This window comes from Pan troglodytes, chromosome 14 (assembly GCF_028858775.2).
Source record: "Pan troglodytes isolate AG18354 chromosome 14, NHGRI_mPanTro3-v2.0_pri, whole genome shotgun sequence".
Lineage (NCBI taxonomy): Eukaryota > Metazoa > Chordata > Mammalia > Primates > Hominidae > Pan > Pan troglodytes.
Genome location: NC_072412.2, coordinates 40,026,354 through 40,314,711, shown reverse-complemented (window position 1 = coordinate 40,314,711; position 288,358 = coordinate 40,026,354). Strand labels below are relative to the sequence as shown.

The window sequence follows — 288,358 nt, the reverse complement described above, 5'->3', positions numbered from 1 at the left end:
AGGTAAGAATTTGAGACCAGCCTGGGCAAAATAGACCCCATGTCTACAAAAAAACTCAAAACATAAAGAAAAACCATAATACTGTTAATCATGTTAAAGTTAAGACTTAGACTGCAACTTTTAAATAAAAATTATGAAGAATATGAGTCATTCAATAACAATGAGCATCTAGGTACAGACAGTAAAGCCCTTTGATTGCTGTATGAATTCCACACTATATAAACAATAAGCTGATATTTTAAATAGACTCTCTGTTTGACTTCTATTTCTTTTTTTTTTTTTTTTTTTTTTACTCCTGGCAAGCTGGAGTAAAAAAGTTATTGTTTGCTGGCTTAACTTAATGAGCATCAACAGACGTGGTGTAATATGAGTAATACACTGAGATCAGTTTTGTGCAGCATTATATAAAACCCAGTCCTTACCTTAAAGAGCTTGCAGTTGACTGAAGGATTTAAACATGTAAATCACCAAGTAATACAGAGTGGCATGATGTATTTAGTAATTGTTCCGAAGACGTTTCAAGTTAAAAAGAGAGGAATGGCTGGGCACAATGGCTCATGCCTATAATCCCAGCACTTTGGGAGGCCGAGGCGGGCAGATCACCTGAGGTCAGGAGTTCAAGACCAGCCTGGTCAACATGGTGAAGCCCCATCTCTACAAAAATACGAAAACTAGCCAGGCATGATGGTGGATGCCTACAATCCCAGCTACTCAGGAGGCTGAAGCAGGAGAATCGCTTGAATCCAGGAGGCGGAGGTTACAGTGAGCTGAAATCGCGCCACTGCCCTCCAGCCTGGGTGACAGACCAAGACTCCATCTCAAAAAATTAAAAAAAAAAAAAAAAAAAGAAAGGATTATCATTTTAGTTACTCCTCAGAGAAGAATTTATGTGCCAAGAAAGACTAGTTAAGAGTTTTAAGGCCAATGGAATTGTTTGTATGTAAACATTAAAGAGGAATGTTTTCCCTAATTTTTATTTTGAAAATATTCAAGCATAATGAAAAGTCTAAAATAAATTATTTATTTATTTATTTTTGAGATAGAGTCTCGCTCTGTCACCCGGGCTGGAGGGCAGTGGCATGATCTCGGCTCACTGCAACCTCTGCCTCCTGGGTTTAAGAAATTCTCTGCCTCAGCCTCCCGAATAGCTGGGATTACAGGTGTGTGCCACCACGCCCAGTTAATTTTCTTGTATTTTTAGTAGAGACGAGGTTTCACCATCTTGGCCAGGCTGGTCTTGAACTCCTGACCTCATGATCCACCCACCTCAGCCTCCCAAAGTGCTGGGATTACAGGTGTGAGCCACTGCCCCCAGCCAAATTATTTTTTTAGAGACAAGGTGTCACTCTTGCCCAGGCTGGAGTGCAGTGGCATGATCATAGCTCACTGTAACCTTGAACTCCTGAGCTCAAGCAATCCTCCCACCTTAGCCTCCCAAGTAGCTGGGACTACAGGCATGCATCACCATACCCAGATAATTTTTTTATTGTTGTAGAGATGGGGTCTTGCTATGTTACGCAGGCTGGTCTTGAACTCCTGGCCTTAAGTGATCATCCTGCCTCAGCCTTTCAAAGTGCTGGGATTACACATGTGAGCCTTTGTGCCCAGCCACAATAATTTTTAAGAAATAATAGTTAAATCAGGAGAGGCCTGAGCAAGATGGCTGAATGTAGAAACCTTTACCAATTGTCCCCCAATGCAGCAACACTGATTTAACAACCATTTACACATACAAAAAGCACCTTTATAAGAACCAAAAATCAGGTTAGCAATCACAGTACCTGATTTTAACTTCATATCACTGCAGGAAGGTAGGAAAGATAGTCTTGAATTGGTAACGCTGCTCCTCCCCCGTTCCCCTAGCAGCAGCAGGTGCTGTGCCCTTGAGAGAGGGAAAGCACAGCAATTGTGGGACCCTGCGTTGAACTCAGTGCTGCCTGGTCACAGCAGAAAGCAAAACTGAGTTAAACTCAGCAGATGCCCATCCACAGAGGGAGCATCTAGACCAGCCCTAGCCAGAGGGGAATTGCCCATCCCAGCGGTCAGAACCTGAGTTTCAGCAAGCCTCAACACTGTGGGCTAAAGTGTTCTAAGGTCCTAAATAAACTTGAAAGGCAGTCTAGGCCACAAGGACTGTAGTTGCTAGGTAAATCCTTCTTCTGTGCTGAGTGCAGAGCCAGTGGACATGGGACACCAGTTGGGTGGCTAAGGAAGGGCTTGTGCCACCCCTCCCCCAACCCCAGGCAGTGCAGCTCACAGCAATAAAAGTGACTCCCTTCTGCTTGAGGAGAGGAGAGGGAAGAGTAAGGACTTTGTCTTGCATCTTGGATACCAGCTCAACCACAATAGGACAGGGCACCTGGCAGAATTGTGAGGCCCCCATCCTAGGCCCTAGCTCCCAGACAACATTTCTAGACACACCCTGGGCCAGAAGGGAACCCTCTGCCTTGAAGGGAAGTACTCAGTCTTGCAGGTTTCATCACCTGCTGACTAAAGAGCCCATGGGCCCTGAGTAACCAACAGCAATGCACAGGCAGTATGCTGTGGGCCTTGAGTGAGACTCCGACATGCCAGCCTCAGGTATCAGCTTGGCCATAGTGGTGTAGAGCACCAACGGGCTCTTGGGGTCCCCAGGTCCAGGCTCTTGGATAGCATTTCTGGACCTGCACTGTGCCAGAGGGGATTTCACTACCCTGAGGGGTGAGTTCCAGGCCTGGCAACATTTGTCACAGCTGACTGAAGAGCCCTTGGGCCTTAAGTGAACACTAGTGGTGGTCTGACAGAATTCGCCATGGGTCAGTGGTGGCAGAGGCCATAGGGAGAGGCCCCTCTGCTTATGGACAGGGGAGGGAAGAGTGTGAAGGATTTTGTCTTGTGGTTTGGGTGCCAGCCTAGTCACAGTAGAATAAGACACAAGGTAGACTTGTAAGGTTTTTACTGCAATCCCTGGCTCCCAGACAGCATCTCTGGACCTGCCTGGGGCCTGGGAGAACTCACCATCCTGAAGAGAAGGACACAAGCTTGGCTGGCTTCACCACCTCCTTATTGTAGAGCCTTACGGCCTGTGCAAACATAGGCAGTAGCCAGGTGGTGGTTACAATGGGCTTTGGGCAAGACCCAGTACTATGCTGGTTTCAGGTCTGCCTCAGGGCAATTACACTGGTGGTGGCCACATGGGTGTTTGCATCACCTCACCCCCAGTTCCAGGCGGCTCAGCACAGAGAGACTCTGTTTGGGAGAAAATAAGGAAGAAAACAAGAGTTTCTGCGTGGTAATCCAGAAAATTCTTCATAATCTTATCCAAGACCACCAAGGTGGGACTTCTATTAGTCTGCAAGAACCATAGCATTACTGAGCTTGGGGCCCTAGTCCCTCTGTATACCAGGAAAGCCTTCTCAAGAAGGGCAGGCACAGATTGCAAAGCCCAGATTGCAAAGACTATAATAAATTCCTAACTTGCCCAGACAAACATCTACAAGCATCAGCACCAGCCAGGAAAACATGATCTCACCAAATGAACTAAATAAGGCACCAAGGACCAATCCCAAAGAAACAGAGATGTGACCTTTCAGACAGAGAATTCAAAATAGCTCTTTTGAGGAAACTCAAAGAAATTTGAGATGACACAGAGAAGGATTTCAGAATTCCATGAGGTAAACTTAACAAAGAGATTGAAATAATTAAAAAGAATCAAGCAGAAATTCTAGAGTCAAAAATGCAACTGACATACTGAAGAATGCATCAGAGTCCAGTCCCTTAATAGCAGAATTGAAAAAACAGACGAATTAGTGAGATTGATAACAGTCTATTTGAAAATACACAGAGGAGGCCGGGCACTGTAGCCCATGCCTGTAATCCCAGCACTTTGGGAGGCCGAGGTGGGTGGGTCACATGCAGTCAGGAGTTCAAGACCAGACTGACCAACTTAGCGAAACCCTGTCTCTCCTAAAAATACAAAAATTAGCTGAGTGTAGTGGCGCATGCCTGTAATCCCAGCTACTTGGGAAGCTGAGGCAGGAGAATCACTTGAACCCGGAAGGCGGAGTTTGCAGTGAGCCAAGATCACACCACTGCACTCCAGCCTGGGCAACAAGAGCGAAACTCTGTCACACACACACACACACACACATACACACACAATACACAGAGGAGAGGAAAAAAGAATCAGAAAGAGTGAAGCACAACTACAAGATCCAGAAAATAGCCTGAAAAGGGCAAATCTAAGAGTGGCCTTAAGGAGGAGGTAGAGAAAGAGATGGAGGTAGAAAGTTTCTTGAAAGCGATAGTATCACAGAACTTCCCAAACCTAGAGGAAGATACTGATATTCAATACAAAAAGGCTATAGAACACCACGCCAATCTAACCCAAAGACGACTACCTCAAAGCATTTAATAACCAAACTTCCAAAGCTCAAGGATAAAGAAAGGATCTTAAAAGCAGCAAGAGAAAAGAAACAACATACAATGGAGCTCCAGTATGTCTGGCAGCAAACTTCTCAGTGGAAACTTTACAGACCAGAGAGAGAGTGGCATGACATATATAAAGTGCTGAAGGAAAAAACTTTAATTCTAGAATAGTATATCCAGCAAAAATATCCTTCAAGCATGAAGGAAAAATAAAGACAGAAAAACAAAAGCCAAGAGATTTCATCAACACCAGACCTGTCCTAAAAAAAAAAGCTAAAGGGAGTCCTTCAATCTGAAATAAAAGGAGGTTAATGAGCAACAAGAAATCATCTGGGGCTGGGCACGGTGGCTCATACCTATAATCCCAGCACTTTGGGAGGCCAAGACGGGCAGATCACCTGAGGTCAGGAGTTCAAGACCAGCCTGATCAACATGGAGAAACCCTGAATCTACTAAAAAAATACAAAATTAGCCAGGCATGGTAGCCCATGCCTATAATCCCAGCTATTTGGGAGGCTGAGGCAGGGGAATCACTTGAACCCAGGAGGCAGAGGTTGTGGTGAGCCGAGATTGTGCCATTGCACTACCGCCTGGGCAACAAGAATGAAACGTCGTCTCAAAAAAAAAAAAAAATCTGAAGGTATAAATCTCACTGGCAATAGTAAACACATCAGAAAACACAGAATATTATAATACTGTATTTGTGGGGTGTAAATTACTCTTCAGTAGAAAGACTAAATGATGAAGCAGTCAAAAATAATAACTACAACAACATTTCAAGACATAGTGCAATAAGACATAAAGAGAAACGAAAAAAAGTTAAAAAGTGAAGGAAGATAGGAAGGAAGGAAAGAAAGAAGGGAAGACCACAAAACACCAGAAAACAAATCACAAAATGGCAGAAGTAAGTCCTTACTTATTAATAATAACATTAAATGTAAATGGCCTAAACTCTCCAACAAAAAGACGCAGAGTGGCTAAATGCATGAAAAAATAAGACTCAATCATCTGTTGCCTACAAGAAGCACTTTTCACCTATAAAGATACATATAAACTGAAAATAAATGGATGGAAAAAGATATTTCATACCAATTGAAACAAAAAAGAGCATGAATAGGCTGGGCGCGGTGGCTCACGCCTGTAATCCCAGCACTTTGGGAGGCTGAGGCAGGCAGATCACAAGGCCAGGAGATTGAGACCATCTTGGCTAACATGGTGAAACCCCGTCTACTAAAAATACAAAAAATTAGCTGGGCATGATGGCGGGTGCCTGTAGTCCCAGCTACTCAGGAGGCTAAGTCAGGAGAATGGTGTGAACCCAGGAGGCGGAGCTTGCAGTGAGCCGAGATCGTGCCACTGCACTCCAGCCTGGGCAACAGAGTGAGACTCTGTCTCAAAAAAAAAATAAACAAAAACAAAAAAAAAAACAGCATGAATAGTTATATCAGACAAAATAGATTTCAAGAAAAAAACTATAAGAAGAGACAAAGAAGGTTATATAATGATAAAGAAAGGGGTCAATTCAGCAAGAGGACATGATGATTGTAAATCTATATGCATCCAACACTGGAGCACCCAGACATATAAAGCAAATATTATTGGAGCTAAAACAAGAAATAGAGGCTGGACATGGTGGCTCACACCTGTAATCCTAGCACTTTGGGAGACCAAGGCAGGAGGATCACTTGAGCCCAGGATTTCAAGAACAGCCTGGAAAATATAGCAAGACCCCGTCTCTATAAAGAAAAAAAAATTTTAAGAGAGATAGACATCAATACAATAATAGCTGGGGACTTTAACACCCCACTTTAAGCATTAGACAAATCTTCCACACAGAAAACCAACAAACATTAGACATAATGCTTCAGTATGTCAGTTGCATTTTTCAACTCTAGAATTTCTTCTTGATTCATTTAGAAATAAATGGAACTAATAGATATTTACAGAGCCTTTCATATAATGGCTGAAGAATAGACATTCTTTTCCTCAGCACTTGGATCATTCTCAAGGATAGACCGTGTATGTTAGGTCACAAAACAAGTCCTAAAACATTCAAAAAAAGAAGTGAAATAAAATCAAGCATCTTACCTCAATGGAATAAAACTGGAAATCAATAATGAGGAATTTTGGAAACTATACAAATGCATGGAAATTAATATACTCCTGAATGACCAATGAGTCAATGAAGAAATTAAGAAAGTAATTGAAAAATATCTTGAAACAGATGATAATGGAAACATAGCATACCAAATTCTATGGGATACAGTGAAAACAGTACTAAGAGGGAAAGTTATAGCTACAAGTACCTACACCATAAAAAAAGAAAAACTTCAAATAAATAACCTAGCGGGGCATCTTAAAGAACTAGAAAAGCAAGAGCAAACCAAACCCAAAATTAGTAGAAGAAAAGAAATAATAAAAGAGCACAAATAAATGAAATTGAAATGAAGAAAATGATACAAAAGATGGATGAAATGAAACGTTGGTTTCTTGAAAAGATAAAATTGGACAAACCTTTAGCCAGACTAACTAGGACAAAAGAGAGAAGACCCAGATAAATAAAATCAGAGATTAAAACGGTCACATTACAACTGATACTGCAGAAATTCAAAGGTTCATTACTGGCTACTATAAGCAACTATATGCCAGTAAGTTGGAGAATTTAGAGGAAATGGATAAATTCTTAAACACATACAACCTACCAAGATTGAACTATGAAGAAATCCAAAACCTGAACAGACCAATAACAAGTAACAAGATCAAAGCTGTAAAAAAAAAAAAAAAGAGAGAGAGAAAAAAAATCTCCCAGTAAAGAAAAGCCTGGGGCCTAATGGCTTCACTGCTGAATTCTACCAAACATTTAAAGAATGGACACCAATCCTATTCAAACAATTCTGAAAAACAGAGGAGGAGGGAATACTTCCAAACTCATTCTCTGGGGCCAGTATTACCCTGATAACAAAATCAGACAAAGACACATTAAAAAAAAAACCATAGGCCAATATCCCTGATGAATATTGATGCAAGCATCCTCAACAAAATACTAACAAACTGGATTCAGCAACACATTTTAAAATATCATTCATCATGACCAAGTGAGACTTGTCCCAAGGATTCAAGGATAGTTCAACATATGCAAATCAATCAATATGATACATCATATTAACAGAATGGAGGACAAAAACCATATGATCATTTCAATTAGTGCTGAAAAAGCATGAATAAAATTAATAAAATTCAACATCCCTTCATGTTAAAAAAAAAAAACCCTCAGAAAACTGGGTACAGAAGGAATATACCTCAACATAATAAATGCCATGTATGACAGACCCATAGCTAGTATCATACTCAATGGGGAAAAACTGAAAGTCTTTCCTCTAAGATCTGGAGCACAACAAGGATGTCCACTGTCACCACTGTTATTCAACATAGTACTGGAAGTCCTGGCTAGAGCGGTCAGACAAGAGAAAGAAATAAAAGGCATCCAAATTAGAAAGGGAGAAGTCAAATTATCCTTGTTTGCAGATATGATTTTATATATGGAAAAATGTAAAGACTTCACCAAAAAACTATTAGAACTGATAAAAAAAATTCTGTAAAGTTGCATGATACAAAATCAGTAGCATTTGTTTTTTCCATTTCTGTGAAGAATACCACAAGTGAACAATCTGAAAAAGAAATCAAGAAAGTAATCCAATTTATAATGTCTACAGATAAAATACCTTGGAATTAACCAAAGCAGTAAAAGATGTCTATAATGAGAACTATAAAACACTGATGAAAGAAATTGAAGAGGACACCAAAAAAATGGAAACATATTCCATGTTCATAGATTGAAAGAATGAATATTGTTAAAATGGCCATACTACCCAAAGCAATCTACGGATTCAATGCAATCCCTATCACAATACCAGTGACATTCTTCACAGAAATAGAGAAAGCAATTCTAAACATTATATAGAACTCCAAAAGACCCATGATAGCCAAAGCTATCCTGAGCCAAATGAACAAGACTGGAGGAATCATATTACCTGGCTTCAAATTATAGAGCTATAGTAACCAAAACAGCATGGTACTGGCATAAAAGCAGACACATAGACCAATGGAACAGAATAGGGAACCCAGAAACAAATCCATACATCTATAGTGAACTTATTTTTGGCAATGGTGCCAAGAACATGCACTGGGGAAAAGACAGTCTCTTTGATAAACAGTGCTGGGAAAATTGGATATCCATGTGCAGAAGAATGAAACTAGACTCCTACCTCTCATCATGTACAAAAATCAGATCAAAATGGATTAAAGGCTTAAACCTAAGACCTCAAGCTATGAAACTAGAAAAAGAAAACATTGGGGAAACTCTCCAGGACATAGGAGTGGGCAAAGATTTATTGAGTAATACCCCATAAGCACAGGCAACCAAATCAAAAACTGATAAATGGGATTATATCAAGTTAAAAAGCTTCTGCAAAGCAAAGGAAACAATCAACAAAGTGAAGAGACAACCCACAGAGTGGGAGAAAATATTTGCAAAATACCCATCTGACAAGGGATTAATAACCAGAATATATAAGGAGCTCACACAACTCTATACGAAAAAAATGAATAGTCTAATTTAAAAATGGGCAAAAGATCTGAATAGACTTTTCTCAAAAGAAGACATATAAGTGGCAAACAGGTATATGACAAAGCGCTCAACATCATTGATCATCAGAGAAATACAAAACAAAACCACAGTGAAATATCTCACCCCAGTTAAAATGGCTTTTATTCAAAAGACAGGCAATAACAAATGCTGGTGAGAGTATGGAGAAAAGGGAACCCTTGTACACTGTTGGTGGGAATGTAAATTAGTACAGCCACTATGGAGAACAGTGTCCAAAGTGTCCATCAACAGCTGAATGGACGAAGAAAATGTGGTACGTATACACAATGGTGTATTCACCCATAAAAAAGAATGAGATTCAGTCACTTGCAACGACATGGATGGAACTGGAGATCATTATTTTAAGTGAAATAAGCCAGGCACAGAGGTAAACTTATGTTCTCACTTACTTATGGGAGTTAAAAATTAAAACAATTGAACTCATGGAGATAGAAGAAGGATAATTACCTGGGAAGGGTAGTGGGGGTTAGGTGAGGGGAGTGGGGATGGTTAATGGGTACAAAAAATAGAGAGAATGAATAAGAAAAAGTATTTGATAGCAAAACAGAGTGACTATAGTCAATAATAACTGTAAATTTAAAAATAACTACAATAGTATAATTGGATTGTAACATGAAGGATAAGTGCTTGAGGCGATGGATATCCCATTTACCCTGATGTGATTATTATGCATTGCATGTGTGTATCAAAATGTCATGTGCCCCATAAATATATATACCTACTATGTACCCACAAAAATTAAAAATTAATATTTCAATCAACACTGTGTACTCTAGATTCAACTACTATTCCCATTTTGCTTCATTTGGCTTTTTTCTGTCTGCACACACACACACTTCTGTGGTGGTGGTTGGATGATTGAAGAGTTAATTGCAGACCTCAGCAAAATATTTCAGAATGCATCTCCTAAGAATAAGGACATTCTCCTACAAAACCAACACCATTATCACACCTAGTAAAATTAACAATCATATAATAGACCTAATAGCTCTTATATATTAAAATTTCTTCAGTTTTTCCCCAATATGTCTTTTTTAGCTGTTTTTGTTTTGTCTAATTCAGGATCCAACTAAGATTCACACATTGCATTTGAATGTCTGTTTAGATTCTAGATTAATACGCTTAGTCTGTTTTATATTACTATAACAGACTATCTGAGAATGAGTAATTTATGAAAACACATTATTTCTTATAGTTCTGCAGGCTGGAAAGTTGAAGGGACTGGCACTGGCATCTGGTGAGGGCCTTCCTGCTGTGTCACAACATGGTGGAAGGCATCACATAGAGAACAAGAGCGTATAGCTCAGGTCTCTCTTCCTCTTCATATAAAGCCACCAGTCCCATCATGGGGATCCCAACCTGATAACCTTATCTAATCCCAATTACCTCTCAAACACCCTACCTCCAAATGCAATCAACAGATGAATTTGGGAATTAGGTTTCCAACACATGAAATTTGGGGGACACATTCGAAGCATAACATCCCCGTACCTTTTTTTCCCACATGACATTGACTTTTTCGAGTCCAACAAAGTTGTTTTGTAGAATGACCTATATTCTGGATTTGTCTGGCTATTTCCTTATGATATTGGTAACTTTCATCCATCCACTTAATTTAATGTATTTGGTTAAATCAATATACTTGTATTAGGCTGTTTTTGCATTGCTATAAGGAAATGCCTGAGGCTGAGTAATTTATAAAGAAAAGATGTTTAACTAGCTCACAGATCTGCAGGCTATAAAAGGATGTCACTGGCATCTGCTTTTCTTCTTGGGAGGCCTCAGGGAGCTTTTTACTCATGGCAGAGGTGAAGCAGAAACAGGGACATCTGAAGAGCAAGAGGCAGGGGAAGGGGTGCCACATAGTTTTAAACAACTAGATCTCCTGAGAACTCACTGTCGCAAAGACAGCACCCAGTTGGCTGGGTGTGGTAGCTCACACCTGTAATCCCAGCACTTTGAGAGGCCGAGGCGGGCGGATCATTACTGAGGTCAGGTGTTCGAGACCAGCCTGACCAACATGGAGAAACCCCGTCTCTACTAAAAATACAAAATTAGCCGGGTGTGGTGGCGCATGCCTGTAATCCCAGCTACTCAGGAGGCTGAGGCAGGAGAACCGCTTGAACCGGGAGGCGGAAGTTGTGGTGAGCCGAGATTATGCCATTGCATTCCAGCCTGGGCAACAAGAGCAAAACTCCATCTCAAAAAAAAAAAAAAAAAAAAGCACCAAGCCATGCAGGATTTGCCTCCATGACCCAAGCACCTCCCACCAGGCTCCACCTTTAACACTGGGGATTACATTTCAACATGAGATTTGTGGGGACAAATATCCAAACTACATCAGTACTATAAAGTAAAATTAAGTTTAAAACTAATGAAATTCAGATTAAACACACCTGGCAAGACTATCTTTTAGGTGATGTGATATTCAAATTGCATCACATGAAGAGGTTCCACTATTAGTAATACTAAGTTTTGAGAACTGCAGAACTCTTGGCACATGACAACTGCATACAAACCTCTGCACTAAGAGACTTGACCAAACTCTAGCACGGAACCTAGCAGCATGAGGCTGTGTCCCTAGGATGACCCCCAGCCCCTTCGTAAAATGCCTGCCTGAGAAAGCTCAACGTTGCCAGGAAAATGTACTATTTGTTCTAGCCAACACACATTTGACAATAGGCCCATGACCTCCCTTTCTTAGAGGATTTGTTATAAAGGGTTTGCAATTGTTATTGTGTATCTCTTGCAACTCAGAAGCATCTCTCTCAAGGACCTGAAAGTTAGTCCTTTGAAATACAATCACCAGGAAGGATAGGCCCTCTATCTCCCCGTCTCTGGGAATCCTTAGATAACTAGCAGCTAGTAGACTCAGCTGGCCTAAGCACATCACACTGACCAACCCTTTGTACTATTTCACTTCTCTGACTCTGCTGAGTCCCTGCACTCTCCCCTCTCTCATCCTCCCTTTAAAACACCCAAATCACTGCTGTAAAAATCAAAAAGGAGCTACGCTCTTTCTGCTACTGTCAGATCACTAAATAAAATCTGTTTTCACCACTTTAACTAATGTCCAGCTGTGTTTATCTTTGACAGTATGGTCACTAATATAATGATACTAGTACATGTTCTCCTTAATAATTAGTATGAAATCTGTAGGGTAATACTTTGGCATCATATAAACATTGGTTCCTCATTGGGCTAAGCAGCTTCTGAGACGACCCCAGTGATGCCCACTGCTGGCATTCATCTGCTGCTGTAATCTCCCCTTGAATGTGGACTGGATCTATCAACTCTTCTAACAAGTAGAATACAACAGAAGTGGTGGGATTGTCACTTCCAATATTAGGTTATAAAAATACTGTTGTTTCTGGCTCGGCCTGTGTTTCTCCTTCTCACACTTGTGCTGGTGGAAGCAAGATTGATGTACCTCTATGGAGCGGCCTACATAGTGTAGCAAATCTGAGGCCCTTAGTCCAAAAGCCCTCAGAGAACTGAGGCCTGCCAAGAAGCACAAGTGAACTTGGAAGCAAATCACTCCGCCCCAGTCATGTTTTGCAGCGACTTTGGCCCCGGCCAACAGTTTAACTATAATTTCATGGGGAGAGACCTTGAGCCAGCAGTAACTCCCTAAGCTGCTCCACGATAACCTGGACCCTTGGAAACTATGAGTTGATTAATGTTTGTTGTTTCCAGCTGCTAAATAGTTAGGCCACAATACATAACTGTTACACCTAATGAACTTTTATATCATGGATTTAACATCAATTAATGATTCTTGCTTTGCCTGAGTCAGCTGTTGTATTGGGAGTTACAAAATGGTGATGTTCTTGGTGGGTGTGGTGGCTCATGCCAATAATCCCAACTCTTTGGGAGGCCAAGGCGGGCGAATCACCTGAGATCAGGAGTTTGAGGCCAGTCTGGGCAACATAGTGAGACTCCATCTCCACAAAAAAATTTAAAAACCAGCTGGGTGTGGTGGTGTGTCCCAGCTACTTGAGAGGCTGAGGTGGGAAGACCATTTGAGCCCAGAAGGTTGAGGCTGCAGTGAGCTATGATGGCACCACTGCACTCCAGCTTGAGTGACAAAGTGAGACTCTGTATAAAAAAAAAAGGGATGGGCACGGTGGCTCATGCCTGTAATCCAAACACTTTGGGAGGCTGAGGCAGGTGGATCACAAGGTCAGGAGTTCAAGACCAGCCTGGCCAACATGGTGAAACCCCATCTCTACTAAAAATACAAAAATTAGCCAGGTGTGGTGGCACGCGCCTGTAATCCTAGCTACTCAGGAGGCTGAGGCAGGAGACTCGCTCAAACCCGGGAGGTGGAGGTTGCAGTGAGCTGAGATCATGCCATTGCAGCACTCCAGTCTGGGTGACAGAGCGAGACTTTGTCTCAAAAAAACAAAAAAAGAAAGAAGCAGAAAGAGAAAGAGATCTGGGGCCTGGCTGGGGCCTGTGATTCTGCATTTCTAACAAGCTCCCAGATAAGAGTGGAAACTGCTGACCCACAAACAACACTTGGAGTAGCAAGAATCCAGGACATCTATTACTCAATTAGTAAGTATTTTAATTGTTCTACACATGATTTTCATACAGTGAAATTTAATTAAACTCGTAATCCTGCTTCACTAAGATAACCTATTAGTCTCCCAAAGTATGGAAATCAACTAGACATCTTTTAACTGTTAATAGAAAAATGTTAGGAAATGAAGATAGAAGCCAAAACTATGTCAGGATTCTTGTTAAAAATCTGAAAAGCCAAAATTTATTGTCTCATATGCATAACATCTTTAGAATATCAAGGAATAACAAACTTTATATCAAAGTATACTTTAGATATATTTTAAATTGAATTTGAAATTGAGTCAAGCAACTTAGGATCAACAAACTACTACTGACTGTCAAAAAATAAAAGAAATTATTTTTTAAAGTGTGACTCTCATTTTGTGATGCACAATGGCAATTAGGGGCACTTGGGCTGGAGTTGGGGAAGTGGAGCCTCTGGGATGCTGATAATGTTCTATATCTGACCTGAGTGGAGGTTACACAGGTGTATTTATTTTGTGATAATTCATTGCATTTACAATTTTTATTTGTCCCATTTTCTGTATATGTATGTATGCTATACTTCACCTTTTTTTTTTTTTTTTTTTCCTGAGACAGGGTCTTCCTTTGTTGCCCAGGCTGAAGTGCAGTGGCATGATCCCAACTCACTGCAACCTCCATCTCTTAGGCTCAAGCAATCCTCCCACCTCAGCCTTCTGAGTAGCTGAGACTAGAGGCCTGTGCCACCATGTCCAGATAGTGTATGCTATACTTCAATACAAGTTTTTAAATAATAAAATTAAAAGTTAAGAGGCTGAGGTGGGATAATCACTTGAGTTCAGGAATTTGAGACCAGCCTGGGGAACATAATAAGACCCTATCTCTTAAAAAAAAAAAAAAAAAAAAAAAAAGATAGGCCGGGTGCAGTGGCTCACTCCTATAATCCCAGCACTTTGGGAGGCTGAGGTGGGCAGATCACGAGGTCAGGAGATCGAGACCATCCTGGCTAACACGGTGAAACGCTGTCTCTACTAAAAATACAAAAAAAAAAAAAGAAAAAACTAGCCAGGCATGGCGACAGGCCCCTGTAGTCCCAGCTACTTGGGAGGCTGAGGCAGGAGAATGGCGTGAACCCGGGAGGCGGAGCTTGCACTGCACTACAGCCTGGGTGACAGAGCGAGACTCCTTCTCAAAAAAACAAACAAACAAACAAAAATGGTGTATAACAGGTTTGAAACAAGTTAGCTGCTATGAAATAAATGTGGAACGGAAGTCACGCCCCAAGGCAGCCCCCTCACTAGGTACCCTCCAACTGAGGTAGGGGAGGGTGGACCCATAAAAACTCTCCTGGCAGCCAATGACTAAAGGCAGTGGAGTTGTATTAGTCCATTTTGTGTTGCACATACCAGAATACCTGTAACTGGGTAACTTATAAAGAAAAGGAATTTGGCCAGGCGCGGTAGCTCATGCCTATAATCCCAGTACTTTGGGAGGCCGAGACGGGCAGATCACTTGAGGCCAGGAGTTTGAGACCAGCCTGGTCAATATGCCACATCTCTATTAAAAATACAAAAAATTAGCTGGGTGTGGTGGTGCACCCCTGTAATCCCAGCTACTCAGGAGGCTGAGACAGGACAATCGCTTGAACCCTCAAGGTGGAGGTTGCAGTGAGCCAAGATCACACGACTACACTCCAGCCTGGGTGACAGAGCAAGGCTGTCTCAAAACAACAACAACAAGAAAAGGAATTTATTTCTTACCGTTCTGTAAGCTGAGAAATCAAGGTCAAGGGGTCATGTTTGGTGAGGGCCTTCTTGCTAGTGGGTAATTTGCAAAGTCCCGAGGCAGTACAAGGTATCACATGAGAGGGGGAGTTGAGCCTGCTAGCTCAGGTCTCTCCTCTTATAAAGCCACCAGTTCCTTTCCCCTGATAACTCATTAATCCATTAACCCATTATTCCATTAATCCATTAACCTGTTAACCCATTAATCCATGAGTGGATTAATCTATTCATGAGGGCAGAGCCCTGTGATTCAATCACCCACTAAAGGACCCACCTCTCAATACTGCCACATTGGGGATTATGTTTCAACATCAGTTTTGGAGGGGACAATCAAACCATAGCAGAAATCATTTTGAATACAGAAATAAAGGCATTAACAGTTTGTAGACTCTACTTAAAAATCAAAGTAAAAACAATACTGAGGGGCCCAGGCTGTACAGCTGGCAGTGCCTGACAGCCTACCTGACGCTGAATTGGATGGGGTACAGCATAGGGAGCGGTAGCTGGGTGAGGTAGGAGAAGGGAGTCGGGGTTATCACTTACAAATGGTACTGAAGCCTAAACTCTGAAGTGAGTAGGTGCTGTGCTTTTATGGGCCTCTTTATGAAGCAAATTATGTAAAAGTTGCCATCGAGGACAAACAAGTGAAATACTTTATACATTACGGTGGATTGGATGAAAATTGGAATGAATGGGCTCCAAAAAGTAGAGTACTCAGGTACATGAACACCAATCTGTAGAAACAGGGAAAACTTCGAGAAGCAAATCAGGAACAAAATTCATAGGGGAAGAGGAGAGGGGCTGCCCCAGCAAAGAAGACATCTGGTCTGCAAGGGAAAAATGTTGAAATCATGTGGAAATGGAAATGGAGCAGTACCAATGAGATACCTCAGCCTCCTCAGAAGAGCCCCAGTAGATGCCGCTGTTGAAAACATTCATGAAGAGAGTTGAAGTTAAAGATTTCTGAAGAATTAAAACCATGTTTTGTTGATGAGTGAGACATAATGACCAAATAAAAACAGCTTTATCTTCGTGCCAGGAAAAATGTGGATTCTATTGTAGAGAATTATGTAAATTACAAGAAAACTTGAGGGACCACAGATAATAAGGAGTATGTTATTAATACGGTTGTGGCAAAAATGGAAAACATTTTAATATAATGTTAGGCACTCAGATACTTTACAAATTTGAAAGACTCCAGCATGCTGAAATCCTTGAAGATTACCCAGAGGCACTCAAGTTCCAGGGGTATGGAAGACCACATCTCTTGATATAATTTGTATGAATTGGACCAATGTTGACCCAAACACCTCTAGAGGAGAAGAACCTTGCTTTCTGACTGAACTTTCTTCATAATGACTTCCTGGGAAAGAATTCTGCAATTTTATTTAAAGCCAACAATTATGAAGTGGCTGTTCCTGAGAGGATAATTACAGTACGCAAAATGCACAGATGTGAAGAGTACAGTTTATTGAGTTTAGCAATTGCATTCACCCATGTAACCACCAGCCCGGTCTAGAAGAAAACATTTGCATCAGCCCTAGACATTTCCTCATGTTCCTTTCTAGTCAGTCTAGCAATTTGCCACCTCCCCACTACCACTTACACAAGAGAGGAAGCCTCTATTATGATTTTTATTCATCAAAGCTTATTTTCAGTGTTCTGGAACTTCACACAAATGGTCATACAGTGTGTACTCTTGTGTATCTGGCTTCTTTTGCTCAACATAAAATTTTTGAGAACCATTCACATTATTATATATCAGAGGTTGTTTCTTTCTTACTTCTGAGTACTTTTACACTGTAGGAATATGCTGATATGGTTTGGCTGTGTCCTCACCCAAATCTCATCTTGAATTGTAGCTCCCATAATTCCCACGTGTTATAGGAGGTACCCGGTGGGAGATAATTGAATCATGGGGCAGTTTCCTCCATACTATTCTTGTGGTAGTGAAAAAGTTTCACGAGATCTGATGGTTTTATAAGGGGTTTTCCCTTTTTGCTTGGCCCAATATTTTTTCTCATTCTCTCTTGCCGGCTGCCACGTAAGTTATGCCTTTCAACTTCTGCCATGATTGTGAGGCCTCCCTAGCCACATTTAACTGTAGGTCCATTAAACCTCTTTTTCTCTATAAATTATCCAGTCTTGGGTATGTCTTTATCAGCCGCATGAAAACGAACTAATACATATACTACAATTTTTTTTCATTCTCCTGTTGATGTATATTTGGATTGTTTCTACTTCTGGATACTATGGATAAAGCTACTGTTACGCAGCATAATGCTTAGTGACCTAAGTGAATTTCTACTCTACCTTAACTCTGCTTATGCCTGAGATCAGAAGTTCCCCACTGTGACCAAACTGGCAGAGACTGGTGGGATCCAAAATATCAGCTCACTTGACCTCTGAAGAACTTCTAACTTCATTATGATCTAATCTCTATGTTAAATGACACTCCTGCCAGCTGCATGACAGTTGACAATCACCATGACAATGATCAGAAGAAACCATAAAAGGACAAAAAGTAATGTGGCACTCTGGTTTCCGAGTTCTTCACACATGCCAAGAAAACACACGAATATTCCTCCCTTTGCTTTTTCTTTTTTGAGAAGGAGTCTTGCTCTGTTGCCCAGGCTGGAGTCCAGTGGTGTGATCTGGGCTCACTGCAACCTCCGCCTCCCAGATTCAAGTGATTCTCTTGCCTCAGCCTCCTGAGTAGCTGGGATTACAGGTGTCCGTCACCACATCCAGCTAATTTTTGTATTTTAGTAGAGACGGGGTTTCACCATGTTCCCCAGGCTGATCTGGAACTCCTGGGCTCAAGCGATCTGCCCGCCTTGGCCTCCCAAAGTGCTGGAATTACAGGTGTGAGCCACTGTGCCCAGCCCCACCCCTTGCTTTTAATACCCATCCCCTTCATTAAAGATGCCCTATATCTGTGACTTCCCGGCTCTCAGAAGCTGAGAAATTGATTTGTGAGCCATGCTCCTGCTTCTCAAATCCTTGGCCATGGAATAAAACCTGCACTGCTTGATGCTCACTTTCAGTTTCGCATCTTGGCTTCATGACATAGAACAGGGAAAAATCTCATCTTCAGAGGACCAGCTTTGTCATTAACACTATTATGAAGATACTTATACAAGTGTTTTTGTGGATATATGTTTTCATTTCCCTGAGGCAACTGCCTGGGAGTGAAATTACACGGCGTTTAACATTAAAAGAAACTACAAAAGAGTTTTCTAATGTGGTTATACCAATTTATATTCCTATTATTAGCATATGAGAGTTCCAATGGCTCAGTATCTCCACTAATATATAGTATCATTGATGTTTTTAAGTTAAGGCATTCTAGTGGGTATTCAGTGTTTTCTTATTGTGAATTTAATATGCATTGGCCACAGGGTATACATGTTACCAATATTTTTTCCCAGTCTGTGGTTTATCTTTTGTTGTTTTCACTGCCTTTCCATAGGCAGCAGCTTGTAATTTTGTTGAAATTCACTTTTGAAATTCACTTTGCCTTTTTTTTATGATCTGTGTTTTTGGTGTCCCAAGAAAACTTTGCCAACCACAAAGCTATAGTCTTCTATGTTTTCTTTTCTTTTCTTTTCTTTTCTTTTCTTTTCTTTTCTTTTCTTTTTTCTGAGACGGAGTCTCGCTCTGTCGCCCAGGCTGGAGTGCAGTGGCGCAATCTTGGCTCACTGCAAGTTCCGCCTCCTGGATTCATGCCATTCTCCTGCCTCAGCCTCCTGAGTAGCTGGGCCTACAGGTGTCTGCCACCATGCCCAGCTAATTTTTTGTATTTTTAGTAGAGACAGGGTTTCACCGTGTTAGCCAGGATGGTCTCAATCTCCTGACCTCATGATCCGCCCGCCTCAGCCTCCCAAAGTGCTGGGATTACAGGTGTGAGCCACTGCACCCGGCCCTATGTTTTCTTTTTGAAGCTTTATAGTTTCCACTTTTCCATTTAGTATTAAGAGAAATTTTGAATTAATTTTTTGCTTATGGTGTAAGGTAGGGGCAAGGGCAACTTTCTCTCTTACATTCTTGATCCAGTTGTTCCAATAACATTTGTTGAAAAGAATTTTCTTTCTTCATTGAATTGCATTGGTATCATGCTGTATTTCTAAAATTTTAAATTTAATTCCTCAGTTGCACTAGCCACATTTCACGTACCCAAGAGCTACATGTGGCTTCTGGCTACTGTATCAGCCAGCACAAATATAAAATATTCCCAAGTTTTATGGGACAGCACATAGCTCTAGATCTTAGGGAATAGTGCCTAATAGATATCTTCAATTGTGTGACAGGTAACCTAAACCAAATAACACAGTAAGAGCAGATATAAGGAAGGTAAAAATTAGTCACTGCCTATATGAGGTACCTAGAGTAGTCAAAAGTCATAGAGACAAAGAGTAGAATGGCAGTTGCCAGAAGTGGGGGCTAGAGAGTTATTGTTTAATGGGTACAGAGCTTCAGTTTTGTGATAGTGGCAAAACCGTGTGAATATATTTAATGCTAAAGAACTATACACTGAAAATGTTTAAATGGTAAATTTAGTGTTATGTATATTTTACCAATATTTTAAGAAGTTTTTAAAAATGGCCATTCCTGCGCTGGGCATGTGGCTCATGCCTATAATTGCAGCAACTCAGAGGCTCAGGCAGGAAGAGTGCTTGACACCAAGATTTCCAGACCAGGCTGGCAACACAGTGAGACCCTGTCTATAATTTTTTTTTTAATTAACTGGGTGTGGTGGCATGCATCTATAGCTCTAGTTACTTGGGAGGCTGAGGCCAAAGTATTGCTTGAGCACTGGAGTTTGAGGCTGCAGTGAGCTATTATGGTGCCACTGCACTCCAACCTGGGTGACAGGGCAAGACCCCATCTCAAAAAAAAAAAAAGAAAAGAAAAAAAAAAAGGCTTTTTTCCCCAGCTGGTATTCACTGCAAGTCAGGAAACAATCATTGTTACTGATAATGACTGACTTGGTTCTCTCTGGTGTATCTGAGGGATATCTAACATCTCTTTTTATTTACAGAGGAGTTATTGGAGCCCAGAGGCTGACTTAATTTAATGTGTCTACCCTAGAGTATTTCCAGTGGACTTCAGCTGATAAGTTGAAGTTATCTTCAGCTGATAAGGGAAAAACAATTTGAAAGTTATTCTCTTGTAATGTGTTATCCATACATGCATGTAACCCTGATGATTTTCTTTATTAGGTTATGGTAACATAACAAACTAGCAGCAGGAGCAGTCACGGTTTCGTAATAAAAGTTATCTGAAAAAGTCTGTTACTGGTGGAGGGTGTCCAGGTTCTTGGCGTTTTGGACAAAAAAATTGGACAAAACACATAAACAAAGCAAGGAAACAATGAAACAACAAAAGCAGAGATTTACTGAAAATGAAAGTACACTCCACAGTGGGGAGTGGGCCTGAGCATAGGGGCTCAAGGGCCCTGTTACAGAATTTCTGGAGGTTTAAATACCGTCTAGAGGATTCCACTGGTTACTTGGTGTACACCCTATGTAAATGAAGAGAATGAAGTAAAGTTACAAACTCATTTACTCAGCATACACCCTATGGAGAGGATCTTTCCTGTTATAGCTAAAGTGTGAATCAGCCTTATGTTCCCTGCCTCCAGACCCTATTTTCCTGCCTCAAATCTCTAATACTTGATTTTGATGATTTAACTGTTGATCCCAATGCAAATATAAAAGACTTTGTAAAGCATAGACTATACTATATATTAATTCAAGGAATGTCAGGGCATGTACTGATGTTGAATTCTGAGAATCATGTGCTTTTGTACAGAACAAAGTCTGTTTGTTGAAATATTTTGAGTTAAAATATTCCCTAAAACTCCTTAATAAAGGGAATTACATAATCTGTTAATTGATTTGTGGAACGGCAGTGAAAGAGGCTGTATTAGACGACTTGAAAACACTCATATTTGGAGCTTAACGAAAATACTCCTGCTCTCCAGAGATGAAATGTTAGTGAGAGCAGCAAATAATTTATTTTTATATGCTGGATTTGCATATTTGAGACCATCTATTAATACTGTTCTTTAGGACCTCAACCTAGTCGTCTAAGACATCCTTATTAAACGAGACCAATAGATATCATTTAATATTGAAAATATTGTTAATGCCCTTCAAAATCTTTCGAAGGAATAAACATTAAAAACTAGAAGTTCTTTGTAAAATTTTGCGGTTTAAAATAATACTCGGTTTCAAATTAGTGGGTCCCTCATTTATCATAAATTATAAAAGAGAATCTAACAGTTATTGGCTACATTCTAGGCACGGGGTAACGCTTTATTATTCTTCTAACCAAAAACATACATGTATCTAAGTATCCCATGTAAGGTATCATTCAACCACACAAAACCCTATGAAATACAGGCAGGGGGCGGTGGCTCACGCCTGTAATCCCAGCACATTTAGAGGCCGAGGCAGGAGGATAATTTGAGCCCTCAGGAGTTCAAGACCAGCCTGGGCAACAATAGTGAGACCTCGTCTCTTCACCATCAAATCCAGGAGAATTAATTTCTACTGTTGGAGTAGTCAACTAAAGGACAGCTCGCGATATTACACAAACTACTACTCCCAACATGCAAAGCGGTTTCTTTCCTTCTGTCCCCGCCCGGCCGTCCGAGAGCCCCAGCAGGCCTCGGGGCGCGAAAGGCAACCTGGGAGCAGTAGTTCTCCCGGGCGCCTAGCGGGATCGCCAGCGCGGCAGTGGGGGCTTCCGCGGCTCCAAGCCAGCGGGTCCTGTGAGGGCGAGCGGAGGCGGAGAAAGGGCGCGGGAGTGAGAGAGGGTGAGTCAGCCACTGTCTATGCAATAAAGGGAGGCCTCACCGCGGGATAGGGCTGAATTCAGAAGTGCGGCCCGTGCCGCAGTCTGTTCCAGGACGCGGCTTGTCTTAGCGTCAGCGAGGGAAGGTTGAGGAGGAGCCAGAGCCTGGTCCTGCAGCCTTTCTCGCCGTCAGCGCCCGTCGCCATCTCCACCATGCAGTCCCGGGAAGACGTCCCGCGCTCTCGCCGCCTCGCCAGTCCCCGTGGTGGGAGGCGGCCCAAGAGGATTTCCAAGCCCTCGGTTTCGGCCTTTTTCACGGGTCCAGAGGAGTTAAAGGACACGGCCCATTCTGCAGCCCTGCTGGCACAGCTCAAGTCCTTCTACGACGCGCGGCTGCTGTGTGATGTGACCATCGAGGTGGTGACGCCTGGCAGCGGGCCTGGCACGGGTCGCCTCTTTTCCTGCAATCGCAACGTGCTAGCAGCTGCGTGTCCCTACTTCAAGAGCATGTTCACAGGTGGCATGTACGAGAGCCAGCAGGCCAGCGTGACCATGCACGATGTGGACGCCGAGTCCTTCGAGGTGTTGGTCGACTATTGCTACACGGGTCGTGTGTCTCTCAGTGAGGCCAATGTGCAGCGCCTGTACGCGGCCTCCGACATGCTACAGCTGGAATATGTGCGGGAAGCCTGTGCCTCCTTCTTAGCCCGACGTCTTGACCTGACCAACTGCACCGCCATCCTCAAGTTTGCAGACGCCTTCGACCATCACAAGCTTCGATCTCAGGCCCAGTCCTACATAGCTCACAACTTCAAGCAGCTCAGCCGAATGGGTTCAATTCGGGAGGAGACTCTAGCAGATCTGACCCTGGCCCAGCTGCTGGCTGTCCTACGCCTGGATAGTCTGGACATAGAGAGTGAGCGGACTGTATGCCATGTAGCTGTGCAGTGGCTGGAGGCTGCTGCCAAAGAGCGGGGTCCCAGTGCTGCAGAAGTCTTCAAGTGCGTGCGCTGGATGCACTTCACTGAAGAAGATCAGGACTACTTAGAAGGGCTGCTGACCAAGCCCATCGTGAAGAAGTACTGCCTGGACGTTATTGAAGGGGCCCTGCAGATGCGCTATGGTGACCTGTTGTACAAGTCTCTGGTGCCAGTGCCAAACAGCAGCAGCAGCAGTAGCAGCAGCAACTCTCTTGTATCTGCAGCAGAAAATCCACCCCAGAGACTGGGTATGTGTGCCAAGGAGATGGTGATCTTCTTTGGACACCCTAGAGATCCCTTTCTCTGCTATGACCCTTACTCGGGGGACATTTACACAATGCCATCCCCTTTGACCAGCTTTGCTCACACTAAGACTGTCACTTCCTCAGCTGTCTGTGTCTCCCCAGACCATGACATCTATCTAGCTGCTCAGCCCAGGAAAGACCTCTGGGTGTATAAACCAGCTCAGAATAGTTGGCAGCAACTTGCAGATCGCTTGCTGTGTCGTGAGGGCATGGATGTGGCATATCTCAATGGCTACATCTACATTTTGGGGGGGCGAGACCCTATTACTGGAGTTAAGTTGAAGGAAGTGGAATGCTACAGTGTTCAGAGAAACCAGTGGGCATTGGTGGCTCCTGTCCCTCATTCCTTCTATTCCTTTGAACTCATAGTGGTTCAGAACTATCTTTATGCTGTCAACAGTAAGCGCATGCTTTGCTATGATCCTAGCCACAATATGTGGCTGAACTGTGCTTCTCTTAAACGTAGTGACTTTCAGGAAGCATGTGTCTTCAATGATGAAATCTATTGTATCTGTGACATCCCAGTCATGAAGGTCTACAACCCAGCTAGGGGAGAATGGAGGCGGATTAGTAATATTCCTTTGGATTCAGAGACCCACAACTACCAGATTGTCAATCATGACCAAAAGTTGCTTCTCATCACTTCTACAACCCCACAATGGAAAAAGAACCGAGTGACAGTGTATGAGTATGATACTAGGGAAGATCAGTGGATTAATATAGGTACCATGTTAGGCCTTTTGCAGTTTGACTCTGGCTTTATTTGCCTTTGTGCTCGTGTTTATCCTTCCTGCCTTGAACCTGGTCAGAGTTTTATTACTGAGGAAGATGATGCACGGAGTGAGTCTAGTACTGAATGGGACTTAGATGGATTCAGTGAGCTGGACTCTGAGTCAGGAAGTTCAAGTTCTTTTTCAGATGATGAAGTCTGGGTGCAAGTAGCACCTCAGCGAAATGCACAGGATCAGCAGGGTTCTTTGTAAATAGTATTTTGAGACACTAAGATGTTTCTACTGCTACGGAATGTATTTTAAACACATATCCTTTCTTTTTCTTGGAAAAAAAGTTGATTAGGACCACAGATTTGGTTTAGAAAGGGTAATATTTTGAAATACTACAAGGTTTAGACAGTCCATGAAATCGACCTGTTTAATAATTTACCATCCTGAAAGTCCAGAATTAAAATATGGAAGCAAGAACTATATAATTGATTGGGATGCTTGGTAGGTTTTTTTCATTGTTCAAATATTCATTGCACAGTGGATTGTTTTGATTAGTTAGTATGCTTTTTTTTTTTAATTAATTCAGTCTTCTGTTAATTTTTAAGTTTTGGTTAGTGCCACAAGGAATTTAACTTTTTGATTTGTATAATAGAAAACTGAACTAGGAATTGTTAGCGGGGTTTTGAAGGATGTGTACTTTCCTTCAAAATAAAGTGGTAGATTTTCAAAATTTTACACTAGTCAGTTCTTTATATTCTAAGTTAAATGTAGTTTGTAAAATTATTTTGGTTTTCTTCTACAAAGGAAAAAATTGGATTTATATATATAAGGTTACTGCATAATGATTTCATTTTGATAATGTGCAGAATGGCCTCACAAGCTCACAGAAAGTAAAAAAAAGAAAAAAAAAATCAGGATTCCACTGTTTTAAAAGAAATCTCAGTTTTTATCTTGGAATATAAAATGTGTATTTGGTATATGTGACCAATTTTCTATCCCAAAAAACACCCATTCTTAGTAATGTCATGAATTAAACACCCTTCTAAACCAAAAAAAAAAAAAAAAAAAAAACGGTAACTTGCTTTTTATGTTTGTGTTTTTAATTTATGCCCAATACATGCTTTATTGACTCAGAGGAACAATTCCTGGACATATAATTGGGTAATGCAAATTTTTATCCACTGGTCATGACTTGTCTTAAAATGTTTACTTGCCTCCCTAAAATATTTTGGCTGTATAGGTTTGGTGTTTGTCCTAGAGGATTCTTCAACAGAAAGTGATTTATTCTTTACTGTTTTGTGAGGTAATATGGTTTAGAACATATGTATAAGCTAAAAACAGTATTTTACTCAGATCAGTAGTTATCGTGTCTATCAGCTATAAAAAAAATCAAGTGCCAGCCAAGAACTTTAAAACTTTAAGCTGTGTATTATAGAACCATTTTGTGTAGCATTGGAATATTGTCCATTTTGTAAGTCATTGTGAATGTTCTTAATTATCAGCTTGAAGGTTATTTTTGTATTAAAAGTTGACATTGAAGAACCCAAGTGGATGATGGGATTTGGGGCCAGTAGTGAAAGTATGTTTCCTCTAAAATATTTCCCTAAACAGTGGTATACATGGTTATTTTATTATGAGATTTGTATATGTTCTGTGTTTCTCTGTGAACAATGTTTCAGTCTCTCTGTCACCATATGTAAGGGGAAGTCCACAAATATAGACTAAATTGCACAAAACTAAAATTGTTAATTATAAGAAAATATAGGTGCTTACCTTTTGAAGGTTTATTAATACATATGGTTGTCACAATACGTATATATGATAAATGGTGTACATATACAGATGTTTATGGTGTATAAATTTTTCTATACCCAATTAGAATTATCTTCCTGATTCTTTATTCAATAACATGCTAATTCCTCTTCTATGTTCTATAGTGACAGAATGCTAACTTTTCTTATACCCTGGCAGAGGACAGAGGAGTCTGGTCTAGGATGGGGAACTGAATTTTTGAACGAAAAGGAAAGAGAAAGGATGAAGAAACAAACAAACAAAAAAACACACGATAATGTTTCTCAGTCATTTTGATTGGCCATTTGAACAGTCTACAAGTTTAACGTTATTTCCAGTGAAGTAGGATGGCTGCCCTAGCAATACATGTTTCTTCAAAAGGGTAAACATGCTTTAGTGACCTAAAGCTAAATTTTGTTCATTTGACATCAGGGATGTTATAAGTACTGCACTTAATACAAAGCTATTTCTCAATTGTGTTATTTTTGAGACAAATTTTTCTTCACCATTAACTTCTTGTTGGTAGCTTTTTGTTTTGTAAAAATTGAGAGATGGCAATTCTTATCTCAACCAGATTATCCATCTGCAGAATTAAGGTATGCAACTGGTAAATAAAAGACAAATGCTCCAGTTTGTCTTTCTCAACCTTTGGGTTCTTAACCTTTGAGTTAAAACCTAGTCTAAATAGTGGGAATGTCTTGGTTTACAGTAAGGTTTTCTTGGGAAGGATCTTGGTTTTGTGATCTATTTGTGAATTAAGGAGTAGATGTTAACCATTATTTTATAGATAAGTGATTTGTACATGGTTAGTTATAAATAAAACTGGTACTAGAACCCAGGTTTCCTGACTTTCTAATTCAATGGTTCTGCTAAATGTACAAAATTCTTGCTGTGCAGTGAACTAGCAGTGTTGAAATATCTTCATGACAAGAACCCTTTTCTAAGTTTTCCAATTAATCAGCACATCGTTTAGCAAATGCTTTCTATAATGTCATTTGTAGGACTGCCATTGGTAAGATTTAGTTTTATTTCATATGTTTTTAAATTCAAACAGTAAGTAATACTGGTGTTTTCAAAAAGGTAAAATAGAAGACTAATTTAGCAAATAACTTGTTTAAATTTAGTTTTAGGATTAAGTTATAATAGCCCCTCATATCTCCTCTAGTTGAGCAGTGTTGTTCTGTTTTGGTGCCTGGATCTTAATAGAGAATATGATGAAAACTTTTGACCCATTCTTCAGGAAAATTCATATGTTCATAATTTCATAATTTTAAGGGTATAATGACATTTCTGAAGTTCATCCACACACCCAGGGTAAAAACTCTTGTGACAAGGTCTCAAGAACATATCTACAAAAAGAAATTTGCATTTTTCACAAGACACATAGCTCAAATGTTTGTAGAGTGAAAGAGTAATTCCCAAAATAGGGCGAAAGAAATAATATACGTCCAGGCGTGGTGGCTCACGCCTGTAATCCCAGCACTTTGGGAGGCCAAGGTGGGCAGATCACGAGGTCAAGAGATCAAGACCATCCTGGCCAACATGGTGAAACCCCGTCTCTACTAAAAATACAAAAATTAGCAGGGCATGGTGGCGTGCGCCCGTAGTCCCAGCTACTCGGGAGGCTAAGGCAGGAGAATCGCTTGAACCCGGGAGGCAGAGGTTGCAGTGAGCCGAGATCGTGCCACTGCACTCCAGCCTGGCGACAGAGCGAGACTCCATCTCCAAAAAAAAAAAAAAAAAAAAAAACACAAATAAAAAAAGAAATAATATACATTCACCATCAGAAAGAAATGTGAAAAATTAGTACCTCAGAATGAATGCAAAGTTGACATTTCTGAAATTCTAATTTCCTCATGATGAGTAATGCAAGAATGAGTAACGAAATGTAAACTATTCAAAGGATAAAGTGCACTAGTGTATATGAAAGCTTTGAAACTTAAGTGTTATACAAATGTAAGTGATACGATTATTGTCCAAGAAGGCTATGTATATATTAGGATTTAAAGCAAAATACGTGGTTCAAATGTTTCAAACTACTGGCACCATGGCTCATTACTAGAAATATATCTTAGTAGCAAAAGTTCATTGTCTCTTCATAAATAGGAAAACAAATGGTTGGAAAAGTGCATCTACCTGAAAGGGATCTATAGTAAATGTAGTCAAAAAATATAATCAATTTGTTAAACCCTGCTCATTAAACCAGGAACCAGTGCTTTGCCTGATGTTATTTTTACCAATTTGTGCTGAAGTGAAAAACTATAAAACACAATGAATGAGCTGTAAGATAAAAATTATTCTATTTGTTTTATTGTTCATAAATTGGAAATGTAAAAATTTTTCAGCCTTATATCAGTCCCCTAAACACTAAAAGAAAATTGACTGGTCTTTGAAATCCAAAAATCTGATCACCAGAATGTAAATATCCTTTCATCAAATCTCTACTTCCCATATCTATTTGAAACTTCAACACTGTTTCATCTTTACAACTAATTTTAAAAGAATATTTGTTACAGCAAATATAATAAAGCAGAAAGTATTAGGAGGCAAAATTATAGAAAAGGTGACTAGCAATCCCAAGAGAATTAATTGATAATCTATTTGAGAACCATAGAGTTGATTAGATACAAGACAGTTTTTAAATGAAAAATAACAACAAAAAGGTACCGTTCAGAGAAGTTGCCAAATTTTAGAGGAGTACCTTATAGGCAATAGGTTTTATGCCCTTTTCTTAACTCTGGGCTATTTTGTCACCTAGAGCTTTGCCAACAGCTTCTGTTTCTCACTTTACCCTTGTGGACTCAACATGGTCCAAGGCACAGGGCAGGCAGGGAACAGATATTGTTGCATACTATTCTCTCCATATCTGAGACATTTTCTCCTACTCTGTGGGGAGTCTCTCCAATGGAGAGATGGGGTTTCACTGTGTTAGCCAGGCTGGTCTCGAACTCCTGACCTCGTAATCCACCCACCTTGGCCTCCCAAAGTGCTGGGATTACAGGTGTGAGCCACCGCACCCAGCCAGACCCACCATATCTTAAGAATATTCTTTTAGGGACAAGTTATTCGTTAATTTTGGGGAACCTAGCAAATAGCAATGGTTCTCACCTCAAGGCACAGCCTGATCCAGAGTGTCAATGTCTTCAAGGCTTTATTAGTACAGAGAATATGTCATAGGATGAGGTTTTCTCTCACTTTATACATTAGTTAGCACATAAGTTGGTTGTATGCAAGAGAGACCTTATAGATCTTTAAAAGGATTTCTCATATAACAGTCCAATCTTTTATGTGGATCCTGATCTACAAAGTTATCTGAGACCCAGGCTTGTTGTCTTCCTGTTCTACTGCCCTTGGGGTGTTACCCTGTTTCACATGGTCCAAGGTGGTTCACCCTCATGTCCATATTCCAGCCATCAGGATGGGATGTTGGAAGGGCATGACCCTGTTCTGTAAGGGAAATTGTACATATCACTTCTGGTCACATGACATTGGCCAAATCTTAACTACATGGCCACACCTAGCTGCAAGGAAAAGGTAGTCTTTATTCTGTCAACATGTATCCAGTTAAAATTCAGTGGTTCCTTCTTGAAGAACGCTGAGAAAGAACATTGGGATACAAACAGCAATCTCTACTACATCATCTGTCAGGCTAGATTTTTATCACCTGACAGCTAAAATGACTGCCAGGAGTCCCAAGAACTGCAGTGTACCAACTTAGAAACCCCATTGGTATGCTTCTCTCTTTATATTAGTAATTTAGATAGTAATAACTTTTTTAAAAACCCAGTGGAAAGCGGCAATATTTTATGTATTGTCTGGCAGAAAATTCCCTGTGGGTTCTAGGACTCTGATCACTTGTAAGAGATAAAGTTGGGAAATGTTGAGGAAAACCAATAGGTAAGCAAATAACCTCAATAAAGGTTATAGTTCCTATTGTGGCAGATTCTACAGAGACTGCAGAGTTGCAAAGGTGGGAATGTTCAGAGTACAGCATGTATTTTGATGTAACCTGATCCTAGGATGGAAGGGGAAGCTTGGCATAAGAACAAGCTGGAAAAGTTGGTAGGCATCAGCTCTTGAAGGTCTTATATGCCGTCAAGGAGTTTGGACTTTTTGATTTTTTTTGCATACAATGTGAATTCATTGAGAATTTTAAAATAGGGATTTGACAAAATCGGATTTGTTTTATTGAGACCCTTCTGGATGTACTGACAGTGCAAGATTGTGGCAGCAAGAAGAACATTTAAAGGGATGTGTTGTTGTAGTCCAGACAGTGACATAATGTGGTTCTCAACAGGGGGAGTAGTTATGGAATTGATGAGGAAGGAACAGATAAGTCAGTTAAATTATCTGGACCTAAAATTGTATGTTTGGAGATGAGGGAGCTGTAGGGAGTATGACTAAAGTGATTTCCCGTTTCTTGCTTGGATGTTGTGTTAGAGTACAGGCCAAACTTCCATATCAAAGAGGCCCTGGAATGTAAGGTAGAAACCGTTTTGTATACATTCAGTCCAGAAGTGAACAGCCAGGCATTGCAGACTAGTTCTGCCCCATGGGGTTGTTCACAGGCCCAGGTTCTTTTATCATTTATCCTCCCAACCCCCAGTGAGTTGTCTGTCCTCATGAGCAAAGCACATTCACCAGAATTGTATCTGTGTTTTCAGCCTGTGAAAAAGGGGAAAGAGGAAATGGAAGGCAAAAAATCTTTTCATTTTAAAGGACGTTTACATCACTTTTGCCATTTTTTTTATTGGGGAGAACTTAATCATATCACCATGCCCAGTTGCAAGATGAACTGGGAAATATTGTCACTAAATGGATGTGCCTTGCTAAAACTCACGGAGCTCTATTAATAAATAGTGTTAATAAATGAATATATTTTAATATAAACATGTTCGGTTTTCTGTATTCAGATTCAGGTGGTTCACAATGTCTGCAGGCATTATTGTTATCATGGTCATTTCAGATATCCCTACAATTATCCTTCCACAATAAATTCACAGCCAAAAGTTAAATTTCATATCATGCTGAATAATGATTTTTTAATAAACAAATGGGCCCCTGCATACCTTTAACACAGAGAGACACAAACTTGCCTCATATTTTTGCTATTAGGTCTAGTATTCCTAGGAGTGGCAGAAATTAAGCCTCCAAGGTGCCCAGGGTTCTCTCCCTTAATCCCTAAACTTTTTCCAATCCCCTTGCCTTCTCCTCTGGGAACTTACTGGCTTAGCCTTCTCACTTATCCCATATCCCAAAAGCTCTATTACTAAAAGGAAGGAGAATGGATGAGGGCACAATTAGCAATCTCCGTCACAGTTGACTAAATGGATGGTGCTGCTGTTTAATGGATTTGGGAACACGGGAGTCTTGATTTGGAGACATTAGTAGATGTATTTGGTGTCCCATATCACAGGCTTTTGGCCCACCTCTGATTTAAGCTACAGCTATGGCAGAAGGGAAAGGTTGATATAGATGGAGATGAATTTCTGGGTATGGCTTTGGACATCAGGTAGCTTATACCTCTAATGTTTTCTTTCTTTGAATTAGAATGCAAGAATTTCTGCTGAAAGGGGAGCCCCATGGGCAAGGGTGCTTGAAGAGAGGGTGAACCTACTAACTGGTAAGCTTCCTGAGATCAGGGGATAAGGTTTATTTCATCTTTATAGCCCTCATAACACTAATCAAAGAGCCTTGAACAGAGTTGAAAAAACATTTAAGATTGGAAGTGTTACTGTAAAATAGAACCGCTCATATTCTAGATCTTAACAATATAAGATATATATAATATAAATTTATGTTTTTACATAATCCTTTAGTGGCCTCAATTTCTGTATATTGTTCTTCATCATAAGTTGATTCTTAATTTTTTGTCAGTTAGAATCATGAATATTAGAGCCCAATTTTCTTTTTTTATTTTTTAATTGAGACAGGGTCTCACTCTGTTGCCCAGGCTGGTGTCTAGTGGTGCGATCACAGCTCACTGAAGCCTCAACGTCCCTGGTAGAGCCCAGTTTTCTTATATAAACCCAAGGAACTTTAAATAATTTACCAAGGCTTGTACTGCTAGTTATTCATAAAACTGGAATTAGAACTGTGTTTCCTATCTCTTAAAGCACTTTCTAGTACACACTCTTGCCTGCTGAATAGCACTACCTCAAACAGGACTCAGAAAGTAAAATCACTATTGTTCTTTTTTTTTTTTTTGTATTTTTTGTAGAGACAGGATTTTACCATGTTGCTCAGGCTGGTCTTGAACTCCTAAGCTCAAGGGATCAGCCTGCCTTGGCCTCCCAAAGTGCTGGGATTACAGGTGTGAGCCACCATACCTAGACTATTGCTCTGCTTGAGATTTATTTGGTCCTCCAGTCTAGTCCTGATGCACCTTAGGGCACGTGGTCTGGAATTTCTGACTCCTTACTCAGAACTCTGAATCAAGAGAGGGCCCAACTAAAAGTCATCTTAGAACAATGGAGAAAGAGTGTGAAAAATTGGCTTTAATTGAAAACAAAACCCAATCAAACCCTTCAGTGATGATAAGTTTTAAAGTATTAAAACACAGTATTATTTTTAGTATTATATTATGCTTATATTTTAGTATTCTATTTAGTATTTATATTTTTTTGTATTTTATTTTGACCATGTCAGTTCAGATAATCTCAATGAGAGCATTTAGCTAATTTAATAAATATTAAATTATTTTTATATTTAAATTCACAGTTATGATATAATTATATCAAGGTAATAATAAGATGTACCTTCCCAAATACTACCTATGTTCTGTGTATTCACTGAATAAGAATTGAATGAATGCTTAAGGAGCAATAAAATCATTTCTAAATCTAAACAATTTGCACAGTATTACAGTAAAAATTTAAAGATATCACATCATATTTATTTCAAAATGCAGTCTAAATTTTTCAAAAGCCTTTGTGCGTTTACTATCATGAGATATTTAATTATACCTGGAATCAACCTTAAAGTTACCATGCTGATAATAATGCTTGAGATCTCTGAAATACCAAGGACTCTTAATAGCTGTGTATCCAGTTCACAATGTTCTAAGAACTTAAGTCCTCTCTTTTTCTCATGTCAGCTCTGTTTGTTAATGTTAAAGAAGGGAGAAATGTTGGGAGGCCAAGGTGGGTGGATTGCCTGAGGTCAGGAGTTCGAGACCAGCCTGGGCAACACGATGAAACCCCGTCTCCACTAAAATACAAAAAATTAGCCGGGTGTGGTGGTGTGCGCCTGTAGTCCTTGCTACTCGGGAGGCTGAGACAGGAGAATTGCTTGAACCGGGGAGGAGGAGGTTGCAGTGAGCCAAGATCACGCCACTGCACTCCAGCCTGGGCTGGGCGATAGAGTGAGACTCCATCTCCAAAAAAAAAAAAAAAAAAGAAGGGAGAAATGACAGAAAACTAGAATCAGCCAACTCTACAACTTGTCAGGAAACCCAGAAGATTTGGAGAAAGGGGAGGCATACCCTAGTGTTTAAAATGAGATCTGTGGAGGTGGGGCTTTAACGGATTTCACATCTTTTTGATGAAGACATACTAATAATATGTCTAAAACAAGAATTCCTCTAAATATGTAAAGTCCTCAAATCTTACCATAGATAAAACATTTTATCAACATAGAAGGGTTCCATTTTGCCTTGAAAGTAAATATGACAAAATTAAGTTGAAGTCTTTGGAATAATAGCATGCTGGGGACACATTTTACGAGTGGTACCTTGAAATTTCTTCAGATTAGATATTAGACACCAGAATATGCCATTTTTAGGCTGAGCATGGTGGCTTATGCCTGTAATCCCAGCACTTTGGGAGGCCTAGGCAGGATTGCTTGAGGCCAGGCATTCACGATAAGCCTCAGCAACATAGTGAGACCCTGCCTCTATAAAATAAAAATTAAAAAAAAAAAATTAGGTGTGGTTGTGCATGCCTGTTGTCCTAGCTACTTGGGAGGCTGAGGAGAGATGATCACTTGAGCCCATGAGTTTGAGGCTGCAATGAGCTATGATCATGCCATTGCATTCCCGCCTGAGTGACAGAGTGAGACCCTGTCTCTAAAATATATATATGTATATATATATATATATATATATATATATGAATGTTTTTTAGTTATATGAGGGATAAGAAATATACCATATTCAGTTTTAACTCAGTTCTAGCATGTTCCAAGCATCTTGGTGGAGCTTTGTCTTGTTTAGCTTATTACAGAATCATTCATGCCTATACTTGAAACACCTATGATTCTGCAATTCTATTTTAAATGAATCACATATATGAATGTTTTAGGAAGGCGTACCTCACAAAAGTTAGGCTACAGAGCATTTTCTGTGCCTGAATCATTTTTGCAGTGGTATATGGAGTAATCTACTTATCTGCCCTTCTATTGAAGCCCACCTCATTAGCCATAATAATCTATTCAGCACTTAGTTGCTCACTCAGTTCTTGTGCTGTCTATCTTAATCAGGGTATCCTAGTATTAATATATTCAATATATATTTACAGTATCATTTTGTGTTTATAAAAACCTCAAAACAGCTGCCAGAGAATATTTTGAATTGCTTCTCTCAATTATGTAATATAATTTTCCTTATATAATTTCTATTATGAGCTATGATACTCCTTTTTGTTTTACAAACAAAAATTTGAGATTATTGTAAATTCACATGCAGTTGTAAGAAATAATACAGAGAGATCCTGTATATCCTTCACTTGTTTTTCCCATTGGTAACACTTTGCACGACTATAGTAAAATATCACAACCAAGAAAATGACATTGATACAAATCATTAAAATTCACATTTTATCACTTTTACATGCATGCGTTTGGTGTGTGTATATTTAAATCTATGAAGTTTATTAACATGTAGATTCATGAGAACATCAACACAGTCAAGATATAAAATAGTTCTATTACAAATATCCTTTGTGCCATGCTTTTTTTTTTAGACGGAGTTTTGCTCTTGTTGCCCAGGCTGGAGTGCAATGGGGCGATCTCGGCTCACCACAACCTCCACCTCCCAGGTTCAAGTGATTCTCCTGCCTCAGCCTCCCAAGTAGCTGGGATTACAGGCATGCTCCACCACGCCCAGCTAATTTTGTATTTTCAGTAGAGACAGAGTTTCTCCGTGTTGGTCAGGCTGGTCTCAAACTTCCGACCTCAGGTGATCCGCCTGCCTTGGCCTCCCAAAGTGCTGGGATTATAGGCGTGAGCCACTGTGCCCAGCCAGTGCCTTGCTTTTATAGCCACAGGCTTTTCCCTCCTCATCTCCCTAGTCAACCCCTAATCTGTAATTCATCTCTGTAATTTTGTCATTTTAAATTTGTTATATAGGGTGGGCATGGTGACTTATGCCTGTAATCCCAGTGCTTTGGAAGGTTGAGGTGGCAGGATCATGTGTGGTCAGGAGTTTCAAACCAGCCTGGGCAACATAGCAAGACCACATCTCTACAAAAAAAAATTTTAAATTAGCCAGGTGTGGTGGCTGTAATTCTAGCTACTCGGGAGGTTGAGACAGAAGGATCACTTGAGCCCAGGAGTTTGAGGTTACAGTGAGCTATGACTGTGCTGCTGCACTCCAGCCTGGGTGACAGAGCAAGACCCTATCTCAAAGAAAAAAAAGTTATATAAATGGAATCATACTGTATTTAATCTTTTGAGATCATGTTTTCACTCAGCTTAATTCTCTTGAGATTTATCCAAGTTATCGTGTATATCAGTAGACATTCCAAATGGTACAGTAATGTCACACCGAAAATCTGCTCCTCCATAAAAGCAATGAGGACATTAGCAAAAGCTGTTGACATAAACTTATTAGAATTGTGGAAATTAACTAAAAGCTTGCCACATTCCAAGGAATGTTTACCTAAGAAAAACAGCTGAATCTCAGTAAGAACGGAAAGCCTATGGTGTTTTAACTTGCTCTAATCCTATACACCTCTCCCCAGCTCCATGGAAGCCTTGAAACTCAATAGCTTCACATTTATAGTAGTTGTGGAAAGTAGAGCTTAGCAGCCACTGGAGAGAAAAGAACAGATTTGAAGCCCAAAAAGGCTCATTCCCAGAGAATTAACCACGAGTTGACCTAACAGCTCACTGAAAATCTCCATAGTCAGGACTTCTTTTAATTTGACCTATTTCAGAGTACACTCTGTATACAGCTTGATGTACAGGGCATTTATTTTTTAAAAAACAATCAGTAGTTCAACAAAAGAAATTAGACTTAACCAAAATGAAACTTTTGTGCTTCAAATCATAACATCAACATACATAATGTGAGTGAAAAAAAAGTAAAAAAACAACTCACACACTGGGAGAAAATATTTGCAAATCATATATCTGATAAGGGACATGTGTCTAGAATATGTAAAGAACTGATACAATTCAACAATAAAAAGACAAATAACCCAACTGAAAAATTGAGAAAAGATTTGAACAGACATTGCTTCAAACAAGATAGACAAATGACCAACAAGCACATGAAAAGATACTCAACACATTAGGGAAATGCAAATGAAACCACAATGAAATACCACTTTACACCTACTTGGATGGCTATAATAAAAAGCAAAAGCAGATCCTTTTGTAGTTTATAAGCGTGATGACTGGGGTTTCACGTGCATGTGTGAAATGTGCCTTCCCCAAGCCTTGTTACGACCTCATTGGAACATTACCCCTTTGACATGAAAATTCAAAAAAAGACAAAAGCAAGGATGGCAAGGATGTGGAAAAACTGAAATCCTCATACCTGCTGGTAGGAGTGTAAAATGGTACAATGGCTTTGGAAAACAGTTTTCTGTTCCTCAGAAAGTTAACAGAGATACCATATGACCCAGCAATTCCACTCCTAGATACATAACCAGGAGAACTGGAAACATAAGTACAGAAAAAACTGGTACACTAATGTTCATAGCAGCACTATTCATAACCGACAAAAAGGAGGAAAAACCCGAATGCTCATCAACTGACAAACAGATGAGCAAAAGGTCAATATCAGTGCAATGGAATCTTATTTATCCATAAAAAAATAGAGTTCTGATGCATGCTATAACAGAGATGACTCTTGAGCATATTAAGCTAAAGAAGCCAGAAACAGAAGGAAACATTGTATGATTCCATTCATATGAGAGATCCAGAATCAGCAAATCCATAGAGACAGAGAATAGATTAAGGGTTGCTGAGGTCTGGGGCGTGAACATATGGACAATAAGGTGGAAATGGGGAGTAATGCTAATAGATATGGTAATGCTAATAGATATGGAGATTCTTTTGGGAGTAATGACAGTGTTTTGGAATTACTGGTGATTTTTGCACAATTATCTAAGTAGTGTTTGTATTGTCAGTGTTCTAAAAACAACTGAACTGTAAACTTTAAAAAGATGAACTTTATGGTATGTGAATTATATCTCAATAAAGCTTTTATTCTTAAAAAAAGTTCATTTCCTTTTTATTGCCAGAGTATTCCATGGTATGTATATAACACAGTTTGTTTAATCATTCATCCACTGAAGGACATTTGGTTTTATTTGCTTGTTTCCAGTTTTTGGCTATTATGAGTAAAGCTGAAATAAAACAATACTTTTTTTTTTTTGTCGCCCAGGCTGGAGTGCAGTGACGCAATCTCGGCTCACTGCAACCTCTGCCTCCTGGGTTAAAGCAATTGCCCCGCCTCAGCCCCCCGAGTAGCTGGGACTACAGTCATGTGCCACCACGCTCGACTAATTTTTGTATTTTTAGTAGAGACGGGGTTTCACCATGTTGGCCAGGCTGGTCTCGGACTCTTGACCTCAGTTGATCCACTTGCCTTGGCCTCCCGGCCTCCCAAAGTGTTGGGATTATAGGTGTGAGCCACCAAAACAATACTGTTTTAAAACACACAAATAACTCTTATTTTAATGTTGAATCCTCCTAATTCAAGAATTCTGGGAATTTACGTGTTAAACCCTTCTAGTAAAAAATGATCATGCTTCAGTTAGCAGTTTCTTCCCTTAAATTATTTTTACTAATAAAGACTGTAAGACTCCATTCTTTTTTTCCTTCACTTTACTAGAGCTCATATAGCCTTAAAGGCAAGATTTATGATATGACCAGGTGCTTCTCCATGTCCCATACTGGAGCAACCCTTCTCTGCTTGTCCAGTATCAGAGAACAATGCTTTCTCTACCAAAGGGCCTTAAACATGCTGAGATTATTCCATTTATCTTTTTTTTTAAAAACTGTTTATTATCGGTCTTCTCCATTAGATTGTTCACTCCATCACGGGAGGGACCACGTCTATTTCACCAGTTCCTAGCATAGTGCCAGGCATGGAGTCAGTCAGTGGTCATGAAAGAAATAAATGAATGTATTTGGTTCTTGTTTGAATTCATATGACAAACACTTGCATCTGTAGCTCTTGTCATTTAGTGAGTTCTCCAGCTTTCAGGGAGAGCTGTTATTACACCATTGTTGTTCTGGTTGTTATAGCAACCCACTGGCCTCTAAAACTACAAGTTAATTCTGATGCGCTCATTTTCCCAGACAATGAAACAATACTTTCAATTATGAAATAATGTTATTATAAATCATGTTTATCACACTATAGAGGGACACTGAGAGGTTTTCTTATCTTTTATGAAGATAGCAGAGAGTCAGCAAAGCAACAAATCTATTTGAACCAATAAATGCTAGGAAACAAAACCAAAGCAGTAAGACACACAAATTCACTCCCAACTCTTTTTTATTTCTTTCAAATTCTCTAACCTTTCCACAAGCATCTGTAAATTTGACTGGGTTTGTCTGTCCAAGTTGTTAGGGAAGTTTTGAAAGGTGATTGTTGCAAAACAAAGAACTCTGAAGAGCTCTGTTACAGTCTAAGTATTTCCTCTATTTTTCCTCATTGCTGGTTGCTTAAATTTCATGTCAAATTAGCAAATGATAATAGTACAAAAATTGAGAGTTCTACAGAAAAGGTCCAGTATAAGGTACTTTCCCAACTTTTCCCACCTCCCATCCCCTCACATTGTAGGTACAGAAACCGAGAAGAGTTTTATCCAACTGGATTAGTCATTCTAAGGGTTACTTCTATATTACACTGCATTTTCTCTTCTGTAGGTTTTGGTCACAAGCACTACTAAAAGTCACATTCCTGGCCAGGCGTGGTGGGTCACACCTGTAATCCCAACACTTTGGGAGGCTGAGGCGGGTGGATCACGAGGTCAGGAGTTCAAGACCAGCCTGGCCAAGATGGTGAAACCCTGTCTCTACTAAAAATACAAAAATTAGCCAGGCATGGTGGCAGGTGCCTGTAATCCCAGCTACTTAGTAGGCTGAGGCAGAAAAGTGCTTGAACCCGGGAGGTGGAAGTTGCAGTGAGCCGAGATCATGCCACTCCATTCCAGCCTGAGTGACAGGGCGAGACTCCGTCTCAAAAAAAAAAAAAAAAAAAAAAAAAAAAAGAGTCATGTTCCATGGCCTATCTTGGAATATGCCAGCTCCAAGATATATCCTATAATAAATATTTCACTACACCTTCCCCTATGCAGTTCTGAATGCTTTTCTCATAAACAGGGTTGTGATACCCACCAGTTAACAGTCCCATAACCTCATGGTTATGGCTTTGACATTACAATGGCTTTGACTTTATAAAAGCAGTATCTACTTCAATACATTCAGCCATCTTCACAAATATACAGTGGGGATACTGTCAAGAGAACAATAAGGAAGGGCATTATAGAGTGCAGTGTCAATACTGCAGATTTTCAGATGGGCATGGTGGTGTGCATCCATAATTCCAGCTACTCAAGAGGCTGAGGTGGGAGGATCATGTGAGCCCAGAAGTTCAAGTCCAGTCTGGGCAACATAGCGAGACCCTGTCTCTAAAAATAAGATTGAAGATTTTGGTGTCATAACTCCTGCTGTATTTTGATTTAAGTATTTGTAAGAACTTCATTTTAATCTTATAACAGTCTCCAAGCTTATTTATGTATGTATGTATTTTTGCTTATTGTGAACCTGTCTTTGGACTTTTCTATTCTTTTAAATAAACACTGAATAATATACAACCCTAAGTCATATATCAAACCTTTGAGACAGTTAAACCTAGATATCTGCCTACTGTTAAAAATTGAAAATGAAAAAAATATTGATGATGACCGAATGAAATAGAAGATTTGCCAGGGGAGAATCAGGTGTCCAGCCACACAGGTCTGGTAACAATTTCTTGGTAGAGTGACCATGTTCCAGGTTTATTTCTCTGCTTTAGAAGTTTAGATATTCAGGTATTGCTACCCTTGATGTGATGGGGTTTGGGTATGGAATCAGGTTAACCTGTTGTGGGAAGTCAGGGACCCGGAATGGAGGGACAGGCTGAAGCCATGGCAGAAGAACATAAATTGTGAAGATTTCATGGACATTTATTAGTTCCCCAAATTAATACTTTTATAATTTCTTATGCCTGTCTTTACTGCAATATCTGAACATAAACTGTGAAGATTTCATGGACATTTATCACTTCCCTAATCAATACTCTTATGATTTCCTATGCCTGTCTTTACTTTAATCTCTTAATCCTGTCATTTTTGTAAGCTGAGGATGTATGTCGCCTCAGGACCCTGTGATGATTGCGTTAACTGCACAAATTGTTTGTAAAGCATGTGTGTTTAAACAATATGAAATCTGGGCACCTTGAAAAAAGAACAGGATAACAGTGATGTTCAGGGAACAAGGGAGATAACCATTAGGTCTGACGGCCTGAGAGCTGGGTGGAACAGAGCCATATTTCTCTTCTTACGAAAGCGAATAGGAGAAATATCGCTGAATTCTTTTTCTCAGCAAGGAACAGCCCTGAGAAAGAGAATGCATTCCCAGGAGTAGGTCTCTAAAATGGCCACTCTAGGAGTGTCTGTCTTATACCGTTGCAGATAAGGGATGAAATAAGCCCCGGTCTCCCGTAGCACTCCCAGGCATATTAGGATGAGGAAATTCCTGCCTAGTAAATTTCAGTCAGACCGGTTGTCTGCTCTCAAACCCTGTCTCCTGGTAAGAAGTTATGAATGACAACGCATTCTTGAAACTTCATTAGCAATTTTAATTTTGCCCTGGTCCTGTGATCTCACTCTGCCCCCATTTGCCTTGTGATATTTTATTGCCTTGTGAAGCATGTGGTCTCTGAGACCCATACCCTATTCATATACTCCCTCCCCTTTGAAAATCACTAATAAAAACTTGCTGGTTTTGTGGCTTGAGGGGCATCACGGAACCTGCTGACATGTGATGTCTCCCCCGGACACCCAGCTTTAAAATTTCTCTCTTTTGTACTCTTTCCCTTTATTTCTCAATCTGGCCAACATTTAGGGAAAACAGAAAATAACTTACATTGAATTATCAGGGGTTGGTTCCCCCGATATTAACCGAATCAATAAGAATCAAATATACAAAAATATGATACTGATATATTAATTTACAATTATAAAATATAACTTTCATATCAATTAGCTAGATACTGGTGATCCCTGATTAGCACATATTCTTGTGGCCTAATTTTCATGAGAGATGAATTACTGTCAGAAGCTTGCTTGGTGGACATGGACATAGAATTCACAGAGCAATTTGGATGATCTTAATGACCATTGTCAAGGTGGTGTGAGAAGCAGGTTCATTTGACTTCACTGTAGGGGGAGACCCAAATGGACAGTTTTTCTGGACAGAGCCAGATCTAAAGGTCCATAATTGCATGGCCAAGTCTTTCCTAGGCTTCTGTGCTGGAGCTCCTCCTACCCTCCTCTGGTTGCTACATACTTTCTTGTACCCTTTTTTTCTTTGCATTATTTCTGTGGTTATATCATTTCTTCAATCAGATTAATATAAAGTGGAACCCATTTTTCCTTTTCAAGATTACATATCTCAGCTAGGCACAGTGGCTCATGCCTGCAATCCCAGCATTTTAGGAGCCCAAGGCAGGAGGATCACATGAGGGTAGGAGTGCAAGACCAGCCTAGGCAATACAGCAAGACCCCATGTCTATAACAAAACTTAAAATTAGCCAGGCATGGTGGTGCATGCCTGTAGTCCCAACTAGTCTGGAGGCTGAGGTGGAAGGATCTCTTGATCCCAGGAGGTAGAGATTACACTGAGCTATGATTCCATCACTGCATTCCAGTTTGGGCAACAGAGCAAGACCCTGTCTCTAGAAGAAAAAAAAAAGATTACATATCTGCTCTGATTTGTATTTATTTTCTTTGGAAATGAATTTTTTAAAGGCTGTCATACATATTCCAATGTTTAATTTTGTGTGTATTTGGTGGTGATCTGCATGTGCCTCTGGCCTCCATGTACTACTGTGTCTTTATTTATTTATTTATTTTGAGACAGAGTTTCACTCTTGTTGCCCAGGCTGGTGTGCAGTGGCATGATCTCAGCTCACCGCAACGTCTGTCTCCTGGGTTCAAGTGATTCTCCTGCCTGAGCCTCCCGAGTAGCTGGGATTATAGGCATGCACCACCATGCCCAGCTAATTTTGTATTTTTAGTAGAGACAGGTTTTCTCCATGTTGGTCAGGCTGATCTCGAACTCCCGACCTCAGGTGATCCTCTCACCTCGGCCTCCCAAAGTGCTGGGATTATAGGTGTGAGCCACCACGCCCAGCCCTACTGTGGTGGGCTGTCAGCATATCATTAACTATGTATCACTGGTGTAGACGTCTAAGTATTGTTCATTTTTATGAAATGACAATGTGCAGAGAGCACAGGAAAAGACATTTATGATGTGTTTATGATGAATTTCATAGATTTGAGGATGATCAACTATGTTATTTTTATTATAAATGTAATGAAATATTGAACATAATTTCTACTATAATATCATATATTACTTTCCAAATTTCATTTTGCTCAGTATTTCTCAAAGGCTCTTAAGTTTCAGATGAGGATATTTTATTTAAAAAAAGAACTCAAGGAAAACAGATATGTGAGGCATTGCACCAAGTGGAACAATTCAGTAATGGATTCTGTCCTATACGTCTCATGCTTGGAACATGTAATTATTGAATGATTAACTAATATGCTCAGTTCTATATTAAATGGAAATCCTAAAACACACTGTTGGTAGAAAAGTGTAAACCAAAAATTATTATTTTTGTAGAAATGCAGTAATTGTGCAAATCTCAGCAAAATATATTTTCAGAGATCTTAGTTTCATTAAAATAATGTAAGATAGCACATAATACAATGTTTAGCATAAACTAGATGATCAAAAAATATTACTGTCTCCTAATATTACAAAGAAAATGTCCAACATATAAAGTATCAGTCATACCAAGCACCAAGAAAGTCACAACTTGAATGAGAAAAAGGCAATCAACTGATACCAATACAGATGAATCAGGTATTGGAATTATTTGGCAAGCACTTCAAAACAGGCTTCATAAAAATGCTTTAATAGCCTATTAAAAATTCTCTAAAAACGATGGGAAAAAAAGCGAAAAATCTCAGCAAATAAATTGAAGTAATAAAAAAGAACTAAGTGGAACCTATAACGCTGAAAAATAGAGCTGGGTGTGGTGGCATGCACCTGTGTCTTAGCTATTCAGGAGGCTGATGCAGGAGGATCATTTTAACCCAGGAGTTTGAAGCTGTAGTGTACTATAATCATGCCTGTGAATAGCCACTACACTCCAGCCTGGGCAACATAGTGAGACCTCATTTCTAAAACAAAACCAAAACCAAAAGATAAACTAACAGAAATAAAACAGCAATAGTAGAATGGACAAAACAGAGGATAGCATCAGAGTCTTTCAGGACAATCAGTGGAATTCACTCAAATTGAACAACAGAGGGAAAAACAGAGGAAAAAATGAACAGAGGCTCAGAGACTTGTAGGATAATAACAAAATAGCCAACATTTGCATCACCAAAGTTCCATGAGAGTGGTGGTGGAAGAGAGTGAAACTGAAGGAGTACTTGAAAAAATAATTGCTGAAACTTCCCAAATTTGTTGAAAAACAGAAAACTACAGATTCAAGAATCTGAGCAAATCCCAACAGGTTAAGCCCAAAGAAATCCATTCCAAGACACATCAAAATTAACTTCTTCGCCAGGCGCAATGGCTCATGCCTGTAATCCCAACACTTTGGGAGGCCAAGGCGGGCAGATCACGAGGTCAGGAGATCAAGACCATCCTGGCTAACACAGTGAAACCCTGTCTCTACTAAAAATACAAAAAATTAGCCGGGCATGGTGGCGGGCGCCTGTAGTCCCAGCTACTCGGGAGGCTGAGGCAGAAGAATGGCATGAACCCAGGAGGCGGAGCTTGCAGTGGAGCCAAGATCCCGCCACCACACTCCAGCCTTGGCGACAGAGCAAGACTCCATCTCAAAAAAAAAAAAAATTACTTCTTAAAAACTAAGTGCAAATTTAATCAGTTAAACTTCTTAAAGAAAAGATCTTAAAAACCAAAGAAAAATGACACATTATCTGTAGGGTAATATCTATTTGAATGACAATTTCTCATCTGAAACCATGGAGACCAGAAGGAAGTGGCCCAGCTATTTTTTTTTTTTAAACAAAGTGGGTCTTACTCTGTCACCCAGGCTGGAGTGAAGTGGCTCAATCATGCCTCACTGCAGCCTCCAACTTCTGGGCTCAAGTGATCCTCCCACCTCAGCTTCCTGAGTAGCTGGGACTACAGGTGAGCATCACCATGCCCAACTAAGTTTCCCTCTCCCCCTCCCTGAGACGGGATCTTGCTATGTTGCACAGGCTGGCCTCAAACTCCTGGCCTTAAATGATTTTCCCACCTTGGACTGTGGAGTCACTGGGATTACAGGCCTGAGCCACCTCGTCCAGCTGGTACAGCATTTTTTAATTGCTAAAAGAAAATAACTTTCTACTGAAAAGTTCACATTTACCAAAATTATTCTCTAGGAATGAATTCTCAGATGAATGAAAAATAAAAGAATTTGTTGCTTGCAGACTTATCCTTAAAGATTGGCTACAGAAAGTTCTTTAAATAGAAAATAAATGATCAAATATCTCAGAGGATTAGGAAGGAAAAAGGAACAACAGAAAGAGCAGAAATACAAACATATACAAAAGCATGTTTTATAAATCATACAATGGTATGTTTCATAAACCATGAATTTTATAAATCATATTTGATTACTGAAACAAAAATTATAGGCCAGGCACGGTGGCTCATGCCTATAATCCCAGCACTTTGGGAGGCTGAGGCAGGTGGATTACCTGAGGTCAGGGTTCGAGACCAACTTGATCAACCTGGTGAAACCCCATCTCTACTAAAAAAATACAAAATTAGCCTGGCATGATGGCACATGCCTGTAATCCCAGCTACTTGGGGAGGTTGAAGCAGGAGAATTGCTTGAACCTGAGAGGCAGAGATTGCAGTGAGCTGAGACTGCACCACTGCACTCCAGCCTGTGCAACAAGAGCAAAACTCCGACTCAAAAAAAATAATGTGTAGGAATTAGTCTGAGTGGAGCGAGCGAGCGAGCTGAGTGGCTGCGTGGTCACATCTCAGAAACCGGTAGCACTTGCAGCATGGCTGACCAACTGACTGAAAGGCAGATTGCAGAATTCAAAGAAACTTTTTCACTATTTAACAAAGATGGTGATGGAACTATAACAACAAGGAATCAGGAACTGTAATGAGGTCTCTTGGGCAGAATCCCACAGAAGCAGAGTTACAGGACATGATTAATGAAGTAGATGCTGATGGTAATGGCACAGTTGACTTCCCTGAATTTCTAACAATGATGGCAAGAAAAATGAAAGACACAGACAGTGAAGAAGAAATTAGAGATGCATTCTGTGTGTTTGATAAGGATGGCAATGGCTATATTAGTGCAACAGAACTTCACCATGTGACGACAAACCTTGGAGAGAATTTAACAGATGACGAGGTTGATGAAATGATCAGGTAACTAGATATTGATGGTGATGGTCAAATGATCTATGAAGAGTTAGTACAAATGATGACAGCAAAGTGAACAACTTGTACAGAATGTGTTAAATTTCTTGTACAAAATTGTTTATTTGCCTTTTCTTTGTTTGTAACTTATCTGTAAAAGGTTTCTCCCTACTGTCTAAAAAATATGCATGTGGTGGGGCTCGGTGGCTCACGCCTGTAATCCCAGCACTTTGGGAGGCTGAGGTGGGCGGATCACAAGGTCAGGAGTTCGAGACCAGCCTGGCCAATATGGTGAAAGCCCATCTCTACTAAAAATACAAAAACTAGCCAGGCATGGTAGTGGGCACCTGTAGTCCCAGCTACTCGGGAGGCTGAGACAGGAGAATCGCTTGAACCCAGGAGGCGGAGGTTGCAGTGAGCCGAGATCACACCACTGCACTCCAGCCTAGGAAACAGAGCAAGACTCCATCTCAAAAAAAAATTTAAAAATAGATAAATAAATAAATAAAAGCAAAAAAAAAAAACCTACTAGAGTAGAGATGACAGAGAGAGATAATACATGTTAATGAAAAATTCAATTGACAAGGAAAACATAATGATCTCAAATGTGTATAAACCAAAAAACAGCCTTAAAATACATGAAGCAAAACTGATAGACTTAAAAGGAAAAACAGACAACTCCACAATTATTATTGGAAAATGCAACATGATCTTTCAGCAAGTGACAAAGCTACTAGACAGTAAATTAGCGAGAATATAGAAGATCTGACTAATATAATCAACCAATCATGGAGTGACACATCACTCCACCCAATAAGCAGAGTACACTTTTTTTTAATTGTTCATGGAAGATTCATCAAGATGGACCATGTCCTGAGCCATAAAACAACTTCAACAAATGCAAAATAAATGAAAGTATACGTAGCATGTTTTCTGACAATATTGGAATCAAACAGGTAATCAATAACAAAGACAACAGGAAACTCTCTAAACACACAGAAATTGAACAACATAAATTTTAAATCATTGCTGGGACAAAGAGGAAAATCTCAAGTTAAAAATGAAACTTAAGGAATATGAAAATACAACATAACAAAACATGTTGGATACAGCTGAAGGATTTTTGAGAGCAAAACTGTAGCACTAAATGTTTAAATTAAACATGAGAAAAGGACTCAAGTCAATCTAAGCTCCTACCATAAGGCACTAGAGAAAGCAGAGGAAAATAAACCCAAAGCAATCAAGAAGGAGGTCAGGCTTGGTGGCTCACACCTATTATCCCAGCACTTAGGAAAGCCAAGGCAGGGAGGATCACTTGAGCCAGGACTTCAAGACCAGCTTGGGCAGCATAGCGAGACCTCATTTCTACAAAACATTTTAAAAATTAGGCATGGTGGTGTGTCCTGTAGTCCCAGCTACTCTGAGATAGGAGAACTGCTTGAGCCCAGGAGTTCAAGACTGCAGTGAGCTATGATCGCACCACTGCACTCCAGCCTGGGTGACACAGTGAGAGTCTCTCTTTCTTAAAAAAAAGGAAGGAAATAATATAGAGATCAGAACAATAATTAATAAAATTAGAAATAAGAAATAGCAGAGGAGAAAAATTTAATGAAATAAAAGACTATTTCTTTCTTTTTTTTCTTTTCTTTTTTTTTTTTTTGAGACGGAGTCTCACTCTGTCGCCCAGACTGGAATGGAGTGGCATGATCTTGGCTCACTGCAAGCTCCGCCTCCCAGGGTCACACCATTCTCCTGCCTCAGCCTCCCGAGTAGCTGGGACTACAGGCGCCCGCCACCATGCCTGGCTAATTTTTTGTATTTTTAGTAGAGACGGGGTTTCACCGTGTTAGCCAGGATGGTCTTGATCTCCTGACCTCGTGATCTGCCTGCCTCGGCCTCCCAAAGTGCTGGGATTACAGGCGTGAGCCACCGCACCCGGCCTGTTTCTTTTTTAAATCAATAAAATGTATAAACTTCTTTCAAGAATCACAAAAATTAAGAGAAAACAGATATCACCAATATGAGGAATAAAACAGGGGATGTCACTTCATATCCTGTAGCCACTAAGATAATAAGAAAATATTACACAAAGTTTTATACTCTAAAACAGTTTTTTACTGAAAACTTAGAAGTAATGAAGCCTTTTGAGGAACCACAAACTACCAAACACAACCAAGATGAAATAGATAATTTAGGTAGCCCTATATTCACCATTAAAGAAACTGAATTTATTTTTAAAAATCTCCTAAAAAATCCCAGGCCCAGATGGTTTCACTGCAGAATTCTACAAAACATTTAAAGAGATAACAATGCATTTTCACAATCTTTTCCAGAAAGAAAGAACAGTCCCCAACTCACTGTGAGGCTAGTATCACCCGAATATCAAAACCAGTATAAAAAAATAAAAACAACAACAAAAAAACAAAAAACTACATACCAATAGCTTTCATGAACATAGATTCAAAGGTCCTCCACAAAATATTAGCAAACTGAATAAAATAACAAAACATTATGCACTGTGACTATCTTAATTCAGGCTGCTGTACAAGAATATCAAATGTTGGGTGGCATAAAGAACAAACATTTATTTCTCATAGTTCTGGAGGTTGGGAAATTCAAGATCAAAGTGTTAGAAGTTCCAGTGTCTGGGGAGGGCACTCTTCTGGGTTTACAGATCACCCTCTTCTCACTGTATCCTCTCATGGCTGAAAGAGATATAAACTCTCTCATGTTTTGTCTTATAAGGGCACTATTCCCATTCATGAGGGCTCCACCCTCATGACTTCCCAAAGGTCCTACCTCCTAACACCGGGGAGTTAGAGTTTCAGCATATAAATTTTGAGGGAACACAAACATGAAGTTCATAGACTTGACCAATAGGGATTTATTCCAGGCATCCAAGGCTAGTTCAACATTTGAGAAATCTATGTAATCCACCAGATCAACAAGCTAAAAAGTCATATGATCATATCAATTGACACAGATAAAGCATGTAACAAATTCCAACACACATTCATGGTTTTTAAAAAAGGGCGGGGTGCTGGCCGGGTGCAGTGGCTCACGCCTGTAATCCCAGAACTTTGGGAGGCCAAGGCGGGTGGATCACTTGAGGTCAGGAGTTTGAGACCAGCCTGGCCAACATGGTGAAACCCCATCTCTACTAAAAATACAAAAATTAGCTGGGTGTGGTGGTGTACGCCTGTAGTCCCAGCTACTCAGGAGGTTGAGGCAGAAGAATCGCTTGAACCCAGGAGGCAGAGGTTGCAGTCAGCCGAGATCACACCACTGCACTCCAGCCTGGGAAACAGAGCAAGACTTTGTCAAAAAAAAAAAAAAAAAAGAAAGAAAGAAAGAAAGAAAAGGGTGTGGTGGGGGGTGGTCATGGTGGCTCATGCCTGCAGTGGCCCAATCTTGGCTCTCTGCAGCCTCTGACTGCCAGGTTTCAGCAATTCTCCTGCCTCGGCCTCCCGAGTAGCTGGGATTACAGGCACGTGCCACCACACCCAGCTAATTTTTTTATTTTTAGTAGAGATGGGGTTTCACCATGTTGGCCAGGCTGGTCTCAAACTCCTGACCTCATGATCTGCCCGCCTTGGCCTCTCAAAGTGCTGGGATTACAGGCGTGAGCCACTGAGTCCAGCCTCCTATATCTTTATTTTCTTATTTCTTCTTTTTTTTTTAGACAGGTTCTCAATCTGTCAGCCAGGCCGGAGTGCAGTAGCACAATCACAGCTCACTGCAGCCTCAAACCCCTGGGCTCAAGTGATCCTCTGACCTCAGCCTCCCAAGTAGCTGGGACTACAGGTAAACACCACCATGTTCTGCTAATTTTTTTTTTTTTTTTTTTTTTGGTAGAAATGGGGGTGTTGCTATGTTGCCCAGGCTGGACTTGAACTCCTGGCCTCAAGTGATCCTCCTGCTTTGGCCTCCCAAATTACTGGGATTGCAGTTGTGAGCCCAGTCTGTACCCTATTGCTTCCTATGTTATTTGAGAGACAAATGTAGAAAACAGTAATTATAAAGTATGCTAATGGGTACACAATGTATAAAAGATGCAATTTGTGACAATAACAAAGCTGATAGGAATAGATTTTGTGTATGCTACTAAAACTTAGTTGATACCAACGCAAACTGTATTTTTATATATTTAGGGTGTTTTTTGTAATCACCAGGGTACTCACAAAAAAATAATTAAAATATATACAGAAAAGACACTGAGGAAGGAATCAGAATGGTACACTTTAAAAAACACGAAAGACACAAACACAAAAGACAGTATTTGGGGAGCAAAAAGTATATGAAACTTGTAGAAAACAATAGCAAATGATAGAAATAATTGCTTTCTTATCAGTCATCACTTTAAATGTTAAAAAATTAAACTCACCATTAAAAGGAAGAGATTGGCAGAATGGATTCAAAAAATACATTTTGAGTTCAAAGAGACAAATATATTGAAAGTAAAATATATTGAAATAAAATATATTGAAAGTAAAATAATGGAAAAAGATATTCCATGCAAATGGTAACAAAAGGAGAACTGGGGTGGCTATGCTAATATCAGTCCAAATAGACTTTAAAATGAGGGATATTATTATATATTCATAAAAGGGTCAATTCACTACCAAGATGTAACAATTATAAATATATATTCACCAAACAGCAGAGCCCCATAATATGTGAAGAAAACATTAACAGAAATAAAGGAGAACTAGTTCTACAATAATTATTGGAGATTTTAATAACCCACTTTCAATAATAGATAGAACAAAACAAAAAAAGAGAAAAATAAAAATAACAGAACATCTAAATAGCACATGAATAAGTAAGTAGAGGACTTGAACACTGTAAATCAACTAGACCTACTAGACACATATAGAACACTCTACCAGCAGAGCAGAGTCCTCACTGTTCTCATACATGAAACATTCTACAGAATAGATCATACTTTAGGCCACAAAATAACTATAAATACATTTAAAATACTTAAATCATAGAAAGTATCTTCTCTGACCACGATGAAGGGAAGCTAGAAATCAATAACCAAAGGAAAATGGAAAATTCACAAATGTATGGAAATTAAACAACACACTCTTAAACAACCAATGGATCAAAGAAAAAAATCAACAAGGGAAATATGAAAGTACTATATAAATTAAATGCAAAACACAACCTACCAAAACTTACAGGATGCAGCAAAAGTAGTGCTCATAGGGAAATCATAGTTGCAACTGCCTACATTAAAAAAGAAGAAAGATCACAAATCAATAACCTAACCCTATTCCTTAAAGAACAGGGGAAAAAGAAGAGTAAACTAAGGACAAAACTGTTAGAAAGAACAGTCTCTTCAATAAAAGATACAGGACAACTGGATATGCACATGCAAAAGAATGGAATTAGACCCCCATCTCATACCATATACAAAAATTAAGTTGCAATGATTGGCCAATGACCTAAATATAAGAACTAAAACTATAAACTCTCAGAAGAGTTAGAGGTAAATCTTCATAACTTTGAATTTGGCCATGGAGTCTTAGATGTGACACTGAAAACACAAGCAACAAAATAAAAAATAAATTGGACTTTTTCAAAATTAAAAACTTTTGTTTGTCAAAGGATATTCTCAAGAAAGTGAAAAGACAACAACAGAATGGAAGAACATATTTGCAAATTATGTATCTCATAAGGGTCTAACATCCAGAATATGTAAAGAATTCTTACAACTCAACAACAAAAAGACAACCCAACTTAAAAATGGGCAAAGGACTTAGACATTTTTCCAAAGATGATAAACAAATGGACAACAAGTACATGAAAAGATGCTCAAGATCATTAGTCATTGGGGAAATGCAAATCAAAACCACAATGAAATACAGCTTCATACCCACTAGAAATGGGTATAATTATACAACTATGGCTACTAAAAAGGATGAGATGCGGAAATAGCAAGTGTTGGTGAAGATGTCGAGAAATTCAAACCTTTGTACTTTCCTGGTGGGAATGTAAAATGGTTCAGCCTCTAAGGAAAACAATTTGTTAATTCCTCAGTAAATTACATATAAAATTACCATATAACCCAGCAATTTCACTTCTAAGTATATATCCCAAAGAATTGGCAACAGGTATTTTAACAAATACTTGTACACGAATTAATGTTCATAGCAGCCCTATTTGCAATAGCCAAAAGGAGGTGGAAACATCCGAAGTGTCCATCAATTGATGAGTGAAAAAAACCAAAATGTGGCATATTTATTCAATAGAATATTATTCAGCCATAAAAAGGAATGAAGTACTGATACACTCTACAACAAGGATTAACCTCAAAGGCAAATAAAATGTTCACTTCAAAATTGTTAATTTTACATTATATGAAATTCACCTCAATCACCAATTCCACACAGTGGAATTTCACAGTGAGCAAGCCTATGCAAACCAACCACTAAAATTCCAAGGAAGCGGAGAATTCAAAGAGGCTTACATATCCAGTTTCTCAGGAAGAAACTTTCCTTCCTTCCTTCCTTCCTCCCTTCCTTCCTTTTCTTTTTCTCCTTCTCCTTCTCCTTCTTCTCCTTCTCCTTCTTCTCTCTCTCTCTCTTTCTTGTTTTTTGAGACAGAGTCTCACTCTGTCACCAGGCTGGAGTGCAGTGGCATGATCTCAGCTCACTGCAACCTCCAATTCCCTAGTTCAAGCAATTCTCCTACCTCAGCCTCCTGAGTAGCTGGGATTACAGGCATGCGCCACCATGCCCCGCTAATTTTTGTATTTTTTGTAGAGACGGGGTTGCACCATGTTGGCCAGGATGGTCTCGATCTCCTGACCTCGTGATCCGCCCGCCTCGGCCTCCCAAAGTGCTGGGATTACAGGCGTGAGCCACCATGCTCGGCCTCTTGTCTTGTCTTCTCTTCTCTCTCTCTTTCTCTCTCTCTTTCTTTCTCTCTTTCTTTCCCTCCCTCCCTCCCTTCCTTCCCTCCTTCCTTCCCTCCTTCCTTCCTCTCTCTCTTTCTTTTCTTTCTTTCTCTCTTTCCTTCCAGACAGGCTCTCACTGTGTCACCTAGGCTGAAGTGCAGTGGCATGATCACAGCTCACTGCACCCTTGAACTCCTGGCTCAAGCAATCCTCATGCCTCAGCCTCTGTAGCTAGGACTAGAGACATGTGTCTCCATGCCCAGCTAACTTTTTTGTGTTTTGTAAAGGGAGGAGGGGGGGTCTCACTATGTTGCTCAGGCTGGTCTTGAACTCCTGGCCTCAAGTGTTCCTCCTACTTTGCCTCCCAAAGTGCTGGGATTACAGGTGTGAGCCACTGCACCTGACAGAAACATTTAATAGTGACTTATGAATAGAAACCATGTCTGTGTCTCAGGTAGTGTGGAGACAGGTTGGTGGATCCCCATACCATTACACCCAGAACCAAGGCCTATATACCATAGGGAAAGGGTATATGTGATACAGAAGTGATGTGTAGGAAAATTATTCAAGGGCAGGACTTAAGGTAAGTACATGATCTTACACAAGAAACAGTAAGCAAAATAAATAATAATAAAAAAACCTTAGAGGCCTTTTTGGAAATGGGGTTAATCAGAACTCAATATGGCAGATCAACATCCAAGATGGAGTTGCTTTAGCCCCCACACTCCATCCCCCTTAATCTCACACACCCTCCTCTTCTGGGCCTTTAGGGAAAGTGCTTGATATTGCACAACTTTAGCAGCAGTGGGTTGGCAGGGAAAACAGATCAGACCCAGTAGCATTCCAAATTAGGGAGATTCACAGGCTTTGGTTTGTCATCTCTAGTCATTGGAATACCGTGACTTTGGTTTTCTTGGAAGAAGTAAAAGGAGAGATATATAACATTAATAATTTGAATAGTAGAAATATAATGCACACAAGGATTATAATCAAAAAGGGCATGAAGACAATTAAATCTCGGTTTTTCTTTAGAAATTTGTAGCCAGGAAATAATTCAGGATTCAGTTTGAATTATAGGCAAATAATAAAACTCAGAAACAATCATTAAGGCTACAGTCTAATAATGAGCATACTATAGTTTTCTTCTGAAACATAGTTTTTCTCAACAGTTTTCCCATTTCTACTAAGGATAAATCAAAGTAGGACCAATTTACTTGTGAAATAAATTTAGTCTCATTAACTTGACCTGACTATTTGCATAAAGTGCAGGGATTGGCCATATTGGCTCCTTTTAAGATGGCTTCACTGGGACACTTTTCATAAGGAATCTCAGATTAGACTTCTGTAAGCCCTGAGGCTAACCAAGTCAAGGATTCGCTATCCGATTGTGCCTGTCATACCTGTATGAATGGGTGTATTCCTCTCTTCTTGAGGCCCAAAAATAACTTGAGGTTCCTGGGCCTGCCAGAAAGCGACACTTTTTACTTACCAGAGGTAGGCTGGCCTTTCTGTGGGGGGTTTTATCAGCTCTGCAACATCAACCTCATTTCCTCAAAGCAATGTGGTCATATCTGAAAATATGCCATTCCAGTCAAGGCCTTGATAAAAGAACCTGTGTCTCCAATTGTGTCCTGTTACAAAAGAAAACAGATTCTTACTGAAATTATGCAAATAACTGTATTCCCATGTCATACAAATATATGAATAGTTTCCAATTTTGGAGATATCAGGTAGAGAGACAGGTAAATTTTGTTCACAATAGTATACTTTACAATTAGAGTAGCAGCCTTCCAAACAGGATATTGTCCTTTCACCTTGGAACTGCCATCCACAAACCAAGCAGCTCTTTGTCAGTCAGGTGAGAGCTGTTTATTGGGCACTGTAGAATCCAGCAGCCCCTCACACAGTTTCAGAGTGACTCCTAGGGAAAAAGAGACTCCCTGCTCCTATCTCCTCCTTGCATTCTTCACATAGCAGGATCCTACACAAAGCATTCCCATTTTATTGGTGGGACCCTTTTGGGTGCTGCTGTCCTCATTAGAGTGTTTCTCTGACATTCAGACATTATTATTTCAGGTGTCAAGGCCATTTTATGCCCTTCAATCATAGCAGTAGCTTCAGCTAACATCCAATTACAAGGCAGCAAATACCCCCAAATGAAAATTCTCTAGTGAAGGTGCTCATAGACTTTTGCCATAAGCCCCAATAAAAATTCTACAAGGAGCTATCCAGTGGATAATTTGTTCCCTACCAGCACTTCAGCTTCTACTCTATACTTTGTGGGCTTGGTCAGTCTTACTGGTTCCCACTGAGCATGTCCAACTAGTATTGCTCAAAGGGAAGATTTACATGCTTTCTGCTTCACAGTACTAGGAAGGGGAATCATCCTCCAGTCATATAGAATGTCCATTCCCAGAAAACATTTAGGTAAAGGAGACACAGCTACTTTACATAAAGCCTGTTCAAACATTTTAACTCTTAAAATCCTATCGACCCTTACATTTTATGTTGTAGTCCCAGGAAACTTTTTCTCCACCCTAGACCATTTTATCCTTTCTTGTGAAAAAGGATTTGAGTTCCCAACAGGGAGCTGAGCCAAGGCACTTGGGCTCATTGGTCAATCCTTATCTTGATTAACTGCCTCAACATTGCCCCAGACAATTTTTGGTCAGCTTTCTCATTGTAATCTTTACCTTCTGATTTTTTTTTCTTAAATTTCACAAATCTGGGGCAAATACAGAAAACTGATTTGGGTTCTATAATGTTTGTAGACAGGCAGGGCTCCCTCTGGTCTACCCAATCTTTGATAGTGTTGTATTAAGACCTTTGTTTTAACCCCATCAATTTCTGTTTTATTTATCCCATTTTTAATAACTATTTAAACATGTTTACCCTGCTGGGATGAGTCCCATGACTCTCCCCTTTCTTTTTCCTTTTAGTTTCACCCTTATCAATGCTCTCTGTATTTTTTTTTTTTTTTTTTCTGACATGGAGTCTTGCTCTTGTCGCCCAGGCTGGAGTGCAATGACGTGATCTTGGCTCGCTGCAACCTCCACTGCCCGGGTTCAAGCGATTCTCCTGCCTCAGCCTCCTGAGTAGCTGGGATTACAGGCGCCCGTCACCACGCCCGGCTAATTTTTGTATTTTTGTAGAGACACGGTTTCGCCATGTTGGCCAGGCTGGTCTCTAACTCCTGACCTCGTGATCCACCTGCCTCAGCCTCCCAAAGTGCTGGGATTACAGGCGTGAGCCACTGTGCCCAGACTATTCATCTTATTTCTTAATAAACATTTAAAAATTTACACTCTTCTGGGAGGAGTCCTTTGACTCTCTGCTGTAACCTTCACCATGTTCTTGTTAATTAACCTAACTTTTAAAATTAATATCTGTAAGACCCATCAAGGAAAGCTGAGACAACAAGTTTGATAAGGCTTCTAGGACTCTTGTTCCATTTTTCAGGAGTGATGTCATTACATATGGTACCTTTCATGCACGTCTGTGTGAAGAGACCACCAAACAGGCTTTGTGTGAGCAACATGGCTGTTTATTTCACCTGGGTGCAGGCGGGCTGAGTCCGAAAAGAGAGTCAGCGAAGGGAGATAAGGGTGGGGCCGTTTTATAGGATTCGGGTAAGTAAGGGAAAATTACAGTCAAAGGGGGTTTGTTCTCTGGCGGGTAGGAGTGGGGTTCGCAAGGTGCTCAGTGGGCAGGAGTGGGGGTCGCAAGGTGCTCAGTGGGGGTGCTTTTTGAGCCAGGATGAGCCAGGAAAAGGACTTTCACAAGGTAATATCATCAGTTAAGGCAAGGACCGGCCATTTACACTTCTTTTGTGGTGAAATGTCATCAGTTAAGGTGGGGCAAGGCATATTCACTTCTTTTGTGATTCTTCAGTTACTTCAGGCCATCTGGGCATATACGTGCAAGTCACAGGGGATGCGATGGCTTGGCTTGGGCTCAGAGGCCTGACATTCCTGTCTTCTTATATTAATAAGAAAAATAAAACAAAATAGTGTTGAAGTGTTGGGGCGGCGAAAATTTTTTGGGGGGTGGTATGGAGAGAGAATGGGCGATGTTTCTCAGGGCTGCTTCGAGCGGGATTAGGGGCGGCGTGGGAACCTAGACTGGGAGAGATTAAGGTGAAGGGAGGTCTTGTGGTAAGGGGTGATATTGTGGGGTTGTTAGAAGAAACATTTGTCGTATAGAATGATTGGTGATGGCCTGGATACGGTTTTGTATGAATTGAAAAACTATATGGAATAACAGGAGGAGAAAAACAGGTATAAAAGGTCTAAGAATTGGGACGACTCAGGATGTCTGATTAGAGAGTGCTTAAGGAGATTTGGCATAGTCCTGCCAGCAAAGATTATTTATTTACTTCAAGAGTTAAGAGTGGCAGTTTGGGGATAGCACCAGGAGATATCAGCTGTGATGGCTTGGAAAAACAGTGTAAACTGGCAGTGTAAACAAGAGCAGGGCATGTATGAGTAGTTGAGAATGGTGAATAGGAGTATGACTGACAGAAAATAGGGATGACAAGTTTTTTTGTTTGTTTGTTTGTTTGTTTTTGAGGCACAGTCTAAGTTGGTCTGGTGTCTGGAATGAGACTGGGGCCTAATAAAAAGGAGCGTCTATACAGGACCTTAAATGGGCTGTACCCTGTAGCATTCCGAGGATAGGCCTGAATTCTGAGAAGGGAAAGTGGTAAAAGTATTGTCCAGTCCTTTTTAAGTTGGTGGCTGGGCTTGGTGAGGTGTGTTTTTAAAAGACCTTTAGTCCATTCTACTTTTCTTGAAGATGGAGGACCATAAGGGATATAAAGGTTTCACTGAATACTAAGAGCCTGAAAAACTGCTTGGCTGATTTGACTAATAAAGGCTCGTCTGTTATCAGACTGTATTGAGGTGGGAAGGCTAAACTGAGGAATTATGTCTGACAGAACGGAAGAAATGACTGCGGTGGCCTTCTCAGACCCTGTAGGAAAGGCCTCTACTTATTTTGAGGGCCTCTAAAAGTATTAAAGCAGCGGCAGCCACTGCACGCAGACATGAGGGCTAGGCTAAAACAGTAAGTTCAAGTTGTTTGGACAGAAAGGCTACAGGGTGTGGTCCTGGCTCTTGTGTAAAAATTCTGACCATGTCTAGGAAGGAAAGGAGTTGTTTTGTAGAAGGTGCTTGGGTTTGAGAGATCAGTCGGACACGATTGGCAGGGAGAGCACGTGTGTTTTTATGAGAATTATGCCGAGATAGGTAACAGATGAGGAAGAAATTTGGGCTTGATTGAAGTAATGGGGGCTGTCTGTGAAGCTTTGCGGCAGTACAGCCTAGGTAATTTGCTGAGCTTGATGGGTGTCAGGGTCAGTCCAAGTGAAAGCGAAGAGAGGCTGGGATTAAGGGTGCAAAGGAATAGTAAAGAAAGCATGTTTGAGATCTAGAACAGAATAATGGGTTGTAGAGGCAGGTATCAAGGATAGGAGAGTATATGGGTTTCAAGGATAGGAGAGTATATGGGTTTGGCACCACGGGGTGTATAGGCAAAACAATTTGGTTGATAAGGCACAGATCCTGAACTAACTTGTAAGGCTTGTCTGGTTTTAGGACAGGTAAAATGGGGGAATTGTAAGGCGAGTTTATAGGCTTTAAAAGGCCATGCTGTAGCAAGCGGGTGATAACAGGCTTTAATCTTTTTAAAGCATGCTGTGGGATGGGATATTGGCGTTGAGTGGGGTAAGGGTGATTAGGTTTTAATGAGATGGTAAGGGGTGCATGATCGGTCATGAAGGAGGGAGTAGAGGTATATTATACTTGTGGGTTAAGGTGGGGGGATAGAAGAGGAGGACGCAAAGGAGGCTTTGGATTGGGAAGAAGGGCGGCAATGAGATACAGCTGTAGTCCAGGAATAGTCAGGGAAGCAGATAATTTAGTTAAAGTGTCTCGGCCTAATAAGGGAACTGGGCAGGTGGGGATAACTAAAAAGGAGTGCTTAAAAGAGTATTGTCTAAGTTGGCACCAGAGTTGGGGAGTTTTAAGAGGTTTAGAAGCCTGGTCGTCAATACCCACAACAGTTATGGAGGCAAGGGAAACAGGCCCTTGAAAAGAGGGTAATGTGGAGTGAGTAGCCTCCGTATTGATTAAGAAGGGGACGGGCTTACCTTCCACTGTGAGAGTTACCCGAAGCTCGGCGTCCGTGATGGTCTAGGGGGCTTCCGAGGCGATCGGGCAGTGTCAGTCTTCAGCTGCTAAGCCGAGAAGATCTGGGAAGGAGTGAGTCAGAGAGCCTTGGGCCAGAGTTCCAGGGGCTCTGGGAGTGGCTGCCAGGTGAGTTGAACGGTCCGATTTTCAGTGGGGTCCCACACAGATGGGACAAGGCTTAGGAGGAATCCTGGGCTGCAGGCATTCCTTGGCCCAGTGGCCAGATTTCTGGCACATGTAGCAAGCTCCTGTGGGAGGAGGTTCTGGAGGAACGCCTGGCCGCTGTGGTTCAGGCGTTTGGAAGTTCTTGTGTGCTGGAGATGTGGCTGGGGTTTGTCTCACAGTGGAGGCAAGGAATTGCAACTTTTTTCTATTATGGTACACCTTGAAGGTGAGGTTAATTAAATCCTGTTGTGGGGTTTGAGGGCTGGAATTTAATTTTTGGAGTTTTATTTACTGTCGGGAGCAGATTGGGTAATAAAATGTATTTTGAGAATAAGACGGCCTTTTAACCTTTTAGGGTCTAGGGCTGTAAAGTGTCTCAGGGTTGCTGCCAAACAAGTCATGAACTGGGCTGGATTTTTATATTTGATGAAAAAGAGCCTAAACGCTATCTGATTTGGGATAAAGAAAAAGGAACATTAACCTTGACTATGCCTTTAGCTCCAGCCACCTTTTTAAGAGTAAATTGCTGGGCAGGAGGGGGAGGGCTAGTCACGGAACAAAACTGTAAGCGGGACCAGGTGTGAGGAGGGGAGGTGATAAAAAGATTATAGGGTGGAGGAGCAGAGGCTGAGGAAGAATTGGGACCTAGCTCGGCCTGGCGAGGAACAACCTGGGGAGGAAGGGAGAGGTCAGATGGGTCTGTAGAAAAGGAAGATTAGAAAGACTCAGCGACGCTTGGGGTTGGGACTGAGGGGACAGGCGGGAGGGAAAGAAGGAAGATTTGGGACGAGTTGCACTGGTCACAGAGACTAGGAAGGGACTGATGTGTAAAAGAATGCCTGGACGTCAGGCACCTCAGACCGTTTGCCTATTTTACGACAAGAATTATTGAATTTTGCAGGATGGAAAAATTCAAAGTGCCATTTTCTGGCTATTTGGAACTACTGTCGAGTTTGTATTGGGGTCAAGCGGCATTGCAGAAGAAAATAAGGCATTTAGGTTTTAGGTCAGGTGTGAGTTGAAGAGGTTTTAAGTTTTTGAGAACACAGGCTAAGGGAGAAGGAGGAGGAATGGAAGGTGGAAGCTTACCCATAGTGAAGGAGGCAAGCCCAGAGAAAAGAGTAGAGACACGGAGAAGGGGTGGGGGGTTCTTGCCCTCCAGAAAAGCAGAGAAGGGGTTGGGGCACGGAAATAAGGGATTGGGGCACAGAGATAAGAGGTCAGGGTGCGGAAATAAGGGATTGGGGCACAGAGATAAGAGGTTGGGGTGCGGAAATAAGCGATTGGGGGCTTCTTGCCCCCTAGGAAAGCGGGACTTGCCGCTAAGGGTGAAGGAGAAGGGGTTGAGGGGTACTTGCCCCTGCCCCAGGAAAGCGGGACTTGCCGCTAAGGGTAAACGAGAAGGGGTTGAGGGGTACTTGCCCCTGCCCCAGGAAAGCGGGACTTGCCGCTAAGGGTGAAGGGGAAGGGGTTGAGGGGTACTTGCCCCTGCCCCAGGAAAGCGGGACTTGCCGCTAAGGGTGAAGGGGAAGGGGTTGAGGGGTACTTGCCCCTGCCCCAGGAAAGCGGGACTTGCTGCTAAGGGTTTAGGGGAAGGAGTTGAGGGGTACTTGCCCCTGCCCCAGGAAAGCGGGACTTGCCGCTAAGGGTGAAGGACCAAGGCAGGCGTCCCTGCATGGTCTGACACCCTTGAAACGTGAGTGTATACTCAGAGAGGCGCCCCTGCAATGATTAAACACCAAGGGAAGGCTGCCTTCCCAGTCTGTGACCGGCGCCGGAGTTTTGGGTTCACGGATAAAACATGTCTCTTTTGTCTCTACCAGAAAATGAAAGGAATTGAAATTAAGAGAAGGGAGAGATTGAAGTGTGGCGCCACGATTGAAAGGAGAAAGAGGTTGAGGGATAGTGAGGGAGGTTGGAGAAGAGAGTAAAAAGAGGCCGCTTACCGGATTTGAAATTGGTGAGATGTTTCTTGGGCTGGTCAGTCTGAGGACCTGAGGTCGTAGGTGGATCTTTCTCACAGAGCAAAGAGCAGGAGGACAGGGGATTCATCTCCCAAGGGAGGTCCCCCGATCTGAGTCACGGCACCAAATTTCATGCACGTCCGTGTGAAGAGACCACCAAACAGGCTTTGTGTGAGCAACATGGCTGTTTATTTCACCTGGGTGCAGGCGGGCTGAGTCCGAAAAGAGAGTCACCGAAGGGAGATAAGGGTGGGGCTGTTTTATAGGATTTGGGTAGGTAAAGGAAAATTACAGTCAAAGGGGGTTTGTTCTCTGGCGGGTAGGAGTGGGGGTCGCAAGGTGCTCAGTGGGGGTGCTTTTTGAGCCAGGATGAGCCAGGAAAAGGACTTTCACAAGGTAATATCAGTTAAGGCAAGGACCGGCCATTTACACTTCTTTTGTGGTGGAATGTCATCAGTTAAGGTGGGGCAAGGCAGATTCACTTCTTTTGTGATTCTTCAGTTACTTCAGGCCATCTGGGCGTATACGTGCAAGTCACAGGGGATGCGATGGCTTGGCTTGGGCTCAGAGGCCTGACAGTACCCGTGTAGAAGGGGTCCCCTTAACCACAGCATTTACCATAACCTGGGTAACAGGCATATTCAGTGGGTGAATATACTGGTCCTCATAAAGCCAATCCCACATGGCTTGCACATGCTTCATCTGAATTACCCAACTTGGCATTTATAGGGGGAGTTGAACAGACCCCCTTTTCGGGGTAAAAAGATCTTACAGTGGCTTTTATCCAGTCCACCAGCCCAGTTCTTCTCTGAGGAATAACCTATGTGTCTGGATCATATATATGAATCTGCAATTGTTCTATAGTGACCGGTGGGTCCTGCATCACCCAAACATGTTTTTCCACTGTGCAGCATTTCAAACCAAAGCCACTGCTTCCAAATTAGTTACTCTCATAATCCATTTTGGTAAAAGTTCCTCAGGGAGCTGCTGATACTGTTGTACAAAATGGAATGATTCCTTCATACTATACCCTATGGTTTCAACTGTTGCTTGCTTTTGCCCTTCTGCCACATTGACTACCCACAAGTATCAAAGGTACTTTCTGTTGTGCTGGCATACTTTTTCTCCCTTGTGGGTAGATTTGAGGCTAAGAATCTGAGCTCAGACAGACCCATATCTGAGGTTGGTCCAGGCTCAAGCCCCAACCAGGCACTCTCTTTTACTTTCATTTTAGCTTTTATAGATAACTAAAAGGAAAATAAAATCTTAAGTCCCCCAAATCACGATGCCAAAGGTAAACATAAAGCTTGGGAACAGATTCATGCAAAAATGGCCTTCCTTTTGTTCCTAAACAGAAAGCTGCAATGATAGAAGGCCACATCTCTCTCCAGGTAGCCTCCCTCACAAATTTCTCACAAGGAAATTCCTTGTGGGCCCCCAAATCTCTCAGAATAAATATCCCTTCAATAACCCTAAAACCCTCAATGCCACACGAAGCACCTAAAAAAAAAAGTATCAAGTATCATAGGATAGAACATGGGCCTAGAACCCCTATATGCTCACTGTTCAAGCTGGCCCTGCAGACTGGTCAGTTCTGCAGTTCGGACTATACCAAGTACCTGTTAAGACAAATTTTGCTGTGGGCCCCTGAAATAAAAATTGGATGAGGTGTCCTTCTCATTTTGTTTTATGTCCTTGAAAGCTTGACTTTCTTACCAAGTGGGGGTACTCTCTTAGTCTCCACTATCTGGAGGGCAGGAATTTTCAGGTTCACATCAGGAAGCCAGTCTGCAAAGACTGGGAATCCAAGACATCTAATATTTTAAGCAGTACACTTTTTGTTCCAAATGTGTCAACTTCTTAGGGAAGTTTTTTCTTAAAAGATCTCATCCCTATGGGGTTTTTGTCATCTTTTGCTATCTTAAATCTATTTCTAAGAGTGAATTTTTAGGGATCATGGGGACTGCCTCCCTTCTGCCCTCTCCAGGAATGTAAAAACTTTTTCTAAACCTAGAAAATTATGACCTGGGCTTTACAGAGAGACTTTTGGATTGAGTTGCTAGGGAAAACCAAATTTTAAAAAGGACACATAATAGTGTCATGGCTAGTCTTGAGAATTCGGTTGAGCAAAATCTAACATAAAAAAAGCTTAAAATCTTTGAAAGCTCAAAATTGCTTTAGATTCCCTCTAGGAAAAACAATGGACACCACCCCATGATGTAGTTCAGTAGCTAAGGTTCTTCCCTTTTCACCTTGGTGACCTGGGTTTGTTTTCCAGCCAGAGAATGAGTCCTTTCTGGTTTGATATTTGTATGACTTTTCAAATACCAGCTGTTTGTTATGGCAAAAATCTGGTGATAAGAGTTTCAAAGTTGTTGTTTTTTTGTTTGTTTGTTTTTTGTTTTTTTAAAAAGAGCTCAATAGTCAAAAGTAGACTTAACTAAAACTGATATCTAGGGTATATATGTACACACACACACACACACACACACACACACACACACACTAGTTTTAAGCCTCTGTTCTCTCTTTGTAAAAACTTTTTGTCAGCTAAATTGTTTCTCCGTTTACTTCTGCCTGTCCCTCCTTTCTCTTGCCACCCTCAATGCCACACGAAGCACCTAAAAAAAAAAAAAAAAGAAGAAGAAGAAGAAAAAAAAGGAATTTCTGACAGCCTGGGATCCACTGGGGAGACAGAAAAGGCACCAAAGACTTCTCTGTTTGAAAGAAATCTGTTTTTCTTCATGTCATCCCAGGAGTTGTAAGCAGACCAATTCACTCATATCTAATAAAACTCTATTCTCTTTTGCATTGTGTTACCTGATTTTGTTTTACTTTTGGGGGGACTTAAATTACTTTGCATCATGAGAAAATAACTTTGGTGTATACAATAGGTAGATAAGAAACACACTTTTAGAAATGGCTGATGGCAGAGGCTTACAGTGAGTAGTTATGACCACATTGTTTTACTCATTTCCTTGTGCATGTGTATGAGAGAAGTGAGCTTTGGGGCATGTAGAAGCTATGGAAACATCCCCACTCCTGACTGAGAGACAAGTCTCCTGTGGGGGATGAGATGATCACAGAATCGGCTGATTGGCATTGGGTCGCCCACCATCCTTGGGAGAACAGAATATCCTTGCAGCGAGGAAAAAGCTTTGAACTATCTTGTCTCATGGTGTTCCCCTCTCTTTGGGAACCACAGATGGAGTGTAAAAATGTTATCCTTGGTTTTGGAGGATCTGTTCTGCCTTCCAGCTATGCTTGCTTCACACGTATTTAAATATCAGGCCATAAAAACTGCTTATTTTCCTTCTCATATTCATTAAAGGGCTCCACCCTAAAGCCAATAATCTAATTGAGAACAAGTTAAGTTTAAAAAGCCAAAATACAACTTTCAGGCATGTAGCTGGCTATCTGAAAACTCTTTCATAAAGTAAATTTACATCTTCAAGGAAATTTGTATTTGTAATGGTATCTCCCTATGTACATTAGAAACTCTTCCCATTGCTTTAAATTCACAAGTCATACCTTTGTTTAAAGTACTTTTCCTGGCCATCTTAACTAAAATTTACTTACACCATTGTTTTTCCCTTGGCTTGAGCAAATGATGGTACAATATTTAGGCCTACTGTGTTAGCTCTGTGCTTTGAAAATGCAAATTGTCTATTTTGCTTCGCCTAAGAGTTGTCTGTTTAGAAATGCAAATTTTGAGCTGTCCAGCTGACAATTGCCCAGGGCAATGAAACAGATTATCAAGAGAATTGATAATCTAAAGTGGGGGAGAGATATTTTGAAAGCTGACAAATGAACAATCATATAAATCTATAAGATCTGCTTCTGTCTATGTCTGCATGTCTATGTGTTTACACAAGTCATGTGTATGTGATGTTTCACTACCAAAATATATAACAGAGCTCTAATTAATTGGCCTAAAGAAAAAAGTAAGTGCTTAAATAAAATTTTTCATCAGAAAAATAGAAACTTTAACTCAAATGCCTTTTAGTTCATGTAACTTTAGCAATATTTGGTAAATAAAACTAGTTTTTAAGTTATTGATAAAAACATCTCCAGAATTTAATTTAGACTTTCGATCTAAACTAGTTAGGCAGGTTAAACACTGTGCTAAATGCTTAAAGACATAAAACTTTGCTTCTACTTGTCTATAAACTTATGAACCTCCTAGGTTTTTCACCAAAAATAAGAGTTACTAAGAGGTAACATTATAATTAATGTATTTAATTAAAACTACTAGATACAAAGTGTATTTTAAAAGCAGAATGTGTTTCAGTTAAAAATATGGTTTATAAGAAGGCATGGGAATGTGGATTTTTTTAAGGGAACATAATTTCTGTCTAGAAGTTCTAAGGAGGAATTTGTTTATAAGATTTTATTAAAAGTAGCTTTTGCATTAATAATATCGAATGCAAAGGTAAAATTTGGTTTTCTCTTTTGAATAAGATTTTCATGTAATATTAAGATATAATGGGCTGGGAGCAGTGGCTTACACCTGTAATCCCAGCACTTTGGAAGGCCGGCGCAGGCGGATCACCTGAGGTCGGGAGTTCGAGACCAGCCTGACCAACGTGAAGAAACCCCGTCTCTACTAAAAATACAAAGTTAGCCGGATGTGGTGGCACATGCCTGTAATCCCAGCTACTCGGGAGCTGAGGCAGGAGTATAGTTTGAACCTGGGAGGTGGAGGTTGCGGTGAGCCGAGATCATGCCATTGTACTCCAGCCTGGGCAACAAGAGCAAAACTCCGTCTCAAAAAAAAGAAAAAAAAAAAAGATACAGTAAAATATTTTTGTTTGCCTTTTGAATTAACTGCAAAAGAAAAAAGAGAGGGAGAGGAGAGCTAGATTCAGTTGGCCTCATGCTGACTTTACTAGGTCTTATTGTTTGAGAAACTGAGTCTCCTCTCTATCAAAGAGTAAAGGTTTTTGCTTTTTAAAAATCTTTGAATTATCATTTTGGCTAAATGAATGACTTATTTTATAGTAACCTGACATCCGGATTTGTGACATCATGTTTTTTTTTGTTTTTTTTTGGTTTTTTTGAGATGGAGTCTTGCTCTGTCACCCAGGCTGCAGTGCAGTGGCACGATCTCGGCTTACTGCAACCTCCACCTCCGAGATTCAAGCAATTCTCCTGCCTCAGCCTCCTGAGTAGCTGGGATTACAGGCATGTGCCACCACGCCTGGCTAATTTTTTTGTATTTTTAGTAGAGATGGGGTTTCACCATATTGGCCAGGTTGGTCTCGAACTCCTGACCTTGTGATCCACCTGCCTCGACCTCCCAAAGTGCTGGGATTACAGGCGTGAGCCACCACACCCAGCCCTGACATTATGTGTTTTAAACCTTTGATATTTGACAAACTTTCCAAAATCAAGTTTCAAATTCAGTCATTAAACCTCATTATCTTTTTAGACATTAGGTCCCCTGCAGTCCAAAAGAGACATATCTGGCTTATTTGATATGCTCAATCATACAAGAACCATTGTCAAATATAAAGTGGTGTTTAATTTTCTTTGGGTTATGTTTATATAAATGTGTTATTAGTAAATGTTCCAAAAGTGTATGAGATTCCTATAATTCTGATATGTTTTAGTACATATTATCAATAATAATAATAATAATTATGTGTAATTGTTTTATGCCACAGAACTAACCAAATATCTTGGTCAGTTGTTTCTTTAACCACGGCTGTTCTAAGACTTTTGTCATCCACAATTATTTGTTTTACCTTGATTCTTCTCAAAAAGTGGTTTCTAAAAAGCAACAATCTAAAATTTGCTTCTTGGCCTGGTGTAGTGACTCATGCCTATAATCCTAGCACTTTGGGAGGCCAAGGCAGGTGGATCACTTGAGGCCAGGAGTTAGAAACCAGCCTGGCAAACACGGCAAACCCTGCCTCTACTGAAAATACAAAAATTAGGCACAGCGGCGTGCACCTGTAGTCCCAGACACTCGGGAGGCTGAGGCACCAGAATCATTTGAACCCAGGTGACAGAAGTTGCCATGAGTCAAGATTGTGCCACTGCACTCCAGCCTGGGTGACACAGCGAGACTCTTGTTTTAGGGAAAAAAAAAAAAAAAGGTCATAAAACTTGCTTCTTTAAGGGAATTCATGGAAAGGACTCTGATGGGTGCTCTTAAATGGAGGTTTCAGATAACCTTGGAGACTGTGTCATTGTACTAAAGAATAAAAAACTTCCAGGACTCTCATTAAAAAGAGCTAATATGTTCACAAGGATTGCTGACTCAGTATCAAGCAGGACTGCATGGACTGAACTAATGGAAGGCTGAAATAATTTTTCAATGATTTTTTTGTTTGAAACATTGCTGATTTTTTTTTATCAGAATCAAGAAAACTTTTTTCTTTTGAGCTATTTACAGCTTTTAACAATTGAGTAAAGTACAGTCTTATAAGCAAAATTTGAAGCATATTTCTTTCTCCCTGATTTCTAAAAAAATTTGGAAGCTACCTGTGAATATTCTTAATTTGTGGCAGTGCAGTTATTTGCATAAATTCAATGAGAATCTGTTTTCTCTTGTAACAGGACACAAACCACTCACCTCCTTGTTCACCCTTCCCTGCTTTTCCCCTCCTTCCTCTGCTGCTTGCTCTTTTTCCTTTAAATATTGAAGTGCTCAAGACTCTCTTTGGAAAAAGCACAGGCCACAGATCCTACTGTGACTTGTGTCTTTTTTTTCCCTTGTGTGTCCTCAACATTTGCAAAATAAAGTTCTAAATTGATTGAGGTCTTTCTCAGACACTTTTTGGTTTACAATAACCAAGGGATTTAATGTTTCACATTTTGGTTATTAGTGTGCATTTCCTTATGTATCCATTGGCCCAACTCTCTAGGAGTTGAATTCATCTGTAAATTCCACTGGTAACTTTTACATTTAGTAACTGAATGCAGTGCAGCAGCTCTATGCCGTGGGTGATCACATGGGCACCCGGGAATCAAAGGTTCCTCATTCCTCACCTGTTTATCCTTTTCCTTTTTATGCATTAACTTTTATCTACATCATTTATTTCCTTCATTTTGAAACATTTAACCTCTAAATTAGACAAAATTAGTTCTCCTTTACCAAAACTGTATCTTCACGTCTTTTTAAAATAAACTTCCTGACCAAAACCACATATTTTTTATACACTCTGTATATAGAATTATTTTTCTTGGATCTAGTAGTTTTATTATTTTTTATTTTTATTTATATTTTTAAAACAGGGTCTCACTCTGTCACCCAGACTGGAGTGCAGTGGTGCAATCATGGCTCACTGCAACCTCAATCTCCCAGACTTAAGCAATCCTTCCACCTTAGCCTCTTGAGTAGCTGGAACTACAGGCATAAGCCACCATACCCAGCTAATAGTAGTTTTTAATATTACATATATTAACAACTATTCTAACTCTTAGTAACCCTAATTTCAGTGAAAAACCTAGGATTACTTAATTTAACATAATATGACTTCAAGATTTTAAATTACTGAAGAGAATTTTGAAATTGAAACCACTTTTATGAAATTTTAAAAGGTCACAAGATTAAAATTATGGTAGGGGGCTGAATTTTCTTAAGATATTTATCTTTCTCTCAGATCTCTTCCTCCTCCATGCATGATTGCTTGCATATAGTCACTTCAATAGACACTAATAATTTATTACCTCCTTGTCTTACCCCAGGCAGGCTGCCCACAAGATTAATGAAGTTTTTTCTTCAAAGACTAATGATCCTTAGATTATGCAGATCCTCCCTATGGCTTCCAGAAGTTGGACTGACCAGAGAGAAGGCTGAGCAGCTTTGACCACCAGGGATTTCACCTTATGCAAACTTTTCTACTAAGCTATAGTCATGGCTATATAATAACCCACCATTGTTTCCCAGCTTGCTTTTCCATAGTAACCAGCAGTCACAAACACTATTGTGAAACCTAAGACTGGTCTTTGAGAGATTTTTCAGACTTTGCCTCTAACAGCCTGGACCAACTGATGCCAACTGTACCTGTGGCCCATGAGGGTAACTAAGGAACTGACTTGACTTGTATTGTGACTTCTCCATGGCCCAATAACTGATTTAGCACATGAAGACAGCTCTGACACCCCTATGGTTTCGTCCCAGACCAAATTAGCAACACCCATGCCTTAACCTTCTTCCCACCAAATTATCCTTAAAACCCTAGCCTCTGAATTCTCAGGGAGGCAGCTTTGAGAAATCTCCCATTCTCCTTCCGCAGTTCCCTTGTGATAATTAAAGTCTTTCTTTACTACCACACCTGCTGTCTCAGTGTTTGGCTCTATCTGGGCAGTGGATAAGAACCTGGTTAAATGGTAACAAAACTAGTTTTATTTATCAATGATTACTAAAGTCACGTGAACTAAAAGTCATTTGAGTCTAGTGGCCAACGCCATTTGGCCCTTTGGAGGTTCATCGAAAAATCACTGACATGAGGTATATGAATGGGAGAAAAGGCATATACATTTATTTAACATGTATACACAGGATCCTTCAGAATGAAGGCCCAACTCCCCAGTGAGTTTTACAAGCTTATATACCATCCTGGCAAAAACAAGTTATGGAAGGGGAGAGAAAACAAATGCTGTTGAGAGGATTACTAGGGAGAATGATTTACTTGTAAATAGTTCTTTTTGACAGTGGAAAGATCTGTTCAGGTGTGGTTGCGTTCTTGGTCTTACAGGGAGGGATGAAAAAAAATTTTTTTTTACCATCATGCTTTATGTCCATGTAAAGAAAAAACAATTTTTTTCTCTGCTGGGTCTGGACTTCAGGCAGATAAAGGAACTTCAGCTTCTTTGAGAGAGACCATGGGTGGTGGGGAGGTCAGAGAGGCCTTGATCAAGGCTTCTTCAGTTCAGCATGGCAATGCACCATATTTTGGGTATTTGTTTCTGAGCCCCAACATGAGCTGGCTTTTATTTTTCTGACAAAGTATTTTATTTAAGCACTTACTTTTCTATAAGCCAATTGATTAAAGCACTTTCATATATTTTGGTAGTGTAATATCTCATACAAGTGATACATACATATAGACATAAAGACACACAGAGGCAGATCTTATAGATTTATAAGATTCTTCACTCATCAATTTTCAAATCGTTTCTTTCCCACTTTTAGACTATCAATCATTCTTAAAGACATGACTCAGGTGAAACAAGGTAGAAAATTTACATATCAAAGACCCAGAACTTAGACTTAAACACCATTATCTGAAGACAAGATTTTGAGGGAAAGTGTCTTTTCAACTTAGCTTGTTTCTTAACTAGATTACTGACTTGAGGTTGGAGCCCTTTAATGAATAGGGCAAAGAAAGCATGCAGTTTTTAGGGCCTAAACCTTGCTTTTCTCAAATGCCCAAAGAAATGAGTAGGCCCCTGTAGTAATAACCAGTTACTATAAGGAACTGTCTCTCAGCTACCTCTAACGCTGTAACTCTCACTTGTGACTCACCAGTCATTACACTTGGCAAGATCAAGTCCTCAAACTTACAAAGTAATTTCTTGTATCCTCAAAATCCAAAGAGATCAAGTAATGCAATACAAAAGAGAACAGGGTTTTATACCTGAGAGGAATCTGTCTGCTTACAATTCTCGGGGTTCCATAAGAAAAAACAGAGGTTCAACCCCAAAAAGAAGTCTTTGATACCTTTTCTGTTTTCCTTAAGTGATCCCAGATTGTTAGAAATCCTTTTAAGATCTACTCATGTGGCATAAAGGATGGCAAGAAGGAGGGACAGACCGAAGTAAATGGACAAACACTGAGAAATCAGTCAACTGAGTTGTTTTACAAAGTGAGAGCAGAAGCCTTAAAACAATACATATGCATACACACATTGCCCAAATATCAGGTTTAACCAATTTGACTATAGAGTCTTTGACTTTTGACTATAGAGGTCTTTTAAAAAATATATCTCTCCTAATGGTAATTCCTCCTCAAGCTGTTTTATTTTGCTTGTGCTGCTGAGAGAGGAGGAAGGAAGAAACTGGTCAGGCAGACAGTTAGGGTGGCTCCTTGGTAAAACTCCTTCAAAGAACAGCCTGAAAATCACTGCAGGCCCCACATCCTTGAATGGAAATGTCTACTCTGAAACAAGATGAACAAATTCCACTCGTTTTTTGGCTCTGACTTTTCACCTACTTTACATATGCCTACCTTTCTGTGATTGGCCACAGGCCAAGTCTTCATTTACATATGGTGAATCATCACTTCAGCCCCTGATTGGTCCTGGGCCAAGCCTTCACCTCTACCTCCAACTGGTTCTCCAAGACAGCCTACAGATCAGTCAGCACATTCCTCCCCTTCCAGTCCATAAAAACCTGGGACTCAGTCTCATAGCTGGCAACCCTCTCAGGTCCCGCTCTCCACTGTGGAGAGCTTTCTTCTTTGGCTTTTTAAACTTTTGCTCCAACCTCACCATTGGTGTCCACACTCCTTAATTTTATTGGTCATGAGACAAAGAACTCCGGGTAATACCTCAGACGAAATGACTGCAACACTGCTAGGTGGGCTCCCATCACCAAACAGGCAGCCTGTAGAAGCAGACATCTTACTACAGTGGCTACTCACCACCCTTCCTTACAGCAGTATGATAGATGGTTATCAGTTAACAATTGCTCTAAACTCACCAGCATTTTCAGGGCATCCTCATTCTCATGCAGTGGTCCACAAATGTCTAAAAGGTGATCCACACCACTCCACATGGAATGGATGGCCATGCTGGGATTTCCCCCATGGATGCTACATACCCTTTTCCCATTTATTGATCTCTCAGCTTCTGGCCTGGCTCACAACATGTTCCATGGTGGGCAGGTCTGTATAAACCTGCCCCCAATAGTCTAAGGACACTGAGAGGCTGAAGAAAAAGGCTAAGATATCAATTTTCTCAGAAAGAAACATTTAATAGGAACTTAGGAAAAGAAGTCATGTCTGTGCCTCAGGCAGCAGCAAGACAAGATGGTGGGGCCCTGAACCATTACCCCCCATACTGCTAGGTTATATATCATAGGCAAAGGGTATATGTGATTCAAAAGGGATGTGTAGGACAATTGCTTAAGGGCAGGACTTATGGTAAGTACAATAATATCAAGATTCTTTTGATCTAATGGCAGGATTTATGGTAAATACAGGCTGTTACACAAGGAGTAGTAGACAAAATAGAAATCTTGGCAGCATTCCAGGGAGTGGGTTTAATTAGAAGTCAACAAGGCAGATTAAGCATCCAAGATGAAGTGGCTTTTCCCTCCACACTCAATTTTTTTAATGCAAAAGAAAAAGAAGAAAATGTTTAGCAAACTAGGATTAGAAGGGAATTATCTCAACTAGATGAATTTGATACAGAGCATCTACAACAAAATCCTACAGCTAACATTAGACTCAATGACAAAAGACCAAATGCTTTTCCTCTATGATCCTGAACAAGGCAGGGATGTTCTCTTTACTATCTTTCATCTTTTTTCTTTTTGAGATGGGGTCTCACTCTATTACCCAGGCTGGAGTGCAGTGGTGAAAACACCACACACTGTAGCCTTGACTGTTGTGGGAATCAGGAGACTGGAGAGACCGATAGGTGGAACAGGAGGATTTTTTTTAGTGCACTCAGACCCAGTGGATTTACATCCAAAATTCGGGCCCAGAACAAAGACAGCACTTGACTTTTACACACACGTCTAAAAGAGGGTGGGCTAGCTTGAAACAAGCTTACAGTGGCATGAAGCATAGTGGCATGAAAGCAAGGATACAGAGGCAGAACAAAGGCAGTTAATCAAATTGTGACAGGTGCATAACTCAGGATTACATGCGACTCTTGCTATGCGGCCCAGATGGCTGTTATCTAGGCTTGCTCTAGTGCCTTGCATGGGCTTATCTCATAACTCTCACTATGGTGCCTAGATGGCTGCAGCCCAGGCCTGCTGAGGCATGTCTTATAACCTTCAATGTGCTGCTCAGATAAAAACAGAACACTTGAAGTTATTAGTTACAGAAAGCAGGAATCTATAACATTATAAAACTTGCAGAGCAAGGTACAATCACATGGAGGGGGTTAGGATTCAAGGGGGAAGTTTCCTTATACTAAATGAGACAGGAAAATGTATTTTCCTTATCCTTATGTTGAGAGAGTGCTGAGAGAGTCTCCAGATCACATTCTTTTGAGCTCTGGCTTCTTAGATAATGTTATTGAGACTTCACCTGGGTCCAGGCTTTGCCTGTTACTGCCTTTAGGATGAGTCAGCCTAATATAGAAAGCTTGTTTTTCTCTTTTTAATTTTATTTTTCTTTCTTTAATTTCCTGCCTCATGACCTCCTGGGCTCAAGCAAACCTTCTGTCTCAGCCTCTCAAGTAGCTGGGACCACAGGGGTGCATCAAAACACCTGGCTAGTTTTTTTAATTTTTATTTTTTGTAGAGATGGGGTCTCGCCTCAACACAGTACTGGAAGTTCTAACTACTGTAACAAATCAAGAAAAATAAATAAGGCATAAAGTTTGAAGTGCAGAAAATAAAACTATTTCCAGATGACATAATTATCTACATACAAAATCTCTAGGAATCTTTAAAAATTTCCTAGAAGTAATAAATGAATTTAGCAAAGTCACACACAAAAATCAATCACATTTCTATCTACTAACAATGGACAGGCAGAATCAAAATAAAAAACACAAAACTGTTATCCTAATAGGTATATTGCAAGATGCACACAGCAAGTCAATACACAAAGACACCAGGTGGCTTCTGAGAAAGAGGTTTAATCCTAGGGCTGCCAAATGAGAAGATGAGAGGAAATCTCAAATCTGTCTCTCTGGGGCATATGGGGATAGGGTTCCTAAGGGTTTTGGAGTGGGATAAAGTGTAGAGATTGAAGAGTGCAGGGTGATGTCATGGGACAGAGAGATGAAGAAACTGTGTTTTCATGCTGATTAGTTTCCTTTCTGGGGGTCTTCAAACTGGTTGGCATCAGCTGTTTTGCTGGAGTTTAGAATGTGAAAAACATCTTAAGCAACCCTTAAACAAAAGCTTTATGATTCTAGGGTCAGAAATCCTATCTATAGGAACAATGGGGATGCAAATGGTCAGTGTCTAGTGACTTTCAGTTACAAGGAAGTGGGTCAAAGTGCAGAGTGATTAATGCTTAATTATAACTATATTTCTGTCCAGAATTCTTGGTAATCCTGGACAGGCGCAGTGGTTCACGCCTGTAATCCCAGCACTTTTGGAGGCTGAGGTGGGCGGATCACAAGGTCAGAAGTTTGAGACCAGCCTGGGCAACATGGTGAAACCCCGTCTCTACTAAAAATACAAAAATTAGCCGGGCGTGGTGGTGCACGCCTGTAACCTCAGCTACTCAGGAGGCTGAGGCAGGAGAATCACTTGAACCCAGAAGGCGGAGGTTGCAGTGAGCCGAGATGGCACCACTGCACTCCAGCCTGGGTGACAGTACAAGACTCCATTTCAAAAAAAAAAAAAAAAAAAGAATTCTTGGTAATCCTGTGAAGATGGCTTCAAAGCCATTTACAATCGCTCCAAACAAAATAAAATACTTAAGTATAAGCTTAATAAAATATTTTAACTATGCTGAAAAGTACAAAATGGTAATGAAATGAATTAAAGAAAACCAAAATTAAATGGAAGGACATGCTGTGCTCATAGATTGGAAGACAATGTATTAAAGATTTCAATTCTCCCCAAGTTAATCTATAGTTTTAATGCAATGCCTATCAAAATGTGAGCAAGATTTTTTGCAGACATAAACAACCTTTATTCTAAAATTTGTATGGAAAGTCACATGCACTAAAATAGCTAAAACAATCTTGACAATGAAGAATAAAGTGGGAAGAATTACTCTGTTTGATTTTAAGGTTTATTTCATTGCTATGGTAGTCAACCCAGTGTAGTACTGGCAAAGGAACAGACACATAGATCAATGGAACGGAAGAGAGATCCACAGAATAGAAACACATCCACACCAATATACTCAACTGGTTTTTGACAAAGCTTCAAATGCAACTGAGTAGAATGATGGTCTTTTCACCAGTTGGTGCTGGAGCAACTGGATACCTATCAGGAGAAAAAAAAAATGGACCTCAATCTAATCTTCACATCTTATGCAAGAATTAATTTGAAAATAATCAAAGACTTAAATGTAAAATGTAAAACTGTAATAATTTTAGCAAAAATAGGTAAAAACCTTTAGCATCTAGGGCTAGTGGTATAATTCTTAGCCCTAACATGGAAAACACATGTCAAAAATGCAAAAATTGATAAATTTGACCTTATCAAAATTTAAAACTTTACTCTGTGAAAGCTCATGTGAAGAGAATTAAAAGACAAGTTATAGATGGGGGAATATTTTAAAATCACATATCTGACAAAGGACTAATATCTAAAATATATAAAGAACTCTCAAGACTCAACGAGTCAAACAATCCAACTGATGCAGAATTTTTGTTCCTTAGTTCAGCTAAAACTGTGTTCTTGTCATATGACAGGAAAGATTAAGCACATGGACACACTGAAAGGTGAGGGGAGCAGAATGTATTGGGCGAAAAGGAAAAAAGAAAAAAAAATACTCAGCAAAGTGAGAGGAAGTCTTGTCAATAGGCTCCCACCTCACAGACTGGATACCAGGCCACCTCACAGATTGGATACCAGGCCACCACATATAAGCTCAAGAGGCCAGGTTCCTCCTCACTGCACAGGGCACAAACTTCCTATGGCTCCACCCCATCTTCCCAGTGCACAGGCGAGTACAGACCATTGCGGGCATGCCCAGACAAAACGCTAGTCAGGTTCTCTCATCTGCACAAAAGCATCTGGTGTAAACACTTGTGGGGCAAGTGGGAGGGTCTCCCGGGACCTCCCTTATCTGTCTCCTGCATCTATGACAATTAGAAATGGGCAAAACATATGAAGAGACATTTCACCAGAGGTGATATACAGATGAAAATATCTTCAACATCATTAGCCAGCAGGGGAATGCAAATAGATATCACTAAACATCTATCTGAATGGCTAAAATTTCAAAAGTGACAACATCAAATTTTGGCAAAGACGTGCAGAAACTGCATTACTTATACGATGCTGGTGGAATGTAAAATGATGTAGCCACTCTGAAAAAATGTTTGGAATTTTCTTACAAAACTAAACATGTAATTACCATATAACCCAGCAGATGTACTACTCTTGGTTATTTATCCCAGAGAAATAAAAACTTAAGTTCACATTAAAAACTTGTACATGAATGTTATTTCATAACAACTTTTTGAGACAGAGTCAGGCTGGAATGCAGTGGTGTGATCTCAGCTCACTGCAACCTCCACCTCCTGGGTTCAAGCAATTCTTGTGCCTCAGCCTCCCAAGTAGCTGGGACTACAGACATGTGCCACCACACACAGCTAATTTTTGTATTTTCAGTAGAGATGGGTTTCACCATGTTGTCCAGGCTGGTCTTGAACTCCTGGACTCAAGTGATCCACAGGTCTTGGCCTCCCAAAGGATTACAGGTGTGAGCCACTGCACCCAGCCTGCAATTTTAAAATAATAGCTGAAAACTGGAACTAACTACCCCAGATACCTTCAACAGCTGCTACTCATTCTCTGTTGGTCTCTGGTCTCTGTAGATAGATAAAACTAGTTTTTTAAAAAAGCATTTCTCAATTCATTGCACATGACCTGTGCACTGGATTATAACCAGCTGTCCATCAAACTCCATTGCCTCACCAAACGAAAATGAAGCTAGATCCACTTGTGAAAAAGGTACCAGGCAGGAGTAACTTTGGCAGAGAAGAGTGTTTTGTTGGACAAGTTCTTAGAGACAGACTGCAATTTTTCAACCACACAGAAATGATCCAGTCCTCCTCTAGTGTTCTGTTGACACCAAGCAATAGATGAAGGTCTCTTTTATTTAAAGTCATGATCCCAGGGAGGTTATCTGTACTCTGTGTGTGCTACTCCTGGAAGACACAAAAAGCTGGGGTGATACTACCAGTAAAAGTACTGGCCAGGTGTGATGGCTCACACCTGTAATCCCAGCACTTTGGGAGGCTGAGGTGGGCAGATCACCTGAGATCAGGAGTTCAAGACCAGCCTGGCCAACATGGTGAAACCCCATCTTTACTAAAAATACAAAAATGTGCTGGGCATGGTGGCTCGCACCTGTAATCCCCAGCTACTTGGGAGGCTGAGGCAGAAGAATCACTTGAACCCGGGAGGCAGAGGTTACAGTAAGCCAAGATTGTGCCACTGCACTCCAGCCTGGGCAACAAGAACAAATCTCCACCTCAAAAAAAAAAAAAGTCAAGTGTCGGCATAAACAATATACTGACTATATATGTAATTATATATAATAATAAATATATAGTACATCAATATAGCAATACATTGTATATCTATGTTTTTATATCATTCTATTCTATTTATAGTATATATTATATAATACATATAATTATATAAATTTATGATTTATATTATACATATTGTATAATACTATATAATATTCTATTGCACAATATTATATATTATATATACAATGTATTCATATGATAGATTGGTCACACTATAATTAAATACATAATACTGAGTGATATATGAAGGATCTGGTATTAATAGTTGGGAGGTTTACTGTTTAGTCAGGTTTTTTGAGCCCCTCCTGTGTACTATGTATTATAGGAACTATCATTTCTGCTTTGGGTTTATAGTCAAGTTGGAATTCCACCAGGTTTGGGTAATCAAACTACAAAAAACTGATTTAAAAAACAGACTGCTAATTTAAACAATTTAAGAAAGGGTATGATTTCATTTGTTGTTTTTGACCTTTTTATTTTGTATAAAGAGGCTCTACAAACAGAGAATCCTTCCCAAATTATCAGTTGTGTTCATTATATTAAAAACCCACATTATTATTAATCCTTTGTGGCTATTAAGTAGTAGCAGTTAAACAAATGAAATAAATATACACTTGTTTTTTTAATAGCTCTTTTGTCAGGAAATTTTTTTTTGTGGTGAGAAGCCACAAGGATCTGCTAGTTCAGAGACTTCTTCAATCAGCAGACAGAAGCAGCCATCAGTGAACTTCTAAATGACAACCTTAAATCCATGAAACAAAGCAAAGGAAATGGGCCTATACTAAGACTGAGGCATGGCAATCCTTACGAATTTCGATAAAGTGCAGCTAAAGGTAATAGGACTAGCAAGTATATTTTTTTGATGAATCAAACCACATTTCTTGACCTGAACAGTTTATATTAGGTTTCCTGTAAAGGATAGTTCAACTCTCCAAACAGAAAATAAGCACATCCCATTGGAAAGAGAAATACAGTACTGACGATTGAGTTAGGACTGGTCACTTGATCCTTCTATGAGCCTTTTTAAAAAACCATACACAAATTAAGTTAAACACTTTTTTTTTTGGCCAGGCGCGGTGGCTCACGCCTGTAATGCCAGCGCTTTGGGAGGCTGAGACAGGCAGATCACCTGAGGTCAGGAGTTCAAGACCAGCCTGGCCAACATGGTGAAACCCCATCTCTACTAAAAATACAAAAATTTGCCGGGCATGGTGGCAGGCGCCTGTAATCCCAGCTGCTTGGGAGGCTGAGGCAGGAGAATCGCTTGAATCCGGGAAACAGAGGTTGCAGTGAGCCAAGATTGCACCATTGCACTCCAACCTGGGGGACAAGAGCGAGACTTCGTCTCAAAAAAAAAAAAAAAAAGTTAAACATTTTTTTCATCTACTACTTCAGAAAAATTGTAGTAAAATTGAGTGATGTAAGACTTATAAATGACTTTAATATCCCTTGTTTAAAAACAAAGTATTATTAACCATGTGAAAGTTAGGACTGTGGGTGCTTTTATTTTTAAGCAAATGTGAATATTAAACTTTGTGCAAAACAGCGAAAAATGAAGACAGTCTATTTCTCATAGTATGTCAAGAATAAGAACATATGTCATTGAAACAATTTTACCTTTCAAAAAGAAAGGTAGATCAAAAATCTCAAACAGTGAGACAGTTTTTCTCAAACTTTAGTATACATAGGAATCACCAGGAGCTCTTTTTAAAATGCAGATTTTGACTCAGTATTTCTGGGGCCATTTCTTTTAACTAGCTCCTAGGCAATGCCAGATGCTGCTGGTCCAGAGACCACACTTAAGTAGCAAGAATCTCAGACATCTATTATTCAACTAATTAAGTGATTTCATATGTTATACTCTTTGATACAGTGAGATTCAATGAAACCACATCATTCAGCTAGACCTATTAGTCTTCCAAAGTACAAAGATAAATTTTACAGCTTTTAAATGTTAATGGAAAAATGTTAAGAAATGGACATATAAACTGAAAATATTTCAGGGTTTTTATAAAACTTCTGGAAAACCCAAGTTTATTACCTCATATACACAAAATCTTTAGAATAACAATGAAGAAAAAACTTTATTTCAAAAATATAATTTAGATTTAAAAAATTAAATTGAAATTGAGAGCACTATAGGATCAATAAAGTACTAACAGTCAAAAACAATTAAAAGGAATTATGAAAATAAATTATTTTCAAAACTCTATGACAGGTTTTAAACAGGTGAGCTGCCACTAAATAATATGGAAAAGATGTCATTCAGCAGGCAGGCTCACTCACTAGGCACTCCAGCTGAGGGACAGAGGACCCATAAAAACTCTTGTGGTAGCCAATAAGTAAAGTGCAGACTATGGTGGGGATACTCACTTTGGCTATAGAGAAAGAGGACTGTCCAGTTTCAAGACCTGATTTAAAAATCAGATTATTGTAATCAAGACATCTTTCATATTTTGAAAGCTTCAGATGCTCATACTTACATGAGGGGTTTAGTATACTCAGTGAGATAGTCTGGATGTTTGTCCCTCCAAATCTCATGTTGAAATGTGATTCCCAACGCTGAAGGTGGGGCCTGGTGGGATGTGATTGGATCATGGGAGTGGATCCCTCATGAATGGCTTAGCACCATCTCCTTGGTGATGAGTGAGTTCTTGCTCTGTTAGCCCACAGGAGAGATGGTTGTTTAAAAGAGTCGGGCCCTCCCCATCATTCTCTTGCTCCCACTCTAGCCATGTGACATGCTGGCTCCGCTTCACGTTCCACCATAACTGTAAGCTTCCTGAGCCAAGCAGGAAGCTGAGCCAAGCAGGCTTCCTGAGCCAAGCAGGAGCCAAGCAGATGTTGGCACAATGCTTCTCATACAGCCTGCAGAACTGTGCGCCAATTAAAACTCTTTTCTTTATAAATTACCCAGCCTCAGGTCTTCCTTTATAGTGATGTAAAAATGGCCTAATATGCATGTGTTCATGTCTCTAGTTTACATGTTGTTTGCTCCAAACCAATGGTCTCACATATATCCATTAGTGTACTACCAATGAATAAAGTTTTATCATCAATGTAGAATTTTGTAAATTGGCATTTTTCATTTTTTCAGATATGTTCTTAACATATAAAATCATATTTTTAATTATCTATGTTATCTAAAATAGAACACTGAAATGAGAAAAACTTTACTATACATTATGTATGGTTCTTATCACCATACTGTGGATATCCATGTCTACAGAAACAATGACACAAATGAATTCATCTAACCCTCTTTAAAAATATATAGTTTTCCATTTTAATACCACTAACTGTGGTACAGGATTTAGTTTACAGTGTTTGTAGGTCTGGGGAGGTATTAGGACTCCACACTCAGATAATCAAACAGACTATTCAATTTAGATGGGACTTTGTATACCATCTCTAGATTATACACAGCCCTTGCTCTAAAACATATTAGGACAGAATGACATGCTTATTTCTATTCCTGGACCAGAGTTTCATTTTTAAATGCAGAAAAGAAGAGGGAATTCAGAGTTTAAAAATTTGAGAGGTAGAGGGTAAGATCTAAACCAAAGTACTCGAATACCTTAGGCAGCAGATCAGTCAATAAGGCTTCTTGGTTGCACTTGTTTATTTCAGAGAAAATAGAACAGGTAGTATATATAGTTAATTTTGACCATATGTGTAATCAATCATAAAGGAAATAATTTACTAAAAACTTATTGTATGCCAGGCACTACTCTAAATAATTTCTATTTATTTCATTTAACCCTTTAATCATCCTGTGCACTAGGAATTGCTGTCATTTGCTATATGAAGAACAATGTTGGCTTTAAATTCCTAATCACCCTAACAATATATATATTATAAACTATTAAGAAAAATAATAAAATTTACACTAAGAACAATTTTTGCAAATTGATGTTGTATTCTTTTGAGGTATAATCTACAGTAAATAAAATGCATAGATATGAAGAATACATTTCAGTTGGTTTGGCAATTGTATACACTATGTAACTGCCAGCCCAATTAAGAAAAGAACATTCCCATCACTTCTGAAAGTTTCCTCATGTTCCCTTCCGGTCGATCCAGCAATCCATCCCCCTACTTGCTGCCCCAATAGTGACAGACTCTATTATTATTTTTATTTACCGTACCTTATTTTCCCTGTTCTGAAATTTCACATACATACAGTAAGTACTCTTGTATATCTGGCTTCTTTTGCTTTGCATAAAATGTTTGAAGCTCATTTACATTTCGTGTGAGTCAAAAGTTCTTTCATTTTCTTTCTTAATAGTATTGTACTGCATGAATATACCACAATTTATTTATTCATTCTTCTGTTTATGGGTATTTAATAGTTTCCAGTTTCTGGCTATCATGAATAAAGCTACTGTGAACATTCTTGTATGAGTCATTTTATGGACATATATTTTTATTTTCTTTGGGCAAATCCTAAGGTTGAAATTGTTGACTAATTAACTGTAAAAGAACTGCCAGGCCATTTTCTATTGTGAACATACCAATTATACTCTGACTATTAATGTACAAGAATTCCCGTTGCTTCACATAATCAAGTATTATTCACATAATCAAGTATTATTCACATAATCAAGTAGTATTGTTAGTCTTTAAAATTTTCCCCATTCTAGTGAGAGTGAAATGGTATTTCATTGTGATTTGAATTAGCTTTCCCCTGATGACTAACAATGTTGAGACCTTTTCATGTTTTTTAGCAGTGCATATACCTTCTTTGAGGAAATGTCTTTTCAAGTCTTTTGCCCATTTCACATGACAAATGGCTATTTGGAATACATATTTTAAAGTGTATTTAAAATATATATTATATTCTTTGAGGTAAAATATTTCAAAATATATATTCCAGATAGTCATTTGTCATGTGCATATATAGAGTAAAAATTTTTCCCAGTCTGTCATTTATGTTTTCCTTTTGTATCAGTGTCTTTTGATAGAAGACTTTAGTTCTGATGAAATTCAGTTTATCAAATTTTTTTCTCTTATGATTAGTGGTTTGTTGGTTTGTTTCCTACAGAATTTCTGCTTACCCTGAAGTCACTGAAATAGTTTTCTGTGTTATCTTTTAGAAGCTTCACAGTTTTAGCTTTTCTGTTCAGTAGTTCTTTTGGGAAAACCCTCAAACCATGTTTTTCCTCTGCTCACATACCACAACGACAATCATCAACACAGAAGAAAACATCTGTGACCAAATGTGTGGAGGTTTTCCCCCACACGCCAAGCAGCACACACCAGCTGGGTGTCCTCCATTTCAATTCTGACACTGTCTACCTGGAGATAGTGTCACATCCCACAGGTTGAGGATCAGTCCTCAAGAATGCCCACTGCCAGCCCCTGCGACCTTCACTCCTGCCGCAAGTTCAGGCCTCTGGAACTTCTTTTTAATTAATTTATTTTTTTGAGACAGAGTCTCGCTCTGTCACCCAGGCTGGAGTGCAGTGGCGTGATCTTGGCTCACTGCAACCCTCACCTCCCAGGTTCCAGTGATTCTCATGCCTCAGCCTGGGATTACTCAGTAGCTGGGATTACTGACATGCACTACCACGCCCCGCTAATTTTTTGTTTTTTTTTAGTAGAGATGGGGTTTCGCTATGTTGGCCAGGCTGGTCTCAAACTCCTGGCCTCAAGTGACCTGCCCGCTTCGGCCTCCCAAAGTGCTGGGATTACAGGCGTGAGCCACTGTACCCGGCCTGGAACAGATCAGCTTCAAGTTGGGGTTCCCACAACTCTCTCTTTGGGTTCGGTTAATTTGCTGGAGCAGTTCACAAAACTCAGATAAACACATTTACTGGTTCATTATAAATGATATTACAAAGGATACAGATGAAGAGACACGCAGAGCAAGGTACAAGGGAAGGGGCGCGGAGCTTCCATGCCCTCTCTAGGCAGGACACCCTCTAGGAAATTCCATGAGTTCAGCTATCTGGAAGCTCTCTGAACCCAGTCCTCTTGGGTTTTTATGGAAGCCTCATGACATCAGCATTTCTTCCCCCAGAGTACAAGGCAGGATTCTCTCTGGAATGAAGGTCTTATGACCCACAATCAGAAAGTTGAGGGAAAATTAGAGTCCTGCCTTGGGGCAGGTGAAAGGAAAGTTAGAGAAAGTCAGAGAGATTCTGTCTCCTGAGGCCTGCCCCTGAGGCCTAACACACTCAAGATTATAACAAAATCTGTAACAAGGGCTATAGAAGTTATGAACCAGGACCATGGATGAAAACATATATATGTATAATAACACCACAGTACTGATATTCACCTTGAATTAATTTTTGCATATGGTATAAAGTTTGCATATGGTATAAAGTTTTGGCATTATCAACCAAACAAGCAAATAAATTGATTTTATTCAGGCTATTGCAATAGGGAGAGCACCCCACATTCAAAGATTAGAGTGCTTGGCAAGATGCTTTTACCTTATAGTTTATAGGGAGGAGTAGACTTGTTTGAAATTGAATGATTTCTAGTTGGGATTGTTTTTGTAAACAGGGGACATCTCAGTCAGCTGCACAGAAAATGTTTATCTCTCTGTGTAGCTAGTTTGGGGTTGAGGGGGGCATGTGGTGGACTAATAGCTCTAATTTCAGCTAATGATTCATGATATAAATGACAGGAAGTGGGAGACTCATGTCTGGTCTCGCCAGCAGGTTCAGGCAAAAATGAAAAGGCTGTTTGGCCTTTTCACAGGTAAACAAGGTAGGGAGGTCATCAGTGAGTCTTACAGTAGGCATGAGAAAAAGTAGACAGAAAGTCATCTACGTCGTACAGGAAGGATGGTTCATTGTGTAAGCCATTTCCCAGAGCACAAAAGAGTTGGGAGATTTAGGAAAACAAAACTTTGTGGAATTTCTTAATTCCATGATCTTGATCTCCATGGGTAAAATTGTCAGTTCAGATTGAAATTCTGTGTGGGAAGTCAGCTGGAAGCAGAGTCACCCTTTGGTCTACCAGATCATGATACATTGTTGAATAATAATTTGTGAAGACAAATAGCTGTGTAGTAGTATTTAAGACTGGGCATGATGTACTGCCCAACTGCAAGGTATAAGACTACAAACAGGAAAATAATTAGTGTATTAGGCCATTCTTTCATTGCTATAAAGAAATACCCGAGACTGGGTAATTTATAAAGAAAAGAGGTTTAATTGGCTCACGGTTCTGCAGGCTTTACAGGAAGCATGGTACTGGTACCTGCTCAGTTTCTAGGGAAGCCTCAGGAAGCTTACAATCATGATGGAAGGTGAAGAGGAAGCAGGCATGTCACATGGTGAAAGCGGAAGCAAGAGAGGGAAGAAGAGAGAGAGAGAGAGAGAATGGGTGGAGGAGGTACCACATATTTTTAAACAATCAGATCTTGTGGGAACTCAAAGCGGGAGCTCACTTATCACCAAGTGGACAGACAGCACAAGTCATTCATGAGGGATCCGCCCCCGTGATCCAAACACCTCCCACCAGGCCCCACCTCCAACACTGGGGATCACACTTCAACATGAGATTTGAGCGAGGACAAATATCCAAACTATGTCAATTAGTAATGTTTGTAATACAGCTCAAAACCGGGTCTTCTATTTCTAAATCTTGCCCAGGAGAACATGCCTCAGGCTATTTGAATTTACCTTAGAAAGCCAACTAGCCTTTTCCTTGAGTTTAGTAACTAAGCATTCACTTGTCCTGTTGTGTTTATTCAAGTGCAAAAAGAGATTTTGGCTATGGCACAGATATCTCCTTGTCTAGCTAGAAGGAAGTTGAAAGTTGTAGGATTGGCCATAACAATTTGGACCTGTGCGTTTAAACTTATTTTCTGTACTTCTAGGGCCAAAGTGGTATAATTTTCTTCTACAAAGGTTAAGGAGAGGCTTGAACTACCTTTTCTTTTTTTTTTTGAACTATCCTTTTTAACTGTATTAATGCCATAGTGGGTGTCAAGGGCCCTCATGGTGCATATGAAAAGAGAATCATTGATATCCCTGGGAGGTTTTCCCCAATTCCCTGTAGTTGCCTCAATTTGGAGGTAATTCCAGAAGGACACACCATTGACAGGTGGGATAGCAGCTTTAAATATTTTGAAGTCCCAGACAATCAGTCCAAATGCCCTTGGGGAAGGCATGAAAAGTGGTATCCTATGGGGAAACAGGTGGGGTCTGAGGTATAGTAATTATTAACAATTACTGGGATTAACAACTGGGTAGATCCCTCAGAAGAGCAGAGTCTTTGTGTGGAACTGAACGCAGTTTGTAAGGCTGGTTGGGAAGTGGTGGAAGAGAAAATGGTTATTATTAGGGATAAAAGTGCTCCTACATTTTTTCCTACACTTGATCCTGAAAAAGTGGAGTCATTGAGTTTGGAGATTTCAAGAGACTCATTAATCATGTTAAGAATTAAGTTTCATTTAGTACATGCTGAGAAATTGGGGATAATAGAAGAGTCAAGGGCCATTAGGCATGAGACTCTGGGCAGGTTGAGTTCCTTAAAGAGTTTGGCTAGTTTGAATATAAGGGTACCACTGGCCTGCTTGTTTCATTTTCCAGAGGACTGGTAAGGAGACTGCAGTTTTTGTAACATTGGAAGTACTTGTTGAAGATCCTGAATAACCTTACTACTGAAGTGAGTTCCTCCACTGTTATTAAAAAAAACAGAGATCCCTAAGAGGGGAAAATTCTTTCTGGTATCAGGTTAACTTCAGTGGTGATAGTAGCTTGTTTACAGAGAAAAGCTTTTAACCATGCTGAAAACATGCCAACTATGGTTAAACCATATTTGTACCCATAAGACTTTGAGAGTTGATATATTTTCCAATGAAAACAAGGACTAGAGAGAGTTGACTCTCATGCTTGTCCCACTTTACATGTTGACTAGGATTGTGTTTCTGGCAGATGGGGCAAGTTGAAGTCAACTGCTCAGTATTAGGGCATCCCCAACAATATTTGTGGAGAAAGATTTTGTTTGCCATAATGTGTAATCTCATGGAGGCTGCAGAATAAATTTTGGGTGAGGGACCAAGAGAAATCAAACAGATGTCTAGGTGTCTCCAAAGCCCATCTGAGTAGAAAAAACATCCAGCTTGTTGCTTTTTTGCTTTTTCAGCCTCAGGTGCTAGCAGCTGTTATATCTTAAGTTTTTTAAGAGTTTCTGTCTTTAGAGTAGGTTGAGCAAGGAGAAGTATACACGTGATTCAGGAGGTGTTTTCTTGGGAAGCAGCAACCTTAGCATATTTTCAGCCAGTTAAGTTTCCTTTAGCTTTGTTAGTCCAGCCACTAGTGTGAGCTTTGATTTTTGAGAATGGCTAATTTCTGGATAGCTGCAAGGACTTAAATAGGGGGGCTGGGCGCGGTGGCTCACGCTTGTAATCCCAGCACTTTGGGAGGCCGAGGCGGGTGGATTACCTGAGGTCAGGATTTTGAGACCAGCCTGGCCAACGTGGCGAAACCCCATCTCAACTAAAAGTAAAAAAAAAAAAAAAAAAAAAAAAAAAAAAGTAGCCGGTCATGGTGGTGGGTGTCTGTAATCCTAGCTACTCAGGAGGCTGAGGCAGGAGAATCGCTTGAACCCGGGAGGCGGAGGTTGCAGTGAGCCAAGACCGCGCCACTGCAACTCCAGCCTGGGTGACAAGAGCGAGACTCCATCTCAAAAAAAAAAAAAAAAGACTTAAATAAGTTAGTGAGTTGGGTTCTGATTGGTACTTCTCAGTTGTCATAAACCTCTTTCTTTCCATAGCATACCAAAATAACGTGCAATTCCAAAAGTAAACTGGCTGTCTGTATAAATGTTAGTTCCCTTATCTTGTGCTAACATGCAAGTTTGGGTGAGTGCTTAAGAATTCAATGATTTGGGCCATGTTAACTTAAGTGGAGATTTCAACTTAATAGGTTGTTGAAAATCTGCAATAGTGTATCCTGCTTAAAATTCCCCATTTGTACTCCTGAGGTAAGAACCATCTACAAAGGTGATATCAAGGTCTCTGAGAGGAGTTCTGGTGATGTCAGAGTGAGGAAATGTGAATGACTGTGTGACGGTGATTCAGTCACAAGGTTGTCCTTCAGAGGGAATGGGAAGAAGAGTGGCTTGATTGTTTTGACTACGGTGGACAGTGATGAGAGAGGAAGACAGTGGCAGGGTTTCACAGGAGGTGAGTCCGAAGTGGAAACGTGTTAGGTGTTCTCAGTGACTTCTAATGTCTGAACTGCACGGGGTAAGTAAAGGTTGAGTGAATGACTAGAAATAAAGTCAGCTCTGATGGAGCAGCAACTTCATACAAGCAAGGGGAGAAATGCTTGAGCCACTGGGTCTAAAAGGATGCTAAATTACCAACCAGGCCTCTGGCTTCCATTGTGTTTTGGGGTGAGGACCCCCTAAAGCATGTCTCTTCTTTTGTGTAAAAAAGGGAAAGGGGTACTGAATATTGGAGAGACCAAGTGGGAGAAGTGGCTACAGAGGACTTCAGGTTTTGAAATGCAGATATGGAAGGAAAGTCTCAAAGTCAGGTGACTGGAGGTGGTCTCCTTTTAGTCATGGCAAATAAGGACAGGCAATTGTGAAAAAGCCAGGGATCTAATTCCAGCGATAGCCAACCAATCCTACAAACCCTGAGTTATCTTTTGGTACCAGGGAGAGGCATAGTGAGTAAAAAAAAAAAAAAAAAAAAAAAAAATCACTTCTAATGGATACATACACTAATACAAGATGTTAATAATAAGGGAACTGTGAAGTGGGGAGAGATATATGGAAGTTCCCTGTCCCTGGTGCTCAATTTTTCCGTAAACCTAAAAATAAAATCTAATTTACACACACACACACACACACACACACACACACGCCCCTAAAAGGGATCTCTGCTGGAACTTGCAAGGTTTTCTGTTTTGGGGGGTTTTTTGTTTTCCTACAGGCTCATAATTTCAAATTAGTGGTGCTTCCTTTTTTTTTTTTTATAAAGGCTGGAAGAAAACTTATCGAACCTTTATATTCTAAGAACTGAGTAATTATTCTACAAACCAACAAATATTTATTAACAGCGTCCTATAACCAACTCATGTAATCTTCACACAATCCTATGAAATACTACTGTTCACATCTTACAAAAGAAAAAACAGTTCAAAGAGACAAGTCAAACAATACATACTAGAACGAGGCGACTACTCTGGATTCCAAAACCACAGTTCCAAACCACAAAATCGAATCTAGGAAAATTGGCGCTCTCGAGTGTCGTCAGCTAAAACAAGGAACACCAGAGAAGGATCGCGATATTACACAAACTGCTACTCCCGACATGCAAAGCGGATTCTTTCCCTCGGTCTCGGCCCGGGAGTCCGAGAGTCCCAGCAGCCCTCGGGACGCGAAAGGCAACCTGGGAGCGGTAGTTCTCCTGGGCGCCTAGCATTGTCGCCCACGCAGCAGTAGCGGCTTCTGCGGCTCCAAGCCAGCGGGTCCTGTGAAGGCGAGCAGACGCGGAGAAAGGACGCGGGAGTGAGAGAGGGTGAGTCAGCCACTGTCTAAACGATAACGGGAGGCGGCTCTGCGGGGTAGGGTTGAATTCAGTAAATGGGCTCGTGCTGCGGTCTCTTCGGAGACGCTGCTATCTTAGCGTCAGCGAGGGAAGGTTGAGGAGGAGCCAGAGCCGGGTCCTGCAGCCTTTCTCGCCATCAGCGCCCGTCGCCATCTCCACCATGCAGTCCCGGGAAGACGCCCCGCGCTCTCGCCGCCTAGCCAGTCCCCGTGGTGGGAAGCGGCCCAAGAAGATTCACAAACCCACAGTTTCGGCCTTTTTCACGGGTCCAGAGGAATTAAAGGACACAGCCCATTCTGCAGCCCTGCTGGCACAGCTCAAGTCCTTCTACGATGCGCGGCTGCTGTGTGATGTGACCATCGAGGTGGTGACGCCTGGCAGCGGGCCTGGCACGGGTCGCCTGTTCCCCTGCAACCGCAATGTGCTGGCCGCGGCATGTCCCTACTTCAAGAGCATGTTCACAGGTGGCATGTACGAGAGCCAGCAGGCCAGCGTGACCATGCACGATGTGGACGCCGAGTCCTTCGAGGTGTTGGTCGACTACTGCTACACGGGTCGTGTGTCTCTCAGTGAGGCCAACGTGGAGCGCCTGTACGCGGCCTCCGACATGCTACAGCTGGAATATGTGCGGGAAGCCTGTGCCTCCTTCTTAGCCCGACGTCTTGACCTGACCAACTGCACCGCCATCCTCAAGTTTGCAGACGCCTTTGGCCATCGCAAGCTGCGATCCCAGGCCCAGTCCTATATAGCTCAGAACTTCAAGCAACTCAGCCACATGGGTTCAATTCGGGAGGAGACTCTAGCAGATCTGACCCTGGCCCAGCTGCTGGCTGTCCTGCGCTTGGATAGTCTGGACGTGGAGAGTGAGCAGACAGTGTGCCATGTGGCAGTGCAGTGGCTGGAGGCTGCTCCCAAAGAGCGGGGTCCCAGTGCTGCAGAAGTCTTCAAGTGCGTGCGCTGGATGCACTTCACTGAAGAAGATCAGGACTACTTAGAAGGGCTGCTGACCAAGCCCATCGTGAAGAAGTACTGCCTGGACGTTATTGAAGGGGCCCTGCAGATGCGCTATGGTGACCTGTTGTACAAGTCTCTGGTGCCAGTGCCAAACAGCAGCAGCAGCAGTAGCAGCAGCAACTCTCTTGTATCTGCAGCAGAAAATCCACCCCAGAGACTGGGTATGTGTGCCAAGGAGATGGTGATCTTCTTTGGACACCCCAGAGATCCCTTTCTCTGCTGTGATCCATATTCGGGGGACCTTTACAAAGTGCCGTCACCTTTGACCTGTCTGGCTCACACTAGGACTGTCACCACTTTAGCTGTCTGTATCTCTCCTGACCATGACATCTATCTAGCTGCTCAGCCCAGGACAGACCTCTGGGTGTATAAACCAGCTCAGAATAGTTGGCAGCAACTTGCAGATCGCTTGCTGTGTCGTGAGGGCATGGATGTGGCATATCTCAATGGCTACATCTACATTTTGGGGGGGCGAGACCCTATTACTGGAGTTAAGTTGAAGGAAGTGGAATGCTACAATGTTAAGAGAAACCAGTGGGCATTGGTGGCTCCACTGCCCCATTCTTTTTTATCCTTTGACCTAATGGTAATTCGAGACTATCTCTATGCTCTCAACAGTAAGCGCATGTTCTGTTATGATCCTAGCCATAATATGTGGCTGAAGTGCGTTTCTCTGAAGCGCAATGACTTTCAGGAAGCCTGCGTCTTCAATGAGGAGATCTATTGTATCTGTGATATCCCAGTCATGAAGGTCTACAACCCAGTTAGGGCAGAATGGAGGCAAATGAATAATATTCCCTTGGTCTCAGAGACCAACAACTACAGAATTATCAAGCATGGCCAAAAATTGTTGCTCATCACCTCTCGCACCCCACAGTGGAAAAAGAACCGGGTGACTGTGTATGAATATGATATTAGGGGAGACCAATGGATTAATATAGGTACCACATTAGGCCTCTTGCAGTTTGATTCTAACTTTTTTTGCCTCTCTGCTCGTGTTTATCCTTCCTGCCTTGAACCTGGTCAGAGTTTCCTCACTGAAGAAGAAGAAATACCAAGTGAGTCTAGCACTGAATGGGACTTAGGTGGATTCAGTGAGCCAGACTCTGAGTCAGGAAGTTCAAGTTCTCTTTCTGATGATGATTTTTGGGTGCGTGTAGCGCCTCAGTGAAATGCACAGGATCAACAGGGTTTGTTGTAACTAAATTGAAACACTAAGTTGTTTTTACTGTTTTGGAAAATATCTTAAATATCCTTTTTGTTCCTAAAGGAGGGGAAAAGTTGATTAACTTCTGGTTTGGTTTAGAGAAAGTAATGTTTGAAATACGAAGGTAATTTAATGTTACAAATTTTAACACTCAAATCAACCTTTTAATAATTTTCTGTGCTAAGGGTCCAATATTTATTTGATTAGTATGTTTATGTTTCATGACACTAATTTAGTCTTTTGATACATTTTACATTCTGTTTACTGCCACAAGCACTGTGGCAATAACTTTTGAATTTTAATTTTTATAATAGAAAAATGATTAGGAATTGCTAGATAGTGTTTTGAAAGCATATCTTTTTCTTCAGAACAATGTAGACTTCCAAAATGGTTAACCTAAGGGGTCTTTACAAAATGTGTTATAAGTTAAACATAATTTGGGAAGTTTTACTTTTGTTTTCTTCTATGAAGAAAAAAATGCAGGCTGGGCGTGGTGGCTCACGCCTGTAATCCTAGCACTTTGGGAGGCCGAGGCAGGTGGATCACCTGAGGTCAGTTCAAGACTAGCCTGGCCAACATGGTGAAACCCCGTCTCTACTAAAAATACAAAAATTAGCTGGGCGTGGTGGCATGCGCCTGTAATCCCAGCTACCCAAGAGGCTGAGGCAGGAGAATTGCTGAAACCCGGGAGTCAGAGGCTGCAGAGAGCCGAGACTGGGCCACTGCACTCCAGCCTGGATGACAGAGTGAGACTCCGTCTCAAAAAAAAAAAAAAAAAGGAAAAAAAAAAAGAAAAAAAACCATATGTGTATTAGGGTGACTGAGTGGTGACTTCATTTATAATAATACAGAGAATAGCTATAAGCTCATTGACAGTAAAAACAACAAACCAGGATTCTACTGTTTGAAAAGAAGTTTCGTTTTAATTTTGGAATTTAGAATGTATATTTGCAAAGTCACCAATTTTCATCTAAAAGGTTATATTCTAGTTGTGTCACCAAATCATCAAAAAACCTTAAAAAAGAAGTAACTTGCTTTGTAGGTTTGTATTGTTGATCTAAACCTGATACATGCTTCATTTAATCAGGAATAATCCTTTTTTCTGCTGGACATGTATAAATTTCACTGGATTGTATAAATTTTTATCTATTGCCTTAAACATTTACATGATTCTCAATATGTTTTAGCTGCACAGTTTTGGTGTTCATCTTAGAGGATTCTTCAGCAGAAGTGATATTTCTTTACTGTTTTGTGAGGTAATACTGATTTTGAAAATATATATAAGCTAAAAACAGTATTTCGTTGATATCAGTAGTCATTGTGTTAACTATAAAGTCAAGTGCCAGCAAAGAACTTTAAAACTGTAAAGCTGTGTATAGAACTGTTTTGTGTAGCATGGAAATATTCTGTCAGCTTTTTAAAGTCACTAAATGTTCTTGATTATCAGCTTGAAGGTATTTTTGTATTACAAGTTGACAGTTGCTGGGTGTAGTGGCTCATGCCTGTAATCCTAGCAACTCGGGGCTGAGGTGGGAGGATTGCTTCAGCCCAGGAGTTTGAGACCAGCCTGGGCAACATAGCAAAACCCCATCTCTACAAAAATAAAAAATATGTCTGGGCATGGTGGCCCAAGTCTGAGTCCCAGTTACTTGGGAGGATCACTTGAATGTAGGATCACTTGAGTCTAGGAGTTGGGGGCTGCAGCTATCATCTGCAGCTATAATCATAGCTCACTGCAGCTATGATCATGTCTCTGCACTCCAGCTTTGGCAACAGAACGAGATCCCATCTCAGAAAAACAAAGTTGATAGTTAAAGAACGTAAGTGGATGATGGCATTTGAGGCCACTAGTGAAAGTATGTTTTCTCTAAAATATTTCTCTAATAGTGATATAAATGGCTATTTTATTATGATGTTTGTATGTGTTTTGTATTTCTCTGTAAACCATGCTCCAGTCTTTATTTTTCTGTTACCATAATGTAAGAGAAAGTCCTGGAACAGAGACTAAATCCCACGAAACTGACATTGTTAAACACACTAAAGCAAAAGTACTTACCTCTTGAAGATTTAATATATAATGGTTGACATGATACATGTACATGATGAATGACCAGATGCTTATGGTCTACATTTTCCTTTATCCTGTTAGTATTACCTTCCTTAATCTTTGTTCATTAACATGCTAATTCCTCTTCAGTGTTTATTTTCTAGTGACAGAATGCTAACATTTCTTACACCCTGGCAGAAGGGAGAGAAATGTGTTTCGGGGTGGGTAACTAAATTTTTGAGTGAAATATCATAAGATGAGAATGGAAAGAGGGAGACACAAAGAGTTATAACAAAAAAACAATGGTTTTTTTAGCCATTTGACTGGCTCTTTAAATAGTCTACAAGACATTCATGTTTAACATCACTTTTAGTGAAATAAAATATGCCGTACTAGTATGTGCTTCAAAAGGGCAAATGTGCTTTAGTGCCCTAAGGCTAAATTTTGGTCATTTGACATCAGAGATGTTATAAGTATTGCACTTAATACGCACCTATTTCTCAATAGTGTTATTTTTTGGCTAGCATTTTCTTTACCACTATCTTGTTGATAGCTTTTTGTTCTCTAAGGTTGAAACATGACAGTGCTTATCTCAAACAGATTACCCATCTGCAGAACTAAGGAAAGCAATTTATGTATGAAAGAAATTCTCAAATTCGTCGTTCTCAACCTTTGAATTAAAGCTTAGACTAAATAGTAATATATCGTGGGAAGGATTTTGGTTTTGTGATATTTCTGTGAATTAAGGAATAGATGTTAACCATTATTTTGTAGAAAAGTGATTTGTATGTGGTTAATTATAAATAAAACTGGTACCAGAACTTATGCTTCCTGACTTTTTACTTCAGTGATTCCACTAAATGTATAAAACTTTTGCGTGTGCAGTTAATCAGGAGTTCCCAGCCCCCAGGCTGCAGACCTGTACCAGTCTGTGGCCTGTTAGGAACTGGGCTCACACAGTGAGCTGCAGGCAAGCAAGCATTAGCTCTGCCTCCTATTAGATCAGCAGTGGCATTAGGTTCTCATAGGAGTGTAAACTCTATTGTGAACTGCGTGTGCAAGGGATCTATGTTACATGTTCCTAATGAGAATCTAATTAACGCTTGATGATCTGAGGTGGGACAGTTTCATCCTGAAACTATCCCCTTACCCCTAGTCGTGGAAACTGGTCCCTGGTACCAAAAAGGTTGGGGATCACTGCAGTGAATGATACAACTAGCAGTGCTGAAATCTCTTCACGACAAGAAAATGTAACTGTCTAATTTTCCAATTAAGCCACACATATTTTAGCAAACGCTTAATATAATGTCATTTGTCGGACTACCATCTGTAAGATTTAGAATGACATTAATTATCTTTTGTATTTTTGTCCCTGTAGTCTGAAGAGCTGAGAACCCAAATTATTGCAAATTCTTTTAAATGCAAACGATAGGTAGTATTAGAGTTTTCAAAAGGATAAAATAGAAACAAATTTAGCCACTAACTTGTCTAAATATGGATTAAAGATTGAAATTAAGTTGTAATAGCTCTTTTTCATCATTTTTAATTGAGCAGGGATTTATTTTTCAATTTTTATATCTTGTTGAGAATCTGAGGAAAGCTTTTGATCCATTCCCAAGCAAAAGGCACATAATTTATAATTTCAAGGATGTTTCACATTTCTGAAGCTCATCAGACCCAAGGTAAGAGCACTTGTAATAGGATCTCTTTTGCCATACCTGCTTAAAAATTTCAACACCCCTTTTATTATTCTAAATAACCTGATTTGTTTTGTTTTTAAATAGAGATTGGGTCTGTATTAGTCTGTTCTCATGCTGCTAATAAAGACATACCAGAGACTGGGTAATTTATAAGGAAAAGGAGGTTTAATGGACTCACAGTTCACGTGGCTGGGGAGGCCTCACAATCATGGTGGAAGGCAAAGGAGGAGCAAAGTCACGTCTTACAGGCCAAGCAAGGTGGCTCACACCTGTAATCCCAGCACTCTGGGAGGCCAAGGTGGGCAGGATCACATGAGAGCAGTTCAAGACCAGCCTGGCCAACATGCAAAACCCTGTCTCTACTTAAAAAATACAAAAATTAGCTGGGCGTGATGACAGGCACCTATAGTCCCAACTACTGTGGAGGCTGAGGCAGGAGAATTACTTGAACCCAGGAGGCAGAGGTTGCAATGAGCTGAGATCATGCCACTGCACTCCAGCCTGGGCAACAGAGTGAGACTCCATTTCAGAAAAAAAAAAAAAGGGGGTCACACCTTACATGGCGGCAAGCAAGAGAGCAAGTGCAGGGGAGCTCGCTTTATAAAACCATCAGATTTCATGAGACTTATTCACTATCAGGAGAATAACACAGAAAAGACTCACCCTCGTGATTCAATTACCTCCCACCGGGTCCCTCCCATGATGTGGGAATTATGGGAGCTACAATTCGAGATTGGGTGGGGACACAGACAAACCATATTAGAGTCTTATTATTTTGCCTAGGCTGGAGTGCAGTGGCACAATCATAGCTCACTGTAAACTTGAACTCCTGGACTCAAGCCATCCTCCCACCTTAGCCTCCTGAGTAGCTAGGACTACAGGCACACACCACCATTACCAGCTAATTTTTTAAATTTTTTGTTGAAATAATAAACTCCTGGCCTCAAATTTTATCCTCCAGCCTCATCCTCCCAGAGTGCTGGGATTACACATATAAGCCACGATGTCCAGCCTTATTTATTTTTATTTTTATTTTTATTGAGACAGAGTCTTGCTCTGTCTCCCAGGCTGGAATGCAGTGGTGCAATCTCAGCTCACTGCACCCTCCCCATCCCGGGTTCAAGCAATTCTCCTGCTTCAGCCTCCTGAGTAGCTGGGATTATAGGCACCTGCCACTACACCCAGCTAATTTTTGTATTTTTAGTAGAGACGGTGTTTCACCATGTCGGCCAGGCTGGTCTCTTTTAACCATGTAAGGTCTTCCACAGCTGCATCCCAAGTCTGCATTAAGATTTCAGATGCCCGGGTTGGTCTCAAAATCCTGGGCTCAAGCCATTCACCCGCCTCTGCCTCCCAAACTGCTGGGATTACAGACATGAGCCACTGCGCCCAGTACTTTTAAGTTTATCGGAGATAAGTAGAAATGAAATATAGAATGGAGTCACATACTTGACAGAAGTAGTTATCCAAAATGTTTTCTGAAAGCTGTTTTGAAGTTTTCACAAACCGAAAAAAAATGACACCATATGTATATATTGACTAAAGCACAACTTACCTGAAATTAGTACAAGAAATGGGCAAGAAACTAAGTTCTGAATAAACTATTGTGGCTAATGGTTTGAACTTCAACAAAGGGGGAAATAAGTAGATTACATTCACACAGCACTGCAAAGATGATTCAGGCACAGAAAATGCTGTAATGTTGCTAGATAGCCTAGTTAGCTCTAAGAAATTTCCAGTTTTTGGCCGGGTGTGGTGGCTCACGCCTGTAATTCCAGCACTTTGGGAGGCCAAGGCAGGCAGATTATGAGGTCAGGAGTTCAAGACCAGCCTGGCTAACAGTGAAACCCCATCTCTACTAAAAATACAAAAATTAGCCGGGCATGGTGGCATGCACCTGTAGTCCCAGCTGCTCGGGAGGCTGAGGCAGGAGAATCACTTGAACCCAGGAGGTGGAGGTTGTGGTGAGCCGAGATTGCACCACTGCACTCCAGCCTGGGCAACAGAGTGAGACTCCATCTCAAAAAAATAAAAGATAAAAATAAAAATAATAATAAAAATAGCCTTTCTCCCCTATCCTACAAGGAGCAATGGCTAAATTCTAACTAGATACATGTTGATCCAGAATAGAGACTACCTCTCCCAGGCATCCCTGCAGCTAGATGTGGCCATGTAGTTAAGATCTGGCCAATTTCATGCGACCCGAAGCAATATGCACAATTTCTCTCACAGGGACAGTAGTGCCCTCCCCTTCCCTTTCTTTCTTGATGGCTGGGATGTGGGTGGACATGAGGATGAACCACCTTGGACCATGTTGGTCAGGGCAACACCCTAAGTAAGGATAGCAGAACAGAAAGACAGAAATGCCTGGGTCTCAGATGACTTTGTAGATTAGGATCCACATAACAGAGTGGACTTTTATATAAGGAACTTATTTAAAGAACTAGGGAGTCTCAGCCTGGGCAACATAGTGAGACCTTATCTCTACTAAAAAGAAAAAAAAAAAGGGCTAGGCACGGTGGCTCACGCCTGTAATCCCGGCACTTTGGGAGGCTGAGGCAGGCGGATCACCTGAGGTCAGTAGTTCGAGACCAGCCTGACCAACATGGTGAAACCCTGTCTCAACTAAAAATACAAAAATACAAAAAGTAGGTTCGTGGTGTGCACCTGTAGTCCCAGTTCAGTTTAGTTTAAACTTAAAAGTTTTAATTTACACTTAAAAGTTTTTAACTTAAAAGTAAAAACTTAAAGACAATTATTTTTTTTTGAGATGGAGTTCTGCTGTTGTCGCCTAGGCTGGAATACAGTGTCGCAACCTCAGCTCACTGCAACCTCCGCCTCCCGGGTTCAATCGATTCTCCTGCCTCAGCCTTCCAAGTTGCTGGGATTACAGATGCCCACCACCACGCCGGCAAATTTTTGTATTTTTAGTAGAGATGGTGTTTCCCATCATGGCCAGGCTGGTCTCCAACTCCTGACCTCAGGTGGTCCACTTGCCTCTACCTCCCAAAGTGCTGGGATTACAGGTGTGAGTCACGGTGAAGACAAGATTTTTCATATATGCTATGACCGGAGTCTTCTCCATATTTTACACTAGTTAGTACTTGTTTGGTATCATGATCGCATTGCTTGCTTTATGGTAGGGCTCTTCTCATGCTGCAAGCATTCAGTTTATCGATCTGTTCATTCTTTATTATGTGTCTCCTCCATTAGAATATATATGAGGCTGGGTGCAGTGGCTCATGCCTGTAAATCCCAGCACTTTGGGAGGCCAAGGCATTGGATGGCTTGAGTCCAGGAGTTCGAGACCAACCTGGACAACATGGCAAAACCCTGTATCTACTAAAAATCCAAAAATTAGCCAGGCATGTGGTGTGCACCTGTTGTCACCAAAAAAGAAGAATGTATATGCCGTCATGGCATGGACCATATTTATCTTTTTCGAAGCTCCTAGCAATAGGACCAGGTGCGGCATTGGCACTCAGTGAATATTTGTTGAAGAAATAAATGTGTTTGGTACTTGTTCACATTTATATGACAAACACCTGCATTTATAGCTCTCATCTTTTTGTCAGTTTTCCAGCTTTGCGGTAGAGCTATTATTAAACTGTTTTGTCTGGTTGTTATAGCAACCCAGAGGCTTCCAGAACTACAGGTTGTTTCTGATGTGCATATTCTACCAGACAACCAAACACACACAGTGTTTTTAATCATGAAATAAAGATGTTACTATAAATCACATTTCTCTCACACTATATGTTTTTCTCTTTTATGAACATGGTGGAGAATTAGAATGGAAACCCAAATCTGTTTAAACCAATAAAAGCTAGGGGGAAAAACAAAGCAATGTGACACACACCTCCACTCCCAACACATTGTTTCCTGCTAGTTTCTCCACCTTTCCACGAGCATGCATGAATTTAGTCAGGTTTTCTGTCCAAGTTGTTGAAGGAGTTTTGAAAGGTAATTGCTGCAGAACAAACTCTGAAAAGCTCTGTTATAGCCTAAACATTTCCTCTTTTTCTCTTAGTTGCCTATTGCTTAAATGTCATGTTAAATTAGCAAAATGGTAATAGTTTTCTAAAATTGAGACTTGCTCTGAAAAAGACCCCAAATCACATACTTGCCCACCCCCATCCCTCCACTCACATTTTAGGGGCAGGAACTAAGAAGAATTTTTTAGAAAATTTTTTAAATTAAAAAATTTTTTTAGAGACAGAATCTCACTCTGTTGCCCAGGCTGGAGTGCAGTAGCACAATCGTAGCTCACTGCAGGCTTGAACTCCTGGACTCAGGGGATCCTCTCACCTCAGCCTCCCAAATAACTGGAACTACAGGTGCAGCCCACCATAGCCAGCTAACTTTGTTGGTTTTTTTGTTTTGTTTTGTTTTGTTTTTTTGGTAGAGACAGGGTCTCACTATGTTGCCCAGGCTGGTCTCAAACTACTGTCTCAGCTTCCCAAAGTACTGGGATCACATGTATGAGCTATCACGCTGAGCCTAATTGTTTTAAATTATTTTTTTTTAAGAGACAGGGTCTCATGTTGCCTAGGCTGGAGTGCAGTGGCTATTCACAGGTGTGATTCCACTACTGATCAGCATGGGAGGTTTGACTTGCTCCATTTCCGTGCTGGGCCAGTTCACTCCTCCTTAGGCAACCTGGTGGTCTCCTGCTCTTGCAAGATCACCATATTGATGCCTAACTTAGTGCAGACACCCAATCAGCATAGTGCACTACAGCCCAGAACTCCTGGACTCAAGCGATCCTCCTGCCTCAACCTCCCAAGTAGCTGGGACTACAGGTGCATGTCACCATGCTTAGCCAGAAGGGTTTATTAAACTAGGTTAGGTTATCATAGAACACTCATCATTAGTTCAATTAACAAGATTTATCTGAGCCAATGCATCAACCATGTATATAGTTTTTAAAAGTCAGAGTTTATTTTGTAATGGTAGATACCCTATGGGGAGTTTATGGAGTTTACATGAATTTTCTTTTCTGTAGGTTTGGGTCATACATACTAAAGAAAGTTAGGCAGGCTGGGCACGGTGGCTCACACCTGTAATCCCAGCACTTTGGGAGGCTGAGGCAGGCAGATCACAAGGTCAGCAGATCAAGACCAGCCTGGCCAATATGGTGAAACCCCGTCTCTACTAAAAATACAAAAATTAGCCGGGCGTGGTGGTGGGTGCCTGTAGTCCCAGCTACTCAGGAGGCTGAGGCAAGAGAATAGCTTAAACCCGGGAGGCAGAGGTTGCAGTAAGCTGAGATTGTGCCACTGCACTCCAACCTGGATGACAGAGCGAGACTCCGTCTCAAAAAAAAGGAAGTCAGGCACAACCCAGATTCAATACTCACCAGTGAACAGTCCCATAACCTTATCTAAAAGAAGTTATATTGCAATTAGCTTACTTGCTGGACAGTTTTGGCATTATAAAACTAGTATCCACTTCAATACATCCAACCATCTTCAATAATACACTGGGGGCACTCTCAAGAGGACAAAGTGAAAGATAAGAAGGGGCAATATAAAGAGTGGTATCAAGATTTCAGATCTCAATGTCAGAACCCCTGGCTATTTTGAGTTGTATATGTGTGAGAACTTCATTTTAGTCTTCTGGAAAACTCCATGCCTTTTTATTATTTTAAATAAGCACTGAATGCTATACAACACTAGGTCAGAAATCAAACTTTTGAGACAGCTAAATCTAGATATCTGCTCACTGTTAGAGATTGAAAGTGGTCCAGGGAAATGGAAGGTTTGCCAGAGGAAGATCAGGTGTCTAGCCCACAGATCTTGGAAAGATTACCTGTCAGAGAGCCACTGTATCTCAGGTCTAGTTCTCTTCTTTAGAAGTTTGGATATCCAATTGCTACTACACCTTGATGTGGTTGGGTTCAAGTACCGAATCATATAAACCAAACCATCAAGAATGAAAAATATAAAAGCCATAATACTGATATATTAATTTACAGTTACAAAATACAACTTTTGGCCAGGCGGTGGCTCATGTCTGTAATCTGAGCACTTTGGGAGGCCGAGGTGGGTGGATCACTTCAGAGCAGGAGTCAAGACCAACCTGGCCAACATGGTGAAATCTGTCTCTACTAAAAATACAAAAATTACTAGGGCATGGTGGTGCATGCTGTAATCCCAGCTACTTGGGAGGCTGAGGCACAAGAATCATTTGAACCCAAGAGGCAGAGGTTGCAGTAAGCCAAGATCACACCACTGCACTCTAGCCCCAGGAGTAAATAAAATAAAACTTTTCTTTTCTTTTTTTTTGAGACAGAGTCTCGCTCTGTCGTCCAGGCTGGAGTGCAGTGACACGGTCTCAGCTTACTGCAACCTCCGACTCCTGGGTTCAAGCAATTCTCCTGCCTCAAACTCTTGAGTATCTGGGATTACAGGCACATGCCACCACGCCCGGCTAATTTTTTTTTTGTATTTTTAGTAGAGACAGTGTTTCACAGCGTTTGTCAGGCTGGTCTCGAACTCCTGACCTCATGATCCGCCCACCTCAGCCTCCCAAAGTGCTGGGATTACAGGCGTGAGCCACTGTGCCCAGCCAAAATAAAACTTTCAAACAGACTAAATACATGCTGGTTTTCCCTGATCATCACATATTCTTGTTGCCCAGTCTTCATGAAAGACAAAATCTCACATTTCCTGATATTAAAACTTATTACAAAACTATAGTAATCCAGATATTGTAGTACTAGCATAACCTCTTACTGTCATAAGAGGTTTCATGTAGACCAATAAACTAGAACTGTTAGTCCAGAAATAAACCCATAGATTTGTGGCCAGTTGATTTTGGTAAGAGCACCAGGGCATTCAATGGGGAAAAAATAGTCTCTTCAGCAGATGGTGCTGGGATAACTGCACGTTCACATGCAAAAGAATGAGGTGGGCCAGGCACGGTTGCTTGTGCTTGTAATCTCAGCACTTTGGGAGGCTGAGGCAGGTGGATCTCCTGAGGTCAGGAGTTCAAGACCAGCCTGACCAACATGGTGAAACCCATTTAGATGGGTTTCACCCATCTAAATACAAAAAATTAACTAGGGGTGGTGGCACTTTCCTGTAATCCCAGCTACTTGGGAGGCTGAGGCAGGAGAGTCGCTTGAATCCAGGAGATGGAGGTTGCAGTGAGCCGAGATCAAGCCACTGCACTCCAGCCTGGGCAACAAGAGTGAAACCCCATCTCAAAAAAGAAAAGAAAAAAAAAAAGAGAATAAAGGTGGAGGCCGGGCACAGTGGCTCATGCCCATAATCCCAACAGTTTAGGAAGCTGAGGCAGGTGGATCACTTGAGGTCAGGAGTTTGAGACCAGCCTGGCCAACATGGTGAAACCCCGTTTCTACTAAAAATACAAAAAAATTAGCTGGGCATGGTGGTACGCACCTGTAATCCCAGCTATTCAGGAGGCTGAAGCAGGAGAATCGCTTGAACCCTGGAGGCAGAGGTTGAGGTGAGCCGAGATCATGCCACTGAATTCCATTCTGGGCGATAGAGCGAGACTCCATCTCAAAAAAAAAAAAAAAAGAATGAAGGTGGAAAAAATAACACTGGACACTGATTTAATAGTCTATTTCTCCAAAGAAGATATACAAATGGCCAAGAAACACATGAAAAGATGCCCAACTCATCATTAGTCATTAGGGAAATGCAAATCAAAACCACAGTGAAATACCACTTTGTACCTACTAAGATCGCAGTAATAATAATAATAATAAAAGGAAAAGAGCATGTGTTGGTGAGGAATTAGAACCCTCATATGTTGTTGGGGGGAATGTAAAACAGTGCAGCTGCAGTGGCAAACAGTTTGGCAGATTGTATAAAAGCTAAACGTAATATTACCATATGTTAATATGGCAACTCCACTTCTAAGTATATGCCCAAAATAATTGAAAACAGGGACTCAGATACTAGTACTCCAACGCCCATTTCAGCAAATCACAATAGCCAAAAGATGGAAACTACCCCGTGTCCATCAAATGGTGAACAGCTAAGGAAAATGTGGTGCAGTAATCCCAGCACTCTGGGAAGCCGAGGCAGGCGGATCACATGACGTCAGGAGTTTGAGACCAGCCTGCCCGACATGGTGAAACCTTGTCTCTACCAAAAAATACAAAAATTAGCAGGGCATGGTAGCACATGCCTGTAGTCCCAGCTACTCAGGAGGCTGAGGTGGGAAGCTCACTTGAACCCAGGAGGTGGAAGGTGCAGTGAGCCAAGATCGCGCCACTCACTGCACTCCAGCCTGGGTGACAGAGTAAGACTCTGTCTCAAAAAAAAATAAAAATAAAAATAAATAAATAAATAAAAATAAAGAAAACATGGTATATGTTCACAATGGACTATTATTCAGCTATAAAAAGAAATGAGGTACTGATACATGCTAAAACATGGGTGAACTTTTTTGTGAGGGCTAAAGCAACTCCATCTTGAATGCTAATCCACCACGCGGACTTTTGATTAAACCCAATTCCTGCGATGCCTCTAAGATTTCTATTTTATCTACTGTTCCTTGTGTAACAGCATGTACTTACCATAAATCCTGCTGTTAGGCCGACAACCTTGATGTTATTATACTTACTATAAATTCTGCCCATAGGCAATTGTCTTATACATCCCTTCTGAGTCACCTATACCCTTTCCCTACCATAAGCCCTGGGTCTGGCGAGTAATGGCTCAGGGATCCACCATCTTGTCTTGCTGCCCTTAGAGACTATGGCTTCTGTTTTTAAGTCCCTATTAAATGTTTCTTTCTGAGGAGCTGGTTATATCAGCCTCCTTGGCCTCTCAGCTTTCTCAGACTTTGGGGGTAGGTTTGCTTAGCCCTGCCCACTGCAGAACACTTGTAATCATCATGCTGGGTGAAATAAGCCAGACACAAAACGATAAATATTGTATGATTCCACTTGTATGAAATGGAGTCATATGACTATTGTTATGAATTATATGAATATCTAGAATAGGCAAATTCATAAAGACAAAGTAGATTAGAGGTTTTCAGGGGCTGGGGATAGGGAGGAATGGAAAGTTACTCCTCAAATGGTTACAGATCTTCTGTTTGCGGTAACAAAGATGTTTTGGAAATAGTAGTGATTGTTGTATAACACTGTAAATATAATTAATGCCACTAAATTTTAGGGTATATGCCCTTAAAATTATTAAAATGGTCAATTTTATTGTTGGGTGCAGTGTGGTCCCAGCTACTCATGAGGCTGAGGTAAGAGGATTGCTTGAGCCTGGGAGTTCGAGTTCAGTCTAGGCAACATAGCAAGACCCCCATTTCTAAGACAAATAAATAAATGAATAAATACAAATTTTATTAAAAATGGTAAATTTTATGTTATTTATATTTTACCACAATAAAAATAAATAATTTGTCAAGTGGTAATTTTTAAATGAAGACTTTTTGTGTTTTTTAAAAGTCAGAGATGAAATAAGATAAAATAGCTTCTTGGAATCAGTAATAGAGTGCAATTTTTTGTTTTTTTAATTGAGACAGAGTCTCACTCTGTCATGTCACTGGAGTACAGCGAGGCGATCTCAGCTCACTTCAGCTTCCACCTCCTGAGCTCCAGTGATCCTTCCACCTCAGCCTCCTGAGAACCTGGGACCACAGGTGCACACCACCACGCCCGGCTAATTTTTTTGTATTTTTGGTGGAGATGGGGTTTCGCCATGTTGCCCAGGCTGGTCTCCAACTCCCTAGCTCAAGTAATCTGCCCTCCTCAGCCTTCCAAAGTGCTGGAATTACAGGCGTGAGCCACCGCACCTGGCCTATTTTTAAATTTTAGTTTTAAGCTCGTTAAGTAGAACAGCACACATTATAAAAGTGCACATCATATGATCCCAAAGCACAGTATGTTACAAACTACGTGTATAAAACGATTGTATAATTTTGTAGGTGAGCCCTGCATCTGTCTGGTGCTAGGAATCAACTCTCCTGGTTTTCTTCCTTCTTCTCTGATTCTGCTCCATCTCCAACATCTATTCTGCCTTCTAGTCAATCTTCTCTTCCCTTGAACGTTTCTGACCCTCTAGCTCCTGCTTTGGCCATCTTCTTTCTCTATATTTCTCCTTCTCTCTGTGCCACTGCATTCAAGCGTGGTTAATGTTGATGTCTCCCAAATCCGTATCTCTAGTTCATCTTTTCTTCTGAGCTCCAGAACCATATATTCAGTTATCTTGTTCCACAGCTCTGCCTGTAATAAGCATATTCCAAACAGATCTCTTTTTCTTCACCTAGTCTCACTTCCCAGAAGCTGCTTCTCTTTCCATGATTCCTGTTTTGATGGAAGTCCACTCAGATACATGGCAGGAGCCCAGACATCATCTTTCCCTCCATCTGCCTCACCGTCCACATCCATTCAATCACTAAACTCTACTTACTTGGCTCCCAAAATACAGTTACATGCTCCCCACTTTTCTCTATCCCTGCTGTCTTCACGCTAGCCCACATATATGCTGGCTTGGGCTTCTATAATAACCTTCTATCTGGTTTCTTCTTTAATTCAGGGTTTATTACATGGAGTGTGAAGACCTCCCCCACACACCAAAGTATGTAGGTAGAATTCAGAGGGCTCATGAACTTTGTTGAGAAAAAATGTATATTTATTTTCACTAATCTATAACTAAAACTTAGTATTTCCTTTTTATGAATGTAAGCAATAAGCCACAATAATATTAGCACTACCTGTAACTTTACTAACAATAGAAATTATAAATATTTCAAGTCTGGGCACAGTGGCTCACACCTGTAATCCCAGCACTGTGGGAGGCCGAGGCAGGCGGATCACTTGAGGTCAGGAGTTCAAGACAAGCCTGGCCAACATGGTGAAACCGCATCTCCACTAAAAATACAAAAATTAGCTGGGTGTGGTGGCAGGTGCCTGTAGCACCCCACCCTACTTGGGGAGCTGAGGCAGGAGAATTGTTTGAATCTGGGAGGTGGAGGCAGAGGCTGTAGTGAGCCAAGATCAAGCCACTGCACTCCAGCCTGGGTGAGAGTACGACTCCATCTCAAAAAAAAGAAAGAAATTGTAAATATTTTATATCATGTTGCAGTTGTTGCAAATATCTCAAATTATCATTTATATTCATTGGTTCTCTGAAATACGGTAGTTATTGATAAGACCTACTGCTAGATCTAGATCTTCTTATGTATAAAGAAGCACATATAATATTATCGTTTTTTTTTTTTTTGAGACAGAGTTTCGCTCTTGTTGCCCAGGCTGGAGTGCAATGACGCGATCTTGGCTCATTGCAACCTCCACCTCCCAGGTTCAAGCGATTCTCCTGGCTCAGCCTCCCTAGTAGCTGGGATTACAAGCGCCCACCACAACGTCCAGCTAATATTTTGTATTTTTAGTACAGATGGGGTTTCACCACGTTGGCCAGGCTGGTCTCGAACTCCTGACCTCAGGTGATCCACCCGCCTCAGCCTCCCAAAGTGCTGGGATTACAGGCATGTAATCCCATGAGCCACCACGCCTGGCTCAATACTATCTTATGCTTTTAAAATATTTTAGGCTTGGCGCAGTGGCTCATGTCTATAATCCCAGCACTTTGGGAGGCCGAGGTGGGCAGATCAACTGAGGTCAGGAGTTTGAGACCAGCTTGGCCAACATGGTGAAACCCCATCTCTACTAAAAAAAAAATATTAAAAAAAATTAGCCAGGCCTGGTGGCAGGCACCTATAATCCCAGCTACTCGGGAGGCTGAGGCAGGAGAATTGCTTGGAGGCAGAGGTTGCAGTGAGCCCAGATCGTGCCATTGCACTCCAGCCAGGGCAACAGAGTGAGACTCCATCTCAAAAAAAAAATTTTTTTTTGAAAACTGTATTTTAAAATAATTGGATTTGTTTGTAATCCTATGTATTTTTAATAGCTTTATTGAGATACAATTGACATATCATGGCTAGGCACGGTGGCTCATGCCTGTAATCCCAGCACTTTGGGAGGCCGAGGCGGGCGGATCACGAGGTCAGGAGATCAAGACCATCCTGGCTAACACAGTGAAACCTCGTCTCTACTAAAAATACAAAAAAATTAGCTGTGCATGGTGGCATGCATCTGTAGTCCCAGCTACTTGGGAGGCTGAGGCAGGACAATGGCGTGAACCCGGGAGGCTGAACTTGCAGTGAGCCAAGATCACACCACTGCACTCCAGCCTGGGCGACAGAGCAAGACTCCGTCTCAAAAAAAAAAAAAAAAAAAAAAAAAAAAATGACTTATCATATAATTCCCTATTTAAAGTATATAGTTCAATGTTTCGTATATTCACAGAGTTGTACAATCATTATGACAATTAAACATTATTTTTCATCACTCCCAAAGAAACCCTGTATGCATTAGCAGTCACCTCCCATTTCTTCTCAGCTTCACCCCCTCCCTCAGACTGAGGCAACCACTAATCTACTCTTTGTCTCTATAGACATTTTATATAAATTGAATTATAGAATATGATACAATATATGATCTTTTGTATCTGGCTTCTTTTACTTAGCATAATATTTTCAAGGTTCATCTATGCTTTGGCATGTATCAATATTTCATTCCTTTGTATGGTCTAATATTCCATTGCATGGATATACCATATTTAACTTACACATCTTCGTTTGGTGGAAATGAAGGAAACCCTAACCCCAGTACAAATGTGACTGTATTAGGAGATACTTTTAAGGAGGTAATTAAGTTAAAATGAAGCCAGTAGGGTGTCTTTATAAGAAGAGGAGGCCGGTCATGGTGGCTCACGCCTGTAATCCCAGCACTTTGGGAGGAGTTCAAGACCAACTGGCCAACATGGTGAAACCCCGTCTCTACTAAAAACACAAAAATTAGCTGGGTGTGATGGTGGGCGCCTGTAATCCCAGCTACTCAGGAAGCTGAGGCAGAATTGCTTGAACTGGCAGAGCAGCGGTTGCAGTGAGCAGTGCGCCACTTCACTCCAGCCTGGGCGAAAGAGGGAGACCCCGTTTCAAAAAAAAAAAAAAGAAAAAAAGTAGAGGAGATTAGGACACACAAGAAACACCAGGAATGCACTGGCACAGAGGAAAGGCCATGTGAGGACACAGAGAGAAGGTGGCCATCTGCAAGCCAAGGAGAAAGGCCTCAGAGGAAAACACACCTGCTGGTACCTTGGTCTTGGTCTTCCAGCTTCCAGAACTGTGAGGAAATAACTTTCTGTTATTTAGGCCATCCAGTCTGTGACGTTTTGTTATGGCAGGCCCAGCTGACTAATACATTGTGCATTTTCACTTTCTTTATTGTGTTCTTTGAAGCACAAACGTTTTTTATTTTGATGAAGTCCAATATATTTTGCTTTCATTGTTTGTGCTTTTGGTGTCATGCCTCTCCTTTTTTAATTTTAATTTTTTTTCTTTTTTATGAGACAATGTCTTGCTCTGCCACCCAGGCTAGAGTGCTGTGGCACAATCATAGATCACTGTAACTCCAGACTCCTGGGCTACTGTGATCCTCCTGCCTCAGCCTCCCAAGTAGCTAGGTCTACAGTCATGCACCACCACACAAGGCTAATTAAAAAAAAAATTTGTAGACACAAGCTCACCATGTAGCTCAAGCTAGTCTCAAACTCCTGGCATCAAGCAATCATCCTGCTTTGGCCTCCCAATGCACTGGGATTACAGGCAGGAGATACAACACACAGCCCATTGTCATGTCTTTCCCTAACATAGGTCATGGACATTTTCTCCTACAACTTCTCTGTGTGTTCTAGTTTTACCTCTTACATTTAGGTCTATGATTCATTTTGAGTTAATTTCTGTGTATGGTGTTATGAAGGAGTCAAACTTCATTTCTTTTGCATGTGGATATCTACTTGTTCCAGGACCATTTGTTGAAAAGACTATTCTTTCCCCCATTGAATGGTCTTGGCACCCTTGTTAAAATTCAATTGACCATAAAAAGAAAAGTTTATTTCTGGAGTCTCAGTTCTATTCCATTAATTTATGTGTCTACTCTTATCCCAAGCACCACAATGTCTTGATTACTGTAACTTTGTAAAAGTTTGAAATCAGGAAGTGCGACTTCTCTAAATTTGTGCTTCTATTTCAGGATTATTGTGACTTATTCTTCATCCCTTGCATTTCCACATGAATTTTAGGATCAAGTAGGATTTTGATCATGATTGTTTTGAATGTAGATTGATTTGGGGAATATTTCCATTTTAACAACATTGTCTTCCAATCCATGAACATGGTCTGTTCTTCATTAATTTAGGTATTCCTTAATTTCTTTCAACAATAATTTGTAATTTTCAGGGTACTAATTTTATTTTATTTATTTATTTGAGACAAGGTCTCACTCTGTCACCTAGGCTGGAGTGCAGTGGCACGATCTTGGCTCACTGCAGCATTAACCTCCTGGGCTTAGGCAATCCTCCTGCCTCAGCCTCCTGAGTAGCTGGGACTACAGGTGCACACCACTATACCTGACTAATTTTTTTGTTTGTTTTTTTGGTAGAGACAAGTTCCCACTATGTTGCCCAGGCTGGCCTCAAGCACCTGGGCTCAATCGGTCCTCCCAGTTGGCCTCCCAAATTGCTGGGATTACAGGCATGAACAACCATGTCCAGCCAAGAGTATGAATTTTATACTTCTTTTATTCCCAAGTATTTTCTTCTTTTTGAGGATACTGTGAATGAAATTATTTTGCTAATTTCATTTTTTGTGTGTATTCCTACACATTTTATTTTAGGCATTTAAATAATTATTCAAGATGGGATCTGTAGACTTTACCAGACCACCAACTATGTCCAAAGAACAAAAATAAAAATATTTTAGACCCTGCTTTATGTTGCAGCCAGAGTGATCTTGATAAAATACAAATCTGATCATGTCTGTTCACTGATTAAAATCTTTAATTGGCTGGCCATAGCAATCAGGTACAAGTCCAATTTACTTAAAATAGCTTATAAATTTCTTTATACATTTTCACTGCTTGCCTTTCTGGCTCATCTTTATACCTCTGACTCATCCTCACAATTTTTTTTTTTTTAACAGGATCCCAGCTCTGTTGCCGAGGCTGGAGTGCAGTGGCGCAATCTCGGCTCGCTGCGACCTCCCCATTTCAGGATCAAGCAATCCTCCCAGCTCAGCTCCCTGAGTATCTGGGACTACAGGTGCGTGCCTCCATGCCCAGCTAATTCTTTTTTTTTTTTGAGACGGAGTCTTGTTCTGTCACCCAGGCTGGAGTGAAGTGGCATGGTCTCGGCTCACTGCAACCTCTGTCTCCCGGTTTCAAGTGATTCTCCGGCCTCAGCCTCCTGAGTAGCTGGGATTACAGGCACGTGCTACTGCGCCCAGCTAATTTTTGTATTTTTAGTAGAGATGGGGTTTCACCATGTTGGCCAAGCTGGTCTCGAACTTCTGACCTCAGGCAATCCACCCACCTTGGCCTCCCAAAGTGCTGGGATTACAGGCATGAGCCACCATGCCCGGCTGCCCAGCTAATTCTTTATGTATTTATTGTAGAGATGGGGTTTCAACATGTTGCTCAGGCTGGTCTCAAATTCCTGGACTCAGGGGATCCACCTGCCTCAGCCTTCATCCTCACACTTGATATATTAATATAGAACATGCTGTAAGATCAGAAGCAGTTTATATAGTATGCTGTCATTTTGTAAAAATAAATAAATAAATAAATAAAAACAGAAGAAGGAGAAAGACATGCATACTTCAGTCATAGCAAATTACTTTCAGATTCTGGAAAATACACTGTCTCTTCTTCCCTGTCAGACCTTTTCTCATTGCACCTTGTGGCCTCACTAATGCCCACTCTGCAGGTTCCAGATTAGCTATCACTTTCTCCAGGAAGCCTTCCCTTATACTGACATCTGGTTGGTGCTCCTTGGATGGGCTCCCATGGTTCCCAGAGCTTCCACTGACAACGTGTGTGCTATAATTGCCTGTCTACTTGTTTGTATCCTCACTAGATTATAATCTTGATGAGAGCAGGGTCTCTGTCTTGTTTTCTCAGGTTTCTCTGCAGGCAGGAAAAGAACTTGGTCTGAAAGACATTTTTGTTTTTTTACTTACAGCTGTGTTGCTCAGGCTGTAGTGCAGTGGCACAATCATAATTCACTACAGCCTTGAAATCCTGGATTCAGGCAATCCTCCCCCCACAGCCTCCTGAGTAGCTAGGACTACAGGTGCGTTCCACCACACCTGGCTAATTTTTAAATGTTTTGTAGAGATGGACTCTCACTGTGTTGCCCAGGCTGGTCTTTTTTTTTTTTTTTTTTTTTTTTTGAGACAGAGTCTCGCTCTGTCACCCAGGCTGGAGTGCAATGGAGTGATCTCGGCTCACTGCAACCTCTGCCTCCCAGGTTCAAGTGATTCTCCTGCCTCAGCCTCCTGAGTAGCTGGGATTACAGGCACGTGCCACCATGCCCGGCTAATTTTTGTATTTTTAGTAGAGATGGGGTTTCACCATGTTGGTCATGCTGGTCTTGAACTCCTGACCTCGTGATCTGCCCACCTCAGCCTCCCAAAGTGCTGGGATTACAGGCGTGAGCCACCGCGCCCGGCCCACCCAGGCTAGTCTTAAACTCCCGGCCTCAAGCAATTCTTCCACCTTGGCCTTCCAAACCCCTGAGATTCGAGGGGTGAGCTACCATGCTTGGCCCATTGTATTAGTCCATTTTCACACTGTTATAAAGAATATCTGAGACTGGAAAATTTATAAAGAAAAGAGATTTGACTCACAGTTCTGAATGGCTGGGGAGTCCTCAGGAAACGTAAAATCATGGTGGAAGGTCAAGGGGAAGCAGGGCACACATTACATGGCGGTGGTGGTGGAGGAACTGCCAAACACTTTTAAACCATCAGATCTCGTGAGAACTCGCTACTGTGAGAACAGTGGAAACTGTGAAAACATGGGGGGAAAACACCCCCATGATCTAATCACTTCCCACCAGGTCCCTCCCCCAATACATGGGGATTACAATTTGAGATGAGATTTCGGTGGGGACACAAAACCAAAGCATATCACCCATGGAAAGACATTTCTAACTCTGATGTGTTTTAGGTCTGCTTCAGGGTCCAGATTATTCTCTAGTTTTTGGAATTTCCTCGTTTTAATATATAGTCATGCACCACGTTTCAGTTAACAATGGACTGCATATATGATAGTGTTCAGAGCAACGGGCTATACAGTATAGCCTAGGGGTGTAGTAGGCTGTACTATATAGATTTGTGTAAGTAAAATCTATGATGTTCACACAATGATGAAATAACCTAATGATGCATTTCTCAAAATGTATTTCTGTCAATAAGTGACATGTGGTTGTATAACACCAAGCTTACTCCACATTTTAGTCTAAAAAATTGAGATTTTTTTTTTTTTTTTTTAATTTTGAAACAGGGTCTCACTCTGTCGCCCAGGCTGGAGTATAGTGATGCGATCTTGGCTCACTGCAAACCTCCACCTCCTGGGTTCAAGTGATTCTCCTGCCTCAGCCTCCTGAGTAGCTGGGACTACAGGCGCATGCTACCACGCTTGGCTAATTTTTGTATTTTTAGTAGAAACGGGGTTTCACCATGTTGGCCAGGCTGGTCTTGAACTCCTGACGTCAGGTGATCCGCCCGCCTCAGCCTCCCAAAGTGTTGGGATTACAGGCGTGAGCCACTGCACCTGGCAAAAATTAGGATTTTCATGTTTATTTTACTTCATCACTTAGTTGCAGTTAGTCATCAAGGTAAATTGAATTTTTTTCCATATTTTATTTCAAGTTATTGTCTGGCTCTACTTGTTGACACCCAGAATGACAGAATTGGAAATTACCTAAAAATCAAACAACCAGTTTTGCCAGTTACACGGCATTTTTGACAAATGGCCATTCATATTCTGCTTGAATAAAGAATCGAGTTCTTTATTTTACGCTTCCAAATTTGCTGCATATTGCTCAGATTAGAAAGGGAAAAATGATTTTTTAAGTTGAACAAGGAGGTCTCAAAAAAAAAAAGAAAGAAAAAGGAGATGGAGTCTAGGATTTAGGATACCACTGTTATGGGATCTCTGGGTTATCAACTTTTTTGGCTGGAAACCTCTGTGGCCATGGCGCCTTTCCCTGAGTTCTTGTCCTGTATCCAGGAAGAATGAGGTATGCAGACAAGTGAAAGGTAAAGAAGAGTTTTGTTTTTTGTTGTTGTTTTTTTTGAGATGGAGTCTAGCACTGTTGCCCAGGCTGGACTGCAGTGGCGCGATCTCGGCTCACTGCAACATCCGCCTCCTGGACTCAAGTGACTCTCCTGTCTCAGCCTCCAAAGTAGCTGGGATTACAGGCAGGCACCACCACGCCTGACTAATTTTTGTATTTTTAGTAAAGATGGCGTTTCCCTATGTGGGTCAGGCTGGTCTTGAACTCCTCACCTCGTGATCCGCCCACCTTGGCCTCCCAAAGTGCTGGGATTACAGGCATGAGCCACTGTGCCTGGTCAAAGAAGAAGAGTTATATTTAGTGTTAGAACAGGTCAGAGGAGTGGGTAGCTCCTCTCTGTAGGCAGGTCGTCCTGTGGAGTGTTCAGCTCTCAGCAGAGAGGAGGCCCTGGAGAGGGTGCCTCCTCTCTGCAGGCAAGTAATTTGGACGTCTCCGCAGGTCTCTGAAGCTCTTAGCAGAGAGGGTAGCTCCTCTGCCGGCAGGTCGTCTCTGCAGCTCTCAATGGAGAAGGTAGTACTCTTTGCAGCTAGTTGCTCCCTCTCTGCATCCTCTATGTCATCTGGCCATAGTCTGCCCTGCTCTTGCTGAGCCCAGGGCTTTTATGGACCTCAGTGGGGAGGAAGTGCATGCTGATTGGTCCATGGACAGCCATGGGCGGGCCTAGAAGAGTCACCACGAATTCCCACTCCCGCCAGAGAAAATGGTAGCACAGCCCCCAGCCTTCAGGTGCTCCCTGGCCTGAGGGCGAGGCCTTACTGGGGACCCTGCCCCCTTCCGCCCAGGACTCTATCTTCCTCCTGCTGCCATTCATGGTCCTGGGGCTTGGTTCCAACCCTGCTCCGAGATCAGAGTGGGTGTGGGGAGTGGAGAGAGGCCAGGCAGTGAGAGCAGACACCCCTGAGCCTGCAGGGACAGGTGGTGGGGGTTGGTGGGGGGTAGGGATGTATCGGGTGGGGCTCCCGCTTGTCCCTGGCTCCTGCCTATTCCTGGAGCCGGAGGCCCAGACCTGCAGCTGCGGATGCTGCAGCTACACCTGGAAGGGCAGATCCTACTTGTTCCCAGCTCTCCCAAGAGTACAGGGAGGATCGGATCCATTGCTGCATTTTGGGCGGCTGCAGCCCTGCCCAGGAGGGTGGGCTTCTGCCTGCTCGGTGGAGTAGAGCAGGAGGCCTGGATCTGCAGGTGCGTTTTCGGCAGCTGCAGCTGCACAGGGAGCTCCCATCCCAACTTAGAAGGGGCCGGGCTCCCCCTTGCTCCATGGAGTGTGCAACCCCAGCTGCACTTCCCTGCTGCAGCCGGCGTGATGGCAGCAGCCCCTGCCATCACCACCGTACACATGAGGTCATTGACCCGTCTGGATTTAGGTTTACCATCTGTTACTTGCGGAATTTCAGACTATGCTCCAATCCACCTACCTTTTCATTATTTGTTTTACACAAGGGATACTGTTGATGTCCTCTACTAGAAAATATGCAGATATGAGCCACACCATCTATTGGAAAAATCAGGTTAGCAAAGATTTCATGAAACAGTTGCATTTGATATTGCTTTTTCAATTTTAAGACTTCCTTTGTATTTTAAACAGTAGAACAATGATAAGCCTTAACGTAAATAAAAACACGATAATACTGATAGGCTATTTGTGATAATTCAGCATTCAGGTTAGGCCCAGGTCTAGCACAGGAGGCAATAAAGTAGTAAAAATATTGTGCTTTGCAATAAAACAAATATTGTTGCATCAGAACAAGTTAGAATAATTAAGAATTTTATATAACAGTTCGTTTATTTGTTTTTGTTTTTGTTTTTTTGGATGGAGTCTTGCTCTGTCACCCAGGCTGGAGTTCAGTGGCAGGATCTCAGCTCACTGCAAGCTCCACCTCCCGGGTTCATGCCGTTCTCCTGCCTCAGCCTCCCGAGTAGCTGGGATTACAGGCGCCCACCACCATGCCCGGCTAATTTTTGTATTTTCTTTAGTAGAGACGGGGTTTCACCCTGTCAGCCAGGATGGTCTGGATCTCCTGACCTCGTGATCCGGCCGCCTCGGCCTCCCAAAGTGCTGGGATTACAGGCGTGAGCCACCGCACCCAGCCTGTTTTGTTTTGTTTTTTTGAAATGGAGTTTCACTCTTGTTGCCCAGGCTCAAGTGCAATGGCATAGTCTTGGCTCACTGCAACCTCCGCCTCCTGAGTTCAAGCAATTCTCCTGCCTCAGCCTCTCAAGTAGCTGGGATTACAAGCATGTGCCACCACACCCAGCTAATTTTGTTTTTTTAGTAGAGATGGGGTTTCTCCATGTTGGTCAGGCTGGTCTCAAACTCCCAACCTCAGGTGATCCACCTGCCTCGGCCACCCAAAGTTTTGGGATTACAGGCATAAGCCACCGCACCCGGCCTATATAACAGTTTTCAACTTATTTTTTAATGCTGTACTTGAGGGAAAGATGGGTTTAATTTCAAGAGAATGAAAAGGTCTTGTAATTTAGAAATATATAAATTCTTCTTGGAGTAACAAGTTATAATATACTTTTAAATTTTAGCCATGGTTAGGATTTTTTTATTTTGTTTTATTTATTTATTTATTTTGAGACGGACTCTCATCTGTCAAGTCACCCAGGCTGGAGTGCAGTGGCGTGATCTCTGCTCACTGCAACCTCTGCCTCCAAGGTTTAAGCGATTCTCCTGCCTCAGGCTCCCAAGTAGCTGGGATTATAGGTGCTCGCCACTATGCCCACCTAATTTTTTGTATTTTTTTTTTTTTTTTTTAGTAGAGAGGGGGTTTCACCATGTTGGCCAGGCTGGTCTTGAACCCCTAACCTCATGATTCACCCACCTCAGCCTCCCAAAGTGCTGGGATTACAGGCGTGAGCCACTGCCCCCGGCCGATTAGGATTATTTTTATGTATAGTAGGAAAATACTCAAAGACAATAAAGCTTTATCTCTCAAAGCAAAATGTTCTTTCATATAAACAAATATCTAGTAAACAAACATTTATACTACAGAATCTTATGCTGCCATTAAAAAGAACGAGATGGATCTGTGTGTATTTATATAAAAAGATGTTCCCACAGAATTTGTTATATGGATTGTGTGGCATCTGAAATCCTTTTGTATGCTTGGACAACCTTGTATTGGGCGTGTCTCCTTGTGACCAGGGATTATCTGCAGAAGGAAAAGCAGGCACTCCTGGCAGGGAGGCTGTGGAAATGAGTTGTGAACACGTGTGGTCTTTTCCAGGATTTTGAATCTCAACAAGTGACACAAAGAAGCAAGGTATTTAGAATTCATTCTGGTGATGGCAGCAGTAGCAATATCCATGTTCTGGAGCTGCATTAGAAGTGTATTAACAAATTAACAATAATTTTTTTTTTTTTGGAGACAGAGTCTCACTCTGTTGCCCAGGCTATAGTGCAGTGGCACAATCTCAGCTCACTACAACCTACACCTCCCAGGTTCAAGCGATTCTCCTGCCTCAGCGCCCCCAGTAGCTGAGATTACAGGCATGTGCCACCACACCCAGCTAGATTTTGTATTTTTAGTATAGATGGGGTTTCACCATGTTGGCCAGGCTGGTCTCGAACCACTGACCTCAAGTGATCATCCACACACCTTGGCCTCCCAAAGTGCTGGGATTATAGGCGTGAACCACCATGCCTGGCCAATTAACAAGAATCTTTAATGTGACTTTTTACTGATGTTTCGAATTGGTATTAAAGTTGGTTCAAAATCCAAAGCATATAAAGAATATACAGTAAAAGGTCTCTCCTGTCCATCTTATCCCTGTTTTTCCTTTTTTTTTTTTTAGATGGAGTCTCACTCTGTTGTCCAGGCTGGAGTACAGTGGCGTGATCTCGGCTCACTGCAACCTCTACCTCCCTGGTTCAAGCGACTCTTCTGCCTCAGCCTCCTGAGTAGCTGGGACTACAGGCACACACCATCACACCCAGCTAATTTTTCTATTTTTAGTAGAGATGGGGTTTCTGGCCAGGCTGGTCTCAAACTCCTGATCTCGTGATCCACCTGCCTCGGCCTCCCAAAGTGCTGGGATTACAGGTGTGAGCCACCGTGCCTGGTCCCCCGTTTCTTAAACACCTTATGATAGTTAATATTACGCATCAGCTTAATTGAATTAAGGAATACCTAGAGTACTGGTAAAGCATTATTTCTGGGTGTTTCCAGAGGAGATTGGCAGCTAAATCTGATTGAATTGGAAGATCTCCCCTCAATGTGGGCAGACACAGTCCAATTAGCCAGATGGAAAAAAAAGGCAGAAGAAGGGCAATTTCCGCTCTCTGCTAAAGCTGGGATGCTCTGCTCTGGTCCTTGGACATCAGAACTCCAGGCTCTTTGGACTCCAGGACTGATGCAGGCAGTCTCCTGCCTTCTCAGGCTGAGAGTTGAGTTACACCATCAGCTCCCCTGGTTTGAGACATTTAGACTTGGACTGAGCCACATGACCAGGATCCCAGACTTTCCAGCTGCAGTGGGACTTCACAGCCTCCATAATCTCATGAGCCAGTTCCCCTAATAAGGGGAGTTCCCTAATAAGCCAGTTCCACTCATCTATCTATCTATCTATCTATCTATCTATCTATCCATCCATCAATCATCTGTGTGTCTATCTATCTATCCATCTATCCAGCCATCCTATTGGTTCTGTCTCTCTGGAAGTCCTTGATGAGTATACTCCTAGTTTTGTTTTCCAGTGTTATCAATTTTGTGTGTATCCTTTCAGGCTTATTTTATGCATATATATGACAGTACACATATCTTTTCTGCCTATGTTTTGTTTTACTAAAATTGCAGCATACTATATGTCAACAGAAAAAACCACTGGGGGCAGTGGCTCACACCTGTAATCCCAGCACTTTGGGAGGCCGAGATGGTCGAATTGCTTGAGCTCATGAGTTCAAGACCAGCCTGGGCAACATGGAGAAACCCCGTCTCTACAAAAAAAATACTAAAATTAGCCTGGCATGGTGGCACGTGCCTGTAGTCCCAGCTACTTGGGAGGCTGAGGTGGGAGGATGGCCTGCACCTAGGAGGCAGAGGTTGCAGTGAGCCAAGATGGCACCACTGCACTCCAGCCTGGGGTATAGAGCCAGACCTAAAATCAAACAAACAAACTGTAAAATATTGTGTTTTATTTTTGGGAGTCAGAATCTCACTGTCACCCAGGCTGGAGTGCAGTGGCATGATCATGGCTCACTGCAGCCTCAGACTGTCAGACTCCTGGGCTCACATGACCCTCCCACCTCAGCCTCCTGTAGCTGGGACTACTGACACACACCACCACACCAGCCTAATTTTTAATTTTTTTTTTTTTTTTTTTTTTTTTTTTAGACAGAGTCTCACTCTGTCACCCAGGCTGGAGTACAGTGGTGTGATCTTGGCTCACTGCAACCTCTGCCTCCTGGGTTCAAGCGATTCTTCTGCCTCGGCCTCCCGAGTAGCTGGGACTACAGGCGTGTGCCACCACACCCAGCTTATTTTTATATTTTTAGTAGAGACGGGGTTTCACCATATTGGCCAGGCTGGTCTTGAACTCTGACCTTGTGATCTGCCCACTTCAGCCTCCCAAAGTGCTGGGATTACAGGCATGAGCCACCATGCCTGGCTTATGTGTGTGTGTGTGTGTGTGTGTGTGTGTGTATATATATTATGTATATATAATATATATATATACACACACACACAATATATATATATATATATATATATATATTTTTTTTTTTTTTTAAGAGATGGAGTCTCACTATGTTGCCTAGGCTGGTCTCAAATTCCTGGGCTCAAGCAATTCCCCCACCTTGGCCTCCCAAAGTACTGGGATCATAGGCTTGATCCACCATGCCTGGCCCTGTGAAGTATTTTAAGGTTTATTCTGAGCCAGTATGAGTGATGGAGGCCCAGGGAAAACACAAACCCAAGAAACCTTGAGTAAGTGGTCCTGAGGCAGTCAGAATGTAACTTTGTCTATGGCGGTGAGTGGTGGCTCAAGCCTATACTTTCAGCGCTATGGGAGGCCTAGGGAGGCGGATCACTTGAGATCAGGAGTTCAAGAATGTAACTTTGTTTTATACATTTTAGGGAAGCAAAAGTTACAGCCAAAACCGTAAATCAATACATGGAGGTTATACACTAGTTTAGCCCCAAAACAAGGGATATCTTGAAGCAGGGGCTTACAGGTCACAGTGGGTTCAGAGATGTTTTAAATTTGCAGTGGGTTAAAGGAACAAAGCTTTGTCTAAAAACTTGGAGTTAGCAGAAAGGAATGTTGAAATTGGGATAAGGATGCTGTGTCAGAGTCCGGTTGTGAGAGCAAGCTTCAATATACTGGGTCAAAATGACCTACTTATCAAGACAGATGGCCTGCAGGTGTGACCTAACCCTTGCCTTGCATGGCTTTAGGTCTTGTTTATAATTTGGTATTTTATTGCCACAGAGTTTGTTCTGTCAGTCTTTTGATTTCTATTGTGACATTATTGCTAGTCAGTTGTGCCTAAATTCCAAAAGGGAGGGGATGTCACGAGGCCTGTCTGACCTCCTTTCCTGTCATGGCCAGGAACTAATTTTTAAGATTTCTCTGGTGTCTTCTTGGCTAAGAGGGGGTCCATTTAGTCATTTGAGGGCTTATAGTTTTATTTTTCATTTACATGTGTGTATTTTTGTACGTATGTAAAATACATATATATTTTACGTATATAAACTGCTTCTAATGCTATGTAGCATGTCCCATATCAGTACATCAAGGACCTGCTCACTCTTTTTTTTTTTATCTTCAGAGTAGACATTGTAAAAATGTATCATAATCCACTAAGTTTCCATTGGTGGACATTTAAGTGACTTATAATCTTTTGCCATTACAAACAGTGCTGTTGTGAATACTCTTCTACTTACATTATTTCACTTCTATGCCAAAATATTTTTAGAAGCAATTTCTCAAAAGGTGTGTACATTTGGCACTTGGAATTTTGACAAGGTATTACAAAAGTGCCTTCTGGAGAAGTTATGCCCATTTATGCTACCACCAGCAATATATAATGGTGCCATTTCACCCATCCCTCCTAGAAATGTGTTATCAGACTTATTGATATTTGCACTGACTTGAGTTTTGCTTTAGTTCTGGCTGCCAGAGAAATATTTGTTCCTTCACATTTTCTGAACTGGTTGTTTGCCCTTCCAATCAATTTTGCATGTGGCATCCTTTCAACAAATTCTTTTTTTTTTTTTTTAGAAATAGGGTCTCTCACAGACAAACACACATACGAACTAATGTGTAAATGTTTTTGTTCCTCCTCATTGATGACAAAATGATGGAATAATGCTTAAAGATCATGAGTTCTACAGTCAGACAGCCTGAGTTAGAGGCTCATCTTCATTTCTTGCTGTGTGACCCTGGGCCAGTGACTTAACTTCTCTATGCCATTTTCTTATCTGCAAAAGGAGGGTAATACTAGTATCTGTCTCATAGGGTTGTAGTAAATTGCTTATTAATTGCTATATGAATATTCATGGAAAACTTATAAATAGTTCATATTTCTTTTAGCAGACAGTTTTGACATGGACATATGTTTTTGACAAGGACATATGTTCTCATGATTCTCATATTGTGTACATACATATAATGTAGTCTTGTGAATTAAGTAGATGTTTCTCAAGGGACACCACAACACTTAGAGGCTCTGTCATTTGAATAAATTTGAGCCCACCAATGTAAAACATGCAGAAAATCTTGAGTCGTATGTTCAGTCTCTGTTCTGTATCTTGCCACGTTTTGACCTCATGCAAGTTGCCTAATATTTCAATCTCAAATTTTTAATCTGTAAAATGAGTTACTTATATTTATGTAACTTCTAGAATTTTTCAGTGCTCAAATAAAATATTACAAAATATGAAGCCAAAAAAAGAGGGAAAGAAACAGGGTCTCATTCTGTCTCTGAGGCTGAAGTGCAGTGGCACGATCATAGCTCACTGCAGTCTCCAACACCTGGGGTCAAGCAATCCTCCTGCCTCAGCCTTCCAGTAGCCAGGACCACAAGCACACACTGCCACATCTAGCTAATTTTTTTTTTGTAGTGACAAGGTATCAATATTTTGCCCAGGGTGGCATCAAACTCCTGGCCTCAAGCAGTCCTCTTATTAGGGAAGCAGGAGCCTAGGGAAGCAACAGCCTAGGAGAGCCAGTGACACCATTGAAAAATCAACCCCATCTTAAAACTAGCAAGGCACATTCCTTGCCAGTGACGACCCATGGTCCTGATATGTTTACAATTAAGAAAGCAGCTTGATAATGCCTGTAAGGACAAACTCCTACAACAACAGAAAGTCCAGATGTCCTGATCCCCATAACAATATATCCTTTTACATAATTATAGTTATGCTTTAATGTACTTACACACTAAAAGGTCAAGCATAGTTTTCATTAAATCAGTAAAATAATAAATTTTGTCATGCTGTCTGCCCGTCTGCACATAGATACAACTGAGCTTAGTCTTTACATTGACAAGAACCCTATATAAGAAAAACGTGGCTGGATGGCCAGGTGCGGTGGCTCATGATTGTAATCCCAGCACTTTGGGAGGCCAAGGAGGGTGGATCACTAGATGTCAGGGGTTCCAGGCCACCCTGGCCAACATGGTGAAACCCCTTCTCTACTAAAAAAATACAAAAAAGGCTGGGCACGGTGGTTCACACCTGTAATCCCAGCACTTTGGGAGGCCAAGGTGGGCAGATCACGAGGTCAGGAGATCGAGACCATCCTGGCTAACACGGTGAAACCCCGTCTCTACTAAAAATATAAAAAAAAAAATTAGCCGGGTGTAGTGGCAGGCGCCTGTAGTCCCAGCTACTCGGGAGGCTGAGACAGGAGAATGGCGTGAACCTGGGAGACGGAGCTGGTAGTGTGCCGAGATCGCGCCACTGCACTCCAGCCTGGGCGACAGAGCAAGACTCCGTCTCAAAAACAACAAAAAAACTATATATATATATATATATATATATATATATATATATATATACACATATATATGTATATATATGCATGTGTTTGTATATATATATTTGTGTATATATATGCATGTGTTTGTATATATATATTTGTGTATATATATATACACTATTTGTGTATATATATACACAAATATATATATACACAATTTGTGTATATATATATATATATATATACACACACAAAAAAATTAGCTGCGCGTTGTGGTGCACTCCTATAGTCCCAGCTCCTCGTGAGGCAGAGGCAAGAGAATTGCTTGAGCTTGGGAGGCGGAGTTTGCAGTGAGCCAAGATCGTGCCACTGCACTCCAGCCTGGGCGTCAGGGCAGGACTCTGTGTGAAAACAAAACAAAACAAAACTTGTGACTCTGTGTAAAAAAAAAAGCAAAAAACAAAAAAAACCCCAAAAACTTGTGATTCCAGCACTTTGGTAGGCCTCCACCCACCTAACAATTGTTTGGGACACCCAACAGTTCTGGATTAACTTCATTTATCCAAATTGCACTAATTCCATTAGCATATTATGGCAACAGCATTCCTGGAGACATCAGAATTGGCCACCCAAAAGACTAGAATGCAACCTCATTGGAAAAATTGAAGCTGCGCTAGGTATACTGGGGCAAGGTGAGTTTATAGCTAATGTAATGTAGGAATGTAGAGCGGCATTCCTTAGAGAAAAATTCCATGTAAAAAATAGGCCACATAAAAGGAATGCTATTCCAAGACAAGGGAAAAGGATGGGAAGTTGCCTTAAAAGATAATCTAGTACTCATCAAATGGATAGAAGAAACCAGACCAAACATGAAAACTTACTCCTAAATGCAAAGGTGGGAACAATCATGTACTCTAACCCAAAAGGGCTCATGTCTATGTTTTTACAAGTGGAATCTTAGGTAGCTATGAATCAGTGACCTGCAATCCTCAGTGCTAAGGCACAATCCAAACACCTATAGAGAGTATGTGGTCCCTCAAATGTATGGAAATTTTTGGATGGTAAATGTGACCTCAAATACTACATTCTCAAAGCACAGGCACCAAAGTTGAATGAGGCTCAAAAGTATTCTGTTGTCTAAGTGGCAGGCATTGGGACTGTTGTAAACAATACAAGACTACTCCTCATGGGAAACAAGTGGACTATTTTAGCTAACGATAATGTTACTGGTTGGTATCTGAGTTATCAGCAGTAAATCCCTATGCGGCTACAGCAACCTCAATCTTGCCTCCTCAGAAGAAAGCATTCAACTGAGGGGCATAAGGCAGAAAAAGAGACAGGCAAGTTTCAGAGCAGGAGTGGAAGTTTATTTTAAAAGGCTTTAGAAGGTGAAAGCATTCCCTTTGAAAACCAGCACAAGACAAGGATGCCCTCTCTTACCACTCCTATTCAACATAGTATTAGAAGTCATGGCCAGGGCAATCATGCAAGAGGAATAAATAAAGGGTATTCAAATAGGAAGAGAGGAAGTCAAATTATCTTTGTTTGCAGATGACATGATCTTATATCTAGAAAGCCCCATAGTCTCAGTCCAAAAGCTTCTTAAGCTGATAAACAACTTCAACAACGTCTCAGGATATAAAATTAATGTACAAAAATCACTAGCATTCCTACACGCCAACAACAGGCAAGCAGAGAGCCAAATCATGAATGAACTCCCATTCGCAATTGCTACAAAAAGAATAAAATACCTAGGAATACAGCTAACAAGGAAGCGAAGAACCTCTTTGAGGAGAACTACAAACCACTGCTCAGATAAATCAGAGGGAATAAAAACAAATGGAGAAAAATTCCATGCTCATGGATAGGAAGAATCAATATGAAAATGGCCATATGCTCAAAGTAATTTATAGATTCAATGCTATTCCCATTAAACTACCATTGACATTCTTCACAGAATTAGAAAAAACTATTTTAAAATTCATATGGAACCAAAAAAAAAAAAAAAAAAAAGCCTGAATAACCAAGCCAATCCTAAGCAAAAAGAACAAAGCTGGAGCATTATGCTACCTGATTTCAAACTATGCTACAAGGCTACAGTAACCAAAGCAGCATGGTACTGGTACAAGAACAAACAGGTCAGTGAAACAGAATAGAGAACCCAGAAATAAGATCACACACCTACAACAATCTGATCTTCAACAATCCTGACCAAAACAAGCAATGGGAAAGGATTCCCTATTTAATAAATGGTGCTGGGAGAACTGGCTAGCCATATGCAGAAAATTGAAACTGGAACCCTTCCTTACACCATATACAAAAATTAACTCACGACAGATTAAAGACTTAAATGTAAAACCCAAAACTATAAAAACCCTAGAAAAAAATCTAGGCAACATCATTCAGGATATAGGCACGGGAAAAGATTTCATTACAAAAACAAAAATAATTGTAACAAAAGGAAAAAATGACAAATGAGATCTAGTTAAACTAAAGAGCTTCTGCATAGCAAAAGAAAGGATCACCAGAGTGAACAGACAACCTACAGAATGAGAGAAAATTTTTTGCAATCTATCCATCTGATAAAGGTCTAATATCCAGAGTCTACAAGGCACTTAAACAAATTTACAAGAAAAAAAAAATCCCATTAAAAAGTGGACAAAGGGCCAGGTGTGGTGGCTCATGCCTGTAATCCCAACACTTTGGGAGGCTGAGGTGGGCAGATCACCTGAGGTCAGGAGTTTGAGACCACCCTGGCCGACATGACGAAACCCCGTCCCTACTAAAAATACAAAAATTAGCTGGGCATGGTGGCGCATGCCTGTAATCCCAGCTACTTGGGAGGCTGAGGCAGGAGAATTGCTTGAACCCAGGAGGCGGAGGTTGCAGTGAGCCAAGATCACACCACTGCACTCCAGCCTGGTAACAGATTGAGACTCCATCTCAAAAAAAAAAAAAAAGAAAAAAAAAGGATGGCTGGGTGTGGTGGCTCACGCCTGTAATCCCAGCACTTTGGGAGGCTGAGGCAGGCAGATCACGAGGTCAGGAGATTGAGACCATCCTGACTAACATGGTGAAACCCCATCTCTACTAAAAATACAAAAAATCAGCTGGGCATGGTGGCGGGCGCCTGTAGTCCCAGCTAATTGGGAGGCTGAGGCAGGAGAATGTTGTGAACCCAGGAGGCGAAGCTTGCAGTGAGCCAAGATCGCGCCACTGCACTCCAGCCTGGGCGACAGAGTGAGACTCAGTCTCAAAAAAAAAAAGGGGGGGGGGGCAAAGGACATGAAATGACACTTCTGAAAAGAAGACATCCATGCAGCCAACAAACATGAAGAAAAGCTGAACGTCACTGATCATTAGAGAAATGCAAATCAAAACCACAATGAGATACCATCTCACACCAGTCAGAATGGTGATTATTAAAAAGTCAAGAAACAACAGATGCTGGCAAGGCTGTAGAGAAATAGGAACACTTTTACGCTGTTGGTGGGAATATAAATTAAGTCAACTATTGTGGAAGACAGTGTGGCAATTCCTCAAAGACCTAGAAGCAGAAATACCATTTGACCCAGCAACCCCATTACTGGGTATATGCCCAAAGGAATATAAATCATTCTATTACAAAGATACATGCACATGTATGTTCATTGCAGCACTATTTACAATAGCAAAGTCATGGAATCAACCCAAATGCCCATCAATGATAGACTGGCTAAAGAAAATGTGGTACCTATACACCATGGAATACTATGCAGCCGTAAAAAGGAATGAGATCATGTTCTTTGCAGGGACATGGATGGAGTTGGAAGCCATTATTCTCAGCAAACTAACACAGGAACAGAAAACCAAACACCACATATTCTTACTTGTAAGTGGGAGCTGATTGATGAGAACACACGGACACATGGGGGAAACAACACACACTGGGCACCTGTTGGGGAGGATTGTGGGGAGGGAGATCATCAGGAAGAACAGCTAATGGATGTTGGGCTTAATACCTGGGTTATGGTGGCTGGGCGCGGTGGCTCACGCCTGTAATCCCTGCACTTTTGGAGGCCAAGGCGGGCGGATCACGAGGTCACGAGATCAAGACCATTCTGGCCAATATGGTGAAACCCTGTCTCTACTAAAAATACAAAAATTAGCTGGGCATGGTAGCGCGTGCCTGTAATCCCAGCTACTCGGGAGGCTGAGGCAGGAGAACCGCTTGAACCGGGACTAGGAGGTTGCAGTGAGCCAAGATTGTGCCACTGCACTCCGGCCTGGCAAAAGAGCGAGACTCCATCTCAAAAACAAAGACAAAAACAAAAAACCCTAGGTTATGGGATGATATGTGCAGTAAATCACCATGGCACATGTTTACCTATGCAACAAACCTTCACATCCTGCACATGTACTCCTGAAGTTAAAATAAAAGTTGAAAGAAAAAAAAAGAGAGAGAGAAAAGAGAAAGGCTTTAGAACAGGAAATAAAGTACACATAGAAGAGACCCAAGCAGGCAACTTGAAGGACAAGTGTGGCGTTTAACCATGAATCTAGGACTCTTTAGCATGGCCCACTTACCATGATTCTTCCCTTAGGGTGGGCTGCACACATGCGCAGTGCCCTCTTTACCCTTGGGAAGTGAGCACGTGCAGTGTATTTAGGAAGTTGTATGTATGCCCATCTGAGGCTTTCTTCCCTTTTCCGGTGGAGGGTCCCCAAAGGTCATACTCCACAATTTTGTCTCTTAATGTGCATGACTGGGAAGTTGCCTCTCCCTGGCACCTGCATTCAATTAACACTTTACTGTGGCAGCTGTGGAACATCAGGAGGTTGTCTCTCCCTGGTGCCAGCTGCCAAATTATCAGTTTAGAGAGGGAATGTGATAATTTTCAAGCCATCACTGATGATCGCCTGACATTCCTCCTGAGTGGAGGAGATCCCTTTCCTGCCCCACTCATGCCTGTCTCTAACTACCTGTAACAGTAACACATGGCATCACAGCTCCCTCTCAGATTGTGAGAACAGAAAAAAAGATTGCCTTCAAACCACTTGAAACCTTGATTTTTCCCAAACTTCACCACTAATATCCATCTCCGTGGGACATAACATTTGGTATATGGAAAGAGCCATTTTTGTCGAGAGGAACAACAAAATGACACCATAGAATTATATGATTTCTCCTGTAACAAAACCTCCTTTTGTCTCCCAAATACCAATGGGGCAATACAAAAGTGGTGGGAGAAACCGATTTGTCTATTAACAAGTCTTATGACAATTTAGACATTAAGGACCAGATGTTTCTCAAATTTGATTTATACTCTCCTCAGGATGTTATACCTATGGAGACTGTATTAGTCCATTCTCACACTGCTATAAAGAAATACCTGGCTGGGCATGGTGGCTCACATTTGTAGTCCCAGAACTTTGGGAGGCCAAGGCAGGTGGATCATTTGAGCTCAGGAGTTCGAGGCCAGCCTGGCTGATATGGTGAAACCCCGTCTCTACTAAAAATACAAAAATTAGCTGGGCATGGTGGTGGGTGCCTGTAATCTCAGCTACTCAGGAGGCTGAGGCAGAGAATTGCTCGAACCCAGGAGGCAGAGATTTCAGTGAGCCAAGATCGTGCCATTGCATTCCAGCCTGGGCAACAAAGCAAGACTCTGTCTCAAAAAATAAATAAATACATACCTGAGACTGGGTAATTTATTTAAAAAAAAAAAAAAAAAGGAGGTTTAGGCCAGGCGCAGTGGCTCACACGTGTAATCTCAGCACTTTGGGAGGCCAAGGTGGGTGGATCACCAGAGGTCAGGAATTCGATACCAGCCTGGCCAACATAGTGAAACCCCACCTCTACTAAAAATACAAAAATTAGGCAAGCATAGTGGCATGCACCTGAAATCTCAACTACTCAAGATGCTGAGGCAGGAGAATCACTTGAACCCGGGAGACAGAGGTTGCAGTGAGCCGAGATCATGCCACTGCACTTCAGCCTGGGCAACAAGAGCGAAACTCTGTCTCTAAACAAATAAATAAATACAATTTAAAAAATAAAGAAAGGAGGTTTAATTGACTCACTGTTCCACAGGCTGTACAGGAAGCATGGCTGGGGAAGTCTCGGGAAATTTACAATCATTGTGGAAGGCAAAAGGGAAGCAGGCACATCTTACATGTTTAGAGCAGGAGGAAGAGATAGAAGAGGAGGTGCTACATACTTCTAAACAAGCAGATCTTATGGCAACTCACTCACTAGCACAAGAACAGCAATAAAGGGGAAATCCACCCCCATTACCTAATCAACTCCCAGCATGCCCCAACTCTAACACTGGGGATCATAATTTGACATGAGATTTGGGTGGAGACACATACCTAAACTATACCAGAGACCAGTTGGCCAGAAGAGAAATTAAATCTATTGGGTTATGATTTGATGTTGGTCCTATGGTCCTCAAATAAGATTTATCATAAGGTTTAAGTGGCCCTTGATAAGAAGGGTAAAGACATTGTCTGTCTGATCAAAAAGCATGATGATGCATGCAGGAGATTTTTGGCTGGTTAGGTTGTTTACAGCCCTATGATTGTAACTATAACTCTCTTGGATGACTAATCTTCACCATTTTTATGATGCTTGTTGCTGTATTATCTTTTTTTTTTTTTTTTTTTTTTGAGACGGAGTCTCGCTCTGTCGCCCAGGCTGGAGTGCAGTGGCGCGATCTCGGCTCACTGCCAGCTCCGCCTCCCGGGTTCACGCCATTCTCCTGCCTCAGCCTCCCGAGTAGCTGGGACTACAGATGCCCGCCACCATGCCTGGCAAATTTTTTTTTTGTATTTTTAGTAGAGACGGGGTTTCACTGTGTTAGCCAGGATGTCCTCGATCTCCTGACCTCGTGATCTGCCCGCCTCGGCCTCCCAAAGTGCTGGGATTACAGGAGTGAGCCACAGCGTCCGGCCATCTTCACGATTCTTAACCCAGACAGCCCCTTCTATTGGTTCTAGGTCTTTAGGCAATAACTTAACTCTTTCAACCAATTGCTAATCAGAACATTCTTAAATCCACATATGACCTGGAAGCTCCACGTATGACCTGGGAGGTGGAGGCTGCAGTGAGCAGAGATTGCGCCACTGTACTCCAGCATGGACAGAGCAAGACTGTCTCAAAAAAAAAAAAAAAAAAAAAAAAAAAAAGTTAAATATCTCCACAGATAGTTATTCCATGTTCACCTTATCTCATGTAAAGTGCCAATTTACTGAGCGTGTGATGAATAATACATAACTGACTATTCCCCTACCTGCTCCTTTTCTCTTGCAACATGTGGATTCAGTAATGTGATCACACCCTCCTTCTTTCCCCTCCAGCCTGCTTTTCCCCTTTAAATATTGAAGCCCTCAAAATCATCTTTGGAGAAAGGCACAGACCACAGACTGTTTCTGTGGTTCCGTGTTTGTTTCTTCCAGGCACATTCTTAACCTTGGCAAAATAAACTTCTAAACTAATTGAGACCTGTCTCAGATACTTTTTGGTTTACAGTGTCTTGCAGAATTATCCTTCAAAAGTGAAGGAGAGGCCAGGCATGGTGGCTTATTCCTGTAATCCCAGCATTTTGGGAGGCCAAGGTGGGGGGATCACTTGAACCCTGGAGTTCGAGACCTTGTCTCTATTGAAAATCAAAAAAATTAGCTGGGCATGGTGGCACGGACCTGTAGTGCCAACTACTTGGGAAGCTGAGGTGGGAGGATCTCTTGAGCCCTGGAGGTCCAGGCTGCAGTGAGCCATGATGGCACCACTGCACTCCAGCCTTGGTGACAGAATGACCTTGTCTCTAAAATAAATGAAGTGAAGTATTTTCTTAGACAAACACTGAGGGAATTTCTCACAGTAGACCTGCCTTACAAGAAATGTTTAAAAGAAGTTCCTCAGAGAGAGGAAAAATGGCCGGGCGCAGTGGCTCATGCCTGTAATCCCAGCACTTTGGGAGGCCAAGGTGGGTGGATCACGAGGTCAGGAGTTTCAGACCAGCCTGGCCAATATGTTGAAACCCTGTCTCTACTAAAAATACAAAAATTAGCTGGGCGTGGTGGCATGTGCCTGTATTCCCAGCTACTCGGGAGGCTGAGGCAGAAGAATTGCTTGAACCCAGGAGGCGGGGTTGCAGTGAGCAGAGATCATGCCACTGTACTCCAGCCTGGGCGACAGAACGAGACTCCGTCTCGAAAAAAAAAAAAGAGGAAAAATGATATAGGTCAGGAACTTGGATGTACATAAAGATAGGAAGAATATCAGAGAAGGAATAAATGTAAAATACATTTTTAAATTTTTTTTTTCAATGGTTTTTTTGGGGAACAGGTGGTTTGGTTACATGGAAAGCTCTTCAGTGGTGATTTCAGAGATTTTGGTGCACCCATCAACCAAGCAGTGCACTGTACCCAATGTGTAGTCTGTTATCCCTCACCCCCCTCCTACCCTTCCCCACTGAATCCCCAAAGTCCATTATATCATTCTTATGCCTTTGTGTCCTCATAGCTTAGCTCCCACTTATAAGTGAGAACACACGGTATGGTATTTGGTTTTCCATTCCTGAGTTACTTCACTTAGAATAGTGGACTCCAGCTCCATCCAGGTTACTGCAAATGCCATTATTTTGTTCCTTTTAAATTAATTAATTAATTAATTAATTTTTTTGAGACAGAGTCTCACTCTGTCACCCAGGCTGGAATACAGTGGCGCGATCTTGGCTCGCTGCAACCTCCGCCTCCCAGGGTCAAACGATTCTGCTGCCTCAGCCTCCTGAGTAGCTGAGTAGAACTTTCACTCTGATGCCCAGGTTGTTGTTGATCTCCTGGGCTGAAGAAATCCTTCTGCCTCAGCTTCCCAAGTAACTGGGACTACCAGTGGGGACCAGTGCACCTGGCAAACTATTTTGATTATTCTTAATTGATATAGCAGACAAATGTTCACAGTAATAATTGCAACAATGTAATGGGTGATTTTAGTGTATGGATAAGTAAAATCAATGGCAACAATGTTCTAAGAGATGGGAGGAATTGTGAAGTGGTATAGGTATTTGAAAAAGGATTTAGATTTGCTGATTTAGATTGAAAACTCTAGGGTAACCACTAAAGAAATTTTAAGACCGGGCGTGGTAGCTCACACCTGTAATCCCAGCACTTTGGGAGGCCAAGGCGGGTGGATCATCTGAGGTCAGGAGTTCGAGACCAGCCTGGCCAACATGGTGAAACTGTCTCTACTAAAAAATACAAAAATTAGCTGGGCGTGGTGGCAGGTGCCTTAATCCCAGCTACTTGGGAGGCAGAGGCAGGAGAATCATTTGAACCCAGGAGGCGGAGGTTGCAGTGAGCCAAGATAAAGCCATGGCACTCAAACCTGGGGGACAAGAGTGACACTTCTCTCAAAGAAAAAAAAAAGGCCGGGCACCGTGGCTCACGCCTGTAATCCCAGCACTTTGGGAGGCCGAGGCGGATCACGAGGTCAGGAGATCGAGACCATCCTGGCTAACACGGTGAAACCCCATCTCTACTAAAAATACAAAAAGTTAGCTGGGCGTGGTGGCGGGCGCCTGTAGTCCCAGCTACTCGGGAGGCTGAGGCAGGAGAATGGCATGAACCTGGGAGGTGGAGCTTGCAGTGAGCCGAGACTGCGCCACTGCACTCCAGCCTGGGCAACGAGCAAGACTCCATCTCAAAAAAAAAAAAGAAATTTTAAAATGAGGCACAATTGATATGCTAAGAGAGGAGAGCAAATGGACTCATATAAAATACACTTCAATACCCTCTAATCAGTAATTGACAGATCCAACAGGCAGAAAATCATAAGAACATAGTTAAACTGAGTAGCACCATCAGTTAACTGGATCTAATTGATACTTTAAAGTACTTCATCTAACAACAGCAGAATACACATTCTTCTCAGATTCACGTTGGACATTTATCAAAATATGCCACATTCTGGGCTATGAAACACACCTTACCAAATTTCAAAGAATAGAAATCATATAAAGCATGCTTTCAGATCACAATGGAATTACATTAGAAATCCTAACAGAAAGCGGAAAATTCCCAAATATTTGGGAACTTCTAAATAACACATGGGTAAAAAAAGAAGTCTCAAGAAATTTTAAAATGTTCTGGATCAAACAAAAATGAAAATACAACTTAAGACTCGTGGGATGCAGTGAAAGCAGTCCTTAAAGGGAAATTTAAAGCATTGAATGAATGTGCTAGAAAAAAAGGAAAGACGTAAAATCAATCATTTAAACTTCTAACTTAGGAACTAGAGAAACAATAGAAACCTAAAACAAGCAGAAGAATAGAAAAAAATTAGAGCAGAAATCAATGAAATTAAAAATAGGAAATCAAGAGCATGTCTACAAAACCGAAGCTTGTTCTTTGTAAAATTCAATCAAACTGATAAACCTCATGCAAGCTAACCATAAAAAAGAAACAAATTACTAATATTTTGTTAGCAATAAAAGAGAGGTCGTCAGTACTACCCATGGACATTAAAAAGACAATAAAGGAGTATTATAAACAACTCTATGCACACAAACTTGATAACTTAGATGAAATGGACCAATTCTTTGAGGCACCAATTACCAAAACTTATATGCGAAATAGATCCTCTGAATAGGCCTATATCTATTAATGAAATTGAATCAATAATTAGTAATCTTCCAAAAAAAAAAAAAAAAAAAGCACCAGACCATATGCTCCCCTGATGAATTTTACCAGTTAATGGGGATATATGATTCCCATTTATGTCACCCTTCTTTTAAAAAAAATTTTCATCATCCTTCTTTTAAAAATATATTTTCTAAAGTTTGCTATAATTAGAATGTAATGTTTTCAGAGGTCAGGAGTTTGAGAACAGCCTAGCCAACATGGTGAAACCCTGTCTCCACTAAAAATACAAAAATTAGCCAAGCATGATGGTGCGTGCCTGTAGTCCCAGCTGCTTGGGAGGCTGGGGCAGGAGAATTGCTTGAACCCGGGAGGCTGAGGTTGCAGTGAGCTGAGATCATGCCACTGCACTCCAGCCTGGGGAAGAGTGAGACTTTCTCTCAAAAAACAAACAAACAAACAAAAAGAATGTAATGTTTTCAATGTATAAATAACCAATTAAAAGACAGATAAGTAGCCTGTTTTGAAAAATGAGATGCAAGTCTTAAATGCTAATAGATTTGATATATTGAGATTAGTGGAGAAGGGAAATTTGCGGAGGTTTGCCATGGAAGATTATTCTGTTGGTTCTGTGAAGGATGAGCTAGAATAGCAAAAATTGGGAGTGCAGTAGTATTCTAGGCTTGAAGTGAAGATGGCTTAAACTAGGCTAGTGAGTTTACCATTAAAAAAAAAAAGAGTACCAGGCTGGGCGCAGTGGCTCATGCATATAATCCCAGCATTTTTGGAGGCTGAGGCAGGAGGATCGCTTTAGCTCAGAAGTTCGAGACCAGCCTGGGCAACATAATGAGACACTCGTCTCTACAGAAAAAAAAAAAAAAAGAAGAACCAGCCAGGTGTGGTGGCATGCCCGTTTGCCTGTAGTCCCAGTTACTTAGGAGGTGGAGGAAGGAAAATCACTTGAGACCAGCAGGTCGAGGTTGCAGGGAGCTCTGATCACGCCACTATACTCTGGCCTGGGTGAGAGTAAGATCCTGTCTCAAAAACAAAAAATATTGAATAAATACAGGAGGTTGGCAGAAATAAGTTTCTACAAACTCTTTTACGATTTTGTAAGGCAGAAGTGATGTTTATGATACAATGTGAAATTGAATGCTTTTTTTTTTGGTGGTAAAATATACATCAAATTATATATATGCATACACATACATGCATATAAATATATATGTATGTGTATATAAAATATAAAAATATATTTAATAGATTTAATATTAATATATCAATTTAATATTAACAATTTTAAATTTTAAATTTTAATATTATCAATATTTATATATTTATATAAAATATAAATTATATATAATATATAAATATATATTCATATATATTTATGTATTAAAACTATATATATATGTATTTTTTTTGGTAGAGACAGGGTCTTGCTCTGTTGCCCAGGCTGGTCGTGAACTCCTAAGCTAAAGCGATCCTCCCACCTCAGCCTTCCCAAATGCTGGGATTACAGGCATGAGCCACTGTGCCTGGCCTTAACAATTTTTAAGTGTACTGTCGAGTGACATTAAGTACATTCACACTGTTGTATAACCATCACATCATCCATCTCCAATGAATTAATTTTACGCTATTTTAGCCTGAGAATCAAAAATCAAGAGCTTTGTTTGATTTACAAAAGAAACCACACAGAATATATCAAGCCATTTAGAGAATATCTAAATTGCAATAATTGGCCTTTGGAGTTGTGTAAGATCAGAGTATTGGGACGAGAAAAAGGAATGAGTCATGGTGCTAATGGCTAGAAATTAGATGCTGTTTAGTGTTTTTATTTTACATGTTGTCTATTTTTTTTACATAGATGATACCAAGATTTTGAGTTGTTGCTATGTTACAATGCCTGTCACATAGCAACAACTCAAAATCTTAGCTAGTATCATTATAAACCAGTGCTTTAAATACACATTAAGTCATTCACTCCTTAAAACAAAGCTGGGAGGTAGGTACACTTACTGTTTTACAAATAAGAAAAGGAAGACATACAGAGATGGAATAACTTGCCCAATCTTACAAGCTATTAGGTAGCAAAAGAGGGAATGGCAATGATTGGTACTAGAACTTCTGTTTTAACCAATGCACAATTTTTACTTTTCTGGATTTTGCTTCTCTGACCTAACAAAGTATCCTGGAGATCAATCCATGTAAGTACATATAAAGTTCCTTTCTTTTAACAGCTGTACACCATTGCACTGACTAGATGTAGCATAATTAATGTAACCAGTTTTGCACTGATAGCCCTTAAGGTTGTTTCCAATTTGATTTAGAAATAATGTCACATTTATTAGTCTTACATATCATCTCTTACATGTGTGAGAGTATCTATAGGAAATATTTCTCCAAGTGGTATTGCAAGGTCAACAGATAGGTGCTTTTAAATTTTGATCTATTGAAAAATTGCTCTCTAAAGAGGTTATATCAATTTATACTGTTCTAAAAGTGTAAATGTTGGATATGGTATGGTAAAGTCAGTTTGGCCACCGAAGGAGATGATATTGAGGCTTGGAAGGAAGAAGTTTATTATACTTACAGGTCCTAAAGAAGGGGTCATCATGTGCCATGCAGGGCCTCAGAGGAAGCACCAGGTTTTGGTTAGGTAGTGTAAGATAGGATAGAGGAGAAAGTCTAGCCCAGAGCCTTCATTGTGGTTTCCATGGGAAAGTCAAAGCAGGGCAAAGTAAACTGTTTAGGATTGGCTAATATAATTCTGGCAGGCTTTGGGCTGGCTATAGGAATGGTCACTAGTTGCCTGGTATCTGGCCCTGGGATGATTTAGGGCAGAAGAAATACTGGCCTGATGTGTGAATTAGACCAGGTGGGTGTGGCTACAGATTACGGATTAGCTGGTTTGCATAAGAAAGAGTGCTCTAGGAGCCCTCAGTTATCTCTAAGAAGGGGCTAGCCCCGGGAGAGGCATCCACTTCCTGGCCAACAAGCTTTTTAAGATGTCAAAACATCAAAGTACAGGAAATTAAGTGAACAAAACAAAGCTCTTGCCCTCAGGGAGCTCTTTTTTGTTTGTTTGAGATGGAGTCTGGCTCTGTCACCCAGGTCAATCAGTGGCATGATCTCGGCTCACTGCAACCTCCGCCTCCTGGGTTCAAGTGATTTTCCTGCTTCAGCCTCCTGAGTAGCTGGGACTACAGGCACACACCACCATGCCTGGCTAATTTTTGTATTTTTAGTAGAGATGGAGTTTCACCATATTGGATAGGCTGGTCTCGAACTCCTGACCTCGTGATCCACCACCTCAGCCTCCCAAAGTGTTGGGATTACAGGTGTGAGCCACTGCGCCTGGCCCTGGGAGCTTACATTTCAAGTAATGTGCAGGGCCCATATGGAGAAAACTACATAACTTCAGAAAGACATGGAAGAACTGACTAAATGAAAAGACACAGATGCTGATAGATAAGAAGAATGAATGTCAGAAAGATGGAAATTATTATCAACTCAATTAAGTGTAGCACAAAATCACGAGGAGTTCTTTTGAGGGGAGTAGGGAAGACAACTTGACAAAAGTTATTTGATATAATGAGTGAATATTTCTATGAATATCTTGAAAAAGTAGTTCAAAGTATGAAGTAACATAAGGATATGTGCTGTACCAGAAGTTAAAACAGACTATAAAAACACAGTAATTAAATGAGTATGGTACTGGCACAATAAAAGAAATCCAGAAACAAACTCTAGTTTATATATAATATACATAAATGTGGCAAGTATTTTATTTTTAAGACAAGAGTCTCCCTCTTGCTGCCCAGGCTGGAGTGCAGTGGCATGTTCATGACTTACTGTAGCCTTGACTTCTTGGGACCAGGTGATTCTCCCTTAGTCTCCTGAGTAGCTGGGACCACAGGCGCATGCCACCATGTCCAGCTAACTTTTTCTATTTTTCGTAGTAGAGATGGGGTTTTGCCCTATTGCCCAGGCTGGTCTCGAACTCCTGGACTCAAGCAATCTGCCTGCCTTGGTCTTCCAAAGTTCTGGGATTACAGGCACGAGCCACCATTCCTGTCCTTTACTGTATCTTATAGATTTTTAATTCATAAATATCTGGTAGGGTTGATTCCCCTAGTACAGTTCTTGGAATGTATTAAAAACTGCATTAAAAAAACAAAAACTACTTTTGGTTGTTTGGATCATGTTTCTTTGAATATGGTTTCATTCAGATAGTGGACCTCATAGGTCCAGATGTCATAAGGGTTACCCATATATACCCAGTGTTAACATGTTGAGAAAAACGGAAAACCCCATAGTGGTCATGGAGAGGGGATGACAGATTACTGAGATTTTCTAAAAACTTATTTCTCTATTATTTGGATTTTTATATTTATTAAAAAATTACTTTCATTATCTGTCGATCGATCGAAAGGTAATAGTGGAAATGATATCAAACACTTATGAAAACATCCAAGTAAGTTAAAAGCTGTTATGTTCTCTATTCCTCCAAAGCAGATGGAATATTACTATTTTTCATGACTTGATTTACTAAAATATTGGTGTTTGTTATTATCTTTTCTGAGCAATCTTTATAACCATACTGTTTACGGAGATTTACCTTGCTTTCAGTTTTTGAGAATACTACTTTCAAAAGTAAAGGAGATTGTTTTAAAAATCATCAAAGAGAAACTTTACATGAGGTCTAATCTTAAAAATGCCTTCAATTTTGTATTTTTTAAGAGCTAAATGTGGGTAAAGTATAGGACCACTGCATTTACAGTCCATTATTTTTTCCACCTGAGAAGAGTAAAGCACCAGAATGCACTGCTCACCTAGATGATGAATGGGCTATCAAGAATTATAAAGTATCTCTTCCTAATGAAGGGGAAAGTTTAGGCTTTTACATTCATAAAATACCCAAAAAGTAGACTGAAAAAATGCAAAGACAAATCTCCAAATACTATCTCACCAATGCTAAGGTGATTCTGACTGGAATTAGAATAACAATATTTAACTTATTCTTTGATCAAGTTTTTAATAAGCTATTTTTTTTACATGTACAGTCATCTTAAAAAGACATATATTAACTATTATAAGTTAAATACTATACAATTTATGAGAAATGTAATTTTGTGAATTTGAAAAGTAAAAGGGAGGTAACTACTAAACGGATTAAAGAAGAAAATTCTACTTTTTAAGACATTTTAACCAGACAGAAAGTGAGAAATTACTAATTTAAGTAAACACTAAAAACTTTTACTGAAGCTGGAGACCTTATACTATTTTAGATCAAGCCTTCATCTACACAGCTTTAAATAAACTTTAAAAAATCTTTTCTAGTACATATAAGGCTGCTAAAAAGAGTGCATGACTGGGGGAAAAAAGGCATATGCTAGAATGTGAACTCCTGAAGAACAGAAATACATTTCATTCATCTTTATCCCTGGATTCCTAACACAATGCCTGGTTCAAACTAAAATGCTTAAACAACGTTTGCTGCTTTGAAGTGAACTGGGGCAAATACACCTTTCCACCTCTGGTCCAGTTTTCACTCCATATTAAGCACATCTGAAGTATCTGAGCTGCTCCTGGCTGTTGGCTTTTGACTTTAAATTGAGTAAGGTAAGCCAATATGCATACATTTTTTACATCAGCTTTCTCACATCAGCCTCAGAACCAAATCATCACTGGGCTGGGAATATTCTCACATACTCCGATACTTATTTGTTGGACAACAGTTAATATCAATGTGCAAAAGTAATGCATTTTCAATGCAGGATAAATATGCTCATATGAATATGAATGGAATAAAGGCCCTGTTTCTCCATGTTTTAAATAACAGATACATAGCATCTTACATTATGACTTAATTAGCAGTTTTTAGACACTGAACATAATACACTGTATTACAATGCAATGTGGTAGGCTTCCATTTTAGGAACCAAAATAAATTTCACATGAAAAAATATTTATTTTAATTCACATCAAATACATTTAGAATAAATCTAAATTTTTAGCATCAAAACACAGATAAACTTTGGGTGTATAAGTCTCCATTCTGTCCTAAAAGCATGTACAAAAAGCTCTCCTGCAACTATTGATCATCACCTCGTTGCCTTAAATTTCTAGATTTTCCATTTTCAGTTCTTCTCTTTTTGAAGACTGGGGCCACTCCATCTGCCATAACTCCAAGAGAAGTGACTGTTTTTTCTTTAAATACCACTTTGGGTTCTCCGCCACCATCAGCTTCTGAAGTTGATACATACTCATTTTCAGTGCTTGGAAGTTCCAAATCTACCTCCTCACTGGAAATAGAGTTAAAATAAAACTCTATTTGACAGGGTAAGACAAACGTTTTCATATAACCAATGCCCCAAGATCAGCTTTCTAATGACAATACATTAGAAGTTGCTCATTTTGGAGTAGGAACTACTTTAAAATATTGACTTTACAATATTATTTAAGATACTGAGCACTTATTCAGGTGGATAAATGCTGGCAGAAGTTCTATGTATTAATTTATTCCTGTTGCACAAAGGATGCATTACCTAAGAAAATGCTTGGGCTTATATATAAGCAGTACAAGTAAAGGGATAAGGGGGTTGGGTGCGGTGGCTCAAGCTTGTAATCCCAGCACTTTGAGAGGCCGAGGCAGGAGGATCACTTGAGCTCAGGAGTTTCGAGATGCGCCTGGGTAACATGGTAAAACCCCATTGCTACAAAAAATACAAAAATTATCTGGGCATGGTGTCATGTGCCTATAGTCCCAGCTACTCGAGAGGCTGAGGTGAGAGGATCACTTCAGCCTGGGAGGCAGAGGTTGCAGCGAGTCGAGATCTCATTTTCCTATTGTAGAAGACTGAATGGAGCTGTATGCCTAGCACTCCTTTGCTAAGAACTAGCCCTTCAACCATCCACATGATTAATTATAAATAATCAGTTGAGTGGTCCTGATATCAGCACCTGATTAAAAAAAGCCTATGACAGTACCGTACTCCCTAGATAGTCAACTGGTCTGTGAAAGAGTAAATTAGTCACATCACACCCATCAGTCCCATCTATGAGACTCTGGAACATGGACCAGAAAGATCGTTATGTTTAAGTAGCTGAGAGCATAAAACCTGTTGAAAAACACACATCATCCTATTTGGAGAATGGAGCTCTGCAGAAGGCAATCTATTCCAAGGATTTTTTCTTTTTAGGACAGAGTCTTGCTCTGTCTCCCAGGCTGGAGTGAAGTGGTGCCATCATAGCTCAAAGCAGCCTCCAACTCCTGGGCTCAAGTGAACCTCCTGCCTTAGCCTCCCAAGGTACTGGGCTTATAGGCGTGGGCCACTGCACCTGCCTGGCCAGCAAGGACCTTCTTTGCTATCAGTTATCATAGGCTGTTTTAAGTTATAAAACTAAATAGCAACACTGAATCCTATAGAAATGTACTTTGCTGAGTAATACTTGAGTTGCTGCAATATTTGCTTATCTATTTAGTTTTTACTTTTTTTTTTTTTGGAGACAAGGTCCTACTCTGTTGCCCAGGCTGGAGTGAAGTGGTGTGAACATGGCTCACTGCAGTCTCAACCTCCTGGGCTCAAGTAATCCTCCCACCTCAGCCTCTCAAGTAGCTGGGAACATGATGTGTGCCACTATTCCCTGCTAAGTTTTTTTTTTTTTGGTAGAGAGAAAGTTTTGCCATGTTGGCCAGGCTGGTCTCGAACTCCTGACCTCAGTTGATCTGCCTGCCTTGGCCTCCTGAAGTGCTGGGATTACAGGCGTGAGCCACCTCACCCGGCCAAGCTATACTTTTTCTTTTTCGAGATGGAGTCTTGCTCTGCTGCCAGGCTGGAGTCCAGTGGCGTGATCTCAGCTCACTGCAACCTCCACCTCCTGGATTCAAGCGATTCTCCCGCCTCCACCTCCTGAGTAGCTGGGATCACAGCTACATGCCACCACACCCAGCTAATTTTTGTATTTTTAGTAGAGACAGGGTTTCACCATGTTGGCCAGGATGGTCTCATCTCTTGACCTCGTGATCCGCCCACCTCAGCCTCCCAAAGTGCTGGGATTACAGGGGTGCACCTGGCCTCAAGCTATACTTTTAATAAGCACAGCATCCTTGAAATTACTTACTGCAATTTAGGGAAGTACTGGGATGTAAAATCATTTGTAATAACAGTGGGATTAAAGCTCCAGGTACTTACTGAGACTCAACCTCTTGTTTAATTTCTTGCCATTCTCCATATGGGTTTGATTTCTTAAGAGTTTTCGATTTTTCTTCATTTGAACCTAATGAATTCTGTTTCTGAATACTTTTTTCTTTCTGTGTTTCTGGGTCACTTCCTCCATCACTATTTTTATTTTTTTCCTGAAACGTAAAAGCCAAGAAATAATACAGTTCAAGCAAAACTACCAAGACAAAAATAAAATTTAAGGCTTTTAAAGGTATTGTTATAGATTTATAAACAATAATTCACTAACTCAAATGTGCACATAACACAATAACTATACATAGAACTTTACTGCTTGATTAGGTTTTCCATGTCTGAAATGTTGATATACCATGACAAAGGCTCCCTAAATCACCACCTTAATGTCTTAAGTTCTACAATTAAGGACATATAAACAGGGCTCTCTTAACTTCTCTCTTCTGCTTTCTTGCTTTACTTGCATACCCAACAGTGACTCCCTTTATAATTGTGGCTCTGTTGAATTTTTCTGGGAGGTGGCAAGATTATAGGGAGTTTGTCCTTGTTTACCTGTATTTTGTAATTTTTTTCCTTTTCCTATAATTTATCTTTTAAAAAATAACTTAGGGGGCACAAATGCGTATTTCTTACACGTATATATTATGTCATGGTGAAGTATGGGCTTTTAGTGTACCTATAACCTGAACAGTGAACAAACCCAATAGACACATGTTCAACTCACCTCCCTCCCACCTTCCCACCTTTTATGGTCTCCACTGTCTATTAGTCCATTCTGTATGTCCATGTGTGCCCACTGTCTAGCTCCCACTTATAAGTGAGAACATGTAGTATTTGACTTTGAGTTATTTCACTTAGGTTAATGGCCTCCAGTTCCATTCACATAGCTGCAAAAAAAGCTATCATTTCATTTTTTATGGCTGAGTAGTATTCCATGGTGTGTGTGCATATGTATATATACCGCATTTTTTTATCCAATCCTCCACTGACGGACACTTAGGTTGATTTACTTTTTGCTATTGTGAACAATGCTGCTACAAATGTATGAGTGCAAGTATCTTTTCTGTTTAATGATTTCTTTTCCTTTGGGTAGATACTCAGAAGTGGGACTGCTGGATTGAATAACAGTTCTGCTTTTAGTTCTCTGAGAAATGTTTTCTATAAAGGTTATACCAACATACATTCTCAGTAAGTGTATAAGTGTTTCCCTTTCTCTGCATCCTTGCCAGTATCTGTTGTTTTCTGATTTTTTTTTTTTTTTTTTTTTTTTTGAGACAGAGTCTTGCTCTGTCACCCAGGCTGGAGGGCAGTGGCATGATCTTGGATTACTGCAACCTCCGCCTCCCAGGTTCAAGCAATTCTCCTGCATGCGCCACCATGCCCAGCTAATTTCTTTTGCATTTTTAGTAGAGATGGGGTTTCACCATGTTGGTTAGGCTGGTCTTGAACTTCTGACCTCAAGTATCTGCCAGCCTCAGCCTCCCAAAGTGTTGGGATTACAGGTGTGAGCCACTGCATCCAGCCATTTTCTGACTTTTTAATTACAGCCTTCTGACTGGTGTAAGATGGTATCTCCTTGTGATTTTCATTTGCATTTCTCTGACGATCAGTGATGTTGAGCATTATTCATGTGTTTTGGCCACCTGTGTGTCTTTTGAAAAATGCCTGTTCATGTCCTTTTCCCCCTTTTCAATGGAGTTGTTTTTTTCTTGTTGAGTCCCTTGGGGATTCTGGATATTAATCCTGTGTTGGATGCATAGTTTGCAAATAGTTTTTCCCAATATGTGGGCTGTTTATTTACCCTGTTGTTTCTTTTGCTGTGCATAAGCGTTTTAATTAAGTCCCTCCCATTTGTCTCTTTTTATTTTTGTGTTTACTTTTGAAGACTTTGTCGTAAATTCTTTGCTTACGTCAATGACCAGATGAGTTTTTCCTAGATTTCCTTCTAGGATTTTTTTTTTCTTTTCCTTTTTCTTTTTTTGAGACAGAGTTTCACTCTTGTTGCCCAGGCTGGAATGCAACGGCACGATCTTAGCTCACTGCAACCTCCGCCTCCCAGGTTCAAGCGATTCTCCTGCCTCAGCCTCCCAAGTAGCTGGGATTACAGGCATGTGCCAGGACGCCCAGCTAATTTTCTATTTTTAGTAGAGATGGGGTTTCTCTATGTTGGTCAGGCTGGTCTTTAACTCTCGACCTCAGGTGATCCGCCCACCTCGGCCTCCCAAAGTGCAGGGATTACAGGTGTGAGCCACCATGCCTGGCCTCCTTCTAGGGTTTTTATAGTTTCAGATCTTTAAACATTTAAGTCTTTAATCCATCTTAACTTTTATACATGGTTAGAGGTAGGGGTCCAGTTTCATTCTTCTGCATACAGCTAGCCAGTTTTCCCAGGATCATTTATTGAATGGGGTATCCCTTCCCCAGTGTACATTTTTGTTGATTTTGTTGAAGATCAGTTGGTTGTAGGTATGTGGCTTTATTTCTGGGTTCTCTATTCTGTTCCATCAATCTATGTGCCTATCTTTATGCCAGTACTGCGCTGTTTTGGTTATGACAGCCTTGGAGTATAGTCTGAGGCCAAGAAATGGGATGCCTCCACCTTTGTTCTTTTTGCTTAGGACTGCTATGGTTATTGAGGCTCTTTTTTGGTTTCACATAAATTTTAGAATTGGCTTTTCTAATTCTGTAAAAAATGAAGTTGGTAATTTGATAGGGACTGTGTTGAATCTGTAGATTGGTGTGGCCAGTATGTCATTTTAGTGATATTGATTCTTCCAATCCAGAAGCATGAGATGTTTTTTCATTTGTGTGTATCATCTATGATTTCTTTAATCAGTGTTTTGTAGTTCATTTTGTAGGGATCTTTCACTTCCTTGGTTAAATGTATTCCAAGATTTTTTTTTTTTTTGTAGTTACCACAAATGGGATTGAGTTTTTTATTTGGTTCTCAGTTTTACCATTATTATATAGATATAGGTATACAGAAATGCTACTGATTTTTGTACAGTGATTTTGTATCCTGAAACATGACTGAAGTCACTTATCAAATCCACGTGTGTTTTGGAGGGGTCTTTAGGGTTTTCTAGGTAGTAAGATCATTTAATCAGCAAACAGAGATAGTTTGACTTCCTCTTTTTCAATTTGGATGCCTTTTACTTCTTTCTCTTGCCTGACTGCTCAGGCTAGCACTTCCAATATTATGTTGAAAAGGAGTGGTTGAAGTGAGCATCCTTGCTTTCTTAGGGAGAATACTTTCAGTGCTTCCCCATTCAGTATAACGTTGGCTGTGTGTTTATCATACATGGCTCTTCTTTTTTTTTTGAGACAGCGTCTTGGTCTGTCACCCAGCATGGAGTGCAGTGGCACTATCTCAGCTCACTGCAAACTCTGCCTCCCAGGTTCAATCGATTCTCCTGCCTCAGCCTCCCAAAGTGCTGAGATTACAGGCATGAGGCACCGCACTCGGCCTCATATATGGCTTTTATTATTTTATTATTATGAGGTATGTTTCTTCTGTGCCTAGTTTGCTGAAGGTTTTTATCATGAAAGGATGCTGAATTTTAACAAATGCTTTTTATCTATTGAGCTGATTATATGGTTGTTTTTAATTGTTTATGTGGTGAATCACATTTATTGATTTGCATACTTTGAACCATCCTTTCATCCCTGGAATAAAGCATCCCTTTATCATGGTGTATTAATCTTTCTGATGTACTGCTGGATTCAGTTTGCCAGTATTTTGTTGAAGGTTTTTGCATCTATGTTCAGCAGGGTTATTGGCCTGTATTTTTTTGTTGTTGTTGTTGGAACACATTCATTTTGACGAAAAGAAATTAATCATTTCTATCCTAAGTTGGATACTGGATTACCTAAATCTGGCTGGCTATAATCATTGTGAGATGGCAATTACAACGAAGGCTTTGCTGCTGCTCCTCTGTAAACTGCACATAACCCTTACTCTAAGTTCCATCAAGATTTGTGAAGTTGGTAGAGAAACTGCAGGCAATGACAAGATCCAAGTAGCCTAGGTATTTAGGAACTCTGATTTTCCTACATTTCTCAGGCCAACAATCGCAACCATTGCTCAATGCTAATAATGTGTCTTCTCTGCTTTGACTCACAGGCTCCTGAGTGTTCCCGGTTTTATTTATCCAGTTGCCAAAATATGTCTTAATTTCTATGTTCTATCAGAAGACTTAAGGTCTGTAGAGCTTTTCAAAAATTGATGTCAGCTGGGCGTGGTGGCTCACGCCTGTAATCCCAGCACTTTGGGACGCCGAGGAAAGTAGATCACGAGGTCAGGAGATCAAGACCATCCTGGTTATTAACATGGTAAAACCCCGTCTCTACTAACAATACAAAAAATTAGCCGGGTTTGGTGGCACACGCCTGTAGTCCCAGCTACTCGGGAGGCTGAGGCAGGAGAATCGCTTGAACCCGGAAGGTGGAGGTTGCAGTGAGCCAAGACAGTGCCACTGTACTCCAGCCTGGGGACAGAGCAAGACTCCATCTCAAAAAAAAAAAAAAAAAAAAATTGATGTGAAGAGTAAAATTTAAAAACCTACCTTAAACTTTATTTTTGGCTTTTCTGTCTCTGCAGAGACCCCTCCTTCTTCTGCTTCCTGTTCCCCATCAGAATCACTATGCGAATCTGATGATTTGGATTCATCTAGGGTGCCAAGTGAATTTTCATTGACCTTACTAGAAGGCAGATCACTAGTGTGTGGAATGAAATCATCAGGTTTCTCCCATCTGGATTCTGCTCAACACATTTTAAAGTCATGTTATTTAGTTATTAATTCTGTTCAGATGTAATTTCAACATAACATTTATCATTTACAATTATTAAATGACAATACTGTATGTATTTCATACTATCTCTTGATCAAGAAGATAACAGAGTTCTCAAACCTCTTGCTCTTGTATCTTTCAGAAATTGATTTCGAACAGCCCGGATTTACTAGATGTGTAAACTATAACTCCAATGGAATGAGAGACCTAAGAACTGGGTGATATTTCTAACGGTTCACAATTTATCTGACACCAATTTCAGGAAACATATTGATAATGAGCAAACAAGAGATTTCCTGAAACTTACTTATCACAGAGATTTCCTTTCCTGGCCCCAGTGTGCTGGCTTATGCTTGTAATTCCAACCCTTTGAAAAGGCGAGGTAGGAGCACTGCTCGAACTCAGGAGTTTGAGACCAGCCTGGGCAACATAGCGAGAACCTGTCTCTACAAAAAATTAAAAAGTTAGCAGGCATCATGCCATGTTCCTGCAGTACCCACTACTCAGGAGGCTGAGGTGGGAAGACTGCTTGAGCCCAGGAAATAGAGGCTGCAGTGAATCATGATTGTGCCACTGCACTCCAGTCTGGGGGACAGAGCAAGACCTTGTCTCAATTTAAAAAAAGAAAAAATTCCTAAGATTTTCATGGAGTGAAATTACATTGTGAAGCACTAAGTGAATATTAAATTCTCATTTTTATTATGGTGGTTTGGTGGGTGGGGGGGCAGCAATGGGAATCTCAATTGACTGAACTCTACTGCCATCCAGTGGTTCACTGGGCTTTTAGTAAAACAATAATATTTCTAATTACCTTGTAATTAATTCCCTACTTTCAACTGGGAGAGTTTTAAGAGTGAAAGGGGCTGCTGTTAGTAATTATTCTGGTCCAGGAATAAACCAAAATCATTCAAGGCAAATCAATATATACAGCACCTTAATTAATATAGAGTTCTTGGCAGGATTAATGAAAAACATTACTTTTCCTAATCCACATTTCACACAAGTTAACAATAGAACTTTCAAGAATTTATTTATTTTATTTTTATTTATTTATTTGGCGTGATCTCAGCTCACTGTAACCTCCACCTCCCCAGTTCAAGCGATTCTCCTGCTTCAGCCTCCCGAGTAACTGGGACCACAGGCAAGCGCCACCACGCCCAGCTAATTTTTGTATTTTTAGTAGAGACGGGATTTCACCACGTTGCCCAGGCTGGTCACGAGCTCCTGACCTCAAGTGATCCGCCTGCCTCAACTTCCCAAAGTTCTGGGACTACAGGTGTGAGCCACCACGCCAGTTCAGGGAGTAATTTATTTAGCACCTACTATGTGCCAAGCACTGTTATTGGAACTTTATGACATATGACATTCATGACCTTACAGAGCATGTATGTTTATTCTATTTCACTGAAGAGTGACTATAGGCTCAGTAACTTGCCCACAGTCACATCGCTGATAAGGAAAGAAGCTGTGCATTGAACTCAGATCTGTCTAACTCTAAAGCTATATTATATCACTATACTATTTTATATGTATAAAAATCCCAACCTTCAATTGTACTGGAATATAAACATTGCTATAACTGGGCAGGCTAAATATCTACTTGGAGGTTAAAAGGGCCTTTTCTTCCTAAAAGATTTAATGCTATGCAATGAGCTAATGATAACAGGAATTAAAAAAACAAAAACAAGCCTCTCCTAAAGTTACATTAATGTTATAGCTGTTCTGATAAATTCAACTGTTTATGATGTTAAATTAGATGAAACATTAATTTGAAAGTTTTAGGGCCGGGCGCGGTGGCTCACGCCTGTAATCCCAGCACTTTGGGAGGCCGAGGCGGGGGGATCACGAGGTCAGGAGATCGAGACCATCCTGACTAACATGGTGAAACCCCGTCTCTACTAAAAATACAAAAAATTAGCCTGGCGAAGTGGCTGGCGCCTGTAGTCCCAGCTACTTGGGAGGCTGAGGCAGGAGAATGGCATGAACCCCAGGGGGCAGAGCCTGCAGTGAGCCAAGATCGCGCCACTGCACTCCAGCCTGGACGATAGCAAGACTCCGTCTCAAAAAAAAAAAAAAAAAAAAAAAGTTTTAGATAACAATTAGTATTTATGCAGGCTTCGTAAGTATTTATGCAACTGAAACATTGTTAAATTTTCACTTTTACTAATTTGTTAGACACTACTAAATAGCTTCAGTTTTATTTTTTATTTTATTTTGAGACAGTCTTGCTCTGTCGCCCAGACTGGAGTGCAGTGGTGCGATCTTGGCTCACTGCAACCTCTGCCTCCTGGGTTCAAGTGATTCTCTGCCTCAGCCTCCTGAGTAGCTGGGACTACAGGTGCCCACCACCACGCCCGGGTAATTTTTTAGTAGAGAAGGGGTTTCACCATGTTGGTCAGGCTGGTCTCGAACTCCTGACCTCAGATGATCTGCCCGCCTTGGCCTTCCAAACTGCTGAGATTACAGGCGTGAGCCACTGCGCCCAGCCTACTTTTTTTTTTTTTTTTTTGAGACAGAGTTTTTTTTGCTCTTGTTGCCCAGGCTGGAGTGCAATGGCACGAACTCGGGTCACTGCAACCTCCGCCTCCCAGGTACAAGATTCTCCTGTCTCAGCCTCCCAAGTAGCTTGGATTACAGGCATGCGCCACCACACCCGGCTAATTTGTTTGTATTTAACAGAGACAGGGTTTCACCATGTTAGTCAGGTTGGTCGCTTAACTCCTGACCTCAGGTGATCCACCTGTCCTGGCCTCCCAAACTGCTGGGATTACAGGCATGTGCCACTGTGCCCGGCCACAGTTTTATTTTTAAAAAGGAAAAGGCAAGTTGAGCCAGATGATCTCTAAGCTACCTTCCAAGGTAATGACTATATTTCTAAAATAATTATAAAAATAGTAATGTCAGAGAAAGCTAAAATGATTCTATTTTTAAGTTTGTGAATGCAATATCAACTGAGATTAACATTGGTGAACAGCACAACATAATACGAATAGAAATCTTTTTGCTTTTCCACTGTATTGTTTTTAAATTACAAAAAATAATTCATGCTTACTACACAAATATGTTTATTGTATACTAAAATTTCCAAGTTCAGATGATTAATCAGCAGGCCAATAAGCAGTTCCAGGTACAATTTTAAACAGTTAAGATAATCAAAGGTAATACTTACCTCCTGTTTCTGTATTATAGTAATAGGTAAAACCATCTTCACTTAAACCTTCTACCCAAACGGTCTTCACTGCTGTCTAATAGGAGGGAAAAAACCCAGCATAAACTAAGGATAACCATGATTTTCTATTGAATAACTCAGACAGTCAGCCACCCTTGCCTCTCCTCCTGACACCTGGTGATATCATCTCGATCTGCATCCCCACCCAAATCTCATGAAGAATTGTAATCCTCCAAGTTGGAGATGGGGCCTTGTGGGAGGTGACTGCATCACAGGGGTGGTTTCTCATGGTTTCAACACCATCCACCTTTGGTGCTGTTGTCGAAATAGTGAGCAAGCTACCCTGAGATCTGGTCATTGAAAAGTGTGTGGCACCTCCCTTTGCTCCTGGTCTGGCCATGTAAGATGTGACTGTTTTCCCTTGGCTTTCTGCTATGATTGTAAGTTTCCTGAAGCCTCTCCAGAAGCTCATGCCATCATGCTTCCTATACAGCCTGCGTAACTGTGAGTCAATTAAACCTCTTTTCTTGATAAATTACCTAGTTTCAGAAGTATTTCTTTATAGCAATGCAAGAACTGACTAATACACCTGGGTATTAGGGGTGGTAGTACTAATCATGGCCAGGAAGCTTGGTTTTTGCTAATAAAGAACCAACTTTCAAGCAGTGGATGTCTCACCTTTGAAAGCCAGGAACAATTCCTTCCAAATGGACAGGAACATGTGAATGGCAACTGACGGCAAACCAACTAATATTTGCCCTGAATGCAGTTTTTGGGTAGATATCAGTACTTTTTTTTTTTTTTTTTTTTTTTGAGACGGAGTCTTACTTTGTTATCCAGGCTGGAGTGCAGTGGTGCAATCTCGGCTCACTGTTAACCTCTGCCGCCCCAGGTCCCAGTGATTCCCCTGACTCAGCCTCCTGAGTAGCTGGGATTACAGGCAACTGCCACGCGCCTGGCTAATTTTTTTGTAGTTTTTAGTAGAGATAGGGTTTCACCATCTTGGCCAGGCTGGTCTTTTACTCCTGACCTTGTGATCCACATGCCTCAGCCTCCCAAAGTGCTGGGATTACAGGCATGAGCCACTGCACCCGGCCAGATATCACTATTTCATCTCCATCCAGCCTTCTAACAAAAGCATTATGGGAAAAAAAAGGACACAGTTTGGGGGTGGAGGGAGTGGAGTATTTGTAAATAAAGTTGCTTAGCAAAACTCTACAAAAACCTAAGAAACGAATCACTGTAAAGAATAAAACAAAAACACTATTAATATGCTTCAATTACCTTTTTTAAGTTTCCTTGAAATCCTTCAGGTTTCTCCCACTGAGATGCTTAAAGCAAAATATATTGCATTTATAAAATCTTTTTGCTTTAAAAAAATACTTTCCAAAAAATTTGGACAAAATTTACAGTCATTATGTACAAAACACTACAGGTCTACAATTTAAAACATATTTGAAAAATAAAACAGAACATACATCCCAGTACTGTGCAGACAATATATGTGAATGCTATGTAACCAAGAAGAAAGGACAGAACGAGGGATTAGAAGTTACTGGAACTTCCACAGGAATTTTAGAGCCAGGCAGGGCTTCTCATAAAGGTTTCACAGAATTCAGGTCTGATAAGTTTCAAAGGCCTTTTGATATCTTAGGGCAAGGGAGAGTGAGAGATAAATTGAATAAGAACTCAGAAGAGGAACAACTAGTATGCAGAAATTAAAAACATGTATCATGGAGAGGAAGAGTATATAAAGTAGGATGCTGAAAAAGAGAAGCAAGCAATAAGCATTGGAAGGGAGAAATGAAATAACAGTTTATAAGTAAATTTGAGAAAGACTTCTAATTGCTAGTACATAATCATTTACGATATCTTCATTGCTAAACTACAATATGCATGTCACTTAAAGCTCAGTGCAAACTCTAACGGATTAATATTTCTACATAGTCCAAAGGTAATTATGATCCTAATGATAATAGTCATTACAGTAAGATTGTTAGCCCAAGGATTTCTTCATGATTAACTCTCTGATCTTATTTCCTACCTTCCTAGCATTCTTAACCTTCTTTTGCTGGCTTTTCTTCTATCCATTCCTTTAATATATGTAACACTCACCTTCTTTACTTCTTGCTCTATTCTCTCTGCTTGTGATCTCATATACTCCTAAAGGTTAACATATTATCTACATCCCTAGACTCAATTTTGCTCAGCTCCACACTGTAACCATCAATTAGCTACCAAAAGTTGTCATATGAATATTCTGTAGGTACCTCACATTCAACGTATCTAATTCATTATTGTCCCCATTAAACTTATTTTCAGTTCCTTATCTCGTATCTAAGTAAATGGCACCATCATTCTCTCAGCCCTCCATAAGATGGCTCCAATCTACCTTCCAGTCTAACTCTACTAAGACGTCTTCAAAGAACTGCATGTTTTACCTCGACCACTATTTCCCAATACTTTCAAACCTTTTTTGGGGTTCATATTGTTCTGTGTGGATTCTGTACCTCTTAATTATCTACTGAAGTCTTCTTTAATCAAAACACAGAGTGTCTACACTGTGCTAGGCACTATGTTACGCGCTAGGAATACAATGGTGAGTAAGGCATCATTCCTGATGTCCCTATCTTAATTTAGAGATCAGCTCAAAAGTAATTCCTATGGTAATCTCTCAAAGCTACATAATCACAATGAATTCAACATTATTATGAGTTCCCATATAATCTTAATTACACTTCTATTATAGCACTTTAAAATTCCTCCTTTTATCAAGCTTATTTATTTGTCGCTAAATTTTATGACTCTGGAGAGTAAGATGCTACATAAATGTAGAATAAATGTATTAATTTATTTCAAAATATATACGGAGTAAAAACCCCAAATACATTTAGTTTTTAGGAAAAACAAAAAAAGATGTTTTTGATATTGTTACTGTAAAACGACACTGTGTATTTTTTTTTTTTTTTTTTTGAGATGGACTTTTGCTCTTGTTGCCCAGGCAGGAGTGAAATGGCGCGATCTGGGCTCACTGCAAACTCCATCTCCTGGGTTCAATTGATTCTCCTGCCTCAGCCTCCCAGGTAGCTGGGATTACAGGCATGAGCCACCTCGCTTGGCTACTTTTTTTTTTTTTTTTTTGAGGCAGAGTCTCGCTCTGTCGCCCAGCTGGAGTACAGTGGCCCAATCTACGCTCACCGCAAGCTCCGCCTCCTGGGTTCAGTGGCCCAATCTCGGCTCACTGCAAGCTCCGCCTCCTGGGTTCACGCCATTCTCCTGCCTCAGCCTCCCAAGTAGCTGGGACTACAGGTGCCCACCACCATGCCTGGCTAATTTTTTGTTTTTTCAGTAGAGACGGGGTTTCACCATGTTAGCTAGGATGGTTTTGATCTCCTGACCTTGTGATCCGCCCATCTCAGCCTCCCAAAGTGCTGGGATTACAGGTGTGAGCCACCACGCCTAGCCTAATTTTGTATTTTTAGTAGAGATGGGGTTTCACCATGTTGGTCAGGCTGGTCTTGAACTCCTGACCTCAAGTGATCTACCCTCCTCGGCCCCTCAAAAGTGCTGGGATTACAGGCATGAGCCACTGCATCTGGCCATGGCACTGTGTATTTTTCTGTTGGGTATCAGTTTCCAGTAAAATACACAATGTCATTTTTCAGTAACAATATCAAATCAATCAAGGCAGCTACAGAAAAAAGAAATCAGTTACTGGCTCCCAGAAGAAAATCTCTACTGTAGAATATTTTATTTCAAGTACCCCTACAATTTGTGAAGTGGATTTGAAATTCCTTATTTCTATGCAAAATTCTTTATTTCCATGTAGTTTATACTTACAGAAGTTTCTATTGAGAAAATATAAAGCTATAGTTTATTTGTAAGAAAGTCATTATCAAAGGCTTTGACTAAGTATGACACTTAGTCACTATGAGAAGGGTACCTTTTTAAAGGGCACACAGTTTTCTTACCTTTGGGGCAAAAATGAAAAACTGGTCTTTCATTATTTAAAGTGCTCCAATATTAGATAAAAATCCTAACATAAAATAAATTGTTCTATTCTACTAGTGACACTGTTCTTTACCAGTTTTATGCCTAAATGACTTACCTCCTGAGATAAGATCATAATAGTAATGGTAACCCTCAGAGGTTATGCCTTCTACCCATCTGCCCTTTGAAGGATCTTTTTTTCTTTTCTTCTTTTCTTTCTTTTCTTTCTGTTGATTTGATGTCCAGGTAGGTGGGATAGTGCTGGTTACTGGTGTTATGCTTGGCTCCAAAATTTCTAAAGAGATGAGAGAAGGGTAAAGCAGCTATAGTAACTACTATTTCTTATGGTTGCTGGCATAAAACATTAATGTTATTCCAATCAAAAACCTGATAAGATTCTTTTGAGAACTTAACACATTATTATAAAGTTCATTCAGAAAAATAAACATGTAAGGGCAGGAAAACTGTAATAAAAAGAAAAAGGAGAATTTAGTTCTACCAGGTGTTAAAACTTATTCTAAAACTATGGGTTAAAAAAACAGCCAGCAGTGTGGAACTGACATAGAAATAGGCAAGCATATAATTGAAACAAAATAGTCCAGATACAGAGCCAACTTCAGGTTGGCTGGTATTTCATATCAGAGGATAAAAGACAGATCATTAAAAAAAAGAGGTTTTCAAATTACCTACTGGGTACAATGTTCACTATTTGGGCAATGGGTATACTAAAAGTCCAGATTCCATCACTATGCAATATATGCATATGAGAAATCTGCACTTGTACCCCCTACATCTATATATATATTAAAAAAAAGGAAATAAAGAAAGCATGCTTAAAAAGAAAGTTTTTAGATTAACTGATTAATTATTTGGGAAAAAAGTAAAGCTGTTCCCCACTACCTGCTCCCTTCCCCCCTTTTTATTAAATACGAGGTCAAAGATAGTTACAAAAAGAACACAAAGTAAAATAATGTTAAATTTGACTACATAAAAATTAAGATATTCTGTATGACAAAAATAAAAAGAAAAAACATATATAAGACAAATGAAAAAATATTTACAATAAATATGGCAAAGGGTTAATATTCCTAACAAAGATCCTTTACAAATCAAACATTCTAATAGAAAAATGGACAACAATAACAAAGACAATTCAGATAATTAACATTTACTTTTTTTTCTCTTATGTTGTCCAGGCTGGAGTGCAGTGGCGCAATCATAGCCCACATTAGTAGCCTTGAACTTCTCAGCTCAAGCAATCCTCCCACTTTAGCATCCCAAGTAGCTGGGTCTACAGGTGCGCACCACCAAGCCCAGTTAATTTTTTATTTTTATATTGTAGTAGAGGTGGGGTCTCACCATCTTGCTAGGTTGGTCTTGAACTCCTGGGCTCAAACAATCCTCCCACTCCGGCCTCCTAAACTGCTGGGATTACAGGCATGAGCCACAGCACCTGGCCAATTAACATTTACTTTTGCTAATATTCAAAGAAATGTTTTGTTGTTGTTTTGCAGAAGATCAATAAGTAGTGAAAAGAATGACCAAATCCAGTATTAGTTTGATAGATCAGGTATTTACATTGGTTTGAAAAAATGGGTAGTTTTGGTGGGGGACAGTGGCTCACGCTTGTAATCCCAGCACTTTGGGAAGCCCAGGCAGGTGGATTGCTTGAGGCCAGGAGTTCCAGATCAGCCTGGGCAACATGGCAAGACCCCGTCTCTACCAAAAAATCGCTGGGACTGGTGACGAGCTGAGGTGGGAGGACCACTGGAGCCCAGGAGGTCGAGGCTACAGTGAGCCATGATTTTGCCACTGCACTCCAGCCAGGTGACAGAGCAAGACCTGTCTTCAAAAAAAGAGAAAAATAGTTTTTATGGCTTTACTTTCCAAAGGATTGGCTAGTTACTCCTAAAACGGGTTAATAAACTTATTTTTGTTCTAATGAAAATGTACATCAGTCCATTTCTGGAGACAATGTGGTATTAGCTATCAATATAAAATATATTCACACTTTGATACTGTAACTTTCAGAAACTGAACCTACAGAGAAAAATAAATGTAAAAAGATACATGCATAAAGATGCTTAATGCCGCACTCTTTATGACAGTGAAAAATGCTAAGCAACCTAAATGTTAACCAGGAAAAGATTAAATAAATTATAGTACAGAGACAAAATAACAGTGGCTACCATTTATTCACCATTTGTTATGTGTGGTCACGTAATAAGCAATTTATACCATAGTGTTACTTAGTTTTAATAAAAATCAAAAGTCATAACTAGCAAGAGGAAATTCTGTTTGACTCCAAAGTCTGCTCCTACCATATAAAAATGATACATCTCCCTAATTATTTAAAAGAAAAGATACATTTGATATATCACTGAGGGAAAAAATAAAACAACCGGCAAATAGACCGCAGCACAAAATATGTAATTTAAAAAAAGATCTAAAGAAGAGGTCTGCAAAAAATCTTAACAGTTAGTGAGTTTTTAAAAACTCTTTTCTTTGTATTGCATTGTTGTATATGTTTGAATATATATCCTATTTGGAAAAACAAGGCTATGGTAATATTTAATAGGAAAAATCCATTTAAATATAAAATGGTAAAATTTATTTGCTCAAAGGGCAGCATAATGGAATGTCTCAATGCATATAATTGATAATAGTTGGACTCTCATCTACTCCTAATTCTCCAGGAATGCCTAAATCCTTTTTCCTTTCAAAATGAACATATGGCTTTATCCTCAAGGAACCAAACAACTTTCCCACCTTTTAATTACCAATGTCCAGGATAACAAAGTCTGGCTACAACTGTTCTTATTTAATGAACACAATGCCAATTAACTTAACTGGTACTCTGCTTAAAACCTTAATTGAAAGCTGTTTTTATTAGAGGAATACCATCACATGTTGATGACTGCAACCACTAGGTAAGATCAACAACTGAGATCTGCTATATGCCTGGTTTAAGGAAAACGGATTTGATATGGAAGAATTATTCACAAAACCTTCCCAGTTTAAAACCTAAATTCAATGACAAGATAGATGCAGTCTAGTTAAATAAGGTCTTTCATCTGGAACTTCCTTCTAGTAGTAAATATCTGCCTTCTAATAGTAAAATCTGCTAATTGTCCACAAAAGGCTAATTCACTACATATTCACCCATATAAATATACAAAACTCATAATTTTGACCATACGGACACAGTGAATTGCAATTATAATGCAAGGCCTATTTTTAAATGAATAGTGTCTCTTAGCCAAATAACTAGAATACCTAAAAAACTCAAAGTGTCTCTGAAATGAACCACTTACCTAGGACAGAGCTAGGATTAGGTGACCACAAAAGTAGTATGGCTGCTATGAATGAAGGTGTTAAAAGATAAAACATTAAAAGTACAACAAAAGGGCATAAGCAAACTTCCATAGTCTAAACAGGGCTATGATGCATAATAAAAGCGCTGAGAGTACACTGAGTTTATAATCTCTTTATGGAAGCAATCAAAGCTTACTTAGCTTGACCTCTGATGTTACTTTTAAAACATGCTGGCTGCTTTTTTTTTTTTTTTTTTTTTACCTGACTCTAAGCCAAGTCTTTTCAAATCCTCTTGGTATGCTTTCAGGGCAGCTGCCTCCATTGCAGCAAACTCCTTTGATGCCTTTTCTTCTTCCTTTGCCTTATCCAGGCTTTTCTGTTTAATCTATGTAAGACATACATAACAGTGAAAGTGAGATAAAGGACTGACATTTGCATAGAAAAATTAGCAAATAAACAATCTAAATTACCTCACTGATCCTTTTTGCCACATTTTCCTTATGATTCTTTCCTCTTTCATGAAATTCAACACTCTTGAAAATGAAAAGAGAAAATACAAAAGAAAACTACATAAACATCATAAAATTCATAGTAAACATAATTTTCTCATAAACATGAGAAAATTAAAATTAAAATGAATGGCAGAAAAGATGAAAACATTAATTTAATGCAAATTGGCCCTTTTAATCAAATGATGCTAGGGAACTACATTGTTTATTATTATGTCCTCTGACTAGGTTTCCTTTGGTTCTTAAAATAAACCATGATGACCTTATTAATGGAGAAAAATACAAGGTACCCTTGATGACTAATCTAGTGACTATGATTGTAATGAGGACTCAAACATGACATGAAGCCAAAAGACTGGGGAAAAAAATCTTAAACAACTTTCAACATCAAAAGCCTTTAGAATTTTATTGCTCTATTTGTCACAAGGAGGGACATAGAGAACAATGATTTTATTGCTTTATTCCTTAAAATTAGGAGAAAAGTATGTATTTTAAGATTCCTCGTAAATTATAAGCAAACACTTTTATACAATGTGGTAATGGTTCAAAATGTACAACTTCTATGGAGGATAATTTGGCAATATCTATCAAGACTACAAATACATTTACCCTTTGACACAGCAATTTCATTTCTGGTAATTTATTCTATAGATATACCTGCACATGTAGAAAATCATGATATACACAAGCTTACTGACTGCAGCACTATTTGCAATAACAATACGGTATCCATCTCTAAGGGACTGACTGGTTAAACTATGGTACATTCTCATAGTCTACTGTAACAGAGAGAAAGAAGCTCTTTATGTATGGATACAAAGGGAGCTCCAGTTACATACTGTTAAATTTTTTAAAACTAGTGCAGAATAATATATACAGTACATTACCTTTTATGTATGCTGGAATAAGAACTTGTGTCTACATGCATGTAGAAACAATGGAAGGATAGGCAAGAAAATGAAAAAAAAAATGATAACCTATGGGGATTAATGGCCACTGGATGACTGGGGACAGGGGCTGGTGAGTGAGTGCAATTATCTATTTAAACAATCAGAAATGCTCCCTAAATTACAAGTTTCTAGTTAAATGCAGTAAGAAATTCTTCGCAAGCTCTGCAAAATAAGTTCTGTCAATCAAATCTTACATGATGCATTAACTGAGCTATTTTAAAATACTACCATGAATTCATCTTTAAAGTGTGACTTTGTAAAGCAGATAATCCTGTTTTTCATATATTGCGTTTCCTAAAGTTGATTACACTACACAAAGAATACAATATTAAAGGACCATTCAAAATTAAATTAATTTTGTTTCTAATTAAAGGTTAAATCAATGTGTATTACCAACTCAAGAAGATAAAGACAGACTACACTGGAAGGGATTACTTACTCTAGATAACTCACAAAATTCATTTTACAGCCTAGGTACCTCCAAGAAAGAGAGACTTTAAGTGATCTGTGTGGTTTTAAAAATTCATGGTATTTATTTATAAGGATAGCCTAGGTAAAATAGTGAAGAACTTTAGCAACTATCCAAAAAGACCAAAACATAAAAAAAATCCAAATCCTAAACATCTTGCAGGTAACAGGAAATAAATGTCTACAGAAGAAATCCACAGCATTGTTAAAATATGAGACTACTATTCTTTGTGCATCCAACTTTGCCAAGTAAAAACGGTATCAACATAAAATATATTTAACAGATACCCTAGTGTTTATGTGGTATGTACATAGTATTTTGACATGCAAGAGGGGAGAAAAATCAGCAGTGTGCTTTTTGCTTTACATCTTCAAAACTGGATCTCAACTATGAGACAGACTAACAACATACCTAACAGAGTTGTTACTTTGTTTCATGAGAAAGGAAATAATGGTGTTCTTTCAAATTTAAGCATCTAAAGATACACAGCTCTGCATTAAATACACTTGATTATTTCTAGACCACAAAATATACAAGAAAAACTAAACATGTTGCTTTTATTTTTTAAGGGCTTTCCACAATTCTTTGGGTATGACAGTATTATGAACACCACCATTATAATATAGGTGCTTCATAACATGAATGATATGACCTACTCATTGCCCATTTCCCAAAAGGCCACAGAGAAATAATTTAATATATAATCAAAGTTAGGTTGATGAAAAGGAAGAAGGCTCACAGCTTTCATAGGGGACTGAGAAGACAGAAATCTTCTGATGTTTTGAAAATGCAAGAGCAATGTACATAAAAGTGCTTTGTAAACTGAGTTTACATCAAAAAGGAGCACTTCATTCAACACAATTATTATTAGAATCTCTAACAGCGGAATTATCATACAGGCCTATTGTCTGCTATCCAGCACTTGCAGTAATCACAGAATTTCTTTGGCTGTGACTTCCAGTAGTCCGCCCTGAAAAAGAGGGAAAACAAGGCTAAGCTCATGTAAAACTTAAAAAAGGTTAAATTCTGCATGCTTTACAGTTTTTAAAGTTTGAAATATATGCCCCTGCTACTGAATCTTGTCTTGTTATGTATAGTCGTTTTATTATTTATCTGGTTGGAGCACAGTCAATTGAAATTCTGTTGCCAGCAGAGTAGAAAAAGTCTGTATCTGATACATTACAAAACTCCCTTCAATAAAATGGCTTTCAAAAATTCCTCACTTGTTATCGTCATCGTTATGAAAAACTAAGGAACATCTTAGAAGAACATTTATCCTTTCTGGCTTTGGGGGAGGTTGATGTAATGGAAACCTGAAGAAACTCATAAAGTTTGCCTTAAATCAAGTTATTCCCACCAAGAGAACAACGTACAAGACTACTCTGGGGAAAACTGTAGTTCCTCCCAAACTATCAGTTAAAACAAACTGTTCTTGAGCCTCAAGGCAAGAGAGAACTGGAAAAGCCATGGGACTTCGTAGACGGCCGACCAAAAAAAAAAAAAAAACAAAAAAAAACCATTACGCTATCCAGGGCTGGCCGCTTCCAGTGGGCGGGGGAGGCCGCAGCCCAGCCCTAGTTTCACAATACCCTAGGGTTCAGGGGCTTCGGAGCCCCAAGGGGTGCGTGCGACCCCCGACAGCGTCGTAGAGAGAGCACTGCGTCGCTTCACCCGCAGCCGTCCAACCAGCCCCCTGAACCGGCCGCCGGCCTCCCCCTAGAGCCCGTGCCCCATACCCCAGGGCGTTCAGCGGGGTAACATTTCTACCCCGCCCTGAGAACCGGCCCTGCAGGTCTGGGGCCGGTCCCGAGCGAGTTAAGAACGCGTCTGTCACGCCCCCGGCCGAAGGGCGGGAGGAGAGGAGGGGAAGACCCGGGCGAGAAAGGGCGGCCCAGAGAAACAACACCTCGTTGTTCAGGGCCTGAGACCCAACTCACATGACTGCGCCAGCCGCTCTGCAAGTCGTCCAGGGTTCCACTCAGACTCGCGCTTTCCCAGCGGGACGAATCGTGCTCTTCCAGCCGCCCGATGCCCACCCGAACCTCCCTCCGATCCAGACACCTTACTCAGTCCCCGGGACCAGCGTTCCGCTGTTCCCAACTACGGGTGCCCAGACGATCCAATCCGCGTTCGAAATCGCCTCCTCTCCCCTCCCCCTACAGGGGCGGTACTCCCGGCTCCAAAGAGGTGGGGTCGGTATAAAGGGGTTGAGGTCACCGGGAAGGGGTAAAAGCGCGACGGGACCTGAGCTGAAGGACAGGATCTCAAGCCTCAAGTCCCTGCGCCATCCCGCCGTCTCTGTGTCCTCCCTTGGGGCCCAAAACCTCCATCCTCCTTCTAGGCTCGCTGGCTCAAGGCCAAGGAGCTCAGCGCGCCGCCTCCGCCCGGAACGCAAACAGCTGTTCCCAGAGACGTCGCCGCTCTCAACTTTGCCAACTACTCCGCACGCACTTTGACCAGCGGAGCAACCGGGACCTGTGGGTCGGGGTCCTCTGGCGGAGTTAAAAAAAAAAAAAAGAGGTGAAACTGCGGGACCGGCGCTGCGAGTCGCTAGGCTTCGCCTCAAACTTTGCTGTTGCAGCGGAGCGGCCCCGCCCCTCCTCTCCCCTACGACGCCCGCGCGCTCGGATGGAGCTTGTTCCCTAGCTCGGGAGCGCGTGGGCAGCAGCAGCAGCGGCGGCGGCGGTGGCGGCGGCAGCAGCTTCAGTAGCGCAGAGGCGGCGGTGGCGAGAGGTGCGGCAAAGGAGGCAGAGGCGCTTATCCTTGTCAGGTGGGTCACGGCAATTTCTCGTAGCACTTCCCATATGGTCTAGCGGTTAGGATTCCTGGTTTTCACCCAGGCGGCCCGGGTTCGACTCCCGGTATGGGAACGCTGCCTTATTTTTCTTTTTTTGCAACTATCGATTTGGAGGGCTGACTTCTTAAATCTTGTGTTCTGGCTCCTTTCTTGTCCCCCTGTCTGGGTGAGTTTGTAGAAAATAAGCATTACTGTAGTTAGTGGCGCCTGGAGCTGGGCTGCGGCTTTTGGAGCCTCGAGTGCCACGCCGTGCCTGCTGGAGAAGCGAATGCGCTTCGGATCCTTCTCCCTCCCGCCTCCGGCTCACGGGGCTGGTGGGCCCCGAGGGAGTTTCACTTTCCCCTGGGCTGTTCCCCCGCCCCTCCGGCCCGTAGTTTTCCAGACGCCCGGGAGGTGATGATTAACTCCGGCCTTGCGTTATCTCCTCCCAGCGCCCCCCTCCGGCCCACACCCTCTTCAGCCGCTCTTGCGACTCTTCCTGTGCAGGACGGGCTGACCCCCCTGCCCTGGGCGCCCCGGAGCCCGCGCCCGGACCAGTAGCTCTAGTGGTTCTCTGGCCGCAGGGTATTTACGAGGCCCCACGGAACACAGTGTGCCTTCCGCGCCCTCCCGGGGGGACGCGCTTTCCCGGCCGCGCAGCTGCCCGGCGCCCCTTTCCGCCGCGTGTGCGCTCGCGTCTCCACCCGCGGCGCCTGAGCAAGCGCGAGGCTGGCCCGGGAGGTCTTCCCAACTTGACTTAAGGGGTGCTGGTCGCAGTCACGGAAAGTACCCTCGAAAAAAGGCCTTTGGGAACGAGAATCTTTTTTCTTTCCTTTTAAAAATACACACCACGAGCTATGGAGGAGAAAAATACCACTCTGATGAGATGGCTTTGAATAAGTATATCGACTTTCCAAAGGGTCTAACATTTTGAGCGCCGTTCATTTAAAGAAAAAAATTGATTAAAACAACAGCAAAACATCCTGGGGTGGAGGTGGGGCTTGGGAAAGAGAAAATTGGCTGGAGACTGGGGAGGGGACGTTAAAACAAAGTTTCACTGTATTTTTAAATATAGAAGCCCTGTGTTTATTACAAAGAAGGGGCAGCTGTGTCAGCAGCATGTGAGCTGTAAATGAAACAAAAGCGTTATCTTAAATGCAAGCTGAAATTAGAAAATAGGGTCCGCTATAATGTTTATTGGGCCTCTGGGAACAAACGAAGAAGGAAACAGTGACTCTTGTAGATGGGTTTCTGGTCAGTGCCATTACTGAAAGCAGATGTTTTGGTGGTTAGTATGTGTGTTCCCAGACTATTTTGTAGCTTTAACTGCACAGTAAATTTGTTAATGTGATCTGCGTGATTAAGGATTAATTAGGCTTACCTTGTTAAAAAGAAAGAAAAAGCCTAAGTATTTTAAATCGTCTTCATTAATTCAAATATTTGTGTGTTTGCTACACACCAAGCACCACCACATGCTTTTGAAGTTACTGATGTTTGTATTCTTTATGTTAGCTAGTGGATAGAATACTGAATGGAATAATATTTTGGTCTTTGTGATTAGCTGTGTGATGAGACGTTTCACCTTCTCTGTTCTCTGGCTTTAGAGCCATACATTTTTGATAACACGTATCACTCACAAATTTTAAATAGAGTTACAAGAATTGTTGAGCGATTCCTGAATAGATAATGAAAGTGGAATTTTCATTTAAATAAGTAATAGTGTGTCATTAAGAAGCAGTTACTAAAGAATTACAGTAGTTGAAAATTTGGAAAGAAGGAAAGATAACTCGGATAACTCTGCCTTAATTGTCCCCAGAGAGGGCTTAACTTTCGACTTTTTTTTTTTCTTTTTTTTTGTTGAGACGGAGTCTCGCTCTGTTAACCCAGGCTGGAGGGCATTGGCGCGATCTCAGCTCACTGCAACCTCCGCCTCCCGGATTCAAGCTATTCTCATGCCTCAGCCTCCCAAGTAGCTGGGACTACAGACACCCGCCACCACGCGTGGCCAATTTTTGTATTTTGAGTAAAGACAATGTTTCACCATGTTGGCCAGGCTGGTCTCGAACCCCTGACCTCAGGTGATCCACCCACCTCGGCCTCCCAAAGTGCTAGGATTACAGGTGTGAGCCACCACACCAGGCCTTGACCTTGTATTTTGTAATGAGTTGACAACATTGTACCAAATGGTGCTAAAATGGATGTTATTTTCAACTGTGCACTCAGTAATTGCAAATAGTTGTACTATATACCTGGGGGTGAACACAAAGGAAGTAGTTGCGTCATCTCTGTATAAAACACAGATTTATCTTTCCTGTAGTTGTGCATTACGTAGAATATGGTAAGGCAACATCTGAGTTGTAGAAGTGGTACTGGAGTAACAGAGGGGAGGAATCGGTTCTGCTCAAGGGAGAGGACTGGAGAAGAGACTTAGAGGGGAGAGTGGACCTTGAAGAACTGATTGGATTTCTCCTGTTGGGGAATGTGAATCATAAAGCTGAGGTAGGGGGAACAAGTATGAGGCTGGCAAGTAGTCGGTTTGGCAGGAGCACAGAGTGCCTGCAGGGAGCCCATGGGAGACCAAGCTGGGAATGTAGAAAGGAATTTTTTTTTTTTTTTTTTGAGACGGAGTCTTGCTCTGTCTCCCAGGTTGGAGTGCAGTGGCGCGATCTCGGCTCACTGCAAGCTCCGCCTCCCGGGTTCACGCCATTCTCCTGCCTCAGCCTCCCAAGTAGCTGGGACTACAGGCGCCCGCCAACACGCCCGGCTAATTTTTTGTATTTTTAGTAGAAACGGGGTTTCACCGTGTTAGCCAAGATGGTCTCGATCTCCTGACCTCGTGATCCGCCCGTCTCGGCCTCCCAAAGTGCTAGGATTACAGGCGTGAGCCACCGCGCCCGGCCAGGAATTTTAACTTGATAAATTTTGACTAGGTAACAGGTTCTTTTATCAAGGAGTGACATTTTATGTCACAAAAATTTTTAAACCATTTCTGTCTCTTGGAAAACCCAAAGGTAGCAGTGGCATGTGAAAAATTCTTGTTTTAAAAGATTCAAACAATAAAGAAACATGTAGAATATTTTGTGTCCGTAGATTTTATGTTTAGGAGTTGAATATTAATTTGTAATTAACAGAATGGAGAAAAGCAATCAATTAATTAGAATTCACTTTATAGGAATGAAATCTAGGCTTAAAGTGTGAGAATAATCTGTCTTGCTTTGTTGAAAGTGACCTTGGTATTCGAAGACAGAGCTGCTCACTACTGTCAGTAAGACGTATATCTTAAATTGATTAAGGCTAGGTAATCAGTTTGTGAGGATTCATTCTTACGCTTGTGCCATTGGCAGGCATATTTTAGGTGCTGTCTCTTGGGCCATAAATTAGTGACACTGAGTGCTGTGGATTTACCCAAATAACCTCTTTAATATTTGCTACTGTTAGGTGTAATTAGAAGATACATGAAAGAGGCAGGGTGTGGTGGCTTATGCTTGTAATCCTAGCACTTTGGGAGGCTGAGGCAGGTGGATCAACATGGCGAAATCCCATCTCTACCAAAAATACAAAAAATTAGCCAGGCGTGGTGGCACCCGCTGCACCTGTGTCAGCTATTCAGGAGGCCAAGGTGGGAGGATCACTTGAGCCCTGGAGGCAGAGATTGCAGTAAGCCAGGATCTCAGGATCGTGCCACTGCACTCCAGCCTTGGAGACAGAGGGAGACTCCATCTCGGGGTGGGGGGAAAAAAAAGAGAAAAAGTGAGAGAGCCTGGACAACATAACAAGAGCCTGTCTCTACAAAAATAAAATTAAAAAAAAAAATTAGCCAGGTGTGATGCCACATGCCTGTAGTCGTAGCTACTTGCAAGCCTAAGGTGGGAGGATCCATTGAGCCCAGGAGTTCAAGGCTGCAGTGAGCTGTGATGTTGCCACTACACTCCAGGTGACAGAGCAAGACCCTAAGACCTTATCTCTTAAAAAAAAAAAAAAAAAAAGACGTGAAAGTTCAGTAAATGTTTGCAGAGATGAACGCTGGTATTTAAAGAAGTAGAAGGGATTTTAAAGCAATTACTGCATTTCAGCTAAAATCCGAAGACCTTATCATGGTCTCATAGGTCCAACATTATCTGGACTTTACCCATCTAACCTCAGGTCCTACCTTATCTGCCACTTCATTGTATCTTGGCTACGTAGGCTTCCTTTTTGCCATGCCAAACTTATCCTTGTCTCGGAGTTTTGTTACTTGCCTTTTTCCTTTGCCTGGAATATTCCCCCTGTAGCTCTGCACATCTCAGGTCAACATTACCTTCTCAGATCTTTTCTGACCACTTTAGCTTGAGACTTCCTCTTCCTTGGTTACTTTCTGGTTACTTTATGACATTTTTTTCATTTTCTTAGTATCTGAAATTAACCTGTTTATTTGTTTCTGTTTATTTCTTGTCTTAGTCTGTCAATATAAGTTCCCTGAAGGCAAGGATATCATATGAGATCGTTCTTGTTATGTATGTAGTAAAGATTCAAACAATAGTAAAGAAGTTGGAACCCTTATACAGTGCTGCTGGAAATGTATAATGGTGCAGTTGCTTTGGAAAACAGTTTGGCAGTTCCTCAAAATGTTAAACAGTTACCATATGATCCAGTATTTCCACTCCTAGGTATGTACTCAGTAGAAATGAAAACATGCCCACACCAAACCTTGTATACAAATGTTTATAGCAGCATTATTCATAAGCAAAAAGTAGAAACAACCTGAATGTCCCTCAACTGATGAGTGAATAGGTAAAATGTAGTGTATCCACACAGTGGAATATTTGGGACTAAAAAGGGATGAGGTACTCAATCACAAGAACATTACACTAAGGAGTCAGGCATGAAAGACCACATTTTTATTCCATTTATATGAAATATCCAAAATAGGCAAATCTATAGAGAAAGAGGGAAAATTAGTGGTTGCCTTGGATTAGAGGGGATAGGGAGGTTTGGGGTGAGGTGACTGCCAATGTGGATAGTAAATTTAGGGTGATTGAAAGTCCTGAAATAGATTACAGTGATAGTTCTATAACTCTATAAATGCACTAAATAATGTTGAATTGTACACTTTAAATAGATAAACTTCATGATATGTAAGTTTTATCTCAACTAAACTCTTAAAAAGGATTGAAGCAATAAAAAGCATATAGAATATTTTCTCTCTTGATTTTACATTTATTATTTGGATATTATCTGTTTTAAAATAATAGCAGCCTGGGCAACATGGTGAAACTTCATCTCTACCAAAGAAAAAAAAAACAAAAATTAGCTGGTGTGGTGGTGCGTGCCTGTAGTCCCAGCTCCTCAGGAGGCTGAGGTGGTAGGATTGCTTGAACCTGGGGGGTTGAGGCTACAGTGAGCTATGATTGCACCACTGAACTCCAGCCTGGGCAACAGGGTGAGACCCTCTCTCTAGAAAATAAAAATTAAAATAATAATGGAATAATTTAATGGGGAAACTTCAGCTCCTAGTTAGTTCCACAAATGTGGTAAGTGCTCATTAAATAACTGATGGAGGAGGTTAGGTAAGTATACAGATAATTATGATACAATACATAGTTTGATAAATGCTCAGAGGGGACTAAGCCAGGGGTCATAAGTGTTTGATAGTGTTCAAAATCGATATCTGAGTTTGTGTGAGGGGAATGAGGAAAGGCCTCCTGTAGGAGGCAGCATTCGAGATAAGCTTTGAAGGCTGGTTAGGCTTTTGCTGGTAGAGACAGAGATGGGGACAAGGCATTGAGAGGAAGCAAGCAGGAGCAGAGGCATGTCAACAGTTACTAGCACATTTTAATGGAGCTGAGGGTGCAGGTAGGATAGGAATGGGAAATAAGGCTGCGAAAATAGATTAGGGTCTGTAGTGGACAATGTGTTTTTACTATCCTCCTGATGCCTAGCGTGCCTCCAATGGCTCATACTTAGGAAGAACGATACCTCTTACCTGCAGAGAGCTGGAAGTGTCTGGGGACGTATCCTCCTCCCGCTCACAGACTACTGTCAGGAGTGTAACTTTGGAGCAGGGGCTTTGACTTGTTTCCCTCTGTATCATCAGACTTGAAGCAGGGCTTGGCACCTGGTAAACATTCAGAAAACATTTGAATGAATGAATGAAAATCAAGAAGTGGCAAGGTCTATTTAAAGCAAAGCAAAGTTTATTTTACGAAGCCCCTTGACAAGGAGATTTTGGAAGCCTCTTGGATTTGGAGCTAAGGAGTTTAGTTAGGAAAAGAGATTTCTGGTAATACGAGGAATGTTTTAATGAAATGAATTTGGTAGTAACGTGCAGGTTGAACTGGAGGATGGAAGGATTATGTCTGTGCTCTCCATCTCCACCGTCCCTTTCCTGTTCCCACTCCATTAGGCCTTGACAAAGGTCAAGGACTTCCCGCAGTCCAATAATAATCTCCTAACATCTCTCCTTGCTTCTACTCTCTCCCTAAATAGGGTGGTGGCAGCAGAATAGAAAGGATCAGATACAAGAGATAACACTGAAGGAAAAAATCTACGACTTCAGAAAGTAAATATTTCTAAAAGAAATAGAGAAGTTATGAAGCACAGATTTTATTGCAGCGGACTGGCAGTTTTTACTCTTAGGGTTGGCCAGCTAGTAAATTTATTGCATACCTGCGTGTGTCTGTGGCTTTCGAACCCTGAAATTGTGCATTGACTCCATGAACAAGTTAATACTGTGAGACTGCCACCCTGTGGACAAAATATCAGGACTAAAACCATCAAGAATTAAAGTTTCATTCATTTGCAATTTACTGTTTTAGAACTGGCTTTGGTTCTTCCACGTTGGTGCATGCAGTGATGCTCATTAAATAGAAAGCTTGAAATTAATTTTTTCTCTGAATTTTTTCTGAGGCTTTTAAATAAAGGGAATCTAAAATGGAACCAGTAGTTTTAAAAAGCTGCAATGATTCAAGAGTGGTTTTTAGATGGTACTTCTTTGCTCTAGAAATTTCATATGGAAGGGTTGGTTTTTTAAAATATTGTGGCATGTAGGCCTGTTGTGAAATGGTCTTTTATCCCTTTTGTTGTACTGATTTTTTTCATCCCATTTTATAAGACATATGGTATTATCCTTGAGAGTTATATTTTTTGAGAAATACATCAAACATCCCCCCACACCCTTTTTTGGCTAAGTGAAAGTGGCCTTCTTGCCTCGTTTTTTTGTGGATTTGGTTGTAGTTGTTAAAAGTTCTCTACGTTTTGGATGGATTGCCTTAATTGTATTTATACAAATGAGTTTGGTTTATATTACGCTACTTATTTAGAAGGACACTCTGCTCACAAATTATACTAGTTTGGTAGTTTCATAAACTAGCTTGAATCAAAATAAAATGGTGATTGTGAAATACTTATTTGCTCACTGCAACTCAGGAAATGTTTCAGTTTTGGACTCACGACCAAATAAAACTTTCCTAAGAGATGCGCTGTTTACAGCCAATAATGTTATAAATGTCTTACACACTTGAATTCCCAGAGGTGTCAGAAGGGATGGGGTAGCCATTTAGGGCTTGAAATTTGTGTCACCAGTAAAGCAGAAGTGGGTTGAAGCAGCCATCTGAGGTCAGCAATTGTGCCTTATTTAAGAAGGTGATATCCACACTGAGGAGAATGGATAAATCATTGATTGACCCCCTTGCCACTGATACTTCACCATAGAGACCTGGTACTTTACCATAAGGACCTTACGTTTTGGTAATGTACTAATGGTCAAATATAATGTTAATGATCTTAATTTTTTTTTTTTTTTTTTGAGACGGAGTCTCAGTCTGTCACCCAGGCTGGAGTGCAGTAGCATGATCTCGGCTCACTACAAGCTCTGCCTCCCGGGTTCAAGCAATTCTCATGCCTCAGCCTCATGAGTAGCTGGGATTCCAGGCGTGCACCACCATACCTGGCTAATTTTTGTATTTTTAGTAGAGATGGAATTTCACTGTATTGGCCAGGCTGGTCTGGAACTCTTGACCTCAAGTGATCCTCCTGCCTCAGCCTCCCAAAGTGCTGAGATTACAGGCGTGAGCCACCGTGCCTGGTGATTTTAATTATTTAAATATTTCTCTGAGTCAGTTCTGAAAAATGTAGTGTGACAAACGCAATAAACTGTAAGTGTTTGGTTTTATTTAACTTTTTCAAAGTAAATATATGGAGTTGTGGGTAACTTTTCAAAATTATTTTTTGCTAACACGTATGTCTTACATTCTACAAACAGTGCTGTGTAATTGTAAGTGAAGTAGACTATGATGAAAGTGCACATGTTTATGTAGGTTTACAAGGTAAATTGCCATATAATGTAGATCATTTAGATTAGGTTAGTATTATTTAGATACAGTTTAAGAAAAGTAGCTTACTTTCTTAAATTTATTTTTAAGTATTTACTCATTTATTTATTTATTGAGACAGGGAGTCTCTCTGTCTCCCAGGCTGGAGTGCTGTGTCATGATCATGGCTCACTGCAACCTCTAAATGCTGGGTTCAGGTGATCCTCCCGGCTTGGCTTTCTAAAGTGCTGGGATTACAGGCGTGAGCGACTGTGCCTGGCCAAGGAAGGTAACTTTCAAAATACTTGGTGATCTATTTACTCTTCACCTAGGTATTGAATGAAGAGTCAATAAACTTAAAGATATATTTGTTTTCTAGTCTTCTTTAATGGTTTTGCTATGATATCCTTTTTAAAATTGTAAATGACAATGAACTTACATAAATTTTTAGTTTAACATTTCACCAGCACTTAAGAGACTTTATCACACAATATCTTTCTACATTTTTATGCTATAATGGTTACTATTTCAGGATTAATGGAAGTGTTCACTCCTGAGTTCATTTCACAAATTTAAATACTAAAACATTTTGTTCTTTGAAAAGTAATTCTGGCCAGGCGCAGTGTCTCACGCCTATAATCCCAGCACTTGGGGAGGCTGAGGTGGGCAGATCACTTGAGGTCAGGAGTTCAAGACCAGCCTGGCCAACGTGATGAAACCTCGTCTCTACTAAAAATACAAAAATTAGCTGGGCATGGTGGTGCACACCTGTAATCTCAGCTACTTGGAGGGTGTGTCAGGAGAATCACTTGAACCTGGGAAGTGGAGGTTGCAGTGAGTCGATATCATGCCATTGCACTCTAGCCTGGGCGACAGACTGAGTGAGACTCTGTCTCAAAAAAAAAAAAAAAAAAAGAGAAAAAGAAAGAAAGAAAATTGATTCTAATATAGACGACTTGAACTTTGAAAAAGCAATAACTATTCTATAAATTTTGTGTGTATGCAAACTTTAAAACATCTTTTATTTTTGAATGCACACTAATCACTATTGAATACACACCTTTGACTTAAAACATTTTTGTGCTTTATTTTAAATTTGTGGGAAGGTGCCTAGCCTAGTGACTTTTTGATCCAGAGAGTCATTCTAGATTGTCGTAAATCTTTATTTGCAGTTTAATCTTATTACTTAAAGTTTTTTGAATTTAGAGTCCAGAGACCAAGATACATTTCTGATTTAGAATGTGTTGATATATTGCTCTTTATGAAACTTTTTTTATCCGTTTTCAGGTGTGTGTGTGTGTTTTTTTCATTTTCAATCAAACATTTAATTCAACTTTTCAAGGTTGTAATGGGATTCATTTTACCTCAGCTGTTCAAACGTCTGTGTTTATCATCGATACCCTCTAATGCCAAGGTGCACAGAGCTGAAATAGAAAGGAAGGTTACAGCCACAGGCAAAGAGAATGGGATAAGGTGTCCCAGTGCATGAATTGGGGGCAGTAGTGAAGGAGGAGTATCCTGAAGGGAGGCAAAACATAAGCTTAAGGAATTTGGAGCTCCAAGCAGGCAGGTGGCATCAGAGAATTTCAGATATGAGTGGGAATGCCTTTCATTTGTTTTTTTTTCCCTTTGTTTTTATGCCATTTCACATGAACTACAATATTACTGTCCCTTAAAGTGCTACTTTTAAAAACTTTTTTCTTTTGCATTGCCATTACCTTCTAGAAGGTTGTTTGTTTATGGAACATATTTTTAGATGGCTTTTTGCCACAAATGTGTGGGAAATGAAGGCACATAAAGTTTATATGAAAGCAGTCACAACCTGATACTCATTAGGATGGGTCCTATTAAAACAAAACAAAACAGAATATAACAGGTATTGGCAAGGATGTGAAGAAACTGAAACTCTTGTACAAGAATTCCTGTGTTGGTGGGGATGTAAAATGTTCTGGCCACAATGGAAAACAGGATGGCACTTTCTAAAAAATCTGAAAGAGGCCGGGTGTGGTGGCTCATGCCTGTAGTCCCAGCACTTTGGGAGGCTTAGGCAAGTGGATCACGAGGTCAGGAGTTCGAGACCAGCCTGGCAAATATGGTGAAATCCTGTCTCTACTAAAAATACAAAAATTAGCTGGGCGTGGTGGCAGGTGCCTGTAGTCCCAGCTACTTGAGAGGCTGAAGCAGAAGAATCGCTTGAACCTGGGAGGTTGCGGCGATCCGAGATTGTGCCACTGCACTCCAGACTGGGCGACAGAGCGAGACTCCGTCTCAAAAAAAATTTTTTTTGAAAGAGAATTATCATAATCCAGCAATTCTGCTTCTTGATATATACTCAAAATAATTGAAAGCAAGGTCTTAGAGATATTTGTATGTTCTTAGCAGCGTTACAATAATAAATATTTATTATGTTACCAAAAGGTGGAAGCAACCCAAAGATCAGTCAGTGGATGAATGGTTAAAGTGTGGTGTGTACATACAGTGAAATGTGATTCAGCCTTAAAAAGGAAGGAAATTCTGACACATGCTACATAACCTTGAGGACATTATGCTAAGTGAAATAAGCCAGTCACAAAGAAGATATACTGCATGATTCACCTTATATGAGGTACCTAGAATAGTCTCATAGAGACTTAAGTAGAATGGTGGTTGCCAGGAACTGGGGGTAAGGGAGAAAGGGAGGGGGGTTGTTGTTTAATGGATATAGAGTTTCAGCTTTGAAAGATGAAAAGAGTTTTGTTGCACCACAATGTGGATGTACTAAAGACTATTGAACTGTATACTTAAAAAGGATTAAGATAATACGTTTTGTTCTACTTTACCCCAATTAAATAATTTTAAAAAGCAAATTTCAGTTTGTATGTGGATACTCTGCACATTATTTATGAATGTAAACAGCATCTGTAATGATGAAGTTTCTTATTTCACCAATATGTGAGTGTTAGATGCTGGGATAAAACAATGATAAAAGCTGACAAGATCCTCATGAAGCTTACAGTTTGGTGGGAGAGACGGACATGGATTGAACAAGTAAAAAGTGTGCTTAAGTGTACACGCATGGCAGGGAGACCCCTAACATAGTGTGGGGAAGGGCTGGATTGAGAAGGCTTCCCTAAGGACATGACGTTTCTGTAGAGATCCAAAGGATGACTAAGCCTTATGTAAGACAAAGGGAGAAAAGGGAAGAGAGAGTAGATTGAGGGAGTAGCATTTTGCAAATGGTCTGCAAGGAGGAAAGGGTGTATTTTGGGAAATGAAAGGCCTGGTGGGCTGTCATGTAGAAAGTGAGATGCAATGGGAGATGAGGCTGCAAGGTATCAAATCATATAAGACATTCTAGGCCATGTTAGATATTTTGAATTTTATCTTCAGCAGAGTGGGCAGATACTGATGGGTTTTAAATGAGGGATTATGGAGGTGGAATGGCATAGGAGCAAGAAAAATGATGTACTTTTTTGTACACTTGGTCTTTAACTGTAAACTACCTGTTTAGTATGGTGCTTGAATGTTGGAGGGGATTGTATATTGGCCACCATTGTGAGCTGTTCATATGGTAAAGTGTACTTAAAGGGTGAACTTAAGAGAATTGTCAAGGGTAATTGAGGATAAGTGATTTTCACCTTGATACTGTGACTTGGTAGTTTGAAGCCCTAGAAATTGATACTTGCCTTGGGAGAGTCTGGAGTAAGAAGAAGACTTTGAGCTTTTAGGACCTCTAGTGGTAAGTGGTGAGGAGGTGGGGCAGAGAAAACTGAGAAAGAGTAGTCCAGAATTGGGCAAAATCAGGAGAGTGTTATCACAGAAGCCAAAGAAGTGTTTAAAGTGATAGGTCTAACACAACAAGTTCTGAAAGTGTTCATTGGATTTAGCCCTGGGAGGTCATTAACTTTAGTTAGATTTAGTGGCATAATAGGGGCAGAATTAAGTTAGATTAGGCTGGTTGAAGAATGAGCGGGAGATGAAGAAATGAGTAGGTGAGGACAGTATATACACATCTTTTGAGGAAGTTTGGCTGTGAAAAGCAGGGAGTGAGAATGAATAGTAGTTGTAGTTGGGGTTGCGGTGTGTGACAGGGTGCCAATTCAGGTTCTTTTTTTTTTTTTTAAAGGAAAAACTTGAATTAAAAAAATACCTTCGGCTAGGCGTAGTAGCTCACACCTGTAATCCCAGCACTTTAGCAGGCTGAGGTGGGCGGATTGCTTGAGCCCAGAATTTTAGACTAGCTGGGGTAACATACTGGTATCCTGTCACTATAAAATATTAAAAAATTAGCTGGGCGTGGTGGTGTGCCCATAATCCCAGCTACTCGGGAGGCTGAGGTAAGATCACTTGAGCCCTGGAGGTCAAGGCTGCAGTAAGCTGTGTTTGTACCACTGCACTCCAGCCTGAGTGACAGATGGAGACCTTGTCTCAAAGAAAAGGCTGTAGGCAGTTCCAAGATGGCCAAATAAGAACAGCTCCAGTCTACAGCTCTCAGCGTGAGCGACGCAGAAGACGGGTGATTTCTGCATTTCCAACTGAGGTACCGGGTTCATCTCACTGGGGCTTGTCGGACAGTGTGTGCAGGACAGTGGGTGCAGGCCACCGAGCGTGAGCCGAAGCAGGGCGAGGCATCGCCTCACCTGGAAGCGCAAAGGGTCAGGGAATTCCCTTTCCTAGCCAAGAGAAGCTGTGACAGAAGGCACCTAGAAAATCGGGTCACTCCCACCCTAATACTGTGCTTTTCCAACGGTCTTAGCAAATGGCACACCAGGAGATTATATCCCGTGCCTGGCTTGGAGGGCCTCATGCCCACAGACCCTCGCTCATTGCTAACACAGCAGTCTGAGATCGAACTGCAAGGTGGCAGTGAGGCTGGGGAAGGGGCACCTGCCATTGCTGAGGCTTGAGTAGGTAAACAAAGTGGCCTGAAGCTCGAACTGGGTGGAGCCCATTGCAGCTCAAGGAGGCCTGCCTGCCTCTGTAGACTCCACCTCTGGGGGCAGGGCATAGCCAAACAAAAGGCAGCAGAAACCTCTGCAGACTTAAATGTCCCTGTCTGACAGCTTCGAAGAGAGTAGTGGTTTTCTCAGCACAGAGTTTGAGATCTGAGAACAGTCAGACTGCCTCCTCAAGTGGGTCCCTGACCCCCAAGTAGCCTAACTGGGAGGCACCCCTAGTAGGGGCAGACTGACACCTCACACGGCCAGGTATCCCTCTGAGATGAAGCTTCCAGAGGAATGATCAGGCAGCAACATTTGCTGTTCAGCAATATTCGCTGTTCTGCAGCCTCTGCTGCTGATACCCGGGCACACAGGGTCTGGAATGGACCTCCAGCAAACTCCAACAGACCTGCAGCCTGAGGGTTCTGACTCTTAGAAGGAAAACTAACAAACAGAAAGGACATCCACACCAAAAGCCCATCTGTACGTCACCATCATCAAAGACCAAAGGTAGATAAAACCACAAAGATGGGGGAAAAACAGAGCAGAAGAACCAAGAATTCTAAAAATCAGAGCACTTCTCCCCCTCCAAAGGAATGCAGCTCCTCGCCAGCAACGGAACAAAGCTGGACGGAGAATGACTTTGACGAGTTGAGAGAAGAAGGCTTCAGACGATCAAACTCCTCCAAGCTAAAGCAGGAAGTTTGAACCCATGGCAAAGAAGCTAAAAACCTTGAAAAAAGATTAGGCAAATGGCTACCTAGAATAACCAGTGTAGAGAAGTCCTTAAACGACCTGATGGAGCTGAAAACCATGGCAGGAGAACTACGTGACGAATGCACAAGCTTCAGTAGCCGATTTGATCAACTGGAAGAAAGGGTATCAGTGATTGAAGATCAAATAAATGAAATGAAGCGAGAAGAGAAGTTTAGAGAAAAAAGTAAAAAGAAACGAACAAAGCCTCCAAGAAATGTGGGACTATGTGAAAAGACCAAATCTGCGTCTCATTGGTGTACCTGAAAGTGACGGGGAGAATGGAACCAAGTTGGAAAACACTCTTCAGGATATAATCCAGGAGAACTCCCCCAATCTGGCAAGGCAGGCCAACATTCAAATTCAGGAAATACAGAGAACACCACAAAGATACTCCTTGAGAAGAGCAACTCTAAGACACATAATCGTCAGATTCACCAAAGTTGAAATGAAGGAAAAACTGTTAAGGGCAGCCAGAGAAAAAGGTCGAGTTACCCACAAAGGGAAGCCCATCAGACTAACAGCGGATCTCTCGGCAGAAACTCTACAAGCCAGAAGAGAGTGGGGGCCAATATTCAACATTATTAAAGAAAAGAGTTTTCAACCCAGAATTTCATATCCAGCCAAACTAAGCTTCATAAGTGAAGGAGAAATAAAATCCTTTACAGACAAGCAAATGCTGAGAGATTTTGTCACCACCAGGCCTGCCCTGCAAGAGCTCCTGAAGGAAGCACTAAACATGGAAAGGAACAACTGGTACCAGCCACTGCAAAAACATGCCAAATTGTAGAGACCGTTGATGCTAGGAAGAAACTGCATCAACTAACAAGCTAAATAACCAACTAACATCATAATGACAGGATCAAATTCACACATAACAATATTAACCTTAAATGTAAATGGGCTAAATGCTCCAATTAAAAGACACAGATTGGCAAATTGGGTAAAGAGTCAAGACCCATCAGTGTGCTGTATTCAGGAGACCCATCTCATGTGCAGAGACACACACAGGCTCAAAATAAAGGGATGGAGGAAGATCTACTAAGCAAATGGAAAACAAAAAAAGGCAGGGGTTGCAATCCTAGTCTCTGATAGAACAGACTTTAAACCAGCAAAGATCAAAAGAGACAAAGAAGGCCATTACATAATGGTAAAGGGATCAATTCAACAAGAAGAGCTAACTATCCTAAATATATATGCACCCAATACAGGAGCCCCCAGATTCATGAAGCAAGTCCTTAGAGACCTATAGAGAGACTTAGACTGCCACACAATAATAATGGGAGACTTTAGCACCCCACTGTCAACATTAGACAGATCAATGAGACAGAAAGTTAATAAGGAAGGATATCCAGGAATTGAACTCAGCTCTGCACCAAGTGGACCTAATAGACATCTACAGAACTCTCCACCCCAAATCAACAGAATATACATTCTTCTCAGCACCATATCGCACTTATTCCAAAATTGACCACATAGTTGGAAGTAAAGCTCTCCTCAGCAAATGTAAAAGAACAGAAATTATAACAAACTGTGTCTCAGACCACAGTGCAATCAAACTAGAACTCAGGATTAAGAAACTCACTCAAAACTACATGGAAACTGAACAGCCTGCTCCTGAATGACTGCTGGGTACATAACGAAATGAAGGCAGAAATAAACATGTTCTTTGAAACCAATGAGAACAAAGACACAACATACCAGAATCTCTGGGACACATTTAAAGCAGTGTGTAGAGGGAAATTTGTGGTACTAAATGCCCGCAAGAGAAAGCGGGAAAGATCTAAAATTGACACCCTAACATCACAGTTAAAAGAACTAGAGAAGCAAGAGCAAACAAATTCAAAAGCTAGCAGAAGGCAAGAAATAAGAGCAGAACTGAAGGAGATGGAGACATAAAAAACCCTTCAAAAAATCAGTGAATCCATGAGCTGTTTTTTTTTAAAAGATCAACAAAATTGATAGACCACTAGCAAGACTAATGAAGAAAAGAGAGAAGAATCAAATAGATGCAATAAAAAATGATAAAGGGGATATCACAACTGATACCACAGAAATGAAAACTACCATCAGAGAATACTATAAACACCTCTATGCAAATAAACTAGAAAATCTAGACGAAATGGATAAATTCCTTGACACATACCCCCTCCCAAGACTAAACCAGGAAGAAGTTGAATCCCTGAATAGACCAATAACAGGCTCTGAAATTGAGGAAATAATTAATAGCCTACCAACCAAAAAAAGTCCAGGACCAGACGGAGTCACAGCTGAATTCTACCAGAGGTACAAGGAGGAGCTGGTACCATTCCTTCTGAAACTATTCCAGTCAATAGGAAAAGAGGGAATCCTCCCTAACTCATTTTATGAGGCCAGCATCATCCTGATACCAAAGCCGGGCAGAGACACAACAAAAAAAGAGAATTTTAGATTAATATCCCTGATGAACATCGATGCAACAATCCTCAGTAAAATACTGGCAAACTGAATCCAGCAGCACATCAAAAAGCTTATCCACCATGATCAAGTGGGCTTCATCTGGGGGAATGCAAGGCTGGTTCAACATAAGCAAATCAATAAACATAATCCATCATATAAACAGAACCAAAGACAAAAACCACATGATTATCTCAATAGATGCAGAGAAGGCCTTTGACAAAATTCAACAGCGCTTCATGCTAAAAACTCTTAATAAATTCTGTATTGATGGGACGTATCTCAAAATAGTAAGAGCTATTTATGACAAACCCACAGCCAATATCATAATGGGCAAAAACTGGAAGCATTCTCTTTGAAAACTGGCACAAGACAGGGATGCCGTCTCTCACCACTCCTATTCCACATAGTGTTGGAAGTTCTGGCCAGGGCAATTAGGCAGGAGAAAGAAATAAAGGGTATTCAATTAGGAAAAGAGGAAATCAAATTGGCCCTCTTTGCAGATGACATGATTGTATGTCTAGAAAACCCCATTGTCTCAGCCCAAAATCTCCTTAAGCTGATAAGCAACTTTAGCAAAGTCTCAGGATACAAAATCAATGTGCAAAAATCACAAGCATTCTTATACACCAATAACAGACAAACAGAGAACCAAATCATGAGTGAACTCCCATTCACAATTGCTTCAAAGAGAATAAAATACCTAGGAATCCAACTTAAGGGATGTGAAGGACCTCTTCAAGGAGAACTACAAACCACTGCTCAGTGAAATAAAAGAGGACACAAACAAATGGAAGAACATTCCATGCTCATGGATAGGCAGAATCAATATTGCGAAAATGGCCATACTGCCCAAGATAATTTATAGATTCAGTGCCATCACCATCAAGCTACCAATGACTTCACAGAATTGGAAAAAACTACTTTAAAGTTCATATGGAACCAAAAAAGAGCCCACATTGCCAAGTCAATCCTAAGCCAAAAGAACAAAGCTGGAGGCATCACGCTACCTGACTTCAAACTATACTACAAGTCTACAGTAAGCAAAACAGCATGGTACTGCTACCAAAACAGATATAGACCAATGGAACAGAACAGAGCCCTCAGAAATAACACCACACATCTACAACCATCTGATCTTTGAAAAACCTGAGAAAAACAAGCAATGGGGAAAGGATTCCCTATTTAATAAATGGTGCTGGGAAAACTGGCTAGCCATATGTAGAAAGCTGAAACTGGATCCCTTCCTTATACCTTACAAAAAATTAATTAAAGATGGATTAAAGACTTAAATGTTAGACCTAAAACCATAAAAACCCTAGAAGAAAACCTAGGCAATACCATTCAGGACATAGGCATGGGCAAGGACTTCATGTCTAAAACACCAAAAGCAATGGCAACAAAAGCCAAAATTGACAAATGGGATCTAATTAAACTAAAGAGCTTCTTCACAGCAAAAGAAATTACCATCAGAGTGAACAGGCAACCTATAGAATGGGAGAATATTTTTGCAATCTACTCATCTGACAAAGGGCTAATATCCAGAATCTACAAAGAACTCAAACAAATTTACAAGAAAAAAACAAACAACCCCATCAAAAAGTGGGCGAAGGATATGAGCAGACACTTCTCAAAAGAAGACATTTTTGCAGCCAACAGATACATGAAAAAATGCTCATCATCACTGGCCATCAGAGAAATGCAAATCAAAACCACAATGAGATACCATCTTACACCAGTTAGAATGGCAATCATTAAAAAGTCAGGAAAGAACAGGCTGGAGAGGATGTGGAGAAATAGGAACACTTTTACACTGTTGGTGGGACTGTAAACTATTCAACCATTGTGGAAGATGTGGCGATCCCTCAATGATCTAGAACTAGAAATGCCATTTGACCCAGCCATCCCATTACAGGGTATATACCCAAAGGATTATAAATCATGCTGCTCTAAAGACACATGCACACGTATGTTTATTGCGGCATTATTCACAATAGCAAAGACTTGGAACCAAGCCAAATGTCCATCAATGATAGACTGGATTAAGAAAATGTGGCACAAATACACCATGGAATACTATGCAGCCATAAAAAAGGATGAGTTCGTGTCCTTTGTAGGGACATGGATGAAGCTGGAAACCATCATTCTCAGCAAACTATCGCAAGGACAAAAAACCAAACACCGCATGTTCTCACTCATAGGTAGGAATTGAACAATGAGAACACTCGGACACAGGAAGGGCAACATCACACACTGGGGCCTGTTGTGGGGTCGGGGGAGTGGGGAGGGATAGCATTAGGACATATGCCAAATATAAATGACGAGTTAATGGATGCAGCATACCAACATGGCACATGTATACATATGTGACAAACCTGCACGTTGTGCACATGTATGCTAGAACTTAAAGTATAATAATTAAAAAAAAAAAAAAGAAAAAGCTGTAACCCCAGCACTTTGGGAGGCCCAGGCAGGCGAATTACTTGAGGTCAGGAGTTAAAACTGTGCAAAGTGAAACTTTGCCTTTACTAAAAATACAAAAATTAGCCAGGTGTGGTGGCATGCAGCAGTAATCCTAGGTACTCAGGAGGCTGAGGTAGGAGGATCCCTTGAACCTGGGAGGCAGAGGTTGCAGTGAGCTTAGATCGTGCCACTGCACTCCAGCCTGTGTGACAGAACAAGACTGTCTGAAAAAATATAAATACATAAGTAAATAAATAATATCTCCTATAGAGTTTAGGAAATATTTGAAAAATATACACTTTGCTTAAACAGGATCTACTGAATACAAATATGACCTTCCCACTGACTTAGTCTAAATATGGTATTCTGGGATTGTGTACACACAGGTATTGAGATGTGAAGGTCTGTATGTTACTATACTAACTTCTGATCATCTGGAAAGTAAAAAATAGAGAATCTTGGGTCCACCTAAGACTTACAGTTGAATCTTTAGGTGTAGGACTCAGGAGTGTGTGCATCTTTAGATGATTCTGGTGCATCTGATCTATGGACTCGCTTTTTGAAGTCTTCTGGATGCCCTTTTTTTTCCCCCCTGGAAAAAGGGTCTCACTCTGTTGCTCAGGCTGGAGTGCAGTGGCGCAATAATGGCTCACTGCACCCTCTGCCTCCTTAGCTCAAGTGATCCTCTCTTCTTAACCTCTGAAGTAGGTGGGACTACAGGTGCGTGTCACCACACCCGGCTAATCTTTTTGTGTTGTTTGTAGAGACAAGGTTTCTCCATGTTGCCCAGGCTGGTCTCCTGAGCTCCAGTGATTTTCCTGCCTCAGCCTCCCAAAGTGCTGGGGTTACAGTCATGAACCACTGCACCCGGCCCTGGATGATTTTTAATAGTTCTGTCTTGAGGATTAAATGAGATGTGTATGTCAAGGACTTAGCAAAGAAAGACTTTGAAAATGTTGTCTGCTTATACAGTTAGGATGGTGTAATAGGTTTTTTTTTGATGAAACCAGCTTGATCCTTTTTTTCTTACTGTAAAAGTGCTTCATGCTCTGTATAGGTTCTTCTCTAGCTGCTTTTTGTACTTCTTCCCTCTCCTCTCTGCATTCTAGCCATGATGCTTCCTCCTACCCCACTGCCTTTGTTTGTGCCTATAATTTTCTCTCCCGATGGTGTGCTTCCTCAGCCTCTTTACATGACTGGCTGCTTAACATTCAGGTTTCATATCCACGGTCACCTTTTCAGAAAGGCCATCCCCAATCACTCTATCTAAAATAGGTTTTCCTGGTCATTCTTTGTCACTTGTTGATTTCCTTCAAATGGGGACAGGGACCATGTTTGAATTGTTTACCTTAGTCTGCAGAACAGTGCTTGCCTCATAGTAACTACTTAAATACCAAGTAACAAATATGAGTCATAGAAATCTTACTAGCCAGAGTAAGTACTGTTAACTCTTTGTGCAGGGATCCCCAGCCCCCTCAGGCCTGCAGACCTGTACCCATCCGTGGCCTGTTAGGAACCAGGCGGCACAGCAAGAGATGAGCGGCAGATGAGCGAGCATTACTGTCTAAGCTCCACCTCCTGTCAGATCAGCAGCAGCATTAGATTCTCATAGGAGTATGAACCGTATTGTGAACTGTACATGTGAGGGATATAGGTTGCCTGCTTCTTAAGAGAATCTAATGCCTGATGATCTGAGGAGGAACAGTTTCATCCCAAAACCATCCTCCCCAACCCCTGCCCCCCATCCGTGAAAAAATTGTCTTCCACAAAATTGTCCCTGGTACCGAAATGGTTGGGCGCTGCTGTTTTAGTTGACCATCATTGCATATACTGAAACGTAGATCATGCATATGTAAGTATTATGTGATCACATACTGTTTTGTAACTTTTATATTTCACTTAAATATGTCCTGGAGATTTTTCCATACCTGTACCATTTTATTTAGACAATAGCAGTATGGTACATTCCATATAATGGGATATAGTTTCTGTGACGTTTCCCGATTTACATAATAGTTTGTTTCTAGTTTCTTACTACTTTGAACAATATCGTGCTGAATATATATCTACATCTTTGCATGTGTATTTATTTTGTTAGAATAAATCCCAAGGACTGAAACTGCTAGATAAAAAGATAGAGGCATTAAAGTCTTTTGGTTGTGAAGTTGCCTTCTGGAATGATACTCTTTGGACTCTCATAAATAAAATATGAAAACTTTTTTTCCATGTACCCTCTCTAATCATTTGAATCTTTGCTAATTTAATTTAGTAGGTGAAAAATGGCATTGTTTTTCTGCTCTGAGGTTGTGAGAATGAACATCATTTCTTGTATGACTACATTTCTTTTGTGAAGTGCCTATTCATGCCTTATGCCTGTTTTTCTATTAGGGTATTTGTTTCAATTAACAATAGCTTTTTCCCTCCATATTTTATTATGAAAGTTTTAAAACACACAGCAAAGTTGAAATTTTATAATGAGTACTCATACACCCACTACCTAAATTTTTATTAAATTGCAGATATTAGTACATTTTCACTTAAATGTTTTAGCATGCATGTCATTGAACAGTGTTTCAGTATTTTAGTTTTTTTCTTTTGAGATAAAAAACTGACTTAGAACTAAATACATATATCTCTTTACCTTAAACACTTTATTTTAACTTAAAACATAGAATTGGATGTTAATTGATCAATCTTTTGATGAAGGGTCCAAGACCATTTTCTTTGAGAGTGAGCCCACTGTCGCAGTTCTGTATTATATCGTCTTAACTGCACATCCACAATATATTGCCTAAGATTTCTAGTTTTCGTTTTTTAAGTGAAACAAGAGATTTATTTTGGAAAGCATTTGCTGAGTTTTGACAAATGTATTTGCTTGTGTAAGCTAAACTTAAGAATAGGTTTTTTTTTTTTTTTTTAAAAAGGACTTTCTGTCATATTTTTCCCTAGTTTGTTCCTAGCCTTAGCTTTGGTTATGGTAATTTTAAAAATCATTTATTTACTTACTTATTTATTTTTTAAGATGGGGTATTGCCGTGTTACCCAGGCTGGTCTCAATCTCTTGGGCTCAAGCGATCCACCTACCTCGGCCTTCCAAAGTGCTGGGATTACAGATGTGAGCCACTGTACCTGGCCTAGGTTATAGTGCATTTACATTTTTATGTAGTAAAATGTCGTCCTTTTCCTTTACTTTTTTTTCTGCCTTTTTGTCATACATAGAAAGTCTTTTTTTTTTTTTTTTTTTTGACAAAGTCTCTGTCACCCAGACTTGAGTGCAGTGGTGCAATCTGGGTTCACTGCAGCCTCCGCCTCCTAGGTTCAGGCGATTCTGCCTCAGCCTCCCAAGTAGCTGGGATTACAGGTGTCTACCACCACGTCTGGCTTATTTTTGTATTTTTAGTAGAGACAGGGTTTCACCATGTTGGCCAGGCTGGTTTTGAACTCCTGACCACAAGTGATCCACTGCCTCCGCCTCCCAAAATGCTGAGATTACAGGCGTGAGCCACTGCGCCTGGCCAGAAAGTCATTCTTTATCAATTAGTGTATACATGTTTATCCATATTTTATTCCATACTATTACATTTAAATGTCTAATTGGAATAATGTGATATAGGGACTTAACAATTTTTGGCAGTGCTTTTAAATTGTTAGCTAATGCCATTTGATGAACAAACTTCCTTGCTGTGAATTTTTTCAGACAAGATAGAATCTAATGTTTTTATAGATACCTTTTCTTTGAGATGGGGTCTCGCTGTCACCCAGGCTGGAGAGCAGTGGTGCCATCTCAGCTCGTTGCAACCTCGATCTCCTGGGCTCAAGCAGTCCTCCTGCCTCAGCCTCCCCAGTAGCTGGGACCATAGGCTTGAGCCACCATGCATGGCTAATTTTTGTATTTTTTGTAGAGACGGGGTTTCAACATATTTCCAGGTTGGTCTCTAACTCCTGGGCTCATGTTGTCTGTCCACCTTGGTGGCCTGATACCATTTTTATTATCATCACTGCCCAAAGTGCTGGGATTACAGACATGAGCCACCTCACCTGGCCTGATTCCATTTTTATTATCTAAGTTTATATGTAATATCAGATCTTTTTATTTTACATCCTGTCCTATTTATTCCTGTACTTAGCTGCTTGAGGTAATTTGTGGCATATTCCTCCTCACTATTCCTTTTTTTTTTTTTTTTTTTTTAAGGTTTCTTCACTTTGCTAACATAGTCTTTCTTTGGGTGAACTTTAGCAGAGCCTTGAGGGATGGGGAGAAAAAATATAGTGGGGAGACAGTAGCAAGAGTGAAAGTAGAGAGGTTGGTAAACTCTGGAGATTTACCTCAATAACTTGTAATTGAATTCTTAGTCTGTGTAGCACATTATACATGCATATTTTTGTATCCTTAAATTTGGGAAATGTCTGTTGAGGATGTTCAAACTAATTTCTTTTTTTCTTTTTTTTGTTTTTTTTTTGAGACGGAGTCTCACTTAGTCACCCAGGCTGGAGTGCAGTGGTGTGATCTCGGCTCACTGCAACCTCCACCTCCCAGGTTCCAGCAATTCTCCTGCCTCAGCCTCCCGAGTAGCTGGGACTACAGGCATGCGCCACCATGCCCGGCTAATTTTTGTATTTTTTAGTAGAGATGGCGTTTCACCATATTGGCCAGGCTGGTCTCAAACTCCTGATCTCATGATCCATCCGCCTCGGTCTCCCAAAGTGCTGGGATTACAGGCATGAGCCACCGCGCCCAGCCTCAAACTAATTTCTAAAGTTCAAAATATTTTTGAGGTTTGAGGTTTGGGATGTTATAGAAAGGGCATAGGATTCTGGAGTGAAAATGGATTTAAATGTTGGCTTTAAGTTTACTAACCATGTGGCCATAGGCAAGTTGTAATTTTTGACCAAATGTATGTATCACAGATATTATTTCTCATTATTCTGTTACTTGACTGGGTGATTCTTGAGATCTAGGCTGACCCATCTTGGCCTAAAGGCTTAATCGCCTTCAGGAGAGAGACTTGGAGATAGAAACTTGAGAACATTAAAAACGCTTAGCACATTGTATATGACACTTAGCACATTGTGCGTGCCCAAGAAACATTTCCTAAAATGAATCTAAGTCTAAAATACTTTTAAGGTTTTTTAAAATATATATATATATATTATTATACTTTAAGTTCTAGGGTACATGTGCACAACGTGCAGGTTTGTTACATATGTATACATGTGCCATGTTGGTGTGCTGCACCCATTAACTCGTCATTTACATTAGGTATATCTCCTAATGCTATCCCTCCCCACTCCCCCACCCCACAACAGGCCCCAGTGTGTGATGTTCCCCTTCCTGTGTCCAAGTGTTCTCATTGTTCAATTCCCACCTATGAGTGAGAACATGTGGTGTTTGGTTTCTTGTCCTTGCGATAGTTTGCTGAGAATGATGGTTTCCAGTTTCATCCATATCCGTACAAAGGACATGAACTCATCATTTTTTATGGCTGCATAGTATTCCATGGTGTATATGTGCCACATTTTCGTAATCCAGTCTATCATTGTTGGACATTTGGGTTGGTTCCAAGTCTTTGCTATTGTGAATAGTGCCGCAATAAACATGTGTGCATGCGTCTTCATAGCAGCATGATTTATAATCCTTTGGGTATATACCCAGTAATGGAATGGCTGGGTCAAATGGTATTTCTAGTTCTGGATCCCTGAGGAATTGCCACACTGTCTTCCACAATGATTGAACTAGTTTACAGTCCCACCAACAGTGTAAAAGTGTTCCTATTTCTCCACTTTTAAGTTTTAAAGTGTCATTTGTGTCAATGATTTGACTTCAAGTATGGAGGGAGAGAAGCAGAGTAGTTTAGCTATAGCCAAAACGTTTCATTTGTCATGATAGTAAAACATGAGTTCAAAGAAAGTATTAATTGTTCATCTATATGGCATTAAGAAATATGAATAAATAAAGCCAGAGTCTAAAATCTTATTTGAACATTCCTTTTTGCTGAAACTTAGCTGCCTGCTTCTAATTAGAAAAAAAATTTTTTTTGGCCGGCCGTGGTGGCTCATGCGTGTAATCCCAGCCCTTTGGGAGGCCGAGACGGGTGGATCACGGGATCAGGAGTTCAAAACCATCCTGGCTAACACGGTGAAACCCTGTCTCTACTAAAAATACAAAAAAGAAAAAAAAAAAAAATTAGCCGGGCGTGGTGGCGGGCACCTGTTGTCCCAGCTACTTGGGAGGCTGAGGCAGGAGAATGGCATGAACCCGGAAAGCAGAGCTTGCAGTGCGCCGAGATTGCGCCACTGCACTGTACTTCAGCCTGGGTGACAGAGCAAGACTCCGTCTCAAAAAAAAAAAAAAGAAAACAAAAAAGAAAAGGTTTTTTGTTGTCGTCAATTTTTGTTGTTGTTGTTGTTGTTTTAACAAGAAGTTGTGTTAAGTAAAGGCCTGAAAGGGACAGAAGACAAAAAGTCGAATGGAAGGGCCACTTTACCCTAATCTTTTGGGAATTTTCCTTTTTTTTTTTTTTTCTTTTTGTTCTTTTCCTCATCTCTGTATCTCTTTCTCTCTAAAGTGTTATTTTTCACCTATTAATGTATGGGGGTGTTGAGGTATAGACCCTGGGTCAAATCCAGAAGCTATTCTCTCTTTACAGATGCAGAGCTTTACTGCTGTAGACTTGATTCCTAAACAGGGCTACCATACCCATCCTAACCCAGCTGTTCAGAGAATTTAGATTAAATCAGGAAAGAGAGAAAGTGGCCTTGGCTTTTTGTGTACTTTAGACCTATACAGTGGTCTAAATGACCTGAGAATGGTTCAATTGGGTGGAAAAGGAAAAAAAAAAAAGGTTTATCATTGAGCCAATAATTAGTTCAATTTCTGAATGTTTCATTTAGCAGATATTTATTAATTAACTACTGTAGGACAGGCATGCTATCATGCTGAAATAAATGACCAATGAGGCGTGTAAACAAATGATACGGAATATAATGTTCTTTACCAGGTATTCTAGCAGAGTAGGAAGAGTATTCCAGTAGGAAGAGTTCTGAAGGAAATCTGTTCATCCTTGAGTGCTCAAAATGCAAAGAGTGCTTTGCGCATAGCAGTAACCATAAGTGTGTGTACGAATGAATAAACATGATTCAAACAATGTGATTAGATCATTTACAAAATACTGTGAGAGCACAAAGGAGGAAGTGACCAATTCTTCCTTTTAATGACACAGTGAGGAGAGACAGGCTCTTGGGAGATTCAGTAGGTGGAGAAGGCCTGAAAAGGTAGAGTGAAAAAGCATGACAATGCTCTGAACTAACAAGTTCAGATGTAGAGTATATGCTGGGGGCGTGGAATGCCGAGGTAAGGCATGATAAGGTAGACAGAAGTCAAGATGGATAAATGTTTTGTATTGGAATTTATTCTGTGGGTGCTGATAGGCCAGTGAAGGTTTTTCTTTTTTTTAATAGGAATATTAAGGGATAGAATTTGAGACATTCCTTTAAAAATAAATTATTCTTGAATTGGGAAATCAAATGATAGAATTGTAAAAGTTATAAGCATATATGTTGGCAATGAGTATGGCTAATAAGTCGTATAATATATGGTGGAATCTGTTTTATCCCTTTCAGATAACATATAATCTTAGTACAGGTAAAACCATTTTAATCAAAATATGCATGATGTCATCAGTTTGTTTTTGAAAGAGATTTATTTTTGCTTTATGGAATTATTACAGACTGTATTCTTTCTTAAAGATTCTGGCATTTTTTTAAAACTTATTTTGAAATGATTTTAAGTTTAGAAAAGAGTTTCTTAAATAGCGCAAAGAAGTCGTGTATATTTTTTATCCAGTGTCCACTGATGTTAACGTCTTATGCAGTCATAGTATAGTGATGAAAACTAAGAAACTAACATTGGTACAGTGCTATTAACTGTAGACTTTATTAGGATTTTCCCAGCTTTTCCACTAATGTCCTTTTTCTGTTCCAGGATCTAGTCCAAGATATACCACACTGCACTTAATTGTTATCTCTCTTATCCCCCCAAATCTCTTTTTTGACCTTGACCCTTTGGAAGAGTACCAGTCAGGTATTTTGTAGAATGTCCCTCAATTTGATTGTATCTCTTGTTTTCTTGTGATTATGGCCTGAAGTAATGAGTTTTGGGGCTCTTGGAGGTTTTTTAAAGTTTCATTTTATTTTTCAAATTATCATAAATTAAAGTTGACTTTTTTGTGTACAGCTCTGTGAATTTTGACATGTCTAAGTTTGTGTAACCATCACCATAATCAGGATATAGAACAATTCATCACTTCCCAAAATCCTCATGCTCTCTCAGTAGTCACACCCTCCCCAAAATCTGTATCCCTGGCAACCACTGATCTGTTCTCCATCAATGTAGTTTTGTCTCTTCAAGAAATGTTATATAAATGGAATCATACAGTATTCAGTGGTCCCTAACCTTTTTGGCACCAGTGACCAGTTTCATGGAACACAATTTTTCCACAGAAGTTGGTGGGATGGTTTCAGGATGAAACTGTTCCACCCCAAATCATTGGGCGTTAGATTCTCATAAGGAGCACATAACCTAGATAGTTTGCATGCACAGTTCACAATAGGGTTTCCTCTCCTATGAGAATCTAATTCTCTGGCTGCTCTGACAGGAGGCAGAACTCAGGTGGTGATGCTCGCCTGCCTTGGGGTTGAGGACCCCTGCAGTATGTAACCCTTTGACACTGGCTTCTTTCACTCAGCATAATGCTTTTGATTGTCATCTAAGTTGTATTTATCAATAGTTAGCTCCATTTTATTGCTAAGTATGGATGTACTGCAGCTTGTTCATCTGCCTCTTTTCGTTATGTATTTGAGAACATATTATGTGTCCTGGCACTATAACAAGTAATTTAAGTGAATTATTATGTGAAATAAGGATTATAACTGTCCCTTTCACAGATGTGAAAACAGAGGCTTAGAGAGTTTAAGTAGCTTTAAGTTAAAAACTTGTCAATAGTAGAGTTAGGACTCAGCCTGGGTCACCCACTCCAAACCCCATATTCTTAATCATGAGGCTACACAGCTAGTTGCTAATGTTAGTTTCCTCATTTCTCTGTTTTGACCAGAAGTGTAACTAAGAGAAGTTAAAGTTCACATTTCTTTAACGTGTCCTAAAATTCCCTTTCTTTTCTCTTTTACCAAAGAGCAAAAATAATAATAGCAGGGGTAATTTTTTAAAAAATCATTTTGGGGGCTAAGAGTTCTGTGATTCAGGCCTAAAGCAAAAGGTTAAGCCAAGTCAGTCATCAGTCCGTAGGACATTATGACTTAACATTTAACATTGAGTGGTTCTGTTTATGAGCATTGTAACCATAGTACTAAGTTTTTTCTTTGGTTTTTTTTTTTTTTTTTTAGAAACAAGGTCTTGCTCTGTCACCCAGGGTGGGTGCAGTGGTACAACTGTAGCTCACTGTGACCTCAAACTCCTGGGCTCAGGAGAATCTTCTGCTTTGGTCTCCTAAGTAGCTGGGACTACAGGCTTGCACCACCATACCAGGCTAATTGTTTTATTTTTTGTAGAGACAGGGTCTCACTGTGTTGCCCAGGCTGGTCTTGAACTCCTGGCCTCAAGTGATCCTTTCACCTCAGTGCTGGGATTATAGGCATGAGACACTGTGCCCGGCCCTGTTTTTTCTTAATCTCCTTATAAATAGAATATTTGTTTTACAGATAATTAATAAATATCGCTGGGCGCAGGGGCTAACGCCTGTAATCCCAGCACTTTGGGAGGCTGAGGCAGGAGGATCACCTGAGGTCAGGAGTTCGAGCCCAGCTTGGCCAACATGGTAAAACCCTGTCACTACTAAAAATACAAAAATTAGCTGGGTATGGTGGTGCATGCCTGTAATCCCAGCTACTCGGGAGGCTGAGGCAGGAGAATCACTTGAACCCGGGAGGCAGAGGTTGCAGTGAGCTGAGATCGCACCATTGTACTCCAGCCTGGGCAACGAGAGCAAAACTCCATCTCAAAAAAAAAAAAAAGTAATATATTAAATATAATTTTAATATATTAAATATTAATTTTAAATAAATTAAAAAATAAATATTAAATAAAAATGGAGAGGCATTCTAAATCAGCCTGGTTTAAAATAAGAGGGTTGCCTTCTATGATATTGCTTTAAATTTTACTAATGACAAAGGTAGTTGTCTTTTAAGAACTGAAATTTTGGTGTATTTAAGATGACCCTTTTTGAACTTGTGTGCTAACAGCCCATTTGCTGAAATATTCTACTGCTATAAGATAAAAAGAATGTTTCTAGAATGTTAGTGTAGTATTTCTACATTTTATTAGTGAAGTATGATATGTATAATTACATTTTCATGGATTTTATAAAACTTCTATGTTATTCTGGGTATCTGGTAACTTTATGTGTTACCTTAGCAAATTATATAACAATTCGATGAGGAGACTTTTTTTTTTTTTTTTTTTTTTTGACACGGAGTCTTGCTCTTTTGCCCAGGCTGGAGTGCAGTGGCGCGATCTTGGCTCACTGCAACCTCTGCCTCCCGGGTTCAAGCAATTCTCTGTCTCAGCCTCCCTAGTAGATGGGATTACAGGCGCCCACCACCACCCCTGGCTAATTTTTTTGTATTTTTAGTAAAGACGGGGTTTCACCATCTTGGCCAGGCTGGTTTTGAACTCCCAACCTCGTGATCCACCCACCTCAGCCTCTCAAAGTGCTGGGATTACAGTCATGAGCCACTGCGCCTGGCCGAGGAGACTTGTTTTAAGTGTAGCCTCAGTTTGATTTTTTGTTCTCAGTTCTGTAGATACTATTCTGAGAACCTGGAGAGGCTATAAAATCAAATGTCAGAATTGGAATGGATCTTCAAAATTATCAGCTCTCTAGATTGTCCCAATGTTTTACAAAAAAGGAAACTGAAATCCCATAGTAGTGTGAAATAACTTGTCCACACTTACAGTTAGTTGTAGAAGCTGCACGATACAGTTCCCGCTCTCAGGTACATTACTGGTTAATCAGTGTAGAAACAGACTTGTACAAAATTGACAGTAATACAAAATAGAATGTTCTAGATAGTAAAGGTACTGCTTTTCTTTTCTTTCTTTCTTTCTTTCTTTTTTTTTTTTTAATAGGGTCTCACTCTTTCACCCAGGCTGTAGAGCAGTGATGCCATTATGGCTTACTGCAGCCTCAACCTCTTGGCTTCAATCCTCCCACCTTAGCCACTTGAGTAGCTGGGACCCCAGGCACGCACCACCATGCCTGGCTCATTTCTTTTATTTTTTTGTAGAAATGGGGTTTCATCATGTTGCCCAGGCTACTGTTGAACTCCTAGGCTCAAGTGATTCACCTGCCTCAGTTCCCTGAAGTGCTAGGATTATAGGCGTGAGCCACCATGCCTGGCCAGATACAACTTTTCTTAAACAGTCTCGTCACCTCCCCACTGTGCCCCCCCCCAAAAAAAAAACAACCCAAATCAAAAAAGCTTTCTCTTGACCCTTTCACAACAAAATTACTTTCTTTTTAAGTATGTGAGACAGAATCTCACTCCTACCCAGGCTGGAGTAAAGTGGCATGATCACGGTTCACTGCAGCCTCAATCTCCTGGGCTCAAGCAATCTTCCCACCTCAGCCTCCCCAGTAGCTGGGACCACAGGCACACACCACCAAGTCTGGCTAATTTTTATTTATTTTTATTTTTTGTAGAGACAGGTTCTCAGTGTGTTGCCCAGGCTGGTCTTAAACTTCTGGGCTCAAGTGATCCTCCTACCTTAGTCTCCCAAAATGTTGAGTTTACAGATGTGAGCCACCACACCTGACCCAAAATTACTTCTGTTTTCGGTTTTTCATCTCTTATTCTCTCTTAAACTTTACCTAATCAGGGTTTTTTGTTTGTTTTTACCTTTGCTGTACCATGAAAACTTTCCTTTCAAAACCAACAGTGACCTCCATGTTGCCAAATTCAACTGTCATTTTTTTCTCAGACCTTACCTAACTTGATCTGCCATCAGCATTTGGCACAGTTGCTCATTCCTTATTCTTGGAAACACACATGCCTTTTTTTCTTCCTACATTTCTGAGTATTCCTTTTAGCCTTCTTTGTTGTTATGCCTCATCTTTTCTACTTCTAAATGATGGAGTGTCCCAAGAGTCTGTCATTGTTACTTTTCTAACCTATAGCTTTAATATTATATACATGTTAATGTAATATAAATATAAATATATATATATATATGGTAATTATTCCCAAGTTTATGATCTCTAGCCCATACCTTTAACCTGGGCTTTAGGACTGTATATTCAACTCCAGGACTGCATATCTAATTTGGTGTCTCTAGTCTGATAACTAATGAGCATCTGAAGCTTAATGTGTTCAGAACTGAACTCTGATATTCCTCTACCTCAAACCATTGCCATTTGTCATCTTTCCTGTCTCAGTTTTGGTAACTGCAGTCTTTCCAGTTGCTGGAGAAGGAGGGCGCCCCAGCTCCAAGAAAGAGAGAATTCGCCTTTCTATCCAGGCCCTTAGCCAACTGATGGTGCCCACCCACATTGGATGAGGGCAGATCTTCCTTATGGAGTCCACTGATTGAAATGCTAATCTCCCTGGGCACTTTGGCTCACGCCTGTAATCCTTGCACTTTGGGAGGCTGAGGCGGGTGGATCACTTGAGCCCAGGAGTTCAGGACCAGCCTGGGCAACATGGCAAAACCTCGTCTCTCCAGAAAACATAAAAATTAGCCAGGCATGGTGGTGCATGCCTGTAGTCCCAGCTACTCGGGAGGCTGAGGTGAGAGGATCACCTGAGCCTGGGAGGTTGAGGCTGTGATCAGGCCACTGCAGTCAGGCCTGGGCAAGAGATCAGGACTGTTTCAAAAAAAATAAAAAAGAAATGCCAATCTCTCTGGAAACACCCTCATCCTCACAGACATACCCAAAAATAATACTATACCAGTTATCTGGGTATCTCTTAATTCAGTTAAGTTGACACCTGAAATTAACCATCACAGTTCCACCCCTTGTCAACTTGGCACCCATGTGGCACCCATGTGCACCTACTTAAACCATATTTAATCTCCGAATAGAGACAATTACGAAATTGTAGTTCTGCCTAAAATGATACAACTACCCTGCATACAATTGAAAATGCACTGATTTATCCTCAGAAGAGGAGGTAAAGCTCTTGAATGTTGTTCTCTTATGTCCCACAATTTAATTATATGATGTAAAATTAACAATACTTGGCTGGGCATGGTGGCTCACACCTGTAATCCCAGCACTTTGGGAGGCCGAGGCAGGCAGATTACAAGGTCAGGAGTTTGAGACCAGCCTGGCCAATATGGTGAAACCCCGTCTCTAAAAATACAATAATAAAAATGGAAAAATTAGCTGGGCATGGTGGTGTGCACTTGTAGTCCCAGCTACTCGGGAGGCTGAGGCTTAAGAATCGCTTGAACCTGGGAGGCAGAGGTTGCAGTGAACCAAGATTGTGCCACTTCACTCCAGCCTGGGCAACAGAGTGAGACTCTGTCTCAAAAAGATAAAAAATAAATTAGCAATACTTAAATACTGATATAAAGTAAATACATCTTATATTACATAGTAAAGGAATAAGAGGAAAGAACACAAAGATATTTGCTTTGTTATATGTATGTATATATACACACAAATGTATTCTGAACAAAATAGGGAGAATATAGTCATGACAGTTAAAATCCTCATTTCCCTAACTGGTCAGGTGGTTATAGCTGGCATTGATTACTGCCTTCTTGGACTACACATTCTGTATTCTGTTTGCCTTCAGCAAATGCCTTAGCTGGTCATGGTTCTTTATTTGGTGGGGTGACCCAAAGCTTCATTCTTAAAGGGTCTGGGCTATTAGTAGACCTTCCTGGATTGGGTTGTTGTAGTTTCCCGTTGACTTATTTAAAGGGCATGATAATACAAAGAGATGCCCCAAGGGATCTCCTGTATTCCAGACATACTCTTCTTTATCTGCACTGTGAGTTAGTAGTCCAGCTTCCCATTCCTAGTTTAGATTAATCACCCCCAGCTATGTTGACTCAGAGGCATGAGGAGCCCAAAGTGGCTGGATGGTAGTTTTGACTCCAGTTCCATGGAATCATTATTGTGTTTCCTGGTGGAAGTATTCCTCTCTCTCTGGAACTAAGACTTCTAGGCCAAAACAGCATAAAGTTATGGGAACAGGAAGCAAAAATTTTGCTAGTGGGTAATGGTGAGTAGTGCCATTCCTATTTGTATTCCTTAGTTCAGGAAACAAGGAATATTGACTCCTGGCTGTGGGAAAAACAGTACCATGTAGTGGATGCTAACTCAGAATGTGTACAGCCTTCTGGAGAACCTAGTGCTAGACCTGCAAGGTATTATCACCTAGCTGGCACTGTAACTGAATCTTCTAAGGGCCATTTCACCATCCTGTCAAGCTAGCTGCTTCAGGATGGCAGGGAACATGGTAAGACCAATGAATTCCATGAGCTTGAGCCCATTACCCCACTTTTGTGACTGAGATAAGTTCCATGGTCAGAAGCAATGCTGTGTAGAATGCCATGATGGTAGATAAGGCATTCTGTGAGTTCATGGATGGTAGTTTTGGGAGAAGCATTGTGTGCAGGAAAGGCAAATTTGTATCTAGAGTGTCTATTGCAGTAAGAACAAACTGCTGCCCCTTCTGTGATGGAAGCAGCCACCAGGTAGCTGGCGGATCACTCCAGGGAATGGTGCCATACTGGGGGCTCATTGCTGGTCTCTGCTGCTAGCAGATTGGGCACTCAGCAGTGGCCATACCCAGGTGAGCTGTAGTGAGTGGAAATCCATGTTGCTAAGCCCGTGAATAACCTCCATCCCTGCCACCATGTCCAGGATGAGCCCCCTGGGCAATGACAGGTGGCTGGGGAAAATGGCTGACTGGTATCCATAAAACAGGTCATGCTATCCACTTGATTATTAAAGCCCTCCTCTGCTGAGGTCACCCTTTGGTGAGCATTCACATGAGACAAATATCTTCACATCCTTTGCCCAGTTAGGAGAGATCTGTTCTGCCCCAAATTTCTTTGTCACCAATTTTCTAGTTATGTTCCTTCGAAGTCCCTGAACATCCTGCGAAACCATTATCTATTGCCTATGCATTGATGTATAATCACACATCTGGCCATTTCTCCTTCACAGCAAAGTGCGTAACTGGGTGTGCTGCCCTAAGTTCTGCCTACTGGGAAGATTTCGTGACTGGGAAGATTTCATGACTGGATGTTCCAGAAAAAGGGCTGTAGCACTGCAGCTGTCCGCTTTTGGGTGGTGCTCGCATGTCGTGCAGAACCATCTGTAAACAAGGCTCTGTCAGCTGATTGTAGAATATTCCTCGAGGCCAGAGGTACAATCTGGGTGAGAAAAGACAGTGTAGCACCAGGAACCATGGGCATTTGGGCCATTTCATGTAACTTGTGCCTTTAGGACCTACGCCGGCCCAATCACATATATGTTACCTCCACTTGATGATTTTAATGGTGCTATGCACGCCCAGCTTTGTGGCTTGGAGTGGGTCAGGTAACACCCACTTCCAAGTAGATTGCATGATAACTTGGTGGCCCGTGGTGAATGTTCAGTTTCTACTAAGGTCCAGTAGCAGGTCAAGAGCTGTCTCTCAAAAGGGAAATATTATCTGCAGTTGATGGCAAGGTCTTGCTCCAAAATCCTACAGGCCTGTGCTGTGATTTACCTATAGAGAGAGGCCTGCCAACTGCTGATACCTCAAGTACCATTGGATCTGCTGGGTCATATGGCCCAAGTGGCAGGGCAGCTTGCAGAGCAGATTTGTTACAGATTTGTTACAGAGCCTTCTATTCTGGGCCCCCCTCAAAACTAGCAGCTTTTCTGGTCACTTGGTAATTGGGCCGGAGTAACACTCAGATGAGGAATGTGTTGCCTCCAAAATCTAAATAAAGGAGTTAAGTGTTGTGCCGTTTTCTTGGTAGTAGGAGGAGCCAGATGCAACAATTTATCCTTTACCCTAGAAGAGATACCATGACATGCCTCACACCAGTAGACCCCTAGACATTACACTGAAGTAGAAGGCCCTTGAATTTTAGTCAGATTTATTTCCCAACCTCTGACATGCTATGTGTTATCATTAAGCCTAGAGTAGTTGCTACTCGTTGCTCATTAGGTCCAATAAGCATAATGTCATTGATATAATGGACTAATATGTTACCTTGAGGGGAAAGGTGATCAAGATCCCTGTGAACATAGGTCTAGGGGGTTGATATATCCCTGAGTTAGGACAGTGAAGGTATTTTTGGCCTTGCCATTTGAAAGGAAACTGCTTCTGGTGGGCCTCATGGACAGGTATGGGGGAAAAAGGCATTTGCCAGATTGATAGCTGTATGTAACAGATACCAGGAGATCTGTTGAGGGTAAAGAATGAGCTCACATCTGGTACAGCAGCTGCAATCGGAGTCACCACTTGGTTAAGCTTATGATAATCCACCGTGATTCTCCTAGATTCATCTGTCTTCTGCACAGGCCGAATAGGGTTTATTTATCAGCAGTATGTCTCTTTTGTTTGCTGTATAGCAAGGGGCTAGAACAGTACCTGGCACATAGTAAGTGCTGAGTAAATATTTGTTAAATGAATGACAAAGAGTCCCTCAAATCAGTCACTAACTTGACATTGGGAAGTCACTTTGTACAGACCTCTTATCTCTATTTTTAAAATGAGACTGGATTGGATTCGTGTTTTAAGCTGTCCTACAGTGAAGACTTAAATGTATGGAGTGTCAAGGTTCCTTGAAGCCTTTATAAAAATTCAGCTGCTTAAGTAAAAAGTTTAGAAACCACTGGACTGGATAAAGTGTCTCTAAGGTCTCTTTCAGTTCTGCGATAACCAGTTCTCACAGTAATTGTAAGTGGGGCTGTTGAGGAGATCCTTCTGTAGAGGAGGCATTGAAATTGAGACTTGATGGATGGATGTTCATTAGGCAGAGGTCGGGCATAGGATAGGAAATAAGGTAAGTGCTTTTCAGGCCCAGGGAACAGTGATAAGGAAGTGAGACAAATAGGAATGGAGCAATTCAGGAAATTTCCGTACAGCTGTCAGGGGCTAGGGAGTGAGGGAGAGTCAGGAAGATAGGGCTGGAAAAGTTAGGGAAATTAAGTCAGATTGTGAAAGCCTTGAACGCCATAATAGTCTGGCTTTTAATTTTGCCTCTAAGAAATCAGTTATTTTATTTCTTTTTGTTTTTTGGGCCGTAAGTGATAATCATTTCACTCTCAGAGTTGTTCTTTAGGAAGACTTCTCTAATAGCAGAGTGATGGGTGAATTTAAAGTAGGCAGTTGGTGGTAGAGAAAGATTCTGTCAGTTAGGAGGAGACTGTGATGTTACTTTTCCTGTGATATGATGAGTACTTTTTTACCTGAAGAGTAGCAAAGGAGGAGCTTAAGTTTCACTTTAAACTCAGTATAAAAATTAGATTTCCTCTCTGCAACATTTAGAGATTATTGAATAGTAGGTTAATAAATGTCTTTGAGTGGCTGCTGTGTGAAGAGCAGTAACTACAGTAGATGCTAGGGCTACATAGAAACACAGCAATGGTGGCAATGTGTGGTTGTTCATGCCTGTAATCCAAGCACATTGGGAGGCCGAGGCAGGCGGATCGCTTGAGCTCAGGAGTTTGAGACCAGCCTTGGCAACATGGCAAAACCCTGCCTCTACAAAAAAATACAAAAATTAGCCAGAAATACAAAATACAAAATTAGCCAGAAATACAAAAAAATACAAAAAATAACCACATTGTGGTGCATGCCTGTAGTCCCAGCTACTCAGGAGGCTGAGGTGGGAGGATCGCCTGGGAGGCAGAAATTGCTGTACGCTGAGGTGCCAAGGTCCTGCCACTGCACTCCAGCCTGGGTGACAGAGCAAAACTCTGTCTCAAAAAACAAAAACAGCCATCCCCCCCCAAAACAAACAAACAAACAAACAAACAAACAAAAACAGCAGTGGTTCTCATAAGCCTGACCTCCACCTGCACTACTGAATCCATTTCCAGGAGTTGGCATGTGTCTTCATAAAGCTCCTTCAGGGGTACATTCCTGGTTACAGGCTACTGAAGTAAAAGATACATTATTTTTAATATTGAATTTAAAATTTAATTATGAGAGATAAAATATGTCTATACAAACAACTTGAGATTGCAGTCAGCATATTACCTGGGAGCTTTATAAAGAATATAATCATACCATCAATTCTTGGTTATTTTTAATATCAGAGGAAACAGTAATACCCAGAATAATACCTGCAATAGAACCTTGAATTTGTCTATATCAAGTCATAGGGGCCAAGTCATGTCTTTAAAGATATTTCAATGTTTACGAAAATCCTGATATGCTACATTTTCCCCCTCAGTGAGCAGTTTTAGGAAAGTCACTCATTCATGTCTCTGAGTTTCTGCTGAGTTTTGGGCCTTGTCCTAGGTGATGGGAATATAGTGCAGACAAAAGCCATGGCCCCTTTTGCCTTCGATAAGCCCCTGAAAATACATAGACTGTTGCCTAAGAGGCCTGCTTTTTGTGGGTGGTAAAAAGTACCACCTAGTTACCTGTCCGTGCAGAAGTGGGAAAGAGGATTTGGTTTAACAAAGCTAGTGATAGAGCATAGAAAATTAACTGTGTTTTACGTGTAAGCTCACATGTAGAAATTCTACACAATTCTTGGAACCTGGGATTATATTTTTGAGAGGCATTAACATCAACAAAACAAATTCTGTGTGATTGAAAGATTCATAACACTCAATCTCAGTCTTCTGAATTTTGTTTTTCTATTTAAATAGTGGGGAACATTGATTTTGGTCATTTGCCATTTTAATGGTGTGATCTTTTCTTTTTCCATCTCTGATAGTCATAGCATGTTAGCTCCCGACCTATGGGGCGGATTCAAACAAAGCTTTTTTTAGCCTAAGTTTCCTAGATATGGAAATTAGAGTATTCTGTATTTTTGTACTAGAAGTTTTCAGATTTGAGTTCAAAGGGAAGAGGTAACAGTAAAAAGGAAAAATGAGCCCTAGCACAATAAATTCTTTTTATAAATTCTGTTTTGGTGGAGGAAATAAATAGTATCTGAAATTTAGTTGGCATTTAAATTCATTCAGTTGACTCAATCTCTCTCAGCTAATAGTTCAAATATACATGTTGACAATTCCATGAGCAGCCATGAAAGCTTTATATAAGGTATATACTGACTTGATCCATATCTAATTTTATAAATAAACATACCCACAGTATGTACATTTCATATACCTAAACTAGATTGATTTCTTCCCTCCTCCCTTCCTCCCGTCCTCCCTTCCTTTCTTTCTGTCTGTTCTGGGGTACATGTGCAGAACTTGGATATTTGTTACCAAATGTGGAGGTCTGACACAGAGTCTTGCTTGGTCACCCAGGCTGGAGTGCAGTGGTGCAATCTTGGCTCACTGCAACCTCCACCTCCCAGGTTCAAGCGATTCTCCTGCCTCAGCCTCCTGAGTAGCTGAGATTACAGGTGTCTGCCACCACACCTGGCTAATATCCGTATTTTTAGTAGAGACGGTTTCACCATGTTGGCCAGCCTGGTCTCGAACTCCTGAACTTCAGTGATCCGCCTGCCTTGGCCTCCCAAAGTGCTGGGATTACAAGCGTGAGCCAACGTGCCTGGCCTAGATTTCTTTTTTTAAAATCAGTTTTATTGAGGTATGGTTTATATGCAGTACAATTTGCCGTATTTAGCTTTATGGCTCTATGAATTTTGACAATGTACGTAAGTCATATACCGGTACCACAGTCAAGATACAGAATATTTCTGTCACCCTAAACAGTTCCTTGTCTTCCTTTGTAGTCAACCCTCTCCCCTCATTTCCAGCCCCTAGCACTGATAGGATTTCTGTGCCTTCTGTTTTGCCTTTTCCATTATGTCACATATAAATGGAATCATACAGAGTCATAGAGTCAGTCTTATTTTGTTCAGCCTAATGCTTTTAGGTTCATCCATGTTGTCACATATATCAGAAATTCAGACCTTTTTTGTTGCTGAGTAGCATTCCATTATATGGATATACTATACCATTCCATTACATGGATTTATCCATTCACACATTGATGGACATTATTTGGGTTTTCAATATTTGGTGAATGATAAAACTGCTATATATATTTGCATAGAAGTTTTAAAATAGACACATATCTTCATTTCTCTTGGGTAAATGCCTAGGAATGGGATTACTGGATCATGTGATAAGTGTATGTTTATAGAAACTGCTAAACTATCTTCCAAAGTGGCTAAACTATTGCATTCCCACCAGCAATATATGAGAGTTGTAGTCGCTCCATGTTCTCATCAACACTTGGTATTATTGGTGGTTTTTGTTTTGTTTTGTTGTGGTGTTGTCACATTAATTTGCATTTCCCTATTGAGTATTGATGTTGAGATATTTTCATGTACTTTTTTTGCCATCTGTATGACTTCTTTAGTGAAGTGTCTATTCAGATTTGACCATTTAAAAAACTGGATTGTTTTCCTATTTTTGAGTTGTGAAAGTGCTTTATGTAGTCTGGATAGCAGTATGTGGACTTATTTTAATCCTCATAATCTGTGTGGTAGATACTATTAGGCTAAATGATAGATAAATAAGTTATGATGCAGGATTGTTAAGTAATTGCCAAAGATTACATAGCTAATAGGTAGCAGAGCTGGGATTGAAACCCAAGTAGATTGACTAGAACCTGTGTCAAACTGTTTGCCTTTTTTTTTCTCTTTGATCCTCTCATATGCAGTGATTGACTTATTGGGGCTGTAAATAGAACAAGGATCCAGTTCCTGTAGGTGATAGAATAATGCTAATAGGGACACCCCTGGGCAGAGGGATAATATATTGTAATGGCAGCTCTGGAGTCATCGCCTTAGGAACAGCTAAGATATTTGTTTCTGTTGAAGAGGTGTAATTATTTTCCCTTTAATTCTCTTCACATTACTGGTGGCCAGAGTACTTCCTTTAAATTATGTTTGGAATATTTGCCATTATTAAGTAATGAGGTGCTTTATATAAATGGATTTTCTCAATAGCAGAAGCTTATCCTTTTAGATATCTGTTCTACATAAAACATCTCACACACTTGATGTTACACACTTTGGCTTTCGAAGGCCTGTCTTAAACTAATGCTGACTTGGAGACACTTAGTGTATGGTAATATACTTAGGGAATATTACAACTTACTGACCTTATATAATGGCTTCATATCTGAATACTTTTAAAGTTATGTTTATTTTCAGTTTTATAAGGTGGGTTTTTTTAATGTCATTATCAGCTCTTTCACTTTTTCTGACATCCTTTTATAATACTGTTGCCCTCTTTTACCTGTTACAATTTTTATTTCTAATTAGCCAAAAGAAGATAATCAAATTGTTAGGTTTACATTCATGTTATCTAAAATAAATTTCAGATATGGAAAATTACTTGGGGGGAACTTTCCAGGGAACAAGTGAATCTCCCGTGACTGCTCAGCGGACCTTGTTTCTTGGTGCATGGGCTCTGAATAGTCATTTTGTGTAAGTGAACTAAAGTAAGCTAAATATGACATTTGACAGGAGAAAACATGGTCTATATTTCTTTTTAATAAATTTTTAATTAACAGTTTGTAAAACCATGGAGATTATTTTTCAGTAAAAGGATAAACCAAGCAATCTTCAGTGTAAGGAATAAATAGCAGGCAGAAAGTTGGTTCACAATCATTGCTGTTTTGCAGCATTTTGTAAAGTTCCTAAGTCAGTGACAGCTTGTGCTCTCATCTATGCCTCTGGTAAGCCAGAATAAACTCCCAACTAATTAACTAAAGGGAGAAAACCTTGCTAAATCCTATTTACTTTTTGTAAGATACCAGGACGAAGGCTATCTATTGAGTTGCATTTATCATTTCAAGCGCTTTGGAAGTACTTAGTGCTTTCAAGCCATTTTGATTAATTTAAGCTCTTAGAATAAATTAATAAGTATTCACCCAGAGGCCAGGATAAGTAGGTGTAGTAATATTTCAGTGGCTTGGGCACTTTGTCAGATGTATTCTGACTTGGAAGGCAGAGCTTCACTGGCCACAGTTGTCCCCTTAGGTTGGCCTTGCCACAATTGCAGTGGAGCTGTAGCAGGGTGCCTGGCACAAGAGGCTTGAAATACATGTGGAAAATTTTGCTTGAAAGGTAAGTCAAACTGTGGCTATCATTTGGAAGTAGTAGAGTTATGAACTATGATCGTACCAATACTTTTTTAAAAGGGTTTTCTCAAGCTTGCAGTTTATTTAAAATCATTTTGCTTTGTTGGACTTTAAATTCCTAACATTGGGGTGTGGGTTTTTTAAAATTCTGTAAACCAGTTTAATTCACACTTATTTTTCCACTGAACTTTGAATTTTCTAGTGGATTTTATCTGTTTAGTGAACTTACAGATCTGCATCTGGCTTTGTAGTTGGCTAGCCTTTCCAGACTACATAGCAATATATCTCTTTCATATGAGGGTTAATGAGTAGCCAGATTACACTCACCAGTCCATTGTTACATTAAGAGCCACAGAGTTTGCTATCTCCCTTCCATCCCCTTTCATACTTTTTTCCTTTCACTGTTTTATTTGATATAGTAAAGCAACTTTTAAAAATTGAGATTTTTATATTTTAAAACAATATATAGTTTTTAATTTTGCTCCCTTGTAGGTTCTTACTCTATTTTATTGTTAGTTTTAAATTATGGCAATTAATATGAGCTTAGTAATGGTCTAATCAAGGTAGATCTTGCTCCTTGCCTCTTCTTCCCCACTTTCCTATACCGTTTTTACCTGCAGATTTGCATGTTTGACCTAGCAGAATAATTGGGTCCACAGCAACATGGGCGTGCCTCCCTTAGAAACACTTGGTTTCATGTATGACTCATAAGCTGAAGCACAGACACCACTTCCCCAATCTACAGGAGCCATTTTAACAGCTAAAACTTGTCGGATTGCTTTTTATTTTCAAGCTCAAAAGACGATAGAGAAAGAATACTTGAAGGTAACTTGTTACAATTTTGTATGTTTGCTTCTGGCTTTTTCTTGAGCTGATAAACAGAGGGTGGTTCTTACCTGTTGAAGAACATGGCTGAATGTGTTCTTTAACCCTCTGATAAAATGTGTGTGGTCAGTCACATGCCTGATTGAACTTAATTGCTAGGGGGAAACAAAGCACTGAAATTCTGGAAAGTTTTAGATCTTCTTGCTAAAGCATTTTGTATGTCTTTGTGATTTTTTTTCTATGTAATTTAAGAATAAAAGAGGTTTTTTGTTTGTTTATTTGTTTTTAAGTACCACAAAGCAAACTAAGGTCAAATTTTAATTTAAAAAATCTAATTGTATTTTTTGGGGTAGTTGAAGTTACAGTTAAGTAAACCGTATTATTCCTGTGTGATATAGATGTTAAAAATCCAGGGGCAGTGGCTTTGTTTTGGCATTTTAGCTAATGGTGAAGTTTTGGGACAACTCAGCCATAGGTGTTGCTCATTGACTGTTATTTATTTTTTTCTCCCTCTCTGTTTTTTAAAGTTAATGAAATTATATTAAATGTTTCATTTTGGAAACCCAATAGAAATTTAAATGAATTGTTATTTAGATAATAAGTAAAAATGAATATTAGATTATTTAGATAACAAGTAAAAGTGAATATTAAATAGAGGAAGAAAGACTAGAATGATTCATTTACTATTAGAAAAAAATGAAGTTTTATAATTCACACTGAAAACTTGTTCTGAGTAACAGCCTTAGAAGTAAAGCTGTCTTCTAAGGAAACGTAGTTATTTCAGTTTTGTGTAAAAAGAAAAAGTGATGAGTATTGGCCTTCCTTTTGTATTACTGTTCTTAAAATTTGCCTGCCTTGAATTAAAAACCTTCTGTAAATGAAAAGATTGCTCAATCTTTTCCTGAAGTACTTGTTGTTGTAGTTATGAGATTTTGGCTGGCAAGTATACATCCTACTGTGCCTTAAAGTTCTAGGTGCTCTGTAAAGATGAGTGCAGTAGTATTTTATTTCTGAAACATATTTATGAAGATAAAATTGGAATATGCAGTGATTCCAAAAAATAAAGTTTTTGGATATAAAACTTGCCAAATCATTTCTTGTTGACCAAAATGATATTTAGCTAGTTCTTTGAGAATTTGCTATGCACTTACTAAATGCTTGAAGGCCTGTCAGATTAAAGGGAAGAGACAAAGGCAATCAGTTATTATTTCTTACTCTTTTGTGAGGATTGTTGATATTAACAGATCTCAATTTTGCGGTCTTACAAGAAAGACACAGCGGACATTTTACCAATTCAGCTGAGCCATTTGCTATCATCTTTGTTTGCATATTGCTGGTTTAGTCAGCCTTTGAGTAAGCAAAAGCTGTATTTACTTCTAGTCTGGTCTGTGTGAAAAATCTAATGAAGACTTTTCTATTTTTTTTTTTTAACTTTTTTAAGGTGGTGATCCATAAGAGAAAAATCAAGAGGCACACAAATAAGCGGCATAATTAAGATCTTATTTATTAAAGAGAAGTAGAGGAATTTGGTTTCTTAAATTTAAGAAGCTGGTACAGTTAAAGTAAAATAGATATTGTTTATATATTTTCTTACGTGATAGAGACTGAAGTGGAGCTTCAAGGAGAAGGGAGAAAGGGGGGGAAAAAGAAGAGAACCAAGAAAAGACCAGAACAATTTACTAAGTATTTCCCTCTCCACGTTTTTCCTTCCATAAGATTGAATGTAAGTTTGAACTGACCCATCAGAATTAAATTTAGAATTAGTGATTTACAGAACTTTAGTGCTGAAAGTGACTGAAGATTGTCCAACTGCCTCACTTTTATAGGTGAAGAAACAGTGGCCCACAGAGGTCCTGTGATTTGCTTGAGGTCATGCAGTACCTAATGGCAGGGCTTCGCAGTCTGGAACTGCTCGTGCCAGTCACAAGTGATGCTTTGTTTCAAATGCTCTATATTTCCTTAAGAGTAAATAAAACCTTAATTAAGATGTTTGGTGATAATCTTGGTGATAAGTTGCAACCAAATGGATCAACCAATGATTTTGAAAATGTAGTTTTCTTTTTCATCAGAAAGATGATGCATTCATTTTATTTCTACAACAACTTTTTGTTTTTCACTCTTAGAATTTTTTTGTTCATGACTGCTTATTTTAAGATGGCTTTAGATGGAAGTATAAAGAGGTGGGAATTAAATTTGAGCTTCTAGATACAAAGACAGTTTTATTTCTGCTTTAGTTTTAGCTCATATATATATATATATATATATATATATATATATATATATATATATATTTTGAGACGGAGTTTCACTCTTGTTGCCCATGCTGGAGTGCAATGGTGCAATCTCGGCTCACTGCAACTTCCGCCTCCCGGGTTCAAGCAATTCTCCTGCCTCAGCCTCCCAAGTAGCTGGGATTACAGGCATGCGCCACCACGCCCAGCTAATTTTGTATTTTTAGTAGAGACAGGGTTTCTCCGTGTTGGTTAGGCTGGTCCTGAACTCCCGACCTTGGGTGATCCACTCACCTCGGCCTCCCAAAGTCCTGTGATTACAGGCACAAGCCACCGTGCCCATCCTTGCCTCATATTCTTTTAGGAGGGCAAATATTGTTTAATGTGATACCTTGTTATACTAAAGTATGTGTATGTGTAAAACTTTGCATGTGAATTTACAAAATCCAGAGGTGTCTAAGCTTTAACATTACACTTATCTTAAATTTGACCTTATTATAAGATAGTAATCTCATTTTATTTATCTTTGTCACATCTTCTCCTCCTCCTTTGAAATAAGAGAATTGTTTGGTATATACAAAATCTTTTGTCTGTTAACTTTTTGGTGTGTTTTATTGGGGTGGTTGGAAATTCTCTAGGTCTGAAATTCAGATTTTTAATAGTTTATGCATAACTGCTGAATCTCCTAAATTTCTGAGTGCCCTAACTCAATTCAGTGTGAAATCGCCCACAGTGTGGCCATCATTGTCCTAAACAACAAAAAGCACAAAAGGCTAGGAACATGGGCTTTATCTTCATAAACTTAAATTCCTGTTGGGAAAACAGGGCTTGTTAACAAGTGAAGTAAAGAACAGAACCAACCACTGACTAGGTAAATTCAGATTCAGATTGCCTAGAGATAAAAGATGACTGAAAGAATACTCAGGAGAGTTTATCTTGAAGGAATGATGAATGCTGAAGGTTGAATAGCATTTACCTATGTTAAGAAGAGTGTCTTCGTCAATAAGAATAAGAATATACGCTGTTTGAGAGGAGAAAGGTTTTATTCTGTTTTTCTGTCTTTTTCAACCTTTGACAAAGTACCAAGCACATATGAGTAGACAGGTATTATTTGTTGTATTAATTAAACCTTTGGCTACTCTTTTTTGCCATCTTACGTGACAAATTCAGTTGGCCATCTTGCTGAAGTTAAAGATGGCACATCTTTAAAAAGCATGTGGCCCTCAGCTTAATCTCTGACTGGTGTCTGCATGTTGTAGGTAATACTATGATAGTATTACCTTTAAAGCTGTAATTGTCAACCTTTGGTGTAACAAAGAATCACCCAGTTTTAACTCAGAAATTCTGATTCATTAGGCGTAGGATTTGCTTAAACAATCAGCATTTTTTACTGTGTACCCTAAATGATTATGACATAGGTGCTTATATGCCACATTTTCAGAAAGAGAGTTTACAGGTTTAAGGCTATGAAGAGGAATTAGCTATTTTGCATTTAAATATTTGAAGTTTTAGGCAACAATGCTATTTTGAAGCCCATAGCCTCTAGTAAGGAAGGAAAGCAACTAGAGTGCTTTATTATCAGTATTAGAACCCATTTAGGCTCCTTTCCCATCCCAGTTATCCCTTTCTCTAGTCTGTTTTTTTTGCTGTGCTATATGTTATTCAACTATGTGGCTATCCGCCTTTCCTTTTCTCTGATCCACCCCCGAAACCTACTGCCATATTGGCCATAATAAATAATCTTTGTTTTTTAATGTAATTAACCTATTTTTTATTTCTCAGTGAACTCTTCCAGTGTTAGTTGTTTTGGTTCCAATTGTTGCTTCTTGGTTTCCCTCTCCATACTCTTACTCCTGGGGCTTTAGGAAAAACACCCCCTTACTGATTTAGGGTGGCATTTACAGCCTTTTGAAAGCTCTTCTCTCTTGAGAAATACACTATTATTATTTGTAATATTTTTGTTTTCTTTCTTTTTTTGGGGGGAGGGCAGGGGTGACTTAAAGACTAGTGCAATAGTATGTACTTGTTTGAGTCTGGGAGGAAGTAACTTTTTTTTTAACCCTGTAATGCTTGGATATGATTTTTGAAGCTTCTTCAGATATTTAACTGCATCTTTGATTGCATATTTGTAGGTTTTGCCTAACATTACATCTCATCTAATGGGACATTGTTAGGTATTCACTGACTTGGATAAATGAGAAGAAAATTCCCCTCATTTGAATTGTTTGAAGATAATCATTGCTTCCATATATTAGCCAGAATATTTTGCTCCTTTACTTAGGAGCTGCTTCATATAAATGGTTGAAATTAAGTTAGTACCATTATTGAGTCAACTCCAATGATTAGGACAGTTTCCAACTATCTGAACAATCTTCCTTCCATTAGTATGGAGAACCTACAAAAGAGTTTTTTGTGTCTTGTCAAATGAGCTGTACACTATAATAAAAGTGGCTGTTGAGCAGTACTACAAATGTCTTTTCTGGTCATGGTTCTAAGAACCTTAAGTTATTATATGAGAAAAATAACTCATTGTGTGCTATTTGCTTCGTTGACAGAGAGGGAGAAATTACGCAGCTGAGCTTTGGATATACAAATTTGTATGCAGAAATGTTTTGATTCCTTCTCTTCCAGGTATTAACATCATCCTCATTGTCAGAGCCCTCTTGCCTTCTATAGTTTGTATGAAGATTGGTTTAACAATTTTTATATTAAAAGCTATCAAAGTGATATATGCACACCATTCAAAATTTAATTCATAGGTCTATAATGAAAAGGAGCCTTCCTCCTCTGCCCCTTCTCACTCTCAGCCCTGCTGTCCAAAGGTAACCACTTAGAGAAGTTGTTTTTATTTTTTAAGTTTGTGTTTTCATGTGATTTGTCCTCGTCCTGTGTTCTACTCTATATATTAGAAGCTCTTCAAAGTAGCAGGCACCAGTATGACTTTACACGCTGCAGTATCTACATGATAGATGCCCAGTCATATAGTGATCATTATGTCTGGGCTGTTACATGGTACAATTTTAAAAATCTAAATATAATTAAAGAAAATTAGTTTCTGAGTTTAGAAAACAATCCCATAAATAGTAAAACTATAAAATTTTATAATAAAACTATTAAAATGAAGTGTAACAATTTATGTACATCTTATTTTTTATATCAAAATACTAAATGGAAGTTTAGTATTGTAATGGGGCAATTCATTATTTTTTCTTTAAAAATGAAATGTGCATGTAGGAGAATATATATAAAACAGAGTTTAAATAAAATTATAAAGTGTTACAACATGGGTAAATATTTTGTATTTTATTTAAACAGTTTTGCCTCATATTTATAAGTATCTTGAGAAACAACCCATGTTAAGAAATATAGAGTATGTCTATTACCCTAGAAGGCCCCCACTCCTATTCATGTTTGTTTCCTTTAAAAAATAACTACTATGCTGACTTTTGGGATAATCTTTTCTTTATAGTTTTACCTCTTTGAACTTTATACACATGAATCACACCATATATTCTGTAGTGACTTTGCTTCTTTCATTCAGCTTTGTGACTTACATTACTTTTCATTGCAATATAGTATTCCATTGTTTGTCTGTACCAGAATGTATTTATTCTCTCTTGTTGATGGCATTAGATTATTTTCAGCTTGGGAACACTTGTACATGGTTCCCCGGGACATAAATGTAGAAGTTCTGTAGAGCAGTATCTTCACATTGAGGGATGTGAAGGCTTTGCAGAGTATAGATAGTTTAATGTAATTTAGAGTTCTTCATTATCTTTCCTAGGATCAGATATCTGCCAATGATGACTTCTAACCCATTCAGGATCTTTCTATGGTATATTGCCCTGGGGTGTAAAATCCTCCAGGACCCTAAACAGATGGACAGTTGATGCATTTCAGGGTAAGCTGTAGACAACAATATATTTGACCCCTAAAACAATTCAGTATGCTTGTCATTTGTTAACTAGAGTTATTTCAAACATAATTTTGAATAAAAAATAAATTTTAATAAATACATGTTCCCAATTATGCATATAAAAGCAATCCTACTATCTTGATGTATATGTAGTAAAGTTATAAAAATATATAACAGAGAAGACACCAATTTTAGAATAGTTGACAAGTGGGCACTGTAGCTTATGCCTATAATTTGAGCACTTTGGAAAGCCTAAGTGGGAGGATCACTTGAGGCCAGAAATTCGAGACCAGCCTGGGCAACATAGCAAGACCCTGTCTCTACAAGTAGAAAAAAAAATTTTTTTTTTAAATTGGCCAGGCGTGGTGTCACACTCCTGTAGCTCCAGCTACTCGAGAAGCTGAGGCAGGAGGATTGCTTGAGCCCAGGAGTTAATGCTACAGTGAAATATGATTGCACCACTGCACTTCAGCCTGAGTGACAAAACAAGAATCTGTCTCTTAAAAAAAAAAAAAGAAAGAAAAAAAAATCAAACTTAGAATAGTCAAAGAAGGAATAAAATGAGACTGGAGAGGGATATTAGAGGAAGCTTTAACCGTAGATGACCTTTTTTTCTTAAAAACAAAACAGAAAAACAAAAACAGAAACAAACTGGTAAAATATAAAGCTAGGTGGTAGATAGATGAATCCTCTTTGGTTTAACTGTTTCATAATACTCTTTTTTTTTTTTTTTTTTTTTTTTTGAGACAGAGTCTTGCTCTTTCGCTCAGGCTGGAGTGCAGTGGCACAATCTCGGCTCTCTGCAACCTCTGGCTCCTGGGTTCAAGTGATTCTCCTGCCTCAGCCTCCGAAGTAGCTGAGATTACAGGTGCCCACCATGGCGCCTAGCTAATTTATCTTTGTATTTTTTTAGTAGAGATGAGGTTTTGCCATGTTGGCCAGGCTGGTCTTGAATTCCTGACCTCAAGTGATCCGCCTACCTTAGCCTCCCAAAGTGCTGGCATTACAGGTGGGAGCTACTGCACCTGGCCTCATAATACATTTTTATCTGTAAGCTATAGTTTATTTTTGCCCCACATTTATAAGTAACTTGAGGAATAATGTTTAATTTGACCGGTAGTAAAAGCTGACTTGAAAAAATGTGGCAATAAACTTTGCATCAGAGGCAGGGGTACTGAGATGCACCTGTACTCCCAGCCACTTGGGAACTTGAGGTTGAAGGAATGCATGATCCTAGGAGTTTGAGACCTGGGCAACATAGTGAGACCCTCCTATTTCAAAAAAATGAAAACTCTGCATCAGTTAAAAATGGGATCAGGCATGGTGGCTCAAGCCTGTAATCCCAGCACTTTGGGAGGCCAAGGCAGGTGGATCACTTGGGCCCAGGAGTTTGAGACCAGCCTGCAAAATACGATGAAACCCCTTCTCTACTAAAAATACAAAAATAAGCCAGGCATGGTGGTGAGTGACTGTAGTCCCAGCCACTTGGGGAGCTGAGGTGGGAGGATCACTTGAGCCCAGGAGGTCAAGGCTTCACTGAGGCATGTTCATGCCACTATACTCCAACCTGGGCAACAAAGTAAGACCTTGTCTCAAAAAAAAAGTTAACTGCCTATTTCAGCAAGAGGGATTGGGTAGATTCAGATGTAAGTGTTATAAGACTGTGTGTCTGTCCCAAATAACTAAGAAGATCTAGGCATACTTCTAGATGGATAAATAGTAATTTCCAGTTGAGATCCATTAACAAATTGGAGCTTTAGTTACCTAGAAGTAATTTAGTTAGGTTTCATCTTCAGAATTATCCCACATTCAAATACTTCTCAAAAACACATTTCAAAACAAAAACATTCATAAAATAATTAGTATAGTATTAACATCCATGAACTTTTAAGTAGCTAATAGATTGTTGCATCTAACCAGATTTACTGGTATATTCAGTGTTTCATCTTGCTTCCTGATCAGTGTTTCATGTAGCTTCCTTAGAATTCTTACTGTAATGGTAGCAATGTCTGAATCTTTAGTGATTTTTGTTGTTGTCATTATAAACTTGATATACATTCTTCAGGTAAAGCTTTCAAAATTTAACAATGTAAATGTGGAAACTGCTATAGAAAGTGAAAACATAGATCTTAACCCAGGTTTTTACTTTCATCATCCCTTGGCTCTCTTTCCTGAAATACTTCCCATAGTGTATGTATAAGCAGTGGCATGGACAAAGAACAAATGGAAATAGAAGTCATAAGATTTCATTGTCTGAGGGTTCCTATAAAGTCATGTAGTTAGAGGTCTCTTAAATTTTTATTATATACCTTTTGATCTATATTATTATTGATTCATTCAACAATTATTGCCTGTTACATATTATTCTTGATGTTGGGATATAGCAATGAACAAAACATAAAGACTATTCATAAATTATATGCATATATTTTACTAATTAACCTCCATTTAAAAGGTATTATAATGTATATAAAGATTAGAGAAACATAGATAAACTAGATTAGTTTTCGATGTGCTACATGTGATCTAAGGCAAGGAAAGTGTGCACACACACACACACACATACACCTCATACCTATATGTATTTTTTTGGGGGGGTGGGGGGGAGATAGGGGTGTAGCCCTCTTGCCTAGGCTAGAGTACAGTGGTACAATCATAGTTTGCTGCAGCCTCAAACACCTGGGCTCAAGCAATCCTCCACCTCAGCCTCCCATGTAGAATTACAAGTGCATACCCCTATGACATGCAAATTTCTTTCTGTGTTTGTTTTTTTTTTTCCTTTCTTTCTTTCTTTTTTATTTTATTTTTTTATTGGTAGATACGCGGTCTGGCTATGTTGTCCAGGCTGGTCTTAAACTCCTGGGCTCAATCGATCCTCTTATCTTGGCCTCCCAAAATATTGGGATTACAGGCATGAGCCACCATGCTTGGCCCAAAGCATGTATATTTAACAGCATTATTTTTAATCAAGGAAAAAAAAAATCCCAGGGAGTTTTTTTTTTTTTTTTCAATATGCTATTCTGAGAAAAGACTCCTTTAAAGGGCATATAATAAGTAATAATATCCTGTAAGTAAAAAACATATATTGATAAATATGACCTAGGAAAACAAAAGCTCTTTGTGATCCTCAATACATTTTAAGAATATAAAGGGATCTTGACACCAAAAAGTTTGAGAACTGCTGCACTATTGCAACTAGTAATTTAAATATCATTCTTAGAGTTTTACATTATTAAATTGAAGTTTAAAAAAAAACACAAGCTTTCTAAACCAGAACTAGAGTAAAAACATTAATTCGAAGTTTTTTTTCCCAATGAGAAAAATCATAGACTGTCACCTTTACCATTTATTTACTTGTGTCTCCCAGCCCTTTCCACAAAGAATAACCAATTCTTTAAAATTGGGAAGTATATTAAAGTATTACATTTAAAATTAAAATATATTAAACTTTCTAGCAAAGGAATGCAAATTAAAGTCAAATAGCCCCCCTGTGTTTTTATCCGTCATATTGACAATAGTTCAAGCATTGTGGGTTGTTGCAAATGATGTTAAATGTCCATGCAGGTATTCTGTTGCTAACAGTATAAACTGAAAAAATCTTCTGCAGGGCAGTTGGCATTATGATATCAAATGCTTTGAAAGTCTATGTGCCTTTCAGTTCTTGGTGTAGGTATCCTAAAGAAAATTTAAGGATGGGACCAAAGATTTAGTTGTAAGGATATTTGAATCATTGGTTGTGATTGTGTAGCAGTTCTCAAACCTTATACTTTTTTTTTTCAAGCTTTATGATCTTTGCATCGTCTTTATACTATTAAAATTGAGGCTCCCAAAGAGCTTTGGTTCATGTAGGTTACATTTACCAATATTAACCAATGTTAGAAATTAAAACAAACTTGAAAAATATTAATATATTTATTTAAAAATAATACACCCATTACATTTTAACATAATTATTTTTATAAAGGACAAGTTTGAGCCAGGTATGGTGACCCAAGCCTGTAGTCCAGCTACTTGAGAACCTGAGGCAGGAGGATTGCTTGAGCCCAGGAGTTCAAGTCCAACCCGGGCAACATAGCAGGACCCTGTTTTTTTAAAAAAACACAGTGCAAAAAAAGACAAATATGTTTTCCGAAACAAAAGCTGTACTGAGAAGGGTGTAAATCTTTTAGCTTTGACTTCACAGAAGACAGCTATATTCTCTTATTTGCTTTTCCACGAAATCTGTTGGAATATGTTGCTTTTGTTGAAGAATATGAAGAAAATTCAGCCTCACACAGATGTCTAGTCACAAAAAGTAGATGTATTTTAATGGCCACTTCAGATAATTGTGGATATTCTTTGATACTACACCAAAGCTCATCAACAAATGCTAGTTTTTTAAAGGTTAGAACAATGAGATTCTGAAAACCTATGAATGAACTTTTTGTCCCCTGTAACATTAAAATCCATAGGTCTGTCTTGTACTTTGAATGGATTGATTTTTTTTTTTTTTTTTAACCTAGGCAAGATTTTGTAACATCATCCGTGAGTCATTTGGGTATTGCAAATGTTGACATAGTATCAAAATCACACCAGTCTCATCAGAAAAGCCTTTTAAGTGTATTGAGAAGCCAACAGAGTCAAAGCGGTAGATACATACAAGTTTTCCAAAATTCTGATTTTCAGTTGAAAGCTTGCATTTTATAATTGGTGACAATTGCTGTTAGTTGTTTTCCTTGAAGTGATGGGCATGCTTTATTAACTTTTGGAAAAATTTCTGCCAGATATCCAATTCTGAATAATAATTAGTTCTTTTAAGTAAAAATTACATTTCATGAAAGCAGCAGCTAGTTTGGCTCACAGGTCGAAGAATAATAGCATAAATGCTTTTTCTCAAGACAACAATGCTATTTCTGTTTATGCCAGAAGTAGTACTTTATTTGTACCTCCAATTTTATCACTCAGAATATTAAAAACATATGTATTTAATGGTTGAGATTCAAGAAAATAGTTTTTACTCTTCTTCAAAGACATTCTTGAGTGAAGTCACCTTTTTAAAATGTGAGTGCCCAGTGGTAAGGAGTAGACTCATGGCTTGAGGGTGCAGCCTTGGTCAGGGCAGAGGCACTCGCAGTTTCATCCCGCTTTGCTTTTGCATCATCAGGGCAAGTGTCAACGCAGTGGAAAAGCCAAATAATACCTTGCCATTATTATGAAAAGAGTTGTGATCTCAGGAGCCCCCTGAAAGGGTCTCTGGATCCTTTGTGGGTCTGAGGATTACATTTTGTGAATCACTGTGAATAATGCAGCATTAGAAATAATACAAATGTCTAAAAATTAGGGGTTGATTAAATAAATGTTATATGGAAGAAATATACTTTTATTAAAGTTTATGTTAAATACAAGCTTATAACACAGTATTTTTCTGTTTTTGGCACCTCTCTAATGAGGAAATCAACATTCGTCAAAGAAAGTGAAGGCGTTGGTTCTGAGTCTCAGTGCTTCCATTTAGTTGATGCCTTTGTGATTAAGAAAAGGGAAGTTGAATAGCAGGAGGCGGCAGTTACTGGCTTCTCCAGTAGGCTAAGGGATGTTTGTATAGCAACCTTATTTTTACAGCAAAAGGAATTGGCAGTGGTATCAATCATTTTTAGATACTTAATAATAATATGTGGAATGTGCCTTCAAATGAAGTTCCTCCAGTAGACTCAATTTATCTTTAGGCATTTTCTGATTTACATTTTCCCGTTGTGTTCTTCTTAATTGAAAGAGCTTTCAGTTGCTGCATATTATTTAACTTCAGACTGAATTAAAGAAATGAGTTATAAGCAGGTTAGAAGGATACTGTTGAGTTGAGCCCCTTGGGCTTCCTGCTAAGACCTCCACACAGGGCGTTTCTGAGGTGTATTATCTGTACTCTGCAGCAGGGAGGAACACTTTTTGTGAGCGGCATCATTGAAGATAGGATGCTTTGTGCATCCGAGATATTTCTCTGTTATAGTGGAAGCCTAATAATAATCATGACTTGTCTTGAGTAAGGTTTAATATTTTCCTAAGCACCAAGTTCTAAGGAGGGTTTGATGTTTAAAGTTCCTTTCCAAATAGCCATTGTGTTTATTCAAAATTTTATGTTTTAGATAAACTTGGGTAAAGTATGCTGGAAGAATATATACAGCATGCTATGTACATAAAGTTTTAAAATATACTATACAAAATGTACGTATGTACTAAATTATAAGGAAAAATACCATTAAGATTTTAGATTTAAGTTTGAATAATTAATTCAAATTAATGTTACATGTGTTTTAGTTTGAAGGGCAACTTAAAAAGTTTGTATTTAGACATAAGGTATATTGTGTAAATTATTTTATTCAAAATGTTTTCATGGTATGAACATTGCAAACTAGACATCGTGCCTGATCCTTTGATCTGTAGATCAGAGAAAAACTTGCATATTGTTATAGGATAATTTACAACCTGTTAGTCTTAAGAATAAACTGAAAGGAAGATGTAATGCTTATCTGCCCTTGGTAGAACAGAACAGTTATACATCGTTAACTGTGTTTGATTGTTGGGTAGGTGATGGACACTAGGTTCTCTGCAGCTGCTCTGAGACTCCCCAACTCACTCCCCATCCTGCCCCCCAGTTAGGGTTGTTTCACTAAGCATCAGAGCCAGAGGATAGGGGAGGGGAGCTAATGTGTAAGGAAATGGGTGATGTTCTTCTTCCTTCATTCTTCCTTCATGGTTTGGGGAACACTTACTCCTTATTCCCTAGATATTGGGGACAATTTAGCCAATACATTTACAAGTGAGAGCAGAGATATACTAAAGATATGCTAGGAAGGCACTAATAATTCTTAGACTCCTATAAAGAATGAGCAAGATCCTTCTGGTTGAAAAATACTGGGTAAAAATTAAATCGTTTTTCAAAGCCATTCATTTAAGAAATGTTATTTCAGGAGCCTACTACCATGCTTACAGCTGATTATTAGGTATATGTTAAGTTCTTTTTAGGAAAGAGAGGTCACAGGAAGCTGAAGATGGACTTCTGTGTAGTAAAATATGAAGAGTGGTTTTGGACATTGACCTAGAATGGAATAGCACTAAACTCTGGTGGAATTGTAATTGTGGCAACTTATGCTTATTATACCCTAGGTAAATATTGACCAATATGAATGGATAAGATAGCTGCATTTTGCCCAAGTTTATGATACAGAATATGAATCATATGAGTAATGAATTGAATTCATTCTTAAGGATTGATTATTAGTTTGGGAGGCAGCTTGGCATGGTGAAAGGTGAGCACCCCTTAGTTATAATTAACTGGAAGGTTAGTTAACATGACTTGAAGCAGGCAGGATTCACCTATGGAGAACAGAGTTCTATTTGGTTGTATATAGTTGAATATATATGAGTAAATAACATGAGCCAAGTTTGGGATATACAGGAAGTGAGAAGGGAGTAGAGATAGTTTGGTTGGGGGATATAAATTGTAGTACAGGAGAGTGCTGATAAGAAGCCATGGTAAAAATGACCAAAGATCAAAGATGCAAGTTATCAGTCCTGCTTTGTTGATAGTCAGTTGCTTAAAGGTTGTTTTTTTTTTGTGGTAGGTTTTTTTTTTTTTTGAATAGGTATAGCAGAGGTTGGGGGGAGGGTCATATATCAAGGTGGTCAAGTGTTACTTATGTAAACAGTTGGGTAAAATAGTTTGAGGGCCTGTTCTGTTGTTTAGACACTTGGTTTTTTACTCAGTCATTGTGGTTTTCAAATCTTAATTTGTGTGGTGTTTGCTCCTAAGAATACTTCTTCAAAAGACTATAAATGAGTCTTTGCGTGCATATTGAATCTTAGATCCCAAGACCAAAATACTTTTTTATTGGCTCTGTTTGCATAAACACTCTTCACCATTTATATGTTTGTGCTACTGTACTTTCATATATTTTCACACAAACTATTGGACTATTTATAAAACAAGACATAAAGATGTAACAGAGAAGGCAGGAAATACTTGACATTTGTGTGCCATATCTTACTCTGTGCTTCCTGTCAGTTAAACCACGATGAGAGGAACAGAGACACAGATGTACAATTGCTGCTTTAATTTGCCACTGGGGAGACCAGTTAAGCATAAAGCTAGTTTTATTAAACTTTTGTCACTTGTTTATTCGAGGGACGTTGTAGGCTTGTTTGGTATTATATGGATTGTATGCATCATGTGGTGGCAATTAGATGTTTGCTACAGCACCTAATAGGAACATATATCTTTTACATATTTAAAAGGTATTTACTTTTGTGACATTTTTTAGGCCATAAAAAATTGGCATTTGAATTCATATATTTGATATAAATTCACTATGAAATATTAGGCTAATATTTTGATCTTGAAATTTTAGTATCTAATTATTAACTTTTATGTATTAGTATATCAGGATTCTGTAAAACTTTCAAAGCATTTTGTAGTTTACCAAGTAAATTCTTACTTGGTACAACTTCAAGATGAAAGATGAAATGGAAAGTTACAGAGGTTGACTTATCTAAGAAAATACAGTTAGTAAATGATGTTCAACTACAACCTGAATGCAGGTGTTCTGATGGTAGATCCTGTATCCCTAATGTTAGGGAAAAGGTTTGTTTTCATTAAATTCCTATTCTACCTATTTCTCAGTGATTTTAACTTTTAGGGTCACCTTTGCTTATTCTTCCCAGAATATCCCCCACCCCCTTTCCTTTCATGTTCTCTCTCCTTGGAAAAAAATAGATGTGGGCTATTTCTTTAGAAATAAGTAACATGTTACTTCCTTATGAAGTTTTTTCAGGTTCTCACAGGTATTTACCCCTCTCCATTCTGTCATCTTTTGGTTGACTTGTTTATTTACATTGTTTTGTAATTATCTGTTTACATTTTTTCTTTTTAGATGTTGAACCACTTTGGGACAAGGATCATATCTTATTTATCTTTATTTTTGTATACCCAGTAAATGGCATATAGTAGATTTCATAAATACTTGTTGGGGGAATAAATACATGCCTGATATTTATTTTCTTTTTTCTAGAATCATAAACTGGTTAAAGAACTATAATGTGAATCTTTTCTACAAGTTGCCTTTATGGTTTATTTCTAAGAAATAATTTTATTGTAAAAGGTATTTTGTACTTCAGCTCCACCCACCCCCAGTTTGTTTTTGCTGTTTATGGAAATGAGATATCTTAGTGAAATTATTAGTGTTTTCATCCTAGTTAAAAGTGGAGATAACATATTGGTCCATTAAAAAATGTAGCTGAAGAGCTTAATTATTTTAGCTTGCTAAGCATCAAAAATCTCTTACTTTTGGCTTCAATCTGGAAAAAATGTCTAGCCATTCATTGTGGTCCTGATATCTCCACTGAATAAATGGAAATAATAATTCTCTTTATTACTTTTTGCTTCTCCCTGTATTATTTTCTGTTGTCACCAAGTTTTTTGTGCCTCAGTGTTTGGAGGGTTATAAATTGCAGTCATCTTGTCAACAGAGCAATAATTTTCACAAATAGGACTTTAGCTTAGATCTGGCCATTCTAGGAATGTCTTATAAAGTTTATATATTAACAGTTTTTCCAGCCAAAAATTGATAGAAGTTACTATGTCTTTTTAAACAATAAATCTAAATGATCAAAGTCAAATTTAAGGATTTAATTTTTAAGATTGAAGGAAAAATTATGAAGCTATATGAATTTAATTTTTAAGGAGTTTTAGAAGAACCAAATAGTTATTTTGTTTATTAAAACTTAGGTAGACATGTGGAAAATAGTTTATAGGGTTTTTGAGTGTCCTTTTACATGTCAGACCTCCCTTTTTTGTGCTCTTTGTTGGGGGGTGTTGATGTATTTCTGAGTTTGGATCAGAAAAATACATATATGTACGTCACTTTGACAATAGTCAGTGAAGCTTAGCTTACCACCAGTTGGTTCTGGGAAGCAAGTACATGCATCATGTGAAATTCTGTAGAATGCTAAAACAAACATGAAAACACTAATCTTTTACTGTTTAATGAAGAATTTTAGTAAGTAAATATTAAGAAAATAAAAGGTCCTTTGATCTTGACCTAGTTTGACTTTTTAATATACACTTTACTTAATATTCTTTTAAACTGTGTTTATTAATATATAGAAAAATTTATTATATGTCTTTTGTTTTCAAGTAGCTTATAATCTTAAGAGATGGGACATAGTAAATAATTACTGAATTACATGGGAGAATGAACTTTGCCCACTTCTGCTATAGCATACATATTACTATGATTTGCATTTGCCTTAGTTGATAGATTGTAATCGCCTGTAGGGAAAGTCTTCTTAGCTACTTGTTGCTTTCCTACCCTTCTCCCTTACCCACAAGTGTCTAGCAGATAGGTCCCTAAAGAGTGCTTGTCCAAAAGAATATAGACGACACTGATTTATTTATTTATTTATTTTTTTGAGATGGGACTTGCCTTTTTTTTTTTTTTTTTAAGGTAAGGTCTTGCTCTGTGGAGTGCAGTGGCTCTAACCTCAGCCTCCGAAGTAGCTGGGACCACCAGCTCATGCCACCATGCCCATCTAATTTTTAATTTGTGTTGAGATGGGTTCTCGCCATGTTGCTCAGGCTGGTCTCGAATTCTTGGCCTCAAATGATCCACCCACTTTGGCCTCCCAAAGTGCTGGGATTACAGGCATGAGCCACTGCACCTTGCCCTGATATGATTTCTGCAGGCCATCTACTATTAATATAGAGGAAAAGACAATATAGGAAGAATTATTTCTTCTTCTCCAGGTATTTCTATTTATAAAGGGGATGTTTTTAAAAATCCAAGTACACAGTGTCACATTTCAGTTGGCTCAAAGTCAAAATTAAATCAAAATGAAGGCGTTGAGGTTACCCCTAAGTAAATCAGCTTTACCTGGAACAGCCTCCTTTTGGATTTATCTGTACCTATTTCCCCCCCAGATTTTCCCTTCCCCTCACCTTATATACTCACAGATCGTCTCTGAAAGGTAAAAAAACTTCTCCCCACAACTCTTATTCCCCCATTTAGTGTAGGAGACATCACATTTTCTGTGTCCAGTTGTCAGGGGTTGGATTGTAACTAGGAGTTAGATATTGAACGAGAGAGACAGAAGTTTCTTTCATGGGTTTTAAGATAACAGCCTATGTTGCCTGACAATCCCCATTTTTTTTTTTTCTTTGAAACAAGGTCTTGCTGTTTTGCCCTGCCTGGAGTAAGTGGCTGTCTATAGTTGTGATCACAGTGCACGGCAACCTTGAACTGTTGGGCTGGAGTGATCTTCCTGCTTCAGCCCCCTGCTATGGGAGCGTGCCACTGCATCTGGCTTTACATTTTTAAAGCAGAATATTTTGAGGGGAAACAGAATGTTGTGATTAAGATCACTAGATTCTAAGCTCTATAAGGGCACAAATTTTGGTCGGTTTGTTCACTGCTGTATTCCCAGCACTTAGAACAGGGTCTCTCACATTGTATGTCTGTTCTTATGCCAACCACGCTATTTTGGTTATTATAGCTTTATATTCTATTTTGAAGACTTGTAGTGTGGTGCTTCCAGCTTTGTTATTTGCTATTTGAGATCTTTTGTGGTTCCACAAAAGATGGATGTGGTTCTCTTTTTAAAAAAAAGATAGATGGAGTCTTGCTATGTTGCCTGGGTTGGTCTCAAACTCCTGGGCTCAAGTGATCCTCCCATCTTGGCATCTCAAGGTGTTGGGATTACAAGCATGAGCCACCATGCCCAGCCTTCATATAAATAATAATTTAAAAAAAATGTTGGCCAGGCACAGTGGCTCACGCCTGTAATCCCAGCACTTTGGGAGGCCGAGGCGGGTGGATCATGAGATCATGAGTTCAAGACCAGCCTGGCCAACATGGTGAAACCCCATCTCTACTAAAAATACAAAAATTAGCCAGGCGTGGTGGTGGGCACCTGTAATCCCAGCTAGTTAGGAGGCTGAGGCAGGAGAATCGCTTGAACCCGGGAGGTGGAGGTTGCAGTGAGCCGAGACTACACCATTGCACTCTGGCCTGGGCGACAGAGTGAGACTCTGTCTCAGAAAAAAAAAAAAAAAAATGTTTTTCCTATTTCTGTGAAGAATGTCATTGGTATGTTGATACAGATTGCATTGAATCTGTAGATTTATTTGAGTTGTATCTAATTATTTATTTTATGATTTATTTTTATCATCTCTTTCCTAATCTCCTTGAGGACGTGTCAGATTTTTGTATCTATGCAGAGATATCAGTAGTTATTAGAGATGTTTAAGGATTAAATAAAAAGCAGTATACTGTACATGTTTTACTTTGTAAACCATAAAGGACTTATTAGACATTAGGTATTGCTAGCAAATAATAATATAAATAAACCTTATTGTGATATTGTACAATTCCTGGATGTGTCTTTATAGTAAAGTATTTTTTTAAATCTAGTAAGTGCCCATTACATCTACTGAGACAACTTTGAATTCTTGAACTTTCCAAGAGTACAACAAAGCGATAAAGCAGAAAACACCTCTGATAAAGACCCAGGTTCGGCCCAGTGTGGTGGCTCACGCCTGTAATCCCAGCAATTTGGGAGGCCGAGGCAAGCGGATCAATTAAGGTCAGGAGTTCAAGACCAGCCTGGCCAATGTGGCGAAACCCCGTCTCTGCTAAAAATACAAAAATTAGCCCGGTGTGGTGGCGTGCCTGTAGTTCCAGCTACTCCAGAGGCTGAGGCAGCAGGAGAATTGCTGGAGATAATGACACTGTGCTTTAGCCTGCCAAACAGAGTGAGACTCTGTCTCAAAAAAAAAAAAAAAAAAAAGCCAGGTTCAATGCAGCCTCATTTGGTCAACTAATTATTTTTACAAAAGCATCTTCTGAATGTCACCTTGTAAGAAAATGAAGATTTTGTGAATGCTGGTGATAGCAGTCTGTATTTCAGTGACGAAGAAAGGTGGTTCTGTTATTTATATCACATATTTCTTCATTGGATAACTAAGTCAGCATCATCTATTCAAAATATTTAATACTGAGAAGATATAATCATCCAAAGATGCAACAGTTCATATATTTCAAAGTTACACTGGTGTTTAAGTGAATGATGGGCAGTTTTGATGTTCAGTTGAATAATAAGAAGGATTATGTGGTAATTAGTCATACGTTTTCGAAAATCTTATTTTCCTATTTCTCCCCTCTTCCAATTCTTAGGTGAAGAACAAAAACATGGAGTAAATTAGGTGATTTAAAGAGTTTTGCCACACCCTGAGCAGAATAAAAAGCACTGTTGAGAATCTCTATTTTAAGTAATTAATGAAGAATTTAAGGAGGGCAGTATACACATTGGTGATGCGAAGTTTTCAATGTAGCAGTCAAGCTGTGGAATGTCTGTTTAAACTGTCCTCATCGTTTTTGGATGGTGGTTGCCACATCCCACTTACATGACTTGCATTGGGCTTTATAGTCATCGACCACCATCTATTGTTGCAACCCAGTTTGATAACCTCCAGCAACTTCTTTTACTTCTTCTCAAATCATGCCTAAATTCTACTGCCTGACTTTCTGTTTCCCATTGTGAACTCTTAGCTCTTATCAGGCTGTTAACTATCTCTAAACTTTGGTCATTTTTGAGTCTCTGCATTCTTTTGTGTCGGCATTCACGTACGCATACACGCACACACACAATATATTTTACTATCTTTTCCTTTCCCCTTTAGTCTCTCCAACTCCTACCTTCCTTCTGAGGTTCAGTTTAGTTCCCACATTATCTGTGAAGTGTTTTCTTTACCTGTTTGACCATCTCGTCTTCTAAAATGCTGCATTTATGCATTTAGTTGCTTCTCTTGGTCTTGTTGCAAAAAACAAGTTTCATGGGAACAAGGGCCACGCATTATCTTTATATTTTCCACAGTGCTGAGCCTAAGGGAAATTCAATAAATACTTAACAACATTTTACCACGAACTCCATCAATAATAGCACAGGTGCCTCTAAAATTAGATATTTGGGATCTTTTGATTAGTTCTGGATGCATCAAATAAGCATAACTAAACTATTCTTTTTTTGTTTGTTTTTGAGACGGAGTCTTGCTCAGTCGCCCGGGCTGAAGTGCCTCAGCTTTCTGAGTACCTGTGACTACATGTGTGCACCACCATGCCCAGCTAATTTTTGTATTTTTTAGTAGAGATAGGATTTCATCATGTTGGCCAGGCTGGTCTTGAACTCCTGGTCTCAAGTGATCTGCCTGCCTTGGCCTCCATAAAACAGTTTCCTATTAGAGAAAACCTAATGCCAGGATATTTGATGCACTTTAGTTAATAGTAACTGAAATGGATTCAACTGATTTAAAAATTGATTGAGAAATTATATTATGAAAGATGAAAGTCTAAATCTTTAATTGTTCTGTATATGTTTTACTTATTAATGGTATTTAAAGTTTGCTTCTATCTAAGATTTGTACAATAGTAAAATATAAAGTTAATGTATAATTTATAAATACCACATACAGGCATACATCAGTTAATGACTGGGATACATTCTGAGAAATGGATCATTAGGTGATTTCATTCTTTTGCAAAAAATCACAGAATGTACCTACACAAACCTAGATGGTATAGCCTACTACACACCTAGGCTATATGGTATAGCCTGTTCTCCTAGGCCACAAACCTGTACAGTATGTTACTGTACTGAATAGTATAGGTAATTTTAACACAATGGCAAGTATTTGTGTGTTTAAACAAACATAGAAAAGGTGCAGTAAAAACACGGGGACTACTGTTGTATATCTGCTTCATTGTTCACCAGAATGTTGTTATGTGGCAAATGACTGTATATATCTTACAGTACTAAGCCCGTGGCCTTCCATATTTTCATTTCTCATCTTGTGATTTTGCTGCTTCTTTTGTTTTGTTTTTTTGAGACAGGGTCTTTCTGTCTTCCAGGCTGGAGTACAGTGATGCTATCTCAGCTCACTGCAACCTCCACCTTTTGGGCTGAAGTGATCCTCCCGCCTCAACCTCACGAGTAAGCTGAGACTGCAGGCTCCACCACACCCAGCGAATTTTTTTATTTTTGTAGAGATGAGGTTTCACCTTTTTGCCCAGGCTGGTCTCAAACTCCTGGCCTCAAGTGATCTGACCACCTCGGCCTCCCAAAGTGCTGGGATTATGTGCATGAGCCACTGCGCCTGGCCTGCTTCTTGTTTTTTGGGTTCATTTGAGTTTAGAAGCTTAGATGATTGCCAGACAGTTACAAAGATGATTGTAGGAAGAATCTCATTTTAAAGATCCTGACATGAAACATCAGAACTCTTTGATGATATCCAAGCTGACTTAGAATCGTTTTATGTAATTTAAAGAAGAAAAGAGGATATTGAGCGTGGTGGCTCACACCTGTAATCCCAGCACTTGGGAGGCCAAGGTGGGAGGAATGCTTGAGCCTGGGAATTTGAGACCAGCCTGGGCAACATATCAAGACTCCATCTCTTAAAAAAAAAGAAAAAAGATGGCCGGGTGCAGTGGCTCACACCTGTAATTCCAGCACTTTGGGAGGCTGAGGTGGGTGGATCACAAGGTAAGGAGTTTGAGACCAGCCTGGCCAATATTGTGAAACCCTGTCTGTACTAAAAATACAAAAATTAGCCTGGCGTGGTGGCGGGTGCCTGTAGTCCCAGCTACTCGGGAGGCAGAGGCAGAAGAATCGCTTGAACCTAGGAGGTGGAGGTTGCAGTGAGCCGAGATTGCACCACTGCACTCCAGCCTGGGCAACAGAGTGAGACTCCGTCTCAAAAGAAAAAAAAAGATTAAAATAATAAATGAAGAAGAAAAGAGGTAGACTGTGAAAACAGATCATTCAGGGTTTTTTTTCACTCACACAGGGAGCAGGAAGTTTTGTGCACAAGGAATCATAAAGTCTTTCAAATGTGTTGGTAACTTGGGAAAAGATGGAAATGTTTATTTCCCTGGAGATTATGTCCTTAAACCTGGTTGCACTGTGACTTGAAAGAGGATCCTAAAATGTCACAGGAACAAAAGGTTGTGATTGTCAGAGAGTAGTTGGAAAGGTCTGGATTCGGTGGCAGTGAGTACAGACAGAAGGCCTGGAAAGAGGTAGTATATATTGGGTTCTTGGTGAGATTAAGGCAGGGCTGACTTCGGCTTCTTCAATTGTGGGATGGGGAAGTTGGGGAACTATAAAATGCAGAACTGCTGGAATGTTGTTTTTGAGATGATAGTGAAGAGTATTCAGATTGTGTTGGAGCTATAGTTTAAAAAAAAAAAAAGACTTTATTTTTTAGAGCCATTTTAGATTCACAGTAAAATTGAGAGGAAAGTACAGATTTCCCATATACCTCCTGCCCCTGCACATGCATAGCCTCCCCGTTATCAGCCTCTCGCTAATCACCTGCACCAGAGCGGTGCTCTTGTTACAGTTGATGAACCTACACTGACACTTTGTCACTTGAAGTTCATAGTTTACATTAGGGTTCACTTATGGTGGTGTACATTTTATGGGTTTGGGCAAATGTCACTTAGTAATAAGCATTTAAGTTTCCACATGTCTTTCTGTGGCTTGATAGCTTATTTCTCTTTAGTGCTGAATAATATTTCATTATGTGGATGCACTACAGTTTATTAATTCACCTACTGAAGGACATCTTCGTTGCTTACAAGTTTTGGCAATTATGAATAAAGCTGCTGTAAACATCCATGTGCAGGTTTTGTGTGGACATAAGTTTTTACTTCCTTTGGGTAAATACCAAGGAGCACAGCTCTATGGTGTAAGAGTATGTTTAGTTTTGTAAGAAACTGCCAAACTGTCTTCCAAAGTGTACCATTTTGCATTCCTACCAGCAGTGAATGAGAATTCCTATTGTTCCACATCCTTGCCTGCTTTTGGTGTTGTCAGTGTTCTGGATTTTGGCCATTCTAATAGGTTTGTAGTGGCACCTCATTGTCATTTTAGTTTGCATTTCCCCAGTGACATATGGTGTGGGGCTTCTTTTCATATGCTAATCTGTATATCTTCTTTGCTGAGGTGTCTGTTAAGGTCTTTGGCCCATTTTAAAATCAGGCTATTTTCTCTGAGTTTTGAGAGGTCCTTGCATATTTTAGATAACAGTCCTTTAATCTGTGGTTTGTCTTTTCATTCTCTTGACATTGTCTTTCACAGAGCAAAATTTTTAATTTTAATGAAGTCCAGCTTATCAATTCTTCCTTTGATAAATCCTGCATTTGGTATCTATAAAAAGTCATCACCAAACCCACATGCATCTAGATTTTTCTCCTATGCTGTGTTCTAGGAGTTTTATTGTTTCCTATTTTCCATTTAGGTTTGCGATCCATTTTGAGTTAATATCTGGGAAGGGTATAAGGTCTGTGTCTAGATTCTTTTTTTTTTTTTATGTGGATATCCAGTTTTTCTACCACTGTTGGTTGAAAAAACTCTTTTCTTTATTGTATTGCCTTTGTCCTTGACAAAGATGGTTGACTATATTTATGTGGTGCCATTAACCGTGCTCTCTATTCTGTTCCATTGATCTATTTTGTTCTTTCACCAGTACCTCACTGTCTTGATTACTATAGGTTATAGGTGTACTTTTAAGCTCAATCCATAGAATATTTCCGTTCACTTCTCCAGTCTAGGTATTCAGACATCCTGTCTTACAAATCTGACTACCATTTCCTCACACCTTCCACATCATGAGGAGCTATTTTAGCCTTGTTAATACATTTGGAGTTTTGCCTGTAGGTGATGGAAGCCATTAATTGTCAGAGAAGTAAGTTGATCATATTTTCACTTTTGGTGAGTGACTCCTACTCCAGGCTTAAGAGCCACTGGAGTGGGGCTAGAGTAGAGGTAGTAAGGGCCGATCAAATAAATGTATGAAAGAGCAGTTCACCTAATAATGAGCATGAAGTGATTTAGATGACCTTTAAATCTTGCTTTCAGTTGTTGGTGTGCCTCCGTGTAAGAGTGAAACTTCTTATAACAGAATACAGTTTCTACCAGAAGAGAGTTATGCTGTGTGGGAATTGGAGGTGGGGGAGGCGTGTCATGTAGCAAAATCTCCTGGGGAACTTTGAAACAACATATCCCTGGCTTTTCACCCCCAATCAGTGCCAGCATGAAACAGTTACTAATGGGAATCTGCTGTATTCTCAGATGGGGGAACCATTGCACTAGGGCATGTCTTTTCTAAGAAAATGGAAGTATTAACTGGGAGAATAAAGGGTCACAGAAATGAAACAGTTTACTTGCAAGTTAAATCTTGTTTGTTGGAGAGAGAAATTTTTTTAACTGCCTGAACAGGTTTTGCTGATAAAGACGTTTTAGCATGTTTATGTTTTCTTTTTAATGAACAGAATTAAAACAGTATCTCATAACTGTTAGATATTTCTCTTGTTTGTTTATTTATTTATTTTTGAGACTGAGTCTTGCTCTGTTGCCCAGGCTGGAGGGCAGTGGTGCGATCTCAGCTCACTGCAATTTCCACCTCCTGGGTTCAAGTGATTCTCGTGCCTCGGCCTCCAAGTACCTGGGATTACAGGCACCCCCCCACCATGCCTAGGTAATTTTTGTATTTTTAGTAGAGACGAGGTTTCACCATGTAGGCCAGGCTGGTCTTGAACTCCTGACCTCAAGTGATCTGCCCTCTTGGGCTTCCCAGAGTCCTGGGATTACAGGCATGAGCCACTGCACCTGGCTGATATTTCTCTTTAGATTTTGAATTCTCTTTGTTTTCAGAACATGCTCAAAAAAAGAGTTAAACTTGAGACCACAGGTATGGACAGGTCTAGGTATTCAGTCTGTTTGGCTGTTTTGCAGGGTGCTATAAATGCTACCCTCGTATCAGTGTATTCTGATACCAGGTTAGCCCAAGTGGCCAATGATGGGAAGTGAAGAACTATGTGAAAGAACTGGAATTTCAGGTTTGGGTAGTGAGTAATTGTGGCCCTGCCTTCAGAGTCCTGGAACTTTTCACCTGGTTGTCAGCAAAAAGGCAAACACATAGAAAAGTCAGTCTGTTTAGTTTGATCATATTGATTTTTTTTTTTTATTATTAGCATGGTTGAAGCTAAGGTGACCTTGATCAAGTTGCCAAAACCTGTTTCAGGTTTGCTTAAGTCACCAGAAGTTTGATTGAGACATCCTATACAAAAAAAAAATCGATTTGTGCTTTATTTACATAAAAACAAAACTATACTTTTGATAACGTCCTGGGCACTTCCCTCTGCTTACTCCCCCTCAATTAAAAAATGCCTAATTTAAATTAAAGAACCCGGCCAGGTGCAGTTTCATGCCTATAATCCGAGCACTTTGGGAGGCCTAGACGGGAGGATTGCTTGAGCTCAGAAGTTTGAGATCAGCCTCGACAAGATGATGAGACCCCTTCTCTACAAAAGAAATTATAAAAAATTAGTCAGGTGTGGTAGTACACACCTATAGCCCCAGCTACTCAGGAGGCTGAAGCGGGAGGATCACTTGAGGCCAGGAGTTTGAGGCCATAGTGAGCAAGGATCATGCCACTGCCCTCCAGCCTGGGCAACAACGAGACCCTGTCTCTAAAAAATAAATAAAAACTAGTTCCTCGCCTGCTGGGTGCTTAAGTTGGGCGGATAGTAGCAAACGGGCTCCGCTAGAGGACAGAGCCGCCCAGCCCCGCTCCCCCCAGACCCATCGGTGCGCTGCCCACACCTGCAGGCAACTGGCTAATTGGGTCTTGTAGCTGAAATGTGAAAAAGGCAGCAGTCCCAAAATGAAGGAACACCTGCTGTGTCTCAAGCGCCTGGAAACCAGAGGCCCAACAACATCTGTTGCTTTTGTTGGTGCTGTTGTTGCAGCTGCTCCTGCCTCACTGTTAGGAATGAAGAAAGGGGAAAATGCAGGAAGAACCACACACACTACAAAAATGGAGAGTATCCAGGTCCTAGAGGAATGCTAAAACCCCACTGCAGAGGAAGTCTTGCCCTGGTCTCAAAATTTTGACAAGATGATGAAGGCCCCAGCAGGAAGAAACCTTTTCAGAGAGTTCCTCTGAACAGAATACAACAAAGAGAACCTACTTTTCTGGATTGCCTGTGAAGACTTAAAGAAAGAACAGAACAAAAAAGTAATCAAAGAAAAGAGAAAAGGCTAGAATGATATATGAAGATTACATTTCTGTACTATCACCAAAAGAGGTCAGTCTTGATTCTCGAGCTAGAGAATTCTTGAGTTAGAGAGGTGATCAACAGAAATTTGTTGGCTCCTAATCCTCACATGTATAGTTCTCTCCAGCCCCAAGTAACATCTTTTCAGATGAATTCCAGGGGATGTTCAAGACTTTGACTCTAATGAAAACACTACAAAAGGAAAATGTTGCCCTAACTGATAGAAGGTCCCAGTTTGGGAATTGATTTTATTCCTATGACAAAAGCTCTAAGATGAGTAGGGAAAAGGAACACTATCAAGCATTGATGACAATAACCAAATGTAATATTTTTCAATATGTCATATGTGCAATGTGAAATTCATTCTTCCTTCATTATTTCTCATATTAAATCTCATTTCAGAAATTTTAGAATTTTAAAACTGTTGACTTATACCTAACTGCTATCACTGCATAACAGCTTTTAAACAGTTAGAAATAAACATTTTAGAATAATAAACAGATTGTGTTTCTATCCTAAGCTTGGATACATTTCCTTTCTAAAGATCTAGCTCTTATTGCTGTATTAAAAGAATGCCACATACAATGCTTACTAATGGAAATGTGTGTTCACAGATGCACTTAGGGAGCGTAGTGTAAAAACATCAGGAACTTAAAATTACAAATTTGATTTCAAGTTACATTTCTGTCTCATGCGACTTTGGGCAAATCGTTTATCTTCTCTGAGTTCATTTTCTCTTCTGCAAATGACAAATAAAATAATTATCAGGATGGCTATGAGCATTAAATAAACGTGGAAAGAATAAAATGTGACATTATTTTATCAGAGTTCTTCAACTCAATAATTGTTATTTTATGCTTGTATTAAATGTCATTTTAATGCACTTTCCCCTATTTTTTTCCAAAACATACATTAAACATCTGATTTAGCTATTCATCAGAACATACAATCATATTTTAAGATGGAACACTATATCAATGTTATTGCTTTGCTCAATAATGTGATCCCAAATCACTACTTGCAGTTCACCATCACCTAAAATCTATAGAAATGTTTCTTTCAACGACATACATAGATAGATAGATATACAATTGTAGGTTAAAATTAAAGTTTAAATAAGAGAAGTCATTTGAAAATTTTATTTCCAAAGGAAATAAAACAACATTCCCAAGGACAGAAATAATATCAAGTTATTTGCTAAATATATAAATGAGTTATAGGCCTAAGACTAAGATATAAGAGATTGACAATTAGAAAACACTTTTCAATATTAAGGTAGTATGATTTTCTTTAACAATTTTACAATGAAAATAAAAACTTAATAAAAGGTGGTAACGGGCCAGGCATGGTGGCTCACACCTGTAACCCCAGCACTTTGGGAGGCTAAGGCGAGAGGATCACTTGAGCCCAGGAGTTCCAGATCTGTCTTTGCAACAAAGTGAGACCCTGACTCTAAGAAAAAATAAAAATGTTTACAATAAAAGTAAAATTTAAAATAGTAATGTGTCCATGAAAACTTTAATTTTAGAGTAGTTTTATATTTACAGAAAAACTGTAAATAGAAAGGGCCCTTACAGACCTATGGGACATCTGTCAAAATTAATAAACCAGTATTGGTCATTAAGTTCATACTTTATTCAGATTTCCTTAGTTTTTAACGTGATGTCCCTTTTCTGTCCCAGGATCCCACCACATTACATTTAGTTGTCATGTTTCCTTAGGCTTCTCTTAGTTGTGACAGTTCTGAAAGCTTCCTTGTTTTTGATGACAGTTTTGAGAAATAAACTGGTATTTCGTGGAATGTCCCTCTCTGGAGATTTGTCTGATGTTTTCCTCATGACTAGACATGGGTTTTTGGTTTTTGGAAGAACACAAAGGTAAAGTGCCATGCTTATCACATGATATCAAAGGTATATGCCATCATCAGGACTCTTCTTAGTTGTGACAGTCTCTCAAACTTTAGGCTTCTCTTAGCTGTTGATGTTAACCTTGATCACTTAGCTGAGTTAGCATCTATTATGTTTCTCCACTGTAAAGTAACACATTTTTTTTTTTTTTGAGACAGAGTCTCGCTCTGTCACCAGGCTGGAGTGCAGTGGTGCGATCTCAGCTCACTGCACCCTCCGTCTCCCGGGTTCAAGCAATTCTCCTGCCCCAGCCTCCCGAGTAGCTGGGACTACAGGCACACACCACCAAGCCTGGCTAATTTTTGTATTTTTAGTAGAGACGGGATTTCACTATGTTGCCCAGGCTGGTCTTGAACTCCTGAGCTCAGGCATTCCACCTACCTCAGCCTCCAAAGTGCTGGGATTACAGGTGTGAGCCACTGCACCTGGCCAAAGTAATACATTTTTAAAGAGATTATATTGAAGGTAAAATTTCTGGACATTTACACTGAGCTAAACAAATTCTGAGCAGATTCTTCAACCCTGATATTAGGTTCCATTAAGTGATTACTAATACATGCTATAAAGAAAATACAGTAAAGTAGAAAAATAAAAGTCCAAAAGTCTTATCCTGAATATTCACCTAATAGAGGCGAAAGTGAATTTTTCCCTTGAACTATCTGGGTAAATAATTACAATAATCCTCCATATACTTTCAATATTAAATATCTTAGTCTTACTAATTGTCATAAGAGGTAACTTAAATTTAAACTGGCAGTTTTACTTAGTGCATTTCTATATTGCCCTCCACTAGTCAATGAACACTGAATATTGAAATAATGTAAAAGACCTGATGTATTTCCCGCCGGCTTTAACCAATTTGTCATAAATATGTTTCTTGTATATGATTTTTGAATGTTTGCTAAATAATGTGTTTGGTTTTGTAAAATTATGTATCGAATGTGTATAAATTTTTACTACCATGTTCATCATACTTAATCTATAACCATATATTGTACTCCACCAATGTTTATTAGTGGACAATAAAGAAGTTTTAAATGCATGAATACAACTTAAGAGACACCACAGTTGGTTATTTTGCAATGCCAGAATAACAGTGGGTACTCAATAAATTCAATAGTTAATCCAGATTATGTTTCCTCCAATTTAAGCTTTTCTGGTTTTTTTAATTCCCCCTTCCTAGAGTCAGTTTTATCATTTAACCTATGTACAATAATATATTTCTGGAAAATGCTAGAATTTTCACTATGTAGTAGAATTTGAGCATGACAATAATGTAAAAAAATTCAGAAGTCTCAAACTAGGTAGCTTTCTTTGAGTTTTCAAAGTAAATCAAAATAGAGCTGTTTTCATTTTACTATATTGTGGAAATCTATGGATGTTAGTGTAAAATGCATGTTCATTACACTGACTTAAAATGTTTTGAATTAATAAAGAATTCAACAATAAAAAAATTAATTAAAAAATAAAAGAATGCTTAATTTTAAGTAGCTATCTTGCATACCTACCTAAAATATATTCATAGTAAATACATGGTACCTGTTTAGATTGCAAAAACATAGTTTTAAACTTTCTCAACTTTCTTAAATTCGTTGAATATTTGAAAAAATTTAAACGAACAGTTGGGGTATAGAAACATTTTCTTTTTCAATTATGAGAACACTGAGTGCAATGAAATGATTTGTTTGCCTTGTGACATTAACTTGTGTTTTTTCCCTTCAATTTTGTGTGTAGAATACCTGGTTTAGAGAAAGCAGGAACTGAGAAAGTATGACTATTCTTTTTTGGGAAAGTTCGAATCTGGTTTCTTAACTATACCTACATTTTGGGATGTTTCTTTATTGTTTTTTCCATATTCACATATTTTAATGTAAATTCTAGCAATAATTCTGTATTTAAAATAGCTAGAAAGGCTAGGCATAGTGGCTTATGCCTGTAATCCCAGCACTTTGGGAGGCTGAGGTGGGCAGATCACTTGAACTCAGGAGTTTGAGACCACCTTGGGCAACATAGTGAGACACTGTCTCTACTGAAATTACAAAAATTAGCCAGATGTGGTGGTGCACACCTGTAGTCCCAGCTACTCGGGAGGCTGAGGCATGAGAATCACTTGAACCCGGGCGGAGGTTGCAGTGAGCTGAGATCGTGCCACTACACTCCAGCCTAAGCGATAGAGCAAGACTCTGTCTCAAAAAGAAAAAAAAGAACTAGAGAGAAAAATATCAGTACAAATCTATTTTGAAGTATTTTAATGAGTTACTAAATTGTGGTAGCCTTCTAAAAAGGCTTATACATGTTTCCTTTTTACTTTTTAGGCTGAGTGAAAATGTAAGGCAAGATGATATGATATAGTAAACTTGGGAAATAATAATAGTAAAACTCTAAGATTTAAAGTAGTAAATAGGGAAATCTACAAACCCTCTGCACCAGTTGTTTCAGTTAAAAATATGGTTGAAAATGATTTATCCCAAATATCAAGAGATTGCATAATATATAAAAGCATTTTAATTGACAGTTGTACTGGGGTATGGTAAGGTACTTTTGCTAGGTATTTGTCTAGGGGATTTCTTATTTTTCCAGATATTCTGCTAAGGAAAAAATATTAATGAAGTTCTATTAATATAGATATAAAGGTATCAGTAGGAAATCTGGGCTTTTCTTCCTTTCTTTGCCACTAACTGGCTGTGTGTCCTTGGACACATCAGAATGCTCTAGGCCTAAATTATTTATCTTTTTGGTGAATATGTTGTCCTAGGTAATCCTTAGATCTTTTTCAGCTCTAATATCCTGTGATTTCACACTTTTTAGATTGAGAATTGGCAACCTTTGGAAGACTGTGTGCAGTTTATCTTCATACCACTGACTTCATTTCTGCTGGGAGCTAATATAGAGCCTTCTACCATATTATAAGAGAAAACAGATTTTTTAAAAGACCAAACTATGGTCAATCACACAGGAATTCAGTCATTACAGATTATGGGTTTATTGCTTGCTTCTCATTTCTACTTGGTATAACTTCACTTCTTTTCTCTCACTTTCTTACTCTGTTTTCTTTCATTTCGGTTATATTTTTTCAATGGTTTTTCCAAATATTGCATTTCTTACCATGACTATCTGTATATACTGAAAAGAGCCCTTTTATTAGGTTACCACATCTTGTGAAAGTTCTTTCTGTTCAGTTACTTGGTGTCTAGAGTTACTGTAGCATTCCAGTTTTTTAGATACTGCCAACCTACAAACATGCCATATGTACATAAACAGACACAGTCTGAATTACATACTTTATTAGAGAAGTCATTCAACCACGTCATTGCTTTAAGCTGGTATATTTCACCTTCTTTATCCCAGAATTGTCTGATCTAAAACCTTTTTGTTTGGTTGATTCTCTTTATTAATTTTCTTTCTTTCTTTCTTTCTTTTTTTTTTGAGACAGAGTCTTGCTCTGTTGCCCAGGCTAGAAGTGGCGTGCCTTGGCCTTACCACAGCTTCTGCCTCCTGGGTTCAAGCAATTCTCCTGCCTCAGTCTCCCAAGTAGCTGGGATTACAGGCGCTCACCACCATGCCCAGCTAATTTTTTTTGTATTTTTGGTAGGGACGGGGTTTCACCATGTTGGTCAGGCTGGTCTCGAACTCCTGACCTCAGGTAATCTACCCGCCTCGGCCTCCCAAAGTGCTGGGATACAGGCGTGAGCCACGGCACCGGACTATTTATTAATTTTCACCATAAACAGTTGGTACCATAGTAACTTAAAAGGAGAGCAGTGATTTTCGGCCGGGTGCTGTGGCTCACGCCTGTAATCCCAGCATTTTGGGAGGCCGAGGCGGGTGGATCACAAGGTCAGGAGATCGAGACCATCCTGGGTAACACGGTGAAAGCCCGTCTCTACTAAAAAATACAAAAAATTAGCCGGGCGCGGTGGCGGGCGCCTGTAGTCCCAGCTACTCAGGAGGCTGAGGCAGGAGAATGGCGTGAACCCGGGAGGCGGAGCTTGCAATGAGCCGAGATGGCGCCACTGCACTCCAGCCTGGGCGACAGAGCGAGACTCCCACTCAAAAAAAAAAAAAAAAAAAGCAATGATTTTCTAAAAATATATTTATGAATTCGTGGGTTTAATATCCTTGTGTCTAAAAACCTTTCTGAAGGAATCTTAAATTTACATTCAATCAGTGATCAATTTTGACTATCATATTTTTTTTAGTACCTGAAATCTTCTATAATAAATTAAACAAGTAACCATTTGAAGTGGTTATAGTAGCTAGTAGTGTGGCTGAGGGTTTTGTGTTTACCATCAGTGAAGTCATTTTGTTTGGAATGAGGCATAATGGGACTCTGTGTTAGGGAAGCTTGCCAGACAGAGTGAAGTCCTAGCCTTGAAGCAACAGGATTTGTTAAAAAGACGCCAAACCTTGAAGCACTGGAATAGAATTACAGTTTTGTTGACAATGGGCTATAATGTTCTTTTTCTGGAGTCTAGCAAATAGCTATGGTAATAGAGACTTCCAGGGAGTACAGAAATGACCCTTAAGGAATTATTAGTTACCTAGCATGCACCTGTTACATATTTCTTGCATATACTTACAGCGCTAAAGAAGCTAATGTTAATTCAGTGCATGTTATGTGCCAAGTATTCTGCACATGCATTTTTGCATCTACACAACAGCTCTAGGTTTTGGTATTACTTTACCCGTTTTACAGAAGGAGGAAACTTGAGACTGATACCTATTTTATGGAAAGAGGGGACTGAGACACCAAGCAAGTAACTTGTCCAAGGTCACACTGCAGAAGATTGGCACCCAATCGGTCTGACTCCAGAGCCTGTTCTCTGAACTGCTTTGTGTTACTATTTTACTTTAACTCCAAAGCTTATTTTGGGGATGACAGGTTAGGAACCTTGTTGCTAAGTATTCCTGTGGCATGTCTCCTTGGAGAATAAGAATATGGTCCTCACCCAATTAAGAGACATCTGAGCCAGCCTAAGATTTTTTATTATCTGGTAGATGTCTGCCTGGATGCCCTCTGAAAACTGTGCACATAAGTTGACCGCTTATGTCTGTGTGATGAAGAAGTAGTTTCACTTATGTTTTTTCTTGTTACTTTATAAAGACTGACACTTTGAAAAAAACATGTTTGAGAACTATTAATACAGCAGAGTGCTTCCTGACTATAATAGATAATTAAGGATGGGTAAATTTAAACAAGTTTTAAATTTACTGAGGACCTTTCAATTTGTTAGGTTAGAACAGAAGCCTTTTTTCTAATCTGAGTGCCCATATTTTTTTTCCATCTAAGACCGTATTTGAGGAATTAGATGATGCATTTAGTTTTGGACATGTTTTTTACACACTGACTTCAAGGGGCACTGATGTAGACTTGTCTTATAGTTTAGTGACTGGATTTGGAGCTCAGAAGCTGAACCTAGAGATGGAGATTTAAAAAATTTTTTACATATGCGTTTACTTAATCTGTGTTATAAACTGTTATAGCAGAAAGGACTTTGGTGGATTTTAGAGGCCCAGCTGTATATTACAGTTTTAGAGAGAGTCCTGATTTAGGAAACAAGAATTCTAGTTTTAGTTCTGTTTTGCTTGTAGACTGTGAGAACTTGACCACCCCAATTTACTAATTAAAAATGGAATCATTGATTTAGATCTTCAGTCTTGTCTGTTACTGAAAAAATTGTAAGATATCTGGGCTTTGTAATCAAAGATTATAAGAATCTTTGATATCTACAGGTGCTCCCTCTGGATCAGGTATCAGAAAATGTATTCTCAAGAATCACCTTGATGCAGAAGGGTATATAAGTACACAGGGGAGAGGAAGAGGAGCAGGAAAGATGACAGAGAATCAAAGACATGATTAAGCCAGTAAAATGCTTTTCTTTACTTACACATTTTCAGTTTATGGACTTCTCTATAGAAATAAGCAAAAGCTACATGCCAGAGCAAAAGTGTCTTTTTCTGCTGCAATAAGTGGCTTAGTGATTGTGGGGAGCCATTTCAGTTTTGATTTATTACTGTTAGTTGTTAGTATGTATAAGGTGTGGGTATGTTGATTGCTTATCCTGATTTTTTAGATTTCTGAAAGACAACTGTTAAAGCACAGTAGCAGTGTGGAAGTGCTGGTACGAAAAGGTACATGACAGCAGTGGAAAAGAAAGTGAAACTTAAATTTACCTAGACGTATTCACACTGGCCATTGGCACAATGTCATTTTGCATTTATGAACAAATGGGTTTTGAAATAGCCTTCTGGAACCTAATCTTTTACAGAGAAACTTCTGTATCAGCAAACATCCCTTGATTCTGGTTATATTTTCTTACTCTCGTTTTTCAAACTTATGATAATAGTTTCCTCTTTATCAGGAGTACATCAGTTATTCTTTTTTAAATAAAGGATATTTGTAGAAATAGCTTAAATATCTAATGATATTTATTTATTGAACACAGAGTCTCATTCTGTAATGCAAGCTGGAGTACAGTGGCAATCATGGCTCACTACAGCCTTGAACTCCTGGGCTCAAGTGATCCTCCTGCCTCAGCCTCCTGAGTAGCTAGGATCACAAATGCACACACACCAACACAGCCAACTAATTTTTTTTTTTTTGTAAAGACGAGGTCTTGCTATGTTGCCCCGGTTGGTCTTGAACGTGTAGTCTCAAGTGACTCCTTCCCCACCAGCCTCCTAAAATGCTGGTGTTAGAGGTGTAAGCCACCATGCCTGGCCTGATAAGATATTTAAAACAGTATTTGTCATCAATATAATCCTTTTTGTCATCACTGTGGGCACACAGGTTTGGGAGGTACAGAAGAAATTTTAGACAATGGTTATTTCCCCAGAAGAGGTTTTGCTTCAGTTGTCTTGGTGCCTGGCACATTGCCTTGCAAATAATTGGTACTCAAACATGTATTCAGTTGAATTAAGGGGACACAGTTTTCAAATGTAAGACAATGTACTACAATTCATGCTAAATTGGTTCTACAGGCAGTAATTGCTGTGTTTTTGAAGGGAGCAGTCCTTGTAGTTTGAGGCATAGATGTTGGGAGGCTTTGTGAAATAAATGGGGCTTGAGCATGGAATGGAAAAGATGGGATTGAATGCTGGCAAGTAGAAGATGGGTGTGTTGCAGGCATGGGAAATAACAGAAGTTGAGAAAAGAGGCAAGATTGAATAGTTAGTGTGGAGGAACATAAGGCAGGTCTACTATAGAGGAATTGGGTTGGATGATAATTTAAGGAAAAAGGTATTATAAATTATAATAAGTACAAGGCCAAATGTATCTATCTGTGATCAATTTAAATCAAAACACTTTTTTTTCCCTCTTCTAGATATGGTACATTGCTCAAAAACCACCTGAATGTGCTAAAAATACTTTCCCAGTGTTGGAGTTAAACTTCCTGTTAAAAGGGAGTGGATGAGAGTGGGAAATTTGCTGGGTTGGAATTTAGTGTAGTGAGTAGAAATATCATCTGAATTGGATTCTTAATTCTTATTTTATTTTGAGTTCTTGCTAGGAAAATCACAGTCATCCATGATGACCCCTAAAGCCCGGGACACATAGGGACTTGGCTTTGCAGAAATTAGGAAACCGATAAAGTGATTTGGCTGACACATACTAGCTGGATTTCGTTTTCAGGGAAACTGATTCACTAGATCAGCTTCATCCCCAGACTTGTCTCTTTAAAATTATTAGGAAATTACTGGCCATCCTTTCCTTGGAGTCAACTTCTTTTTTAAAGTGTTTGTAATAAAACTGTAAATGCTAATTCAAAGAACTAATGTTATTTAATGTGATTATTTTTGTATCTTTCTTTTCAGGCCACATTTATGGCCATAATCATTTGATGAAAATGTAGTAAGATTGTGATAAACACCTAAAGAATTTTTTCCTTTTGTTAGTATTGATAACTTTTTTTTTAAATAGGCAAACATCTTTGGCAGACATTTTAAAAGCCTTTGTCTCTTCGCTGTGAAATTGTTTTCACTACTAAGTTGCGTTTCTGTTTTTCTACTATTGTAAAGTGCAGTTCTTTGCATGTTCTAATTTGCCATGACGTGGTCAAGTGCTGTTTCCTTCCTGTTGCTTGCAAGCCTATGCTAGAGATAAGGATACATTTCAGTGCATTAAAAAAGAAGCCACTGAAGACAGGCTTAAGCATGGTAATTTTTAAAACATTTTACTTATCGGAAGCCTTTTTAAAGAACAGAAAGAGTGGGCTTTAATTTCTGCTTATTTTTAAAAGATTTAAAAATAGTTCTTACTAAACTTTAAATGTATTTGATTTTAAATCCTTATATAAATCCTCTTAAAGGTGAAAATATATACGTTGTGAAATTACTCATTGGGTAGCAGTTTCTATGTATGTGCTTTCCTGAGTTGGTGAAAAGAAGGAAATTGTTTATATATCCTTTATTGCGATTACAACCCTCATTATTGCTGGGGTTTTTTGACCTTTTTTTTTTTTTAAATATTGAGTACTTTAACAGTAGTTTAACTGGAGAGTGGGGGAGAGAGGCATAATTTTCAGTAGTGACAGATGATCTTAGCAGGAGCAAACTCTTCAAAGAAAATATGTAACTTTTTAAAAAGAGCGTATGTGCATTAGTCGTGTCGACTTTATTTAAAAACGTTAATAATAAAAAAATGCTTTGGTGATACTGCCCTCTGTATCAGTTATTATATCCTAAGTGGGTGATTGCTTTTTCATAACTAATCTAAGCTTTTGTTTTTTAGGCCAAGAAGCTTGAGAGAAGAAAAATTTCAGAAAAATTGTCTCAATTTGACTAGAATATCAATGAACCAGGAAAACTGAAGCACCTTCCCTAAAGAAAACTTGGGTATACAATTACTCCACAGACAGAGCTGAGGGTTTTTTACCCAAATCAGTCACTGGATTTTGCTGCCTGATACGTGAATCTGCTTGGAATTTTTCTCATGTGGATCTAAGGGGAATGCTTTATTATGGCTGCTGTTGTCCAACAGAACGACCTAGTATTTGAATTTGCTAGTAACGTCATGGAGGATGAACGACAGGTATGAGATTCAGAGAAAATTTCATTTTAATGACTTTATTATGATTTTTCTATTCATATCAGAAAATTATTTCCTTTAAAAGACAATGAGAGAAACTTTATTGAAAGTAAAAATTTATAAATGAAATATTTGGAGGAAATATGATACTATGTTTTAAGCACCAGTTAATTCATTAAGAATAAGTCTTATCCTTAGCTTTGATATGGTAACAAGGAAGTAATACATTTGGGATTCAGCTTGTTTTTTTGTAAAATGAGACTTAACACTAAATGCCTCAAGTAATTATTTTTAAGTACTTTGAAAAGTTCTAGAGAATATACTGCCTTTTAATGTATGTGGTTAATTAATGTTTGTAATCATGGGCTACTTCTTCAAGTAGATGAGACAACGTTAGCGGTCCCATAATCATACATCATTTCAGTCCAAAGCATGTGACTCTGAGGAAGTTACTTAACTTCTCTAGATCTAGATTTCATCATCTGCAGAATGAGGGGATTGAACTGAAGAATTTCTAAATCGGCTTTCAGTGAATTTATATAAGATGTGCAAATTACTGTTTTCAGTACATAAAAAAGATCTAGGAGATACTGAGTAAAGGATCTAAGATTAATTTTAGTCTCCTTCCCCCCTCCCCACAACACACACACACAAAAGAACTGGAACGAGGCTAGAGTTTCTTGGGACTTTACAATTAACTTCATTTTAAACAAGTTATATAGGGAATGTAAGACATGATATGGGAGAAATAGTGTACGTGTTGGAGAGACTCAGACAGGGTACTAGGAAAAATATTTTGAGAACCAACCTAAAGTTGATTTATCACTGAAATAAGCCTAATGCTCAACACCTAATTTTAATAGGCCAATTATAATATGTAATGCCTTTATTCTGGAAACATAGTTACTACAAATAATAAAATTCCTACTTTTGGCAGAGTGAATTTAATGATTTTTATAAAATTAAAATTTTTTTAGCTGTGTTGTCCATTGAAGTGACAGAACAAAAAGTTTATAAATAAACCTACAAAAGGTGAGGATTTGGATTAAGTTGCCTTAACATCAGGATGAGCTTTGACTAGGGAGGATAACAGGTTCAGGGAGAGAATTGCTTAGTCTTGATTAAAAATATATTAATAGTGATATGGATTTAATCTAGAGACAATACAAAATATATTTTAGGAAGAAAGGTGTTTTGAATTTGGTTTAAGACAGGATGTTTGTGTGTATATTAAGGTTTGAAACAGTGTGTTTACTATGCAGCCCTCTTAAATGAAAGATGCTGTATATAGATGCTAGGCTTGATGTGGTGAGGTTTGATCTCAGGATGTAGCAGCAGAGGACAAAGCCCTAAGCCACTCACTAATATGCTCTAGTTATAGTGGATTTGACACTCTTTGGAACATGAGAGAAGTGAATTTTACATTATGGTACCATATTCATACATGTGTCTACATAGCCTAAAAAAAAGTTTTGCAAAACAACACTTATACACTTACTATGTATGATATACTTAGTTTGTTTTGCAGAGGTTATTTATGTTTTTGGAAAGGGAGATGGTACTGTTAGCGTAACATCAGCATGTACATATATGTATTTTCTTAAGTTATTTATTTTTGTCTAACAAAATGAATCTATATTTTGTGCAGGTGTTATAAGGATTTTATAAGTATTAACCATGTAAGGTAAATACTGAACCCCATTTTATAATGAGGAAATTGAGATATCAAGAGGTTAAGTCACTTTCCTGGAATCATACAGCCAGTAAATAGTAGAGCCACAATTTGAACTCAGCCAGTTTGATTCTCACTAATGATGTTTTATATATTCTTGCAATAATGTGTGACAATCTTACTGTGTTATAATCAGCATCAAAATGTTTACAGCTCTTGGTGAGTTTTGGCGTCTTCAGTCTGTGGCCATCAGCATAGCAAATGTAACTGCTTTGCAGGAGGGTAGATCCAGTGCTGTTGGTGATATTAGCATCTTATCTAACCTGGGGCTCTACCTCCCTGTTTGCTTATTAGGTTAATTTGTTTTTAATGGAAAAGCAATAACGTGCCATTTGTATTAATAAAAGAAGTCACCTAATACAAAGATACATAAAATAACTAGTGAAAAATCTCTCTTCACCCTTAGTCCTAATCTAGTTTTCCTTCCCAGAAGAAACTAGTATTAAGTATTAATATTTTGTGTGTAATTTTTTTAGAAAAATGTCTGAACAAATGAACATACATATATACAAAACTGCATACAGAGGTTGCTTTTAAGACACAAATGAAGTTATGCTAAATCTTTTTTGTGTCTCATTTGTTTTCACTTAATGTATTATAAATATTTGTGTGTATGTTGATTCTACATCATTTATATTTTACATCATGAGCAGCCCATTATTTATTTTACAGTTCCTGACATGGCTGTTACCAGCATTTTGCTATGATGTACAATATTGCAGTGAACATCCTTGTTTGGAAGGCAGTAGATCTACCTAGTAGTAGCGGTGGTTAAGAGCTCAGGTACTGAAGTTGAAATGCCTGGGTTGAATCTTGGCTCCGCTGCTTATTATCTCTGTGACTTTGGGCAAGTTACTCAACCTTTCTGTTCCTTGGTTTCCTCATCTGCAAAATGGGGATGAAAATAATAGAACCTAAGTTATAGGATTGCTGTGAGAATTAAATGAGTTGATGTTTCTAAAGCTTTTAGAACTATGTCTGGCTCATAGCTAATATTTACGGAGCACTATAATTTTGTCATTACGTGTGTGTGTGTGTGTAGTGTATCTTTGTACACTTATGTGATTATATCTGTAGGGTTATTAAAAACAGAATTACTGAGCTTACTAAAAATATAAATAAAAATATTCTTTTAAAAGGCTGTGTTACGTGGACATAAAGATGGACAAGGCTGTGTTACGTAGACATAAAGAGGGACTACTAGATGGGGAAGGAAGGAAGCAGGCAAGGGTTGAAAAACTAACTATTGGGTGCTGTGCTCACTGCCTGGGTGATAGGATCAGTCATACCTCAAATCTCAGCCTCACCTATGTAACAAGCAATATACTCATGTAACAAACCTGCACATGTACCCCCTGAATCTAAAATAAAAGTTGCGGGGGGGAAGAGGAGCTGTGTTAATTTCTACTACTACTAATAGTGTATTTCCCAAACCATTATCAACAGAAGTCCTTTTTTTTTTTTGGCCAGTCTTTTTAGGGTGGAAATGACATTTTACTATTTTAATTTGTATTTCCTTGACTACTAGTGGTGAAGTGGTTTATTTGTAAATTTTATTTATTGTCAATTAGAGTTTTCTTTGATTTACTTATTAATATATCCTTTTGCCCAGTGGGAATTTTTTAAGTATTATGGTCACTACATTAGAATCATTGATATTTTCTCCCAGTCTAGTATTGTCTTTTAACAATGTGATATCTTGTGCGCTATAGAAATTTTAAATGTTTTTAATAAAAATATGTCAATATTACAAATTAATAATATTAGTTTTGGGGGCTTTTCTTGCCTTCTGCTTAGGAAAGCTTTATTCTCTTCACTCCTGTCAATCCTAAAATTAGTATATACTCTCTTTACATTTTCTTTTCTTCTTTGTTTTTTTTTTTTTTGAGACTGAGTCTTGCCTCGTCACCCAGGCTGGAGTGCCGTGGTGTGATCTTGACTCACTGCAACCTCCACCTCCCAGGTTCAAGCAATTCTTCTGCCTCAGCTTCCCAAGGAGCTGGGACTACAGACACGCACCACCACGCCCAGCTAATTTTTGTATTTTTGGTAAAGACAGGCTTTCACCATGTTGCCCAGGATGGTCTCCATCTCTTGACCTCGGGATCTGCCTGCCTCGGCCTCCCAAAGTGCTGGGATTTCAGGCGTGAGCCACCGCCCCCGGCCTACGTTTTCTTCTAGTATCTTTCATATGTTTGGCTCCTCAGTCCATCTGCAGTTTATTTTTGTATGATGTGAGGTATTCATGATTTGAAGATTCTTCCCCCACTCCCACAAATAGTGGTGTTAGCCCTTCACCATTTATTGAATGTTTTATGTTTTTCACACTTAAACTGCCACCTTTGTTAATACTAAATTACCATATGTACAGGCTTCAGTTTTGAACCTCCTAGTGTATTCTCCTTCGTTGAACTGTTTTTATATTGTGCCAGTATCACGTTGTTTTCATTAGAATCAATTTATAGATTTGATATCCGATAGGATATCCTCCTCCCCCCAAATTGGAATAGGATTTTGAATGAATTTTAGAGTTAGCTTGTTAAGCTACATGAAAACCCTGTTGGGATTTTAACTTTTTAAAGTTAAAAAGTATTTATGACTTTTAAAATAATGTATTCTGTTTTGGCTGTTTATAAAATCACTGAAGGCACCAGATTAGAATATATTTTTTGTTTTCAGTTATGGTCTAGGTTATAAATATATATTAGTCTAAAGAAACTGACACTATTAATAGGGTTGCCAGCATTTTGATCATCTTCCCTTATTCAGTTCATATTTTCCAGAATTGCTTGGCACTCTTGAGTGGAGATGGCAGGGGTCATGGCGGGGGTGTTGGAAAGGAAATATCAATGCTGTTGATGCTGACAATTTAAAACTCTGTTGTTGCTGTCTGTTCTAAACTGGGAATATTTGTAGCTGAGAATGAAGCACTTCTATGGGAGAGCAACCCCATCAGTATTGAATGCAATATCCCTTTATGCAATGGTGCTTTGGTTTGATCTTAACAAGCGTGTTAGCATGGTGAATGTATGAGAAGAAGAAGCAAGCAGAAGTCTATGGATACAAGTTTCTAAAGAGAAGGAAACCTATTTACTTAAATGTTCCCGGAGTTAATTTAATGAAGAACAGCCGGCATAGTTTAATGCTTTTTATAATTTTGATATATTATATGAAAAAAACACTGAATGTTTTTTTTCAGTCATTGGTTTTAAAAGTAGAATTTCTGGCAAATCATATTTGTGTTTAATAGACTTAAGTCACTAGAGAGAAGTTTGGTGACATGGAAAAAATGAACATGTGGAACAACAAATTTTTATAGAATCTCATCACAATATAAGAAGGTAGTCTTAGCACTTTCCTCTCTAGGGTGTAAATTGGCTTCCTCCGACTGCTAATTCCTGGAGGTTAAAGAGTAACAGTGCCAGGTGCGGTGGCTCATGCCTGTAATCCCAGCACTTTGGGAGGCCAAGGCGGGTGGTGTATCACATGAGAGCGGGAGTTCGAGACCAGCCTGACCAACATGGAGAAACCCCATCTCTACTAAAAATACAAAATTAGCAGGCGTGATGGTGCATGCCTGTAATCCCAGCTATTCAGGAGGCTGAGACAGGAGAATTGCTTGAACCCGGGAGGTGGAGGTTGCAGTGAGCTGAGGTCGCACCATTGCACTCCAGCCTGGGCAACAAGAGTGAAACTCCGTCTAAAACAAAACAAAACAAAAAGAATAACAGTGCCTTGCTGTCTTTTATACAAGCTGCCCAGTGATTTTTTCATGCAGTGTTTGGGAAACACTATTCAATGTAACACAGATAAATGCAAAGTGCTGTGGATACTGAGAATGGAGCCATTGACTGCACTGCAACTTTGGGAATGCTTCACCATGGAAGTTGAACTGGATCTCAAAGGAGGATCTAGTTTATCTGACAGATGAAGAAGAGGAGGTGTTCTAGAGCAGCGGAGTGTACCAAAACTTTTAACAGATTCTCTTGACTTCATTATCAGTCCAAACATCTTAATTTACGGTTAGAAACTTTTCACAGTGTGCCTGACTGTTTCACACTATGTAATTTTCCAGAATGCTTTCCTGCTTCCCCACTGTTTGCTCAGAAATGATCTCCAACATTCATACCTGTTGCATATTTAAGTCTAATAATCTTTCAAGATTTTAGAACAAAGCATACTTTTTCCAGGAACTCATCCTAAAATAATTCCTTCAAGAATTAACAACTTTATTCTGTTATTTCTGTTGCTTATTATCAGTCTCAACGTTTGCCATCTTAAATTTTCATATACACATTACTAATTTTTTCAAATGTGTTAAATTATTTGAAGTAAGACATTGTCTTTTTTCCCCTTAATATTACCAAAGCCTTTAATATCACTGAGTCCTCTTAAAGATTCTTTTTCTTTTTAAAATCTGTTGAATAAGTGATCTCTTCTATAAAATAGATAAAACTTACCTGTTGCTAGATGATCTGGGATATATAAGTGTTCGGTTATGGTTCTTATCATATCAGAGCATCTCTGAATAATGAGAGGGTGATACCTTGCCCACAGCTGTCTTGACCACAGAATACATTTTCCCAGGACCTATTGTCCACATTCTCATTTGGTGCAGGGACAATGTAGCCATGTCACTACAGTTCTAAGACCAGAAACAGATGCTCATGGAATCTTTTTTCTGAAGTATTTGGAACTGATCTGTTGTACATTTAGTGGAAAACACTTCAAATAACTTTTAAAGATTGTCATTGAAATTGTAAATAAATAAAATGTGTTAAATGACAGTTGTTCACATTTATTAAATCTGGTTGTAGGCATGTGGATGCTTTTGTTTTTCCCTCTACTCCGTTGTATATTAAAATTGTTTTTCAAAAAAAAATCAGAGAAACTAACATTCATATAGAACTTTCCTTTTTCCTTATATGCTATTTCCTGTATGTAAGAGGATAAGTCACACCAACCTGCCATTTTTCAACTGGAATGGCAAGATTCTGTTAGGTCAGAGATTAGGTGTACCTCATAAAGTAAGGTAGAAGGAATGAGTTGATAGTGTTTAATGTGTAACTTACTCAGCGCCAGTGATGAGAAGGGCAGGAAGCTAGAGTGTTGCTACTGATCTGTACATGGACTTAGTGGATCCTCTGTTATTTACCTAAAATTCCAGGTTCTATCTGCTTTGGTTGCCTTCTTTTTAAATCTTGTCATATCAAACTTAAGAAATCCATTAAAAGCTTGGCCATTTGTGAAACTAATATACAGAGGTTGCTTGTTTATTTTTGGTACACTTGGAAAAGTCTTTATCAAAGGAGTTATGTCTTAGAGCCCCCAGGTACAAGCCTGATTGCCTTCTAGGGGAGATCTGACTTTGCATAAAGGCTGAGGCCCTCTTCAGGTTAAGTGAAGGAACAACCCTGCCTGTGGTCTAACATTTGGCTTATCTCTTTGCCCATTCTTGGCAGCAAGGAAGCTGATAGTTGTTATGAAAGAGGAGTCAGTGTGGAGAGTAGGAACTTATTACTCTTTTTTGCAAAATCTTCCTTTAACTGCCCCCTAGCCATCCCACAGAGGCCCAGGGATAACGTCCTGAAATGAATAAGATAAGATCATTGTATAGGGTAGAACATGGACTAGATGGGCTTCAGAAACTTTCAGTGGTGAATTTTAGTAGCTAGTGTTTAGTGAGCATCTTGCCCCATGCACTGTGCTTTATAGGGATTATCCTATTTAATTCTTACAACAATCCTAAGAAGTAGGTGCTCCTAATTCTCACTACAAAAGAGTCAAGTGAGGCTCGGCGAAGGGAAGCAACTTGCCTGTAATTTCATAGCTACTAAGTGATAAAGCTAGGAATTGTAACCCAGCCTGTGCCTTTAACCACTAATTGAATAATGCTAGCCACTGCAACATGTAAGTGGTGAAAAGTAGTTTAAAATATGGAAGAATTATTATATTCTGCATTTATGATTTTAGCAAAAAAGTGTTACTAATTCTAGCTAATTAGTTAGTATAATTACAGGTAGATGGTTCTTATGCCTGGCATACCTGTATACGTACCTTTTAAAAAAAAACAGCTTTATTGCAATGTAATTCACATACCATATAATCCATCTACTTAAAGTGTACAAATCAATGGTTTTAAGTTTATACAGAATTGTATGTCTGTCTCCATAATCAATTTTAGGACATGTTTATCACCCCGAAGGGAAATCTGTACCTGTTAGCAGTCATGACCTATTCTTCCCCACTCTTCCTAGCTCCTGGGAACTACTAATCTACTTTCTGTCTCTGTATGTTTGCCTATTCTGGACAATTCAGTTATAGTAAATGGAATCATAGAATATGTGCTGTCTTGCGACTGGCTTCTTTTACTTTGGCATCCTGTTATCAAGGTTCATCTGTGTTGTGCCATGTATCATTACTCCATTCTTTTTATTACTGAATAATATTGTATCATATGGATATACCACATTTTATTTATCCATTCTGTACACGTTTTCAAAGAACACTTTTTAAAATGAGGTTTGTGTTGGTCAGTTTCTTGTCAGAAATAGAGTTGGCAACGTCTTCTCCCAGAAAATACTGAATCACCTAGAATAGCCTTCCTGGGTAAAAAAAAAAAAGGAAATTAGCACCTCTGTTGCTTCTAAAAATAACTTAAAAAAATTTCCCCTAACATTTGATACCTTTGATGTGTCTTAGTTTTGCTATGTGATCTTGAAAATTGTTGTCTTCTTTCCATTTCAGTGAACACATAGCACATAAAAGATAGGCAGTTATATAAACAGATAGTGTAACTGGCCTTTTTTAAAAAAGAGGGTCATTTTCAACATATTTAGAGAGTACTGATGAAAATAATTGTGTGTGTGTGTTTTAGAAATAGTAACCAAAATTCTCAATATTAGAGCAATTCTTCTTTTGGAAAATAGCCAAGGAATTATTGTTAGAAATGCTACATTATAATATTTTGACTGGTAAAACATTTGTAAGCTGACCCATTTAACCTGTTCCCACTAAATGTGATGTTGAAAGTACTGAAGATATGAGACCAGGAAACTTATCAGCAGGATGATGCAAAGATTAAAGTTAGGAAAGAAGCTTCCCTCCTAAAAGGTGATCTTTTAGGTGACAGTTTAATGATTTATTATATTTTATGGTTTTACATGATTTCTGCATTTGCGCTATTCTACTTTATTTTGTGGCATATGCAAAATAAAAACAAGAACATTTAGAACAAAATTCCATTGTTCTGTTGGAAAGGAGCTACTGGGAAGCCCAGCTATCTGTAATCTCCTCCCTCCCCTTTCCTACCTCAACATACACATTCGGAAATAATGTATTATTTAAAGACTTAGGTGGGAGATGATTTTTTAAACAGTGATTGATTAGTGTGTGTTCAGTCCACTGCCTACAACTTTGACATAACATTTAATCATGAAAACTGATGTTTGTCAATCAAGAGTCTGTGTGATATGGCATTAAAAAAACATCAATTTGGGAGCCTGGCTCTAGCTGTGTAACTTTAGGCAAGTTTTTACATATCATTGAGCTTTATTTCTTTCACAAAAATAACAGAATTACCTCCCAAGGTTATGAGCATTAAATGTTTATGCAATGCATTTACCTGTAGCATGGCACATGGAACAGTCCTCATATTAATGACCTGAGATAAATCAAGAAAAAGCTTTAATAGCTCTTGTCTTACACTGGATAATCTCTATTATCCAACTGGGTAAGTGAGGTGATGAAAGTGATTTTTGTGACTTGCATACCAGTTATACAAATTCATTCAGATTGTTTTGTTTTGTTCTGTTGTCACATTTTTCCTTTGATAATCCAGAATGGCTGTCTTGATTCTAGAATAAGCCAATAAACTTGTGACTCAGGATTTTAAAAATCTGGTGGACTTATGCTGTAAGGGAGCATTTTCCTTTAACATTTGTTTCGACATAGTTTGCCCTGGCGTTGTTCAGTTTTTTTGGAGTACCACTAATTTCTCCCATACCTATGAGCAGGTAGTATGAATTTTGCATTCTGGGAGAGACTCTATTGTAGCTAAACTGCCTATATTCAAGGATGCCTTACCTCATTTTATTCTTTGCTGTGTACATATTGTATAAGATTCTTGTCAAAGTCCATCTTTTCATAGCAGAAATTGCCCCTTTATGATTTTTTAAAATTCTTTGAGTTATATGGAATCTGCATGTTTAAAACACTTACCAGTCTGGTAGTGACTACTCTGATATTTATTAATCTACTTAGTTTGTAAGTAAAGTAAACATTTAAATCTGGTTAAAATTTACTATACTCCCCCCAAAAAAACTACCTGTTTGTTTACCTCATAACTGATTCTGTTTACATATACCCACACATACACAACCCACCAATACTATTAAGCTTTTAATGTGGACATTCCAATAAGAAAATAGATCATTCGCATTGACTCTTACTTTTTGAGATGTATGGCCAAATTGTAATTTATCCTGGCTACAAAAAGAAAAATCTAGGCAAAGACTAAAGAAAGCCAATTGTCATGACACAGTTACACTAGGATTAGACTTTGTTAAAAAATAACTCCACAAGGATTTGCAATGGAATTTCAAACATTATCTTGGGGAATTCTGGAGAAAAGACCATTTTACTTAGACCTTTATGTTTTTGATGGTGCTGTGCAAGAGAGAAGCCAGGATTTTTTCAGAAACACTCAAATACTGGCCAGACGCAGTGGCGCATGCCTGCAATCACAACACTCTGGGAAGCCAAGGCAGAAAGATCGCTTGAGCCCAGGAGTTTGAGACTAGCCTGGGCAACATAGGGAGACCCCGTTTCTATTAAAAAAATAGCTGGGTGTTGTGGTGCCTGCCTGTGGTCCCATCTACTCAGGAGGCTGAGGTGGGAAGATCACTTGAGCCTGGGAGGTGGGGGCTGCAGTGAGTTGTGATCTTGCCACTGCACTGTAGCCTGGGTGACAGAGTAAGACCCTGTCTCAAAAAAAAAGAAAAATAAAACAAACTTGTTTCAGCTGTAGGTCTAATACAGTGATCATTTAGAAGATAACTATCAATCTATATATAATACACATTTTTTATCCAAGCGTTAATTGAAATGAGACTTTCATTATGACTTAGTAATAAATTCTAAGTAGTTTATCTATAGGATCCTGTACTGGTAGTGGTTAAACTTGTGGACTCTAGAGTCAGATTGCTTGGGTTCAGATTTCAGCTTTTTCTGGCTGGGTGACTAGTATGTGTCAATAATATATAGCCTAGTGTTGTGGGGATTGAGTGGATAAAGCCTATATGACGTCCTTAACATAGTAGCTGCTTCCGTCATCACTACATTAGGGGTACCACTGTATTCTATTTTATAGTTTATTATATTGAAAGACTCCCAAAGACAGAGACTAGAGAACACTTTTTACACAGCGCTGTAGTGAGTTTTTTTAGTTGAAAGTACATTGACCAGACACTTGAATCCTTTTTTCCCCTTAATTAAACCACATGTTTATCTATGTGACATTTATAGCAGGTACATAATCCATAAAAATGAGGATATTAGAGAACAAACGCCATTGGGAAGTGTAAGGAGGCTAATAGAGACAAGTATGTTTTCTTGGCACGGAGGTTAACATCCAAACATACTTGGCACGAAGATTAACATCCAAAGCAGCATCTTTGGATGTTAACCTCCATGCCAAGAAAACATTACTTGCCTTAGTCTTGAATACAATGTAAAGATAACACTGCCTAACATCTTGTACAGCTCTTTGTAGTTTACAGTCTTTTCTGTATACACTTGGATTCTTACAAGTCACTGTATGATAGAGATCGTATTCTTCCCGTTTTCTATAGTATAATGTTATCTTGAATTTATTACTAAGTGACTAGGAGACCTGTATTAGAATCTTTCACCTATGATAGATTTGTAGGGCAGGGTTACAAAGGCATCCAGAGTAATTACTGTTCAAAGTAACCTAGCTGAATTACTAAATAAGTCTAGATTCCAGTTCTGATTTACTAACACTCTTTTAGAGTATCAACTAGAGGATAATTTGTCTTTTAGCTGTTCGTTAATTTCCTCATTAATCTTGACGACACTTGATTTGTTTGTTTATATTTTAAGGGATGATGGGATAATGCAGAACAGTATAAGGATTTGCTATATCATTTGAGCTAATGCATTGAAATATTTTAAGTTTTTGGAATGGTAATAATGTAGATTTTTTTTTCTTTGAAAATGTGCCAGTAACAATGAAAGAAACTACTGAGGAAATTGCCAGGGAACAATCCCCACATGCACAAAACCAGTAGGCCCAGATAGTTTCGTGAGTGAGTGATTTTCAACTTTACCAGCCCGGGCAACATAGTAAGACTCTAGCTCTACAAAAAAATTTAAAAATTAGCATGATGTGGCAGCCTGTACCTCTGATCTCAGCTGCTTGGGAAGCGGAAGTGGGAGGATCTCAAGCCTAGGAGGTAGAGGCTACAGTGAGCCATGATTGTGCCACTGCACTCTAGCCTGGAGTCTCACTGACAGAGACCCTGTCTTAAAAATTTAATGAACTCATTTAAACAGTTTCGGTTCAGAGAGAGTTTCCTAATTCAGTTTTACAAAACTGACATAACACTGATACCAAAACCTGGCAGAATTTGCATACACACATATAAACACTAGGCTAATCTAAAAATTTATGTGTTGTTTAATAATTAATGAACACTTATTGTCTCTTACCCTTGCCAGGCCCTGCATGTGATATGCATTTTATATTTTCATCTTTAAAAGCCTGTATGGTGTGATAACTCTTGTTATCCCCATTTTACAAGTAAGGAAAACATGTATAATGAGGAATCTCAAAGAGGTTGAAGGAATGCATGTTACCCAGAAACACAAAACTGTAAAGTGCCACTTGTATTGAAATTGACTGACCTGAGAGAGCCCAAACTCTTAACCATTATGCTAGGGTATAAGAGAGAAAAAGAACCATAAAGGAAAAAGAGAATATGGAAGACTATTAAGTAAATTGTCTTTTATACTGATTATATCTAGGATTAGTGCGATTTTTTACTTTTTCCCAAATACATTTATGTATAACATTTTTAAGAACTAGACTCATGTACTACACCTGTAGTCAGTAAAACTATGATGTTCTTATAATTTAGACCAATGTGTTGAGCAGTGGGTACTACGACATAAACTTTTCTGCCTGGTTGCTAAAACTGCTTTTTATTTTATAATAAAGAATAGGACCCTGGGCGCAATGGCTCATGTCTGTAATCCCAGCACTTTGGGAGGCTGAGGCAGATGGACTGCTTAAGCCCAGGAGTTTGAGACCAGCCTGGGCAACATGACAAAACCCCATCTCTACAAAAAACACAAAAATTAGCTGGGTGTGGTGGCACATGCCTGTTCTCCCAGCTATTCATGTCACTGAGGTGGAAAGATTGCTTGAGCCCCAGAGGTCAAGGCTGCAATGAGCTGTGATTGTGCCACTGTACTACAGCCTGGGCAACGGAGCAAGACCCTGTCTAAAAAAAAAAAAAAAAAAAAAAAAAGAATATAGAAAGTGTTTACAGGGAGCTTGAGTTAATCAACAGAAATATTTGGAGCTGTTTTAGTGGCATATTTTTTTAAAGTATGTGGAGAATTTGGCTATGAAGAATTCTTCACAGAAAACTTTGTACTGGGCTTTGGAAATCTATTGCACAATCCTAGCTTGCTTTGTGTAATACATCAATTCCTGAAATCATTTAAAATACACTTTGGAATTTAGAAATAGTGGAAACCATTGAGGAGGGGCACTATATGGAAAGGAAGCAATGATGTATCATACTCTTGGAATATAAATATGTTCTGTATTATTTATTCCCAAAGATAATTATTAAAAATGTGCCATGGGGATTTGTTGAAAGGATTTCAACTTTTCACTTTGTTCACCAGTCACCCTAATTTTTTGTGTGTGTTTATCCATGTAGATGTACTGTGTGTAGAGATTTCCTTTAATTTTATCATGGTTTATATGAGGTAATGAAGGAATACCATCATAGTATTTTGAAGATGTTTTGAAGTTTTGTTTCTCCCATCAGATGGACCTCTGCTTTTTAAACTTCTTATTGAAGTGTAGCATTAATACAAAAATGTATGTCGGTAATAAGCATGCAGTTTATGAATTTTCACAAAGTGAACACACATATGTATCAACATTTGCTTTTAGTTGAAGCTAAATGTTGTTGCTAAGTGTGGATGGTTAAGGTTTGTTCACCTATGTTTTGAAAAGACTATTCTCATTAAAAATAAAACAAAATCAAATCCCAACAAAGCTTAAAGGTTAAAGAAAGCAAAAGAAATAATAAATAAAGCAAAAAATAATTAATAAACAAAAAGGACAAGGCATGGTGGCTCACACCTATAATCCCAGCACTTTGGGAGGCCGAGGCAGGAGAGGATTGCTTGAGCCTAGGAGTTTGCGACCAGCCTGGGCAACATAGAGAGACCTCATCTCTACAAAAAAAAAAAATTAGCCAGACATGGTGGCATACGCCTATAGTCCCAGCTACTTGGGAGACTGAGGCAGGAGGATTGCATGAGCCCAGGAGTTCACAGATGCAGTGAGCTGTGATCACGCCACTGCACTCCAGCGAGGCGACAGAGCAAGACCCTGTCTCAAAAAAATAAAAACAAAACCATGCCTGTCCATGTGAGATTGTAGTAAGTCAGTTTTTGAGAGTGTTTATTTCTATCCGTATCAAATGTTGAAGGGCTTTAATCATCAAAACATTTTATTTATTGCTTACTACATGCCATGCATTATCACAAATGATTTATTTACACATTATTCTTACAACAATTCCAGAAGATACTATTATTCTTATTTTGAATAGATGTAGGAACTAAAGCTTAGAGAGGCTGGATAACTTGCATGAGTTCAAATACCCAGGTCATGGTGGAGTCCTACCTTAAATAAGAACCTGAGTTTTTACTGTTACACCCTGTTCACCATGTGTGTATGTAGTGCATTTGCTGCATGGTAAAGTACTGTCAGATCGTGTTGTAATAGAGTGAGGTGCTGGGTTTTTGTTTTTTAAATCAAATGTAAAAGGAAGTGATTTCAAGAATAATTCAGAAGTCCTCAAAGCAGTGTCTTCATAGGATAAGGCTTTGGGGCCTCAGTCTGATTTGAAGGCTGGGCACAGGGATTTGTCTCAAAGATGTGTTTTCATAGCAAGTGCAGTGTTTAATTTGTGTGCTTATTGGACAGGCTTTGGAGTCAGGGGAGCTGTTGAAGACTGTGGGAGGAGTAAGGCACCAGACCCCTCTTGGTGTTTTCTTGCCTTGATGCAAAGACGTTGCGTGAACTACTCGAAGGTGTGCTCGTTTTGCACCTGTCTTTAAAAAGTAGTGTCTGCTTTGGAAAAATGCTAGAGACTAAATTTAACTTGCTTTTTGTTTTGGGAAAATATTTTGTAGGTATTTCATTTTAAGCTATTTTAGAGAGGATTTTGATGGGATGTTTCACAATCACCATATACCAGATTGAGTTCTGCTATTAGAGAAACTTGGTAAACAAGTTATATGAAAGTTCTTGTGCTTTTTGATACCCAAAAACCTGATGAACAAAATTATTAATGAAGTTGGAATAATGATTCATGGTTTCTGAAATATCCACATAGGACCTTGGATTGTGGTATGTGGAACAAGCAAGCCTAGTTAGGGGAGTCACATAATGTCCTGCTTACATTGGTCGCTTTCCTTCTCTTTTTAACTTGATGGTATTGCCACATACGTGATCAACCACAAGTGGAAACTATATCGTGGACAATGTTGAAATTTGGGGAACTGTGACTCTCTTCTGCTAAAACTTGGTTTGAATTTTATTATTGCTGCAAAAATGTTTGCTGAAATTTTGCTTTCAACATATATCCTAAATTTATCTATAATTAATAGAAAGGGGAAATCTCTTTGGAGCTGTTAAGACCTTCAAGAAAGTTATGAAACAATTGAAAATTACTTTATCACTGCAGTAATTTGCTTCTAGATATTGAAGCTTTGGAAACCCTGATCTTTGATAGATTTTAGTTCCAGGAGATCTTCCCTCTCTTGTTCCCATGGTTTGTGGTTTATTTTGGTTCTGTTCAAAAACCAAAGGGGAAAATAATCTGCAAGTGACAAATAGCAAAAGATCTAATAATATAAAAATGTAATTGTTTGAATTACTAATATCCCAGATCTTAGCAAGAATAATTAGAGCTGACTCAACTTAGGGAATGCAGTTTTGAATGTTGTCATTCTTCAGAGCGGTGGTCCTGAAGCCTGGATGCAAATTGGACTCACCTGGGGAGCTTTAATATTAGGCTCTGGTCACACCCCCAGATAGTCTGATTTATTTTATCCCATGTGGGGTCAAATATTGATATTCTTAAATGTTTCCCACTGTACAGCGAAAATTGATAAGCAGCAGTAGAATTTAATTAGATTTCATGATGCAAATAAAAGAAAAGATGCTTAATCTAATTATTTAAATGATGAGAGTTTTTAGAAGTGTTTGGAAGGTTTGGAAGGTCATTTTTTAAAGTAGCAGCCAGTCACATGGAATGTAATGTTTTTGTTAAGGCATCAAAGAAGCATTGAAACCTTCATTTCTTTTTTTTTTTCTTTGAGATGAAATCTTGCTCTATCACCCAGGCTGGAGTGCAGTGGCATAATCTGGGCTCATTGCAGCCTCTGCCTACCAGATTCAAGCTTCTCATGCCTCAGGCTCCTGAGTAGCTAGGATTACAGGTGCACACCACCACACCCAGCTAATTTTTTTATTTTTTAGTAGAGATGAGGTTTCTTCATGTTGGCCAGGCTGGTCTCGAACTCCTGACCTCAGGTGATCCACCCGCTTCAGTCTCCCAAAGTGCTGGGATTACAGGTGTGAGCCACTGCACCCGGCCAACACCTTCATTTCTTAAAAGTAGGTAACATCTTATTGCTTACTATTAGGAGTGTGGCTATTTTATGAATATCTGCTATCTTCCTGAAGCCCATCTTTTAAATAAATCTTGGGAAAGGGTCTGTTTGAAATGGTGTGGAAAAAATTGAGGTGGGTAAGATTTGATGATCTTCAGCAAAGAAACCTGAAGAGTAATATCCAATCTCAATTTAGAAACAATGAAAAGACTAGTTTATACAAATTATTTCGTGCAGAGGGAACAAATTGTTAAATGACAGACTTAAAACTAAATTAAATTAAGTCCTATTATTGGTTGAATTGTGCCTGCGTGCACACCCACACACCAATTCATATATTGAAGTTCTAACCTCTAGTACCTCAGAGTGTAACCTTATTTGGTTGTTGGAAATAGGGTCATGGCAGATGTAATTAGTAAAGAAGTTACACTACAGGAGAGGGGAGCCCTTACTCCACTACCTGGTGTCCTTATAAAAAGGGGAAATTTGGGCTGGGTGCGGTGGCTCACACCTGTAATCCCAACACTTTGGGAGGCCGAGTTGGGTGGATCGCTTGAGCTCAGGAGTTCGAGACCAGCCTGGGGAACGTGGAGAAACCCATCTGTGCAAAAGATCCAAAAATTAGCCACGCGTAATGGTGCATGCCTGTAGTCGCAGCTACTTGAGAGGCTGAGGTGAGAGGATCGCTTGAGCCTGGGAGGCAGAGGTTATGGTGAGCTGAGATTGCACCACTGCACTCCAGCCTAGGTGACAGAGGGAGAGCTGAGATCACGCCACTGCACTCCATCCTGTCTCAATTAAAAAAAAGTCGGGGGGTGAGTGGAGTTGGATTTGGACACAGAGCCCATGTAAACATGAAGACCAGCCATCTATAAGTCAAAGAGAGAGACCTGGAACGGTTCCTTCCCCCACAGTCTGCAAAAGGAGCCAGCCCTGCCAACACCTTGATTTCAGACTTTTAGCCTCCAGAACTGTGAGAAAATAAATTTCTGCTAAGGGACCCAGTTTGTAGTACTTTGTTGCAGCAGCCATAGCAAACTAATATAAGTCCCAACATTTTATTTGTTTTGAAAATGTAAACCTAGGAAAATTCAGCATTTGAAATTTTACTATTTCTTTAAAAGGTAGGGAACCAGTTCTCTAGAAGGAATTGTAGAATGTGTGGTTCTACAGTTCTTAGGTTCTTGATGACTCATACTTTAGCCAGTTACTAGTCAATCCAGTTTACAAAGCAGTTCATCATGAGCCCAGATCAGCAGCTGGAGTTTCAGGAGTGTGCATTTTTTTTCTATTTATGGTAGTAGAGTGGGAAGAATCTTTCTAGTCACCTGAGAGGTGTTTCCTAAATGTATTTTGTATATACAGATTCAAGCCTCTTACCTGACTTATTCATAGTCTTTCTTTTTTTTTTTCTTTTTGAGACAGAGTCTCGCTCTGTCACCCAAGTTGGAGTGCAGTGGTGCGATCTTGGCTCACTGCAACCTCCGCCTCCTGGGTTAAGTGATTCTCCTGCCTCATCCTCCTGAGTAGCTGGGACTATAGGCTCATGCCACCATGCCCAGCTAATTTTTGTATTTTTAGTAGAGGCAGGGTTTTACCATGTTGGCCAGGATGGTCTCGATCTCATGACCTCGTGGTCCGCCCGCCTCGGCCTCCCAAAGTGCTGGGATTACAGGCATGAGCCACCGCGCCCAGCACCTAACTATTCATATTCTTATGAAAATCTGAAGTTGGTCTCTTTCTTATATATGGATTAATAGCATCCCGGGGAAACTAGAGATGAACAACTTTGAATATACATCCCATCTCAGTGGACTAGAAAAGAATGGACCATGCCTTTCATGATAAAAGCAAGTACCTCAGAAGGAGAAGGCTGTAGGACTAAATTAGGAGTGATCCTGGGAAGTGCCCTGCTGACCAAGAAGAACTGGCTATTCCCATGAGAAATTTTGTTATAGACTCTGATTGGTGAAGCCTTGGAAATAATAGTGAAACTCATACCTCCACCTCAAACACAGCTCCTTAATTATTCTGGTTTTCTAAACAGAGCCAAGTAAGTATGCCAGCAGAACAAATCTACTATGTTTAAAGCTGACTACAGTAGTGTATAAGTAAAGGACATGGACCCTGGAGTCAGTTCAAGTTAGGTTTATGACTTGGAGTAGATTATTTCCCTTGCCTCTGTTTTCTCATGTGTAAAATGGATAGTCCAGTGTGTCTCCATCATAGCATTTTGTGATGATTAAATAGAGTGATAATTCACGTAAAGCAATGTGCAAAATGTCTCGTGCATATTAAGTACTAAAAAATGTTGGTTAATAGCAATGGCAGCAGCTATGTGGCCACAGTGCATGCTAATCCTCTCCCATTTTAGTGTGTAAGAGCGAATAATCTCTTCTCGTGAAATGTTATAAGCTCAGACAGTAGAATCCATGAATTCAAAATATTAAGAACGCAAAACCTGGAAGGGCCTGTAGGATCAACTGGTGCTCTTCATTCATTTAAAGGTTCAGAAAATAAGGTCATGAAATCAGGGTTGGAGAAGGCCCTAGGTCTCCTGGTTCCCAGTTTTTCTTTTCTGCTACATGTGGCTGCCTTCTAAATCACAGAACCATGTGTCTCTTTTCATTCTTCTTCTTCTTCTTTTTTTTTGAGACAGTCTTCTTCACCCAGGCCAGAGTGCAGTGGTGCCACCTTGGTTCACTGCAACCTCCGCCTCCCAGGTTCAAGCCATTCCCCTGCCTCACCCTCCTAAGTAGCTGGGATCGCAGGTGCCCATCACCATGACTGGCTCATTTTTTGTATTTTTTTAGTAAAGACAAGGTTTCACCGTGTTGGCCAGGCTGATCTCGAACTCCTGACCTCAAGTGATCCACCCACCTTGCCCTCCCAAAGTGCTGGGATTGCAGACATGAGCCACCATGCCTGGCCACTCTCTTTTTTTAATCCCAAAGACTTCAAAACTACTTTTCATTCTTAATAAACCTTTTGCTTCAAAGGAAACATTTTTTTCTCTTGACGCTTGTGTGTTTGAAATTTTTCTTATTAAATAGTTTAAAAATTATTAAATTTAAACTGAATTTAATTATGATTGTTTAAAGCAATTTGGAGTATGCCTGACTGTACATTTACTGTCTGTTATGGAACAAAGAAATTGGTAGCAGTGATTGCCTCTGGGAAGGGCACTGTGGTAGAAGTGACATTGATTATAAAGGAGAATTCTGGAGAATAGAGTAACTACTGGTTAGTAGAACAGGACAAGGAATAAAGTAGTAACAAGTAACTGTGGTTAACCAAAACTCAAGAACTGTATAGATTCAAAAATTTGGAAGTATCCCTTGTTATGTACACATTAGCACTCTCTACCCAAGCTACAGGAGCCAAATAGATTTGGTTAGGGAGGAATACTTTGGTTTCATTTGGGTGAGAACTGCTCCTGTGAATTGCATTTTACACGCCTGTCTCTGACTTATCAGCGGATGAAGTGATGAGCTCTGTTCCTACCTTGTACATGGGTTTTTGCAGCATAAAAGTGCTTAATTCTGGACTAAGCCTTGTTAGAAGCCCAGGAGCTTAATTGAGCTTTTAGAAGAGAAGAAAAGGAAAAGTGTTTTAACAAGTCCATGTTTATGCTAGGATTGCATGTCTACAATTTACCTGTCAAAAAAGGGAAAGGGAAGGCTAGCTACACTTTTCTTTAAGGTGTGTGAAGTGGATTTGTGTAAGTTACGGTATAATTTTTTTCTTTCTTTTTTTTTTTCAGTGACAGGGTTTTGCTGTGTTGCCCAGGCTGAAGTACAGTAGGTATTCACAGATGGGATTGTAGCACAGGACAGCCTTGAACTCCTGGGCTCAAGCCATCCTCCTGTTTCAGCCTTCCAGGTAGCTGGGACTACAGGCACATGCCACCAGGCCTGGCTTCTATAGTATAATTTTTGAGCCTCCTAGTTTCTGTTTTAAAATTTGTTTTACTATTTGAAGAGCCAGTTACTTTTCTAGCTAGCTTCCTCTTTTCTGAAACAGGAAGAAACATTTTGAAATAAAACGATCCAAATGTGTTTTAGGATTATTAACCATAAATTTCAGAACATAGCATTCTTGAAGGCAAGGATATTATCTGTTTAGCACCTACGATGCATATTTAATTTAGGTAATTAAATTATTATGACAGAAGTAATGTCTAACCTCAGTGTGTAGTTTTGTAAACATTAATTTTAAAAGATTGAGGCTGCTTAGTTGCAATGAAACCATAAATAATATTTTGAATATAGCAGACTTACTTAAGGAAAATAGCAAGGTGCCTGGCATTATTATCTATGAGCAGGAACTTTTTCTTACATTTAAGAAGATAGCTTGAACCCGGGAGGCGGAGGTTGCAGTGAGTCAAGATCGCCACACTGCCCTCTAGCTTGGGCGGCAAAGCAAGACTCCATCTCAAAGAAAAAGAGAAGATTCTTTATAGAGAAGTGTTTAGTTAAGAAACATAAAATTTACATAGTTTTGAGTTATCTTCCCACAAGATACGTATTAGTAACTTGATAATAGAGAAACCTGGTAGATACTACCTTAACTAAGTGATCAAAATTAATCTAGGCATGGAGGCATGCACTTGTAGTCCCTGCTATTTGGGAGGCAGAGGCGGGAGGATCACTTGAACCCAGGAGTTCGAGTCCAGCCTGGGCAACAGAGCAAGACCCTGTCTCAATAGTATGAACATAAATATATATTAAAAATTAATATCCCCAGGAATGGGGGGACAAATAGGTATTTTGGACCCCCTGACATGATGTATTTGAAAGGACATAACATTATTTCTTTGGTATTCCTACCAAAAATGCAAACTGAATCTAATCATAAGGAAATATACAAACCCAAATTGGTAGACATTCTACAAAACAGATGACCTGTACTCTTCAAAAGTGTCAAGGTTGTGAAAGACAAAGAGCAAAGAACTTCTCAGATTAAAGGAAAAGAAATTGTTCCAGGTTAAAGGAGTTATTAAGAAACATGATATTTACTAAAGGAAACCTATAACCAAAAAAGATTTTTTTTTTAACTTTTTAAAAGGACATTAGTGGGACAATTAGGAATTTGGATAATGTCTAAAGATTAGATAATAGTATTGTATTAATGTTATTTTCCTAGTTTTGATAATTATGCTGTCTTTATATTAGATAGTATTTTTATATTTAGGAAATTAACACAAAGTAGGATGAAGAAGCAATATGTCTAACACTTTCAAACACATCAGAAAACAATATAGGTAGAGAATGATAAATAGATGTTGTTAAATGTTAGAACTGAGGGAATATAGGTTGTATGGGAATTATTTGTGCTGTTTTTGCAACTTTTATAAGTGCGATTATCTCAAAATGATAAAGGAAGTAGTAGCTTAATGAGGTTTGCCGCTATTTAACTGAGTTTTTAGTAGGTTGTTAAAAACCCTCTCTGGGTCAGTTTCCTCATCTATAAAATGAGGTAGCTGACTTACATTAAATTGTATGGGTCCTTTCCATTCTAAAATTCTGTGATATTATAACTAGACATTAGGAGTAATAATTTATACTCTTAATATAGCCATACTTGAAAATAACAATAATAGAAAATGAGGGTTAATTTTCCCACTTAAGTCAAAAGCTGTTGTTAAAACACGGCCTTTGTGCCAAGCGACAGTGTAATATTAAGCTCACAGATTTTTTTGTTTTGCCAAAAAAACTTTTATTGAGATTTTATTCAATTAACATTTTATTTTTATGTCACTTCTTGGTTCATGCTTATGCATTAATGGCATCTTATTATTATTATTTATTTATTTATTTATTTTGAGACGGAGCCTCACTCTGTCACCCAGGCTGGAGTGCAGTGGTGCAATCTCGGCTCACTGCAACCTCCGCCTCCCAGGTTCAAGTGATTCTCCTGCCTCAGCCTCCCTAGTAGCTGAGACTACAGGTGCGTGCCACCGTGCCCAGCTAATTTTTGTATTTTTAGTAGAGATGGGGTTTCACCATGTTAGCCAGGATGGTCTTGATTTCCTGACCCTGGTGATCTGCCCACCTCGGCCTCCCAGAGTGCTGGGATTACAGGTGTGAGTCACCACGCCCGGCCTTCATTTTTAAATTTTAATGCCATTATTTGGTTGTAATAGATACAAATTACCTAATGCCTAGAAAGATTGTAGAGATACAGCCTGATGATCTAAAAATTAAATTGATGGCTAGTATAAAATAGTTTTGAGCAGTATTTAACAAAAGCAAAACTGTGTTAATCCTTTGTTTTCATTTTCCTCTCCCTAACCCTTCCCAGCTTGGTGATCCAGCTATTTTTCCTGCTGTAATTGTGGAACATGTTCCTGGTGCTGATATTCTCAATAGTTATGCCGGTCTAGCCTGTGTGGAAGAGCCCAATGACATGATTACTGAGAGTTCACTGGATGTTGCTGAAGAAGAAATCATAGACGATGATGATGATGACATCACCCTTACAGGTACGTGTGTCTCCATCCAGTAGGACCTTGCTGCCCCACAGCTTTAGGCAGTGTCCTAATCCTGAGGATGTGGGGGCATAAAACGCCCCTAACTTGGTTTTAAACTGTATTATCTTCAGAAACTACAGCCCTACATGGAGAAGAAAATTACATTTTCTGTTTCATCTGCTGGATTTAGTACTGTTTTGTCATCTCCCATTTCTCCTTTCCTAAATATATTGAGATGAATGTGACAAAATAAGAGGCATTTAAAAGGAACCAAACCTACTCAATTCATCAAGTCTTCACTGAGCAGTTTTTTTTTTTTAAAGAGATGGGGTCTTACTGTATTGCCCAGCCTAGACTTGGACTCCTGGGCTAAAGTGATGCTCCTGCCTTAGCCTCCTGAGTAACTGGGACAACAGTCATGCACCACCCCACCCAGCTCACTGAGTACTTTCTTATATGCCTTCCTCCATATTCCTGTGAACAAAATGAGTTGTTTTGTAGGGAAAGAGAGAGGAATGTTCTTTTCTTACCACTGCCACAGGAAGCAAAATGGTGGGCCATGACCCAAATGTATGATAAGGTCCTGGGATTTATAGATTTCTTTTCTGGTTCAGTCAGAACTAGTAAGATATTTTAAACTTGAAGATTAGGCTACATAAATGTGAGATTGTAGTAATAATACTTTCATCACTTAGAAATTGGTACATGCTTTCTCTTTTTGTTCATTTACATTCATATATCTTGGCCAGGGATGTTGTGGATATTTGAGAAAACTGTTTGGAAGCAAATATTTGCATCTTTATTCGTAAAAGAAAGTTTATCAGAAATAGGCATGATGAGGTATATCTGTAGATTTCATAGTGGCAAGTACTGGGGCTGCCTTGTTCTCAGCTTTACCTTAGCATGTAGCACAATGCCTTAGAACTGAATAGTAAGTCTAAAGGCGGGTTCTGATCTATTTAGGAAGTTAACATATGATACAGTAATGTTTTAAATCTGGGGAAAGGTAGAATGACTGTATCCATCTGGTGGGGGAGAGGCCCCACTGTTAACATTGGTTGTCAATACCTCATCTTTGTGTTGTCCTCTGTTTTAGTCACTTCTCACATTGCTATAAAGAACTACCTGAGACTGGGTAATACTTATAAAGAAAAGAAGTTTAATTGGCTCATGGTTCTGCAGGCTGTACAGGAAGCATGGCTGGGGAGACCTCAGGAAACTTACAATCATGGTGGAAGGCGAAGGGGAAGCAGGCACATCCTACATGGCTGGAGCAGGAGGAACAGAAGGCAGGGTGGTAGGGGGTGCTACACACTTTCAAACCACCAGATCTCATGAGAACTCATTCACTGTCACAAGAACAGTAAGGGGAAAATCCATCTCCACGATCCAGTCACCTCCCACCAGGCCCCTCCTCCAACATTGGGGTTTACAATTCAACATGAGATTTGGAGCGGGGACAAATCCAAGCCATATCACTCCCTTTTTTTTAACAAAGCATTTTTTGCATGTATTCACGTTTTTTGTTCAGAACAAACCAATAAAAGTTTTTTGTTGAATCTAGAGTTACTTTTCCCTTACCAGTAAGGGAATTGGACTAATCAGGTTAGAAGTTTCTATTCATTGCTGTCTGATCTGTTTGTGTAACAGAATAAACACCACTATGCATGTATCTGGGCTTGTAGTTAGTGGGGGTTTAGCAGTGTATTCTGATATAACTTTTAAAGCCTTAGGGTAAGGCTACAGTCTTTGTAAGTTGAGGACCAATGTCTTTCCGGAAGGAGTGTTTCTTCCTAGTTCTAGTCATCAGGGAAGGCAGTAGTTCTCAGAGAGGAAACCAGATTCTCTGTTTGTGTTTTTTCTTCCCTTTCCCTTACCTCCCAACTTACCAAAGCTTTGTTTAACTCTTCCATCCTTTTCTGAGCAATGTCATGAAAAAGGGAAGAACCTTGTAATCTTCGTTATTCCACAGTGGGGGTGACGGGGAGCCTTTGAGAAGCTCTAGGGGAAGAAAGAGATAAGGATAGGACATTTTTGTTGTTACACGTGTTAGGTGGCACTTCAGATGATGTGTTAGTTTGCTAGGACTGCCATAAGAAAGTACCACAGACTGAGTGGCTCAAATGAGAAATTTATTTTCTCACAGTTCTGGAAGCTAGAAGTCTGAGATCAAGATATTGGTAGAGTTAATTCCTTCTGAGGCTTCTTTCTGGACTTATAGGTGACTTGTCTTCCAGTGTCTTCACATGGTCTTGCGTTTTGTACCTGCCAGTGTTCATATTTCATCTTAGAGGGACACTAACCATATTGGATTAGGGCCTACACTAATAACCTCATTTTAACTCAGTTATCTCTTTAAAGACATTCTGAGGTACTGGGGGTTAGCATGTCAACATAGAATTTTGGGGGATACCATTCAGCCTATAATAGATGATATTAAAGAATTACTGTGGGCCGGGCACGGTGGCTGACACTTGTAATCCCAGCACTTTGGGAGGCCGAGGCGGGCAGATCACCTGAGGTCAGGAGTTCAAGACCAGCCTGACCAACATGGAGAAATCCCGTCTCTACTGAAAATACAGAATTAGCTGGGCATGGTGGCACATGCCTGTATTCCCAGCTACTCAAGAGGCTGAGGCAGGAGAATCGCTTGAATCTGGGAGGCAGAGGTTGCGGTGAGCCAAGATCACACCATTGCACTCCAGCCTGGGCAACAAGATTGAAACTTTGTCTCAAAAAAAAAAAAAAAAAAAAGAATTATTGTTAGTATATTTAAGATATGATAGTAGTATTGTGTTAGACATCTTTTAGATACACATACTAAAGTATTTAGAGATAAAATATGGTATCTTAGATTCCTTCAAAATAATCCTGTACAGAGTGTAAGGACTTGAGGGCAGTGAGTAGGGTATGGATGAAAGAAGATTGGCCATTTGGTGATAATAGTTGAAGCTGGGCATGGGCACATGGGGATTCATTATATATACTATACTCCACGATTTTTATTTTGTTTAAAATTTTCATAATAAAAATATTTGAACAGATGCAGTGGCTCACACCTGTAATCCCAGAACTTTGGGAGGCCAAGGAGGGAGGATCACTTGAGCCCAGGAATTCAAGGCCAGTGAGCAACATAGCGGGACCCTGTCTCTAAAAAAGTTTTAAAAATTAGCTGGGCATGGTGGCCTGAGACTGTAGTCCTGTCTACTCGGGAGGCTGAGGTGGTAGGATTGCTTGAGCCTAGGAGTTTATGGTTGCAGTGAGCTATAATTGAGCCACTGCACTCTAGCCTGGGAGACAGGGTAAGACCTTGTCTCAAAAAAAAAAAAAAAAAAAGCAAAACCAAAAAGATTTAATGATTTTATGAAATTTGAGGCTTAGATTATATTTTGAGCTGTCATCAAAATACATAAATTTTTTTTTAGTCTTGCCAAAAAAAATTAAAGTTGAATTTCATCAAGCCTCCAGATATGACTACTCAGTTAGAGGGGGTATAGAAAAACATGTTAAGCTACACAATAGGCATAGAGTTGGCAAAATCCAAACTATGGGAAATTCTACATGAATAAACAGCCTGATTTCTTCAACAAATAAATTGCAAAGTAAAAAAAGCTAGACAGATGAATGGCAACTCAGAAATGTAAAGAAAGTTAAGAAATGTATCAGTCCATTGCAATATGCAGACTTAATTTGATTTAAGCAAAAAACTGTCTTGTCTTTCCTTGCACTGCCACCATTTATGATTTTTTTAACACAATTGAACATTTGAATGCTGGTTGGCTATTTAATATTAAGGAAATATTGATTTTTTAATGTAATAGTTTCTGTTTGTTTTTTTTTTTAAGACAGAGTCTCACTCTGTCACCCAGACTGGAGTGCAGTGGTTTAGTCTCAGCTCACTGAAACCTCCACCTTCTGGGTTCAAGCGATTCTCCTATCTCACTCTCCTGAGTAGCTGGGACTACAGGTGCGTGCCACCACGCCCAGCTAATTTTTTGTATTTTTAGTAGAAACAGGGTTTCTCCATGTTGGCCATTCTCAGACTCCTGACCTCAAGAAATCTGCTTGCCTCAGCCTCCCAAAGTGCGGGATTACGGGAATGAGCCACTGCACCAGCCAGGTTTGGTATGATTTTGTGTGTTTATATATATATATAAACTAAAATATTAAATGATGTATTCTGGTTCTAGAGATAAGCGGTGTATGACTTTCAGAGTAACAGATGTCTCGTAGCTAATTTAATTTTCTCTTTAAATGTGTTGCAGTTGAAGCTTCTTGTCATGACGGGGATGAAACAATTGAAACTATTGAGGCTGCTGAGGCACTCCTCAATATGGATTCCCCTGGCCCTATGCTGGATGAAAAACGAATAAGTGAGTGGTTATGATTGTTTATGTTTATGTACTTTGTTAAGTTACTCTTGCCATCTTTCTTTATTAGTAAAATCAAGAGATTAGAAATGATGTTATATATTTTTTGTTACAATCACCTTTTAAGGTATAGTAGGAATTGAGGTGCCTTTGCAAAAATGTAGAGTTAAAGGTGACATTTTAATTTGAGAATGAAGCCTTTGGGAACAAAAAAATGTAATTTATTACTTACCAAATAGAAGATCATGCAGAATTTCTTCTCTTAACATATTGATGAGAGTATTAGGGTATCAAGGGCCCAAATGATTATAATTTAGTCATCTCTGTAGTTATCAGCAAATAGGCAACAATCTATTGAAAATTTTACTGACACATCATGGCATAAAATTCACTGCCACATTATTGATCTGCTTTAAAATTCCTGTTCTCCTTTGGGCTTTTCTGACAAGCAATCAAATTCATAAAGTAAATTATTGCTAAATCAGTCTAAAATGTTTATTCAATATTTGCTATATTCACAGCAGCAATAATTAGGCAATAACATGAGATACAAATGAGCAGATACTGTTCCTTTCCTCAAGCTTACAGTTTAATTTTGAAGACAGTTACTTATGTAAATAACTACAAAGCCAAGAATAAAGGCCACAAGAGTGATAGCGAATTGCTCTAGTAGCAGTGGGTATTCTAGCTGAGAATATCAGAGACTGGCGTCATTGAAGGAGTATTCTGACCTGGGCTGTAAATGACAAGCTTTTAATAGGTAGAAGAGACATGAAAGGTCATTCAAGCTGGAGGGAATGGAGTTAAAGATACAAGACACAGATCTGTTAAAAAAAAAATGAATGAAATCTTTGAGATCAAGATGTTTTGGTGTGGTTGAAGTGTAAGCTTCATGGTGGGTGGGAAATGAGATTGGAAAGGTAGGTTTGGAACTAGATTACAGAAGCTTTGTAAGGCATGCTATAGAGATGGGTTGTGATTTTTTTTTGTTTGTGTTTTGTTTTTCCTATGAACTATGGAAAGATATGTCAGTTTTGTTTTTTATTCCCCTAATTTTATGGTCAGGTCAGACTTAGGTTTCAGAAAATAACTCTCACAGCAATGTGAATAATCAAGAGGAGAGATGAGACAGACTGGTGATAGGAAGTCAAGTAAGAAAGACATTGAAATAGCTCGCTGTGCCTGGACTGGTTTAGGGTATTTGATTTTGGGAAGGGGAACTTAAAAGCAGGAATAGATTTCAAGATTTTATTTCTACTTTAATCTTCTAGTCATAATAGAAACAAGAAATTTCCTCAATCGTTTTTTAACTTATAATACACAGTGGACTATAATTAGTTGATTTTATTTTCATTAGATAATAATATATTTAGTTCACCTGAAGATGACATGGTTGTTGCCCCAGTCACCCATGTGTCCGTCACATTAGATGGGATTCCTGAAGTGATGGAAACACAGCAGGTGCAAGAAAAATATGCAGACTCACCGGGAGCCTCATCACCAGAACAGCCTAAGAGGAAAAAAGGTAGGTGGGTTACTTTGTTTAGGGCACATAGTCAAGTCTTGGTGTGAAATCTAGATATCATTTTTATTCTACATAGTTCTTTCCTACTGCAGTTAAAACTTATGTAAGAGAAACATTGAAGGCACAAAATGGAAATTACGAGGTATTTCTTGGCCAGGCACGGAGATTCATGCCTGTAATCCCAGCACTTTAGGGGGCCGAGGCAGGAAGATTGCTTGAGGCCAGGAGTTTGAGACCAGCCTGGGCAACAAAGCAAGACCTCATCTCTACAAAAAATTTTAAGAATTAGCTGGGCACGGTAGGCACCTGTAGTCCTAGATACTTGGGAGGCCAAGGTGGAGGATCCCTTGAGCTCAGGAGTTACAGGTTTCAGCGAGCTAAGATCATGCCACTGCACTCCAGCCTGGGCAACAGAGTGAGACCCTATCTCTAAGAAATAAAATAAAATAAAAATAAATAAATAAGAAAAAGAGGTATTTCTTCATAGTAGAATCATTTCTTTTAAAAAATTAAAGTATTGGGCCAGGTGCGGTGGCTCATGCCTTTAATCCCAGCACTTTGGGAGGTGGGGGTGGGTGGATAACCTGAGGTCAGGAGTTTGAGACCAGCCTGGCCAATAAGGTGAAACCCCGTCTCTACTAAAAATACGAAAATTAGCCAGGTATGTTGACAGGTGCCTGTAATGCCAGCTACTTGGGAAGCTGAGGCAGGAGAATCACTTGAACCCAGGAAGTGGAGGTTACAGTGAGCTGAGACCACAACATTGACTCTAGCCTGGGCAACAAGAGCGAAACTCCATCTCAAAAAAATAATGATAATAATTAAATTATTTTATACTTTTAAAAAGTTTGGTCTATCTTACAGAAAAGGGATTTTCCAACTTTTTAAAGCCTCAAATTTTTATCTAAACCCTTTTATCCTTGGGTAAGGTCTAGTCAGCTTCCTTCCCAGGGGTTATTGTTTGAAAGCCTCCAGTCTGTACCAGTGATTCCAGTATAAGACTCCAGTTGGAAAAATACAATGGGTTGGAAATCAGCAGGTAAGTAACTGAAGAGGAGTATTTTAGGATGTGTTGAGTGGGAATTTTTAACTTTTTGCCAATTAGGACCACACTTGCATTCTAAAGTCTGACACCTTTTCCATTTTATTGCCTTCTGATTCTACTCATGCTTGCTTAGTATTTTGAGTATAATGTCTTGATTAATAGCATCACCACCCACCCAGTAACCTAAGTTCATGTGAAAGTCAGGGAAATTCCAAGAGCTGAAAATGAAGAGGAAAATAAAAATAGTAAACATGAACCGACACTGCAGCAGCTCAGAAGGGCTGAGAAGGATATGCCAAGGGGCTCTGGTTTTATTGTCCGTGTTGAGGCAGAAGCTTAGGTCTTGGGCTACGCAAGATGGGGTATCGGACAGAGACCTCAGCATGTAACTGGGACCCTTGAAGGGATATACCCTCTTGGGGGAAAGAAATCCACCCATTGGCACAGACAGATGTCAAGGAAGCTTGGGTCCCATTCAGCCAGGCCTCTGAGTGGAGAAATTCTGGTTTAATTTCTTTTGGGTAAATACTTAGTAGTGGAATGGCTGGATCACATGTTAAGTGGACATTAAATATTTTTCAGAAACACAAACTGCTTTCCAAAAAATTTTTTCTCCATGTATTAAGGTGGGGCAGTCATAGGACTTGCCTCATTTATTTCCTGTCTCTCAGGGATCACTGGCTTTTGTTGACCGATGTCCAATTTCTTCAGTACCATTGTTTCATACCTTTTTTTCTGTGTTTTTAATTGTTTCAGGTGGGAAGATAAATCCATGTTCTGTTATTCCATCTTGACTAGAAGAGGAAGTTCCCACCTAGTCTTTTTTAATAGCCTTATTCTTTGACCATGTTTTTTGTTCTTTTGCTTTAAAAACTCTAATCATACTATGTAAAGTTTCTATTTAATAATTCTGTTATGTGTGATTCTTAGAGAACTAATCCTAGGGTTTCCTAGTCTACTGCTTCTCACTTAGAAAGTGTCTTCCTCATGTATTCTGTGATACCAAAATGTGAGTTCACCTTCAACGGGGCTTTATCTGAGGAAATCTTGTATGGCCTAGGTTGAATGTATAACCCACCTGAGCAATTCTATAAGAGCTTCTGCCTGGTGCCCCATAGTTATTACAGTCCTGGGGCTACATCTGTGTTAATTACTTGGCTGGCAATTCCTAATGTTAGTGGTAGTTTAAAATCTAGTTGTAAACCCAGGTTAAGACAGGCCCAGGATTAACTATGTTTATAGAAAAATTTGTACATAAATGGCTGATCTCAACTCACTGCATCCTCCACCTCTTGGGTTCAGGTGATTCTCCTGCCTCTGCCTCCCAGGTAGCTGGGATTAAAGGCATGTGCCACCACACCTGGCTGATTTTTGTATTTTTAGTAGAGATGAGGTTTCACCATGTTGGCCAGGCTGGTCTTGAACTCCTGACCTCAAGTGGTCCACCGCCTCGACCTCCCAAGTGCTGGGATTACATGGATGAGCCACCCTGCCTGGCCATTTATGTACAAATTTTTCTTAAATATGTAGTATTTGTTTACCCAGTCAGCAGTTAATGGGATTTGGGTTGTTTCTAGTTTGGGGCAACTGCAAATAATGCTGCTAAGAACATTTGTGTATCTTTTTTTTTTTTTTGAGATGGAGTCTCGTTCTCTCACCCAGGCTGGAGTGCAGTGGCACTTTTATCAACACAGTAAAAATACCACTCAACAATAAAACAATATACGATTGGTACATTCAACAAAAATGGATGAATCTCTCAAAATAATTGTGCTAAAAGAGGGAAGCCAGAAGAAAAAATATGTTTCTACAGTTTACCCCCAAACAATGTGGGGGTTAGGGCCGTCAGCCTCTGCAGCCAAAAATCCATGTAAAACTACAGGCGAGCCCCACCATACCCAGCTAATTTTTAATTTTTATTTTTGTAGAGGTGGGTCTCACTATGTTGCCTAGCTTGGTCTTAAACTTCTAGGCTCAAGCATTCCTCCTGGTTTGGCCTTCCCAAATGCTGGGATTACAGGTGTGAGCCACCATGCCTGGCCAAAGGTCTTCATGCTTGTTGTGTTTATGTTGGCTAGGCTGAGGAGGGAGGAGGAAGAAAAGGGTTTGGTCTTGCTGTCTCAGGAGTAGCAGAGGTGGAAGAGATGGAGGAAGTGGAAGGGGAGGCAGGAGACACAGGCACACTTGATGTAACTTTATTGAAAAAAGATCCCTATATAAGTGGGCCTGTGCAGTTCAAAGCTGTGTTTTGTTTGAGGGTCAGTTTTATTTTTATATAAAGCTCTAGAAACTACCAACTAATCTATAATGACAGGAAACAGATGAGTGGTTGCCTGTGGATTGGGCAGGGTGAGGAAGGGCGAGATGTAAGGATTACAAAGGGGCACAAAGTACTTTTGGGGTGATGAATATATTCATTGTTTTGAATGTAGTGGTGGTGTTAGTATACATAGTCAAAACTTGTCAAATTGTAAACATCAAACATATGTAGTTTATTATATGTCAGTTATACCTCAGTAAAGCTGCTTAAAAAATAAAAGGCTAATATCCTACTTAATGTTGAAAAACTATTGGTATGATAAAGAACCAAATGGAATTTATAGAAATAAGAAATGAAATTGGGCCATGCTCAGTGGCTCATGCTTGTAATCCCAGCACTTTATGGGAGTCTGAGGCGGGCAGACATCCTGAGGTCGGAAATTCGAGAGCAACATGGTGAAACGCAATCTCTGCTAAAAATATGGAAAAAAATTAGCCAGGCATGGTGGTACGTGCCTGTAATCCCAGCTACTTGGGAGGCTGAGGCACGAGAATCGCTTGAACCCAGGAGGCGGAGGTTGCAGTGAGCCAAGATCGCACCACTGCACTCCAGCCTGAGCGACAGAGCGAGACTGTGTCTCAAAAACAAAAAAATGAAATGAAATTGAAAACATCATGTGTGGATTAAAACATAGACTAGTCACTGCTTAAGAAAGAATTAGTAAACTCCAGTAAATTTAGTGTGGATTAAAAAATATGAAACAGTTACAGACATGGAGAATTAAATGAAAAGGTCTACATGTTTAATCAAAGTTCCAGAAACAGAGAATATAAAAAGTGAGGAAGAGACAATATTCAAGAGATAGTGACTAAGAATTTTCCAGAATCACATTAATCCTCAGCATTGTGAATCCTGAGTAGTTCAGCTACAATAAATCTAGGCCTAAATGCATTGTTGGTAAAAATGCAGAACACCAAAGACCTCTCTTCAAGTTCTCCCCACTCAAAAAAAAAAAAAAAAAAGAAGCCAACCGGGGAGAAACTACATTACTTCAAGAGGATTGATTTTTTTTTTTAGATTGGCAGTTTAGAAGCTCTCAGTAGAGGCTGGAAGAATTAGACATCTTCAAAGGGCTGAGAAGAAACCACTGCCAAACAAAAATTCTATATCTAACCAAGCTGTAATTCACCTGAAGCTTTGTACATTACCACCTTGAATGATTAGGAAGATGTTGGAGAGGATGGATACTGGGTTGGGAGTTTTTACTGGCAGCGTCTGTTGTGACTAAAGCTAGTGGAGGAAAGTAGTGGAAATAAAGACGGTATCTATTTTTTTTAAGCTGGTATATATTAATAGCATAAAATAAGGTGGAGGTTACTGAAGTCTTGGCTTCTAATACTGGTTGTCATGAACACAGCCAGAAGAATCTGTCTCATGAAGGGTTCTCTGCAGATGTCTCCAGTGATGAAAGTCGAGATACTTGGCTGACTAGCATACATTTGGCAGTCTTAAGAGACTGAAGAGCGGGCTTTTTGACACTTTTCTCCCTTCCTTTCATTCACCCAAATGACTTCAGAAGTGTTTTCCTATTCCATTTCTGGGGATAAATTGTCACTGACCTTGTGATTTTTTTTTTTTAGCTGTAAAATTCTGCTTTTCTAAATTATTGCCCTACCCTGTGTTATATTTACCTGTAATTCACCACAGTAATCTAAACCAGAGCGGCAGCCTCAAGGATGTTTGGGTAGGAGGTAGTAATTCTTCATTGTTTCTCACATATAGAATGGTAGTATGTTCAGACAGCATGATCATGATCTCAACCTAAATACAAGGCAGTGGCGCTACTAGGCCATGGTTCTAGATACTTGGCAAAAGAAGATCACAAATACGGCTTTAGAATGGTTTATCGACCCCACTCTGAGGCTATTGGGATGGACTTATTTAGACATTGATGGTGGGTAAGGTAACTATGAAGTTTGTTGTGAATTGAAAGGTACAGAAAAACGAGATGTTTTTAGAAATACACAGGAGGATAGCATTTAACTATGTGGTTCACCAAAATTTTGCCTCACATATTTTCTGTATTTCTAGAGTTTGGGAAGTTTCTTATACTTGAGAACTAACTGTATACAGAAATTATTTAATAGAGAAAAAAGCTAAAAATCCACTTCTCCTACCTTAAAAAGCTTGTAATAATCAATAGGCAGACAAAACTGTATGGCTTATTTTTGGAGCCCACGTTCTACCAATGTCAAGAGCATTCTCCAAAAGTTTAAGAAAGCACTACCAGTATGGGTACTTCAAAGGCAAGCTATAGTAATTTAAATTAACTTCATTTTTACAGATATAAACTGAGGTGTCAAAGGTATCATTTCTTACATAAGTGTGTTTATGGTTTAACCTGCATTAATGTCCAAGTTTTATTAAAGTTGTTTTCCTTTTAGTAAACAGCATTTTAAGAGACCTGTAAATGTGACCCATGTATAAAAACATTTGGCACTTGAAATTTAGGTAAATGACAAAATAGCTGAATTGTCCATTTTCTCTCACTTTTGAAGGCAAATATTTATGCAGAGCTGTTTTTATTTCAGGAAGAAAAACTAAACCACCACGACCAGATTCCCCAGCCACTACGCCAAATATATCTGTGAAGAAGAAAAACAAAGATGGAAAGGGTACTACTGTGTAATACTTATAGGTCAAATAACACTCAGATTGCTTTATAGTGCCTACCTATTATAACTAGAAACCACCAGCTTTCTTGATATACTGCAGTGGATCTTATTGCTGCCACATGCTTATTAGATACATTTGCCAAATTCTTAAAACTGATAGTAAAGTAGACCAAGAAACTCGTTTGAGTGATTTTCACTTACCTGTCAAAATAATCTATTCTTTTCATTTAATAAAGAGACTCTTGGAAGAATTTAACCAGGTTAGATTTTCAGTTCATAGACCCTTTAATATGTTGTCTTGAAATTCAAGCATTTGTATAACTGTTGCCCAAATTTGAAGAAAACTGTTATGGCCGACCTGCTGGCTCTAATCTAAAGAGAACTACTGTTGAGAGAGTTCACAAAGAGACAGAAAAAAATTATCTCAAAGTACTTTCTCCTAAATCATCACAAGTCTTATGACAAGATTGCTTTGTTCACATATTTTATATGGGACTCATAAAAAGATCTTTATTAGATGCTAAAAATTATGACCATTATATCACCCATACTAACTAAATTATGTCACCAATACTAACTGAATTATGTAATATTTTTGTATAAATATAAATGGCACTTCTAAGACTTTTAGTTGTCTTTTTTGAGGTTCTTTTAAATGAAATTTTGGTCATTTAGAAAGAAATTGTTTTTGTTTCAGGAAACACAATTTATCTTTGGGAGTTTTTACTGGCACTGCTCCAGGACAAGGCTACTTGTCCTAAATACATCAAGTGGACCCAGCGAGAGAAAGGCATTTTTAAATTGGTGGATTCTAAAGCAGTGTCCAGGTTGTGGGGGAAGCACAAAAACAAACCTGATATGAATTATGAGACCATGGGAAGAGCACTCAGGTATGCGAAGTTTTGGTATTTTATTGTGTTAAGAATATCATTTTCTAAATCATAAAAAAAAATATTAAGCTTAAGTTCAGCAAAGCACCAATAGTGGTAATGCAAATACATAATAAGAGGGTACATTTTCAGTCAGGTGCGGTGGCTCATGCCTGTAATCCCAACACTTAGGGAGGCTGAGGCTGGTAGATTGCTTGAGTCCAGGAGTTTAAGACCAGCCTGGGCAACATGGCAAAACCCTGTCTCTACTAAAAATACAAAAAATTAGCCAGGCGTGGTGGTGTGCACCTGTGGTCCCAGCTACTCGGCAGGCTGAGGTGGGGTAATCACATGAGCCCGGGAGGTTGAGGCTGCAGTGATCCAGATTGTACTACTGAACTCCAGCTTGGGCAACTGGAGTGAGACCCTGTCTCAGAAAAAAAGAGGGTGCATTCTCAAACATGAATTGCAAGTATAATATGTTAGTTATTATAGTAGAATAAATCAGTGCTTCAGGAGTACTACTAGACATAAGAATTTTGAACAAGAGTAACATTCTTAAGCTCACTTTTAGTTCGTTTTTCAGTGATTCTGTCATTTATTCTTCAAGATACGCATGTATTTGAGAAAGATGTATTGGAAATAAGAACGATCTGAATGACTTTTAGGGGATAGACAGATATAGGCATAAAATTTAGCAGTCTTAAACTAAAACTCTCTAATTACAGTTTTTGGGTTTTTTTTTAACATACACTTTTTAAGTTCTTGATTTTGTTAAAATAGATGACAAAAGTTGGATCACTTCTATTGCATATGGTTAAATTTTATACACAAAAGTCAATCAAATTTACTGAATCAAATTTAAACTGATACATTTGCCAATTTAAATTTATTGAATCAAATTTAAACTGATAAAATTTGCCTAGTAGGAACATTTCTAGAAAGCTGTGGAGGAGAAACAATTTCTTGAGGCTTTTGGTAGTTTTGATTATCCTGGCAGGTTGGCAGAGGGGGGCTGAGTGTGGTGGCTCGCTTCTATAATCCCAGCATTTTGGGAGTCTGAGAAGGAAGGATCGTTTCAGCCTGGGAGTTCCAGATCAGCCTGGGCAACATAGCAAAACCCAGTCTCTGCCAAAAAATGCAAAAATTAGCCACGTGTGGTAGCATGCGCCTGTGGTCCCAGCTACTTAGGAGGCTGACGTGGAAAGATTGCTTAAGGCCAGGAGTTCAAGGCTGCAGTGAGCTGTGATCATGCCACTGCACTCCAGCCTGGGCAACAGAGCAAGACTCTGTCTCCAAATAAATAAGTAAATAAGTTAGCAGAAAGAGGAAGAAAAGTGAAAGACCAGAAGATTCCACATAGTTTATCAACAGTCCCCCAATCAGCATTAGTTTTATATTTAGTTGGTAATAAGAACTTATCTCTATCTGTGCATAAATGTATGTTTATCTTATATAAAATAACAGCCCTTTATTTAGAAATTCTTTTCTCATTAGTTTGATTCCAACTTTAAAGTTTTGTTTATGATTAGGGAAATTTGATTTTGTTGAATATTTTAATTGATGTTTGATTGATTGATGAAATTGTCTGCTTTGAATAGGTACTATTACCAAAGGGGTATTCTGGCAAAAGTGGAAGGTCAGCGCTTGGTGTATCAGTTTAAAGAAATGCCAAAAGATCTTATATATATAAATGATGAGGATCCAAGTTCCAGCATAGAGTCTTCAGATCCATCGCTATCTTCATCAGCCACTTCAAATAGGAATCAAACCAGCCGGTCGAGAGTATCTTCAAGTCCAGGGGTAAAAGGAGGAGCCACTACAGTTCTAAAACCAGGGAATTCTAAAGCTGCAAAACCCAAAGATCCTGTGGAAGTTGCACAACCATCAGAAGTTTTGAGGACAGTGCAGCCCACGCAGTCTCCATATCCTACCCAGCTCTTCCGGACTGTTCATGTAGTACAGCCAGTACAGGCTGTCCCAGAGGGAGAAGCAGCTAGAACCAGTACCATGCAGGATGAAACATTAAATTCTTCTGTTCAGAGTATTAGGTGAGAAAACCAAACTACTGATGCTTATCACTTCAATATGTTTCTGACCAGAGACATTATTTGTTAAGTGGGTCAAGATTGAGAAATGAAAATAAAAGTATAAAGATTTCAAGCTAGAATTCTTGGTTACCAGATTTTTCAGGAGCAGTTAATATTATGTCAGTCCTCTCATTATGCCACTGGTCCCTTTATTTACATTTTGACATTACTGGCATTATTCTGTCAAATACTATACCTTTGTATAACTGGATTGATCCATATAAGAAATTATCTAGATGTGAGAAAATCCAGGATTTCAAATCTTTATTCAGGCCAAGTCAGAAGCTTCAAAAATTCAACATAAATTGACATATTAGGACATTGAGAGTGCATAGAGTTCCAAGCAATAAATGTTATTCCTTGGAAGATCCTATCTTCGAACAATTCTAAAGTTCAAATAGGAAAGGAGGCCAAGAATCTAAGGTCCTCTTTTAGAGTGGCAGAAGTTGAAAAAGTAAGTTTTTTTTTTTTTTCTCAGTTAAATCAGATTTGCCTCAGAGCCCCAGGATAAGATGCTAAACAACAAATTGACTGAGAGAATCTGTCTGCCTTAGACTGATCTTCTGCAGAAATTTGGGACTAGTCTCAGCTGATTTAGAATGGGAGTATGGGAGGAAGGCAGAAAATTATATGGATATTTGTAGCATTTTTCTGTTTATACTGTCATGAATTTCTAGAACATGAACTATAGTAAAATCTAGCAGCCCTTTCAAAGCCAATAAAAATTATTATTTGATTACTTTAGCAAACTTCAGTCTTACATTTTTATATTCTAGAATATAAATGTGGAGGTTTTGCTCAGTTGATCTTGGAGTAAGGTAACATTACCTAGAATCAAGGCAGACTTAGATGATTCAGTATTCTTTGTATAGACAATTTAAAATGTTTGACCTTGTGAAAATATTCTCTTAAATCTTCACTTGATTTGCAAGGAGTACAAAGATGACCTTTACATTTTTAATTGGATGCTACATCTTTAACTGTTATTAAAGGAGTATATCTTGAGTAGCCCTTATCCAAAATGCCTGGGACCAGAAATATTTTGGATTTAGAATTGTTTCAGATTTTGAATCGTTGCATTATACTTACCCGGCACAGCATCCCAAATCCAAAAATCTGAGATCCAAAATGCTCCCGTGAGCATTTCCTTTGAGCATCTTATTGGTGCTCAAAAAGTTTCATATTTTAGATTTCAGATTTCCAGATTTGGGATGCTCAGGTGGGTGCTTATTTAACTCTTACTGTCTGTATTCTCCCCTTAATGTTTTATATTTCCCTAGGCCCTGTGGGTTACAGGTGATGACTGGGTGTCTGGTTGGGAGTGTGTGGTTCCTCCCATTGGTTTCTAGGCTGTTTGTTGTTTGTATTTGTGTTGATAGGAGACCTACAGTGGCCACAGCTGATTCCATGGAATTTTTTAAGCATCTGTATTCAAAATATTCTTTTTAGACTGTGAGAATAAAACCAAAACAAAAAACTCTAGCTTTGAAAGATACTAAATTGTAGATATTATAGAGTAGGTTTTTGTTTTGTTTTGTTTTTTTGAGACAAAGTCTAGCTAGCTTTGTTGCCTAGGCTGGAGTGTAATGACACCATCATAGCTCACTGCATCCTACTTCCAGGACTCAAGCAGTCCTCTCACCTCAGCCTTCCTCATAGCTGGGACTACAGGCATGTCCAGCTAATTTTTTAATTTTTTGTAGAAATGGGGTTTTACTTTGTTGGTCTTGAACCAAGACCAACCAAGCGATCCTACCACCTTGGCCTCCTGAAGTGCTGGGATTATAAGTGTGAGCCACTGCATCTGGCCTAGAATGGGTTTTTATTAGGACAAGTTCTGGTTTTGTTATTTCTTATATTTTTTGTTTGCGTTTTTGTAATTACCCAACCTTTTACTATGGAAAATTTCAAAGTATGGAAAAATTCAGCTAGTACTATGAACACTTATTTACTATCCACCTAAATTCACAAATTGATAGCATTTTGCATTATTTGTTTTCTCTTTATTTATACCTTTTTTTCTCTTTGACTATATCTTTCTTGATTTTTGATGACTTATTAATAAAATCAGAGGCTTTTAACTTTTTTCCCTGTGGTTGAGAGAAGATGGAATGTATATGATTATATATATAATTAGATAAATTATTAATATAACAACAAGAGCTAACACAGAGCACTCTTTGTATTTCATACACTTTACATATAGTGAGGCATAGAATCCTCATAGCTCAATGAAGAATAGATAATATCCCCGTTTTATAGATGTGGAAACTGAAGCAAGGAGAGACCAGGGAACTTGGTCACATGTAGCAGATGGTGGAGATAGTATTTTAATGCTAGCTGTTTAGCTGCAAGCATTGAAGTTAATGACTTGCTACACTGCCTACCGATTTACATAAATCACAGGAATTGTCAGTTATTTACAGTAAAACAGCAACATCTTAATTTTGTCCTTCACTCATTTCTTTTTATTTCATGTGATTGCATGTATCTATGTTGATTCAGTTAAGCTTTTCTTAATTGGTGTACAGTATATATGCTCAGTTTTTACAAATTTACAAAAAGAAGCCAGTTTGATTCTGGCTTCATGGTAGTCAAAGAAACAACAACAGAAATAAACTGCTGGTAAACTATTTTCTGAAAATTGCCCCTTGGTAAACATTGGAGACCATTTTACCTAGCATAACTTTTATTTATCCAAGCATTAATAATTTTTCTTAGGATCTTTTAAATAAATTATCCTGGCCAGGTGCAGTGCCTCACACCTGTAATCCCAACACTTTGGGAGGCCGAGGCGGGTGGATCACCTGAGGTCGGGAGTTTGAAACCAGCCTGGCCAATATGGCAAAACCCCGTCTCTACTAAAAATACAAAAATTAGCTGGGTATGGTGGCAGGCACCTGTAATCCTAGCTACTCAGGAGGCTGAGGCAGGAGAATAACTTGAACCCAGGAGGGGCAGAGGTTGCAGTGAGCCAACATTGCATCACTGCACTCCAGCCGGGGCTACAGAGTGAGACCCCGTCTCAAGTAAATAAATAAATAAATAAATAAACAAACAAACCTGTGAAAATGTATAATGTGTAGGTTATCCTAAAAGCATATAGAAGCTGGGCGCGGTGGCTCATGCCTGTAATCCCAGCACTGTGGGAGGCCGAGGCGGGTGAATCACGAGGTCAGGAGTTCGAGACCAGCCTTCCCAACATGGTGAAAACCCGACTCTACTAAAAATACAAAAAATTAGCTAGGCGTAGTGGCGGGCGCCTGTAATCCCAGCTACTTGGGAGGCTGAGGCAGAAGAATCGCTTGAACCTGGGAGGCAGAGGTTGCAGTGAGCTGAGATGGCGCCACTGCACTCCGGCCCAAGTGACAGGGTGAGACTCTGTCTCAAAAAAAATTTTCAGCTCTTCAGCCTTGCTAATTATTAGATATGAAATTGAATCACGTTAATTATTTTGAGTCTGTTTCCTTATCTGTAAAGCACAGATGATAATATTTAACCTTCCACTTGGCTGTGACAATTAAATGACACCTGACACCTGAGTAGATCCTCAACAAATGCTAAATGTTATATGGTCTGTGTTAGTTTCAGAAATTTTGATAAATTGTAAATTACCAATATTTTTCCAGTTGTTTACAAGCAGCTTAGGAGATTTTTAAAAAGTAGTCAGCTGTAATAGAATCTGTATTACATAATACAACCAGACGCAACTGACAGTTTAATCATTAACTAAGAAGAAAGTAATTCTGTGGTTGGCAAAGACTTAATAATATTTTATTTAATCTCTGAATTTGTATTCTTGAAAATTGTTTTAGAATTTGTTCCAATAAGCCAATATATTTGCATCGTAGATGGTATAGATAAGTATATGCATTTTCTGACAGATGGCAGTCAGGTGTCTCAAGAAAAGAACTTTTTTTTTTTGAGACTGAGTCTCCCTCTGTAGCCCAGGCTGGAGTGCAGTGGCACGATCTCGCTCACACTGCTCCCTTCACCTCCCAGCTCCTGGTTCAAGCAGTTCTCCTGCCTCAGCCTCCCGAGTAGCTGGGATTATAGGCACGTGCCACCATGCCCAGCTAATTTTTTTTTTTCTTTTTTTCTTTTTTTTTTTGAGACGGAGTCTTGCTCTGTCAACCAGGCTGGAGTGCAGTGGCGCGATCTCGGCTCACTGCAGGCTCCGCCTCCCAGGTTCACGCCATTCTCCTGCCTCAGCCTCCCCAGCAGCTGGGACTACAGGCGCCCGCCACCACACCCGACTATGTCCAGCTAATTTTTGTATTTTTAATAGAGATGGGGTTTCACCATGTTGACGAGGCTGTCTTGAACTCTGTACCTCGTGATCCACCCACCTTGGACTCCCAAAGTGCTGGGATTACAGGCATGAGCCACTGTGCCCGGCCAAGAAAAGGACATCTTTTTCTAATTTAAACAGAAGCAGCAAAGTCCTAGTGGTAGCCCTGATTAGCAATATGGAAAATTTCCAAGTACATTATTGCTTGTGTCATACCTTACAGAAGGAAAGAAGAATGAGAGAGGCATATATTAGAGAGTTGTAACTGCCTATTGTTTAAGGATAGAATAATAAATACTCATCTTTAGTATTTACTAAAGATGAAGTTGCTCAGGACTTAAGTGGCGGCAGTCTGTTGTAATGGTAAGGCGGCACATCGGCTCTGCAGTCAGATGGCCTCTCTTCTTCTCTAACTGGTCACCTTATGCAAGCTGTTGCAACCTGTTTGTGCATCATGTTTTCGTATGTAAGATGGGGATAATATTTGTAGGGTGGCAAGGTTATACATATTATAAGGTTATGCATATTGATGTAATCTTTGTGCTAACTATATGCCAAGTACTATTTTATGTAAACTCTTGTCATGGGAAGCCCTTAGGCCTTTTTTATTTAAAAATGGTATCTGGGCTGGGCACGATGGCTCACGTGATGCCAATGATGTCAGGAGTTCAAGAACAGCCTGGCCAACGTGGTGAAACCCTGTTCCTACTAAAAATACAAAAAAATTAGCCAGGCATGGTGGCGGGTGCCTATAATCCCAGCTACTCAGGAGGCTGAGGCAGAGAATTGCTTGAACCTGGAAGGTGGAGGTTGCAGTGAGCTGAGATCGCACCACTGCACTCCAGCCTGGGCAACAGAGCGAGACTCCATCTCAAAAAAAAAAAAAAATGGTATCTGGCTATAGCGTCAGGTACTGTACCCAGGCTCCCATCTCACCCCAGATTTCCCTGAATCAAATGGGCAAGAGAACTTGGGTGGCCATCTAGTTTGGTAATCTGTATCCTGCATGAATGGGCGGGCTCTAGTCATCCTGTGTCTTTATTCCCACTTCTTTTGAATGTGTCCTGAATTGCTCTGGGTCTTTGTTTCATCTTTCCACCAAGCCAATTTGTTTTTCTCCTCCACTATTTTATTTCTCATATGTGAGAAACAGACTGCATAACTAACTTTCAAAATGCAGCTTTAATAATCTAGTGGTAATATTTAACGCTTGGTTTACGGAGACTAGTCTAGCTGTCAGCTGTTTGAAATAGCAAGTATCTTTCATTGAATAACTTTACAGAATTCAAAGGAAACAGTTGACATCCAGATGCTGAGATTTTTCAACAGCATTTGTTTTATACTATATTAACAATAACCTTAACTATAAATTTCAGAGCTGTGAACTTTTTAAATTAGATTGACTCATAATATCATTTATGTAACTTTCTCTTCAATGAGTGGGATTAACAACCTACATAAACTAGATTTTGCATTAAAGGATTTTATGTTAAACTGTAGCTTTATGACCAAAATTTGTGAAAATTATTTGAACCTGGAAAACTGCTAAAACAGGCTTCTATGTATTTTTCCAAAGCTTAGCCATATTTTCTCTACCAGTCCAAGAGCCCTGACAGGTTAATTATAATCATGGCTTGTTTCATCTAAATATGACATGAAATGTGAGCTATTAAAATTCTAAGAATTCTGTCATATGGTTAAGACTGAGGTAGGTTTTTTGTTTAGGTTAATTAAGCACTTCTCCCTTTATATGTAAAAACAGGTTGAATACAATTATATGAATTTTGGTAATTATTGTGGATGAGCATGTTGGTAACATTATCTCTCAAATATTAAAATAGCAGGCCGGGCACAGTGGCTCATGCCTATAATCCCAGCACTTTGGGAGGCCGAGGCGGGTGGATCACCTGAGGTCAGGACTTTGAGACCAGCCTGACCAACATAGAAAACCCCATCTCAATTAAAAATACAAAAATTAGCTGGGCGTGGTGGCACGTGACTATAATCCCAGCTACTCGGGAGGCTGACAGGAGAATGGCTTGAACCCAGGAGGCGGAGGTTACAGTGAGCCAAGATCACGCCACTGTACTCCAGCCTGGGCAACAAGAGTGAAACTCCATCTAAAAAAAAAAAAAAAGGCAGGAATGAATCAAACAGATTTGCTTTTAAATTCCTAATTTTAAGAAGCTCATGCAAACTTCTTGCTAAGCATTTTAACACCCTCCTCCTTCCTCAACAAAATTAGCTCCTCATTTGTGTTAATGTGGCCCCATGTACAGACCTTTCTTCCATAGCACTCAGCAGATGGTATCATAGTTAATGGCCTGAGAGTTTTGTGTTAGGCATCTCTGTATGTAGTGTTTAATACAAAGTCTGGCATGATATTGGTCATGCTCTGTTGAAAATATGGGAAGCAGCATTTTGAAACACATAACCGGTATTTTGTAAAATGACTTGTCAAGTGTTAAAGTTTTAAATGATGTAGAATATGCTAATTATTTCACTTTAATTTCATCATCTCAATAGGACTATACAGGCTCCAACCCAAGTTCCAGTGGTTGTGTCTCCTAGGAATCAGCAGTTGCATACAGTAACACTCCAAACAGTGCCACTCACAACAGTTATAGCCAGCACAGATCCATCAGCAGGTACTGGATCTCAGAAGTTTATTTTACAAGCCATTCCATCATCACAGCCCATGACAGTACTGAAAGAAAATGTCATGCTGCAGTCACAAAAGGCGGGCTCTCCTCCTTCAATTGTCTTGGGCCCTGCCCAGGTTCAGCAGGTCCTTACTAGCAATGTTCAGACCATTTGCAATGGAACCGTCAGTGTGGCTTCCTCTGCATCCTTCAGTGCTACTGCACCTGTGGTGACCTTTTCTCCTCGCAGTTCACAGCTGGTTGCTCACCCACCTGGCACTGTAATCACTTCAGTTATCAAAACTCAAGAAACAAAAACTCTTACACAGGAAGTAGAGAAAAAGGAATCTGAAGATCATTTGAAAGAGAACACTGAGAAAACGGAACAGCAGCCACAGCCTTATGTGATGGTAGTGTCCAGTTCCAATGGATTTACTTCTCAGGTAGCTATGAAACAAAACGAACTGCTGGAACCCAACTCTTTTTAGTTAATATACCAAAGCTTATGAATAATTGTTTGTTAATTGAACATTTTCAATTATATGCAGACTGACTGATTCTAAGATAAATTCTAAGGAGGTTTCTAATTTTGTAATTGTTAAAAATAGAGTTAATTTTGACTTTGTTAGATGAGGGAGGAAAACTCAACTGTTTCTCTTTGTTATCTAAATGTTTCAGAATTCAATCATGAAGGAACAGGCATTTTACACTATGAAGACATTCTTTTGAGATTTTTATTTCAGTTGCTATATCATAAGCATTTTTAGAGTTTCTTTTCTAATTTTACATTGTATTAGATTTTCTGATTCTTTTGTAAATACAGAACTTAAATAGAAGGCAACAGGAAATTTATATAGGAACTATTTTCATTCCACTTGTGTAAGTTAAGTCTTGACTCTTTCAAATGCAAAAAACCTATTTTATGCTTTGTTAAAATTATGGTGTCACTTAGATTGACTTTAGTTGACTGCACTATATAATATAGAACTATGAATATGTAGAATAACATGAAAAATTGGAGGTGCTGGTGGTATGGCTGACCCTGTTTCAGAAGCAGGATAGTATAAAAGCATCAGCCTAAGAATGGCACTCCCACTAACTAGCTATGTAATCTTGACCTCTTTGGGCTTTAGTTCCTCTCATAAAAGGAAGAGATGTATTGGACTAGACTAGATGATCACCACTTTCTCTTCTAGTTCTAATTTTTTTAATTCTAATACCTATATTTTCAAGTTATGTCAATTAAATCATTATCAGGTTATTTCCTAATGTAAGAATAGCTAAAATGTTGCAGAGAAATAAGTGACCCAACAAAATTTATTCATCTATTATGGGTAAGATCTGCCATAAATTCTTCCTAAATAATTTGTTTACTAACTCTTTAGGCCACTGTGCTTTGCGGTCCATTAGTAAACTTGTGTTGCTAAGTGCTAAACAGAATACTGCTATTTTGAGAGAGTCAAGACTCTTTCTTAAGGGCCAAGAAAGCAACTTGAGCCTTGGGCTAATCTGGCTGAGTAGTCAGTTATAAAAGCATAATTGCTTTATATTTTGGATCATTTTTTACTGGGGGTGGACTTGGGGGGGGTTGCATACAAAGATAACATATATATCCAACTTTCTGAAATGAAATGTTTTTAGATTACTTTTTCAACTGTAAATAATGTACATTTAATGTCACAAGAAAAAATGTCTTCTGCAAATTTTCTAGTATAACAGAAATTTTTGTAGATGAAAAAAATCATTATGTTTAGAGGTCTAATGCTATGTTTTCATATTACAGAGTGAATTTGTATTTAAACAAAAATTTAAATTTTGGAATCCTCTAAACATTTTTGTATCTTTAATTGGTTTATTATTAAATAAATCATATAAAAATTCTCAGTGTCTGTTTTCAGGCAAAAGTTTCTTAAAGAATAAGTGTGCAGAGAATATTACTAGAACATTAGCATTACTTAATGTTTATAAATAAATTTCATTAGTCAGAATTGCAGAATATCATCCTTTCACTTTTCCTTTCTAGCAGGCCAAATGGCAATTTCTAAACATCACACAATGGATTACCAAGTTGTAAAAATTAGACAACAATAAAATATTCCCAGCAATAATATTAAACACACTTTTGTTTTGTTTTGTTTTTGAGACAGAGTCTTAGCTCTGTCACCCAGGCTGCAGTAAAGTGGCGTGACCTTGGCTCACTGCAACCTCCACCTCCCAGGTTCAAGCTTTTCTCCTGCCTCAGCCTCTCAAGTAGCTGGGATTACAGGTGCCCACCATCACACCCAGCTAATTTTTTGTGTTTTTAGTAGAGACAGGGTTTCACCATGTTGGCCAGGCTGGTCTTGAACTCCTGATCTCTGGTGATCTGCTCGCCTCGGCCTCCCAGAGTGCTGTGATTACAGGCGTAAGCCACCATGCCCCACCTAAGCACACTTTTGAAAACAAGTTTTCTAGTTAGATACTAGGTCAGTTAATAGTTAAACTTGGAAAACGTAGAAAAATTTTCTTATGAAAATTAAAATCTCTGTAATCCAATACCCCATATCCAGAAGTAACTTTCACTTACTCATTTTTTCATGTTTGTGAATATTCTTCCAAAATGTGATTTTAAAGGCTGTGTAATACTATATTAGTATACCAAAATCCAGTTAAATAAAACCTTTTTAACTAGATAAGTTAGTTTTATGGTTTTTTCACCACATAGATAGTGAATATCAGTGTCTTAGTTCATTTTCTTTGTTGCTGCTATAACAGAATACCTGAGACTGGGTAATTTATAACGAACAGAAATTGATTTGCCCACAGTTCTGGAGTCTGGGAAGTCCGATATCAATGCACCAGCAGGTTTGACGGTTCTCATTCCAAACAGTGCCTGAACACCGTGTCCTCTGGAGGGGAAGAAGGCTTCATCTTCAAATGGCAAAGACAGAAAAGCAAAGACAGCCCACTTCCACTTCCAAAAGACTTTTTATTTATTTATTTATAATTTTTTTTGAGACAGATTTTTGCTCTTGATGCCCAGGCTGGAGTGCAATGGCGTGATCTCAGCTCACCTCAACTTCCGTCTCCCAGGTTCAAGTGATTCTTCTACCTCAGCCTCCCAAGTAGCTGGGATTACAGGCATGTGCCACCACGCCCGGCTAATTTTCTATTTTTAGTAGAGGCGGGGTTTCTCCATGTTGGTCAAGCTGGTCTCGAACTCCCAACCTCAGGTGATCCGTCCGCCTCAGCCTCCCAAAGTGCTGGGATTACAGGCATGAGCCACTGCACCCAGCCAAGCCTTTTTATGAAGGCATTAAACCCATCCATGAAGGTGGAGCCCTCCTGGTCTAATCACTGCTTAAAGGCCCCACCTCCCAATACCTTT

General features: G+C 39.6%; 5 protein-coding genes, 1 long non-coding RNA gene, 2 other non-coding genes and 1 pseudogene across 27 annotated transcripts in view; 7 read left to right on the top strand and 2 right to left on the bottom strand.

Moving 5' to 3' along the window:
* The window catches only part of MTRF1 (mitochondrial translation release factor 1), a 49,764-nt gene extending 49,499 nt beyond the window's left edge, over positions 1 to 265 (top strand). For all 7 annotated transcript variants that reach the window (XM_063792478.1, XM_054664902.2, XM_063792479.1 and 4 more), the window contains one exon: positions 1 to 265. This exon is cut by the window's left edge and continues 613 nt beyond it. The gene's annotated coding sequence lies outside the window, so the exon portion shown is untranslated.
* Positions 1 to 88,738, bottom strand: part of LOC129136723 (uncharacterized) — a 111,034-nt gene extending 22,296 nt beyond the window's left edge. The window contains exons 1-5 of one of the 3 annotated variants that reach the window (XR_010150664.1): positions 88,644 to 88,738; positions 75,141 to 75,218; positions 54,312 to 54,453; positions 51,093 to 51,150; positions 47,509 to 48,623 (exon numbers count right to left, since the gene is read on the bottom strand). This is a non-coding gene — a long non-coding RNA (uncharacterized LOC129136723). Of the gene's footprint in view, positions 1 to 47,508; positions 48,624 to 51,092; positions 51,151 to 52,841; positions 54,454 to 75,140; positions 75,219 to 88,643 lie in introns of those variants that run through there. The other 2 variants (XR_010150665.1, XR_008538671.2) reach the window with 2 other exon arrangements.
* On the top strand, positions 18,956 to 26,838 carry KBTBD7 (kelch repeat and BTB domain containing 7). The gene has a single exon (XM_522666.9). It carries the CDS (start codon positions 22,420 to 22,422, stop codon positions 24,472 to 24,474), a length of 2,055 nt encoding a protein of 684 aa, XP_522666.1. The 5' UTR covers positions 18,956 to 22,419; the 3' UTR covers positions 24,475 to 26,838.
* On the top strand, positions 36,593 to 36,699 carry LOC112205291 (small nucleolar RNA U13). Its single transcript, XR_002939192.1, has one exon. It is a non-coding gene; the product is annotated as a small nucleolar RNA U13 (small nucleolar RNA).
* LOC452557 (calmodulin-1-like) lies at positions 45,510 to 46,084 on the top strand (annotated as a pseudogene).
* A 42-nt stretch (positions 88,739 to 88,780) lies between the features above and the next one.
* KBTBD6 (kelch repeat and BTB domain containing 6) lies at positions 88,781 to 94,116 on the top strand. The gene has a single exon (XM_509645.8). The coding sequence runs from the start codon at positions 89,188 to 89,190 to the stop codon at positions 91,210 to 91,212; it is 2,025 nt and encodes a 674-aa protein (XP_509645.2). The 5' UTR covers positions 88,781 to 89,187; the 3' UTR covers positions 91,213 to 94,116.
* Positions 94,117 to 137,770: 43,654 nt separating this feature from the next.
* Positions 137,771 to 160,565, bottom strand: WBP4 (WW domain binding protein 4). Of its 2 annotated transcripts, none has more exons than XM_016925231.4 (10): positions 160,078 to 160,565; positions 159,038 to 159,110; positions 156,683 to 156,745; positions 156,474 to 156,597; positions 153,016 to 153,192; positions 150,192 to 150,238; positions 148,908 to 148,983; positions 145,513 to 145,706; positions 140,945 to 141,108; positions 137,771 to 139,054 (listed from the first exon to the last, which is right to left on the bottom strand). In XM_016925231.4, coding segments are annotated over exons 1-10 (1,131 nt in total). In that variant the 5' UTR covers positions 160,080 to 160,565; the 3' UTR covers positions 137,771 to 138,843. The 2 variants fall into 2 exon arrangements, with proteins under 2 accessions (XP_016780720.1, XP_016780718.1); XM_016925229.4 differs by lacking the exon at positions 160,078 to 160,565 and adding an exon at positions 159,514 to 159,777.
* ELF1 (E74 like ETS transcription factor 1) lies at positions 160,315 to 286,875 on the top strand. Of its 11 annotated transcripts, XM_063792473.1 has the most exons (13): positions 202,746 to 202,851; positions 204,293 to 204,574; positions 207,638 to 207,713; positions 207,842 to 207,904; positions 208,867 to 208,983; positions 239,775 to 240,074; positions 263,056 to 263,236; positions 267,490 to 267,597; positions 268,952 to 269,119; positions 275,016 to 275,099; positions 275,797 to 275,989; positions 277,570 to 278,019; positions 284,876 to 286,875. In XM_063792473.1, the coding sequence occupies exons 6-13, from the start codon at positions 240,003 to 240,005 to the stop codon at positions 285,477 to 285,479; spliced, it is 1,860 nt and encodes a 619-aa protein (XP_063648543.1). In that variant the 5' UTR covers positions 202,746 to 202,851; positions 204,293 to 204,574; positions 207,638 to 207,713; positions 207,842 to 207,904; positions 208,867 to 208,983; positions 239,775 to 240,002; the 3' UTR covers positions 285,480 to 286,875. The 11 variants fall into 11 exon arrangements, with proteins under 11 accessions (XP_024204301.1, XP_063648546.1, XP_016780715.1 ...); XM_063792471.1 differs by lacking the exons at positions 207,638 to 207,713; positions 207,842 to 207,904; positions 208,867 to 208,983 and having other exon boundaries at positions 202,741 to 202,851; XM_063792472.1 differs by lacking the exons at positions 204,293 to 204,574; positions 207,638 to 207,713; positions 207,842 to 207,904.
* TRNAE-UUC (transfer RNA glutamic acid (anticodon UUC)) lies at positions 160,939 to 161,010 on the top strand. The gene has a single exon. It is a non-coding gene; the product is annotated as a tRNA-Glu (tRNA).
* Positions 286,876 to 288,358: the final 1,483 nt, after the last annotated feature.

Excerpts from the sequence above, each read along its gene's own strand:
- KBTBD7 (XM_522666.9), top strand. The coding sequence starts at position 22,420 with ATGCAGTCCCGGGAAGACGTCCCGCGCTCTCGCCGCCTCGCCAGTCCC.
- KBTBD6 (XM_509645.8), top strand. The coding sequence starts at position 89,188 with ATGCAGTCCCGGGAAGACGCCCCGCGCTCTCGCCGCCTAGCCAGTCCC.
- WBP4 (XM_016925229.4), bottom strand. The coding sequence starts at position 159,608 with ATGGCTTTTCCAGTTCTCTCTTGCCTTGAGGCTCAAGAACAGTTTGTT. Across the intron at positions 156,598-156,682 it reads TGGCAAAAAGGATCAGTGAG|ATTAAACAGAAAAGCCTGGA; the intron begins GTAATTTAGATT and ends TGTCTTACATAG. Across the intron at positions 148,984-150,191 it reads TTCAAGGAAACTTAAAAAAG|ACAGCAGTGAAGACCGTTTG; the intron begins GTAATTGAAGCA and ends CCCTCCTATTAG.
- ELF1 (XM_024348533.3), top strand. The coding sequence starts at position 240,003 with ATGGCTGCTGTTGTCCAACAGAACGACCTAGTATTTGAATTTGCTAGT. Across the intron at positions 275,100-275,796 it reads GAAAAACAAAGATGGAAAGG|GAAACACAATTTATCTTTGG; the intron begins GTACTACTGTGT and ends TTTTTGTTTCAG. Across the intron at positions 275,990-277,569 it reads ACCATGGGAAGAGCACTCAG|GTACTATTACCAAAGGGGTA; the intron begins GTATGCGAAGTT and ends TGCTTTGAATAG.